The sequence below is a fragment of the Anthonomus grandis genome, chromosome 2, assembly GCF_022605725.1.
Source record: "Anthonomus grandis grandis chromosome 2, icAntGran1.3, whole genome shotgun sequence".
NCBI classification, from domain to species: domain Eukaryota; kingdom Metazoa; phylum Arthropoda; class Insecta; order Coleoptera; family Curculionidae; genus Anthonomus; species Anthonomus grandis.
The window spans coordinates 47,283,345-47,570,552 of NC_065547.1; the positions used below are offsets into that span (position 1 = coordinate 47,283,345).

Here is a 287,208-nt window from a genome sequence, read left to right on the forward strand (position 1 = left end):
AAAATACCAAACCATCTGATGGTAAAGTACCTTTTCAAATATTTTTGAAAGTACTGGAAGTATACTTATAACGCGTAAGTCGTTATAATTTTCTGGGCTAGCAACTTTTGATAAGGGTTTACCAATCGAAATTTTCCATTGATCGGGGAAATAGTGAGCTTCTATACAACAATTTATTATGTGGCATATAAAGGGGCTACAATACCTTAACATTTTTGGTGAAATCTGATCCACACCAGTCGCATTAGACTTAATACTATTTAAAATTCTACTTACATCTTCAACAGTTGCAAGATTAAGTGTGAAATGCAGGTTATTATCAAATACACCATTATTATAACACTGAACTTGTTCATCACAATTCGCAGAATTTTGAAGAAATTGAGAAAAAAAGATGTTAATTTAATTTGGATCAGACAGGTGTTCCGGAATATTGGTATTATTTTTATCTCTACAAATGTTAAACTTTTTTAATGACGACCAAAGCTGACGTTTATTTTTTTCGTTACTCAACAGATTAAGGTGCTTCTTTTTTTCTCTTCGAATTGTAGCCAGAGTATGATTTCTCAGAAATTTATAATTCTCCCAATCTTGTATATCCCTTGTTGCCTTGAATTTCCTTAATGCCTCATTGCGTTGTTTTTGGAAAAGAAGTACCTCAGATGTTAGCCAAGGAGCTTTAGGTTTAGTAATTCTTGCTTTTTTAAAAGGAGCATGTTTATTAAAAAGTGTTTGAATTAAATTATTAAAAATTACTAGCTTACTATCGATATTATTTTGATATAAAATGCTATCCCATGGTAGGAAATATAAATCCTGTAAAAAAAGTTGGTTATTAAAATTTTTAAAGCACCTGTACTCAATTAGTTTAGGAACTATGAGTACCCTGTTTAAATTTAGTTCACAGAAAACCAAGTTGCGATCTGAGACGTTGTCTGCGGAAATGACCCCTTTATTATGTATCAGAGACACATTAGACACAAATATTGCATCAAGAAGAGTGCTGCAAGTAGCTGAGACTCTGGTTGGGTCTTCAATTATTTGAGTGAGATTATAATTTTCAAATAATGATGTAAGGGGATTATTAAAATTTAAAAGATTAATATTAAAATCTCCTAAACAGAAAACTTCGTCAACACATGGGTATATAAAAGAAAATATATTATCAAAATCAGAAATTAGGCTATTAAAGTTAAGAGTAGGGGGCTTATAAAAACCACCAAAAGCATAATTTTTATTTTTGATTTTTATTTTTAAGAAAAGAAGTTCCAATTAAGCATTAATATTAAAGTCAAATGAAACAATATTAACTTTATACTTGTCTCTTACATAAGCCGCCACGCCCCCGCCTCTACCCTGACGATTCTTCTTAAAAAATTGGTATCCCGGAATTTGAAACAACAATGAGTTATCGGTATTGGAGAGCCATGTTTCAGATAAAAAGATAATGTCTACATTTTGATGTTCTATTAGGAATCTAAATTCATTGAACCCTGTATGCAATGATCTTACGTTTAAATGTGCAATTCTCATTTACCTATAAAATATATAACACCTCACTATAACAGACACTATAATATACCTTTTTATACCAAAAAGAGAAAAATTAATAAAAAATAAAAAATTAATATATAAAAATAATATACAAATAAAAATTATTTAACATAAAAAAAGTAAATGGTTAGAGGTTAAGAACCACAGATGAATGATGAATGAGTCGCTCTCATTCCCATTTTTAATACCTAAGACAAGTTTTTACCAAAGAAACAATTATAAAAACAAAATGAAAAAAAAAAAAAAAAAAAAAAAAAAAATTAGAAGCGATTTTGTTTAATTCACACATAAATAATATTTTTCACAGCTAGTTTTTAGAAGATATCATTTGTTTTGCTAATGATTGAGTTATCTATAAATCTTGGAAGGCTTTAAAACTTAAAGTTGAAAATAACTAATGTAATCTATTTATGGTTTGTAATGGTTTCATAATCAAAAACTTACTATTAACTGCGATAAGACTTTTTTATGCCATTAGGATATTAGGCTTATTAACACAATTTACTGAATTAACCATCGCGTTGCCAAAAAAACATATATGCATTCAATCATCGCCTAAAATCAACTATTTAGGTGCAATACTCCATACACATCTAAAATGGGAAAATCATATTCAAAATGTAATAAATAAATTACGACCACGCATTATTAAATTTAAAGAATTGAAACACTATTTTGATGTTTTATTTCTTAAGCAACTAACACTATAGTACGTTCCTCAAGAACGCATATTAGACCAATAGAACATGCGCAAAAGTGGATATTAAGAATAATTCTAGGTAAAGATTTATCGATTATTATGTCCCTGATTCTTTTTTTAAAGAATATAAAGTTACGGATTTAAATCAAACTTTAAATATCAATTCAATATTACGTTTATGTTTTATTTACGTTTAAGAAGAAGGTTTATTACATGTTAATAATATACAATTAATATTTCATAAAAATTAAACGGTGGTATATAGTATACTTTTTAAAGACGTTTATAAAATGCGCTCAATGGAATGAGTTTTTTTTATATTACTTTACTACCAATGTAGTTATTTTTTCCAATGGCGTCCCTAACAGGGATTTATCGTAAATATTATTTAATAAAAAAAATGCACCATTGCGTTTTTACAAAATAAATTTTAATTTTTAAATTCTTGTTTAGTTTTTAAGCAATTTGTATTCTTGAGTTTTTTTGATTTGTATATCTTATTTGGTATAATTATTGTTCCATACATGATAATGCATTTCCTATATTTTCGAGATTTCTTTGTGTATGATATTTATTACTACACTATATGATATATACATGTATGAAAGGTATATAGTATCCTACACAGTTGCATATATGTGATATCAGGATTGTTTTAACATATATTTAAAATGTGGTAATTGAGTGTAAAGACTAGCTGCAAGTAATGTAAATCACTTGTCAATTTTTTACAACAAAATCGTAAATGATATACGTATATTCTACAGTTTAATGAATATACCTTGACAATATAGGGCTAATAAATATACCAATAGTTTTAATTTCAAAACTATAGTTTTGGACCTATATAATGACAAGTTTATTAGAACCGAAAAAACCTAAATTGTTGCAAAACTTATTGACTTATCTTAACAAAACTGAATTTCCACTTATTTGCTATAAGAAATAGCTCAACTACTGCAATTTTCATAGCGAAACGCCTTGCTTTCGAGAAATAAAATAGGGGTTTTTCACCTTTTACTTAAAAACCTTAAGGTTAACTGAGAAAATTATAGATACAAATTTATAGATTTTTTATCACACACTCAAGTTTCTTAAAAAAGCATTTTTTTTCTCAAGCAATTATTTTTTGCAAAAAAAAGCGTTTTTTATTAATCCTACCCTTACCCCCCACCCACCCCATACAACTTACCAGTAAGAAATTGTTTTCAAAAATCATTGCTCCTTACAATAATACGCATGCATAACAGCCGGTTTTGTCCCTTATATCTAATCTAATAACATAGTTTGTTTATTTAAATTTGATAAAATCATATATATGTATATTAATAAAAATATACAAAAACAATACTATTAGATTGGATATTATGAACGAAAAACAGTGATTTTTCAAAAGAGTTTCTTACTGCACAAATGTTTGGGGTGGGTGGGGGTGGGTAAGGGTTGTGCTGATGAAAAACACTGATTTTGCAGAAAATATGAATTGAATATTTAATTTAATGACAGTGTTTATTTTGATTTGATATAATTGTATATATAAATATTTAGCATAAAAACAGCGTATATAAGTTTCGATAATATGGAGGAAAAACAGTGATTTTTCAGAAGAATTTCATCAAATATTTGGGCTATGATAATTGAGTTTAAAAAGTAGATATGTAAATCCCGTGTCAATTGTTTTAAATGCCGAAATTCTTTGCCTTTTCGTACACAGAATAGTATATGATATACGTATATTTTATAGTTTAATAAATATACTTTGACCATATACGGTTGATGAATATACCAAAACCAAAAATTTATAAAAAAATCGTTGAATGATGTGTTTTTTGAGTAATACTAAGGCAGTTAAAAAAATGATACATTAAATACTATACCAGATTTAGATAATAACAATAGATTTATTTTATTTATTAAAGGCAAAATTTAAAAAATTCACATTTAAACAATCTCCAAATTTTATATTTAATGTTATAGATTTAAAAAATTAATTAATTAATATTTCTTTTAGAGAATGAGAACCCCGGATTTTACTTCAAAAACTAAATATGATACCTAAAACCACAGATGTAAATAGCTCCGTGCGGAGCTATTTACATATGTGCTAAAATTCCCATATTCTTAGTTAACGTGGTATTCTAATGCAACTCAATTTAGGCTACATACATATTATGGACCTTCTAAACTTGAGTTTCATTAAGTTTGTTAGCAGCTTAAAATGAAGAGAAAGAAAAATAAAACGCAACTAATTAATCTGTCAGTTTTTGTTACGATAGATTCTTATAATTGTAACTAGCCCCAATAGTTTTATAGGTATTAAGATTACTTTTTAGAAATACATATATACATATCTGATATACAGGGTGTCAATTTGAAAACTTTCCACCCCTATTATCTCGAAACGGGTTAGGTTTTTATAAAATCGCTAGGACACGTCGATTTTATTATCGAGGGGGAACAATTTTTATGCAGAAATCACTTCGCCTCTTTCAACCCCCTACCCCCCAGAACCTCCCTCTCAAAAATCTTAAATGGCAATAGGGGTTGAGTGATACCTCATTTGAAAGAACTTTTTATTCTCTACATTTTGGCACCTTATTTTTTAAATTTGTGTGCTGCATTGCCAAGTTAGGGTTATTTAAACATTGTTAAATTACTTATTAATAAACATTATTTCTGTAAGTGTTTTAATTACGTTAAAGCTATGATTTGCATTGAAACATGTTATTTAGGTTAATATTATTTTTACTAAACATTTGCCTAGCCGTTACAATTATGGTCTTTACAAAAGCACGCCTAAAATTTATTTTATTAACACATCTACTTTAAGAGGTGTTCAAAGTGTTCTCCATTGTTCTCCAAACAAAAATAAAGTCTATTCTCAAATTCTTCCCGAACATTCTGAAATACCTCTTCTGGAATAGCCCTACTTGCTTCTGTAATTCTTCTTTTTAAATCTTCGATATCATCAGGCTGAGTTTTGTAAACAACCGATTTTATGTGCCCCCATAAAAAAAAATCTAACGGCGTTAAGTCTGGATTTAATTTTTTATTATTCCTCGTTGTTTTATTTTATTAATGTTCGAAAAAACTTAGGTATATATGTATATATTATTGCGTAATGTACCAAGGGGTGGCCACCAAAGAATAAACTTCGGCGATATCTCATGCCCTAATAATTGTGGGATCTTGTAAAAAAAAATTGTTATAAAACTGTCTTAAAAAAAAATGATGGAAATTATTTTGAAGTTCATTGATCAGCCGCTAGAGGGCCCTGCAGCTTCTTAAAATTGCATTTTTGCCAAAAAAACTTCATTAATGTACACCCCAAAACAATATATTAGTATTCTAAAAGGGAAAAAAATTGGAAGTTTTTATCTTGAAATATACAAACAGCTGAAAACCGACACTGACTATATCGATAGTTTTTTAACAAATTTCGTTTAAAATTCCTTTGTTGCTTTATTTTTTCTACAAAAAATAGTTGTCTAATTATTTTTCTTAAAATATGCTAGAAAGCGTTGAATTGTGACTTACCCTTCCTGACGGACTATTTTGAAAGACCAAAATGCAAGTATATATATTTTTTTACGTCATTAAAAGCAGGGAACAAAGTCAAAGAAGCTAATGAAAATATCAGTTTGATATCACTTTTTAAACTTAAATTATTTAAAAAAAAAATTTTGATTTAAAAATAAAAATTACCATTAACTTCTATTTGCTTAAGTTGAATAAACACTGTAACAATGCCTCAAACGTACTTCAATATGAAATATATCAATTGTCTGATCTGAGTGTCGTTAGATTAGAGTATTATAAAGTTTCTTTTAGATGGCAAATTTGGCAGATGGTAACTGCCTAAATATGAACTAATAACTATAATACACCACGTATCCTCTATGTCTAGTTAAATGTATGTCTCTGCAGTATTAAAAATAAGAAACATTTAGGCAACTTATTTTTTTTTCAGATAACATCCATGTGAAAAATTTATTATTTCAAGCCGACGTCGTAGAAAACGGCATAAGGCCGGCGACATACTTGCGGCAAAGTCATACTTGCGACTATGCCGCGGCTCGTCGCCAGTTGGTCGCAGTATGATGCGTCGATGCCGCGAGAAGCGACGTCGCCGCAAGTATAGAGTGCATTCTTTTATACCGACGTGTTCATACTTGCGGCACTGCCGCGAAATTAAAAGACACAGACGGTTGGAAATTCAGTGGTAAGCAATGTTCGACACAAAGAGGTTCATTTCTTTAGTGGAAGCGAGACCATGTTTGTGGAAGATATCGGATGCAAAATATCATAACAGAGATGAGAAAATAAAATGTTGGCAGGAGATTTGCGTCGAAATGTTTCTTAACTGGGATTCTTTGGATGCAGCAGAAAAAACAGAGAAAGGTAAGTGAAAATATTTTAGTATTAAAGTGTCATGTTTTATTGGTAAAAATGTTATACAATAACTAAATCATATGTTGCTGCCACTGAACAGCTCCTTCAGGTGTGATAAAATAATTTGCAAAGAAATCTCTAACAGCGTTAGCAGTTTGCCTATTTTCACCAGTACCCGTTACAGCAATATCATCTAAATTGCACGATAAAGAGTCTTCAAACTGATACCCATCGCGTCTTCTGACAAAATTATGAAGTACACATGCTGCTTTTATAATTTGTACAGCAAAATCTGGGTTAACCCAAATAACATTGTGAAATACTTTCCATTTATTGGTCAGAATGCCAAAAGTACATTCAACGAATCTTCTAGCTCTGGTAAGTATAGTTAAAAATTCGTGTTCTGTCATCTAAATTTCGTCTACAGTATGATCGCAATAAATTTGTATGCAAACCAAAAGCTTCATCAGCAACAAAAACGAATGGTTGTGCGGGACCGTTGGAATTAGGTAATGACCGAGATTCTGGAATATCAAGTTCATTGCCATAGAGCCTTTTCCCCAATGTAGATCTTTTAAAAACATTACTATCTCCTTCTTTGCCATACCAATATCTACAGCAACGAAGCAACAGTTTGCATCAGCAATGGCCATTAATACCACAGAGAAGAACTTTTTGTAGTTAAAATACTGAAAGCCACTGTGCTGCGGGGCCATTAAACGGATGTGTTTCCCATCCACGGCTCCAAGACAGTTCGGGAAGTATGATCGGTTATAAAAATCTTCTGCTATTGCTATCCATTTTTCCTTATTTGGCGCCTCCATTTCAATCGTCTGCAGTATATTCCACCATAATGTGCAAGTTTCTTTCACAATGGATGCTATGGTACTTCTGCCGAAAGTATCCGAAAAGTATGCTGCATAGCAGCAGAGTGTAATCCAGTTACCAAATACCTAAAAATTATGTGATTTAGGTATATACATAATAACATATTTAAAATATTGTTGTTGCAGGTAAGGAATTACAAAAGAAGTGGAAAAACTTAAAAGAGTGATTTATCAAGGACATCAAGGTGCAAAAAGACGTTGCCAGTGGTTCAGCAACATCAAAGAAAAGAAAATATATTTTCTCCTACCAGAACTAAAGGATCGAAGGTAATCTTTATTAACCATGGCTTGAATGTGCGTTTTTAAGATTGAGTTGGTCGTATTTTTATATTACAGCACCGACACTAACATTCCAGAAACAGACATAGGCACACATGATATCAATGATTCGGAAAATATTAGTAAAGAGGATGAGGCGAGTGGTGAGGTTGTAAATGTCACGCCTGTCATTCATCAGAACCTATACCCCAAAAACACGTCCTAAACAAACTTTTGAACAGCAACTCATAGGATTGTTGGAGCGTAATCAAGCACCGAGTACCCCACAAGAAGAAGATGAAGATTTGGCTTTTTTTTAAATTCCTTTTACCAGCTGTTAGAAAATTTACTGACTATTAGAAAACTGAATTCCGTTTAGAAGTTCTTAACTCCATGCGAAAAATTCAATCAATAAGTTTACCTGTACCCCAAAATATTCATTCATATCCCCCTTTTTACTCCCAACCATTGCAACAGTCCCAAATATCACCCAATCCTTCAATTGCTTCTTGGGTTTCCCAATCGTTAAATCTACCTCGCTACACAAATCAAGTACCAATTCAGCCCTCACCTGCTACATCCGTGTCAGCTTTATCTCCTATTGAATCACAGATGTCTCAATATAGTGATCTCCTAGATATATAACAACCTTCATGCACTTTTTTAATTACCTTTTTTTGAAATAATAAAAAATAAATGTTTCTTACCGTAAAGGTATTGTGAGTCTTTCTTCTACACTCATAGGTTCACAGAACTCTGTTTTTGGTTTTTGCAGGCTAACTCTTAGCAATTCATTTAATTCATCGAATGATTTCATCGACATTCTATAATAATTAAAAAAAATATTTTTGGGTACTTCCTCAGTTCTCCATATAGACAATGAAATTACCGAGTACCTTCGCGGCTTTCTTCTTTTTTTAAATACGTATGCAATACACACTAACTCGACAGCAGTCAGCTTGTACGCCATTCTGAAAAATACTAAGAATAAAATGTTCCAATTATGGCAGCGTCCAATTATGGAAAAATTAAAATTATGTTCTGTTTATCCAGTGTTTCCTGAAGCCAGGAAGTACAAACAATAAACTGATTTATACTGCATCATCTATGGTTAAGGAATTTACAGAAAATGATATGTTGATTTTAATGTTAAATGGTATTTGCTCATCATTCGATATTTTAAAAAAATTTATACATTTACACAGCAATAGTTTAGTGATGACAAGCCCTTACATGTATCCAAACCATAATGTAATTTATAATAGCAATAAGGCTCTCTATAGAATATTTCACGCAAATAATATTAATCTAAATAGAATTTTAGAGTCTAATCATGCCAACAACTTTGGATCAGATTTGGCATCATTACTGTATACCCATATTTTAAAACATTTCAAAAGTTGCATTTCATCAAAAAATGTGTCCACAATAAAACCAAGTAATCAATCTGGACCTCTAGATACTGACTGTGATAGGGATTCTTTTTTATAGATAAATACACAGAAGATGAAGCTCACTCACATTCTATAAATAACATTGAAAATAAGCATGCGAAAAGTTTCAGTACTTTTATTTTAAATATACAGTCTCTAAGAAATAAAATGGACGAGCTTCATCTTTTACTTGATTCATGTGATTTTCCTGATATTGTATTACTAACTGAGCACTGGTTAAAGCCTAACGAATGTTTCTTAATATCTGATTATATTCCTATATCAATTTTTTGTCGGCAACACTCCATACATGGAGGAACAGCTATTTTAGTTAAACAAACAATTGAAGCTTTTTTCTGTAAAATTAATAAGTATGATAGCTTTCTGTTGGAGAAGGTTTTTGAATTCTCCCTTTGTTTTCGTAAGCGATTTAATTTATATGTTCTTTGTGTTTATAGACCACCCACGCGAGATATTGGTATGTTCCTGGACAAACTTGATTCTCTATTATCCCAATTGTCTCTACACTCCATAGTTATATTGGCTGGTGACTTTAATATTAACTTCACTGATGTAAGCTTGCCATCATATCATACATCCCTTTTAAGTATATTGGAATCTTATGACTTGAAGATGCATGTTCTTTCACCCACACGTATAACATCCTCATCTGCAACTACTATTGATTATTTGTGTACAAATTTAAATGATGTGTCATGTAGAGTACTCTCATCTGGTATTTCTGACCATGAAGCCATTCTCGCTAGGATTCCATGCAACACTGTATTTCCTATATCTCATTATATAGGAAGAATTTTCAGCAGAGCAAATTTTAATGCTTTTTCTTCTACTGCAGCTTTGGTTAATTGGAATGCAGTTGAAATGGCTCCTGACCCGTTTACTTTGTTATTTCATGTGCTATGTGACAAGATCAATCAATGTTTTCCTAAAAAGAGGCTTAAAATAAAAAATAGAAAACCATGGGTCACAGCAGGCCTCAGAACTTCAGCTAAAAACCTCCGTTTTTTGGCTAAGCTGTGCAAGTTTACAACTAATGCAAACATTATTCTTTATTATCAGAAATATCGTAGTCTATATAGAAAGACGATAAAAGCAGCTAAGGTTAAATATTATAGTGACCGCTTGAATATGTCCTCAAATAGGCAGAGAGAATGTTGGTCAATTATAAATGACTTCAGGCATTCTCACAAGAAAGTTTCAGAACCAGAAGTAAGACCAAATAGTTTAAATGATTATTACTCTAATATTCCTCATTTATTGCTCAAGGATGTGAATACTAATATTGATCCTTTGCATTATATTCAACAAGTGTCAGTTCAAAATTCTTTTTTCTTTTATCCAGTTAGCCTTACTGATGTTAGAGATGCAATTAAGAGCTTAAAAAACCATAAATCAGCTAGAGCTGATGGAATATCATCAAAATTACTACTCCTTTTGCCTGACTCAGCATTGAATGCCTTAGCTTCTGCCATAAACAATTCCTTTCATAATGGCATCTTTCCAGCATGTTTGAGGAAGGCAGTGGTTATCCCTCTTTATAAGGGTGGAGATGTGAGTGAGCCTTGTAATTTTCGTCCAATTTCTATATTATCTACCCTCTCCAAGATAGTTGAAAAACTTGCGAAAATCAGAATTTTATCTTTTTTGCAACATAATTGCATTTTATCTGCAAATCAGTTTGGATTTCAAACGGGAAAAGGGACTCATGACGCTGTTTTCGGCTTTTTGGAGAGTTTCTATGTGTCCTTAAATTTTGGAGAATCCGCGGCGGCAGTGTTTTGCGATTTATCCAAGGCATTTGATTGTGTAGATCATGGAATACTGCTGTCTAAGCTCAATAATTATGGCTTTAGAGGTGTGGCATTGCAATAGCTGGAATCCTATCTGTCTAATCGTACCCAAAGAGTTACAGTATCTGGATGTTTATCCGATTCCAGATCCCTTAAGACTGCAGTACCTCAGGGTTCAGTGTTAGGACCACTATTATTTTTGCTCTATGTAAATGATTTGGGTTCATTAAAACTGCAGGGCAAAGTGGTTCAGTTTGCTGATGATACCACCATTTTATGGAATCATAGAGATTCTGATAATGTTAGAGCCCAGGTTTTTAAGGATATTAAGATTTTATCGGAGTGGTGTGCTGCAAACAGGCTTGTATTTAATGTGGGCAAAACCTTTATTATGGGATTTAAGTGTGACGTTCAGGGCCTTATGTTTAGTGAAAACTCCCCCTTGCAAAACAAAGAAAGCTGTAAGTTCCTTGGTATTACTATTGATGGTCGCCTTCGCTTCGAAGATCATATCCTAAATCTTGCATCAAAATTATCCTCTGGATGCTTTGCAGTAAGAATGGCGGGGCATGAGCTGGGAGGGGTAGTTGCACGTTCAGTGTACTTTTCTCTTATTGAGTCCCACCTTCGTTATGGCTTGCCTTTTTGGGGTTTAAGCAACAAGGGATTATTAAACATAATTTTTGTGATTCAAAAAAAGGCAGTTAGATACCTATGTTCCGCTGGGTTAAGAGATTCTTGTAAACCTCTCTTTATATCTCAAAAAATCCTAACTCGTTTTTCTCTTTTTATCTTAGAAACAGCTACTCTTATTCATAAATGTCCTAAACCTCCCTCTAACACTGGTCATATGACTCGCCAGGTTAACGATTTTCCCTTACCAATCCCTACATCCTCCCTCACGAAGAACTCACTCATATACCTCAGCAAAAAAATTTACAACCATGTTCCTCTATGTATCAGACAAATTTTAGAAGTTAAGAGATTCAAAAAGGAATTAAAATCACTTTTATTATCCAGGGCATCTTATAGCCTTGACGATTTTTTTAATGATTTTAACCTGTGCTCTGACATCATTTTAGTGTTTTAGTTTTGTTTCCTGTTAAATAATGTAATTAACTTCTTCTAAATTCTGTTTTATTGACAGCTTTACTTATTTTTTAATGAAATTTATCAAAAAGATGCTTTTTTTTTCCCAATCTGTTTTGTTATGATTAATTTTGATATTGTGTGTGAATTTTATGGTAAAGTGTTTTAGAAGTTATGTTTGTTTGAAATTTAAAGTGAATTTGGAATTTTTTAGTTTTTTTAGTTTTTAGGTTGCTTGTACACAAGATTTTGTTGTCTTACGTAATATAGCACATTTTCTTTCTTTCTTTCTTTCTTTCTATGGAAAAAAAAGGTGTGAGGTGCCGCCGCTGCGTCCACGCCGCGCGACTTTGCCGCAAGTATGTCGCCGATCTCGCAAACATGGATCTCAGAACATAGATCTGGCAATCCTGCAATATGACGACAGATAATTAGCAACTCTTCCAGAAACATATAAATGGCTAACAACAGTTCTAAGTGATTATTCAATGAAGATCCATGAAATATTTTATGCTGTTATTGCTTAACTTCGTCATATATTGATCATTCTATTTCCATAAAAAATAAATATAAATAAACTCGTGATATGTAACGTGAAATAATAGTTTATATAAGTGTTATTCATATCCCAATTCAGTATAGGAAAACGACATAAGAAGACCAATTAAATCAAACATTAAATGTATGAAACATGTTTTTTTTTAACTACTAAAACATGCACAAAATCACTAAAAGCGAAAACCAATATAATTATTTATGATTACTTTTAATAAAAGTAAATCATCCTAAGCCTCATCGAAGATTAATTTTATTCTCGCCACTATTATCGCGACCCTTATATTTCATATTTGACGTCCAAATCGTAAACAACAGTATGCGGTCCTATATTGTAAATTAATGAAACAAATCAAGTGGATTCAGGTCGAGTAAATAAAGGTAAAACACCTGGAGATCGCATCGTTATGACCACCTCGGCTCGTGGTAAAGATTATTAAACCGTCCGCTGGTAAATGAGGGTCGTAAAAACGACGTCAGTCAGACATAAAAAAAGGCGTAATAAAATAGGATGTATCATCATTTTAGCAAACGATTTTCAGTAATATTCAAGGCGATCGAGATGCTAAATTTCAACGACAAAAGCTTAGTTTACAAGCAAATAAAAATGAAACAACCGTATACTATGCAAAAACGGAATCGAGTTTTTCTCGAGCTTTATGTAACGCCGTATTATTTAATTTTTCAATTTTTAAATATTCAAAACCGACTGATATGCATAATATTTGCATTTTCTATTAAGGTTGGCCGAGCCTTTTTTATGCCACCGTAATGTTAAATATTAAAATTTTAGAAAGGTTTTTGATTATTTGTATCGGCTCTGAAATAATGCGTGAATTAATTGACATTTGATTACGTGATTTCAGATGAACGGTTTATGCAATGTATATTTATTAAAATAATTGTATTTTTTAATATATTTATATAGGGCTTATACAGGTACATTACACAGTGTTTTCTTTAAGAAGCTTTTAATAAAAATGTATTCGTCGTTAACAATTGAAGGGGTTGATGTATAAAGATGTTAACTGACAAAAAGTTAATTTTAGAGGAGAGCCAGGTAAAGTTTTTTGGTTGGAAGTTTTTCAAATGAAACTTTTAAGATAAAATTTTTACCGCAATCTATAGAATTTTTTACATCAATTTCTAGTTTATAATATGCATCTCATTTTGTTTTTTGAAAAAACTGTAATTAGCACCTTTATTCATAAAAAAAAAAAATAAACTGAAATTCTCATATTATGGATAAAGGAGCTAAGTAGCAGTAAGTTGGTAAACTATTATGATATAATCGTTTAAAACAACGATTTATTAAATACTTACACTTTATAGTAGAAGGTAGAGTCCACCAAAGCCAGGAAGGGGACAATGACAGTTGACGAGATGCGTGAAATAAAGCGTCTGAAGGCAGTGGCGAGCGGATTTTTTTTGACAAAATACAAAACTATAATAAACACTTATGCCTACGTTCCTGAGTGAGTATAGGCTTGCCGGGCTCTCGATGCTTAGCAACGACGTTTACAGTTTGCGCACCTTTGGCGGCCGCCATTTATTGTACCCTTCTGACTTTGGGACGGTTTTATGCATTATGTATTAAAAAATATAATACACAAAGTGAGTTTTTATTAAGATAATAACTGCTTACAAATTAATATGTAACTACAAATCCAAGAATAATAAACAGAACTTTCTTCCTTATTTAAACTTAAATAAATATGTTGATTTAAAAAACATAATATTAAGTAGTTAGGTAGTACTCAAGTAGTTCTTCTTTTCTTGTTTTTATTATCTTCAGGATTTTCCACTGTAATAAACTGTTTATAGAACCATCTATAACTTTCTGGAATATGTGGCAGCTGAGTTATGAGGTTGTCCAACTTTTCTTTAGATATGTTGCCTGTTTTTTCTTTCATGATGGGTAATTTTGGAATTGATGGCGTGAAATTGCGTTTTAAAATATTTACCTTCTTAAATGATTCATCTGGATTATAAGAGGTTTTGTACATATAAAAACCAAACCTTTCGATTTTAATCCATTTAATGTCATCCCTGAAATTTATCTTTTCATTGTCTGTGTTTTTTTTTTTGTATTAATCAACTGAAGCATGTTAGAAAGTTCTTCAGTACTTCGAAATTGATGCTGCATATCAAATACAGCAGCATTTTTTACGCTTACTTCCTTTATAATATTGCGATATTGCTCTGGAGTAAATATAGTTTCATGCTTTCTAATTTTTTTCTCAATTCTACTAAAGTCTCGGTCTGTATCCAGGTACGAATGACCTACTTCAGGAAATTTGTGTTCAATAACACTAAATTTATTTTTTAATATTAAGTATTGATAGAAACAGATAATGTTAAAATTTTTATTTTGGCCACTGCATGAATCAATAATAATGAAATAATGAGGTGGTCAATACCGTGCAAAAAATCGGAAGATGAAATAGTAGAGACAGCTTGTAATTTCACTGCTTCTCCTGCTTGCAATATTTTCTGTCCATGGCAGTATATAGAGAAAACATCTTTTTTAATGTAAGTATTGGAGACAGGTATCTTCTATTAGGATTTTTCGTTTTTTGAATAAGGCGATTCATCGGAAGAAAAACTTTTTATATGATCTATAATATATTTGCGAACTTCATCAGTAATTTTATGGGGTCTGATGCTATGTTTTCCTTGCATATCAGGACTTGGAAGTGTTTTTCCAAGTTTCAGTTGTTTTTGCAGAAGTTCTATTTTTTTCTTCCTATTTGAAAAAGTTGACAAAAAGCAACTTTGCAAATAAATATCTTCTTTCAATCTATTGTGATAAAATATTTAAAGGAGCGCGTTCTGTTTTTAGTTGTATTAATTTTTTGCGTTTTATAGGGTGTGGTATGATACTTCTAAATAGGAAAGCATTTTTAGTATTTATATCCATGCCGTAGAATTTTTTAAATATTACTTCCCTATTTTCGACACAAATTTCATCACTGCATTTGCTTTGGGATTTACATAGGTTTTCTCTTCTTACGCTTTTTGCGCAAATTTTATAACCCTTTTGGGCCATATATTCTTCGCCTTTACATCTGGCTATGGCAGCAGCCTTTCTTTTCCATTTTTCGGGATTTCTGCTCCTTCTTCTCGATTTCATCTTAGAACGATCGTCCTCTATTTCAGGACTGATAACTTCAACATTTTCACCTGTTTCTTCAACGTTAACTAAAAAAAAAACAAAAAATTATTACAGATACTATAGTCAACTTTAATATTATACAAGTAAAAAATACATACCACCTACAGTTTCCCCCAGGACGTCATCATCTGACGAATGTAAGCTCTGCTGTTTTTTATTTTTGATTCGCTTTTTATTGTGAACTTAAAAAATATCAGAATTTATAAACATGCAAACCTGTCATCAACTAAAAACAGTATCAAAACGCATACGAAAAAATTTAAATACTAGTTAAATGCAAAAAATTAGTGAAACCCTTAACATGAACCTACCTAGTGTACTGAGTGGGAGATTATCATCTGAACTATCTGTCTCATAAGAACTATCACTGTCTGTGCTTGGCTTATATTCATCTGAGGAGCGTAAAAAATCTGCATTACTACCATTACCTAGAAAATATATTATATTACCAAAACATAATATATTTTTAGCTATGCTTTTAAGAAGGTACGAGTACAATAAAATTCTACTTACTTTTTGATAAAAAATAGTTCATCTCATCTTTTGATGAGCTAAGTGTCTCCGTAAGGGTATTTTCCTTAGTTGAGGGATAATCAGGAGCTTAAAATCAAATTCTACAGAAAAAACTGAAAAGAATCAAAATTTTGCGTATCTCAGCATAAACTAGTTTAAATTATATTATTAAATAGAAAAGATATTTTAATCAGAATAGTCTATTTATAGTCTTATTATACCCCTAAAAAACAAGAGAAAAAAAGGTAATGTACATAACCTCATTCAACTTGGACATCCTAATATAATAAATACTTACTCTAAATTGTAATTATAAATAGGAATTATTATATTCATATATACTAATTTACTTACCGTGTGTATCTTCCAAAGGCTTCCCAATATCTTCAGTATAATTTTCAATTTCAATTTGGAGTAGAGTTCCCAATATCACTTTAGAAACACTCGCCGAACTGCAAAATGCTTTATCATTATTAGTTTTTTTTTTATTGACATTAATGCGAAATCGACGATATGCTTTTCTCGCGACATGCTGTGTACAAATAATATAAAAACTTATAAAAATATTGCACTGTTTCCTCTACGAAAACACATAAAATCTGACATCACTTTTTAGGTTAGGATCAATTTACAGTGAATAAAGGTGTTAAGTGACATTAAATGATTTTAACACCTTTATTCACAGGAGATCATTCTTTTTGAGGCAGTTAACACCTTTATCCACTGGTTATCTCGAAAATGGTGAAAGTTGGCAGCACAAAAGTTCATAAAATAGGTGTAAAAGGACTTTATCCACTAAAAAAGTAAATTTTTCGAAAAATGTTACTTAACACCTTTATCCATCAACCCCTTCAATTAAGTTATGCATAACTTATTATGACAAGTTTTAAGCAAGGAATTTATGAAAAAGAAATTCTGGATTTAGTTTCTAGATATGGATTCAATTTCTAGAAAGAAGCTTTTATATTGCTGCACTATTTTTAACATAACGCGTGGTTTAGACAACTTAAGAATTGCATGTTTGCAATCTGTGTAATTATACAGTTGCTCAAGAGTAACCGATCAGAGTTCAACATATCAAATATTTCTGTTTAAAGTATACGATAGCCTGAAATTGACTAGTAAAGTCAAATCAGTTAATGTAATGTCATTCGATCGGGACTGACTGCAAAATTTAATAAAGCAGGATTTACTGTGGCCTCTTCCTGTTCGTTGCTTTCTCTCATAAGTGAGTTTTTTTTAAGCTGATATCTGACTAAAATTACTGTATTTTTTAGGAATATTCTGCGAATTTACGCAATAACATTTAAGTAAATTGCTGTCGTAAGCAGTTTTAGTTTAAAACTTATGAAGTTTTATTAAGGAAATAATTAAAATAGATGGCACTGTTTTGTCTAAGAATATTCCTTGAATATTATTTTCGAGCACATGCGAAAATTTAGTTTAATTGCCTAAGTAAGAAAATATTCATCATACGCAATTAAATTATGCACATTTCATTACAAGTCTACCTGTGAATTTATGAACTAATTTCTAGAGTTATTCTGAGAATATATGTAATATTAAACAGTCCAAAAAGTTGGTCTAATTGATTTTTATTATTAAAAAGCGTTTATTATATTTTATTTAATTACACATGCCTTAATGCATTCTATTATTTATTTTATGATAACTTTTAATGAAGAAAATCTATAGAGGGAATTATGGGCTCTATTTTATTATCTAAAAATAATTTAATAAGAAATGGATAAAATAAAAGATTTTCTTTTAAAATTAAAAATACAATAATAGAAAAAATGGTATGGGCTAAATTATAAATAACATTTTTGGCGCCCAACGTACAACAACGTATTAGTAAGAAAATTTTTTACAAGTGAAAATTTTAACGTGGAAAGAAAGGTCAAATTCAAAAATACAACGAAATAGGTTTGCACCCGACAGTTACATTTAGATGCTATTTTTTAAAAGTAGCTTAAAGCTTAATCAATAGTAATTTTGCTAACCATTTATTACCTACTTTGAGTAAATGTTCGTTCCAACCTCTGCTAGAGGTAAAGTACTGGGAGTAATAAAAAAATCCAGTTTTTAAAGAGGGCGATAACCAAGCCATTAAAAACCACAGGCTAATATCAATTTTCAGCATATTTTCAAAGATTATTAAAAAAGTGCTCTACAACAGACTTGTGAGGTTGAACAATTTGTTACTGAATATTTAGTATTTGATGCTTCTCTTCTCAATAAATCTGACATTTTATTGAGGCAAGACTACATCATTTGGGAATTAGGGAAAAATGTCTATGAATAATTATGCCTTTTTTATCCGGAAGGGAAATGCTGATAAAACTAAATGAAGTTGAATCTAACCTTTACGATGTCTACATTGAGGTGGAGCGAAAACTGGACCAAAATAACTAATTTTCAAAAACGAATATGCCTGGGTGTGCAAAAGATGCCATTCGGGGTTCTTATTTACCCAAAAAAATCCGAATGACTTTTGACGATTCCATCGGCTGCCGAAATGACCTTGAAAATTTTAAAATTAAAAAAATCTTTAAAACTGCAAAAAAAGCCAAACATGCAGGTCTCAGCTAGTTTTTCATGAAAAACTACCCAGAACTCACCACGTGGATGAATGGTGCAACGTGGAGGTTGCATCTCGAGTTCCACCCTACCCTCCCACCCTTAGAATAATTTTTTTTTATTTTTTCTGTTCTAGAACTGCTAAGAATTGCTTTTTAGTATCAAATTGCGGCAATATTTGTCTTGATTCAATACGAGCTTTAATAAATCCGTCTCGTGCTTCAGGGCCATAAACCGCCATAGAGGCTTCAGTAACTAACTTAACTGCTCGTTCAACTGCCTATGAATGACAAGGGAATTTTAATAACCCTATTTAATCAGGAACCAAAGAAATCATGTTAGTTAGTTCTTCGTTCTAAATTTCCATTGTTAATGGGGGCTCGCTTATAACAACATTTTGCCAGTCAATTAAGTCGACATAATCTTGACAATAAAAATTCAATTTATTCACGCGAAATATTCTAACATCCTCGGTTTTTGCGGTTGATCTGCATTTTAAAATCCTTCTTAAAGCTAACTCTCGAATATGTTTTCTATCATCTCTTGGCATGGCTAATAAAATATTTTCTGGGAGCGCAAAAAAATCCATTTCTCTCAATTACGGGATCAATACCTTTTTTTATTTCTTCAGGGAGGTAACGAGATTTATTTATAATGCTAAACAAGTGCCTAGCACCATCCTTACAAGACCAATGGCATTTAATTTGAAACCAGCATACGGCATACACTTTTACTATAAACTCTGTTAACATTTTAAGGTTTTGAGAGGGCTCATTGGTAGCAACATATAACCTTAGGACTCTATTGGCTGTGGTAAGCCATCTAGAGTGTGATATTTTCCCTGTCGCTTTTAGAGCCCAATCGTCTTTTAAAACTCCAGTAGAGATTCCTTGACACATCTCATATAAATACTTTGCATCGGTACTTACGGTTTCTAAATCAAATAATGGTAAAATTGTTTCAATTTTCTTAAACTGTACGACTGGTAAATTTTCACACGATTCAAGGGTCTTGCCAATGGCTCCCTCTGATAATTAAAGATAGATGGGATTCTATCTTTAATTATCGAAATTTTGAGGAGGTTTCGGCAGCCGAAGATATTGTTTTTGGACGTTTAATTTTTTTTGGCTCACTTGAGTGTACAATAGGCACCTTTTAAACATACAGGGTAATTAAAATTCCAGAAATCAAAAATTCGCTCCACCCTAGTCTACATAGTTGCTCCATATTTGCACCATAAAGTTTGCTTTTTTAAAAAAATGATATTTCTGCTAGTGAAGATCAGTCTCTTATGCAAAGAATAATGCAGCATGTAACTGCATGAAGCAATCATGCTTAATTAATCAACTCATTCTAAATGAACAAAAGAATGTTCAAATACATTTTTAACCTCTTCGTGTAAAATTTTAAAGCATACATGTGAATAATTAGACAGCTTGAAATGCACAGATAAATATGTCTACTATATGCCCAATTGTAAAATTACAAAAATCAACATAGATAGGCTATTTGTATTCCAAAAAAAGAATCAGTCAAAGGATTATCAGCAGTCGAATGGTTTAAAATCACAAGAATACTATCGTGAAATTTTCAAGAAGCACAAAAAACTGACGTTAATATACTTACAAGTACTCACTCTATATATAAAAATAGCTAAATTTATAAGAACAATAGGCTGTACAACTATACTACAAGAAATTCCAAATTCTCTTACTTTACTAAGGCATAAAATGTCTGTGTATCAAAATATATAATCAATTACCGTAAACGATGATCAAAGAACTTAAATTGTTGAACTAATATATAATCTTGACGAATACTAGGTTTTGCAAAAGTTACTAATGGCTCATCACACTTTGGATGTAAAAATGTATCAAGAGATGAACCGGCAGTTTCTGCAGATATAACTAGAGGGATTTTGTATTTTAGATGTGAAAGTGGATGAATAAATAAACTAAAGGTTTGTAAAAATATTCTAATAGATAAACATGCATACCTAGAAAAATAATATTCAGAGTGTATGAAGGAAGAAACTAGCGGTTTTTATAAAAATTATGTTATGTTCGAAGTTAAAACTAGGGGTTTCTAAAAAAATTACTAGTGGGTCATAATCATAAATTAAACATAATTTAAAATCTATAATCGAAGAAACTAGCGATTTATGAATAAAAAATACTAGTGTATTAGTTTAGTAGTTAAAATAAATCATTATATATTGAACCTAATTTAAAGAATTGATTTATTTACTATATCAGTTCTTTTATTGACCAAATTGTGAGCAATATTTTGGCACCCAACAAACAGCATATTAATTTTTTTTAAATATTAAAAGCAAATAATTATTATTGGTTAGTTTTTAATATTAATTATGATTTAAAGCTTTTCTTTTTAACTCTTTTAACCATTTCAAACAATTTAAATTATTAAATGAATAATTACATTTTGAGTATTTAATATGAATTTTTCTCTTAATATTTGGTTACTGTTATAAAACAAAATATCCTATGCATTAATGCTTATATTCTGTTCAAATTTATTTATGTATATTGACAGTTGAAATACATTTGCAATAAATATGGTTATTTTCCAAACTGATCAAAATTTTATAATTATTCAAATCAATAAAATTAGCGTTAGTTTTTTCCTTCCTTATAAGCCCAAACCCTGTTTGATTTTAAATTTTAAAATCACTAACCTAAGACTTTAATAAATGAAAGAAACTTAATTAAATTATACTAAAATGGTTGATTGAATTAAAATGTTATGGTCACAAAAAAAACTGTAACTATTTTTAAGTGCAAACATCGGTACTAAAAAGTTTAAAATTAAGCTTATTGCTATATTAAAAAAGACTTTGCAGATCTGCATTTACATTTGTCTTAACCTCGTTATAGAAATGTGGGACAAAATTAATTAAACAAAAACTGTGTTTAATTAATTTTGTGTCATCAGCGAAGGAGTGTGTAAGGTCAAATGTATATAATAAAAATAGCAAGGGTCTCAAGATAGAGGATACAATACCCAAAAGCAGGTTCTTATAAGTTAACGTCTGCCTTTCAAATAACTTTGAAAAGAAGATATAGCAATTTCATTGAAACAAAAAAAAACCCTGAAGATCGAAAGTAAAATTTGAAAACACCATTTTACAAATGAAAAAAGTGACTCCAATGAGAGTGTTATTTATTTTGATATAAAGAGAAACTAAAATTCCTTAACAGCATTTTATTGAACATTATTCTATGAAATTTGAGAGGTTTCCGGAATTCAGTGGAATTCAAAACATTCCTATCATATCAAGAAAACTCTTTAATTAATTTTTATTTGGGCATCATTAACTTGATTTCTTTAAGCACAAATCCAAATTTATTCAGCAATTCCTCAAAATCTCTCATTACTTAACATGGTTTTCCAATAGCAACATAATTGAAAATTGTTGATAATTTAATTAATGTCTTCATTTGTATTCATTAGAATGAATAGAATCTATGATTTTGAAGATATCAAGTATTCACGGTGAAGAATTCAATTAAAGTATTTCCTTAATTCTTCATCATTCCTGGTCTAATAAAATTATATGGCTTCTCAATAAAATATTTTAAAAAAATAGATACACAATAATAGTTTACTCTAGAAAAATGCCCTATTTATATATATCATTACATATTTGGTGCAGTTGGTAGGATTGATAGAATCGTGTAACACGATTGGAGATTTATAAATAGTAAACTTTTGATTGCATTAGGAATTTTCTAACAGGTATGTTAATTATGAATAAAAAGCAGTTTAAGCATACTAGATCTATGAGATCTGGATTAGTTCTAAGAAAATCTGTCATCATACTATCCAAATGCTAAAAATATTTATAGGTTATGTTATTTTGATTGCCTTAAATTATGCTATTAAATAAAGCCAAGGCTAAACATAGCTTATATTTTATGATTCCTAAGATTTATCACCTATAAGAGAAAATTGAGAAAAAGAGCAGCTGTGTTTAGTAGTAACTTTTACACTTGAACATTTCCAATAAAAATGCATAAAATATTTTATCTTAAATGTTATTTATTTTTTCATATAAAAACGTTTTACCTATATAACTAGTAGAGAATACAATTTAGTCATAATTCTTTTATACTTTTTACATATTAAATTTTATAAGCTAAGATCCAGACTAAAAATAGTAAATCCTATTTTAATTGGTACAACTTAAATCATTCATTCTGAAATGAATGTCTCCTTGCCCTAAAAAAAAAATCCACATTTTACTAATTTAATTGAAAGATTCCTTCTAATTAAAAATAAATTGGCACCAATGGGAGATCGAAACGAAATCGAAACCGATCCACCTTGAACGCAAATTATTGCTCGAGACCATCTCCGCTCGTTTTGCTCATACAAATTTTATTTTAGACGGGTTTTTAAGGTTTTTGGGTTATAAACACGTCAAGGTTAGATGGGATGTTTTTTTTTTAATTTATTCGGAAAAAATAATGATTAGCAAAAAGAGACGCAAACTCGACACGAATTCATCATGTCCTGTATTTAACACCATTATATACAGCGGTTGATTTTTTTTGAAATAATCTTATATAGAAATAAAATAAAGATCGATGATCTCTTCTAAAGTGTCTTTTTTTGCAATTATCATAAATTTAGTTCTTATATCATGTATTTCGATCCTATATTAAGTCACTAGCTTAATTATGGAATTATCAATTAGGGTGGTATTCACGCATAGATTTTAAAGAGAGTAAAAGATTAAATATAGAAACGCCCTTAAATTATATTGGCTCTAGATCAAGCATCTTTTTCTCATCAAATTTGTATAATAGTCTAATATAAAAACTAGAAGATATGATAGACCATGAATTAGTTAAAGTTTAAATAAAAAACATATAAATAGGTTAAAAAACAGGGGTTTTATAGACAATAAAACTCCATTGCACAATTATTAATTTTTTATTAAATAATCTTCATACTAATTGTATTTTACTGGATTTGATTATTCTGTCGTACGGTAATAAGATGCGCGTTAATGTCAAATATACATGAGTCACTTGATTAGATTATATCTTGTAAACTCTTATTTAACATAAGTATCCTATATAGTTTTGTTCCAATAACTAATAGAAAATTATATTTATGCTCTTGGGCTACTTCTGTCTTTGATGATAATGCAGGCGCATAAGTATTAAAAAAAAATATATTAAAATCCATTAACAGGACAAAATTAGACTTATACACACTGCCTACAAAATCTCATAATCCAGGTGTGCCTGTACTAAATTTTCTATAAATTTAATGATTATTGAACATACGCCCTTGGATTACTGGTGGTTAAAATAGTGCAGCTGTGCCATTAATTAAAAAAATCCATTAACAGTTACACATTGTGTACATATAGGGTTATAGTCTATAGAATTCAACTAGTAATAATTCATTCTACGTCCATGTGCTAAAAACCCTTTGACGAAACATTTAGACCTACACATTCATCTTATAGTCCAAGCGTCCCAGTACTAAATAATTAATTAACCAAAATTAGACAGACACAGAAAAACTACGTAACTTTTCTTAATAATTTTTTTACTCTAATTTAATGTAATGAGATAAATTTGATCTAAGAAATGTCTCTGTAGGTCCGAACTTAGAGCCCTTTAGGTGCAGATGTTTTCTGGTATTAAAAAAATTGAACTTTGCTTTAGTATAACTAGAAAACTACTTAGGAAAATTTTATTGGGTTTTTAGGAAAAGTTGAAGGGTTTCCTTGTGAATAAAGCCATATATTTTACTTTCTTGAAAGTCCACTATTTTTTTAGTTATTTCAAAGTTTCCAGAGGAGGATATCCTGTAAGAAGACAGTCATTTTTCCTGAAAACTATTAATGACTTTTCTTGGCGATTATTTTACTGAGGATGGATTTATGTTAAAAGCACCCTACTAGGTCAAAGTTTCTCTAAGTATAACCTCAAAATCTAAGGAAAAACCAGAGAATTTTCTTTAGCTTCCTCTAACTTGGTTTCTGTAGGGTACATGACTTGACACCCAAGAAGTGTCACTGTACTATTTATACTATACTATTCACATTATACTATTTATACTTGTAGTACTAAATATGTTAGCAGCCCGTCGTGGTAATTTTCATTATTTGTTTTTGTTAATATTAATTAATTTAAAGGGATTTTCACAATAGGTCTTACTTTTAAATGCATCTATATCTATAGGGTTGTATAATTGCGAAACAATCCTATTTTGTCCATATGTCAATATTGATATGTAACTGTTATTTAATTCTTATGGCAGAATAAATGGTTTGAATTTGAAGTAAATTGTAGGGAATTTAATTGCCTTCTTGTTTCATGCGTTATAGCCAGAAAATGAGGAAACAATTACATACAAATAAATGACATAGTGAACGACGTCATCTGGAAAACGTGAAATAATGTATAAAGAGGTTGAAAAATATCCGAAAAAATGTGAAAAAGGGAAAAAATTAGAGGAACACGTGAAAAATTGGAAAATCTTGGAATAATATATTGCCAAGGCCTGGAAGACAGGACTTCAATAACAATAATCATATTTGAGTTTAACATTTCATAGTGACGCTTTGTAACATGTTAGCATAATTGCAGTGCAACAATAGCATAAATTTTGTTGAACTGTTTAGAAGATAGTGTGTTTGTTTTTTGTTATTTAATTAATATTTCCTTCTCTATTTAGTACGCGTGCTACACCATCGGTAAGGGCGTCCAAGCCATGAAGGCCGTCGTAGGTGAAAAAGCTTTAACCCCCGACGATCTGCTTTACCTCGAGTTCCTCACCAAATTCGAAAAGGACTTCATCGCCCAAGGAAACTACGAAAACAGAACCGTGTTCGAGTCGTTAGACATCGGCTGGCAACTGCTCCGTATCTTTCCCAAGGAGATGCTGAAACGTATCCCGGCCAACATCCTGGCCGAGTTCTACCCCAGGGATTCCCGTCACTGACTTCAACAGTAAAAAAAATCCATTTTGGCACTATGTGTTTCCAGATTAAATTAAAAAAAAAAACACTCAAATGACTTTAAAAAATACCCTAAATTTCCTGGAATACATGAGCAATTACCTCCAATATAAAATGTGAAAGTCACTTTTAGCACGAAAAGTTATAAAAAATCTTTGAAAAACTTCTCTAAAGTACTCAGACAAATTGGGAAGAGGCATGGATCAATTCAAATAAATCTCTCCCTGTTTGCCTTGAATTAAAAGAATCATTATTTTCCCATAGGACTTATTTAACAATTCATCTGCTCTTCTAATTCTTGTAATTCCTTAATATTACCCATAGATTATATCAAGATCACAACTACAGAGTATCCTACAGGCAAAAGAAAATTAAAGGAGGGACTTATACAGGGTGATATAAAATTGAGTGCAAAGATTTCAAGGGCGTATTAACCATCCAAAAATAAGAACTTTTTTTTATATAAACGTATGTCCTAACTTATTTCGTTTTCTAGATACAGAGTGTAAAGGTTTTTTAATAAATTTTTTTTATTTATTATTTAAAATCCTTTCAGCCAATTTCAATAAAATTTAGTAGGCTTATTTGTCGTCAAAAAGGCTCTTCTTAGATGGGAATAAAATTAATTGTTACGAGGGTTTTTAATATTAAACAACGGAAAGCGTTCATCAAAGATTTTATTTGTCACCCAAAATTTTTACAGACAAGCTGCGACTTATCTTCCGATAATTTATTGCGTATATCTGATCCCGTTTCGGGTTTTTAGAGAGTGAAATATTTTACCTGACCTAAGCATAACAAAAATGTAGAAAAAGATTAACATTGGTGACTAACGGAATTTATGCAAAATAAATGATATACTGTATGTGCAGATATTAGTAAATAATATTATGATTATTATTAGTATTTATAATAATCATTGTATGAAAGAATATTAATATGTATAAATATATATCTAACAATAATGATATACATACATGTACATAAATATATATGATATACATAAATAATTAAATATTAATAACAGGACGTAACATAATTTATTAATTCCAGCAGTGGCGTTTCAGGGGGCTACCTACTTGATACTCATAAGTAAAATTATGGTACGCCACCGCTTTTTTGACAATTTAATGTTTTTTTTAGATTAAGCAGTCAATAATGTAACTTTCTTGCCCCTTGAGCCTTACTCGTATTTAGCTTCGTTGCCAGGAAAAAAATCTAAATCTGTGCCTGGCCCTATTAACATAAATAATAAATTCGCATCGATTATTGAGATTGACTTAATCTCTTTTCAAAATTTAACTTCGCCTAAGTAACAGATATATACAAAAGCAGATTTTTATAACAAAAAAATAAATTAATTAAAAAACTTTTTCACTCTGTATCTAGAAAACGAAAGAAGTTAGGACATACGTCTTTATGAAAAAAATAAACTTCTTATTTTTGGCTGGTAAATACGCCCTTAAAATCTTTGCACTTAATTTTGAATCACTCTGTATAGAATTTATTTTATAATTTCTTAGTTAATAAATTCAAGAAAACCTTTAGACTGAAAGAGATCCCTGTGAATGGATTTTGCATTAAAAAGTTTAATTATTTTAAATGGAAATTAAAATGCGAAAAATACGATTTTGAAAGGTTGTGTGAAAATCGCGCCGCCATTTTGAATTTTTCCAAAATGAGCTAGGTACTAAAAAGTAGTATTTAGGTTGCTTATGATGTGTGCCAAATTTCAAATTTTTATACTGTAAATTTTGCACTGCATAAAAAAATCATCATCATTAACAAAAATGGTTTGAATTTTAAATTAAAGTAAATTGTAGGGAATTTAATTGTCTTCCTGTTTTATACGTTATATCCAGAAAATCAGGAAACAACGACATACAAATAAAAGACATAGTGAACGACGTAAAATTCCTGTAAGACATATAAAATGACCCCAAAAGCCTGGAAAACGTGAAATAATGTATAAAGAGGTTGAAAAATATCCAAAAAAATGTGAAAAGGGCAAAAAATTGAAGGAACTTATGAAAAATTGAATTCTTGAGAGAGTATATTGCCAAGGCCTGGAAGACAGGACAAGAAAGTCACTTAAAAGACTTTGAAAAATACCCTAAATTCCCTGGAATACATAAGGAATTACCTCCAATATAAAAGATGGAGGGCCGAAGAGTGGAGGACCGCCTTTTAGGACGAAAAGTTATAAAAAATCCTTGCAAAAGTTAAAAGTACTCAAACAAATCGGGAAGAGGCATGGATCTATTCAAACAAATCTCTCCCTGTTTGCATTGAATTAAAAAAATCATTATTTTCCCGTAGGACTTATTTTATAATTATTCATCTGCTCTTGTAATTCTTGTAATTCCTTAATATTACCCATAGATTAGATCAAGCTCGCAACAACAGGGTATCCTACAGGCAAGAGAAAACTAAACGAGGCACTTATATAGGGTAATTCAAAATTGAGTGCAAAGATTTCAAGGGCGTATTTACCAGCCAAAAATAAGAACTTTTTTTCATATAAACGTATGTCCTAACTTGCTTCGTTTTCTAGATAGAAAGTGTGAAAGTTTTTTAATAAAAGCGGTTTTTTATCAATTATTCAAAATCCTTTAATGGGAATAGAATAAGTATATTAATTCCAGTGGCGTTTTAAGTTTTTATACTTAATACTTATAGGTATTATTATGGTACGACGCCACTGTGTTTTTAAAAATTTATTTTTTTTTAGATTAAGCGGTCGATAATGTACCTTTCTTGCCTCTTGAGCCGTACTTGCATCTAGCTTTGTTTTCAGGAAAAAAATCAAAATCTGTGCTTGGCCCTATTAAAACAATTAATAAATTCGCATTGATTATTGAGACTCATTTAATTTCTTTTCAAAATTTAGCTTAGCCTAAGTAACAGATACATACAAAAGTAGATTTTAATAACAAAGAAAAAAAAAAATTTTTTATTAACAAACTTTTACATTCTGTATCTAGAAAACAAAACAAGTTAGGACATACGTTTTTATGAAAAAAACTGGTTATTTGTGGCTGGTAAATACGCCCTTGAAATTTTTGCACTCAATTTTGAATCACCTGTATAGACTTTATTTTATAATAATTTCTTAGTTTAAAATAAAAAAAAATAAATATATATATATTTGATGTATAGTAGTTGTGGTATTATAAATTGTCGCAATACATGCACTCTTTCATTAAGAAATTCAAGAAACCCTTTACAATGAAAGAAATCCCTGAGAATGGATTTTGCATTAAAAAGTTTAATTATTTTAAATGGAAATTAAAATGCAAAAAATACGATTTTGAAAGGTTATGTGAAAAATGGCGTCCCGTCGCCATATTTTAAATGGAAATTAAAATGCAAAAAATACGATTTTGAAAGGTTATGTGAAAAATGGCGTCCCGTCGCCATTTTGAATTCTTCCAAGATGAGCTAGGTACTAAAAAGTAGTATTTAGGTTACTTATAATGTGTGCGAAATACATATAAAATGGTTCAAGACATATAAAATGGTTCCAAAAGCCTGGAAAACGTGAAATAATGTATAAAGAGGTTTAAAAATATCCGAAAAAATGTGAAAAAGGCAAATAATTAGAGGAACTCATGAAAAATTGCCATGAATTCTTGAGAGAATATATTGCCAAGGCCTGGAAGACAAAAAAAAACACTCAAAAGGCTTTAAAAAATACCTTAAACTCCCAGGAATACATAAGCAATTACCTCCAATATAAAAGGTGAAAATCACTTTTAGGACGAAAAGTTCTAAAAATCGTTGAAAAAGTTGAAAGTACTCAAACAAACCCTGGAAGAGGCATGGATCAATTCAAACAAATCTCTCCCTGTTTGCCTTGAATTAAAAGAATTATTATTTTCCCATAGGACTTACCCAGTAATTCATCTGCTGTTGTAATTCTTGTAATTCCTTAATATTACCCAAATCTCACAACTCCGTATCACAGTATCCTACAGGCAAAAAAAAATGAAACAAGGGATTTATATAGAATCAATTATATAATTTCGTAATTTAAATTTAAAAAAATATACTTACAGTAAATGGCAAAAATATGATAAAAAATAAATAAAAAATAAATGAAGGCGTGTTCGAAAAAACGCTCGCACACATCGATTTATATTTATAGTTACGCATTTCTTTCAATAAAATTTTTAGATAGAGGATGTCTCATGTAGCCGTGGTCAATACCAACTTTCTTATTTTAAATGGAACACCCTGTATGTGATTCTACACAAAATTATAAACATTTCGTTGTATCACATGTCATACTTTCATTAAACTGTTTCGAAGGTATGCAGTTTCTCTAAATTTTCTTTCAACTTTACTTACTGTACTTCTTGTAATGGGCCTTTCCGGATATTTTGCATTAACCAAATTACAAACTTTAAATAAATAAATTTCTAAAATTTCAATTCGTTAAGCTTCACTTAAAAGAACCGTATTTGCTTTAAATACACACTGACACAAATAATTTTTGACAATTTACTTAACATGATAATATACCTTTTATACCTTAAATAATGCTTGTTTTTTTAATTAGATACTTGAACAATTTTAAGGGCATTTGTTCCGTGTTTTTTGACATGTATCATATTTTGTATGTTTTTAGCAAAAAGGAATTAAAAAAATAAGAATATAAAAATGAAATCCGTTTTTTCTTTTTTTAGTAGAATAAGTTTTAGAGGCTTTTAAATTCATAAAAACAGGAATTTTTAAGACCGCATATCTTAGAAACAAGTAAATAAAAATATATATCAAAATGTTTATAATTTTATGTAGAATCCAAAAATGTAATCACATAATATAGGGTGTTTTAAGCTATTTAAAATAAGAAAGTATGCGAGCGGTTTTTCGAACACGCCCTCGTTTATTTTTTATCTAATTTGTTCCATATTTTTGTCGTTGCACTGTATATTTGATGTGTAGTAGTTCTAGTATTATAAATTGTCGCAGTAGATGCACCCCTTTCATTAATAAATTCAAGAAACCCTTGACACTTTAAAAGAAATCCCTGAGGATGAATTTGACCTTAGAAGGTTTAATTATTTTAAACAGAAATAAGAATGCAAAAAATAAGATTTTGAGAAGTTATGTGAAAAATGGCGTTCCGTCGCCATTTTCAATTTTTCCAAAATGAGCTGGGTACTAAAAAGTAGTATTTAGGTTGCTTATGATGTGTGCCAAATTTCAAATTTTATTTTGCACTCTAAAAATAAATAATCCTGACATAAAGCAATGATTAAAATAAGCTCCAAAAACAGTAAAATCGGATCTTTTGAAATAATCGTGTTCTTCAGAAAGAATTGAATAAATGGGGCCAATATATATTATATTATCACTTCTTTATAGGAGCATACTGTAGGATGCAGAGTCAATAAAACATATTGACGTAGGGTATAGTATTCTATTTATACATAATAAACGATGGTTTTATACCTTTAGACCTTTATTCTTCACCTCTACCACCAAATTTATTTACTACTAGAACTAGCACTTGTCACTGTATTCTAATAGCTTATTTAAAAACTGTTTTTTTATGACGCAATTTAAGCCGCTAACATTTTGTAATTTCAGCGAGTTTATATTCAGTTGACCTTTAGACATCAACGCAAAACGAACATCTTCCCCGTGTTGCCCATGAATAATTTACACAACACAGTTACGTAACTTTTACTAATATATATTCTTTACTAATGATTCGGGCATAATTGGGAATGGAATAGATGGGCAAAGTCTTAATTAGATTTCTGTTATTTCGCTCTGCCCCCCGGAAGACAAAAGTTAATCTCGACTGTGTAGATCTCGATTTATCCCGATACAGTTGCTTTCATTTACGTTAAATTACATCGAGCAGCGAGCAACAAATGCCTCTTAAAATAATAATAATCGTAATAATCCGAGAAAAATATCGCATCCTGCCGCCGCAATTAATGCTAGAGTGAGCACCGAGTTCAAGAATCAAGCGGAATGGGATTAGGTACTTGTAATGGGTAGCTTTTGTCCCTATTAGGAGATATTTTTTAATATTTATATAATAATATCGAGAATAACTGTGTGCGTTTGTGCACAAAATACATTATGTATGTGAACAGACGACGGCGATCAGTTACAGGTTTACAAAGTAGGTAGTCCGCAAAGCCCGAAGCGTCAATTCAACTTTCTCGTCTCAAAATATTGGGTCCACTGACTTCGATAGGAGACTGTTTACGACTGCTCGGATATAATGTAGAGTTTATTCTTTTAGAATTGGAAATCCAATTTAATTTTTAAATTAATCTACATCAGATACACTACTAAACAATTTCAAACAAAACCACAGAACACAAATATATAGAGAGGTGGTGGTTGCATACAAACAATTTTTTAATTCTGGACAATGAAATGAGAGGCCAGATATTTTGTAATATGTATTTATAAAAATCAAGTTAAAAATTCAACATTTGAAAAGTGAAACTTCTTTATTGAAATCAACTAATTTTGATTTTATGTAAGATTGGAGATTGGCAATACAAAAACATAACAGTATACAGATATATACTGTTATAGTATATTATACATAAGATATACAATAATTTATTCCATAACATTGATTCGTGGTGGTCTTTTTGGGAAAAATAGATCTTTTCTTTTTACACAAATTTTATGAATCTCGGTGACTAAATATCGGATGTAAATAAAAGCTGAGAGCATTAACGATGATATTAAATTCTTCCAAGCAGTTGATACCAGTCTCAAAGGTCTGGAAGAATTATTGTTTTTTATTGGGTTTTTTATTGGAAAAACCCGTGAGATAAATTAAGCTAGTTTTGAAGGTGGTAGACATTAAAACAGTAGTAATAACTCAATCTTTGAACTTCAAAATGGCGTCTCGTTGCCATTTGAATGTTTTGTCTAATGAGCTAAAGACCAAAAAGTAGTATTTAGGTTGCTATTGATGAGTGTGAAATTTCAAGTTTTTATATAAACGCATTCAAAAGATAGGAGGGCAGGGGAACAATTAAGAGCTGCAATATAAAATTTCATCAAATTTAAATTAATAGTGTTATTAAATTAAATATTGACTATATGTTTTCTGCAATAACATTGTTTTTTATCAACACAACCCTTACCCCTCCACCTACCACAAACTGTCCAGTAAGAAATTCTTTTAAAAAATCACCGTTTTTGTGCATAACATCCGATCTAGAAGCACTGTTTTTCTATTAAATATTTGTTACTATACATACAAATAATTATATCAGCTTTACATAAACAAAAACTCTGTTATTATATTAGATATTAACGATGACATGAGCTGTTATTTATGCATATTATTTTGGGAAACAATGATTTTTCAAAACAATTTCTTACTGGTAAGTTGTGTGGGGTGGGTGGGCGGGTAGGTGTAGGGTTAATAAAAAGCAGTTTTTTTTTTGCAGAAAATAATTTCTTGAAAAAAAATGCTTTTTAAGAAAATTATAATAGGAGATTTTAAAATCTATAGTTTTTGTATCTATACTTTTCTCACATAACTTTAAGGTTTTCGAGTAAAACGTGAAAATACTCTATTTTATTTTTTGCAATAGTTGCAATAGGCGTGCCATTTTTTATCGCAAATAAGGGGACATTCAGTTTTTTTAAGATAAGTCCTTAGGTTTTGAAAAAAATTTAGTTTTTTTTGGTTGTAGACAACTTTTCATTATCTAGGTTCAAAAGTAAAGTTTTTAATAGAAACTATTGATATATTTATTAACCGTGTATGGAAAGAGTATATTTAGTAAACTGTAGAATATACGTATATTATATACGATTCTGTTTACACAAAGGAGAAAACTTCGGCATTTAAAAAAATTGACACGGGATTTATATAGCTAGTCTTTACATGCCACTGTAGAGGATACGATATACTTTTCCTACACGCATATAACTTATAGTGTAATAATACAATATCATACACAAAGAAATCTAGAAAAAAAGGAAATGCATTAACACGTATGAAACAATAATTATACCAGATAAGATATAAAAATAAAACAACTTAAGAATACAAATTTGCTTAAAACTAAACAGAGATTTAAAAAATAGAATTTATTTTAAAAAAATGCAGTGGTAAAAAATGCTTTGTTATAATAAATAATAATATTTATAATAGATAAATCCCTTATGGACGCTGTCTCATACCAGGGGACTCAGTCCATCTTCGGTGGGTCCACTTGTCCACCAGACCCTTCATTGACGCGACCGCAACGCATTTGGCGATACCAACTATGGGTTCCGGCCCCATCGGCACATTCGCGGATCCCAGTCTGGCGAGAGAGTCCGCTTCCTCATTACTTGCATGGCCTGCGTGGCCAGGTATACAGACGAGCTGGACCCTGCAACCAACCTGTACCAGTTTTTTCAGGACTTTTATGCACTCTAGTACAAGCTTGGAGCTTACCTTTGCGGCCGTGATAGCCTTAATGGCAGCTCTGCTGTCCGAGCATATTGATACAACTGTATTGCGGTGTCCGCTGCTTAGGATTTTCTGTCCGCATTTTAATACAGCGAATACTTCGGCCTGGAAGACAGTGGCGTGCTCCCCCAGCGAGTATGCCCTACTGGTATGTGGGATCCCACCAATAAGCCCTGATCCAGCTCTGTTATTCATTCTGGAGCCATCTGTGTACCAGATGGTCCCCCTATTTAGCGATGCAGGTCTGTTGGAATGATGCCACTCCTCTCTGCCTGCAATGTGCGTCACGAATCCCTCGCAGTCCACAGTCACTGGAGCCATGCAGTCACTGCCCATCAGAAGGAGAGGACATTCCTGTATGGCCCGTGACCAAATTTTTGCGTGACCGGTCTCGCCAGCACGTAGTTCGCCGAGGACGTATAACCTGTACGCAGTCCTCATTGTGTGGTACAATAATATAATAGTGATATATGTTATTTAATTTCAGGTATCATACTGTATATTAATTTGTTATACAATGAATTATTATTATTGTTAAATATTTATGCAATACTATTGCACACGTATGCACGACAATTATGTAGAACACTGTTTTTAAATAACTACTAATATACCAGATATCATCGAAGAGAGTAATATACAATGGTGTAAGCGCATTTGGCATTCTTATTTATAATTCCTAAATCGAACCTTCACAATTGCCTATTGTCTCAAGCGCTCTAGTTGGCGCCGTCCGCATGGAACCCGTTATGCTGAGACATGCAAGACGTTGGACTCTGTCCAGTTGAGCACGAATTTTCGCTTTCTCCGTACATGGCCACCAAACGAACGATAGCCCGATTCCTAGAAATCGAACTGTCCTGGAGTAATGCAGCTGCACGCCACCTAGAGATATAACAGGGTGCGTGCCAAAGTTACGTCTCCTCGTGAATAGTAGGAGCTGTGCTTTTTTGTGTTTAATCCTGAGACCCCCCGAGAGGCACCACATGTCCACCATACGCAGGGCTCTCATCATAGAACCCTGCATTGAGACGGCGTCTTTCCCTGGGCAAAGGATTACTAGATCATCAGCGTAGGCCTGTGTGTACAGGCTAGCATTGTTTAAAAGATTTATCCTCCCTGCGCGCAGCCCCTAGCCGCCAACGTTTCGACAATCTCGTTGTTGAGCTGAGCAGATACATGACGTTTCGAGAGCATGGCCTCTATTCAGCTAACCAAACAGGGTTCTGAGCCGCGGCTCTCGACTGTTTGGCAGATTAATGCAAAAGGGATGTTATCAAATGCCCCTTCAATGTCTAGAAACGCACCCAGACAGGCCTTGCCACTACCCAGAGCAACCTCCACCTTCCTAACGAGATGGTTTAGGGCCAGGTCCGTGGATTTGCCCGCATGATAGGCGTATTGGTGCACATGCAGTGGTTTGTTGACCAGGATGCTTTCCTTAAGATATCGATCAATCAGCCTCTCCATCGCCTTCAGCATACAGCTGGTAAGACTGATAGGTCGGTACGATTTGGGATCTATAAAATTGTTTTTTTTTGGGTTTCGGAATGAAGACGACTTTCACTTGACGCCACAACTTTGGGACGTAGCCCTGAGCAAGGGACGTCCTGAATAGTCTGACTTTGTGTGGGGTTAGTACTTCTAACCCGTTTTGCAAAAGGCATGGATATAATCCATCTGTGCCCGGAGATTTGAAGGGGGGAATGTCTTGATTGCCCATTTCACCCTCTCGTAGGTAATTATTCTTCTAGCAGTCTCGAACTCTAAGCGAATCGGAGCCCGAGAACAGCTAGGAGGATCGCGAGATAAGTTGGAGTCTGGGAAGTGGGTGCGCAGCATGACCTCCAGTGACTCCCGCTGATTGGTAGAAAAGCCGCCATCTGGAAGTGACGCATCTTATATAAATCTTTAAATAGTAGACAAAAAACCATATATTAACGTTTAATTTTTAATAAATAATATATTATTAATATGTAATAAAGTTTTTTATTAAACGTGAATAAAATGTGCAGTAAGTGTAAATCAAAAATAAACGTCTATTTAATCATCATGCGTTACTGGGGCTGTTTAATAATACAAAGATATTTTAATTTTTTTTACTCCAAAAATGTACAGGTTATATCCTATACATTTTTGCTCAATTGAGGAAACATAAAATCTCACATACAGCCGATGTTCTATTTGGCTAAAATAGATTTGTATAAGGGAAATTTAATTGTTCCTTGTGCAAATTCCTATTACATCTTTTATAAATTGAAAAATATAAAAAGGAAATGTGTCGGAAAAAACAAAATGATATTAAGTAGTTTTCTTAAGTTGAGTCCGTCTCAGACTTCAAATTTCCCGTGCTTAATTGAATTCAAATTTGGCGCCAAATTGGACCAGGTTTGCTTTCAAATCTGATTGGTTAAACGGCTTGCAAATATAGTTATGGCTTACCAATGTCACAATTAATTCGAATTGTTGTGTGCACTTTCAGTAGAGGGCCAACATTTCTTCCCGTTAACAAGGCAACCCGCATTTCTCAATCAACAATTTACTCCCAAAATATTTGTATTTTGGGAGTAAATCGTTGTTATTAGTGTACATGAAAAATTATTGCCAAAAGTTAAATTATATTATTAAATATCAGGAAGGTAATAGACATAACCACTTCTAAAAACACACAAGCTTGGCCTTTACATTATATTTAATTAATAAACTGTAATACGCAGTTACCATGACATTGTACTTCTTTCGTTTCATTGCATATGTTTTTTAGGAACGTAGTGATATATATTATTAATTTTTTTAATAAAGTGTAGTTTTTCTTTTAAGAACATCTCTAGGAACAAAACTCTTAAATACCGAGTAATTTTTTCATATTTTAAAATAGCACTAGGGCTGCATTAAATAAATAACCATCAGGTCCGTTTATGTTATGCATATAAATTATAAAAAATTCTTTTGCATTTTATATCATATTTAATTAATAGACTTGTCGATGCCTAGTTAATTTTTTTCTCAACAAGTACATTCTGAAACCCTTATCTAAATTCTTGTCTTTACTATTGAGCTAAACAGGTACAAGTTTATTCTAGTACGGTCTTTGATATTAAATATAATTAAAAAAAATTTTAAAAGAAATCCAGGCACTTTTCTTGAACTAATGTCATCCTGAGTTAGAAGAAACCCCTCACACCATTCTTAAGGAACATACTCTACAAATTACTTTTTTTTTAACAAGTCGTGTAGTTTTTTTATATTAGTATATGACATTCATTTAATTAGATACGTTTCTTCATAGTTCGCAGTTTGAATTAAGTCAATACACCTAGGATGCCATTATAACATTAGTCAATATCATATAAAGGGTAAAAATATTTAGGTTTTAACGGATTTTAATATTATCACACAGGATGTCTTAAGATATATAGCTAATCTTTCAGCCGTAATTTAGATGTTTTTAGATTACCAGTTTTAGTGTTCTTCTTAAGGCAAAACTAAGTTAGTGTTCACCATTATTTCACGTTTTTTGATAAAAAATTAGGGAACTGTTAATCATATAATAATTTTTGTACATTATTTTGGATAATGATATCTACCACTATAAAACTGACACATAAAACTGACATTCCTACTAGTAAAAGCAGTAATAAGTCTTCATTATTGAAGTATCCTTTAGTAATAAGTATAAATGAGAGATTCAATTTGGGTAATAGTCACACTGTACATTCAATACAATACGTACAACACTACTAATATTAAGCACGTTATGTAACATTTTATGTTTTTTAGTCAGAACTTCTTCTGAGACAGTCTGTATCTAAAGGAAATGTATTTGCACGTTTATCTTAATCGTGCTTTAACGTAACAAGAGAAAACGCATCAATACAAAAATCATTATTTACTTAAACAATGGGTCAGTTACACGCGGAACTCAAAGAGATTCCTCTTAATGCCATATTAAAATTCTAATTTCCATTATAATGGTAAAAAATCACACCGTTTTGCAAATACCGATTAATGTGAAAGTCTTTTTCTTTTTTTTTTTTTTTAAATTACGATCATTATATTAAATTTACTTCCTCGCGGGTTCCATATTGTATTCGACGATCATTACGGCTCCACTCTTAAATAATAGAAAGGAAAACGTTTTAAAGACCTTATACGGCCGCTATATTTGCGGTAATTTGCCTTATTGCCTATTTTCTTAACCGCGCCATTTTCTATATTTAATGAGAATTCCTTTAAATTTGAATTGGTTGAATTCCCGGGACAAGGTTTATGTATATTACTTCTATATCGAGGTTATTGAATTGAGCTAAGGAGAAAGTGTAGTACACTGTAAGTTTTTCCAGCAGGAAGTCTAACAAAATTACAAATTTCCTCTTTCTAGCAAAAGTCGTCATGTAATTATGCAAGATCTAGTGTTACTAAAAAAGTAAAAAGTATCAGCTAAAAATCCTATTCTAAGTGTACTAAAGGCATAACTTAAATGGCAGCGATACTCCTTTTGTATGCATTACTTTTGTGATTTGCACTTTAATTAAAAAAATATTATTTAGTGCTATATTTTGATACAACAAGTGTAGTATTCTTTGTGCTTAATTCCTGTAATTTCTTGGTGACTAATAAACGTCTTATTATTATTGTTATTATTATTATTATTATTATTATTATTATTATTATTATTATTATTATTATTATTATTATTATTATTATTATTATTATTATTATTATTATTATTATTATTATTATTATTATTAATATTATGCTATTAGATTATATCGTATTTATTAATTGTTGATTTAAAGAAATTAAAAAATTGTTAAATAAAATTTACTAATTAATCTATATAGTTAATTTAAGAAATTTTAGGGTTAATGTTGAGTAGCTGGCCTTAAAGGCAGCCAGACTTTGACTTTTGATAAATGTACTCATTCTCTTGAATTTGTATTTTTCTTAATAAAGACATTTATTATTATTATTATTATTATTATTATTATTATTATTGTTATTATTATTATTATTATTACGCAATATCTCAATAGGAAGATTATCACAAAGGCAGGCGGGCAATTCCACCAATGCGCCTTGTGACAACCGTACGTAAATATACTAGAAAACCATTCCAACTATTCGAGCGTCCTGTGTATATAATAAACACAAACAATATCCGATCGAAACTGGACTCTCCCGCTTGCCCGTCTACTGCCCGATCTTCCACTGGAATGCCGTTAAATTAATCCATGAATGGCGCGCGGTCAGATGCCTTTCGGATTTTTACTATTTCGTTATAAGCCGCTGAACCTATTTTCTATTATAGGTTGGTTGGCTGAGGCCTTATACCATGAAACTCTTAAAAACTGGTTTTATAGAGAAATCCGGTTGTTCGGTCGTATCACACTAAGGAGTTTTTTTCAAATAGTTCTAAAATTTCGTTCAATGGAACCGTATTTTTGAAATCATGCGAAAATCTTCGAATGCGAACAAAGTCGAGCGGCAAAATTCGCACACGAATTAAAAAGTGCATTTTTGAACAGCATTCGAAATTTTATTCGCGTACGAACATGAAATGTAGTGGCAACGTAGCAGCAAAGTCGAGTGCTATTGGAAGCCATGTCAAACGGGATGAAGACGATAAAGATTTTTTAACCAAACCTAAAATTTAAGTTTAAAAACGTCGGGGAATTTTGGGGTTTTTTTCATGGCGTTTCTTGGGTTTTTCGAATTGACTTGTTTTAAGCTGTATTCAAAAAATAAAAAAAATATTGCGATTTTGTATGGAGTGAGCAAAAGAAAAAACTAATTTCATTTATGGTAGAGCAACCGGAATTAAAGTCAAGCAAATTCACCAAAGATTTTTCAGCTAAAAGTGCACAAGCCTTGCGGAAAAACAAAGCTAGTTTAAAATCAAAACAAGACAAGTGGCAGAATCAAATTGAAAATCGCACACGAACTTAGAAATTCGAAATTTCCTTTTTCTATTCATGGGAGTTCTCAAGTTTCCCATTCCTCAAAAAAGGCTCATTTTTCACACTTGTTACATAAATAACTAATTTTAGCGACGAATGCGGTTTGATGATAAAAATCTAATTCTACTTACTATTTAAACTCCACTTATTTTTTTTTAAATATGATTTTATTATTTTAGTCCGCTAGTAATAGGATCAAACCCTTTCAAATTTAAAAACTACTTTTATGTCTCATCATCATCATTATCATCATCATCAACATCATGAACCTCGTATCGAATCACTTTCATTATAAACGAAATTCCTAAACGCGGTTGAGGCAGTTTTAATTTGCCCGGGTAGGTATTTACTTTCTCACGGTCCGCCGCGGTAATCAGTCTCGAGCCATAGGAGTCATTTCTCCGCTAATGGCATCCATACATCATTATCAGCAGCAGCGTTAGAGCAGCCGTCTACACTGAAAGCATGATTTACTCTATTACCCAGTGGTTCTATCTTTTCAGAGATAAATACCTTTGGAGCAGGAATGTCTTTGGAAACCGCGCTGCCATTGCCGCCGAAGATATTGCTCTAATTACCGGGATTTATTGTCGTTTTGTGTTTTTGCATTTTATCGAGAGCGAGTTATGGTCATCCCGCGGGGTTATTAATCCTCCTCGGGACCAGATTAAGAAGCGAAATATTATTTTCAGTTAATGGAGATGAAAAGCAGTGGCGGCTCTTCTATTAGGTCATCGGGTTAATATTCCAAAACTACAGTGTGTCCCAGGATGAGCGAATTTATACGTAAAACTGACAAAAGATTTTGTAGTTGAAATTTGACCGTTTGGCATCCAGCTCTGTTTAATTAAAAAATTAACTTTAGCATATTTTTTATTTTTTTAAAATCGAGCATGCCTTGATATTAGCATTCTTAAAATTTTATGAGTGGGTAAAGTAGTATTTCTAAGCAAGATAAAATAAAAGTTTATAAGAAAAAGTTGTTTAGAATGTAAAATTATGCCCGAATACCGAATTTCATAACCATAAAGGGCCTATATATATTTAATAGAATTATTAGAGAAAAACTAACTAATTTATTTATCTAATAGTTAAATGACTGACCTAAGAGTTACAAACCATCCTCAAAAATATGTTTGTAATAAAATGTACATACCCAGTGAGCATTTTGGAGTTGAATTTTAGTAACGTTTCGTTATCGTGTCATTTTCGAGTGTCAAAATACACATAATGTTTTGAAATGGAGCACCATGACACCACACATTTGTGAAACAATTGAGGCATAATGTGTGTTAGCTGCGTCATTTTGGTGTCTTTTTAGATACACAATTCTTTTTACAAATACTAACACAATACCTCTTATGTGAATAATAATAATCCGGAATTATTTCTTCTCAGATAACACCTCAAAGCTGCCATGACAATAAATGTGTCTAAATTAAAACTTGTTTTTCTTTGTCTAATATATAGAATATGCGTACATGATCTCCTTTTCTATGAAACAGTTTAGACACAATAAAATGGATGATATATAACATATTGGTATATGATTACATTATTTTATGATGTACCAGGTAGCATAAATAAATAATTAATATTTTCAACTTAGGAAGTCCAAAATTTTATTGCGAAAGAAATTGTATCCTGCAGTTTTTTATCCCACTAAGATTATTAGCAATGCGCCCTTAAAAAATCATTATTAGCTAAAAAAATTGCCCACTATTCCTGATTTGCGTTCAGCTTGCACACAGGCACAGGTAGGGCATTGTTTAAACAAATTTCCTGCTTGGCGTTACACAAAAAAATAATCAAGTAACAGTGTCACAATATGTTACGCAATTCCTACAATAGGTTTATAGTACACAATTCCTTGGTGGAGTCAAGTTATATACTAAGGTGTGTGTATTTTCACACAAATTAAGGGAATTGCGACGTAACAGCATCGTCACAGGTGCCACAATTCCCTTTTAGGAATAAAATGCTCACTGGGTAGTACCGTCTAATTTAACAAGAAAATTTATTTTATACTAATTTTAAATTTATTCAATGTAGCTGCCTCCATTATCGAAAGATTTTTCAATATCTTTCCTAAACATTTTAAAAGAATTTCTAATTACTTCAATGGAAATTAAATTACAAGCATCTATAATTCTTTATTTTAGTAATTCCCTGTCATTTGGTAATCGCTCGGAATAAACAATTTGGGCAATAATTTATACTATTTTAAATATTAATATTATTTGTTTTTTTTTATCTTTTAAAAAAGTGAGAATGAATATTTAAATAATTAATAAATATTAAATACGTAAAAATCAAAGTAGGCCTATGGTTATAAAATTAGGTAATCGGGCACAATTTTGGATTCTAAACAACTTTTTCTTACAGTTTCTGAAGTTTTCAGTCGTTTGGTCTCAACCTCTTAAACGCACTATTTATTTATTTTTTTTTAAGGAAAAATATTAATGAAATTTTATAATTAAGTATATTGTTATAATCTGACAAATTTTTCGTTAATTCGAACGAGTAAACACTGCAAAAATATATTGCGTGTAAAGTAAAAATAAATATCCGATCAATATCCAGCAACGAAGTCGAGAACGTAGCATATACACGTTCGGCGGTTGAAAAATTTCGAATATGATTTTTGCGTAATGTGTAAGAAGGAGACGGAGTAGAGCGAGAACAAACTTGGCTCCACCCTGGACGGCTATCGCGTCGTCGTTGCGCTTATCAGTCCGGTAAGTTTGGTTGCAATTCCTCGCATACCTATGTACAGTCAACAAAATTGAAAATGTCCCTCGCTCCGTGGCTCTTTACCCATTTACACGTAATTTAAGCACAATTTGGCTACACTATATGAATGAAGAAAGTATAGCGGCATTTTTCGGAAATAAGTAACGGGGGCTGATGCGGGGGCAGCTTATGCGATGGATCCCATTGTGTGTAAGGTTACCATTGTAAATTTTAAGATCTATTTTTAAGGAGGGTTTTTCCATATTAATTGGTGGCACGGGGATGCAGGTAAAATGTATAAGGTGGTAATTATAAATAAATTTGATGGTAAGTAGAATTGTACTGTCTTTTGTGTTTATAAGTGTCTCGAGTCTATTTACGTGTTTAATTTTTTTTATTTTTTAAAGTGTTTTATGTAATATTTTTTCATAATGCCAAGATTGCCTGGACAGAGGAACAGTACCATGGAAATTCGTACTAGAATTATTGTTATGTGCCACCTTACGAGAAATAGCAATGGCTACGGATCTTTCAGTAAGTTTTTTTTTGTATCCATTTCATTTAAATTTTTTGTTAGGTAAAATCTATTTAAACTAAACTATGAAATATGTCAAAAATCTTCAAAAATTCTTTTTAACTTTTATTTAAAAAAAAAATGTTTGTTTTTATACGGAACCAACTTTTTTTGATATCCCGAAATAAGCTAATAAATTTAATAGATCAAAAACGAAAATTATTATCTCATCGTCCCGGGAATCTATTCAAATAGGAGTGATTTCGAGGGTAATTTCTAATTTTTTCATTAATTTTTTTTATTTAGAAAAATAGCTGAAAATTACTTATTTTAAGTTTAATTTATCGATAGCTATCTAAAAAAGTTATAAAACTTACCTATATTTTTTAACAAAGAAAAATATACATGTTATTGGGTCTATCAAAATAAAAAATGTTTTTGTTTTATTTTTAAAGTAAAATCATTTTACATATGATTGATTGTTTTTTTTGAGGTAGTATTTTTTAAATCCAAGCAACCCTTATACAGGGTGAGTTTTTTAAAGTGTTGCAACGCGATATCTTGAAAACATTCAAGTTTTTTCTAACTATTTAAAAAACGAAGGTATAGTTTTTTTTAGATAATAAATAAATTTAATGCAGTACCATACCCTAAAAAAAGTATTAATGGGTTTAAAGGTTTCTCAAAAACGGTACTCGAGTGTAGTATAGATTGGCGATATTTTAAATTTAATATCTGACTCACTACTGCACCAGTTGAGGGTTAAGGGGAGTGGCCCTATTAAAAAATGTTTATTAAAATAAAATTTAGTCCAAAACGCACCATGAGCCAATCCACTACCTATTTACGGCATTATTTGTATCCATTATAGTATATTTTTATATCTGTATTATTATTGTATTTATTATTATACCTGTTAATGGGTTTTTTTAATGCCAAATTTAAGCTTTACCTCGTTAATTATATTTATTCGATTTAGTAATATGATACATTATGTATATGCATTTTACGATATTAGACTGAGCATTGATATAAGTGAGCTTTGACATAGGTAATTTACGAAAAAGAAGAGAAGAATTCTATCGCCTGCTTTTATTATAATTTAAAATAATTTTGTCTCTTCGCGCCGGTTGTTATTTTTAAATATGAAGGTTTTATAAAACTCATAGCAAACATTTTAATCTGAAATATTTTCACTTTGAAAACTTTGTCAATATTTTCGCTTTATTTGCTTTTCACCATATATTAAAAAAAGTTGTCATTGAAATATATTTTGACGTAACGCTCTGAATGTTTTAAAAAAACACCAACAAATAATATAAAATGTTATTATTGTTAAGAGACGCTGTTATTGCTTTTTTAGTACCTACTTTATTAACTTATTCTTAATAATAAAATATTTACTGCTATTTTGTATCTATACCTATACATATAAGCCACCCCTTTGCTAAACTGTTGTCACTAACCTAATAGTATAATAGATATCTATTCAATTAATTAATACTAATTACTGCATTTGCTTTTAAACAGGTCAAACAAATTAGACGCTGGATCCAACGTCAAGAGGCAGAAGGGCATGTAGAAACCAGACAACACCCTGGAAAGCAACCTGTATTGACCGAAAATATGAGAGAAGCTATTGTTACCCAAGTAAGAAATAACCCTTTCATAAATAGCTGGGTTGTCAAAGAAACCATGAACTTGGATGTTAGTATGCAAACAATTAGGAATACTCTTCGTTCAGCTGGAATAAATTGTAGCCGACGACCAGCCAAAAAATTAACGGTCGCAAACGCAGAGCGAAGGCTTAGGTTTGCTCAAGAAAATATTGACCGAGACTGGTCAAATGTGGTATTTACCGACGAAAAAACGTTTTCTTCGGACATTAGTGTGGAGACCTACAAGTACCAGATATGATTCCCATTATGTCCAAGAAACTGAAAAAAGCAGGAGAATAACATTGTCATTATGGGGTTGGATGACCCAAAATGGACCCGGAATGCTGGTAACCACGCCACCCCGAATGAATTCCGCGGACTACGTGGACATATTATATCCGGCTGGACCAATATCCTTTATGCACGATAATTGTCCAATTCATACCTCCCGTATGGCGAGTTCAATTTTAATTTAATTCCATGGCCATCCAGAAGCCCCGACTTAAACCCCATCGAAAATTTGTGGGCTGAAATAGTGAATTCTTGGGATACTTTTAATCAAGGCCAAATTAGATCGAAGGAAACGTTACTAGCCCACGCTCAAAGAGTTTGGGAATCTTTCAGAGGGAGACCCGATTTTAGTAATTACGCGGGATCAATTCGGAAAAGGCTGCAACAATGCATTGACGCAAATGGTTTTTATACCAAATATTAATTAAGAAGCCATACCAATACCAAATGCACCTTGTGATATTAAATAATTATTATTTAAAAAAAAAAAGGTGTAAGTTTCGAAAAAAACACAATACACATAGGCTATTTAAAAGTTTAAATAAAAAAGTATTTTTATTGTAGATTTAAATTGTAATTATACTTACTAAAGCTTGTTAGGAGTAGTGTTGAATGTTATTAATTGTTATTAAGATGTTATACTTAAGGAATTGTAATTTGTCATTAAATATGAAATAAAATTTTCGCTTTGAAACTTACCTTTGATCCATTACTTATATGTTTTATAAGATTTTAAAAAAAGTAAACAAAAAAAGATACGGGACTACTACAATTAAAGTTTAGTAATTTAAGTTAACTTCGCTTCAATAAAAAACAATTTCAACATTTCAAGAAAACATGATTAGGATTTTTATGTAATGCATAAAAATGTAAAAACGATTTTTTTTTTCTATTTATTTTGACAACAAGCAGCATTTGACAACAAAAATATAGGTTGTGAAAGATCAAGCAAAAAAATAATAATTTGGAGTTAAGAAATATAGTGTCCCAATAAAAAAATAACCGAAAGTAATTTCTCAAAAGTGATGAACCAAACAGAATTTTGAAGAGCGCATTTAGCCAACGTATAAAACACTATACTGCATGGTCCTAAAAACTTTACATAAGGAAGAAAAACAAACTGATTGATTTTTTTAATATCAGCTTGCACAGCCACAAAAATATTCGAAACGTCCCATTGCAAAAACCCCATCTACTGAAAAATGAGTTCCGCCACCCCTTCCTATTTATACACGACTAAACTCGATCGATAAGACGCCACTAAAAAGCACCCGATTCCCGGCGGTGATCGTGTATGTTCGGAGAAAAATTCGGTCGTTTGACGTGAATGACAAGAATAACGACACGAATGTTCCCGCGTTTGTTAGTTGTTTACTTACGTAAAAAAGCTCCAACTAATTTGATCAATTATTGGGATTATACTGAATTTGTTTCTTTGTGAAATATTGACCATATTGTTGCTTATAGTGTTTTAAAATAATACCTGAAAAGCTGTATCAATTCCAATTCAGCGATTTTAGCTGTAAAGATGGACGGCCCTACTCAAAACTATCAGAATCAGGACCAAACTATCAACCAAAATTTGTGCCACTTATGCAGTAAAATGTTTTCTTCCATTTCAGCATTGAACAAACATATTAAAGTTATTCATAAGCAGCAGCTCCCAGATAACCCAAAGTCACACATTTCTTGTCCCTTATGCAAAGAGACTAAGTATTCTTGTGAGACTTATTAAAGACTTGAAGCTCATTTACAGGTTAAGTCATGATATCAAAATAGAGTCCTCAACTTTCCATTTTTCCAGCGAAGAAACATTTGAGGAATGGTTAAGAGAGCATAAAATAAGCACAAACTATGCACTTGTTCGGACAAGGAAAATTGAAGACAAGATTAAAAAAGTATATTGTTGCAATCGAAGTGATTTTAGAGGTAATTTGTAGCAATTTCAATTGTTCATTATGGTATGTGAGCAAAGGAAGGGAAGCAATTCTGTTTTAGGTGAACTCCTCGGGCAATGTTCTTTCAATAATATTGAAGCTAGCCATAGTCTAGAAATTGAAACATTTGTTAATGAAAAGACAACTAAAAATCAACAAGTAGCAGTACAACGATTGAACAAGCAATCAACAAAAGAAATTGAAAGTGTATCAAACTTTTTAAGATCTTTAAATGATGAAACTTATGATAAGTAAGTTATCTTTTTATAAAATTATATAAAATATATTAACATATACCTGTAAATGTCTAGGTGCATGAGACAACTGACATGGTATATGGATTTATCTGTTCCATCTTTTTATAAATAAGACAAATACAAGTAAATGAAAAATGGACAAACAAGTTTATTTTCCATCAAAGAAGAAGAAGGAGCAGTAAATAAAAATAATTAAATGTATATTTTTTCTATTTATCAGTATTTTTTTTTATATAATAGTAGGTATATTTTTATAGGTTTAACTATATATGTATGTATATGTGTATTATAATTTTTTATGTAAGTTTTAGGCAAATATTTGAAGTAAATATTTTAAGTTTCTTGCAGTTTCTTCTTATGAGTATTAATCGAAACTGTGAATTGTAAATTAGTATTTTAGCATAAAATAATTAAGTTTCTTTTCAAATCAGTCATATACATGTCTTTGCAGCATTTATAAAATAAAAATTGTTAATATATGATACATTTATATAACAGTATAACTAATTAAATCCGTTGTGTTTTCACTTACCAAAATTACCTCTCTCCCTAGGTATAACAGTTATTTAAAAAAATAGGTACTTATTTCAAAAAAAATAACATTTATATATTTAAGATTAAAATTAAAGTATGATACTACAATATTTTATAAATTATGTTTTCCATTTATTTATTTTTTCTAAATATACAATACCCTATTGTTTAAGTTGGGCTTTTCCTTTTGATATGTCCACATATAGAGAACTTAAAAAAATAATAGTTATTTGTACAACGAAAGGGAGCAAAGTGCATAATTTCCTTAAGTGGGTGAAGTTTGATCCAGCAAAAGCATCCACAGTGGGGAAATGACGCTGCTCCTACAGTGCATAATTTTCTACTTTCATTCTTATTAATAGGCACAATTTAATGTAAACATTAATTTCATAAAAAATAATAAGCAAGATGTAGTCAAATAAAAAAATTCAATTATGCAGGGACATAAAATTAAAAATTTTCTTATAAGGTAGTAGAAAAATAAATTTTTCAAATAACACTTCCTCAAAAATAAACTATAGTAATTTTAAATAATATCCAAAATCAAATAAATCCATGTCCGCCCAAAGAAATTTTTCAAAATATTTATTAAAAAAAAAATAATTCAATTTCCATTCCATTGGATCGTTCAACCAAACTGCATTTTTTTGATACTTATATTAGGGTATTATGTATAAGATTAATAATTCAATTTTCTTGTTTGCATCCTTTATTTATATTTAATTTATTTAAAGAATCAATAATTATTATTATTCCAGAAACGCTTTTTTTTATTTTAATTCAATTATTATTCCATTAATTATTATTTACATTAATTATTCTTATTGCCAGAAACCGTTGCTTCTAGCAGCAAACATTGCTCTTTTGTTGGTTGCCCGCTATTCACATATTTAAATATCCGAATGGGACAGTCGGAGATAGCCGAATGATGACGGGAATCGGGTGCTTTTTAGTGGCGTCTCGATCGATATATATCCTACCGCCCGCCGTACGCTACCCCTTCCAGTCAAAAGCCATGTTGCCAAATTGTAAGGCAACGAAGTCTGAGAGCAGATGCGAGGGACATTTTCAAATTTGCCGACTGTACGTGTTAGCCGATCAGTTTTACAATTTATTTCAACCTTTGGTACGAAGACGTACGAAGACGGATACAGTAATAAAATAAAAATGGATTTCACTGTTGATCAAAAGATTAATATCATTAAATGGTATTGGAGAAATTAAATTCACATTGCGAGCGGTACGGAAAATCGGCGTCGCTATCGGTGGGAGGTTACCGATGCAGTCGCTCTCTGTCTACTCTCTATCTATTAGAAGTTTGTTCCAACCAAGAATCTCAAACCGATTTCAAACAATTTACAAATCGTCCTCAATGCGCATGTCCGTAAAATCAACGTTTCTCTGATCAATTTCAAACAAGGTTGGAACACCTGACAATTTGCTCGCTATTTGCAGCACGCCTGATATTAGACTTATTAGAGTGACATTTGACACAAAACAAAACAGCATAACCTTCAATTCAACCTCACCGTGTTATATTTGTTTTGTTTCTGGTTTTTGCTTTGAATTATTTTATGTTTTGCTTTGACTATTTAAAATAAACCCAGAAGGTAAGTTAACGCACCTGTGTTATATTTTTTAAAGTACGGTAAATGAATGATTATAAGAATAGGGGTATTTAATACAAAAATAAATAGGTCCCATTTTTTTAGATCTTGAAGAGTTCCTGATTTTTTCTCCAGAGTCAGGTAATTCGACAATAGTCACGAGTACACCTAAGCATCTAAATACATTCCCAGTGCCGCAGCATGTGCTAAAAGACCGTCAAGTTGAATTTGTGGCTAGTTGGACGACTAACCAAACGAAAGTCTTATTAGACATTTACAAAGAAAATCATAGCAAGGTAGGAAGTTTTCAAATGAAAAACTTAAAAAAACTGTGGGAAGTAATGGCTGTTAAAATCAATGAGATACTAAATACAAATTACACGGCTAACCATGTCGAAAACCGGTGGAGGGTGGTTGAAAGGGCCTACAAAAAGTTTGTCGACAACCAGAATAAAACCGGAAGGGCCAAAAAATATTTCGAGTACCAAGAAGATATGGAAAACATATTTAAAGGGAAGAAGAATGTCCAGCCTGAGGTTTTGTTGTCTTCAGACACTGTGGAACATTTACCGGAAGCACCACAAGATGAAGTACCATTTATTTCATTAAATGCAACCCCCAGTCAGACCTCGGGAAAAACTTTCCCCTTAAAAAGAAGGAAGTTAACGAACAGGAACTCAACCGTTGAGCAAATTAGGAAAGATCGAAAAGAATATAATGATGGGAGGCTACAATTTGAAAGAGAGAAGTTGGAGCTGCAGAAACAAAAAATAGCTCTATTGAAAGAAAAAAATGAACTTTTAAAACAAAGAAACGAACTTTTGAAGAACAAGGCATGTTCTTCTTGTTGTAGCGAGTTTTTATGACTGATTTTTAAGGAAATTTGTATTGTTTATTAAATAATAAATAATATTATGTTTAATTACGTTTTATTTTCTCCATGAAAATTATATTTCTTTTGTTTAGTTCCTAAGTATGTTAAAATTAAATAAAACTATTATATATGTATGTATCTATGTAACAAATATATTTTAAAATTTTTTCAAATATATTTTCATCATGATCATAAGTTGTTTGCTACCCTATCTCTAATAGTCCGAGCTTCTATGTTGTCAGCAACTTCATTGTCATTTTCTTCATTAACTGGAATATTATCATTATCCATTTCTGCAGGATCATTATCCAAATTAATATCGTTATCAATTGCAATATTATGAAGTACACAAGCTGCTCGGATAAAATGACAAATAAATCTAATTTTTCTTAATTTTATGTGATACATCTGTCTAAATTTCTGTTTCAGTATGCCAAAACAATGTTCTATGACGTAGCGGTTTTTGGACAATTTTAAATTATAATTTTGTTGCTGTCTAGTAAGGTTGCCCCTGTCTTTATAAGGAGTTAACAAATTGGCATGTAAAGGATACCCACTATCTCCTAACAGAAAATATCGTCCACACTTATCTTCCAAGCTGTTTTTTAATGGAGAGTTTCTAAACACTCGGCTGTCATGCACGGAACCAGGGTACCCAATAAAAATGTCTAGTATTTTTCTTCTGTGATCACAAACTGCCTGCATCTGTAATGATATAATTACAAGATCAGATAGTACTATACCAAAAAATCATGTAAACTTACCTGAATAGAATAGTAACTTTTACGATTTAAGTATGAATCTGGGTCATTTTCAGGTTTATCTAATTTGATATGTGTTCTATCAATAGCTCCGATAACATTTGGAAAACCATTGATTCGAAAATGTTCTTCGCTGATTCTTTTTTCATGCTCATTTGGCCACTGTATTATTTGTTGAGAAAGATTGCTCAAAAACATGGTAACTCGATGAAGAATTCTATTTATGGAGCTTATTGTAACATCAAATCTATCAGCAACATCTCGAAAGCTGCTAGTCTGATGCCCCATATATCATAAATATATTAGAACCTAAAATTTAAAATGAAAGAGTTAAATATTATTATTAGTAAATATTTATGTATACACTCCCCGACAATAAATTCCGGATAACTAAAATTTTACCATAAGACACAATACAAACATGACCTATTTTAAATACCCATAACTTTGGTAATTAAGATATCAATTCGATTAAAAAAAGAAAATGTCGAGCTATAGCCTCATTATAAGTTTGATACTCTGCTTTTATCAGTATATTCTACAGGGTATTTCAAAGTTTTAGAGCAAATCAATCCATATGAATTACAAACTTTTAACCACCCTGTAGGATATATTGATAACCGTAAAGTACCACACTTATGATGAATTTATAGCCTGACATTTTCTTAACAATTTTCTTTTTTAATTGAACCGATATATCAATTATCACTGAAGTTATGTGTATTTAAAATAGGTCATGTTTCTATTGGGGTTTCTGCGAATATTTCAGTTGTCCGTAATTTATTTTTGGGGAGTGTATTTTACTTAAAGAATAAAATTACTCATTAAATATCTAATATCAGTTAGAGGAATATAATTAAAAAAAATGTGTTATAATTATAACCCACCTGATGTAAAGGAGCTTTATTTCCATACTGTCCGATCTGGCTATTAAAATATGGACTTGTTTCAAATCTATTACTTATGTGAGTTGCAGTTTCCCTCCTTAGCCTGAAATGTTCAAAGAACACTTCTTCAGGATACTGTGGTACTATTTCCTCTAAAATTATTAATGCATATAGAAATTAATTTTCAGTTCTATGGTTATGCTTAAAAAATAAGGATGTCTTACCCAAATAATTTTGATTTTTTATTCTCGGTTCGTCTAGCAACAATTCTAAATCCTCGTCATCACTACTGTCCATTGACGATAAATCGCTCACCTCACTAAACTCTTCTTCACTCATATTCAATTTATTTATTTAAAAATCAGAGTAGAACAATAAACCCAAAACACAAATTTTAATTTGATGCAAAAAAATTTAATGTTTTATTTGTAGGTTATAAACCCATTATAAACAGCTGTATTAGAAAATATTAATGCGCCTGCGAATATAAGCGAATAATCCTCAAACCGTCCTGATAGTTTTCAAACAGTTTGTAAACTTAGTTGAAATAGAAAACTGCTTGTTTGCGAATCGTTATAGACTTTGGTTGGAAGGAATTTAACTTAATGCGCAGAATCCTGATTGTAAGAAACTGTTTCTGATTGTGGTTGGAACGAACCTTAGGTCTAATACCACAGAACACAAATATAGAGAAATGTGTGTTGCCTAATGAACAGACAGAAATTCTGTTGACAGCTTTATTGACGTTGTTGACAAAGACGGGGGCATCCATCTTGGGTGGCGTGTGGCGGGAAATTTAAGCTTGACCTATTGCCTGGTATTTAAATTTCAGGTAATTTGCAGTTGCATTACAAAGTTGATGCGTTAACTGACGAGTGATGAGATATATTCAAATAGAATTTTATTTTATTTAAAAAAAAAACAATATACTTTCATTTTAGAAATACCCACATTTAATTAAAATCGTTAATTTTAAATGTTGAGAAAAAATAAAAATATTGCATCTCAGACATCCCTCATCACTTTAATCAAGAATTAACACATCAACTAAAATATTATTTAATTTAAATTTGGTTCTCAAGACATTGCTTATTTAAGATATTTAGCTATAGATATATTTTACTTACCAAGAATTATAAATTGGCCCGATAGATATGGGACTAAATTTTAAATAAAAAAAAAACAAAGCTAAATTGTCTTGTAAATGTTTTATTTTAAGATGAATTAAAATAAATTCAACAAAGGGTTTTAAAAAGGGCATAAGAAAGTTACAATATATTCTAAATGAAATACTGCAAACTGTAAGTATGGTATTAATAACACCTTTTATGTAAAAAATAGAATTGTTGCAGGTATAAAGCATATTTTAACTGAAAATCCTAATTTCTGGAGTTTCAGAAAAAAATTACCTGCTTTTTTCATTTCCATAAATATAAAACATGATAAGAAATATGTAACAAACATACCTAAATAAAAAATTAAACATATATATTTTTTAACCATCTATACAATTGCAATAAAATAATATATATCCACAAATTATAGAAAACAAAATATAAGCTCTTATAAAGACAGAAACTGAACCTATCTCTTGAAATAAATCTGGCTTTTCATTGTAAATAAGTTAATTAATAATGACTAGATTTAAACACAAATACATATGTACGAGTTAATATGCATGTGTTTTTCCATTTTATTTTTTTAGTATAAGCAAATAAAAACAAAATATGACTTTGATTAGTCACAATCGGGTAAAGATGTCACAAGTCAGTGGGGTTGTCTCCAGTAAGTATGCAACATGAAACATAAGAAAACAGATTAAGACAGTGTATTGTGTATACAATATTATATATTCTATCGGGTTAAAATTAAATCTCCTAAAAGTATTTCATCCTAATGATCCAAAATACATAAGTTTTCATTATTAGTAAGTACTGATTATCACATTAGTTATGATTGCAATAATTAAGGTTCTAAATAATACTGTAAAGGATTTGATATTAGTCCATAATTTTACTTTAAGCTATATGAATTTAATTATGGGCCAGTAAAAATAAAATAGGACTGTAAAAAGCATAGCATTTACTATCAAAATGTCTCAGGTAATTTAGGTATTTTAAAAAATAAGATATTACATACTAAAATCTTAGCTAAAAAGTTAAAAAACAAAATTATTCTGATTGTGTAGGTGTAGGATCATGAGTATTAAATGGGGATATTCAGGATTTTTGTTTTTTTAAAGGCATTTTAGATTGTCAAATATTTTTCTGTTTTTTAGAATGACCAACACTTAAAGATTGTTGTGGTTTTGAAGTTGGCTTTTGATTTTATACTTTAAATATTTATAAATCAACCAAAACTTTTTCTCTAAATTGACTAAATGACCATGGCTATCCATCCATAAATGTGTATAACTTAAGGTGGATTAAGTCGATTAGGGAAATCAGTTTTTGAGTATATGTCAATCTGTTTTCGTTAAATTGAACAAATAGGTATTGTGTTTATACTCCATGTGAATATCATTTCTACTTAAGAACCAGAAAAGTGTTTGGAGCAAACATTTTTAGTCAGACTTACATGACAGACAAGATTTGTGTAAGGATGGATTCAATGGCAATTAAAAAAATTTATGATTTCTGTGACTGTCTGGGCAATTCCTCATATATAAACTAGTGAATAAAGAATATTTGTATGAATATCTTAATCTAGATGAAGACAAGGAAAAGGAAATACTTTTAAAAAAAGTTAAATTGAGAACAGTGACATAGATATGTCCAAAATAGGATTAAATCTATAATTATATCCTGGAAAATGTCATAATTGAAATTTACCTGTCTCCTGCTCTATGTAGTTGCACGATGATTCGATTTTGGCACGTTTGTAAAAAAATGTATCAACCCAGAACTCAAAAAAACTACAAAAGGCTATAAAATTACTTAAAATCTTTAAATTGGAAGAAAATCATGAGGCTTGGCTTGTTTTCCGCCCAAAGAAAACTTAAAAAAGACAATCGTCAAATACGACAGTTAAAATGTCACTATTGTCATATTTGATGTACGTCAAAAATTAGACAATCAGAATCAATCGGCCATCTTGGGTGGCAAACTATTCCGCCCCGCCACATTCAACCTTCATACCGGTGTCTAATACATTAAAACTCAATCCGTAAGATTCAACTCGCCAAACGTGTATATTTATAGTCCGCGCCTGCTGTCATTTAATCGACATAATGCCCGTGTCCTCGAATTCTCAAGGAATTTTAATATTTTTTTTCTTTTTGTCCAGATATTAACAATGAATAACTTAATCGATCTACGGTGGTTATAAATCTCAATAAACGAGAGTTTTTTAGTAAATAATTAGTGAGTTAATGGTGATCAAAAGCAGCGGCGGCTCCTATTAGGTCATTGGGTTAATATTCCCAAACTATATGACTTTAAATGCCTCGAAAATATGAAAAAAATTGTTTTAGACCAATGGTTGGAACCTTTATTGTGACACTCAAATTACGAGAGAGTTTTACCACTAACTAAAACTGTATTTTTACACTCGAAATCCTCCATACCTTTCGTATTAGTATTAAAAAGCTTTCTGAGTATTCCAGTGCGTTTTTTTAATCAATATTAAAATTAAAAACTTGTAAGCTTTTTTTTGGGAAGAATTAAGCTTCTATTCCACATGCAGGCAAGGAACCATAAAAATTTTTATTGTTGTTCCTAATAGTGAAGTTAATACTTATACTATATAACTTAATGCTATTTTGAGTAAAAAATTGTTAAATGAACAAATGTAATCTTGCATTAATTCCAGTGTTCTACTATCGACTGGTCTCAGACATCATCATGATTTATATATAAGATATTTTGCTGAGCTCCAATGTCCGACGCTTTTAATGTCCTTTTGCTTTGATATTATCTCCCTAAATCATTGCAGTACTAAATTAAAAATGAATATATCATCTTGTACTGTAGCCTACTGAATCGTTTCACCTGCTGCCACCTTACCTGCTTTCGCTATTGCCTATAAAGGCACTAGCAAGCATGGGTAGTTGAATGGCGTAATCCACTAATAACTAAAAATAACAAGTTTCTTTATAGGATGAATCATTTTCTTATAGCAGATATTTCTCCCTATGGATAAACGTAGCAGAATACCCAGATTTAGAAGACGTTACTTTTGACGACTAACTATTTTAAGACCAAAGAAACAACAGTAAAAAATAGCTTCATTTCATTTTTTCGACTTACATATTGCCCTTTGCGTTAAATCAGAAGGTTCCGCGTCTTTTCATCATATTTGATTAAGTTTTCGAGCTACTGCTTCCATCTTTTGGCGAGTACTAGAATTCCTTAGCTGGTAAGGTAGGAATCTTATTATTTAACTTGAAAGTACCGTCAATGCTATTATAACTATTTATTATTCAGGAGATGGCGCTGCTCATGGTATAAGGTCAGTGGCTTGAGAGAAGGACCAAGTCAATGAGTGCAGAAGATACTTTGATTTGTGGAACTTACATTTTTAGTGGTAGAACTTGGTGAATGAATTAGAACCAGTAGCAGAATCTAAGTTTTAAGTTGACAGGTTTTCACCCTAGAGACGTAACGAACTCTTCTGTTATAGTAAGTATATTTCCTCAATAGATCAAAAAAACAACATTTTCTGGTAAATGACAAGGGTCTCGAGTACTTACGTATACACCAAGTTAGGTTGAAAGGTTGCTGAGAGTACAGAAACAAGAGAGAAAGTGTATATGTGATTTTAGTAAGTTGATTTACTAGTTGATAAGGTTGCCTGCATTATTATTGAATAAGAGGTCGATGTTTAAATGGCCACTAAAAAATACATAATCAAACTGAGGTAAAAAATTTGATGTTGAATTTTGTAAGTCTTATTAGGCATATTCAAATTTGCGCATAAAGGGCCATAAAAAGTTCAAAAGCAACACGTTTTTCAGTTCAGACAGGGAATTTAGTATTGGAAATTCTAAAGAATTACTGGCTAAAGATGCTCATTTGTAAACAATAAAAAAGGCAACAGTGCAGTCCCTTAAGAGATATTTTACGAAAACGTTAAATGCTCTTGTGGTATTGATATCGTCAATCTGTTCTCCGCGTATTTTTCTAAAATGTATAGCAAGGCACCACCTAACTGCGGACCGATTCGGTATCTGTAAATCAAGTTACAAATAATTTGATGTTTCTAGGTTAAGCATAACAATCAAGAATGCTTTCAAGGGTCCTAGCCCCGATGGGTTATATTATTTTTTTGTTTATTTATTCAATTTATCCCTAAAGACAGGTTTTTTCCGTGACTTTTGAAAATCAAGCTTTGTGATGCCCATCTTAAAGTCTGGTGACAGCACTCAGGTCAAGAATTATAGATCAATAAGTATCCTTAGTTCTATCCCAAAGCTTTTTGAGAGGATTGTTTATGGTTTTTTGGTGCATTATCTTGGTGTTGTAATTAATGACAGACAATTTGGTTTTATGTCAGTTTGTTATCCAGTCTTTTGAGGAGGGTTGTCATGTACATGCAGTGTATACGGACTTCAGTAAAGCTTTTGACCACGTCAATCATGCAATTTTGTTAAGCAAACTAAGCAAGTACGGCCTTACCGGTCCCCTATACATGTGGCTGAAAACCTACTTATCTAACCGAAGGCAGATTGTTAAACTGTGCAATTTTGAATTAAATGAAGTACAAACTCCATCTGGTGTTCCCCGAGGATCGCACCTGGGGCCGTTGCTTTTTAACATCTTCATCAATGATATTGGAAGTTGTTTCATGAATAGCTACTATCTAAAATTTGCGGATGACCTTAAGATTTACCGTAGAGTCTCAAATTTGGATGATTGCCTCAAACTTCAGCTTGACTTAAATAAAATAGGCTTGCTGGTTGGTGTACCGCTAATAATATGGTCTTGAATACCAGCAAGTGTCATTGCATACTTTTCTCTCGTGGTACAGGCCAGCTTAATCATATTTATACTATTAATGGCACTCCTCCGGGAGTGTTATCTAGTGTAAAAGACCTTTAACCTTATAACTTTGGACTCCCAGTTAAATTTTTCTCTTCATGTCACAACAACTGTATTAAAGGCTATGCAAATGCTGGGTTTTATTAAGAGGTGCACCAGAGATTTCCAGGACATTGCTGTGCACTAGTTCGTCCTCACCTAGAGTATGGTTCATGTATTTGGTCACCTCATTATAACCATCATATTCAGATGATCAACAGGTTCAGCATAACTTTTTAAGATACATTGCATTCAAAAGGAATGTTCCACGTTCTATTATCTACCACGAATTTGAGTCTGAACTTAATATCCATACTCTCCAAACCCGTCGTAAACATCGTGACCTGTACAACAAACTACCCTTTATTTTGAACAAAAAATTTCCTCTTAAATTTTTCGCATTTTTTTAATAACCTACATACTACTCGTATATTATACAAATATAAGAACCTGACATTATTTAGCTATTTTTCTAGCTCCTAGAGCTCGATTTTGCGTGAAACAACTTTTAAGGCTATGAGGAGCTGGATTTTCGTTATTGGTTGGTTTGTTCGGTTTTCTTCCAGACTGAAATCGTCTTCTTCCTGTAAATTTGGTCTTTCTCCTTGCTACACTTGCGGGTTGGATAGAAATTTTGGTACCTTTTCTAGTTGTGTGTACCACTTTCCTATTTAAAGATGAACAGCAGGGTTTAAAGGCTGTGTGCAATCTACTCAGAAGAGACGACGAACTGTTAATATTTTTTTTGTAGTTTTGTATAAATGCCTTCACCCCACCTACAAAGTTCTCAGGATCATCTAAAAGATTTTGTTGAACGTTAAAATCCAATTCGTGTACAAATGTTTTTCATTCGGCTGAATCGCCTGTGACCTTAGTTTTTTCAATATCTTGTTCCCCTGGGTGCCCAATACTAACAACAAAATCGTTACTGGGCTCTACATCCCGGCTTTCTTTTATGGGTGAAGGTACACTCTGTTCTACATCAGTTACATGTTTTTTTAGTAGAAGGGGTTTAAGCAAATTAGAAGGGGGTTGGTTCCCAGTCGCTATTTTATAGATAATGTGTTTCTGTTGTTCCGAAAGAACATTGCAGGCATTCGAAATATTATATTTTTTAATGACCGCCGATTAATGCATTTAATCGGAAAGACAACATTTTTGGCGATCGCATGTGCTAGTTAAAGAGGCGCGTTTGCAAAACATGTTATAGATAAGAACTGCGTTCGGGCATCGCTCGCTTTGCAATAGCGTGTGAAAGATATAAATATGCGACCCGTCAGACGCCCTCATTCCATATTCCATCCCACCGAACCAATAATTATAGAAATAATTTCGTTGTTACCAGGGCCAGGCAAACTTAGTACTCGGATCAATTGGACTGTTTTACTAATAAAATAGAATTTTTAAGACTGTTGAAAGCCAATGTTCTGTGAATTTATTCTGTGATGTGAAAATATTTAAGTCAAATTGTACTCTATCTATTTTTAAGGTTTGTATCAGGTATTATGATTTTTGTGCAATGTGTAGTGTAGGTAGGTTTTTCTTCGCTTGTAAATTGTTTTATGTTGTTGTAAATTGGGCAATTGCATTTTTTCCTCTGCCTATTCTAGGCAATAGTTACTTATTCTGTAACTTGATAACTATGGAGTGATGACGGTTGTGGAACTTATTAAGCATGAGGTTTACTACTAGGACCTCATATTTTCTTGTGGTATGTCAATGATTTGCCTGTGCACTTGGTGGATTAATTTGTCAGTACTAATAGCAAAAATCAATATATGATAAGGATTTACAAAATATTTGTTGGTCAATATTTATTCTACTTATTGTTAGAATAAGTTAGTATATACTTGCCTTTAGTAAATCGTTGCGTGTGTACTTACCTTAAATATACAGCGTGCAAAAAGTGACAATTGACTTTTGACAAACAGGAACATTACTACACGTTTTTTGGTTAGAAGTTTTGCTATTAATTAAGAATCACCTTTTTGTAAAAAAAAAGGAAAATCTCTTTTTTGTTATTTTTATTTCTTCAATATATAATAATTAAACCAGTAAATGTGTTTAATTTAAAGCTCTGCAAATATCACTTATAACTGGGAAAAACAGCAGAATTAAGTGTAATAATATTTAATTAATGAATGACCAGCAGCAAATTTGCTAAATCTAAACGCTTTTACAATTTTGCTCTTGATGATGACTTTTTGTAGTTATTAATAAGGGTTGGGTAGTTCTATTTTAAATTTGAAGATCAATTTTCCAGACTTTCAATTATGTACTACATCTAACTAAAAAAAAACACAAAAATTAGTGATTAATATATCTTTATTTTAAATTAATATACTGTATTATAAAAAAAGGCAGTAACATTTTACACAAGCGCAAGATACAAAATCATATAAAAAAATAATATATTATATTAAATAATATAATTGAGTAACTAACCACATCAAATTCAAGTGGTAAATAAAACTTGAAATATACAACAATATAATAAATTTTACAAAACATAAATAAAGTGAATAAAAAGTGCGTAAATCATTAGTCAGTCAGCAATATGACACAATAACTGAACGTTACATAATATATATATTTTTTTACATTTTGAGCAAACTAATAGGGATGCATGCTGGCAATCCCGACTCTTTGTTGTAAATACCCCACGCTGCTGTTGGTCCGTTGTAGCATGTCAGGCATATTCTTCTTTTTAGGGTCTATTTTTATTTTAGGTTCCGCATAACTGTGCCTATAGCCCGGGACAGATTTAAAGCTTTTCTGAGGGTTTTTCGTGAATTTCGGATCGTATTTTGTCTCCGGTTGCGAGATTATCGCGTTATATCTGAAAATGTTTATAAAAATTAATATTTTAATAAAATTTGATTAGTTTTGCTTACCTATCTGCTTCGGGTAGCTCTTGATAATGCCTACTGTTCCTAATATCTCTATCGTCAGGTCTAGTAAAATCCGTGACCTCGTCTTGGTAACTTGGATCATTAAAATCAACATAAGATCGTCTTTTAAGTTCCTTGGCTATTTCGTTCGAATTTTTCTTATGTTCCTCTTCAATTAAAGAGAACATAGATCTTCGTTTGGGTTCATATTTGTTTGAGCTACGGAATCTAGAATAAAAAACCAGTTTGATGTTTAACTTCATTGGATATATGGGGTATATAGCCTTTTTTATAATTTATTCAAAAACTCTTAGCTGACTCAAAAACTCTCAAATTCCATGGTGTCCCGATAGTTTGTACTAATTAGCCTACACACGATATGAATCCAATACAATCTACAAGTTTTTTACCGATCTTGGATAGTGCAGGTAGGGTAGAGTGCTCTAAGAGTGCGCGGTCAATAAGAGTAGGCACTCGTCGATTATTGGAGCACGTCGTCGACAATAACAAGGTGTTAGTTCGTATTGATTAAGAGGAGTGTCTGCATGTTTCTTGTGCATTTTAAGCAAATAAACAGCGATAATAACGTTATTAGGTAAGTTTAAGGAATTTTATCTGTTTTGTTATTATATTTTGACATTTTGGATATTGTACACAACTGTAGTTTTCAAGAATTTCGCGGTCATATTTTGTCAAACCTTGAAGAATCGTATAAATCATACCGTTGTTTACAATTTCGAACCAAGATGGAGGCAGCACTGGCGCTTTTTAAAACATGCTCGTTTTGTAAGAGTGCGCAATCATTAATATTGTAAGAGTACGCGCACACTCTTACAAACCAGGTTTTTTGTTCTAACGGATTAAACGTATTTTTTCTTGTGTTTCACATGTTTAAGTTTTCACATGACAACATGTTTTACGGGTTAACTTCTAGAGCTTTAAGAAGTCTAGCATTTGAGTTCGCTAAAAAAAGCAAATTAAAACATCGTTTTAATATAACTTCAAAAATGGCAGGCAAGGGCTGGCTTCGTGGATTTTTAAAACGGCACAAAGATGTTACATTAAGGCAACCCACCGCTACAAGCGTCGCCAGGGCTGTTGGGTTTAATGAACCACAGTGTGAGCGGTTTTATAAAAACCTCTCGGAGTTAATGAACAAATATAAATTTCCGCCACATGCAATTTACAATATGGACAAATCGGGATTTTCAACTGTGCCAAACAAGCCCCCTAAAGTTTTCTCTACAAAAGGAAAAAGGTGTGTCAATAAAATATCTAGCGCAGAACGGGGAACCAATGTTACTGTTGTATGTGCAATGAGTGCTAGTGGACAATTTATTCCTCCCGCATTTATATATCCACGTAAAAGAATGAAGGCAGAACTTTTGGACAGAGCTCCGCCATCTTCAGTTGGAATGGTATCTGATTGTTTGTTGATTATGCCACACATTTTCGAGATCATGCTAAGCCAACAAAGGAACAACTAGTACTAATGATAATGAATAACCACACTTCCCATTGTTCTGTTGCAGAAGTTGATTTTTTTTGACAATATAACATTATCGCATTAACACTTCCTCCTCATAGTAGCCACCGTATGCAGCCACTTGACCGATGTTTTTTAGCCCGGTAAAAAAGTTTTATTCCAACGAGTGTGAAAAATGGTTGACGAACCATTCAGGGCGGGTAATTACGGTCTACCAAATTGCTTCAATATTTGCACCTGCATATTTTAAAGCTGACTGCAGGTTTTAAAGTGACAGGGATGTATGTTTTTCTTTATCGCTAGAGATTGGGTTCTTTTAGGAAATATAAGTCTGGATGGCAGAACAACAAAACAAAGAGTTTAATAAATAAGTGAATCAAGTAGAGTTAATAACATGAATAATAAAGTGTGATGATAAAACTTGTTTTACATAAAACCCGCTTAATTAACTCCACACTACACGACAGCGTCTTATTATATTTACGTCTTCGATTTATTTTAAAAATCCGTCTTAGTTACGTCTTAGTTCGTCTTTAAAATACTCAAAATTATAAAACCGGGAGCCGTCTTCTCCCGTTATAATTTTAAAGCTCTTGCACGACACCAAAACCGTCTTTTTTGGTGATCCCGCGACTTTACGTCTTAAACCGGCAGATTAGATCGACTTTTACTCTTCAAAGACTTCGACTGACTGCCTGTTTTTCATATCCTCATTTTTTAATACGTATTAAGTACTGAGTCAGCTTTTTATTATTCCCCTTTAATCGCCGTCGTACCGTTAACAGAAATCAAACGGGTTTTTGAGTCAGCAGTTTCCACAGATTCGGTTCGGCAGTATAAATTTTCTGAGAACCTTAAATGTTGTTTTAACGAGCGCAAATTATATATCACATCATCATTTTGAAAGAAAAAATACTTTTAGAATATAAAGATAAAGAAAAGCTTACACTAACTGATTATGTTATTTTAATTATAAAAAAAAATACTATCCTACAGGGATATGTCCGTTTAATGATGATATATTTACCGAAGCTGACTTCATGGCCACTTTAGTCACAGAACGAGAAAATTCTGCTACAGCTACAGTAGCTACGCAAGTAGAAGCGCCAAACATTCAGTTAGAAGTCGCTGATAACTCAACATCTAAAATCAATATTCAACCTCATCAAATCTCTGAATTAGCCTCTGAAAATGCTTCCAAAGTTCTTGACAGTCCAACTGTTGTTCTTGAGAGTTCCCCTACTAAGAAAAATTCACCTCAGCCTACAGAGCTGGTTTCCAACACATCTGCAATCATTTCAACTTTGGAACAAACAGTTGCTGTAGCACCAGAAACCAAAATATTTGATTTATCGAACACTCCTGGAACATCATCAACTTATATTAAATTAACAACAATTTCTCCATTACCCAAATCAATTACGTTCAGGTCAACAAGTCGCAGAAGCAAAAAGTCGCAAATTATCACCAGCTCCCCATATAAGGACCAACTAATGGAAGAAAAAGAGAAAAAAAACTGAAACCCATAGTCAAACTAGATATGGGCGATAACCTACCACCACCACAAGAGCTTTCGGAAGAGAGTTTAAAAAGAAAATGCGCTGTGAACCTCAGACAGGCAAAGAAGACACCGAAAAATGAAAAAGCTGTTTTGAAGAAGCCAAAATCACCGCCTCATAAGAACATGTGGAGCTGTCCAGGGTGCAACGAAACATTTAAAGAACCTGTTACAGAAGACTGGATTGAGTGCATATTGTGTGCTGAATGGTGGCATGAAAAATGCAGTGCCTACGAGGGTTCTGGATCTTATACATGTGACCTATGTTCATAAAATTTCGTGCGTACTCTTACAATACTAAATGCGTACTCTTAGAAAGCGGGTTTATAAGAGTGCGCCAAATAACTTTTTTTTAAGTTTAATTTTTTCTGTTGAAGTACTGATGTTTAGTTTGCGAATTATACCTTATTTTGTTGTTTAAATATCAACAGTCATAAATTAAAAAATATATATTTTCAACGCAATTCGTTTGGATTTTTTACCTATTTAAATCTTAAGTGCGCACTCTTGAAGCACTCTACCCTATGTTATTTATATTTAGTATCTTAATAGATTCTTTAGATAGAGTAATGATACTTCTGACCAGGACTAAATTATACTAATCTGTTAATATCTAAATCATAATTTGACTATTTTATAAAAAAAATACTTGATAAAATTCGTGATAAGACGAAATTGTCGCAGTATGATTAATAATGACCAATAAGAGTTATTCCTCTTGAGAGATCGAAACAAAAAACATCTACAAAGAAAAAGGTCTCATTTGAGCGTTTGTCTTAACTTTTACTATGGTAAAAAATTTTTGTGTTATTTGTGCCGCACCAAAATATTAGAAATATTAAAAATTTTGAAATATATGTTAGACATTGGATACATCAGATAGGCAGAGAAAGATTTAATAATTTAATAAATAATACATAGGATAACTAAACTAAGAAATTGCAGATCTCGAAAATCGAATGACCCAAATCCTAAAAAAAATACAGTTATTTATAAAAAATATTTCTCAAATAATTTTTGAAAAATACAAACTTGTTTCAGAAAATTGTCGTCTTTTTTTTGCAGTCACTTTTTGCATTTTTTTCAATCTCATCTAATTACTGGATTAAATTATTGGAATTAGCTTCTTAAGATATTAAATCAAATCAAAAATTTATTAATACATTACCCAGTATGTGTTTGTACAACTCAAAATGTAAACTTATTACACGTTAAAATCTAAACACAATTTATATAAAATATAACAAACTTAAGAAAACAAACTTTCATACATATTTAGCAGATAAATCTAGGTAACAAAGTCAGACCCTAAAATGTAAAAATTAAATACACACCTGGATATAGCCGCATCAACTCAAACACATAAATGAGTAATTTAACGCAACAAGAACATTATTCAGGATCAAAGAAAATTAAAATTGCTTTTCAAGTACTACTCAAAAGAATAAAGGCTCAATTTACCAAATATAATTTAAATTCCGTAAGAATTATCATGGCTTTAATAAGATTTCTTATATATGGACTGGAATGATAATAAAGAACTGGATACTTAGGTAGTCAGAGCCTCGTCTGGATCTAGAAAGCCTGTGATAATGTTTCTTCTATGCCTGGTACGATGATTTATATCTAAATAAGTTGTAAACTGTGAAACCTCAGCAACAATGTAAATTAAACACTGATAGATGTAAGGCAAGGAAATTTAACTATAGGAAAATTTTTGAAGTACTGTCTAAAATAATTCCTATATCCCAGCACAAACATAGCCCTGATACATCTTCGTATTAGTAGCTTGTAAAGTGCATTCCTGGATCAGAATAAACCGGAGAAGTTAAGAGGTTTAGTGTCACAACTACCATCTATTGTAGCGGAACGACCTCTACCTTTGCTATAGATGGTTCTATAAGAATATCGGGCGTCTTAAATATTTTCTTTATTTGTGGAAATGTATGAAATTCTTTAAAGCCTACATTTCTGCTCGGAGTAGTCTTATGATTATTACTGCCTTTGTCACCATTTAATAAAGAAGTGTGGCGCCTTTGACTCCGTGATTCCGTTAAAAGGTTTTAATCCGGGTCAGTGCTTTTATTATTAAAAGGTAAGGTTACAACTGTCCTGTATCTTGGCTAGCAATTTATATTATCTATTTTATTATTAAAAGGTGTTAAAAAAACTAAGCCCGTAACTGAGGTTAATAAACTGAGATTTCCCGACATTAGTAGTTTCTTTGATCTACGAACCCCCGGGACTAAAAATCCCATTACACTATGTCTCTTTACTATCAAAGTTTGTTAATTCCAAAAGTGTCGAAGCTTTAGGACTTCAAATAAAACTGATTTTATTTTAAAAGAATTGCCGGCGTTTCGGCCTTTATTTAGGCCATCATCAGGGCTATTTCTGTTTAAAAAATATCCGGTGACGAATTAGGCAAACATTACGAAATGTTGCGCTTTACATCTACCCTATAAAAGTTTAATTTTTTAAACAGCTTTAAAGTATTTTTAATAAAAAGTTAAATTTTATAACGAAGACGTAATGTTTGCTTAATTCACCACTGGACATTATCTATATTTTTAAACAGAAATAGCCCTGATGATGGTCTAAATAAAGGCCGAGACGTATACAAATAAAATAAGTTTTATTTATTTGAAGTCCTAAATCTGCGGCCTTTTCTTTCCATTTCACAATAATGACGTTAAACTTTAATAATTTGTCAGTGTCGTTTACACATCATCTTCTTCTGTAATTAAACATACAGGGTGTTCATTTGAAAACTTCCCACCACGGATTTATCGAAAACTACTGTTTAAAAAAAAACGCCGAAATACGTTAAAAGGTTTGTCACGGAGGACAACTTTCTAACTTAAAATTACTTCACCACCTTTCACCCTCTGCTCACCAGGGTCTGTCCCTTAAATATTTTAAATGGCAATTTTAAATGCCTGGAATAAGCCGGAAATTAGCTCCAACTATATAGCAGAACCCTTCAACTGCCCGTGGAATCTTCCAAGCAAATGTATAAAGCAATTTATTGCCATTTTTGGGTTATTTTAGGAAATAAGTTGTTTTCCCGACTTCAACTGCTTGGAATTGTCAAACATACTAAATTATTTCAGGCAATTGAGGTTTAATCTTAATTAAAACGCTTTGATTGCCTGAAATTGGAAAACAATTTTAACTTTAACGTAAGAAATTAATTAATTATTCCAGGCAATTAGATTTATTAATTAAGATACCTCATCTGCCTGGAATTGTACAGTGATTTTCAGTAACTTTGACGCCATTAAGTAATTAATTAATTATTCCAGGCAGTTAAGGTTTATTCTTTATTAAAACGCTTTGACTGCCTGGAATTGGAAAACAATTTTAACTTTAACGTAACAAATGAATTACTTATTCCAGGCAATTGAGACATAGATTTAATTAAAATGCTTGAAATTTAAAATTTTTTTTAAAAATCAACCCTCTGGAATCGTAAAATAAGTTGAGGAATTTTAATCTTAATTAAAATGACTCAACTGCTTGGAATTGTACAGTAATTTTCAGCAACTTTGACGCCATTAAGTAATTAATTAATTATTCCAAGCAGCTGAGGTTTAATCTTTATTAAAATGCTTTGACTGCCTGGAATTGGAAAACAATTTTAACTTTAACATAAAAAATTAATTAATTATTCCAGGCAATTCAAACATAGTGTTAACTAAAATGCTTAAAATTTAAAAAACTTTAAAAGATCAACCCTCTAAAATTGTAAAATAAGTTGAGGAATTTTAATATTAATTAAAATACCTCAACTGCCTGGAATTGTACAGTAATTTTCAGTAACTTTAACGCCATTAAGGAATTAATTAATTATTCTAGGCAGTTAAGGTTTAATCTTGATTAAAATTCTTTGATTGCCTGAAATTGGAAAACAATTTTAACTTTAACATAACAAATTAATTAATTATTCCAGGCAATTAAGACATAGATTTAATCAGAATACTTGAATTTAAAAGAACTTTCAAAAATCAACCCTTTGGAATCGTAAAATAAGTTGAGGAATTTTAATCTTAATTAAGATACCTTAACTGCCTGGAATTGTACAGTAATTTTCAGTAACTTTGATCTTTATTAAAATGCTTTGACTGCCTGGAATTGGAAAACAATTTTAACTTTAACGTAAAAAATTAATTAATTATTCCAGGCAATTGAGACATCATAGATTTAATGAGAATGCTTGAAATTTAAAAAACTTTAAAAAATCAACCCTCTGGAATCGTAAAAGAAGTTGAGGAACTTTAATATTAATTAAAACGACTCAACTGCCTAGAATTTTACAGTAATTTTCAGTAACTTTGACGCCATTAAGTAATTAATTAATTATTCCAGGCAATTCGGACATAGATTTAATTAAAATGCTTGAAATTTAAAAAAACTTTAAAAAATAAACCTTCTGGAATCGTAAAAGAAGTTGAGACATTTTAATATTAATTAAAATGACCCAACTGCCTGGAATTGTAGTCATTTTCAGTAACTTTGACGCCATTAAGTAATTAATTAATTATTCCAGGCAGTTGAGGTTTAATCTTTATTAAAATGCTTTGACTGCCTGGAATTGGAAAACAATTTTAACTTTAACATAAAAAATTAATTAATTATTCCAGGCAATTGAGACATAGATTTAACTAAAATGCTTGAAATTTAAAAAACTTTAAAAAATCAACCCTCTGGAATCGTGAAAGAAGTTGAGGAATTTTAATCTTAATTAAAATGACTCAACTGCCTGGAATTGTAGTCATTTTCAGTAACTTTGACGCCATTAAGTAATTAATTAATTATTCCAGGCAGTTGAGGTTTAATCTTTATTAAAATGCTTTGACTGCCTGGAATTGGAAAACAATTTTAACTTTAACATAAAAAATTAATTAATTATTCCAGGCAATTGAGACATAGATTTAATTAAAATGCTTGAAATTTAAAAAACTTTAAAAAATCAACCCTCTGAAATCGTAAAAGAAGTTGAGGAAGTTTAATCTTAATTAAAATGACTCAACTGCCTGGAATTGTACAGTAATTTTCAGCAACTTTGATGCCATTAAGTAATTAATTAATTATTCCAAGCAGTTGAAGTTTAATCTTGATTAAAATTCTTTGACTGCCTGGAATTGGAAAACAATTTTAACTTTAACGTAATAAATTAATTAATTATTCCAGGCAATTGAGACATAGATTTAATTAAAATGCTTGAAATTTAAAAAACTTTAAAAAATCAACCCTCTGGAATCGTAAAAGAAGTTGAGGAAGTTTAATCTTAATTAATATTCCTCAACTGCTTTTACGAATCTTAAAAAAGTTGTACGAATTGATGATGAGAGAAAAATGTGTGCTTCTGTCTTCATTAGTTTCACATTGTTCAATATTGGATCCCTTGTATTAAAGCATTCATTATACGAGACGTTTTAAATGTTGACACTGTATGACGAATGTTACAAATACATTCGTGGAATGGATCATTAATTTCAGTCAATTAAAATCATTCCTTTTGGATTACAAAGTTAAAAACATAAAACTATCTTTCTAAATTTATTTATCATAAAAAATCTATTTTTTTGAAGCCTTGAGCAGTTTAGTACCTATCACCTGTTTACCTATTAATACCTTTACCTTTTCTGAGGATCATTCCTTTTTATCTATCATAGGAAATTGAATTCTGTAGACTTATGTAGATGATGCTGAATATCTAAGCGTAATTAAATTTCCAAAATACATGGTAAAAGACGTTATACTTGTTATGTATTGAATATCTGAGCTCTGATCCTCAAGGTAGACTGATTTCTTGGTGATAAACTAGACTATCTAAAAACTACTGCTTTAAGAACAAGACGATGAGTACAATAGTAAAAGAAGGAAAGAGTGTATTGGCATAGTAGATTGCTAAATGTTGATGTTTATATGCGGTGAGATGGAAAGAAAATGTATATATTAACAAATACAAAAGTTCGGCCTCATACTGAATTCACAAACACGCAAAAATATTCCCCAATATTAACTAATCCTTAACAAAAATTACTTACCCATCTCGTTCTTTCTGCCGATATCTTACTTCTTCGTGATTATATCTGGGAGCCGGTTTGGGTCTTACTTCTTCAGAAAAATCATTTCTCTCATTGCTAAATCTAAAACGCATTCAAAGTCTGTATCGCTATAACTTTATGCAACCCTCAGTACACCCACCTTTCCTCATATTTGGTCCTGAGATGGTCCTTCGAGGGGTACGCCATGCTCTGATGCCTCTTTATAAAATGAATCTTATCTCGTTGTATCGTCGGAGATATCGGAGGTTCCGGATTTCGTCTCTCTTGTTCTAGACGCTCCTTTTCCATTAATAAAAATTTTTCTTTCGCATCTTTAAATCGATCTCGTGGGGCCTAAAAAGGATGAATAAAGTTCCAATTTCAAATGGCATTTTTGTTGTTCTCACCTTCACTTCATCTGGAGTAGGTGATCTTTGTCTGAACTGTGACTGCCTTCTGTTGATTGAGTTAGTGGCATCTTCGTAGTAGTACCTCTTAGTGTCAAAGGTAAACTCTTCAGTATCTCTTTGGGTAAAAAAAACAGTTGTTATACTATTGCTTATAATATTATTGACTGCCATTATTGACTTTGTCAAAAATCAAGCGAAGATAGATGACAACAAAGACGTAGTTGTATATCAGCTACCTTCTCGTAATGGCATCAAATCATTTAAAGTTGGTGTAAGTGATAAATATTATGACATGAATTGTATTTCGTCCATTTGAATATAAACCCAGAAATTCAAATGTGAATTTTCAAAGACCAAATGTACACATACAAGGCAATTGATAGCTCTTAATAAAATGACAGTTTATTATCCGAATGTAAATGGCTTAAGAACAAAGTTGGTTGAAGTTTGCAAAAATGCTTCAACTTCAGTATATGGTGTGATGATATTGAGTGAAACTTCATTGAACAGCAACTTCTTGGACAGTGAACTGGGTCTGCATAACTTTACTATTTATAGATGCGACAGATGTTTCGAACGGAATGTTAAAACCAGGAATGGTGGAGTACTTATTGCTGGTCCGTTATTTTTGGTAAAGTGAGAAGTATTTTTTATTGCTTTTACACTCCTCCCAATTCTAAACCCGAAGACTACCAACGTTTTTGTGAGACAAATGAGAGGGTGGCCGAAGACTAGGGTCAATAGACAGCTCAATTTTGCTTTCGGTGATTTTAATCTACCAAAATTGACTTGGTATAATGACTCTCTTGGAATGATTAGTAGTGGTGTTGTGGGGCCGGCAGATCTTTATTAGAAATAATGCCATACCTTAACATGTATCAGATCAATAACATTTCAATCTAGATCTAATTTTTAATAATAATAGTAATGATACCCTATCATGCTCAAATGATCTTTTAATTAAATGTGATCGACATCATACTGCATTAGTGATTTTTATAAAGTTAAACAATTTTGAATCTCTTGATTATTGAGAAGAAATACACGACTTCAAGAATGCAGATTATGCAGGTCTTAACAGCTACCTTCTTGATGCGGATTGGGATAGTTTATTCTCATCTGATGTTAACGCTAATGTGGACTGTTTGTATAATGCATTCAGGCAACGCTCTCACCTATTTTGTACATATCATAAAAATTAACAAAAAATTCAAGTTTTCAATATGGTTCAGCATAGAACTGAAATCAAATGTCTTGCAAAAAAAATTGGCACATGCAAAGTATAAACAGTCCGTACAAGTACAAATAACCTTTAAAGACTATGAAATGTTCAGTAATCTTAGTGAGTGAAATGTAGAGTAATCTGTAAAAATCAGGCCGATCAGTGCTACTCAAACTATATTGAGCAGACCCAATCTTCTATTTCCAGTAACCCTAAATATTTCTGAAATTATATAAGAGATAAGACACAAAATAACAGTATTCCATCTACTGTGAAATATTTAGATGCAGTGGGTGAAAATGGCCATGAAATAGCATCTTTATCTGCACAATATTTTTCTTCAGTCTACTCTTCTGATGAATTTTATGTTCATGAATTTACACAGCCTGATATTGCATGTCCTCTTAATATTAATGCAACGCATGTACAAATATCTGAAGTCTTTAAAAAGTTAACCAATGTCAATAAGGGCCCTATGCCTAACTGTATTCCAGCTGTCTTCATAAAACACTGTGCTTTTGCTTTGGCACGATTGGTTGGATGGCTGATTTATAATTTGTCTTTCAAGACAGGTAGTTTTACAACCTCATGGAAGTTAAATAATTTGACTCCTATATTTAAGAATACTGCTCAGAGGGATGATGTGAAAAATTATCTATGTCCTGTTTCTCTGGCTTGTCACTTTGCACAGGTTCTTTCACAGATTTTTTATCAGAGACATTTAAAAACATAATCTCAACTAAGCAGCATGGCTTTGTCAGGGGTAGGTCCATTACCACTAATTTGTTGCTTTACCAAACAGCTTTGTCGGGGGCCTTGGAGGATGGTATGTCTGTTGATTCCGTATATACTGACTTTTCCAAGGCCTTTGACAGGGTTAATCATTCTCTCCTGGTTACGAAATTGTCACTCTATGGCATCGGTAGTTGTCTCTTGGCATGGTTAAAGTCATATCTATCTAAAAGAACACAGATTGTAAAGATATAAATAACTTTTATTCTAGTCCTTTTCCCGTGACTGGGGTTTCTCAGGGTGCCCATTTTGCCCCTTTTTTATTTAACCTTTGCTGGAAAATTTTATTTAACCCTGGTGCAAGAACAATAAAATGGTCCTAAGTGCTAAAAAATGCAAATATATTCAATTTACCAGGAGTTTTAGTCCACCATTTCATCAGTACCATCTAATGAGTTCACTTATTGAGAAGGTATCAGAGATACGTGACTTTTTCAAAAAATATTGAAAATCTGTGTAATAAGGCTTACAAAATGTTGGGTTTTATTAGGAGGCACACTCATGATTTCAACAGTATTGATTCCATCAAACTTCTGTATTTTTCATTAGTTCGCAGTCAATTTGAGTCACCTTATTATGCTAAATATTATAATGTGTCTAGAAAAAGTTCAACGTAAATTCATAAGATACATTGCTTACAAGCTAAATATTCCTTGTATTGATATTAAATACAATGAAATGTATAGATTGCTGAACATTGAAAAATTGGAGACTCGACGTAAAGACGATAGTACGACGTAAAATGATAGTGCTAATACTTCAAGTGCTTTATTGCGATATAAAATCTTATTTTATTGAGTATTTTATATACTATATTAATTTTGTAAATTGGTTAATTACCGTAATATATATACTATAATTAAAACTATTCTTACCTTTGTGGTCGTGGAGGACTTCTAGGCTCATAAAACCTAGGATCGTTAGGGTTAAATTTGTCCTTAGCTCTTAAATCGGCTTCATCGTTGACCCTTTGTCTAGATTGTGTCTTGAGTGGTCGTTTTTCCTCATAGAAAACCTCTTCTTCGTAAGAAAAACTCCTTGACGGCCGATCCTTGTCAAAATCACTGGAGTTGTTTCTGGATCGGACATTTTCCTCGTCAAATCCGTCATCTTCGAAGTATTGCGCAGGCTTACTGACCCGCCTCTCTGGCGGCTCATAACTTCTATCTTCGTAAAAATATTGTTTTCTATCTTCGTCCCGCTCGTGGTGCTTTTCGGATTTCGATAACGATTTTTCCAGATACTTATTGGCACTTCTATTTATCAGTTCTCTTTCCAGAGATTTCCTAAAATTGTTCTTGGACACTTCTTTTTCCTCTTCTTTATCTCTCACCATAGATTTTTGCCTTTGTAAATACTTGTTATCGCTAAATTTCGCTATCGGTTTTTCCAAGTATTTGGTGACGTTATGAGAGAGAGATTTCCGATAGTCATCGTCAAAGGACTTTGAGAATTTAAGGTCTTCGTGTGTGTATTTGGCACTTTTTTCACGGTAAGGTTTTTCTCTGGTGTTTTCCAGGCTGGAATCTGGAGTTTTGTTGGCTCTTAAGGGGACTTGGTGGCTTCCGTGCATGAGGTACAGTGCAGAATCTCCTGGCTCACCATTCCAATCTTCGTCATCTAAAAGAGACGAGAGAGTTTAGTAAATATGGTAGAAAAGAGTCAATATGAATCGATAAAAATCTTTAAATAGAGTTTTTCTTAGGAATATTGAACAGCACTAGAAAGATTAGGGAACCAGAGGTGGGACTCTGTAACGCAAATAGCGATAGATAAACTCTTTATTCTCTATCTCTACGGTATTTCGTACTCTGTAACGCCGTTCGGGGTTTTTCATTACAGAACGAATATAGACGACATAGCTTTCTTAAGCGACAACGAAAAGGACCTTTCTATTGTAAAGATATTATTTTCTTCCTTTTTTAGCGTGTATTGTGGGAAAGAATAAACTATTGGCTTAATTATTTGGATTTGGTACCGACTCCCCGTCCTTACATCGTGAACGGGGAAATTTTATTAGGAGGGAGAAAAAAATTTAACGTGCGATGGACGGGAATCACTACCTCATTTTTTTAAGTGTTATGTCATGATTTATTTTCAGTTTTTCGTTTTTTATTTATATTTGTGTTCTGTGATTTAGGGTAAAAGGAAAAGGAGAAATCAAATTATTTTACTAGGTAAATACTCATCCATTCCCTCAAGTAAATAATATCCTATGTAAAATTACACCTTGCAATTGCAAATCATTATCGATAAAAAGTGGGTATACATCATAATATTATTTCTGTTAATTCGATTTTCTAACTCGTTAATTAAAAATCTTTGCACAGGAAGCATTTTAAAGTTTTAAGTGCCTGAACTAAGCGTTTTAGGCGCTAGAACCGATGAAAATTAATGTAAAACAGTAAAACAAAGCCAAAAACGAAGTTCTAAGTTTCACATCACAACAAACTTTTGACATAAGCAAAATAAAAAAAAAGTCAAAATGTCAATATTGTCGATGTCATTTTCTTTTTCTTCTTGTATTCACAGCTGGACTATGCTCAATTGTCTGATGTTTTTAGGATAGATAATTATCGAATTCTCTATGCCCGAGCAACAACGAAGTTTATAAGGAAATGTTTATAGAGTGGCAAGGCATTAAGCTATCTTTGTCTCTTCGCTTCCTTCTCTAAATAGAGAAAATTTACAGAGTCCCACGCCAGTCCTGCTTATAATTCGTCAATTTATTTATATTCGATTTTTAATGAAAAAATTATTTTAACTTAACTTGAATGTTTGCCTTTATATGGCTTGCAGGAAATTTTTTTAGATGATGATAATTGATGTGAATGCGCCTTAATAACGTACAAAATATAAACGTAACTTAAGTTTACATCTGTCAGCACATGTACGAAGTTTGTGTGGTGAAAATCGGAATCGTATGTCGGCCATCTTGCTTGGCAACATTGACAGGGAGCTGACAGAGATATGACGTCGTTGACATTGACTGAAGGAACACCATTTGTCATTGTCATTATCATTTTAGTTTGTTTTTCATTTAAATGTATGCTGGAAGTGTGGGTTGGTATTGTTTTGAAGATTCTATTTTAAATTAATAACTTTTTTTTTTAAAAGTTCTCTTTTAATGTCGAAAGTAATGCTTTAATTGATTTGCAGCTATTTCAGGTTGCTGGTAAGAAAATGTAATTTTATTTTATTACTATACTACGTTTTTCTATTGACATTTTAGTCTTTAATAAAGTCTATTTCAGTTGGTTTCAATGAAGAGGTTTCATGTTTCAAGTATTTAATTTTTTACTTGAATAGTATAAATACATATAACAACATGTTTGGCCTCTCGTTTTCTTTTTCACAATTAAAAAATTGATTTTGAAGCAATTTTTTTCAGGAGAATTAAATAATAAATGTATTAAAGATAACCATTGTATTATTTCCATTTTATAATTGATGATAGGTATGTACATAACAAGATTTTCAAATTAAATGAAATTTGATTTTCGCGGCTTAAATTAGCCACGCCTTTCAACCATTTTGATTGGTCCAATTAGGCACGTCAAACTGTCAAGTTAGTTACAACAGTTTCCGTTGCCAAGCGAGAGGACGCTACTTGATTTGTCAAAAGAATTTCTATCAGTTTATATGCAACCACCACTTCTCTATATTTTTGTGTTTTGTGTCTGTCAGGTTGCTCACTACATATAAAGAGGTTATTTCATGTCGCTTGAATATGCGAAAATCATGCAAATTTTAATAAAAAAAATAATTTCAAAAATCTCTTGATTACTTTTTAGTTTTTTTTGTTAATTAAAATATAATATATTACTTAACCCTTAACAAAATTTTGAAAACTAATACTGTAATAGTAATTATTAGCCTCTTTTTCAATTAAATTAAAATGATTTTTTTAACTTTTAATAAATATTTAGAATTAATTAAAAAATTTAAATATTTAAAAATAAAAAAATTTAGGCTAAAATTTAATTTTACCTAAAATCATGATTAAAATTAAAAATATGTTAAGAAAATTTAACATTAATTAATTAAAGAATTGAGTTTAAAAAAAACTTAGAAGGCAAATTTAAAGATGAAAAAATTAAATTTAAAAAAAAAAATTTTAAGCCTTAATAAATTTTAGAACTAAATATTGAATAAAAACTAGTTGATTAAATTAGTTATGCACAAATTCGCAAGATTCACAAGATTTTAATTTTTTTCTAAAAATTCGACAAAATGTTGATAACTCAAAAAATTGACCAGACATACTTTTGAAAATTTGTACACGAATTCTCTGGACAATTTGGTTAGACACTTACTTCAGCGTTTTTCAAAATTTTCACAAGATTTTGAGGAAAAAATTATTTGTGGAAAAAGTGTTTTTTTTTTTTTTAATTTGACAAAATGTTGATAACTCAAAAAATTGACCAGACATACTTTTGAAAATTTGTACACGAATTCTCTGGACAATTTGGTTAGACACTTACTTCAGCGTTTTTCAAAATTTTCACAAGATTTTGAGAGAAAAATTATTTTTGGAAAAAGTGTCTTTTTTTCTAAAAATTCGACAAAATGTTGATAACTCAAAAAATTGACCAGATATATTTTTGATAAATTGTACACATATTCTCTGGACAATTTGGTCAAACACCTATTTTAGCGTTTTTCAAAATTTTTACAAGATTTTAAGAAAAAAGTTATTTTTGGAAAAAGTGTCTTTTTTTTAAATTCGACAAAATGTTGATAACTCAAAAAATTGAGACCACACATACTTTTGAAAATTAATACACATGTTTTCTGGAAAATTTAGTTAGACACCTATTTCAGCGTTTTTCAAAATTTTTACAAGATTTTGAGAAAAAAATTATTTTTGGAAAAAGTGTTTTTTTTTCTACAAATTCGACAAAATGTTGATAACTCAAAAAATTGATTAGACATACTTATGATAAATTGCACACATATTCTCTGGACAATTTGGTTGGATACCTATTTCAACGTTTTTCAAAATTTTCACAAGATTTTGAGAAAAAAATTATTTCTGGAAAAAGTGTTTTTTTTTTCTAAAAATTCAACAAAATGTTGATCACTCAAAAAATTGATCAAACATACTTTTAATAAATTGTACACATATTCTCTAGACAATTTGGTTAAACACCTATTTCAGCGTTTTTCAAAATTTTCACAAGATTTTGAGAGAAAAATTATTTTTGGAAAAAGTGTCTTTTTTTCTAAAAATTCGACAAAATGTTGATAACTCAAAAAATTGACCAGATATATTTTTGATAAATTGTACACATATTCTCTGGACAATTTGGTCAGATACCTACTTCAGCGTTTTTTTTTTAAATTCGACAAAATGTTGATGATAACTCAAAAAATTGACCAGATATATTTTTGAAAATTTGTACACATATTCTCTGGACAATTTGGTTAGACACGTACTTCAGCGTTTTTTAAAATTTTCACAAGATTTTGAGAAAAAAATTATTTTTAGAAAAAGTGTCTTTTTTTCTAAGAATTGGACAAAATGTTGATAACTCAAAAAATTTACCAGATATATTTTTGTAATTAGTTTTTTTCTGAGCATTCGACAAAACATCCATAACTCAAAACATTGACCAGATAAAATTTTAAGCAAATCCCTCGTAATTAACAGAAATCAAGTCACGCCCTCTAATCCCGACGTACGTCACGTGATCAAGTATTCAGACGTGATGCAGCGATCACGTGATCGTTCTCTCGACGCTAAAATAGGAATAAAATACGTGTTTCTCACTGATTAAATGTCAGATTGCTCAAATGGTTTTTCGATAGTTAATTTTTGCCATGTGGTACAGATAGAAAAATTAATATTTTTACCATTTTTAAAGAGTAAAACTTTCAGACCCTTACAATCTTAAGAAGACCTAAGTAGTATTACTAAGAAGATATGAACTACATTAGAGATAAGGAAAATATTTTATTTGTGCAACGAAGGTCTTTTCCATATCTATCTCAGATCCAAGAATCATTGACGTTTGAAATAAAGAGATCTCATATAATAATATGGTAATTAGAGGAATATACTAGTGTTCTACAATCACTTCATAGATACACAGGGTGAAGTAGATTTACGCTTCATAACTTAAGTTTTATCTAAAGTAGCTAAAATTGTGAAGTTTAATATTTTTATATTTTTCATTTTCTCGCAATATTTGATGTAACTTTTTAGGTTTTTCTTGAACTTGATCTAATGATTCACGTCTTTCATGTATTATAAGTTAATTTTTTTTAATAATATTTTATGTCGTAATTTAGACGTAATTATTTACGTCCTTCAGGTTATTGACGTATTTCTTTGCCTTCGTTTAATTTTAAATATTTCACCTTATTTGTTTTTTATTTTGGATTTAATAATAATATTTTTTCTATTTTCCAGGGATTGATATTCTTAAAATATTTCAAAATTCACACAGGAGAATACATTGTTGACATCTTCCCAACTGTTTTTTATAAAAAGCGTTTATCTGCGTTCATTATTTTTTAGTTTTTTTTTTAATTTTTCCAATAACTGTAAGCATTTATAATTTTTCTTCCTTAATTTTCCAATTATTACATATTCTTATTCTTATATTTCTTTTTCTTCTTCTGTTTTTAATATAGGAAATTTTAAAGACATTTAAATATGATTTTTCCAGTTATTTAAATCGTTCGTTTTTTTGAGAAATTCGAAAGAAAAAGACTTCATCGTAAACATCTTTTTTGATGAAAGTACCAAATTATTTTTTTATAAAAAACGTCTATTTACGTTCATTATTTTTGAGTTTTTTGCCAGATTTTTTGCAATAATTGTCAACTTTTATAGTTTTTCTTCGTTAATTTCTCAATTATTACAAATTTTTATAGTTGTGGTAAATTTCACCTTATATTTAACAGGAATTTTACTTTTTTTTCTAATATTTAACGAAATTTTTTTACAAACACTTGATGTAACTCTCTTTGTGTTCTAATGACGGATTTCTAGTAATGCATGAGCATAGTGACGGTAAAACTATAACCCGATCCACTTTAGGCACTTCAGATCTAAATTTCTTTGCACATGTTTCAGAGAAATATAAACCTCATTTAGCATGTAAATAATTAAGCTTATTGCTGCATATTTTCCTACTAAAATGCTTCCTACTCCCATTTATCTCAACGTATCTTAGGAAATAGGAAATGAACGTACCATATACCCTAATAGAAGGCCTAATCAAAGATATTAAATACATTAAGCAATTTCGTTACACAACCGATCTTGTCACAACCAAAAAAAAGATGATGATGATCCCATCTTCAGATGAGATTTTAATGACTTTATGGATTTTTGATTACATAATACCTATATTATCCGCGAACGTAGGAAGCATAGTTTAAAAGTCAAACTTCGCTATAAAAGTGGTACTTCTCTAAAACACCTTTCATCAAATATTCAGTAAAAAAATCTTATATCGTTATTTACTTAATGCTATAGCTGCAGGTCAGCCGAAAATCATTTAAAGATTTCTCTCCATATACAGGAAGCCGTTGTACCGTATACCATGAATAAGAATTAATTATTTATATTCGTTGTGGACGAATAGGTAACATTGGTACGAGGAGGTTTGGTGAAGCACGTATTAAAATACAGTTTGTGAAGTGAAAAAGTGCGTTTTACAGTTCATTGGTTTAACTTTGAAAGTTTAAGTTCATTAATAATATCAATTATCTTATGAAAGCGGACCTAATGGTTTCTGAAGAAGGCCCCTATTAAAAGAATCATCAAGTGTAAAACATTTAACAACAATTTCTTATTCGAATGTATTATGGAGTCTTTTATAAATTCGCCCTTATTTTTCTTCTTCAATTTTCCTATTAAAAAATATATTTTTTTCTACTTAAATTTAGTTTTTATTTGCGGCTCACTCTATCGCTATTTTATCGTTTTTGTGTTTTTTTTATAATTTAATTTACTTGAGAAAAATTAACTTAGAAAAAAAAAATGATTTGCCGAAATTTGTTTTAAATTTATTTGATTATAAATATGTTGTATTTTTTTTTGTATAATGTAAAAATTTAACAAGCTAAATTATAAAAAAAATCTTTATATATTTATACGGTATCATTGCAAGCATTTCCCTAGTTATTTTTTTTTTACAAGTTTTGACTTTTTTAACTAATTTTTCTAATAATTGTCGCCATTTTTAATGTTTCTCATTTTTCCAATTATTATATATATTTTTTTTTCATGAACATAATTTATAGACATTTAAAAGTTTTCTGGATTAGGAACATTTCACACAGGAGAATTCATTATAGGCATATTCCAAACTATTTTTTATAAAAAGCGTTTATTATTTTTCAATTTTTAAAAAATTTTTCCATGAACTGTAAGCTTTATAATTTTTCTTCCTTAATTTTGCAATTATTACATATTCTTATATTTCTTTTTCTTCTTCTGTGTTTAATATAGGAAATTTTAAGGACATTTAAATATGATTCTTTTATTTTAAATATTTCACCTAATTTGTTTTTTATTTCGGATTTAATAATAATTTTTTTTATTTTCTAGGGGTTGATATTCTTCAAATATTTGAAAATTCACGCAGGAGAATTCATTGTAGACATCGTCCAAATTGTTTTTTTATAAAAAGCGTTTATTTACGTTCATTATTTTTCTGTTTTTTTTTTTAATTTTTCCATGAACTGTAAGCTTTATAATTTTTCCTCCTTAATTTTCCAATTATAACATGTTCTTATATTTCTTATTCTTCATCTGTTTTTAATGCAGGAAATTTTAAGGACATTTAAGTATGATTTTTATAGTAAGTTGATATAATCTAAATATATTTTTTTTTTTGAGATATTCATTGTTTGATGAAAGTGCCCAATTATTTTTTAATAAAAAGCGTCTATTCACGCTGATTATTCCTGAGTTTCTAACCAGATTTTTTTCAATAACTGTCACCTTCATGTAGTTTTTCTTCCCAATTATTACATATTCTTATAGTCTTTTTTCAATGTTTTTAAATATTAATAAGAACTTTAGTCAAATATTACTTTTTCATTATTTTGATAATTTATTTTTACATTTATTATTAATTTTTCATTTGTCAAAAACCTAGTTATAATTTGATATATTAATTAAGACGGTCTAAGTGAACGAATCTTTTTAGTAAGCCACCCCATTAGGAGCTCAATACCTTCTCTGTTTTTCGTTTTGGTATGAAATTTAGACAATTAAATATACACTCAATTTATACTCAATTTTAATTATTTTTTACTTAAAAGTGTTTTTTTTCTTTTGAAGCATTTCAGACATAAAAATTAGGATACAAAGATGAAACTGCTTTAATAATTTCTTGAAAAATCAAGGAGTGTTATGTTTATTGTATTTTGTAAAAATGAAAAATTCGGATTAAATTATAATTTTATTTATTTATTAATTGTTAAGAAGAACTAGCAATTTTCGCAAAAAATCAAATTAGTTCGAACACTCTCTGTCTTTATTTTTTTATTTCGTTTTATCTGAAAAAAATGACAAACATATTTTTTAGTCTATTACGTCTTTCCAGTCAGTTAAAGTTTAAAAAAAATTATTATGTGCAGTTGCGGTAAGCATTGGGTTCTTTTCAAGTGCATTATTAATTTTTTTCCCTAGCAGTCCTAAAAAATTAAATGAATAAGAGAAAATTAAATGAATGAATAAAATAATATGTCAAAAAACAAGTCAATGACATACGGACTTCTGTCATGATACTGTTGACGTTATATTGACATATGTCTACATTATCAGCTGATAATATCTAACTTTAATCCAGACGAGGCTAATAAGAACTAATGATGCTATTTTTGGAAATTAAAGAAAATTAAATTCAAATATAATTTCTAATAATACGGTGCTATATTCAATGCCGTGTATTGAACATTGACAGATGACATGATTTATCATTTGCAATATTGTATAATAACATTAAAATTAAAAAAAAATTAAATTCAAATTAATTTGAAGTTTCCCGCGTTTGAAAATTTTTGGACGGCAACATTGGATCAATGCCTGCGTATAGGGGCTTCCGGCATTGCGTGCTTCTATTGAAATCTACCTAGAAAGTCAGCTGATTTAATTTACATTTATGATTCCAGACAGTTGGACATGTGATTCATTGAAAAATTGTCAGGAAGAAAATATGTATATTTTTTTAATTTTCTATTAGAAACTTTGCAAATAATTTAATAAAAAATATACAGACTCTTGCAGAAAATACCAAATAAAGTTCTTAAAGTTTTTCAAAATAAGTGACATTGAACGAATTAATTAAACAATATTAAATGTGAGGCTAAATCCGGGAATTTCTAAAATATTGATTTTATCCAAAAGTTTCCAGAAATATATTAAATTTTATTAATTTTGTATATTTCATTAATATATAAGGTTATTAATTGAAAATTTGTAAAATTATCATTAGCTATCGCGCAGTATATAGATAAGATTAAGTAAAGCCATTTTCTCTTTAAAATATAGAAAATAAATAAAGAAAACTTTTTTAATTCCTAAATTTGTTCGAAATAAGCAATATTAAACGAGTTATTAAAAAAACAAAAAAAAGCGAGGTTAAGAACGAGGGATTCTTAATATATTTTTATCAAAAAATTAGCAAGAATCGTACATCTTTATTTCTGTTACAAATTATATAAAATTCTAATACTGTATAAGATTAATTGATTCACTGGTTAATTACACCCTGTTACAGAATATAAATAAAACTTCTTTAGTTCTTAGAGTCTTTAAAAAAAGGATATTAAGCCAGTTATTAGAAAAATAAAAAAATTAGGTTAAAAACGACAATTTCTTACGTATTATTGATTTTATCAAAAAACTAAGGCCGAAAATGTAAATATTGGATATATGGGAAAAAAACGTTTGTTTTCAATGAATTAACTTATTCTTAAATCATCTCAAGGTTTACACTCTGAGATTTTCTTTGGTAAGAAGCACCTTTAGGCGAACCAATATTCATAGCTAATAAGAACTTTAACAATCAATAAAATTGAGAAAAACTGAACAATCAACACTTTCAGAGCATCCTCATGATACAGAATCACAAAGATTTAGTAAGAATTAATATCAATAGATTACCACCATGATACAATCTTGTAAAATGATGAAAAACCTGTACCTCTTAATACATTGAACAAATTATCAATCGTCAATTTTCAAAGCACTATCATGACTCAGAACGTCAAGTTTTCGAATTTCTTGATACAGCAACGGAGATTTCATTGTTATTTGAACTTGAAGTTAAAAGAGCCTATTGAAATGGTGAACAATCAAGACCACCTCAATCAAAGGGCGGACGAAAATGTTATAGGGATTTAAAATTTTTAAAAAATGCTAAATATACAGGGTGTTTTATAATTAGTGGAATAAACTTGAAGGAGTTGTAGATGATGGCCTCAAAATAAGCAAGTTTGCGGTATAAACCCTTATCCGAAAATTTTTGAGATGCAGGGTGATAAAATTTTAAGAAAAAATCTTATTTTTAACATTAGCAATAGAAAAAATTCAGTTTTTGGTACCGAATTCCACATTTAAAGGAAGTTATTTTTTCCTTATAATAAATACCGTAAATATTATCAAACTAAAAGTTGAAATTTTAGCGAGAAATAATTTTCGAACAATGGATTTCTTTTTTTTTATGCGAAAGCGGTACGTCGAAGAAAACAAAACCAGTAGACTGGCGTACCATTTTTTTTAAACAATTCACTACGTTCTAGCCCATATGGAAGCCACTGGTAAAGTAATAAATTAAATTATGTATTAAAATTTAGTACTAGATGCATAGAAATAATTGAGGCAAACAGAGTTTCCAGCAGTTTTAAAATTATTATATATAACATCTAAGAACAGTTAAGAATTAGCTCCTTGACAAACCATGACTATTCTATCCTGAGGCTCTGGTAAGGAAGTATCTGGTCTAATAATAAAAATGCCATATTACTGACCAATTAATTATTAGAAAGAAGTACATATATCAATAATAATTGGCAAATAATCTCGATAAATAAAATAAAATGTATTTTATCTAATTTTATGGGCTGCCCTTGCAACTAATAAATAAAGATTTAATGCTAATTAACTGTTGGTTGGCTGCACTATTCACTAATAATAATTTGTACTAAAGGTTATTTGTTATTTATTTGCTGATATATTAATTGGAATAACATTTTTACGGCCAAGACTTGTCCTGATAATTGGAAATATTGATAGTAATGTGACCTACCAATCTTTTAAGCATTTAAGGATAAAATAGCACAATAAAGAAGAAATCCCAAGCAGAACATCATATATTATTATCGTTAAATATATATTTATTCAACGATTTTTTAGTAAATTTTTGGTCAAGGAATATTTATTAAGCTGTAAAATATACGTATATCATATACGATTCTGGTTACAAAAAGGAGAACATTTCAGCATTTCAAAAAATTGGCACGGGACTTACATATCTTAAACTCGATTACTACACATCAAATATTTAATAATAATAATAATAATAATAATAATAAGACGTTTATTAGCCACCAATACAAAAAAAAGCATAATTACAGAAGGTAACATGATTATATACATGGAATTGAATATTAGAATATTAAACAAAGAGAGCATATTAAAAACAATAGGTTATATAAAGAATATAGTTAACACAAGTAAGGCAACTAAAAAGCCATGCATTCAGACTTCCAGAAAAGAAGGAAACAACTTCCTGGATTCTGTTAAGGCTTATAATAGAAGAAGTGAGAGAAAAAAAAACAATTCTTATAGACAAACTAAAAAAAAAAGAGAGAGGTAGGCATATACTTATGAGGGGAAAAAGCAGTAGGGGAAAATGGATGAAACGGAATGAAAAAAAAACTTCTTTTTTCTTCCTTTTTTTTTAAACAGTTAATTTTTGAATAATAAATGTTAATAGAATATTTTACGTTGCATTCAGTTAGTTAGCATGTGCGTAGTATTTTAATAAAGAAAGGCATTCAAGAAAAATTAAGTTTGATTTAAAAGAAGAAGCTTGGTTTTTAATTTAAAAGTTTTTTCAGTGACAGTAAAATTAATTATTTTGAACTTATTAATAATTTGATGAGATTTTTCTGAAAAATCACTGTTTTTCGTCCATATTATCCAATCTAATAACGCTGTTTTTATAGTAAATATTTATATATAAAATTTATAATAAACAATGTTATTAAATTCAAAATTGTATATATGTATATATATATATATATATATATAATTACTGCAAAAATATTGTTTTTTTTTTTAAATATCCCTTAACCCCCCACCCACCCCACATATTTGTCCAGTAAGAAATTCTTTTGAAAAATCACCGTTTTTAGTCCATAATATCCAATCAAATAGCACTGTTTTTGTATTAAATATTTGTTAATAGAGATATATGATTATATCAAATTTAAATAAACAAACTGTGTTATTACATTAAATATTAATGAAAAAAACAGCTGTTATTCATGCGTATTATTTTGGAAAATATTGATTTTCGAATATAATTTCTTACTGGTAAGTTGTGTGGGGTGGGTGGGGGGGTAAAGGTAAGATTAATAAAAGACGGTTTTTTTGCAAAAAATAATTGCTTAAGAAAAAAATGCTTTTTAGGAAAATTATAGGTGATACAGTTTTTAAATTAAAACTATTGGTATATTTATCAATTCTATATGGTCAAGGTGTATTTATTATACTGTAGAATATACATATGTACAATACCATATATGATTCTGTTTATACAAGGAGTTTAAAAAATGTTGGCATTTAAAAAAATTGACAAAGGACTTATATAGCTAGTTTTTATACTCGATCACTACACCTCAAATATCTGATAAAATAACCCCGATATCACATATATATCACTGAGTAGGATACTATATACGTATATATCTTATATTGCAGTGGTAGAATATCATATGCAAAGAAATCTAGTAAAAAAAGGAAATGCATTAACGTGTACGAAATAATAATTATATCAAATAAGATATACAACTAAGAAAAAAACACCGCATTTTATCCGCAAATAATATAAAAAATATGCGTAGAAAATGGAAGCTATTGGTCAAAATGAATACCTAAGTCTATATCATTTACTGTTCATTTTATTTAGTTCAAATCACTGGAGTTCCAGCATCTGTCTGCAAAAACCTGGACATCATTTAGCAAATGCTATAAAGGAGCCATAAAATCGTGAAATGTCACTAACAAATGAACTAAAAATAGAGGTCTGTAATGGGAATCCCTGGAGTTAAGTTAAACACAAAATTAAGTTTATTTTCCAACTATTAAAGGTTTATTTTAAAAATATAAACTTTAAACTATTAAATAATTAATATTGCAAAAAGTAGTTCATGATTTATCTTATCAAAAGCTTTTGTGTAATCATCGTAAAGAATTTCCGGCATCCAGACTTGACATGATCGAATCAGTGACATCTAATAATGCTGTACGACAGCTGTAGCCTTTTCTGAATTCTGATTGACGTAATGGGAGAATATCGTATGCATTTAAGTGTTCTGTTAGTCTGGCAGCTAAAATTTTTTCAAATATTTTTGAACATGGTGATAAGATTGATATAGGCCGTAATTCATTATAATCCGTCAACTCATTTTTAGTTTTTGGTAGTGGGAAATCCTTAGTAATTTTCCAGAACTCTGGAAACATATATGTCAGTATGCTACAGCTATATATATATTAATTTATAGCTAATATATATCTGTACCAGAGAGGTAAACAGTCGTAACTTCATTTTTACTCGATATGGAGTTAATATAATTTTCGAACTGAACTTCTTCAATTTTATATTATGGTAAAAGATAGTAAGTCCTGCGTTGTGGGTTGCCTGTATTTTCAGCTTTGAAAATGTAGTATCTCCACATATCAGTGGGGTAAAGGAACGTATCTCTTGATACGCTTCACTACGTCCAGTGTCGCAATATGGTAAACAGTAGTAAGTCCGCGGAACGTAAAGTACCGGCAAAGTGCTCATAGTTAATTTCTAATATTTTAGTACTTGAATGCTAGATCTTCAAAAATGTCTTCCCACCCCGTACCACTCAAATAATCAAAGCTTCTATTACTTAAAGCTGTGTATTTTAAACCTGACTATTTATGACTCAACAAATAATTTGTCATACTGCTTAGTATGGGATGAATCCGAAGCTGGAAGAGGGAGCAACGAAATCGCATCAGCAGTAATTAAATGGGCAGTAAGGGTTCTTGCTGGATCTACTATAGAACATTTAATTATTTGGTCCGACAACTGCCCCAGCCAGAACTGCAATATCATTATGATGCTCAGTTATCTGTGGCTACTAAAAATTTGTCCAAACTTGAAAATTATTGAACACAAATTTTTACTGAGGGGTCATAAACACATGGAAGCTGATCACGTACACGCTCTCATTAAAAGGACTTTAAAAAGGCAACCAACCATGGAAATATGTACTCCTTGGGACTGGCAATAATTAATAAGATCCACAGGCGCAACTGTTATAAAACTAGATATTTCTGATTTTAAACATGTTGACTATTTGTATAGTCAACCTAACTCTCCTTTTATTAATAAGAAGAAAAATACTGAAAAGCAAGACTTTTTGATAACTAAAGTTGTATATTTTCGAATTAAAGCTGATCATCCTAGCACTATATTTTACAAACTGAAATTTAACGATGAAGAGTTTAAAACTTTAAATGTGTGACCAGATCTGTTCGAAATCCAATGCCACTGTCCAATGAATTGCCTAGTCTGCGCAGTAACTTAAAGGGAATAACAAAGAAAAAACATGATTTTTTAATAAAAAGTTTGGAGGGGGTTCCTAAGCAATTTCATATTTTTTTAAAAATCTTCCGATTTCTAAAGCAAAAGGCCAACATAGTTCCGATGAAGAAGATAGCGATTGATTTTTTATCTTTTATGAATCCCAATTTATTTGTTTAATAATTTTTTTTAAAAAAACATTTTTTGTAAAGAAATTTATGTACATTGATAATGTCAACCTAAAGAAATAAAATTGGTTGTGCAACATAAAACTTAAATTTTTATGATTACCTGTTTTTTCAAATAGGGGTAAAAAGTCGGAAGTCCAAAATTAAGATACAGTTTCTAAATTAAAATTAAAATACAAATTCAAATAAATTAAAAATAGTGGTTAATAAAAACCTTTATAACGATAAGTTAACTACCCCAATTACACTTTCGTACAATGTAGAATAATCACTCAAATCTTAAAGTGAATTAACATAACAACTTATTTTCCTTATTGCTTTAAATATTCCTTTTATGGACATACCATTGTTTACCTCTCTGCTATAGATATTAATAGCAGCTTACTACACCATACTCAGCGTCATCGTTTCACCACCTACTATACCAAAACCATTGGAATTTAATAAAAATACAATTTTTAACATTTCTTATACAGGGTGTACTTTTTTTACGCGCCATATAAAAAAATTAAGGTGATGATGGTTTCTTCGAAACGAAACGTTCATAAAAAGTGTCTTTTGTTTTTCCATATCTCTTTAAATAACGCCAGAAAAAAATAAAAACGAAATCGGCAAATTTCGGTTTTTCTCGAATATCTCCGGATCTACTCGAAATTTTAAAACTTTCTAAACGGCGTATTGTTAGGCTTTAAAATGCGCAACTTTTCCCTAATTTAATCAACCTCGTATCTCCTATAGCTGCCGAGATCTCCATGATAGACATCCTTATCTTGAACACACTGTATATTAACTAAGAATTTTAAAATGTGTGGATTCAGTTGCAATTCAGCCTCTACGTCATCTTCTCTTCAAATCTGTCGAATGATAAACGATAATTAAATCGTTTTCAAATAATTATGGAAAAGACCATAACTTTTCGTTAAGTTATGCATATTTCTTTGCAGTTAGAACGTCAAATAAACAGTTATAAAACGTTTCGGGTCTCAATCGTAATTAGGAAAGTGTTTTTTTTAAATTAATCAATGAGCGCATAAAAGACAACACAATAGCGGTATAGTTGGCACGTTTGGCATGAGCCTAGTGAAATCATTATACGGATTACTTTATAGGTATATATTACTTGTCAAAATTTCCGTATTGTAATTATGAACAGTTATATGCTGCAAATAATATGACCTTTAATTACCTCAAATAAAATAAAAAACATCGTAATATCCAAACGTTACAGCGAAACGATTACTTCACTTTGAAAAGTGTTCATTAGATATATTCGTGCTATAATATTAAAAGCAGATTAAAATGACGATATGAAAGGAAGTAACTGGCGGTCATCTAGCCAAAAGTTACAATTAAAGTGCTATTTGTGGGATGCTAATAATACGATAAGATTTTCGCTGAAGGATGATGGCAGAGACGAAGTGCTCGTTAATCATTATGTTTCTGCATAACTTAATTGTATGTGATGATTCTGGAAATTTGAAAGCAAAAGACAGTTTAGGACAAAGTGTATAAAGAAAAGCCACAACTGAAATATTTTGTTATATTAGCGCCATATTGCACATTATCATTTTTCGTGCAAAATTGCTTATGTAACCACTATTCATTCATACTATATCCTTTGTAAAAAAATGCGTTCTCTCTGATTCTGCATTAAAAAATGGTGGTTTCCAATTTAAAAAAACATACTGATGATGTCATATCTTTTTTTTTGAATCATCCTGTATATTTAATTTCCACATAGAAAAATCCTAAACCAAATATTAAAATTGACGGGTTCGGGCATTTTTTTCAGAAATGGTCCCTTTTATTTTTATTGATTTTATGTGCTACTGTACACTGTACATCTAATTATTCATATATTTTATATTGATGAAAAATATTTTAAATAAACTATTATAATTATCAGTGGATATACAATTTATGTTGTTTTAAACCACGTGAAATCTCTAATATCTAAAGCATCCTCCTAATTTGAATTGCATATTATTTTTAAGTGGAATTCAATTTTAATAAATGAGACGACTTACTGATTTTGGACATAGTAACCACTTAAATGCAAATACTTTTTGGTGTAGTAAAAAATTAAAATAAAATTTAATTTTTTTTTTGGGCTAATGGTACATACATAAATGTGCTGACACACCTTAAATTTGGCTTAGTTAACATTTCACGTAATTGTTTATTGTTTAACGGAATAAAACGATTTATTTTTCTCCAATTGAAATTCTGCAATTTATGTTTTTTTTTGCAATTGGCATAGAAATTCACACGGTGTGTACGAAGGAATGTGGAAACATTTTTGACCTTAGCCATTATTGTACGAAACATATAGACGGACCGATCATATTAATGACATGGATAAAAATTATTATGTCAGCACAGAGTAGTGGTCAGATAGCCTTTATTATACAAAGCATATACAGTGGCGGTCACATAAATAGCACACCCTAAATTTTGTAAATAAAAAATGTTGTATCAATTATTATAAAGAACTAAAACCCCATTTTGAAACTTTAATTCAATTCTCAGTTGACGTGTCTCGGCGATTTTTTAAAAATGTTTTTATAATGCCTTTTTGTCACCATTAAAAAAAGATATAAAAATGTAACTTTTTTCTGTGTAGATTTAGTTTAAATTTACTGGACCCATTCGAAAGAGCAGGAAAAACTATATACCCCTTATATTCAAGGGGTATATAGTTTTCCATGACAATTGACCAATAAATAGTCTAGATATAAAATTTTAAAAATGGCAAAAATAGCGCTTTTTTCACGATTTCTGCAAAAATAGGCGATTTTTGTCATTTTTAAAATTTTATATCTAGACTATTTAAGGTTCAATTGTCATGAAATTTTCAGGGGGTATATAATTTTTCCTGCTCTTTCGAATGGGATCAGTAAATTTGATCTAAAATTACAGAAAAAAAGTTACATTTTTATACCTTTTTTTAATGGTGACAAAAAGGCATTATAAAAACTTTTTAAAAAAATCGCCGAGACACGTCAACTGAGAATTGGATTAAAGTTTCAAAATGCGGTATTAGTTCTTTATAATAATTAATAGAGAATTTTTTTTTTGCAAAATTAAGGGTGTGCTATTTATATGACCACGACTGTATGCCATTTGATCATATTAATGACTTGAATAAAAATTATTATGTTAACATGGAGTAATGGTTGACCTGTTGAAATCAAAATCATGAAACAGGTAAAGACTCCATAAAAAACAAATGCGGAGAAAAATTGTTAAATAACAAATTAATTATTTTAAATTGATTTTAAATTAACTGAAAATGACTTCAAATAACTGAAATATGTAAAAAATAACTATATCGGTTATATATAAAAAATGTTGTACCGGCTGTCTTAGGAAAGTGGTTCGCCCCTATAACTTTTTAAATTTTTAAGTTAAAAAAATGAAATTTTGTAAGTGGGTGTAGCATCCAAATTGGGATTGACTGACGTATTCAGTTTTTTTCTGTCACTTCCGGTTTAACCGGAAATGATCCTAACTTTCTTATTTTAAATGGGACTCAAGGACAAATAAATTATTTGACAGTTGACATGTCAAATAATTTATTGAGGCACAAAATGCTCAAAATGCCTACCCATTTGTTGCTGGAAAAATTGTCTGAATAACTCGAATTATATCAGAAACTGACAGGTTGCCGTGACAATTCGTGACAATAATAATATGTCAAATCCAAGGCCAACTTACTATTGTATTATAAATACTGACAAAAAAAACACTTTAAAAGCTCTTCAATTTATCGTTAATAATTAGACGGTACGGGTGAGAGTCCAATTTATCGTTAATCTTGGATTTTTAATAGATGTTACGCAAATGCTACTGAATGCTTAAAAGTCGCTACACAATCTATTTAAAACGGAAACAAATATTTTATTAATTCACAGCAATCTTTGGGTTTTTTAATTGGGAAAGACTAGGTAGGTATGCGACGCTAAACTGTTTTTTTGGAAATTCAGAATTTTCAAATATCGATTGTCTGGTATCAAATTATTTGTAAAAATATACACTTTTTAATTATGGTAATGAGTCACCCCGGTTCCATTTAAAAAAAATGGGTTATAGCCAAAAATATGATTTTGCAAACTTTAGACGCATCTAGGAAAGCTGTGAAAAACAAAAGAGATTCAATTATATTTTCCTAGGACTACTTGATGTAAAGTTAACAATTTTAAATTATTCATAGCGCTCTAGATTGAAATATAAAAAATTAAATAATTCAAAGGTTAGGTGTCAAAAGTTGACATATGGGGTATAATTTTTCTTAGACTGTCATTTTCTATCAAAATATGTCCAAAAAATTAGGGGATACTATTTAAAATAAGAAATCGGAAATGACCCTATTTCCGATTAAACTGGAAGTGACAAAAAATAGGGGACAATTTGGGTGCTAGACCCACGTGCCAAATTTCATTTTTTTAACTTGAAAATTAAAAAAGTTATAGGGGCGAACCACTTTCCTAAGACACCAATATATATATATGTCATTTTTGACCAATAAATTCAAATGCAAAATTAATTTTTTTTCAGAATACAACATAACATATTAGCGCCCAGCGTCATCACTTGATGACGCCAGAAATTTGTTGGGGATAAGAGCGCCCGAGTAGGTTGGCGATTGCCGACGGCTGTCTAATGCATTAGAGCAATGCCTACGCAATATTCTGCAGGTGGTACTTAGTAGTGTTTGTGTTTACTTGTCCGGCAAAAATCACGTTGTTTCTTAAAGATTTTGACTAGAAAGACCTGCTATAGGCCATAGGTCATATTTCCTTTAGTAGTAGGGGTAAGATACTTTCTTTAGTGTGTTTTACAACCAAAGAGATGTAGAAATATTGTAAATATATTATGATATTTCTAGTTGAATTTTTTTAGCCGAAAACCTAACCTAAATCTCTGTGTCCTCAAATGAGGACATTGGGTTATTACATATTTTTTTTAAATTATTTTTAGACTGGCAAAAAATGAATAGACATAGTTTTAAGAACTTAGACGATGCGGTGGAATATCTCTATTCTAACCAAATAGATGCTGATATTGCGCGATTACCTCCCGAGTTGGATGAATTGACAGACGTAGACGATATTGACTTAGGGGTTGATGTCCAGGACGTCCCAGGGGTTGTGGAGATACAAGTAGAAGAATAAAATGATTGGGAATTGGAAGATGATCTACCGTTGTCAAATTTCATAAAAAGGAAAAAAGTTGCATGCAGTACTAAATCCTGGACACCAAAATGGACTAAGGAAGAACCCATGTATGAAAATATTGAAGAAGAAGGTTGTGGCGAAGTTTTCCACAAAATAAAAGAAGAATTACAGGAATTAACACCACTACAAATATTTGAGAAGTTTTTTGATGACGATCTTTATAATCTTCTTCAAACAGAGATCATGAGATACGCCTAACAGAAAAATAAACATGATTTTTTTGTAACTTCGAAAGACCTCAAATTTTTTATCGGGTTTTTGATTTTTTCTGGCTATCATGCCTTACCTAGCGAAAGAGACTATTGGTCTGAAAGAGAAGATTTGGGTGTTCCTCTAGTGAAAAATGCGTTTTCCAGAAATGCTTACAAAGAAATAAAATCTTGTCTTCACTTTGCTGACAATTTTCTTGCAAATAATAACAAAGACTATAAATCATTCAAAATAAGGCCATTATTTGGGGCAATAAATACTAAATTTCAGCAATGGGGAGTTTTCCATACATTTCTATCGATTGATGAGATGATTGTAAAATATTTTGGACACCATGACCTAAAGCAATTTATCAAAGAACAGCCTATACGATTTGGATACAAATTATGGGCGCTTTGTAGTGATAATGGGTATTGTTACAACTTTGCTTTGTACTGTGGCAATAATAATAAATCAACAGCAGAGCCCAAGATTCCTCTAGGGACTAGAGTCGTAACAAGTATGCTGGAAACTGTAAAAAATCCTGAAAGACACATTATTTTCTTTGACAACTTTTTTACGAGTTACAGGCTCTTGTGTAGCTTAAAAGAAAAAGGCTTCCGAGCCACAGGAACCATGAGGGAAAATCGATCATCCACGGTCCCACTAAGTCATCCAAAGAACTCGAGAAGGAACCGAGAGGGGCCTATGACTGGCACTTTGACAGTAGCCAAAAAATTTTTGTAGTTAAATGGAATGATAGCAGGTGCATTTCGGTGGCAACCAACTTTGATATACTTTTACCAACCACTATTGTACAAGAGTGAAACAAAAAAGAAGGTGGTCGTGTTCCATTTGCACAACCTCTTTTGATTGCCAACTACAATAAGCATATGGGAGGAGTGGACCACCATAATTGGTTGCTTAAAAAATATCTCATATCAGTACGGGGCAAAAAATGGTATTGGTGCCTTTTTACTCGAGTGATAAACATGTCGATCGTAAATAGCTCAATTCTCTATAACATGATCCATACCGGAAAAGAAAAAAAATCCATACAAGACTTCAGGATGGATGTGGCTTATTCATACCTAAAAATTGGTCATGGAAGAAGAGTAGCCTTTGGTAGTCCGTTGAGTTTGTCAAATACGTCTCGGAGTAATGTTACAGAAAACGTAAAATATGATGGCAAGAATCACTTGGTAGCCAAGAGGGAAAGGCAAATGAGATGTCAATTTAACACATACCAAAGTAAACCCCGCACATTTGGTTCGAAATGTAATGTCACTCTTTCTGTACCTTATTGTGTTAACAATTTTCATAAAAAAAATTCGTTTTTTAATTCATGTTTCATAAACACCTCTGATTTTTTTATCAGTACATTAGTTTTATCTTGTAATATATGAAGTTTTTGTATGTACTTACTTTTTTTTTATATTTCAATATGGGTTTATATATATTATATAAGCCCAGCGTCCTCATATGAGGACGGTCTATTTTTTGACCCAATGATCAAAAAATTGATCCAAAAATGAAAAAAAAAATTTTTGCATTTTTTTGAGCCAAAGCAAACATATTAACGAAAACTCAAATAGAAATTAAAAAAAAAGTTGGGCCTTAATGGGTTAAGACTAAATGTGCAGAACTAAATAAAACAGTAAAAACCACTGAAACCAAAGATTTGTATGTGGATTGAATGCGTATTTATAATGTACGTTCCATGATACAATTTCGATTAACTTCTCTTTTACCCGTTTTATCCAGTGTATCTCATTTTTGTAGCTAATGTATAGTGCTTTAGTGATGACATAGTGGGTCTTACAATAAACCAAACTTAACTTTCTTTGCTCCTCGTTCATTCCAAGCTTATTCTCATGTTGCTAGCATTACTGCACTAGATAGGACTATCAAATCATGCCATAGCTTTAATAAAGTCATTTTTAAGTAATAGCTCTCAAATGGTAAAAACGTATGCAATATACCTGAATTTTTGTTCTTATACTTTTTTATTTATTAAACTGAAATAAGGATATATAAATGGGAATCCAATTTTTCATTATATAATCGTTTCATTTATTTAATAGTGTTTGGATCATCTGCAAATAGCGTTTTCTGGAATGGTTTCTCCAATTATACCAGAAAAAAATCACTTTGCTTCCATACTCTTCTATTTATTAAACTAGGATAAAAATAAATAAATGAGAATTCAGCATTTACATATATTTATTCTTATTATATAATATATCTCATTTCCTATAGAAGTCCTCAGAGATCGGCAGATCAAACTTTAGCTCCTGAGTATAAAAAAATATACCTCAAGTAAATTATCGCATTTAAGATTTATTGAACTTAGATTAAATCATCGTTAAAAAATCTATTTTCTTCTTCTTTTCAATATTTGAACATATGTAATAGTATTTTTTAAATTAATTTTTACTATAAATGACATAATACCCAACAAAATAAGTAACACATTATAAATTGGTCACAACAATACAGATTTTATTTAGAATGTAAAACGCCGGTATTTTTCTACGGCAACGGTAAATTGGGCTCATCTTGAAATTAACCACACGACATGATAAAACCGTTTTTCTGTTCTTGTTCGTGATTTTTTTCCTCTTATTGTTCGCCCAAAACTATTATTAACCGTCTTGTATCATTGTTAACTGTACACAATAACTTAAATGTAGGATAAGCGCGAATAAATCTTCTATTGTGGTTACGGAAGAGGACATCCATATTTGTAACCTCTTTTATTAAGTTTTAATAATCTAATCGTAGGCGCATTTGAATTTTGTAAATCAGTGGGTATCAGATGATATTTTCTATGGTGTATTTAATAAAAATATTACATCGTCAACAAAAACGGACAAATCGAACGGAACAAATTATTTATTATATTATATCTATTGATAATTTTATACTTCTCTCACTTTTATAAGAAAAGAATTTGGCAGCTAATGAAAATAATTGCAATAAAGTATGATTTGAGTAAATTATCATTCTATATTTTATATCTTTTTAAATAATTAAAAACAAAAATGACTTGAGTTACACCCAGTTACTAAATTAAATAAGTAGTTTGAAATCGGATCAATAATCGACGTTTCTATTAAATATTAATCACTTTCATAGGAATGGCGTCGACGCTTTGTTAGCTGAAGAAGAAAGAGATGATAAAAACATATATACGAATCTGACGATTGTCGATACTTAATTTCGATAATTGAAACATAAACTTTATAAAGAAGAAAACTTCCTTAGCATTTGAAAAAGATCAAAGGGATGTAGAATATTATACAGTAACTTTGAAACTTTGCTTTCAGGATCTGCCACAATAATATTAAAGCCGCCGAAGATTACGATTGTGTCACAGATTATATATATTATATAATTCTGAAAGCAGGCCTTCGTTGATTTAATTAATTGAAAATCTTATTAAATTGCATATCAACTGATCAGTGTTTTTTTTCATCAATTTTGACTTATAGGCTCTACAAGTCAAAAACACTGTAGTTTTCGAATTATGAAAAAGTATGGCATGTCAAATGTTTTAGAATTTTATATAGAATCAACAAATATAATAATATTTATGATGTTATAGAAAAAATAAATTAGTTGACTTCTATCCCTGGTAAAAGTCTTCATCATATTTATTCTTTTTAATAGCACATCAAAGATCTATGATTTCTTATCACTTTTCTGCTTCTTCATCTATTTTTTTCTTGGTCACCTTCACATATCGTAATTTTGGATCCTAAAAACAAGCAGTTTCACCATTTTTTTTTGTAAAAAAGTCACGAATAGAGGCCGGTATTATAAAACTATTTTAACACCTATTAGTTGGCTGGAAAAGCTACCTGTGTGCATGGAGTCCAAAGAATTCTAAATAGAGAGCCTGCAATAGGCTCTAAATTTAAAAATAAAAAAGAATAAGAAAAAAGGCGATAAAGAGGAAGACGAAGAAGACCATGCAAATAAATGAAAGAGTATATATCTTTATATTTACTTTTCATATTATTTTAAGTGTTTTAATAACTGAAGCTCATTATCCGAATAAAGAAATAAATAGAAAATCTCTCAGGCTTCTAACCTCAAGTTTAATCTAATTTTAAAATCAAATTTAAGATTTATTCTGGTTATGCTCTAAGACCCTTTGGACTGTTAAAAAGCACAGAATAATCTCTTTATTTCCTCCGATGTAAAACTGGTTTCATAAGATATTTATATGCTACACTCCTAAATATTTGTCATCTGTGCAAACGTGGCAAATATATAATCAAATTTTGCAAAATTAACGAGATAAAAGATAAAGTGAACCTAAGATTATATGTTGTTGTAATAACAAAAATATGCATAACTTAAATGGATACCATATTTGCTATTAATTAATATAATAGGATAATGTTCAAAGAAAAATAAGAATTATACGATGTGATCTTCATTTTTACTCTTCGTAACTAATCTATTGACAATATTACACCATATTGTAACGAAATTTAGGAACATACTTTTATTGACAACGTCCAAAACTCTAATTTGACTCGCGTTGACTTACGTTTAAAGTTGTTTTAAGTATCACGAAACGCGACCCTTTTAAAGACTTGTGAAATAATTAAGAAATGCTTAGAATTTTCTTCACTGTTTTTGCCTAAAGAGATCCATAATTTCAAGAGAATACTGACAGTCAAAGCAAGCAAGTATACAAATTCTAGAAAAATTTTAATGGCCCTCAAACAAGATGACCTACTAAAAAACTAGACATAGGTAACCCTACTATTCAACTTTTACTAGAAAATACAAAAAAAATAGTAAAATAATTAACGTATTTATATTTTCATAAATTATTTCAAATGATTTTTTTTTTTTATATACTGTGAAGTGTGTGGATGGCTTCTAAAGGCCTGATGATGCTTTAACTAGAGCGAAACACATGTAGCCCGTTTAATTACATGTTGTGAGACCGTGACTTTGTGTTTTTCTTTGTTTTTCGTCAATTTTGTATGTTGGTCTCTTAGAGAATAATGGATGAGATTTTTGGGTTTACATTACCTGATACTCAAAAAATTATTTTATACAGAAATATTTTAGAAATATAATAAAACTACAAACTCGGATTTGAAACTGGTTTTTATAAGATATTTATGTGCTACACACCTAAATATTTGTCACCTATGCAAACATGATAAATGTATAAACGTATAAAAATAAATGTATAAAACCGGAATTATTCCTAAATCTTTTAAAACATCCATTATAACCCCCATTTTTAAATCTGGAGACAAAAGTTTAATTGATAATTACAGACCAATCAGTACAATTTCTAATTTCGCAAAATTGTACGAAAAGTGTTTAAGGGAGCGACTAGCCGGGTTTTTGGATAAAAATGGACTTTTGTCTGAAAATTTGAATTATGCTTGTAAAAAAATGGCTTGATATATACAAATTAACATTAAATGTCCAAAAAACCAACTATATTGCATTTTCAAAGACTAAAATAAATCGACCATTGTTCACACACTTAGATATTCAAAATCTACCAGATAAAATACAGGAAGCATCAAATGTAAAGTATTTAGGAATTATTATTGATAGTAACATGAAATGGGACTTACATACTGCACATTTAACAAAAAAATTAAATTTCCTAGTCTACAAATTTTACACTATTAGAAATATTTTAGACAGAAATATGCTTATAACCATATACCAAATTTTAGTGGAATCAATACTAAGATATGGAATATTACTCTGGGGCAGTATGCATTACAATTCTTTAAATCCTCTTCAGATAATGCAGAATAAAATATTAAAAATAATTCTTAAAAAACCATTCTTATACCCTACTAAAGAAATTTATAATGAAACCTATATAAACATAAGAACTTTATTCTGTATAACTGTTTGTTGCTTCATACACAATCGTGAAAATATTAGATATCCAATAAATCATAACCAAAACACTAGATCTAATGAAGATAACTAATTCTTCCTGTATGCTATAGTGAGTTCGGAAAGAGATCCATTAAATTTATAGGACCAAAACTGTACAATTTATTACCTAAACATATTAGAAACATCAAAAATAAAAAATTTTCAAAAATAGTGAAGGAATATATTGTAAACAATCTTAATAAGTTTAAGTCTGTTGTATCCTAATATTAGTAGATGCCTTCCCTTGTTAAATTGTTTAGGTACTTTATTACCTCACTGTTATTAATTTATAAATATACTTAGGAACTGTATATATTTGTTAATGTATATATTTTTTCTTTAAATAAGTTGAACAGAAGAAAAATGTTTATTGTACACTGTTCATTTATTACTTCCCATACAGATGCTTGCATCTAGGGCAATATAACTGCATAAATTTGTGTAACTATAATATGATGTTATAAATAAATAAAAAAAAAAAATACTATGAAACAATACGAATAAATAGACATAATAATAATAAAGAAATTTCGTAAAACTAACGAGCTAATAAACTGATGGTAAGGTTATTTTTTATTAAAAAAAAAACAAAAATATGCATAACTTAAATGGATACAATGTGTACTATTTATTATTAGAATATGGCAGAGTCCAAAGAATTATTAATGCAGTAATAGGAAATAAATTTAAAGAAGAACAAAAAGAAAAAGTCAGTAGAGAGGAAGACAATCTTCATGTTAATTTTTACTTTCGAACGTATCTCTTTCAAACATCTGAATCTTATAAACTGAATAATTAAAACGGTCCATAATCTTGATTCTTACTTTCGTAACTTAGCTTTTTTAACGACTAAAGTTCATTACTTGAATGCAAAAAAAGGAAATAAGTATAAAATCTCCCATGCTTCGAGTCCCAAGTTGTTAAGTTGGAAAATCTAAAGACATTCATAGGAAATTGAAGTAATCTGAATAGTTGGAACTCTAAAATCTTGAATTCTTTGGAGAGCCTAGTATAATGTCTAAATTCTTATTCTATGTTATACTTATATTGACAACTCAGCAGAAGTTCCAATATTAAGCAATTGAAGCCTGATATTTGCTGTCAGTAAAATTTGATTACTCACTCTACACTTTTTTTTAAAGTACCTGAAATATAAACTATTTTTAATAAAGAACTATTTCAGAAATATAATAAAATTACAATCAAACTTGATTAGATCTGTTGTCTTAGATGTAAAACTGGATTCATAAAATATGTATGTGCTACATTCCTAAATTGGTAGGCGTGGCAAATCTATAATCAAATCTCCCAAAATTAACGAGATAAACTATATTCTGAAGTTAGGTCAATATCTCGGCTTCTACTGGTCCGATCTGGAAAATTCCAACGGGTTTGTCTTAATTTTGTCTTTCTGAATCCAACGAGACCATTTGCAAGGTCATAGCTCTAATAGTAGCTGAGATATCGGATTTTTGAAGCCCATTTTTGGCCTCAAAAACGAGGTCGAAAAATGACTTTTTCCTAATTTTCAAAGTGCTGTCATTCAGTTAGTTCGACTCGAATCTCGTTATAACCCGGTATTTTCGTAATGTAAGTGGTCTAAAGAAGACGCTGGAATAGTAAGTTCAATTTCGAAAAAAAAATTTGGGTGAAAAAAATCGATATCCCCTCTCGTATCGATTTTTTTCACCCAAATTTTCTTTACCCGAAAAACGAAAAAACCCAAACTTTGGAGTGCGATATCTCGGCTTTTACTGGTCCGATCTGGAAAATTCCAACGATTTTGTCTTAGTTTTGTCTTTCTGAATCCAGCGAGACCATTTGCAAGGTCGTAGCTCTGATAATAGCTAAGATATCGCTTTTTTGGAGCCCATTTTTGGCCTCAAAAACGAGGTCGAAAAATGACTTTTTCCTAATTTTCAAAGTGCTGTCATTCAGTTAGTTCGGCTTGAATCTCGTTATAACCCGGTATTTTCGTAATGTAAATGGTTTAAAGAAGACGCTGGTATAGTTATTTCGATTTCGAAAAAAAAAATTTTGGTGAAAAAAAACCGGGACGAGTTTTATATGTGAGCAAATAGAACATTTTTGAAACATATCTATAAATATTTGAAATATTTATCATTCATGCAAACATGACAAATTTATAAACAAAATTTGCAAAATTAACGAGATAAAACATAAACTGAAATAAAGGTTATTTGTTAATGAAGAAACACAAATATGCATAACTTAAATGGATAAAATGTCTACTATCTTTAGTGAAAGTCCTTGAATAGGAAGTAAGTCCAAAGAAGAATAGCCAGGAAAAGTCAATAAAGAGGAAGACGGTACAGATATATTAGGTGATGTGATCTTCAGCTTTACTCTTTACAACTTACCTCTTTTAACAGATGAAGCTTATAACCTGGATTAAAAAGAAGTTAAATAAATAGTTAAAAGCGTCTAAATTCAACCTGCTATTAAATTGATGTAACCTGGTTATGTGGATCCTTAAAAACCTTTAAAAATTTGGACAGCCTAGAATAATATCTAGATTCAGTATTAGAAATTCAAGCCTCATATTTGCTAATTAAGATTTCATTACTTACTTTACAGTTATCACAATTTTTCTTACAATACCTGACACTCAAAAATATATTCTTGTCTTAGATGTAAAACTGGTTTTATAAGATATTCAAGTGTTATACACCTAAATATTTGTCAATCATGCAAACGTAACAATTTTCGCAAAGAATATGCATAACTTAAATGGATACTATGTCTACTCTTTCTGACAGAGTCTAAGCTGAAAAGTGCTTCATTTGGAATAGAGAATTTGAGAACATGTTTGTTAACAAAACAACCCCTTGCCCCAGTGCACATGTTGACCTTAGACAAAGTTCTGTCAACAACAGAATGTAAACAAATAAAATTAAAAATAATATAATTAATTTAACCAAACAATAATAATAAATTATAGGTTTTTTTGACATGGAATCAAACCCTGGGGCGTATATCTGATACCAATTTTAAACCTTTTATATCCTGATGATGGACACCACTGTATCCGAAATATGTCGGGAATTTAAAAAAACTGAATGTTTAATAAATAAGTAGTGGGACACTGCAGGATTTTCATTTTATCGCAAACAAAGTTGTTGTTTACTAATTCTAGTCGTTCAATATTCTAGGACCTGAATATTGTGAATAAATAGTGCGGTCAATGTCCAATGGATTGGAAGATGTTAAAAAAAATAAGGGACTGCCGACAAAATATTTTTTTTTGCATATTTTTAATGGTGTACGAGAATATAAAATTATTTCATTTATTTTCAAGTTTAATTTCTTCATGTAAAAATTTTGTTTTGCTTTTATTTTGTTGTTGTTAAAAAGTAGTAAAGTTACACGAGTGTACGAGTTTCATTTTGACCGACTGTAGTTTTGCAAGGAGAGGTAGTGTTCTTATTGTCTTTAGTGTTATGTTTTTTTTTTATGATTGTGAAGAGATTAATAAATAAATAAGTTACTTAGGTTAGTAAAAGTGCAACAATTGGCGAAGCGCTTACGTGTACCTAAATTCGCTTAAATATTTTGTACTTTCCTATTATTGGATTGCTTATTCTATCTGTAGGAAAGTAAAGATAGAAGAAGCAATCTTGTATTTAAATAAGTAAATAAAGTGAGTTCCTTATTTGCTTAAAGGCATTCCAAGAGTAAATCTTATTGATTATTTAAATTTTTGTGTAAAAACAGGAAAGAATTGATAATTAGTCTTGCACCTGTTCTGATAAAAATTACTCTTAGAATTAAGTCTTTTTTACTAAGAAATGCCTTGACAACTGGAAAAAAACACTTACTATAACAACTTCTTATATTGTTTCCTATGACAAAATGACCCCTAATCATAATAACCTCGAATTGCCAAGAAGTAAATGCTACTTAGGTCAATAATGGGGCTGTAGGAACATGAATCATGCATACATACACCAAAATGCTTGCCTAGAGGCAACTTATGAACTAATCACTACCTTTCGCCATCGTCAGCCTCTTATCAGGCCATCTCGCTCACTAGATCTAAGAATGCTCGACATTCCAGTGCGTCGTGTATGACCAGTTAAAAACCGAACGTAATAAACATGTCCGCAAAGAGTTTAAGTCAACCAAAAAAAAAAAAAAAGAGCCTTAATACAACCTGTTTCTTCGGTCGTCTCGTGGAACTGGTTATTATGGCTGAATATTTCACCTGTGCCTGGGTTGTAGATTTCGCCTGTCCGAATAAAATTAAGACTATCTGACAAGTGAAGAAAAAAAATGACCAGGAAGCCGGATAACAACGGTAATCGGTGTATGGAGATAAGTTTGAGATACCATGAGCGTACGGGCAGAGAATTTTATTTTATTATGTTAAGAGTATATTATAAAAAGTCCCACTTTAAACGAGTATATCATTTGAAGACCACCTAACTACTCTAGAGGGTTACCTTTAAGGATTCAGGGAGTGGCATTTAAATTAACATGCATGATAATTTCAGATTATTATCCATGAGAATCATAGAAAATTTAGGGATTAGTCGAAAATTTAACCATTGATACTAGGACTATTGCAAGTGTTCATTTACTTTTTGGTCTTTTCAAAAGTTGGCCTACGGGATTCTTCCTTATTGTTAATCTTTTGCTACAAATACCTTCATACTTTTACCGTGGTGAGTGGTTTGAACTATATTATATTTGTTAGCAAATATCAATAAGACAAGCAGAGGAAAATATACATTCTGATCCATCAATCATTTATCATTTGTTCATAGTAAAAAGGGTACGTCACGAATTCCTGTATCTATAAAGGACTCATTTAGTTTATAGAAGGGGCCAGAGAAAATTGGCCACAGATGACATTTTTAGTGCTGGTAGATCCCTGAAAAAGAAAATTACCACAGATGTCCACGGGATCCTAGCTTTGTCGTTAAGGATTGTGTACAGGAATTATCATGATATTTCTAATAGAAGTGAAGTATGTAAGGCAATATTGTTAAAAATGTGAGTCCAGGTTCAAAATTAAAAATGTCGTAGTTAGTTGTCGAAAATGATAACCCTGTTTTATGATATAGAGTGTCTGTCAGCCAAATGGAATAAATTAGCTAATAAATAGATGGAAGCGTGTTGGAAAAAACGCTCGAACACGTCATTTTTTTTCATAAAAACTTTTTATACAGGGTGTATCAGATAACGGTCAATACCAACTTGCTTGGTTTAAACATAACACAGTCAGTGCTATAGTCGTTTGAATTTCATTAACTATAGCTAGAAAAATGGTTCATTTAACAGAAATGCACAAAATAACAATTCTACAGATGATTGGCTATGGAGATAATTCACGGACGCAAATGGAAGTAGCTCGCTTATTTCACGAAAAATTTCCAAATTTGCCGCCTTTAACCCAAGAGACAATTAGTAAAATAGAAAAGCAATTCCGCGAGCTGGGCCATGTTAGGCAGGTAAAAAAAGCAGCTGCCAATGCAATAAGTGAGGATACCAAATTGGCTGTTATGCTTGAGTTTGAGGAAATCCCAAGCAGTCTCAGTACTCGATATTAGCTATTTATCGGTTATTAGAATATTAAAAGAAAACAAAATGCATCCCTATAAAATTATACCCACCCAGGAGCTCACGGAAGACGATTTTAATAGGAGAATGTATTTTTGTGAACAAATGATGGCAATGTTAGACAACAATGTGATCCAATTAGAACATGTTATGTTTTCTGATGAGTGCACCTTTACTCTTCACGGTCACGCCAATCATCAAAATTGCCGCTATTAGTCCAGGAAAAATCCTCGCTGGACGAGAGAAGACAATACTCATTACCCTGAAAAGGTTAACGTGTGGGCAGGAATTATTGAAGAACAGATCATAGGTCCCTTTTTTATCGAGAGCAATTTAAATGGCGATAATTATTTAGAATTGCTTCAAAATAATGTACTGCCAACTTATATCCTGATCCAGGAAACCCACAAGTTTCAGCGAATATGGATTCAACAACATAGAGCACCACCCCACTACCGCAAGCAAATATTTCCAAATCGGTGGATCGATGGAATGGCCAGCACGGTCTCCCGATCTGACGCCATTAGACTTTTTCTTATGGGGATATGTGAAAACTATTGTATACAAAACTAAACCCACTGATTTAGCTGACTTACGAAGACGAATAACCCTGGCAATTAGATCGATCACACCTGAGATGTTGAGTACCGTTGGAAGAAATTTCTATTTACGGGTAGGGTGTTGCCAAGACGTTCGTGGCGAGCATTTTGAACATCTCCTACATTGACATTATTGTTTAGATTTGTATTATGTATAAGTTTTTGCATATGTTGTAACAATTTTCGGCAAATAAATAATTTTCTTTTCTAAATGTTATTTTTTGAATTTTATTTAATATTTCCGAAATAGTCTAAAATGATCTGAGGAATCTAAAAATTAATTAACATACAGGGTGTTATGTTTAAACTAAGCAAGTTGGTATTGGCCACCGTTATCTGATACTCTCAGTATAAAAATTTATTAGCTAATTTATTCCATTTGGCTGACACACACTGTATAAAGCCACAAAGCAACGATGAGAAGCCCGACAATTTTCATATAAACATTCCCTTTCTTGTTATTTTTATATTCTTCTAGAAATATATATCGTAAACATTAGTGTATACAATAATATTTTTCTAAAATACTAAGAGTTCAAAAATTAATATTTTACATAAAATCCCTTTAAAAAAGATACAAAATAAATCTGGTATTAAAATTTTAACGAAAATCCACTTAGGCTTTATTTTTTGTCAGTCGTTAGTAGTGGAAAACCTAAAAATTAAAAATCCTCTACTTAGAGGAGCTCTTCTTAGAATTCTCTACTGAGAGCTAGTTTATTGCTCTGATAAACCATAAGTCGTACAGAAGAAAATATACAACAAACAAAAAACAAATAAAGTATCTACAATTTATCTTATTCATTCATATACCATATTTCATTCTATCATGATATTTTTAATATATAAGTTATATATTCAAGCTAATAATCCATACTGTGACATTTTCTGACATGTGGACGACCGCAAGAGTGTGCCCTATATTTAAGAAGGGTGATTGAAACTACCGACTACTATCTCGATTCTATGCAATTTATTTGAAACAATCCTCTACCGTGATATTTTTTCAAAACTCGTTCTCGATTATCTATACACGGATTTTCGTAGGTCAATCCTGGATTACTAATCTTTGTTGTTTTTCCAGGCAGGTGTGTGCAACTATTAATGAAAAATGCCAACTAGATGCGATATACAAAGGTTTCAGCAAGGCTTTTGACCAGATTGAACATCAAATATTGATAAACAAATTGATGTGCATGTATGGATAAGATCGAGGGATTAAGGTATGTTGATTGTCTGAAAACTAGTTATGGAACATTTACAAATGTTTCCCAAGGACAGGTCTCAGTTATATATACAGTAATATTTCAGAAAATCATATTTAAACACCAAGGCCTCAGAGCTGAACTTAAAAAATATATGTAGTTTGTACAAGGAAAATTGCAAGGAAAACAATGCTACTCCTGTGACAGAGTCTTATTATAGATTTATATTTAATATGGAATTTAATCTTAGATTTTACCGCCCTAATTCCGACACGTGCAGTATGTGTGATAGCTATGCAAATATTATTAAACATTCCAAAGATTAAATTAAAAAAGCTGAAAAGGTATAATGACCACTAACAAGTCAGATGTTCTAGATAATAAAGATTCTACTGACACGTATGTGGTATGCTTTGATCTTCAGCAAGCTTTACTCACCCCACTTATAATGACCTCGAAATTATTTTACCTGAGGCTACTCTGGAGTTCTGTAAACATAATTTGGTAACTAGTAAATCGCCATATGTATATGTACGCATATGTATGTTATTTTATTATAGTCTAGGCGAATTGTACTTTTTGGGGAAAAAATTGTTATCCGGAAACTAACGACGGGAAAAGGTTTGGGGGGGTATCAGGAACGAGAAAAAAATTCATGCAGGAGCAGGTTAAGGGAAGTAAACTTTTGGGGGGGGTGAAAAATTGTACCTTTTCGATTTGCGGCGAAAGTTGACGTCAAAGAAAAAAATGTATAATGGAAAAGTTGTAGACAATAAAAAAATCTACAACTGTTATAGAGGCCGCTTTGTGACATAACCTCAAAATTTCCAAGAAAATCGCGAAAAATTGCTGTTCATTTTCGGAAAAACACACTGATTTTGATAAAACTTGGCAAAAAGATACTTTCATGTGTTCTTAAAAACCACAAATTTTTTCAGACCCAAATATTGAAAATTTTCCAAGATATTAAGTTTTAAAAAAAATTACGATTTTTTCAATTAAAATTTGTTCTTCAAAAAATTGTCGTAGGAGGTTCATCCAGGTCTCATTTTGTTTGTTTTTTTATCTACTTTCAGATAAAGTTTTAAAAAAATAGACTTGCTATTTAAAAATGTGCTCAAAAATGCAAAAAACTAAAAAAAATTTTTTTTCAAAAAAATTTCTACAATAATTTTTAAGAATTTGTTTAAATTTTTTAAAAAACAAAAAATCTGATTACACCATTGAATTCTACGGGAAAAAATACAAAAAAACATATATTTTGTTATTTGATCGTAAAGTTAATTTCTTGATAATATTACCATAAACATTCGATTGCATTGATATACTTAATACTCCGGCTACTAAGGGGCTTGGGATCTCATTGATTTTACTATTTTTACGATTAAATTTTACATTATTTATTATTTTACAATGTGCTGAGTCTATTTTCGAAGGTTACTGTGCCCAAATTCGCTTTCTTCAAGGCCGTATGACTAAATTTTTGGGAAAATAGACAGTTTTTCCTAATTTTCCAAAAAAAAATTATACATTATTGGCTTACCAACTTATAATAATGCATTTTAATATTTTTAAAATTGAAATAATCAATCACAGTAAGTTGTTTGGGTAAAAAATGATACGGTTGAAGTTATTATCAACAAATACCTGGCTTTTGTAAGAAATCATTATGCCGAAAACAGCTGCTTCGTATTTGATGGGTACATAGACGATGAGGCAGGTAAAGAACATTCCACTGCAGTTTCGACAAAAGCAATGAAACGTTTAAGACGAAAAAGTTCTTCAAACTTTCCTTCTTTTCGTCTTGAATCTCACACAAAAATAACAATTGCTCAAGAATTTTTGTCAAACGATAAAAATAAAATTAAATTGATAAAGCAGTTATCTACAGCATTGAAGTTTGAAGGCTATACTGTTCAACAAGCAAAAGAAGATGCAGATGCTATGTTTATAAAGACAGCAGTAGAGATCGCTGAGCCACAAAATTGAAAGCTCCGTAACAGGAGTTGACGAATATAAAAAACTGTTGTTGTAGTTGGCCAAGATATCGACCTTTTAGTTTTGTTGAATTAATTCAATTCGGCAAATGCACCGATTTTTTTCCTTAAAGCAGGAGGAGGCAATGTAAGTGACAGTATTTACTCTTTTAAGTTTGAATGTTATCGGTCTATTGTCGCTTTTTTACATTGCTTCACTGGATGCGATACCATATCTGGTTTTGCAGGTAAAGGTAAAAAAATCACGGTCGATTTGCTTATAAAAACTCGGAACTTATCAGATTTAATAAAACCTTTTTACGAGCCCAATACAGATCCAAGAACTATTGCTCGAAATGGTTGCGCTTTAATTGCATCAGTTTATAACGCTAAGGATACCACATCATCTCTAGACGATTTAAGATTTCAGCGATACAAAGTATTGACTGCAAAGACAACCTTTCAATTGGAAAAATTACCACCAACTGTTGGAGTAGCTACACAACACTCATACAGATCGTATTATCAGCTGCAAAAGTGGCTTGGAAATGAAATAAATGCGACGAAGTGGGGCTGGAAAGAAGTAGCTGTGAATAACTGTAAAATGCTCGTGCCTCGTTTTACAGACATCTCACTAATACCTAAAGAGCTATTAAAAAAAATATCTTATTGTTGCAAAACAAATTGTTCAAGCAACCGTTGTGGATGTCGTAAACACGGTTTGAAATGCACCGTATTGTGCACACAATGTGAACACACAGGAAAATGCTCCAACGTACAAGTAATTGAAGATGATGTTAGTGATTCTGAAAACACTGTGCATGCATTCGAGCAACCAAGTATTTCCTTGAATCAAGAAAATGTAGACTCAGAGCAATCGATCAATTACAGGATGACGATGCAGCGATGAATTTAGTGAAAAGACCGAGATTAGCTTAATAGATTTTTATAAATAAAGTCAATAAAAAAATATTTTAGATAAGAAAATGATAATTTTAATTATTTACTTTAATAAAACACATTGATTGTAATACATTTAATAATAAATAATTTCAAACATTCCTTTTTTTCATAAAATTTATTGTGTATTTTTTCTGTTATACCATCCAATCAAATACTGTGATTGATTATTTCAGTTTTAAAAATATTAAAATGCATTATTATAAGTCGGTAAGCCGATAATGTATTAATTTTTTTTTGGAAAATTAGGAAAAACTGTCTATTTTGCCAAAAATTTAGTCATGCGGCCTTGAAGAAAGCGAATTTGGGCACAGTAACCTTCGAAAATAGACTCAGCACATTGTAAAATATTAAGTAATGTGAAATTTAATCGTAAAAATAGTAAAATCAATGAGATCCCACGCCCCTTAGTAGCCGGAGTATTAAGTACATCAATGCAATCGAATGTTTATAGTAATATTATCAAGAAATTAACTTTACGATCAAATAACAAAATATATGTTTTTTTGTATTTTTTCCCGTAGAATTCAATGGTGTAATTGAGCGATGATCTACGTACATGCTAGAGCGAATAGCTTCAGCTGCCAATGGATAGGTAGCTGTTTCATCATCGGCCAATTTTAATAGCAATATAGGGGGAACAAGTTAAACCATAAACCAGTCTTTTGATACGGAAGTCCTGGACAGGTTCATCTGGAGAGAATCGCCAAAGAATGCGATGATAGTCCTGATGATCAGGAGCAACAACAATCTGCCGATACATTTTAGAAATATCTTTTTTTTGTATATATATATCGATTTTTTGAAGGACAAATTTTAATTGAAAAAAAGTCATTTTTTTTTAAAAACTTAATATCTCGGAAAATTTTTAATATTTCGGTCTCAAAAAAATTTGTGGTTTTTAAGGACACATGAAAGTATCTTTTTGCCAAGTTTGATCAAAATCAGTGTGTTTTTTCCGAAAATGAAAAATAAAAAACAAAAAAATTAAAAAACAGCAATTTTTCGCGATTTTCTTGGAAATTTTGAGGTTATGTCACACAGTGGCCTCTATAAAAGTTGTAGATTTTTTTATTATCTACAACTTTTCCATTATACATTTTTTTCTTTGACGTCAACTTTCGCCGCAAATCGAAAAGGTACAATTTTCCACGCCTTTTCACCCCCCCCCCCCAAAACTTTACTTCCCTTAACCTGCTCCTGCATGAATTTTTTTCTCATTCCTGATACCCCCCCCAAACCTTTTCCCGTCGTTAGTTTCCGGATAACAATTTTTTCCTTTTTTGCTTAAAATTGGTACAATTCGCCTGGACTATTACTGAACTTCTACCTCAAAATATCACTATAATAGTATCCTTAGACTCCTTATAAACAAAAATAAAAATACAGCAAAATTATTTAAGTTTCTAGTAAAATTTACTAAAATTCAAGAAATTCATCACAAATTCTCGGACATACGTTTATGGAGTGTGACCAGGATTTTGGCATGATTGAGAAGGTTAAATGCAAAATTCCGCAAATTTTTATCCCAGAACGTTGGAAGACCGTAATTCAAGAATCTGCGAAAAAGTTTACTGTCCATGAGATGAAAAGGGAAAACTTTTATAATAATAATAATAATAATAATAAACAAAATTTATTACTTTTTATAAACAAGTACAAAATACAATATAAAAATTTAGAATTACACAATGTCTATGAAAAATAAAAGGCCGTGTTACGTCAGTATTCTGGTACGCAGACCAGATACTGTTTAGACGCTCTCTAAAAAAATGTAAAAAATATAACATTAAAAAAAAGTTGCTCTACAACCAGTACCAATATTTCAAATTACAGATCATAACAATTGAAACTTAAAAATACAAAAACACATTCAGCGACATCACACAAAAAATGAAAATCAAAATAAAAGACCAACTCTATTTACTAACGTAAAAACAGAATGTCTCTAGTTTTTCTTTGAAAAGTAGAACAGGCCAGATCAAATGATGTAATCTTTAAGAAATTCAAACTGGAAGTCAAATTATATGAAAAGCTTCGTTTAAAAAGTTCTTTTCTGCGTCGAGGAATAGTAAGAAGATGTAAATTGCGTAAGTTACGATTATTGTTGTTAATTCTAAAATCTGCTCTATCATACAAGTATTGGGGAGATTTAAATTTTATTACCTTGTAGCCCAACGAAATGAAGTGTAGTTTTCTGCGGTTGTACATATTAAGCCAGCCGATGTCTATAAGCTTATGACAGATCCGATTTCTGCGGCGTATCTCGAAAATAAGGCGAAGGCACGCATTTTGTACTTTCTGAATTCTACGAGAATCAAACTGATCCAAATATGGGTCATATAATGTATCACAGTGGTTAAAGTTGGATAGCACTAAGGCGTCACATAGATGTTTTTTTAAATTTTTGATTTAAAAATTTTCTTTGATCATAAATAAGTTTAAGAGCACCATAGGCTTTTCGGAGCTTTTCTGTGACATGCTCATGAAACCGAAGTTTCGCTCAGTTAAATCACTTTATAAGTGACCCTAAAAAATATTGATAACCATGTAACCAGATTCAGTTTTTTTTTTAATTCAAAAGAGGCAGATACATTTTCTTTTTAGCACAAATCAACATTGGATTAGCACAACAATTGGATCCTTAAATGCCGTTTTATACATGTATGTATTCTTACAAAACAACAAGCTTTAAAACTATTGGAATAGGAAAAAAGAAAACATTAGTGAGGAAGCTAGAAGGATAGTTACCAGATGAAACTATAGAAGAAGATGATGACGAAGTTACAGAATATGTAGACTTGTTATGTTCGGATAAGGAATAGGGTTTCGTTTGTTTGTTTTTCTTAAAAGATTTTTCAGGTTTAAGTTTAATAAAGTGCTTTCTAAATCACTTTTAGTTTTATATTTGAACGCCTAAAAACAAAAAAGTTTATAATAAAAATGGTCTGCTAAAGTTAATTTTTCAAATTAAAAAAATATATTGAATTATAAAATAAAAAAATAAGCTAAATGCAAGAAATAACTACCAAGATTACAAATAGACCCACATAAAATAATTGTCTACCTTTCTTGTCGAACTTTGAAACTTCAATAGACTTTAAATGCATTTTTCTTAAAATAGTTCCCCAACCCAATCTAACCCAACCCACGGTAAAGAAATGTATAAAGGATAGACTCATCTTATATTTTTTAGCTTTGTCTCCTACATTCAGTTTAGTTATATAGCCTTACCTATGCTTTATCAATGAAAATATGTATGTTTTTCGACTAAAAAAAACACTTTTGACTTTGACTATTAAATATCTAGGAATTATTATTACCATAGACGAACACTTATTGTTTATAGCAAAAAAAGTAGGAGCCCATATACATAAATTTGTTCAACTACGAGAATTTCTAAATTACTGCTGATAGTTTTTATAAATCACTGAATGAGTCCTTATTAACTTATGGCATCTTGATTTTAGGAATTTTGTATTCTTTTATTGCAAATAGCGGTGAATTACTACAGTATGCTAACGTAAGTAAATTTAAATGAAAATAAAAAGGATTAGTTAAAAACTACTTTCTAATAATAAATTAATTTTTTATGATAAAATGTTCAATTTATAACCGAAGAAACCTTTTAACATTGATCTTGTCGCTTTAGAATATTTTACTACTAAACAATCTACTCTCACGCCAACAAACCTTATACGGTATCGATAAACTAATAAAATTAATAAATCCCTAATTAGGTGCCAAATACGAAATGCGAGCCGCTGTTCCACCGTGTCTGAAGAAGAATCTGTGCCAGTGGGTCTCGAATATGGTTGCACCGTGGGTCAACTGGGGGCCCGGCCCCAGAATCCCCCCGGGGGCCAAATTCACGATATTTTCTACTAAATTCGTGAAAATATCTCTCAAGGTATTTGAAATAACAATAATAATAATAATAATACTGGTGAAACTCATAAAGTTCAGGCCTGAGTAGATTGGAACTGCACCCGAGTTCTCTCTCCGTTACGTCCAGTTATTACACTTTTCTTATTAATTATATTATGTTATATAAAAAAAGATAAAAGACGGATCGGGCAATAAATATCGAGGACAAGTGGGTATCGAATATCGAGGTGTGTCCGCGTATCGTACGCCCGTAGAGGTTTTTTTTTCTCATTTTGGTTTTGGCGGTACTTTTATTCCGTCTTGACAGTAATAAATCAGGCTGAAAAGTGTGCTAATATAAACGGAATTGAACCTGATGGTTACCGTCTTTATTTATTTTATCATTTTTTGAGTATGACTTTTTTTTAATTGAAAAGATTAAAAACAGTAAGAATGTTAATTAGGGAATTTAGAATTTGTCAATTTAATGAACCACTTAGTCACAAATAGCCCTTTTACCAAATAAATATATTTTTTATTTAGTCTATGAAAATTAAATTACTTTGTACACGTTAAAATTGCATTATATTGCTAAAATCTCTTTTAGTTTTCAAAATGGTTTCTAAAATAACATTTTTAAATTAATTTTAAATTTCAATACAAATAGAATTGCAATTAACTAGAACAAAAAGTTTTATCAGTTATTGAAATATATATAAAATATATCGAATTTTTTTAAACAATTTAGTTGAAAATATATAATCAAATTTTCCTCATTACAATTTAGACTTTTGCCTTAAAATTAATAAAATATTTTGTATCTTATTTTTTTTAGTGTTTTTATAGACAAATTTCAATGACCCTTGATTTTTTTGAATAAAATGAGATAAAATTTGAATAAGAGCCATCTACTTTTAGGACTTACATAATTCGCTCCTATTTATTATAATATTTAAATTTGCATTTATAATCTGATTTTTTGATTGCCTGGAGATAGTGTTATCCTTCCGTAATACGTCTAGTTATACCCGATAAACATTACACTTTATTCCCATCTTCTTCTAAATTTCAGATTAAAATAGGGATATATATATGAGAATTCGACTTTTCGAATAGTGTCTGGTTCGCCTTGAAATAGTGTTTGGCTCTCGTAATGTGTTCAATTATACCCGAAAAATATCATTCTATTTCGATACTTTTTTTAATTTTAGACTGAGATAGGGATATATAAATGAGAATTCGTCTTTTTCAATTATTTTCTATATCACCTTTTCATTTTCTAAGTGGTGTTTGGATCGTCTGGAAATAATGTTTTTCTTCCGTAATGTATACAATTATACCCGAAAAATATCATTCTATTCCGATCCTCTTCTAATTATTAGACTGAGATAGGGATATATAAGTGAGAATTCGACTTTACGACCTTTTCCTATATCGGCGTGTCATTTTCTAAACAGTGTTTGGATCACCTAGAAATAATGTTTTATTTCCATAGTATGTCCAATAATACCCGAAAAACATCATTTTATTTCGATCCTCTTCTAATTTTTAGACTGAGATTATTTTTTTATTTTATTGAAAAGGAGAAGATGAACATTGGTGGGAACCGTTGTCCTGTCTTCAAGTAATATGGTATCCGAAGGTATTTCAAGTGCTGTCGGTATGGTCATTTACTGAAAGAGTGTAAAGAAAATAAAGTGTGTGCAAAGTGTTAAAGAATGTAATGTAAGTAGCGTTAAGTGTATCAATTGTGTAGTAACTAGTTGTGATTCCTATAAGCGAATTGAAGAGTTACAAAGGAATAAATATATTAAGTAGCAATTAGACCTAAATATTGCACTTAATACCAACAATGTTTATTTTAATTGCCAAGGTTATCTAAACAACAAAGATAACATTATTTTACTAGTAAATGACTGGAGGCCTAAGATCTTGCTTTTGAGTGAGGCTCATAGGGATATATAAATGAGAATTTCATTTTACCACCTATTTTGTTTATCTACGTTTACTAAGTAGTGTTTGGATCATCTGTAAATAGTGTTTTTCTCTCGTAAGGTATCCAATTATACCAGAAAAACATCATTCTATTCCGATCCTCTTCTAAATATTGGACTGAAATAGGGATATATCGACGCTGCCAAGCCAGAACGGCATAAACGACATTTACTTTGTTTTTCAGAAAATACAAAAAACTCATTAGTTTGGTTAATAGCAGTTCTTTTTAGATGTCGAGTAGCTCAAAATAATTAGTGATTTTTTTATTAGTTTTAACAATATTATAATATCAGCTTATCTTAAAGCCTTTGATCGGATAGATCACTATATTTTGCTGCATAAATTAACTCAGTATGGTTTTTCAGGGAGATTATTTAATTTATTTCATTCCTACTTGATTGGTAGATCTCAATATGTTGAATATGAGAGCTTTAAATCGAAACTTTTTAACGTAACGTCGGGTGTGCCACAGGGCTCGAACCTGGGTCCGCTCCTGTTTAGTTTTTTTATAAATGACTTGATTGAGTCACTCACTTGTCATAGGCTGGCTTTTGCCGATGATTTGAAGCTATATTTAAATGTATATGGTTTGGAGGATTGTGTTTTTCTTCAGAACTGTCTAAATACATTGGAGGTATGGTGCGCTGTTAACAGGTTAGGCTTGAATGCGGCTAAGTGTAGTGTGGTCAGTTACTCTAGATCAAAAACATCCTTAAATTTTAATTACTTTATTAATGATACTATTTTGAGTAGATTAGAGCAAATTACTGATCTTGGTATAACCTTTGACTCTGAATTTACATTCGTTCCACACTTCAATAACATAGTCAAGTCAGCCCTGAGAAGGCTTGGGTTCATAATTAGAAGTTCTCAGTTTTACTTTGGAGTCTACATTAAAACTGCTTTTCTGTTGCTTTGTGAGATCAAAACTGGAGTTTGGCTGCATTATATGGAACCCGCTCTATCAGAATCTTGTTGGTCTCCTTGAATCTGTTCAGCGTAGATTTGCTAAGTTTTTGGCCTTCAGGCAGGATGGCATATATCCGGTAAGAGGGTTTGATCATCGGCAACTATTGGAACGCTTCAATCTACATCCATTACATCTCAGAAGAATGATCTTCTCTGTAAAATTCCTGCATGGGTTACTGAATGGATTCATTGATAGTCCTGTACTTCTTTCTGGTGTACGTTTCATGGTGCCTAGGCTTAATGCTAGACATCCCCTAACATTCTTTCTGCCAAGGCCTCATACTAACATCCTGTTGAAATCGCCACTATATACAATATGCGCTATATTTAATCGGATCTGTCACATGTGCGATATAAATTTCTCTCCGGTTCATGTGATTATCGATATCTTGGTGGATCATTACTCTTGGGATTAAGGCCCATGTGTTTAAGTTATAGTTAGTAGGTATATTGCAATTAATTTAATTTAATTTTGTTGAATATGTGATTATCTTGTTAAACTTTTATAATTGGGTTTTTATATCATATTAATAGTTATTTGTTCTAATTTTTTGGATAACTTTTGAGAATGTGACTTTACTTTACTCTTTTTCTTTTCTTTTCATTCTTTTAGGTTTGTTTGTGTGTGTTTTTTTTTAACTATATTTTTTATTGTTTTGCAACTGTTTCCTGTTATTGGGCAAGTTGCCTGTTGGAAATAAAGGCTTATTATTATTATTATTATTATCATATTATTATTTAAAATAGATAAAAAACTGAAAAAATGGCACTTATGCCTAATCGACTTTAAACAGTGGTGAATATGCCAAATTTACCTCTGGCGTTTATGACAATCAAATCTAATAATGTTAGTCAAACTGACGCCTAAAATGGAGATATGCCATTAATGAAAAATATAATGATTTTAAATATAGTCGCTTATGCCAACATAAAGGAAAATTAGAACAGATTTTTTTTACAGCCTTTATTCAAAAAATAATACAAAAATGTCATAAAAGTACATTTAATTCCTTACAACTAAAGAAAAAAATAAATTCTAAAAATTCTTAAAAAAATCTTAAAAAACACAAAAAAAATCACAGGTGTAGTTATACCTAAATTTTTAAAACAAAAAATAAATTCCTTAAACAAACAAAACTTATTTTCTACATACGCATTTACATTATGTCTTGAGCCTAGCGCTTTAACAAAAACAGCCATAAAAAACACAAAAAATTTAGGAAACTACAAACTTAAAAAATATTTCAAAAAAATGAGAAAATTATAATTTTTTTAACCAAATCATTTACTAGTTCATCCTCCACATCTATTTGGTCCAACCTATCTGGAAGAGTATTATTTACTTTTACAGTTAGATACTCTGCGTGGTACTCTGGTTTAATAATAAACTTTTGGCATAGAGTTTTTAAATTTTCATATTTAGATTTAGTAATTGACTGTTCACCTGAATATGCTGGTCGCGGTGTCGAGTCATGTTTAAGTTTAAAATCTACAGTTTCTATCTTTGTATCCAAAACAGACGTTTGAATTTTTATACTTGTATCATTTTTGAATAACGTAGCACGTTTTATAAAATTTATTTTAATTTTAATCCCTTTTTCTGTGGTTAAAGTTCGAAAATATAAAAAATCTGAAAAATGTAACTGCTTGACAATATACGGCTCAGGGTTCATCCTAGCATTTCTTAATATAGTTGGCCATTCTGAGGGAAATTGAACTATTTGATTTTTTATGCTTTTTTTCAATAATACCATTCATAGAGTCCACCGGCATGTACGTATGCCCAACAACAAGGTAAGTAATATTAATCTCATTTATGTAATTTGCGCTGTCTAAAAAGTACCGAAGCATGGTAAAAATATTTATTTTTATTTTGTCCCGCGCAATTATCACAAAATAAAGAAATTTTATTGTACTTTTTGGTCTGATCAACGTCTTTAAAATATTGTAATAAATTGGAGCAAATTTCATTACTGCCGCGCTTACCGTCTTTTTCGCCTTATAAATAACAATAACCTTTTTTTGAACCCGTTTCATAGACGGTAAAGTTGTATACAGTGTACTTTCTGGAAAAGCCAATTGTCATGCTGTCTCCATGGGGCGTCGACAAGACTTTTTAAAGGTCAAAACTAGCCACCAGAGTATTGTTCGCTTCACCTTCATTAGCGGGCATTTGTTCCTACAAAAAAAATTTTTTAACTGCTTCTTTTTCCGCCCAATGCTGGTCATAATTTTCTTGTTCTTCATTAGTTTTCAAATTGTCAGGTAAATTCTTGTATCTTTCGCATTTTGAGCATTTGTCTTTTTTGGGTACGTCATGTATGCCGATATTAAAATGTTTTTTCAAAAGTTGCATAAATTTGGTTTGAATTGAAGTGAATTATTATTTTGATGTTTTGTTGATGAACAGTATTTTGATACATTCTGTAGACATTGATTGTTGACGTTAAACTTCTACAGTAATATGATGGAACAAGTGGTAAGGAGTTTATAAATTCCTTAAATTTTTCTATTTGTTCATCAAAAACTTTATTATATGATCTGTGATGACCTCTGTTATCTGAAACCGGAAATTTAGTTTCCTCTTTATTTGCCAGAACAGTCCTTAATAGCCTAACAGTTATCGCCATTGTATTCATTAAAAATTGCTTGCAAAAAATATTCATTTGTAAATTTACGATGCTTCAGATTTTTTGATTTTCACCTACGTTTTATTTCGCCAACAACCACACATTCACTTAAATACAATTTTTGCTTATTGCTGTCTTTTAAGCCTCAAAAAAAATCAAAATATTCCCCGACGTTCCTCATCTGAGAATAATTTGCAGTTATTTCCACATTGCTTGGGCTTAATTTTTTTGCAGCAACTATTTCTCCGCTTAAATATATATATTTATTTCCAGAGATTTTAGCATCATTACCCATGGCACCTTTTTTTTCTGTACTTCCACCATCTTCGTTATCATTACCACCTTGAGATTCATCGCTCTTTGAATCGGCTGATTCTAATTCATAGTCACTATCGGTATTCGATTCATCTTCACTCATATCGGCAGATTGAGTTTTAGGTTGATCTGCCCATTCAATATTCGGATTTGTATTCTCATCGGGCTCCTCGGTCATATTTTTCATATCGTGATAAATGGGACTTGTAGACAAAACATTAGCGGATGTAAAGTTTAAAAACGGATCTTTACAAAAGGGTACTTCTTCCACTATAACGTTTGCATGTTCCTCAAAAACAACATCATTGCTAAAAGCTTCTGTAATATTGGCATCATAAATACTATGAGCTTCCAAGGGGATCACAGGAGTATAGTCAAAACCAATCTCAGCCTCGACCACTTTATTATATTCAGTCTCTATTTTTTTTCAATCTCTGGATTTTTATTACAAATATTACCATCAATCTTATTATTAATACTCTTAATATTACTTTTATTATTCTGTAGTAGCAGGATTATTTTTTTACTTCTGGTAATCATCTTTAACAAAAAAAATGGCATAAACGCCAAAAATCGGTCGCCATTTTTAGCTAGTAAAAATATAATTTAAAACGTTCATTAATATAAAAAGAATTATTAAGAGCACAAGTACTAAGCTACCATAAAAAAATTAAAAAATGCTGTTAATAAATGTAATTTTTAAAAAATAAATCTGCATAAGAATGACATAGAGCGATGGCGTTTGTGCCAAACAGATTTCAAATAGTTAATTTTGGCACAAACAACTCATTAGTTTTTTAAGAAATACTCTGTTTTTACGCTGTAAAAGTCTATACAGATTTAAAATATTGCATTGGTAAGTAATATCACGTTACATATAAAAAGAAATATTAAAAAATACATACCTTTCTATCAATACCGGACCGAACTTCACACCATGTTATTCTTACGGGCGCTTGGCGGGTTGCTAAGTGGTTGTTGTGAAAATTTTTAACCGGACTGAACTGTTTGATGCGGAATTAAAAATCCTATTCAATTGTGTATCTAACTCAAAAGTGAACGTTTTGGCGTTTATGCCGTTCTGGCTTGGCAGCGTCGATATAAATGAGAATTCCATTTTACCACCTATTTTGTTTATCAACGTTTACTAAGTAGTGTTTGGATCATCTGTAAATAGTGTTTTTCTCTCGTAATGTGTCTAATTATACTCGAAAAATATTATTTTAATTTTATCCTCTTTTAATCGTTAGACTGAGATTAATAATATTATTAATAACTGGTTATTAATAACATTAAAAAGCATAAAAATTTCCTCTGTGACGTGTGTATATATGGCATGAATAAATAAGGTTTATACTTTTAGAATTCATTTAAAATGTTTTACGATGTACCTTTTATATTATATTATTAAAAGATCTATTTTAGAACTTCTTCTTAAGCGTTTTGCAAAATTAAAATAAACACGTGTAATACCACAGGAATTAGAAAACTAATATATTCATTAAACAATGTTCACATTTCTGTCACATCAAGCTGATGGTTATCTCAATATTTATTTTACAACACCATATGCTGCATTGAAAGAAGATTCCAATCGGAGATATATTTATGATTATGACAGTCTCATATAAGAATTTGAAAGTATCGAGTGAATGCATTCGATTATATTATATTTATTTAAGAAGACATATGAATATGTTTTTTTAGTGTCTAAAAATAAGACATGTTTTAGGTTTCGATAATTATAGCGAATTAAACATGTCGATTTCCTATAACTATATACGCTTTTCCCATTGACTGTCTTTAGGTATCAAAAGACCCTAGAGATATTTTCAGCAGAAAGGGATTGACAAAAGAGGTAGTAGTACTCTATTGGAACTAAATTGCGAAGGTAAGAGTAAACAGGTAGAAAGTAAGAGGGAGTTAAAATATGGTGTCAATAAAGAATGGTGTGTGGCATGAATGAAGTTTATCTTAAGAATATTGGGAAAGATATGCAAGGCACTAAAGCGAATGAAACATTGGAAGTGACCAAATTCATTGTTTTTATTTCGTACATATCACTTTTGATCAACGGCAGAAATATCAACCAGGTATTATCCTTTAAACATTTTGGCACCATAACCAACTCAAAGCAGAGCAAACCAGGACAGTCCTTCGCCGTTTCTTGATTTGGGCTTAGAGATCAAAATGCTATATCTTCAGTGTATTATTGAACGTTTATGAAGAGTGGACTCTCGATCCGAGAAGGATCGAGGCTTTTAAAATGTACAGAGTGGTGCGATTTCGACTGTTTTAACAAAAAACTCATTTTTTCCGAACAGATAGAAAATAATTGAGTTATATGTCATGAGCTCAAATTTTGTAAAAAAAAATTAAATATATCAAAATTTTACTATGTCAAACTGCATGGCCGCTAGGGGGCGTTTCTTGAATTTGGTCGATTTCGGTAATTAGCCATAACTTTTTTGCTATTAGTGCTATGCTCAAAGTAATTTTTAATGATAAATGTTTTTATATATATATATTTTTATACAGGGTGTTTCATAAAGTTGATATTCCAAAAAAATGGAACACATATTATTTTTTTATAAATTCTTAAAGCCCTTGAAATCCTCTTTTCAAAAATATATAACATCTCATTTTAGCTGTTTCCGATATTTCCGATATTACATTGTCATTTTTCCATTTTCTAAGTCTTTTAATTTTTATAGAAGTAGGCTTTGGTAAAAAACGGCACATGTCATATGTGACAGCCAGATAGAAATTTGTTTATTTCTCCTGTCAGTAACATATTTGAATTGAGCTGTATTTAGAGCTACATAGTGCTCAAATATTTAGAGAATTTTTAAAAAAATGTATAAAAATTACGAAAAAGTTGACATGTTAAAGTGCTATTTTCTGTCTAATGAAAATTCCGAGGCAGCCATATTAGCCATTATTATATATTACTGGTTTATCAATTTTTTTTTCTTTTTTTCTAGCTTCTAATGACGACTTTGACCTGTAGTATCATTATTAAAAAATTTTTCGAAAATTCGTATTACTAACTCAAAAGCTTTTAAACTTTGACATTCCTTTAAATTTTTCTTCTTGACTACTTAAGAAACATATTACGTAATAGTCAAAATCGACACATGTTCATTAATCGAATCTTGTTTCTCGCGAGGAGCTAAAAAGAGATTGCCAATACATACATAAAAAAAAGATAATAATTCGGTAGTTTTTTCTTCCGGTGAGGTAACTTACTCGGCTACTTTCTCTCACGACCGTTTATTGACAGATCAATAATAATTTTTATTATTGGCCATATTGCGCAGCTTCTAAAGTGCCGAGCAGGAATTTTTCTTATGTCACCGTAATAAAATTTTTATGGTATGATGATAACCCGCAAGTTATTTTTTTTTAATATACACGTAGAATATGTCTCTCAGGGGTCAACGAACAAATAAGACATTAAGAAGAGGAGTCTGAAGATGCTAATGTGAATTTTTAAAGCATATATTTAAATAGTTTTTTTTTCAAAGAAAGTCTTCATTAAATTTTCTGAAAACTAGTGGCGGCACTAGAAACTATTAAGAAGTTTTAAGTACCTGGAACACATAACTCCTGAGGGAAATTAATTCAAATGCTTAGAAGATTTAAGAGTCACTTAAAATTTCTGGAATAAAGTGTAAACAATGTTTTTATGTCTGAATATTGAAAGTATATTGAGTGTCTAGACAGAATTACTGCAAAAGCTTGCAAATTATTCCAAAAGGTTAGAGTAAAACAAATTATGTCTCTAAAAATCTAGAAAAATTGGTACACAAAACCTTCATCTTCAGGCAGAGTAATTAATTACCTATCGTCACAAAATAGGAATTATTAAAAACCTATTGTTTAGATCTTATAAATTGAGTAGCCCGAAATATCATGAATCTAATACAATAAAAATTAAAGGTTTTTTAAGAAATAACAATTATCCCACAACATTGGTAAATAGAGTTATCAACAATTTAAAACTTTTAATAGGTACACAACTGGTAAGGAGTAAAGAAACAAAATATTTCAGATTTCCATATGTAAAATCATTTTCAGAACAAATCCAACGACACATCCGGGAAAAAAATTACAATTTTAAACTGGCTTTTTACAACATAAACTCAAGCAGTGTATTGTTTTCCCAATTAAAAGATCGTACTCCCCTTGAGTTAAGCTCAGGTTTGGTATACCGTATACCTTGTCGTAATTGTGAACAGTGTTATATAGGTATCACTAGGCAGCATTTAAAGAACAGACTATATCAGCATCAATATGATTGTAGAGTCATAAATATGAACAAAAAAGATAAGACCGCTTTAGCACAACATCACTTTTTCACAGGGCATAACTTCAATTTTGATGATGTTAGCATAGTTGATAGAGAGAGGCACTATCTTAAACGCAATATCAGTGAAATGATACACATCCAATTACATAATTCTGTTAATCACCGAACCGATACTCAGGGCTTAAGTACACAATATAATCACATCTTAAAACTGTATAAATCCAAACTGTTAAGTACTTAACTTTTCAACGAGCCCAGGTAATATTAAACCTATTTTACAGACATAAAAAAGAATGTGTATCATTTCTGCTTTATAACAACAAATTCTGCGTACAGTTACTACTAAACACTGACTTAGAAGGTGCCATTATTTACTATAATTACCATACGTACTACTTATTTATTGTGAATCAATCTGTGACATAAGCCAATTTTAGTTTATTTATGCTGTGTGTTTTTTTTTTGGTTTTACTTAGTGGTTGTGCTGCGTATTTTAATGTATAACGATTGCATCTGTGGTGTATGTATGATGGAGATGTCACTAGGTTTTAGTTATTACGTAAACCTCTAATGTAAATTTGGTAAGTCGTCTTAATTTTAACTTTTATGCTTTAGTCTCCGTTTATTTGTGTTTTTGTTTGGATGGTTTCTTAACTATTGCTTTCACCTACGTTGTTATATAGATGCAGCCAATAACGTCGTTTCTTTCATTTTTTATTATGTTTTGATAAATAATAATGTGGTAACAGCAGCAACTATTGGGTCGTCCGAACTATCATCGGTATTCATTGCTAAATGAAAACTGAAACTAATTTTATTTTTGATTCATTAGTTTGTGTATCAGCGAAACAGTTTCACGTTTCATGTTTCTTTGATGTGTGGCCCGCCTAACAGACACTAACGGGCCAGTAGGTAAGAAATATACGCTTCAAAAAGCAACATTTAGTTTATTTTATTATGTTCAATCCGACCAATCGCATGCTTCCTCATCCACCTTAATTATCCACTCACAGACGCGTAAAAATACGTTACATTTTCTACTGCGGTACTAAAAATATCTTCCTACTAGTAACGCGCTCGCAAGCATAACTGCTCACTTCCTGGTATGACAACAAAACAAAAACAATGTAGCCGGGAGAATATTATTATCTTCCTAGATTATACAGTATAATACCGCTTGTTGTAATTATTTTAATACTGCGGTAATTTGCATTAGAAAGGAACTATAATTTAGTTGTTTAAACTCGATCAAAAGCGAAAAAAATGTGAATTTCTTGTGTGGAAGTTTGCATAACAGCATGCATCCCATCGAAACGAAAATTAATTCGGCTTATGTTATTAATTTTTTGCGGTAAAAGCACGGATGTGAAAGTTCATCGTGCATAATGTGATCTGGTAATTTACAAGTGAAAAATAAATAAGTAGTTTGAGATTTAATTATTGTAATTTTCCCGCTCGTTTGAGTTTTGATTGTTTTATAGTAAAAAAGTTTTGTTCCTTGCTTGGAATTTACTTAATAACTCTTTTATATGAGTATTTCTATGTTGTTAATCACTTATGTCCTCGCCTGGAAATAGGAGCGTTAAAAATCTCAGTCGAAGTGCACCCAAACCATCTTCTAATGGCTGTCTTTTAAAAAGTTTTAACTTTTTTCAATAGATCCTCTTCCCTGACTCTTTTCTTCAATTATGAGCTTCATACGTACAGGGTGGTGCGATTTCGACTGTTTTAACAGAAAACTCGTATTTTTCGAACAGATAGAAAAAAATTGACTTAGATGTCATGAGCTCAAATTTAGTAAAAAAAAATTTAAAGTTATCAAAATTTTACTATGTCAAACTTTTTGGCCGCTAAGGGGCGTTTCTTGTATTTGGTCGATTTCGGTAATTAACCATAACTTTTTTGCTATTAAAGATAATTGACTTCTGAAAACACTTTCTCAAAGTACTTTTTAATGATAAATATTTTTATGTTATATATTTTTATACAGGGTATTTCATAAAGTTGATATTCCAAAATTTTTTTTTCTTATAGATTACTTATTATATTTTATTTATTAATTCTTAAAGCCCTTGAAATCCTCTTTTCAAAAATATATAACACCATATATCTCATTTTAGCTGTTTCCGATATTTCCGATATTACATTGTTATTTTTCCATTTTTCAAGTTTTTTAATTTTTATAGAACTAAGCTATGGAAAAATTTACCTCACTTAGATTATAAACCTAATATTTTTCGACATATTATAAAAAAAAAAATAAAGCAATAAACAATAATTTCTAGGCATATTTACAGAGTTTAATAATAATTATAAACTAATATTAAAAACTAGAACCATTTTTTTCAAAGTAGCTGTTCAAACTGAACACCTCCCTCTCAAATACATAATAAACACCTTTTTCTAACTGATTTACAAGCGTTTATAAGCTTAAGAGTATAATAGCGCTCTAATAGCACGAAAAAAACCTTGCCTAGTCGCTACTTGCAACTCTTCCCATCTTTCGACAGTTCTTCCTTTAAAAACTAAATCCTTCAATCTCCCCCATAAAAAAAATCTAACGCCTAAAAATCTAGGCCACAATATAGATCCCCTAGTACCAATCCAATGATCCCTAAATTCCTGATTTAAAAAATTAGTCGTAATTCGTGCGTTGTGCGAAGGACAACCGTCTTTCTAACAATACGTGTTTCGAACTCTCGCTAATGGTAAATTTTCCAAAAATGGTGCAATATATGTTACATAATCTTGGGCAGTCAAAATTTCATTAAAAAAATTAGGACCCAAAAATCTACCTCGAAAAATTCCAACCCAAATATTGAAGCCCAGCCGTCCCTGTCTGTTCGCGCGTACTACAACATGTGGGTTTTCTGTAGTCCAGTAATGTAGGCACTACAACAGATACTCGAAGTGCTACCCGTTCTCCTGGATGCATTTATCGATCCGTTGGTGCCATGAAGTTCGCATTCGAGCGAAAACACCCTGCTGCTCTCGAATGAACTCTGCGGCCATTACGATTCGCGCAATTAAGTCCTCCTCCGAATCCAGTGGTGTTTGATACACCATTTGTTCCATGGTGCCCCACAGAAAGGAATCTGGTGGCGTAAGATCAGGAGACCTCGGTGGCCATGCTATGGGACCCCCACGTCCTATCCAACGATTGGGGAAAATTTCATCTAGATAGTCCCGGATGCATTTTTCTAAACGCCCCCACATAATCGCAAATCGGCTGATACTCGAGCGGTCTGTCTAAACGCCACTTGCGATGGCAAACCAGCATGCTAAGCAGTACACGTTATGGCAAATTGGCGCGCTACAATAAAAGCATATCTATGACACCACGCGGTTAACAAAAACGTTAAACGATTAGTTGAAGCTTCATAATTGCATGTGGTAGAGGTTAAGAGGTTATATTTAAAGTAAACAAATAAAAGATAATTTAAAAATTGTCATATTAATACGCAATGGAGAATTTTACTGGATTACTGGATAGTTACAATTACAATAAAATTTCAGAAGAAACCTTCAGAATAAATTTAAAAACAAAGGAAGAAGTTGAGGTAAGTATTCAGTGATACCTATTTAATTAAAGTTATAGTTATATCTCTTTTTGTTATAATTATGTTATATTGTATTATATTGTTATATTGTGTTTTATGTTATATTTTAACTACTGTAGGGGCCTTAATTGAGCGGTTTAGCAGAGCAACACTTTTATTACCATTAGTAACTTCTTATAAAACGCAAGCACATGTGTTGTATATACTATAGGAAGCAATTTTTAACTAGGGGTTCAAACACCAATAATATGATTGAAGTCATATTCCGGCTTTAAAGATATTCCCTTGGAAAGAACCAAAGCCTATAATCTGGTACAGCTCGTCGATTTTATTGTTGTGAGTTTCTCCATGTATTACAAACAAAGACTTTTGGAGTTAGTCCTAAACAAAATAAACATTAAACGAAATGCTCTCGATGAAAAGGACGTTGATCTAAATAACATCAATGAAACAGGTCACTTGCAACACACTATTTTAAGTTCAGACAAAAAAGAAGTGTATTTTATTGATATGGAAATATGCATGTGTTCTTGTCCCCAAGACCAAACGGGAAAAATGTGCAAGCATCAGGCTGGAGCCATAAAGAAATACATTAACATTAATAGTGCTTGCAATGTTTTGTCAGAACAGAAAAAAAATATTTTATATGAAATTGCTGCAGATAGTGAGCCACCTTCACATTTCCTTCAACCATTACTCCTTGAAAATACAACGACTGGATTTCAATCAGAAAAAAATCAAACTAATAAACAAATCGGTCAAATAAAAACGAAATTAATAACCAGTTAAATCATGTTGTGGATAATGTAGGAATGTGGATAATGTGGATGATGATCAGACAAGTGGTACGGATTTTGAACATAGCGGTACAGTAAAATTAAATGATAATAATATTGACAACGCAAATACAGAATTGCTGATTGAGTGGAAAAAATGTATTACTGATCTAGACAATTAAGTAATAAATAACCTTAAAGATGATCCTGAAAATTTTCAAGGTGGAGGAAGGTTCTCTTTTGAGTGGACTGTACACAGCTTTCAAACCATGTTATTCTTTAAAAAGACAAATGGTCCATACAAAAAAAAAGGTGTGAAAATTTCTGTACAGCCAACTACTGTTGCCAGAAGAAAAACTAAGTTCACCGGCAGAAGGCGGTTTCAGTCTAGGAGAAAACCTGCTAATTTAAAAAAAAACGAAAATCTAGCTCCTCATAGTCTACGTACTTGTGTCGAATAAAATCGAGCTTTGGGAGCTCGAAAGATTGCAAAGTAATATTTACATGTTTTAAATAAATGAATACCTAAATATATATGTATTTAATAAATATTTAATACTGGCATGTTTTGAATTAATTTCACTCTCCTTAAAAATTATACTCGCGGAATGAAGTACGTGAAATTACCTCTGTGTCTGAATGTATAGTCTGGCAAACGAGTCTGCAACAGCGAAATGAATTTGTACCAAAATTTAAAATGGCCAGATTTAAGTAGACAAAAGCAATATTTCTCAGCAAAGGATAAATTTAATTTATAAATCGGTTTATAAATTAAATTAAATCTTATGCCGAGCAATATTGCTTTTCTACACCTAAATCTGGCCATTTAAAACTTTGGTACACATTTCTTTCGCTGTTGCAAACTCGTTTGCCAGAGTGTATATAGTAATTTATAATTCCGCATAAATATTTGCGATAACGTGTGCTGTTTAGCACCCGCGTTTTGCGATCAGAAGTGGCATTTTGAACCTGACGCTCGGCGTTTCGCGATCCCCGAATACGTGTGGCGTTTAGAAAAATGCCGGCCAGGCCTTGGCCAGTGCGCAGGACAATCGTGCTGCCACCACATGTTATTAAATAATCTGTAGGGGCAAATCTTCAAAATATTCCTGTAACTGGCCTTGGAGAAATATCAAATAATTTTCTGCATTCAAGTGGGCCATACGTTCTATGGACCAAGCAAGTGGTCGCCGACAATGCCAGCCCAAACTTTAACAAAAAACTTCTTTTGATATCCTCGGACATGCATGGCATGCGGGTTCTCTTCCGACCAGAAGTGGTTGTTGTGGGCGTTGAACATACCTTCTCTAGAAAAGCCCTTTTCGTCGGTGGAACAAACATACCGCAGGAAAACAGGATTTTCCCCAATGCGTTGGTTTAACCACTGACAGTAGTGAAGGTGCCGAGGGGGATCGTCAGGAAAGAGATGTTAAACTTGCTTCAATTTAAATGGGTGTAAATTGTTGTCGTAAAAGATATTCCATACCGTCCCGTGGCTGCAACCCACTTCGGAAGCGACCTGACGAATGCTCTTTTGGGGATTGTCGGCAATACGTGCCATTACAGCATCTTCAAGTCCATCACGTGCTAGACGCAGTCGTCCTCGCTCCTGCTGTACCTAGTTAACAGTCCTGTATAAACGACTTACAATAAATTTATACTTTGGCAATAAAAAAAAAGTGGAAATCGCTGAGCGTACAAGCGCTGAGCCGCCAATGCATTGCTGCCTGTAGCTCCGTAAACTAGATGCACATCAGCAAGCTCGCGGAAAGTTAGCCGGTTTATCGTCTACTTTTTCTCATACAAACGTGCAAGAAACAGATTTTTTTTCCTGTCAGTCAGGTTGAAGTTTCCGTCAAAAATTTATCGTTGTCATTGACAAAAAAAAATAAATGGTATTCAGAAAAAGTAAAAAAAACTTTTCGTGTACGTTGGGTTGCCTACCCACCTGCCGCGAAGAGTCCAATTTTAAAACAGCTCCATCTCCGAATGGGGGCTTTTCCGGACATGGATTCCTATGCTCAAAATACTTGCCTATGGAGCTCCTACCTACCCTACAATTTTTGCCAAAGTTACCGTGGTCACCCTGTATAGTGAAGAATCACCTATGTCACTTGGAGGGGGCATCTTGTTCTTCGAAACCGGGTTTACGAAACAGATTTGCAAACATGTTGACAACCTCAATTTTTATTTTTTTCCGTTTAATTCTATAAGTTTTTTAATTCATGTCGTATTTAATACATTTTGTCATTTTTAATACAGATTACACTTGTAACGAACTTATAGAAAGACAGATGGAGCAAAATCTGGAACGGTTGGGAATTGAAAAACCAAAGCAATTAATATCTCAGATACAAAAAAACCGTAATTTTGTATACCTGTACTATTGTACGCTTAGTTTAGGCCTATACAGGGTCAATAGTCACTTCAATAGTCACCATAGTCACCATAAAAAAGTTGTTTGAGATTGAGGACATCGATGGTCGGAAGTACCTCGTTTCCAAAATACAGAGCGTTAAAATTTTTCAGAATATTTGGTTTTTTCCTACGGTATTAAAAACGCTTTAAATGAATTTTTTAGTTTTTAAATGATAGGTGTTAAGGCAACTTTTTGAGGAGTTGCCTTTGTTTACTTGGTCAGACAGAATATAAGACATCAAAGAGAACTCTGGTTCCAGCACGAAGGCTGTTCAGCGCATTTCACTCGTACTGTAAGGGTTTTCTTAGATCAAAACTACAACAACAGGTGGATTGGTAGAGGTGGTGGTCCAGTCCCTTGGCCAGCAAGCTCTCCTGATCTGACACCTCTAGACTTTCTTGTCTAGGGCGCTATAGAACAGCTGATTTACGTAACACCTGTAACAAACAGAGGAGACCTAGCTTGTCCTAGTTGTGGTGACTAAGTACTTTCTGAGAAACGATTCAGAAGTGTTTGCTCGCGTACATTTTGGGGCAACAGGTGCAGAAAATGTGTGGAAATGCATGGAGGACACTGAGCATTTGATTTGAATTGTTTAATTTTTTCTTTTTTATTCAAATTCTTTATTGATTAGTTAAATTATTTATTTTTTATTTTAATGATATTAACATTTTCCTTGTGACAAAAAAGTTTTGAAGGAACCTTGTATCAATTTTATTTTTTTGCACAAAAACGGTTCGTTGGAGCGCAAAAATGCAAGGGATTTGTTTTATTAAAAATGAACAAAATATTTCGAAAAAAAATATATTTTTTTAAAACAGTGGCGTATTTTTTTTAATAAAAAAATCAACATACAAGTGCTGCAACTCCGTCTCTGGACAGTTCAAATCCCCTGCAATTCCTCAAAAAGTTGCTTCACCACCTATCATTGAAAACTTAAAAGTTTTATTCAAATCGCTATAAGCGTTTTGAATACAAATAAAAAAAAATCGAGTTTTTTGGAAAATTTCAACACCATGTATTTTGGACACGGCGTTCTCTCGATTATCGGTGTTCTATCTCAAACCAGTTCTTTATAGCTTCTGTATATACTCTAGCATTTTTGATAATTTGAAAGGGGACACCATGTATATAAGTCGTTTGATTTAATAAATCTCGGCCTAAAAAAAGTCAAAAGCGGGATTCTGTTAAAAGGCTTTAATCTGGGTCAATGCTTTTATTATTGAAAGATAAGGTAAGGTCCTGTTTCTTGCCTGGCAATTTATTTTATCTATGTTTATTAATCAAAGGTATAAGATACCATCCTGTGACTATACTGAAAAAGTGAAATTTCACGACTTTTTGTCCTAAGAACTCCCGGAACCAAACATCCCATTACACTATACTTCTGTTTTATTATTATCATACTCATATAAAAGCTTTTTAACTTCGGTTCTTTTCCTAAATTTCAACCATGCCTGTCTGACGCATACATTACCTAAATTAGCAGTTTCACTTGCCTTGGGAACAAATTACCGTCTACACAGCTATTGTCTTGTCTTCTAACCACCCATTGATCAATTAACTATGGCCGCTCTCCGAATTACAATTGAAATCCACGATGTTTTGTAACCATTTTGTATGATTTTCTGCCTACGTAGCATCATCACACATCGATACAAGGCAATAAACCAAATAATTTTATAACAACTTAACGGCTCCTCTTCATACCAATAAATCATCACAAAAGAAGCATATTAATAATTTACACCTTAAGAAATTATAGTTCAAACGTGTACCCCGTAGCTTTCTCATAAGACCGCGCCCAGTCACAAAATGACTCGCCGATTTCCGATGCAAATTGCCGACCAAGTGAAAGACCTGATTGCTATTTTCAGTTAATAATAATTTTTTTTTTTTACGTCAAAGGATTTTCTGGGTCTATATTTCAGGTGTAATCACTTTTGCTGACCCACAGGGAGAAAGTGCGGTAGTGATGCCGACGCTCTAGGGTGTAGTATATGTGTGTAATGAGGAAAGTAAGGAGCGTGAACAGGTTTATTACAGACATTAACTCGAGTTAAAATTAGTGTTAAAATATTTTTGTAATGATATATTTCTTATCTACTCGAGTGTTGAATTCGTTGGGATGATGTCAATAGGCAAGTAGGTTAGAAGATTTAATAAAAAACATGATTCTAATCTTTTTGTTTGCTATGAGGAGATAAATTGCCTGATAAATAGTGAGAAATTTAAGAAATAAAAAACTAAATTAATAGTTTCTGTTAGATCCAGTCCAAAAAATATATCTACGGAAAAAACACAAATTTAAATCAGTGACATCGGGCAATTGGTGCAATGTATAGACCTCGTTATAGAAATGTGAATGGTTTTATAGCAGTTTGCGCTTATGTATTCTCCTACTGATTACTGATTAGTGATTTATTTGGTCATTTGATACTACATATACGTCAGGAGACAGAAACTCAAAATCCTTATTAACTTATTTAAAACTATTCTAAAAAAAACTTCTTTACACACATCTAAAACTTAGGAACACGTATATATGTTACGTTACGTCACTGGTTCATCCATTCGACCGTTCCCAAATTTTAGCTGACGAAGAACTATAAGAAAAACGTGTTTGTGCTTGTGTGTGAACTTTTAAATAATCAGATTTGACTGTACCGCCTAAGTCGCAACCAATTTTGTATTCATATTTTTTTAAAACAGTTTTTATATTTTTAACATATTAAATTTTTTATTGAAAAAAAGGAAACATTCTTTTGTTCATTCCAAAACTTATATTACACATATTAACAGTCAAAGAACTACGGAAAAATCTAAAGTAACTTATTTAGCACTGGTATCTAGTTAAACCAAGTAAATATTTGCACAACATCTGCAACATGTCGTACTTCTTTACTCGCTTTTTCGTTTGCAAAGCAATCCTGACTCTATTTGGAATCAATAATAATTAGGTTTCATTAATTAGTGCCGTTAATTGCTCACAGCCAGTTCTTGAGTTCTACTTAATAATTAGTTTTTTTCTTAGTACACAAAAACCTAAATCTGTCGCGACAATTTTGCTTAAAAAAAAATAAAATTTCACTGCCTAAGGCACCCAAAGACACCACTCATAACCTAAAGAGAACACATCATAATAAAAAAAAATGTTAATGAAAGCTTTTTCATTCGATAATTAGTTGCCCTCGGGCACGTTCTCATGGCATTATCCGATAGTTAAATTATGTATAGTACCCGCGGGTGATGAAATTTGAACACTTACCGCTAGTACTGTGAGTTTCCAACGTATGAAACCGCGATTCCGGAGTTTCCGGACTATCGGGGCTAGGCGGATGATCCGAACCGATACCAGAACTTCCGCCTGAGGACTCTAGTCTTTTATTTTTCACATTTTGGCCCACGATGTTTGCGTTGAGGCATCTACGTAGCTCTATGCCGGTCAAATTGCCTTTTTGCCTATGAACGGTGTCATAGTCTCTAGGCGGTAATAGAATAGGCGAATTTTTTTTGCCTAATTTCGCTCTTAGTTCTGCTGCCACCGAATCATACAAGCTTGATATTCTCGAGTTTTCTAAGGCGAATCTAGAAAAGAAAATAGGGATGAGTAACTTCAGATAGTGTTTTTGCAGCAGTGATGTAATTAGTAAAAAAATATTTTCTAGTAGTACATTTTTAAGTTGTTTATCTAATTTTATTGGAACCTCATAATTTTGGTAAAATTGTTTGTAATAATTCATAATTCAGAGCGAGAGGCGTATAAAATTATCAAGTATTGTGAGTCTGCCTCTTTTCCCAATTATTTTTTTTTTGCTTGAGTTGATCATTGGATAATTTTTTATTTTTTTATGACGTTATTTAAAATTGTATAATAAAATAAATAACACTTTGTTAAGGGCACTTTTTCTTTTCTACAAGATGGCGTTTTCAGAATTAAAATATGACGTTTCGTTTTTGAGATACCATCATCAACTTTTTTTTTTCAAATACGACCCTGGATTTCTATTACCTTATTTTGTTGAACTACATTTTTATAAAACCTATGACGTATCAAACTTTTTTATTTTCAACTGATTTATTAGTAAAAACTGAGAATAATGTAATGCAATGTAATGTAAATGTATTAGCTGTAATGCAACCTTATCATCCAAAATGACAAATTGACGATACAAATAAAATATATTTTAATATACTTTACATCAAAACCAACAAAACTAACTCATAATATCGCATTTTATTTAAAAATTATTTTTACCTTTCTTCGCTACTTTCCGATTCCCTTGTAGACGCTCCGGTATCACTGCCTATACTACCATCCAATTTTTTCGATTTCTCTATGGGTTTTAGCCTGTTTTCAATTTCGGCCATTTTCTTCTGATTTTCTGGCCGATCTATTAGGATCTGAAGTTGCTGTTTTAAGTGAGAGGCTGTCTCCAACGAGTCACATCTAAAATTTAAAAAAAAACCCATAAGAATAATTAATTATTTTATGGTTGGAGACCTCGAACTTTGACTAATAAATAATAACGTAGTGGCAAGTAATTTATTAAGTTTAATTAAGGTATATGTAAGTCAGTTATGTCGGTCATTATCATAATGGATTGTTTTTTTTTCAGTAATAATTTAACAACGAAAAACATTATAGACTTTGGTTCGTGAGGACTACTAGTTTAGGTCTCGTCAGTGGAAAACTTGACTTTTAGAAATGAAAAAGATGCATTGCCTAAATAGATGTAACATACACTTTGTTTCTTTTTCAACTTAATTAGAATAATGTAAAATCACTTTTTTAGCCCAATTCTAATTGCTCGTAGTAATTAGACATATAAAGTTTTGTTTGTAAATATTTAGTGAATCATTGAAAATATTTTATTAACATAACATATGCATAACTTAAATGAATATGATATATTCTTTAAGAGTATTTTAACAAGCAAGTTTTTCAATTGTGCATAACTTAAACGAAATAAGCGTATTCTTTTTATATTATATCAATGAAGCATATTTTTAGTTTTCTGAATATAATTACAGGTTAGTAACATAGAACAGAGCTTAAAAAACTAGTTTTCAGCTTAGTTTAAAATTATGGTTTTTCGTATACAATCAGATAAATTACATAAGAAAAATACAATTTTTAGAAAACTGAGACAGTAATCGAAAAATAAAATGGGGATATATACAAGAAAAGACTGAAAAAATCAGAATCCAATTTCATTTTTTTACCTACTTTCACTCGTCAAAATATGCTATGATTTTATTTAAAAAACCCTAATAATTAAGACTTGTAATTTACTACTTTTTAAAAATTATTAATTAATATTATCTAAAACCTAAGCCAATATTGAAAAATGTCTATATGATTCTAAACTTCGTTTTTTTTTTCAATTTTTTCATGTTTGTTTATTAGTTTTACTTATACAGTGCGACTCTTAGTTATTCTCCTCCCCCTCTTATCTTTTGAAACTTTTCATATATTATTAGCAACCTAAATACTACTTTTTGGTCCCTTGTTCATTTTGCAAAATGACGTACCGCCGCCATTTTGAAAAATTAAATTAAATGAAAAGGAGAGTCATGCAATGAATGTTTATGGTTCTAGAATATTAATAATAATAATAATAATAGTAATAAATTAGTTTATTTACAATAATAAAAAAAATATTACAAAATGACTAATTTCAATTTACCAGTAAATAAACAATCACAGAAGTAGTAGTATACTACTTGTACGTGATAACTTATTGCACCTATAAATAATAATAACAATAATAAATTGTAGATAAAAATAAAAAATAATAATAAAAATTTGTTCCCGGACTTAGGTCGTAGCTACAGGTAATTTAGATTTTGACGAATTCAGTATTAAATGTCTTTTTTTTTAGGATATGGGTCATATCTGTATATGTCTTATTCAGTGTTTTTTATTTTGAGATCTGCAATTTTTTAGTTTAGTTATCCTATGTGTTATTTATTAAATTATTAAATCTTTCTCTGCCCATCTGATGTATCCAATTTCTAACATACATTTTAAAATTTTCATTATTTAATTTATCTCTAATATTTTGGGGAACAAAGTTGAAGATTTGTGAAATGTAATGCTTACTGATCAATAGTTTTTCTACTTCGGAGTACTAAGGCATTCTGATTCTGAGCTCGAGTTGAATAGGAATGAACTGCATTTTTAACAGAGATGTCTCCTTTATGTAGGTTCATTAGCAATTGCCGCAAATCAAATATGCCAATAATCAGCTTTTTGCTAATAAAAAGCTGATTGGAAGGAAACAGTTTATTTTTATCATAAATAAGTTTTATTATCAATTTTTGGACAACTTCAAGAGAACGCATATGACAGTTTCTTATTCCACCCCATCCGCTAAGTCCATAGTGTACTAAAGCAAAATATAATGTTTTCAAATATTCTAAATACAAAAAGTCGTTTAAATTTAGATAATAGACTTAAATTATTTGTCACTTCAGATGCGTGTATATCCCATTTTAAATGTTTGTTTATTGTTACGCCCAAATATTTCATTACTTCTGCATCTGGCACTAAAATGTCTTTGTCTACCTTAAGTGGTCCCATTTTTGGGAAATTGCTTGCATAAGATGTAAATATTCAGTATTTTGTTTTAAATATATTTAAATAGGTTTGTTTATTTCAAACCAATTCACAATGTTTGTAAAATCTTTCTCAGCTTTAACTTTTACAGATTGCCATGAATCACAAGAGTAAAAAATAGCAGTATCATCTGCGAAGCTCATTATTTGTCCCAAAGTACTCACTTTAAGTAAGTCGTTGACATATAGAATAAACAATAAAGGTCCAAATACAGTGCCTTAAGGTACTCCGCAAGTTATTTTTTTGAATTTATTTTGACAAGTTGCTTTCTATTGCTTAAGCAGCTTTTAATTAGTTTATAAGCCATGCCAACAAAACATCATGGTCAACAGTATCGAGTGCCTTTGAGAGATCAGCAATTATGCGCAGTGATAGCTTTGATTTATCCAAGTTGTCATATAGGTAGGTAATTTGTTAATTGGAGAATAGCTTTTTCCGTGGATACTTTTTCTCGAAATCCGAACTGTTTGTCTGAAAGAACAGAGTATTTTGCTAAGATATTAACCGTCTCTTTAAGATTTTTATCATATATTTCAGCGATATTCGAAAGTAACGAGATGGGTCTATAGTTATTAACGTCTTCTTCCGAGGTATTTTTTATGCAGTGGTATAATTACGCCAGTATTTAAAGATTGGGGAAATATACCAGACTCAAAAGAATTGTTAATAAATAAAAATTTCTTAAAAAATTGATTTTTTTCTTAGAAATTTTAACGGCTTGCCCATAACTCAAAAACCAATAAAGCTACACTGCTGAAAATTTGCACAGTTACTGCCCTTTTAAATTGATTAGACACCCATTTCAGCGTTTTTTGAAAAATGTACAAGAAGTTGATAAAAAAAAATTTATTTAAAAAACTGAAATTTTCTCTTAGAAATTGTAATGACTTACCTATAAATCAAAAACAAATAGAGCTACATTGCTGAAAATTTGCACAGTTACTGCCTTTTTAAATTGATTAGACACCTATTTCAGGGTTTTTTGAAAAATGAACAAGAAGTTGATAAAAAAACATTTATTTAAAAAATTTAAATTTTCTCTTAGAAGTTTTAACGACTTACCTATAACTCAAAAACAAATAAAGCTACACTACTGAAAATTTGCACAGTTAGTGCCCTCTTAAATTGGTTAGACACCTTTTTCAGCGTTTTTTGAAAAATGTACAAGAAGTTGATAAAAAAAAATGTATTTAAAAAATTGAAATTTTCTCTTAGAAATTTTAACGACTTATATATAACTCAAAAACCAATAAAGCTACATTGTTGAAAATTTGCACAGTTACTGCCCTTTTAAATTGATTAGACACCTATTTCAGGGTTTTTTGAAAAATGTACAAGAAGTTGATAAAAAAAAAATGTATTTAAAAAATTGAAATTTTCTCTTAGAAATTGTAATGACTTACCTATAACTCAAAAACCAAAAAAGCTACATTGTTGAAAATTTGCACAGTAACTGCCCTCTTAAGTTGATTAGACACCTATTTCAGCGTTTTTTGAAAAATGTACAAGAAGTTGATAAAAAAAAATTTATTTAAAAAATTGAAATTTTCTCTTAGAAATTTTAACGACTTACCTATAACTCAAAAACCAAAAAAGCTACATTGTTGAAAATTTGCACAGTTACTGCCCTCTTAAATTGATTAGACACCTATTTAAGCGTTTTTAGAAAAATGTACAAGAAATTGATAAAAAAAAATTTATTTAAAAAATTGAAATTTTCTCTTAGATATTTTAACGACTTACCTATAACTCAAAAACCAATAAAGCTACATTGTTGAAAATTTGCATAGTTACTGCCCTTTTAAATTGATTAGACACCTGTTTCAGCGTTTTTTGAAAAATGTACAAGAAGTTGATAAAAAAAAATTTATTTAAAAAATTGAAATTTTCTCTTAGAAATTTTAACGACTTACCTATAACTCAAAAACCAAAAAAGCTACATTGTTGAAAATTTGCAATTACTGCCCTCTTAAATTGATTAGACACCTATTTAAGCGTTTTTTGAAAAATGTACAAGAAGTTGATAAAAAAAAATTTATTTAAAAAATTGAAATTTTCTCTTAGATATTTTAACGACTTACCTATAACTCAAAAACCAATAAAGCTACATTGTTGAAAATTTGCATAGTTACTGCCCTTTTAAATTGATTAGATACCTATTTCAGTGTTTTTTGATAAAATGTACAAGAAGTTGATAAAAAAAATTTATTTAAAAAATTGAAATTTTCTCTTAGAAATTTTAACGACTTATATATAACTCAAAAACCAAAAAAGCTACACTGCTGAAAATTTGCACAATTACTGCCCTTTTAAATTGATTAGAGACCTATTTCAGCGTTTTTTGAAAAATGTACAAGAAGTTGATAAAAAAAAATTATTTAAAAAATTAAAATTTTCTCTTAGAAATTGTAATGACTTACCTATAAATCAAAAAACAAATAGAGCTACATTGCTGAAAATTTGCACAGTTACTGCCCTCTTAAATTGATTAAACACCTTTTTCAGCGTTTTTTTGAAAAATGTACAAGAAGTTGATAAAAAAAAATTTATTTAAAAAATTGAATTTTTCTCTTAGAAATTTTAACGACTTACCTATAACTCAAAAACAAATAGAGCTACACTGCTGAAAATTTGCACAGTTACTGCCCTTTTAAATTGATTAGACACTTATTTTAGCGTTTTTTGAAAAATGGAAAAGAAGTTGATAAAAATTTTTTTTTTTTTTAATTTAATTTTTCTCTTAGAAATTTTAACGACTTGCCTATAACTCAAAACCCAATAGAGGTACAAGTTTACTTTGTTGATATAATTTATTTTTATCTTGTATTTTTTTTAATACACCCTTTGTTATCCATTTATTTTTCCCATTCTTTCTATTACTAATTTTAATTATTTTGGTATGCTTGGTAATTTTAGTCTTTAAAATATGTATGAAATTATTTATTGCCGTTTCTACATTATCTGCGAGATATATTGTTAACTGCCAGTTTTCCATCTTTAATTAATTTTTTAATTTATTATAATCTATGTACATTCTCGTTTACATCTTATCATTTTCAACATTCATTTTCTCATTCAGAGGAAGATTTAAGATAATGATCTGTAATGTCATAGTTCATAATAAATGACAATGGCTTTCTTTCATATTTTTTACCAATTTTAGCTGAAAAAATGAAAAAAAAATTGGCTTTATCGGTAATTGATAATTCATTACAATAACCTGCATGCAAAATTTAATTAAAATTGAGCCAGTAGTTTAAAAGTTATGACAAATAAACAATTAATTATTAATAAATTGAACACCCTGTATCTTTGCTATTAAACATTTCTGAGAAAAATTTTATAATGAAAGTCTATTTGAATTTTAAATTCACTAATCAATCAAATTTCATTGTCAAATTTTCTATCACGTGTTAAAATTAATAACGTTTAAACTGGACCATCTTGTATAAGCTAAAAGTAAAAATTTGCTCTAAGAGTCCAAATATCAGCCCCTAATTCTTTTAACATTCTAACCCACCTATTACCAATCAGTCGTGTCAAATTAAACAAATAAAGAAAAAGTCCCGAGTCACGCATTCCTCTATATCTATTCCATTAAAAACTCAACTGTTTCAGCCACTGTTTAACCACCGTGAATCCACAAAATAAAGAAAATGTACGCAAATAAGCCGTTATTACCTTAAAACAGTTAGCATCCGATTACGTTATTCCATGCTTTTTAACTACAAAACAATAAAAAAGAACTTTGTTAATGCCTTTGTCGTTAATTGTAGTATTTGTAACGTAATTTTATGGTCATATAAATGATAATCAAATCAATCAGTTCAATCTAATGAATGCCTAAGCTTTATTTTAGCATATGAAACTGTAGCTTTTGGCTCTATTAAATGATCGATTATAATGCCATTCAAGCCTACATACGATTAAAAATTGAAATTCATTGTTACTTTAGGGCACGACAAACATCAGACCCCCTAAAAGGTTCACAATTACTTCCAATCTAGAAACCATTAAGTAACACTAAGGCTATTAACCCTATAATAGGGAACCTGATACCTGCAAACCAACTCGATCTATTCGACGTATTCAATAGTTACGCTAATTTAATTTTACTTTCGAACATTCTTGAGGCACGTTTTTACTTGAGCGAGCACCTAGATAATAAAGACTCAAGAAGGCATCAAGTTTCTTATCTATTTAACGGTTTAAATCACTCACTCACAGGCAAACATTTATTTAATTAAATACGAGTTAATTTGAGCCTTCCGGATAGGCGTGAACATACAATAGTCATTTTGTAGCAGGGGTTGAACAGCAGCAAAATGCAAGAAATAATATTCTTACATTAATAACCACAATTAACTAATAACTCCTTAAAGTCCCAAAACTGTAGATTCAAGAATAAAATGCCTCAAATATCCCAAAACATAGGAAACAGGTATATCTAGGTGACCTAATTATTTGACAAACTAAGAATAGGGAAAAGGATATAACATATATGGATAACAAGAGAATATAATACCCTATAACTATTTTTTACACATTTTAACAGAAGTAATAGCTATTCTAAAAATATGACCATTTTGATACTTTGGATCGGTAATAAATAATGTTTGAATAACTGACAATAAAAGGATAAAACGCCCAATAGTTTTATGTCTTGTACGTTTTCATTTGAGTGAATATCTAAAGTTTGAAGTGAATATCTTTTATGTGGGCATTAAGTTTCTTCCTTACTTGGCTGTTTGAGTCACTCTGACTAATACAGGCAAACAACTAAGTAAATATTACATAAATTTAATGCGAAGTATGGATATTGCAATAGGCACTTTTTAAGAAAATTAGTTAGCAGAAAAATGCAGGATGTTCATCTTCACGTTTATAATAGTAGGTTGTAGTGTTGTGAAAAACAAATTGTTTAATAGTTTAATTTTTTAGAGTCTTCAGACTAAGCTTAATACTAAGTCTATTAGACCTCTCTCATATCCGTTATGATGAATTAAACAATAGTTGTAATAAAAGAAGAATCTGTATAAAGTGATATTTTTCTTCTATATTTAAACAAATTAAACCCGAAAAACCCTATTTCCGGATGATCCAGACACTATTAATAAAATAAAACCATGATATAGAAATAAGAGAAAAAGTTGAATTCTCATTTATGTATCCTTTTCCCAGTTTACAAACACCGAAATAACCAAGTTTCTTATCTACTTGACTGTTACACTCATTTAAATGCTTACAGGCAAATAAGTAGCCAAACATTTCTTTAATTAATTACGAGTTAGGTTCAGACTTACCGATAGGCATGTACATGTAAGGGACACTTTGTAACAGGATTAAACAGCAGCAAAATGCAAGAAATAATGTCCTCATGTTGATACACGTACGTTATGGTGTTGTGAGGGATAAAATGCTTGATAGTTTCATTTTTTGGCTTAGAACTCTTGGGGCCCTGTGAGACGATGTTCTGGACAATCTTAAGGCCTTTATGCGATACCTGTAAAAAAAATACAATACATACATAAGTGTTTGTATACTTAATAAAAATGATATACTCACTTGTAGGGTGACTTTGAAAGGTTCCACGTCCTTTTCCCTTTCTTCTAAATGACGGATTACCGGAATGATGTACTCGGAACCTCTTAGGCCCTTGGATTCTTTCGCGCCCAAGAACCACACATAATACGAGGACTTTTTGATGTCCTTTCTTAGTCTTAGTGCCATTTTTGTTATTGAATTTAAGACGATTTACATTTTTATTGCCTAAGTGGTTATGAAAACTGCCACTATTTTCATGTTTATTAGGCCAAAGAAATTACAATGGTAACCTGGTTATTAAAATGCTTATAATGCTCGTGTTAAATACAGGTTAAATTTGGCACACTTTTTTTCTTAATTATAACCAGTTGGTTTTATGGTGTACGTCTTAACACATATTTTGTAGACTGATTCTTCCGGTAATTCTAGTATTTTGTTGTGGCGTGTCTGAAAATAAAAATGATGGCATGTTAGTAATTTGGTTTTTTAATAATTTATTTTGTTATGGTATTACACTAATATAGACTTATTTATTATTAAAGATTTTTAGGTTATTTTTAATTAGTGGAACTGTAGCTACTTGGTGAGGTACCTATAAGGATATAAACAGTAATTGGTGATATCAATGCATGCTGATCATCGAAAAGTGTACATAGAAGATGTTGCAAATACTGTCTATGATAAAGTGTTAATAGTAGTGGGTACTATAGGCTTCCAAATTCATGGTATCAGAATGTTTGTTTGACAAGTTGCCTACCATGCATCATATGCCTTTTAGGCAACCAGATTAATCAAAATAGATTGATTGATAGTGTTCTGTTTACATTTGAAAAGTTTGTGTCAAAAATATAGTTGGGATGGTTAGATGTAAAAGTTTCAGAGAAGTAATGAATGTTTCCCCCTGCATTTCTCAGAACCATACTACTCAAATGGATATAAACCAGAAAAAGTCTTTTTTATTATTTATATTCGTAGAAAGTACGAAATCCAGCAGACCTTTGACCGTTGTATCTGCATCCTCACCAAATTCTAGTGATGGCAATGGAATCAGGAAGAGTGAGATAACCTAGTATATTGCACTGGTAGTTATAGAACCTTGGTGAAGTGTGCTATAATAATTTCTAAAAATTCAGAAACTCGATACTAGCACTAGACTAGAGTGAGACAATTTTTTAGCCTCACCTTCAAAATAATTAGGAAACAAGCCTCGTAATAATAGAAATAATTTCTCAAAAATATAAATGTTTAAAGTATAAAATAGATTCATATAAAATGGCAAACCTCGGTTTGATCAGTTAAATATGACCGTATTATAGTTTGATTTTGTCCAATTTTTTAAATCTAATATAAAAAGAGTGAATGTACATGATACACGAAGCACAAACAAGTCCAAGGACTTTTCAGACCTTTTTTTCAGACTTTCAGACCCGAATTTTTGAACGGCTATCATATGACGTTTGACAGGTTTGACACAAGAAAGGTCTTAAGAATCCTAAATAATATTAGTACTAACGCCATCTGCAGCGAATACGAGTAAATAGTTTAAACTTGACAGATTTGACAATTGCCATTGACAGTTATCAGAAATGAAGGTTTGACATTTAACGTTTAATAAATGATAGATTTGACAATGTTGACGCATGGTGTGTATGACTTTTGACAAATAGGTGATGGACGATTGAGATTTGGCAGTTAAAACTTCCGAAGTCATTCAAGTAACGACATCTGTAGCAAAATTCGGAACTTATGGCTGAGTTATCTTAAATCAAACAGTTCCATGCTTGGAATATTGACTAGAATTTACTAAACTTCATCAATAAGTATCCAGTTACCAATTTTATGGATATATCTAATTTCTCTATGATACCAAGCTGCTCATTAGAATATAGAACATCAAGATATACAGATGAGCATCAAGAAAGTCTTAAGCCACTTCAGTAGTATTCTGACTATTAATTTAACTCATTGAGTATTTTGTACAAGCATCCTTACTGTCTTGTTCCACAGTTATTTTAGAATAATTAAGCAAAAAATTATAAGTGGATCTCTAAAATCTAAAGGCCTTAGAACCTATGAAATTTCATCACTATCATTGGTCATAGAGTTGTTATATCAATTTTATCTGCAATTTTTTGCACTCTGTAGTCTTAGAATATACGTTATTAAGAAACTCTTAAATTACTTTTGTGTAATAATATTTTCACCTAAGCCTCCTCAACAGTATTTAGTTACTTTGAATAAAACATAGAGACTTTTCCTTTTTCTTTAAATTTATTAAAGACTTATCCATAGATCTACTTTTATGGTTATGTTGGAATAACTGGCCCTCTTCAGATCATGCAAGGAGTTTACAAACTTTATCATAGGCTTATCAATTTCTCGTAAAATTCTAAAATCATTAACATTAATGAAAAATTTATTACAATTACTCAATTTTAGATGTGCTGATGTGTCTTCATAGATCTGTTTGTACAAAAATCAGACTCGTCATTTATGTCATTACCAGTAGAATGCTTGTAAAAAAGATGCATCAATTCACTGGCCGTCTCATTTTCCTAACTTCAATCCATTTGATTTCAATTTTTGGGGGATTTATGAACAATTTTATATATCTGTTTGATTTACTTAAATAACGGATCCACCAATATGAGAGAGGAGTTTTGAATGAAACCAAAAAGAAAAAGAACCACTTTAATGGAAGGAAAGTGTCATATTTTAACATACAAATTATATTGTTAATGGATTACAAAACTAATTCTAGGTATAAAGCGTCAAAGCATATGTCAAATGTCGTGAGTATCAAAGTTAACTTTTACTCTTAATATTTCAGTCATTACGTTCAGATTGGTCGAGAAAAAGATGCACTAATGGCCATCTCGTTTTCCTGATCTGAATCCTTTGAATTTTATTTTTTGAAGATCTATGAATAATAATTGTGATGACTGGTTCAGATCACTCAAAGAACGAACTTTTCGAAAGAAGAGGAAGATCATAAAGAAAATCCTTTTCATTAAAAGAATAGTGGTACCCAAGCAACAGACGATTTTTATCAGATTTACGTTTTTGGCTGAACTTGAACTATAAATATCCGATAAAATATCCGCGTGATATACGTTGAGAAATTTAATATATTTTTTTTAGTTTCATGTTTAGCAAGAAGGTCTATTACATGTTAATAATTATCAATTATTATTTTATAAAAATTAAACGTTTAAGTATGACATGAGATTTTTTTTTAAATAACTTTACGATCAAGGTAGATATTTTTGTTTATCTTGCAAATATCATTTATGGATCAGGGAGAATTTTTCGACGTATAAAAAAAATTTTACCATTGACGTCCGTAAGGGGTTTATTGTAAATATTATTTAATATAAAGGAAGTACACCACTGCATTTTTCTAGAATACATGTTATTGTTTAAATCCTTGTTTAATTTTAAAGAAATTTGTATTCTTGAATTATTTGATATAGTTATAGTTCATACACGTTAATGCATTTCCTATTTTTGATGATTTCTTGAATGATTTCTTTGTGTATGTTATTCTATTATTACACTATAAGATATATACCTATAAGAAAAGTATATCGTATGCTACATAGTGGCATATATGTGATGTCGTGAGTTTAAAAATTATATATATATATAATCCTTTTTAGCATCAATAATTTTCTTAAAAAGATTTTTTTTCTCAGGCAATTATTTTCTGAAAAAAAAAATTTTTATTAAGCCTACCCTTAACCCCCCACCCACCCCACACATGTTACCAGTAAGAAATTATTTTCAAAAATCATTATTTTCCAAAATAATACGTATGAATAACAGCTGGTTTCCTCGTTAATATCCAATCTAATAACACAGTTTTTTTATTTAAATTTAATATTATCATATATATATGTATTTTAATAAATATTTAATACAAAAATAGTAATATTAGATTTGATATTATGGACGAACAATGCTGATTTTTCAAAAGAATTTCTTACTGGGAAAATATTTGGGGTGGGTGGGGGGGTAAGGGTTGTTTTAATGAAAAACAATATCTTTGCAAAAAATATATATTGATTATTTAATTTAATAACACTGTTTATTTAAATTTAATATAATTTTATATGTAAATATTTAGTCTAAAAACAGCGTTATTAGATTGGATAATATGGACGAAAAACAATGATTTTTCAGAAGAATTTCATCAAATATTTGAGGTGTAGTAATCAAGTTTAAAAACTATATATATAAATCCCGTGTCAATTTTGTTATATACCAAAATTTTCTTTCTTTTGTAAACAGGAACGTATATGATATACGTATATTCTACAGTTTAAAAAATACAGTGCGAGTGTGTAACTTGGAATAAATTCGATAATAAATAAATGGAGGCGTCTTCGGAAAAACGCTCAGACACGTCAATTGAGATTGTAAGTTGCACATTTTTTACAATAAAAAGTTTTTATACAGGGTGTGCCATGTAGGCGGGGCTAATACTAACTTTCTTATTGTAAATAAAACACCCTATATGTTATTATATTTTTGGATTCTCCATAAAATTCCAAACATTTTGATGTATCATATGCCATACCGTTATTCGATTGTTTTTAAGATACAGGGCGTTAAAGAAAACGTATTTCATAAACTTAAAGAGGATTCTTCTAACGTACTACAAATTCATTTTGAACGTTTCTTAGGCATTCTGGAGAAATGTTCCGATACTCTTGCCTTGTTCTAGTTTTCAACTCTTAACTCAATATTTGCCGGCTCGGTCGCATAAACTTTGGATTTCAAATATCCCCATAAGAAAAAATCCAACGGAGTCAAATCGGGCGATCTTGGTGGCCATTCAAAAGGTCCTCTCCTGCCAATCTATCTGCCTGGAAAAATAGTATCCAGATAATTTCGAACAGGTCTGGAAAAATGAAGAGGTGCATCATCTTGCTGAAACCAGATGTTTTTATTCGGCATATCAGCTTCTATTGGATCAGGGAATAGAACAGCTAGATTTGGAATTAGTTCTTCTTGTAAAAACTGTAAGTACATTGCTCCATTTAACTTGTATTTGAAGAAAATTGGGCCTATAAGTTGCTGACCTAGAATTCTTCCACAAACATTTACTTTTTCTGGGTGTTGAGTGTGGCCTTGCCTCATTTAACATGAATTTTCTTGTGCTCAATAACGGCAATTTTGACGATTTACTTCTCCGTTCAGCATAAATGTCGACTCATTGGAAAAGCGAATGTTTTCTGTAATAAGATTACTATTCTGCATTAATTCCATAAATTGTTCACAAAATTTAATTCTTCTATCTGCATCCTCCTCATTGAGTTAGTTAATTGTTAGTTTTTAGGGATGAAATTTTTCTGTCTCAATTCGCACGATACCTAGTGAGAATATTTGGAGTTTCTTCAATGCTAATAACACATTAATTTTGGTGTCTTTATTAAGCGCAGATCGATGAGAACTAGTTAGTGTTCTTACGTAACCATTTTCGCGAAACTGTTTTTCAATCTTGCTTATAGTACTTTGAGCTATGGCTTGTAAATCAGGATATTTCTGTCTGAATAAATGCAAAACTTCCTTTTGGGTTCTTGTTCTGTCTCCGTACCCAACCATCATTAACCCATTTATGGTCAGTGATGCGTATACGCAACACTGCACTAATGATTTATTTACAAAAAAAATAGTGCTTTTTTCGCCTGAAATATGGGCTGGTACCATTGACGCAAGGTTGAACAAAAGTGACAGAATTAAATTTGAACCATTTTTTTCATTTGCTTTCTTGTACGAATTTTTTCTTATATATGGCCGCACATTTTTAAAAATCATATACTCCTATTTAATGTTTTTATTTTCAAAGTTTTGTATTTTTTTAACAGTAATTACATTCCAAACTACATCATAAAATTGAAAACCGGGGCCTAGTTGAACCAGGGTTTTCCTAATTAGGTCATAAATTATGCTGTTGCGTTCTTGCATCACCGGCCGAATAACTGAAATTGCCTGTCACAAGTGTGTCTAGACAAGTCTAGCAACTTCTGCTAAAAGATACTTCTACTTCTGCTAAAAGATATAATAGAAAATCGAAAAAAGAAATGTCAATCCCACAACCAGCTGTAATTTCAAGATATAATAAATACATGGGAGGAGTAGATTTGCATGATAATGGCGTGGCAAATTATAGAATCGGTGTGATGGGTAAGAAATGGTGGTGGCCACTATTAAAAAATACAACAGACAGTACTCTTGTCAATTCCTGGAAACTCTACAACACGGTGAATCACAATAAAATGTCAAAACTGAATTTTAAATCATTCATCGTCGTACGCTTATTAAAAATAAAGAACTCTGTCGCTAGACCACTTCCATTAGAACCACCCAGTGAAGTGAGGGTTGATCACTCTGGACATGTAATCAGTAGGACTGACTCCCGAAGAAGATGTCGTGTATGTAGAAGTCAAACAATTTATATTTGTGAGCGTTGCACTATTTATTTACACGCTGACTGTTTTCGGCAATATCACTTAACACTATAGGCCGTTGATGCGTTTACGCAACATCTAGATCTTCTAAGGTTAAGAAGATCATTAAGATTTTAATCTTGTGCTTTTCTCTTAAATAGCCCATTTCGTAAAAAAAAATTAAAAAATGCTTAAATCTGATTATTCGACAGTAAAGGCACGTCTTGTAGTAATGTCAAAATTATAAAAATATACATTTTTATCATTTTGACAAATTTTTATAGAACATTTATAAAATACATTACAAAAAAAAATTTTTCACTGAAACGCATATTTTTGGACTTAAATCACTTTTAAAATCAAAACTTAAAAACAAGTGAATAAAGGTATGGTATGTGATACATCAAAATGTTTGGAATTTTGTGCAGAATCCAAAAATATAATAAAATATAGGATGTCCCATTTAAAATAAGAAAGTTGGTATTAGCCCCGCCTACATGGCACACCCTGTATAAAAAAAATTTATTGTAAAAATTGCGCAACTTACAATCTCAATTGATGTATCCGAGCTTTTTTCCGAACACGCTTCCATTTACTTATTATCGAATTTATTCCAAGTTACAGACTCGCACTGTATTCCTTGACCAAATATGGTTGATATACTATATACGAAAACCAAAAATTTACTAAAAAATCGTTGAATAAATATATATTTATCCTTGGGCATAAAGAAGTGCAATATTTTGACATGAAAAATTCTTACTCACTTGTAACATTATATCTACATTTTTAATCTTTAAAAAAGCTGCTTATAATTAAATAAATCGAATCTTCTTCAGTACGATGTGACGCCTTGACCTATAAGCCACGTAAAAGGTGTTTTAAAATGTAACCGTCTTGAGTTTGATTAGTAACCGTTTATTAAATCAGATATTCTCTTAACTTTCGATAATATTTTTCGTCGCGATTATTTCCATTATTCAGTAAACAGTCGAAAGTGCAGGAAGAATTAGCCTTAATAAACCTGCACAATTGCATTTACACACATAAACTCTGAATAAATAAGGTTGTCCCGGGCACTTTCACGAACATTTTTCTTTTATCAAGTTATCTGTCTTATCTGATACATTTTGCTCACATGGACATAAATCCGTTTAACGTGCCGGCAAGGCCGCTACTTTTTCTTTTTTGTGCTGTTCTTGCCGCTACTTCGGAAAATTAATTAAATATTTTTATTCGTTAATAATATAATGCATGTTGGGTTACATTATTATAAGTAACTTCGATTGTATTAATATTAATTGAATAACGGGTAAAGGTTATGAATGGGACATTTAATGCTTTATTTATAGATGGTTAAATGGAATAGTAAGATTTCTAAGAGAGATGCTTATTGTTATATATTAAAGAGATGTAATGAAAGTTTTAATTGTCACGTCATTGACATGTTTTATATATTACAGATTTAATTGGTAATAATAGTATTAAATGCGAAATATTTAATTAGTTTATGTACAACTTAAAGTGCCTTAATAATTTGTAATAGTCAAACATTTTGTATTTTCCACAAAATTGAAGCTGTTTAAGATTTTTTTTATTTTGGTCTATTGACTTGCAACTTCCTTTTATCGATTAGCAATAGACGTTTTCGTAACTACAAGAAGTTCCAAGTAAATTGCTTTTAATTTGAATTTTTTATAAATTTTTAAAATTGGATTAAAATAATCTTTGGTTAAAAATTCATAACTTAAAAAATATTGAACCAGTTTACTTGTAGTCTTTAGTCGTTGATTGACCATAGATCTCTTAATAACTACAAAAATTTTCAAGTAAATTGCTCCTGATTTGAATTTTTTATGGATTAAATTTTTCGACTGTTTTTGGTAAAAAATTTATAACTTGTAATAATTTTTCATATTTTCCAGAAAATGTATGTCATTTTAATTGCTTCTAGAAATTTTTTCACAATATTTTATATTAACTTTTTAGAGATATTTTTATTTAATTTGAGGCATTAGAGATAATTTCTACTTCCAGGACTATAACCTCACTTTTTTGTCTTCCAGAGATCATTCATTATTCCAGACCTTAATTTCAAATAATTTCAATCAATCAATCAATGCTTTATTGTCAAGAAATTGTTACAATTTGTAGACAAAGCTGTAAAACAAAAAAGACACAAAAATACAACAAAACACAATTAAAGAAATGAAAAAGAAAACAAAATTTAAAAAAAAATAAATAAATAAATAGAATAGAATATCTACAATATATACAGATTAATACAATTTAAAGATTGTAAGTAGTCAAAAATATTATTATAAAATATACAATTTATTGTATACAATGTCAAAAAAAAATCGTTAAAAAATCTCTATATGTTAAAAAAAAATGTAAAAAATGTTTAAAATTAAAAAATTATAAAAAATCCTAAAATAGCTATAAAAAGCGGTATACCTAAACATGTACAGATCGTACAAAAATCGTTAACTGTGTAAAAAGCTCTCTCCAGTAAGAATGCTTTTAATGCTTTACGAAATGCAAGAAAAGATGTGATGGATTTAATTTCCAATGGCAGATGATTGTGCATTTTTTTTGCATTATATAATATGGAACTTTTGACCAACTCTGAATGTGGGGTAGGCAGGTATAGATCATGTTCCGTGTTTCTAAGTGGATAACTATGGGAAGACCTATTAGATGCTGAACCGTGTTTGCGTATTAGACAAACGGACTCAAATATGAATAAAGATGGAAGAGTTAATATTTGAAATTTTTTGAAGAAATGCTGGTACATTCAATGACTTCTGTATTTAAGTCTCAGTGTATACCGTAAAGCTCTCCTTTGTAGTCTAAAAATACGGTCAAATTGAGTTGCACTACATGTACCCCAGAATGGAAGGGCGTATCGAAGGTGCGATTCAAAAAGGGCAACATAAACTGTTCTAAAAGTAGACAGGCTAAGCTCCTTAGAAATTAATCTTAAAGCAAAACAAACGGAACTTAATTTTCTTGATAAAGAGTCAATATGTGTGTCCCATTTTAACGAGTTGTCAACAGTTAGCCCTAAAAACTTTACAGAATCAACTTCGTCAATTGTTGCGTTACCAAGTACAAAAGATTGCAAGATATTTTTATAGGACAACATTGTAGTTTTGGAAATGTTGAAACAAAGGAGATTAGAGTCGCACCATGATTTGATAGTAGTTAAATCACTTGATACGGTTCTATGAAGTGTAGAAATATCCGGATTACTCCAGATAAAACTAGTATCATCAGCAAATAGACAAACTTTACCGTTAATATTTAGATTAGCAATGTCATTGATGAAGATAAGAAACAAAATAGGGCCAAGTACGGAACCTTGAAGCACTCCACTTAGTATTGGCTTGTAAGAAGACATAGTCGAATCAATTCTCACAGCTCTACTTCTGTTACTGAGATACGACTTAAACCATTCAAAAGGCGCTCCTCTGAACCCGTAATATTGTAACTTTTTTAATAAGATGTCATGATTAACACAATCAAAGGCTTTAGAATAATCACAGAAAATTGTTGCTGTAGGGTGTTGTTTGTTTAAGTTAGAGTATACATTATTAAAAAGAGAAAACATAGCATCATTTGTGCATTTGTTACTTAAAAATCCAAATTGATGGGATGTAAGTATTTTATATTTTAGCAAAAATGATAGAAGTCTTTCAATAATTTTTGAAAGTGTGGGAAGAAGAGCGATAGGGCGATAGTTGGAAGACTGATCTTTGTCTCCTCCTTTATGTAGTGGAATTATTATCGTCAACTTAAGGCAGTTAGGAAAAACACCTTTTTGAAAAGACTGATTAATTAGAGTAATAAGATGACAGAATGTACATTCGGGCAGATTTGAAAACATTTTGAGAGTAAGTCCATCAATTCCAGAAGAGCCTTTGTTTTTGATTTCCCTAATTGAACTGCAAAGCTCTGGTAACACTACGGGCGTAAAGAAAAAACTGTCGAAATTCTCATTTGCAATGGGAAGATATGAAAGTGGATCATGGGAAGGAGTTATGGTACTCATTTAATTATTTGCCACATTTACAAAATAATCATTAAGGTTCTCAGATGAAGTGGAGATAGTATTCCACAAACAAGGCTTATTTCTCAAAGCATTAACAATCGACCATGTTTCCTTAGCCACATTTTTAGATTTAGCCAGTCTCCTATTATAGTAAATATCCTTGGCGGCTTTTAAAGTTCTCTGATAAATCTTTTTGTAAAGTCTTACGTACTCATGAAAAAAAGCGCTGTCTGAAAATTTCTTAAGATGAGATAATAAGCGCATGTTCTTAGCAGATGTACGCAAGCCTTGGGTAGACCAGGGGTTATGTTGCTTCTTTTTAAGAGGTCTCAAAGGAAAGGATTTGTGAGAAAGACTAGATGGCGTTTTTACAAATCTAGAGAATTCTGAATCAACGTCGTCAAGAGAATATTTACATCAGTTGATTGACAAAGGTGCCTAAAATGTAAAAAAATTTTATCCGAGAAAATACGGCCCAATTTGCATGGAACATTTTTACTTTTAGTTTTAGTTATGGAAAACTTTGTTAACATTGCTTCATGGTCTGAGAAACCTGAGCTTAAGACAGTACAATCGACGAAATCTGGCTCAAAGGAAGATACGATATCATCTATTGTTCTAGAGCTGGTTTTAGTTATTTTGGTAGGTGAATTAATGTGCATGATTAAGCCAAAAGAGTCGAAAATGGACTGGAGAGATTCTTGAGCAGCACACACACTGGAAAAATTTAATGTTTAGGTCGCCACATAAAATGAGTTTGCTTTTTAATGGCAGAGACTCAAGCAAGCTTAGTAATTTTTGGAAAAAAACATTTACGTCAGCATCAGGTGTTCTGTAAATGCAAACAACGTAAAGATCAAAATTATTATTGTAGACAATGGAAAATTCAAATATTTTTTCAGAAACTAAATTATCGAACTTGGTTACCATTGAAAAGTCGTTGCTAGTAGATAATATCACAGTACCTCCATGAGTTAGATTTGTTCTACTAAATCTGGCAACTGTAGTGTAATTATCCATCACCACGGGCTCACCAACATGCAACCAATGTTCAGTTATGGCAACGATTTCTGGAAAATGAAGCTCTTCTAATAAAAGAAATAAATCATTAGTTTTATGTCTTAAGGACTGAATATTTAGAGAGAAACTACTGAGCTTGCCATTATCCAGTATTTCAGAGGGTGCTTGATCCTCTGTTCGCGTCAAGTCATTTAAAAATTTTTATTCCTGGCGGGAGATCCACCAGAATAATAATTGCTTAGACTCTCTTTGATTTTTTTAAGGCGTAGCAGCTTTTCTGATGAGAAGAAGGACCTGAAGGCTGACAGATCTGCTTCAACTTCAGTTGGACCAATATCATAGGCATCATGGTACCGAAAGTAGAGCCTACGCAAAGAGTCCACGTCACCAGGAAGTCCCTCTGATGCAAGTGCCAATCGGATGCTGGTGTTGGTATGTCCTTCAAAACACACACTGGAGGGTTGATCATGCAGAGAGGCAAGGAATAGCCTAAGAGGTTTTACGATGGAAGGGTCTCTCAGTCTGGCCAATAAATAGCGACCATCAGTCGCATCTGAGTCTCTTGATAGTCGCACTATTGGTGGAGTCAACGGGTCCATATTTGCTGCTTTATTCGCCACTGAATTATTACCGATGACAAAATCAACCTCTAATAATTCTGTTGCAAGGAATTTAGAGGCAGCAATGGTCTTCCTGTCAGAACTAATTTTCAAAGATTGAACCTGTCTGGATATTGTAGCAGATGTTGATGGAACTGAGCGATGTGGCAGGTTATGGCTGTCTGGAGAGTGAGGCTTAGACTTAGACTGGAAAGGCTTAGATTTGGACGAGGTGGTACTATTTATTTGGACTGGCGCTTAAGAGGTTTCCTAACATGAATTTATGAGAGTGCCCGGTGGCCACATACAAATATCCTTCAGCCGCTTTAAGTGATTTAAGTTCTGCACACCAATTTTGAAGTCGGAATGTGCAATGTCCTTGGTTTTTAGCATCGGGAAATATCGGATAAAGTCCGTCGCTCCCAGTTTTTCATTGTGTTGTCCTTCGGTGACGTCGGAATCTCCGGGTCTGGTTTTTCTGTATGATCAGTCTGGCAGGCTATCGTCCTTTTAGTTACAGGTTGGTAACTTTTAACATTAGATTTTTCTTTAGCTAATTGTTCTATGGTGCGAGCCATTTGTTTAACATCTTTCCGCAGATTCATCAATTTTGTCATAGAGATTCTTCTATTTGGAGTCGTCGAGAATTTAAAATGTCGTACATCTCTGAAAACACTGGAAGAAGGTTGTTATTCTTCTTTAGACAGGTTCCCAGAGCATTGACATTTTCTAGAGATATCTAAGAGTTTTGCAGTTGCGAAACTTTATCATAAAGATATTTTAATGTTGGTGAATCGCATATACTGCAGAAAAATCTAATGTTGTTGTATTTCTGCTGATGAAGGACCTTTGTAGTTACCTTGTCCTTTGTCAAATTTCTCCAGATATTTAGAGTAAAGTTTATTCAAAGTTTTAAATAGAAGTTATTCTATTATGAACATTTTTATGTATACTATGAATTTGATCCTATTTTTTTGTCCTCCACAGATTTTTTAATTTTTTATTATTTTTATACTCTAAAAATGTCTTTTATGATTTTCCAGGCTACGAGAGTCGTTTCTATGCTTCCCGTATATTAGATTCTTTATATTTTCCAAATATTTCAAATTATTTAAAGTGTCTTCAATATACTCAGAATTTTATTGATTGGACATGATTTTTATGTTTTCTAGAACTTCTACCTAATTTTTATGTCTTTTAAGGATCAGATATGATTTTTTTATAATTTCTAGGATATATTTTATTTAATTTTTATGCCTGTCAGGCATTTGAAGTCATTTTCCAGTTAATTAAAGTCACTTTTATTACAGAAAATGTTTTTCACAAATATATTATTATTAATTAAAATATTTTTTTTATTTTCCAAAAATTTTAAAAGAAACGAGGCAATCAGAAAAAAGCCAAAGCATTTTTCCCATTTAAGATCTGAAGGAACTAAAGTCACTTTTTATATTTTCAACAAATTTTCAGACTTTTGAAGTTCTTTTAAGCTTATTTCAGGTATTTAAAGCTATTTCCATTTCAGCTTTTTTCAGAATTTGGTTTTTTTTATATCAAAAATTTGACGTGGTTTTTGAATTTCTAGAAATGTAAAGCAGTAAAAACTAGTTAAATCAGTAAAATTTGTTTACCATAGAGCCCTTTAGGGATTTCAAATAGGTTTTCCTGTTTTCTAGACTTTTTTTTTTATTTTTGAAACACTTGAGTTAAGCTTCTACCAAGTATTACAAATAATTTTTCTTTTATCCTTAGACAATTTTATTTAATTTCTGGAGAATTTGACGTAAACTTTGATGTTGTCCAGGATTTTGTAGACAATTTTAATTAAAATATCTCAGTTAATTCTTCACTTTTACGAATTTCATTTAATTGCTTTATCAAGTTACATAGTTTCCAGGTTTATAAGTAAGTGAGTTTTGAATATTTTTTAAGAGTTCTTCATCATTTCTTTACTTTTTCATGCATTTCTTAAAAATTCCATGAATCTAACATCATTTAAAGTTTCTGCCTCAAACCCAAGACTTTTAGCAACGGAAAGTGCCTACGAAAGATATAAAAAAATAAATTAACGGCACTTATTCCACTACATAATTAAATCTTTCAACATCAGTTACTAAATAAATCGGCCACAATCTCCTATATTAAAATCATTATCTAAAATAATTACCATCTGAACAAAAACTACATCAATCGTTCATTCCGTTATTTTAAAACGCATTGCTGCCCATCCAACCTGTCAATCAAAATTGATATATAAGTGTTAAAAACGCGGCAATCCCAAATAGAATTTGACATTTTACTTAAATAGTTAATTACAGGACGTTCATCTCTTAAATACTTATCTAAATCGCATTCCTTTCTACCACATTAAACAGTTAAATGCGTAAATATATTATGGGTAAATTGCTTATGCTAAGAGGCCATCTTTAAGCAGCGGTGCATAAACGATTTTCTATTTTATTTCTATCGAATAGATGAATATTTCCGCCTCTATAAAATAAATGTGTTTTATATGGACACTTTGGCAGTGAAACCTTCATGGTTCAGTGAGATTTATTTAAGTACATCGTGTGTCAGGTGGCGAAATATCGTCTATAAAGACAACATTGTCAGTAGGTCGATACAATGAGGTCATGATAACTTTTTAGATGCTGATATTTTGGTTGCTTTAAGATCTTTGACTTAGGCGTATATCAGTGCTAACTAAAAATGAATTGTAGGTTTTTTGTTATTCTATAAAAGAAAAGGATTTTATGTATTCACTTGTCAGTTATGTCCAGGAGCTTGAGTTAAATAAATTACAGTACATTTTTAGGCTCCTTATCTTAACACAAATTCACTGTTGAAGTCTAGTTAGTTCAATACTCCTCTTATTTGTAAAATGGGACAAGGATAAATAAATGAGAATTGAACTTTTCTTCTTGTTTCTATATAATGGTTTAATTTTATTAATAGTGTCTGTATCGTCTGGAAATAGGGGTTTTCAGGTTTAATTGGTCCAATTAGAGAAGAAAAATATCATTTTATTTCCATCTTCCTCTAATTTGTAAACTGGGACAAGGATATATAAATGAGAATTCAACTTTTTTTCTTATTTCTGTATCATGGTTTAATTTTATTAATAGTGTCTGGATCATCTGGAAATAAAGTTTCTCGGGTTTAACTAGTCTAACTATAGAAGACAAATATCACTTTATTCCCATCCTTTTCTTATTTGAGAACTGGGACAAGGATATATAAATGAGAATTCAACTTTTTCTTTTATTTCCATATCATAGTTTCATTTTATTAATAGTGTCTGGATCGTCTGGAAATAGGGTTTTTTTTATTTAACATCCAACTTTTGTGATTCATTTATTTATAAGCGCTTATTCTTATTTATTAACACGAATAAAGTAAATCAGTTAACCAATTATTAACCAATATAATAATAAAAAGAGGCAAAATCTCTAAGTAAATAATAATGGGAAACCGCTGAACCAGGGGCGGATTTTGGACCTTTTGTGGCAAATATAAAGAAAATAAATTAAGACAATTTAGTAAAAAGTAAAGATAATGCGATGTGATGAATGAATGTGACAAATTGGACAGTGAAAAAATAAATCGAGCGAAAGAAGAAAAAGAGAAAACCAAAAATTCCAGGGATGCAAACTTTAATTATTCCTATTTTGAAAATCCAATAAAACCACCAGCGACAAATCAACAGAATATTGTCCTTTAGAGAACACCATTAAAGAATCAAAAAATAGAAATGATCAAATTTTAATTGCCCATCAAAATGACAACTTAGTGTCAGAAATTTGCCATTTGAAAGCAGAAATTGTTGAAAATACCAAAATAATAAATTCCTAAAAGAAAAGTTATTTAATCTTAAAAATAAGAGACCAACAAAAATCAATTAATGTATTATAGGTATTCCGGCCTGTAGATTATTAGAGCCTATCTCTTAAAATAGTAGGCCTAGTTTTGTACCGGTAAAGAGTGCTGCCCCCTGCGGACACTTAGTTAGTTAGTTTTAATTATGGCGGCCGGGAATAATTATCATGTTTATGTTCTGTAATTATTTTGGCCCAATAAATTGTGACTTTTATTAAGAGTACACAATAATACAATTAATAACTTAATAAATTAATTAAAAGTTTTTGTAACAATAAATAAAAAAGTAAATACAGAAAATTTTGCGAAGAATACAGAGAAGGTGCTGCGTATAATGAATATGAAATGACCAAATGAAAACTGAAAATGTAAATGACCCAAATACAAGTTTGATTGATACAAATGACAATTTTCTTTGTGAAAACCCCAAACTCGCAAACTAGTAAAGAATTTTAAACTCAACCAATTTTACAATAAACGAAAACAAAGTAAAAGTAAAAATAATAAACATTTTGCTCCGAATATATTTGCTTAGATTATTTCTTTCGTAATATCCACAGAACACCAAATATAGAGAAATGCGGGTTGCCTTGTAGGACCGCGAAGAAATGTTGGCCCTCTACTGACGCTGCAATAATTCAAACTAATTTTGACATTTGATGTAAGCCTTAGCTATTGACAGCGCGTTCAGCCAATCATATTTGAAAGAAGGCGCCAAATTTAAATTGTAAGACGGGACCAACTTGAGAAAACTACTAAATGTCACAACTTGTGAGGTACTCCACTGGAATAAATCAGGTTGTCATCGACACTTGTTCTTTCTCACACATTTCCTTTTGAAACTTTTTAAGTTACGATAAATATAAACAAATTTTCCTTATACTAATCTATTTTTACCAAGCAGAACACCGACTGACTGTGCATTTTGATGTACATAGTTTAAAATAGATAATTTGTAAATGTAACTTTTGGAATCAAAACAATTACCCCTTTATATCGTTAAACATTTTTACACTTTTTCTACCTCAAAACATGTCTTCGAGTAATATTGACACACATACGTATGTCAATTAGTAATAAAGTTTATTTAAATCACAAGTATAAAAATAAATCACACACAGAACTGTATGATTTTATTTAAACAAAAATATATTATTTAGGTACTCTATCAAGTACTCTAACACAATATATAATTAACACTGTTAATTTATAATCTTGGACATGTTCTTTTTGAATCCCATATATACTGCGGTAAATAAATAATTAGTTCAATAATCAGTCTGAATTTCTAAATAGCCAAACAAATAATATGAAAATATAAAATCCCTTGGAGGACCTATTAATAAGTTGTCGGTATAGAATGCATTGGTTCAAGTCAAAAAATTGAAGATGTAAAATTTGACTGCTAATGTTGTACATTAAATAATAAAAATGCAACCAGTAGCAAATGGACCAGTAGAAATTTTCCTTAATTTGGATCAGTAGAAAGTTTTTTAAATACAATTCAAGTCGAAATAACCATTGAAGATTGTTGAGCAGTTGCTCCGACCATGCTACTTACCGCGTTATATGTCTTACAAGCTTTGGGTCTACGGTTTTAAGAGCTCCGCTCGAATTTAGGTATGCTTTAATATATAATATGACTGCAGCACTTAACGTAAAAACACATATGCATAATATTTCAAAAATTTTCAAAAAATAAATATAATTATACCCTAAACCAAACCCAAATCCCAAATTTCAGTCAATAAATACCAAAAAAGTTTGAAAAAAAAATTACCACATAAAATAATAATAATACACATTTAATCCCAATTAGATTTTTTTTTATCATTAGGACCCACTAAGTTGTAATTTTTGTCTAGCAAAATGCCTTATATAGACCACTGGGTCGCATAATAGTATAATACACGGAAAATTCTAAAACGTCAAAACATTGCCGAATTATCACGGCTAAAAAAAGGCGACTTGGTAAAAGATATGCATATATTCGGATTCTCCAGAGTCTTTTGAATAATTCCATACCAATTCCAGAAAGTACTGAGCTATTTTAAGCATTTTATCAATGAAATTAGGAAGCAAGTCCGAGCCGATTCATCCATGTTGACGGGAGGTTGTCAAAACCGCCGTAAAAGTCGGCATTAAAACCGCGCGTAGACGTCAAAATCGACTATTTTCAGAAGATGATTTTGGGTATAAAAAACGGTTTTTACCTTATGATTTATACATGGAAAAATAGTATAAAGCCTTAGGAACAGATTAACATGAATTTCGGACCAATTCCAATCGGTTTTAGTAGTTAAATTTTGATTATAAAAAGGGTCCTTTTTCGTTGCCATGGAGACGCGGCCATGGGTGGCTTTGAGAATTCATCAGTGTGCAGGTTGATTTTGACCGATTTTTCGTGATTGGACTTTTTTGAAAAAAAATTACTTTAAGGGTACTTGTAAAAATTGTGAAAAAATAAAATTTTAGTATGTTATAGTAAAATGAATGGCGCATCTGCTTGATTGGTTTTGGTTTATCTATCGCATACAGGGTGCGCACAATTAATTTCCAAAGTCAAAAAATTCATAACTCAAAAACGGGTTTTCTTAGAAGTACGATTGATATTGCAAAACATTCTCCTTATCACACGCTACAAACTGCCCTTAAGCCATATAGCTCCAGCTAGCGTAACTAAAGAGTTATTAAGGCTGGAAAAAAAAAGTGTGAAAAAGGGTATTTTTGACCGCGCACTGCTTACCCTGTATAAATGGTAGCGTTAAACCTAATACGCCGTTTTATTTGGAAAGAGTGTAGGTTTAATTAGTCCAAATGAAATTTTTTTAAATTTTGCACCATAAAAATTTTACACAGAAAAAACTAAAAAAAATCAATTTTTTTGGGTTTTTTAATTTTTTTCCCAAAAAAAACATTTTTTCAAAAAAAGTCTTTTATGAAAATTATAGTTCACGATGAGGCGCATATATCTTCTGTAAAACACTATTTCCGGAAAGATACCGGTAAACCGTCAGAAGGGCTAGAATATCACACATATCTGAAATTTTGAGCGTTAAAAAAAAATACTTCCCGTGTGCTGAGAATAACCAAAAAGTATACAGTCCATCTAGAGATGAGGTCTAATCGACCAGTTAAATTTGATAAAATTCAAAGAACCGTTGCGACCTGTATCGAAGCACGCGGAAAAAATCGAGCAAAAAAAAAATTTTTCAGTTCTAAGGCTTCCCCCTCCTAAACAAAAAAACAAATGAAAAATTGTAGTTGATAGAGTTGTAGCCTCATATATCTTATTAGATATAGCCTCATATAGATTATGGAAAGGTTAAAATCACTTCTCTATGCTAATTAGAAAAAAAGTTATAAGCACTTTTATCCGACGAGTCCCGAGGTTGTGCGAAAACTCCAAAAAAGAAGCGGCCCTCTATAAGAGCTACGCTCTTATAACAACAAAGTTGATATAGAGTTGACTTGTTATCAGTATACTCAATAGCTAACTTTTTTACATATATGGGTATATTAGTACTACCTTATTTATTGCAAATAGTTGCACAGATCTTTATTTCAATTGACTGCAAGTCTTTAATGAAGTTAATTTGGCATTCCACCTTGTTCATAAAGTATTCTCTATATAGAACACAGTATGTTACTATGTTTACAGAACATAGATCATGGCTATTTCTCTCTTAGAATATTGAACGACAATACGGCCTTTCAATATCGTAAGACTCATCTTGTCATGATAATTTTGGTATACTTCAAATTTGAGTTTTTGTGATTAGGCTTTACCCTAAGGCTTATAAGTTTTTAAAATGTCATTTGAGTAGCAAAATTATTTCAATTAAACCATGGTAAAAAGCATTAGAAAGAACCCAAGTTTTCATTTCACTAAAGAGAACCTGGTTCTTCTAATGTTATGTAATTACAGCATTCTACTTCTAGCATAATAAAAAGAAAAAATTTACTGATCGAGTTTAGCCTATAGCGTATGCTCCTTAGTAATTTGTTTTAAATTGTACTTTGAATTTTCGAACTAGAATTAAAATTTAAAATTAATGAATTTTGTTTACATTTACTGAGAAAACTAGATAAAGGTAATATTTCAAAATAAGAAAACGTGGTATGTAACGTAGCTTTGGGCAATGAACGAAACACTTTTTAAGGCTCCGCTACCTATCTTCTAGCCACACAGCTGAGGGGCAGCGGTGAGAGACGCGGTAGTAATAAATGTCAATTTTAGAACGGTTGATAAAATTTCAGTCATCCTCTTACGCCGGGATCCGATGTAATTTCAGGGTTGGCCTACATAAATTTGGTGCAGGTTATGCAAGTATAATTATATACCTGCATTACTACCTAATATTGCTATTATATATGCATTTTGGGTTTTTTTTTGTTTAGTGCGTGATAGTTCCGGGATGTAGCTGTGTGGTTTCGTTGCGACCATTTTTTGCATTTTATTTTGGTGGTTACATACTGAAAAACTGAAGTGTTCCTGTGTATGCACTAGTATTTTTAAAAAATTGAATTAGCGGTTTATAGTTTTTCGCGAAATCAAAAATGTAATTTTCAGGTCCTTTTTATTGGCATAAAAAACAAATATTGTACAATTTGCCAACTCTCAAAAAATCAAGGACACAATCAGATGCCTAAAATGCATAAATGCTTTATAAACTTTGAAGGTTCTTCAACGAGCATGGAAGGCGATATTTTAAAAGAAGGATTCTCCATAGTTTAGAGCAACATGGATTAATCTACCATAAATTAATAGCTGACGGAGACTGCAATTCTCTGAAAAAAATATTAGATGCTCATCATAAAAATGTCATTGTGAAAAAAATTGAGTGCAGAAATCACCTTCTACGAAATTACTCCCGGAAAATTCAGGATTTAGGTAAAGACGTCAATGCTGGGCCATTAATTCTTCGGAAGCAAATAAGCGTAAGTACTTACTATTCGTAGAAAAATTATTTTAGGAAAAATACCTATGTTTCTGGTAAAGAAAAACATATTTGTAGATTTATAACATTGTTTTTTTTTATAGAAAGAACAGCTAAGATCACGATATGCAGTTACAAAAACTATCGAACATAGAAAAAATGAGGGTGTTCCGATGTTAGAAAAAATAAAGTTTTTAAAACAAGACATAGACAATTGTATTAGCCACGTTTTGGAGAACACAAACTTTGTGCAGAATTGGGATATTTCTGTCATGAGCAATATAAACCCAGTGGTAGCATATTATCAGACTTAAAAATGACAGGTAGGTTCTAAAAGCCCAAAGTGTAAAGAATTACGGTTTATCACTGCCTTATAAATATTTATAATTTTTTGTTGTTTTAGACCTATATGACAAATTATATAGCTTTGTCAGCTATCTTTCAAGAAATAGCGTGAGTTTAATACAAGATGTTGACAATAATGTATCGGAGCAATTTAATTCAATCATTGCAAAATTTATTGGCGGAAAACGCATTAATTATTGCCAACGAGGATCATATCAGGCTCGCTGTTTAGCTTCTGTAATTTCTCATAATACTAAAAAGCCTATATACACGATTAAAAAAATTCCTTAATCATAAAAGCCCGATTGGCTTAGTTAAAAACAGGGAATTAAAGAAAAAATATATTAAACGGAAAAGATTATTCCAAACCAAAGAGAAGTCTGGACTTGATAGCAGTTACGGTGATCAATGTCAAAAGCCTGATCTAACACCTAAGGAGTTGCAAAAAGAAAAATAAGATTTTCTAGCTAGTATTAAAAAAAATGCAGAAGAAATCAAATTAATTGAAGAGCTCACAAAGAAACAGAGCCAATCTGATTTGTGGCACTTAGAGCGAAGAAAGCGTCTTACGGCATCAAATTACTATGCAATTTGCTCTAAATCTAGTGCCAGAAGCAACGGCGATACAAAAAAGCTCGTGGAACAACTTCTGTACCCAAAAACAATTCATTCTGCTAGCATTGAGTGGGGCAAACAAAATGAAAAACGGGCAATCAATGTTTTAGAAACATTAATTGATGAGAAGATATTACCATGTGGCTTATTTGTAAGCGAAAATATTTCATTCTTGGCAGCGACTCCCGATGGCCTTATTGGGAAGAAGGGGATTGTTGAAATCAAATGCCCCTTTAGTGCTAAAAACCTCACCCCTGAAGATGCGATAATGCAAAGAAAAATATCATTTTGGAAGAAAAACGGAGAAATTAATAAAAACCACAAATGGTTTTACCAAATACAAGGCCAATTGTTGGTAACTGGGAGATCCTACTGCTGCTTTGCAGTTTGGACACCTTTGGGCATTAAGAAGGAAATTATTTTAAAAAACGATGTATTCTGCGAAAACATGAAAAAAAAATTAACTATATTCTATTCGATATGTTATTTACCTGAGCTTGTAGATCCTCGCAAAAATAAAAATATGTATGTTAGAAATATTTTCCTAAAAGAATATACGATCGCATAAGTTTTTTTTTATATGTAGCCAACTTTGTATATTTTGTAATAAATATCTTGTTTTGTTTGATTTATGTGTTATTGGTCTTTATTTTTATTATCATCACATTTTACAATTATACCAAATCGAAAAAATTTACCATAAAAACTCTTATTCAAAGTATCTATTTGAATTGGATATTAAAATAAGAAGAAGGTATAGCAATGGAGTCAAGCAAGTAGGTAGGTAGGTATGAAAAAAAAATTGTGAACAGTCAAAGATAACATTGTATACCAACTTATAGTTTTTATTTTTTTACCTTGATTAAAAGTCAAATATTTAAAAAAAGCATGATGTGGGTATTAATTTTGTAAGAATATAGATATCAAGAACACGCAAGAATGTTGTTCTTCATATGTTATTTTCTACCAAAATAAACAGAAAAGTATTGTTAGTGGTATCATTTAAAGCAATTTTCGAACCATTGTCACAAAAAAGGAAACAAAAAAATAAAAAATATACAAGGGCGAACCACCTAATTGCGATACACAGTAGATCGACACAAACTATTAAATTGTGATTTTAACTAAAAAGCAAGTTCCCTTTCTCAATAAAATATAATAAAGTATCACATACAGGGTGACAATTTAAAAACTTGAAATGGCCATATATTAGGAACGAAAAACTAAATAAATCCATATATTAGGAACGAAAAACTGGAATAAAAAAACGCCCAAAAGAGTTTCTATAAAACGAAAGAGGAATAAAACAAGCATATTATCCCACCCTTATCTGCAACCCCTTGGACACACCTAAAATCTTAATTAAATCTTTCCTTAAAAAATAGTGGCTAGTTGATTCAAATATGCCTTTACTAACATATAGATCTGATTCCAATATGACTCTTATATTTAAATTTAAATAAAATATTTAGAATACGAACCTGAAAACCACCCATCTCATCAAGTATGAAGTACTCATATAATCAGCAGAGGCCGCCACGTCGCTGCTAGTAAAAATGCACTTGTAAGGCTCTCGAAATCCGCGAATATTTCAGCAATGGTTTAACTTTTTTCTTTAAAAATTTGACTAGCCTTTAGACAAAGGTTTGGTCGATGTCTATAATTATGTTTAAACTTAATTTAAAATTTATAATTACTCTTAAATGGCGTTTGAATATCAACAATGTTTGATTAACAAATTTATATATTTCTAGGCATATCCTCAGATTTTCATATAATTACAGACATGTGTTGATCCTTTATCCATAAAATAAAATAAAAATTGAGTCAAAAAGTCTAACGGTTTTCAAATTATACCCGGATTTCTAAACCCTTAAAATGATATTTTCGCATGGCCGTGATGCGGAGCCTTAAGCACAGGCATAATCCCTAATCCAACTAGAGATAGACTTATGCATTATAACATGGTTCTTTTAATATATTATCTATCTCACCATGGCTTCATGCTTCTCTCGATGTTAGCAATATTGAGTTTATAAGTGTATGTCTTCCCCACGAACTTAATAAATATATCTGGACTGCCAATTCAATGAAAAGTAAATGAACAGTACTAGGTAGCCGTGATTTTGTGTGATTGTATCCTTTCGATGTTGGTCACACTGACAAATTTCAGTTGTGCCAATTGTAGGGAAACAAAACAATACAACCATCTATAAAAATCAAATTATAGATGATTTTATGAGGGTTTGTAATTAGCAAGGCTTTAGATAGTAAAAATAAACAACTCTATAATTTATTCTATCATAAACAATACAGACAGACTATAATTCGGTTCTGAGAAACAGTGACGTTTAAATAAGGATGGTGATACATTATCCACGTATTAAATAAGAAGGAAGCTACATCGCATGTTGCAGACGATACACCCAAGTGCCGTTTACAAATCGCCAAAAACTAGGCAATCCGCTATACACACACGTCAAACGTCAGCGTCGTCTACTTCATTACTGTTATTTAATATATCTTTTGTTGGCAATACTGAAAATGTTCAGAGTGACCAACATCAAAAGGACATAACCACTATAAAAATGGCCATCAGGCAGTGATAATTTTTGGGTATGGTGGCCATATGCATTAGCAGTCCAGGTATATTTGTTAAGTTCGTGCCTTCTAATAACTAAAAATAAAAAAAGTCAACGTCAAAACTGTCATTAGTGTCACTAACATCACTCTTGTCAACTTCTCCTAATGTCAAGTCACCTTAAGATGGCGCTATCCGAAATCCCGATTTGACAAATGAAGTTTCATGGGGCATAATCTCCTTCTTCCGATCTTCATACATCTTTTTCAGCCATTTCATTGAACATAAGGAAATTTTAGCAGTAAAAACGACAATATTCTTCCGTAAATAAGAAACGGTTGCTCATCAATAACCAGATGACGGACGTTTCATCGATAGAAATTGCGCATCGCCCCATATATGTCGCGAAGCAAAAGTAAAATGACTGTTATCAGTGCAAGCGAGACTAGATCGCGCGAATTAAAAGAAAGTACACAAACACGACCAGAGAGATAAAACCGGCATCGAACAGTGAAACCAAATTTGTAGGTAATTGGTTCAAAGTTAATTATCGTTTGCTCGACAATGAAATAGAAAATCGATTAGGCGGCTAGTTATTATCTTTTATGTTTATATTTTATTTTATTACAATTTATGGTCAATGCTTTCAATATAAAGTTACATAATTTTTTAACCTTAAACACCGATAAAAAAAAAGAACCAGAAGATAAAGCCTTGAAATTACTATTGGCGTAATAGGGATCGGTGAGGAAACCTAATTTCATTCGAATCATTGTTTAAATATTTTTATCTGATTATTTATTTGTCTGAAGGTTCAATGTCAAATAATTCAAACCTTCTGCGGTTGCTTTACGCTTTAATGATCAACATTTCCACACTGCCAGTTACCTTAAAGATCAGTTAAGTCGGTTCCTTTCCTCCCATTTGTTTTTTTTCTCAATATGTTAGTGCAGAAAACTTATATCTAGCGCCCTATTTTAAAAAGCTAACGTACTATTCCTTGTAATAGTACCAAGGGGTATGTTACAATTCCAATAACAATTAAACTCATCTGAAGTGCCCTTAAGCCGATCATATAACAATTTAATTCGATACCCGAAAAATTAAAAATCCCAAACTTTGGAGGTTGATATCTCAGCTTTTAAAGGCACTATTGGGAAAATTTCAACGGTTTTATCTTATTTTCATCCTTCGGAATCCAACAAGACCATCCGCAAGGTCGTAGCTTTTATAATAATAATAATAATAATAATAATACACTGTATACAAAAACCTATCTTGCCTAATAAAATCATAGTATATAATATATTTGTTCTCAACCAGCTCTCCGATATTCCAACAATGCCATAGTTTTTTTGCAAGACATGGTTTTTAAATATATCTAAATTGTGCATTAGTGATCTTACATTAATATGTGCCACTCTTAACACTTTTGCTTTAAATTTATGCCAATAGAATTCCCAAAATACTAAAATATCCAAACCCTAGCCTTAACTCTATATTATACCTTAATACTTATTATATTAATAAAAATATTAACAGAAACAGAAGCAAAGAAAAATGATGATATTGATAATAAACCATACTAACTAAATCACACCCAAAAAAAAAAAAAAAAAAAAAAAAAAAAAAAAACAATTAAATTCCTCTATTGTGTAACTACAGCAAAAATAATAAATTTCAATTCAACCAAATCTTGATTGTTTTGACCAGATTAGGTATTTGTTATTTTTTTGCAAAAAAAAGGAAACCCAAACAGTCTGATAGCATGCATTTTAAATTTGGAAGAAAAAAATGTTTAGAAATTGAATGCTATTATATTAAATTAATTAATCACTATAAGAATATTTATTTATAATTATATTAGCTGAGATATCGCATTTTTAGAAGCCATTTTTGGGCTCAAAAACGAGGTCGAAAAATGACTTTTTCCGAATTTTCAAAATGCTCTCATTCAAGTTATAACTTGATGTTTTCGTAATGTAGGCGACGGGAGCAAGTCGCTGGTATAGTTAGTCCGATTTCGAAAAAAATCAATTTTTGGTGAAAAAATTCGATACGGGGGATATACCCGAAAAATGAAAAATCCCAAACTTTGGAGGTTGATATCTCAGCTTTTAAAGGCACTATGTAGAAAATTTCAACGGTTTTGTCTTAGTTCCGTTCTTCGGAATCCAACGAGACCATCCGCAAGGTCGTAGCTCTTATATTAGCCGAGATATCGCATTTTTAGAGCGCATATTTGGGCTCAAAAACGAGGTCGAAAATTACTTTTTCCGAATTTTTAAAGTGCTCCCATTTCCTTAGTTCTGCTCGAATCCGTTAATCGTTAATTCTAATTTTTAGGATCCTATAAATTTGGGTATTGCACAATTTTGGGGTGTCGCATGCGCGTTCCGTTTAATGTAAACACGCTTTTAGGTGTTCGGTAAGAAATTGCGATTCATTTTTTTTTTGCTCTGTATTTTAAAATCGAGATATTTTATTTTTTTATTAAGAAAGTTTATATCCCATAATCCACGTAAATAAAACCTGATTGTAGACGATTGCAACTTACTACTTGAGATCTACCAAAAGCGGATTTCACACGGTCAGATGATGACGGATATAATACTATATATATAGAGTTCGATCAATATATCTTTGCGTTTACGTCATCATTCTTTACATCTATTCAAGACAATCAGTATACTATTGTAGTAGCTTTAATATACATACGTCGAAAACTTAGAGAATAATGAACGTATGTCTTGAGTCGAAAAGAAATACGTAATTATTCTAAAAACCATGTGTCAAACAAGGATAAATGCCATATGCCAAACAAAGAAAAATAATATTCGTGTTCCAGACCATTGGCGTTGTTGTTTTGTAGTATTAATTTTTGATATTTAAACTTTCAGCAGTTTGTTTGCTTATTTGCGGTAACAATTTTATTTCTTTTTATTATTATATTTAAACAGTTGCTTTCATAACTTTTACTAGTGTTTAATTAATAATCAGGAGTTGCTACTCGGTTATTATTATTATAACATAACCTCAACATGCTGGGAAAACGCTCGAATTCTCAAGCACGTGTCCTTGTTGGGAATCTCATTGATTGTTTTAAGGCTGATGGTCCGCTTATTTCCCCAAACGCAGTCCAAGAGGTAAATAATACTATTTTTATTCAATATTTGATAATATGATAAACCGAAAGACTTTATAGAGAGTTGCTCATGCCCTGAAAATCAGCTTAAGAACTGTAACCGGCATCAAAGTATCCAAAGATTAAAATGCGCTGCCTTCCTTGTATATTGTTATTAAACATTCAGAGAAACATCTAACCATACAAGAACTTAAAGAAGAGCTATGCCAAAAAGAAATAGTTGATATAAGCTATGGATCTCTACGAACCCTGCTTTATCAGTTGGGGTTTAAATACAAGAAAGATGAAAACCGAAGAGCACTAATGGAGATACCTAATATAGCTTCAATGAGAGCAGCATTTTTCCGAAAATATATGGAAAATAAACATTCAGAATTTACACGTCAACTAGTTGAATGATGAAATCACGGCAAGATGATAATGTAAAGAGTGTTCGTAGACCAGGTGAATTTGATGGAAAACGCTTCATTGTATTACATGCTGGACACAAAGTTGGTTTTATAAAAAATGCCAGTTTGGTTTTTGCTAGTAAATCGAAACTGATGGATTATCATGGAGAAATGAATAGTGAAAATTTTACAAAGTGCGTAGAAAATCAATTAATTCCAAATTTAGAAGAACCATCTTTAATTGTAAATACATAAATATGGTATTACGAGAGCTTGATTAAATCAAATTCTGTATCCATTTATCAGTTTTGTTTACGAACCAACGAACCTGTTTTTGGATTTGAGGTTAGCTTAGACCAATGACAACATCTGGTAAACAAATATCATAAGCGAATAGGCAGGTATATTTAAAATCAATATAGTCGAACTTTTTTAACTAGATAATGTAGAAAACAAAGCACTTTTTAATACTTAATTAATAGTTTATTTGAAGTAGACACCCTCAAACCGACGACACTGAATTGACGACAGCTGATTGAATCGGTTGAATGTCGGCCATGTTTTAATGATCACGTGAACGCAAAGATTCGTTGATCGAACTATAGTAAGTTCTCTGCTCTAGAATTTTGAGTAAAAAAAACCACTGGATGGGGGCCAACTTAACTGACCTTCACCTTAAAATATCTTAAAATATAATTTTTTCTTTTCATAATTATAAATTCGCACATTACATATTGTTTAACGGCCTTGACTATCATGGCGCTGTAGCATCCGTCCCATTTAAATTTACTTTATGTCAAACGTCACAGACAAAATTAATTTAATGCCATGGGTTAGGCCATCCTTGATATTTAAAATTCGCGACTTTAACATTGACCTTTCACCAATTTGTACCGGATATTTTTATTGTTGTTTTAGTGTTGGGGTGTGCTGGAGACAAACATTATTAAATTTGCATTCTTAATCCATAAACGAGATATATGCGGTAATAAATTTTAAAATATTAAGGCGGTTTGTGGAGTTTTATTTTTATTTAGTGGAATTCTTTAAGGTTATTTACCTTGTTGGGTTTTATCAAGATTTAATTTTCAGCGTTTTCTAGTTAATTTCAGCCAGATTTAGCCAGATTCCACAACCCTTCGATTTCATGATACTTTCTTTCTAACTTTTATGTCTAAATTATTATTAATAGGTAGTTCTATCTGCTACCAATAATTTATTTATGTGTCATCATTTTTTACCAGTGGAGTAGGTAGAAGTGGATTTTGAAATATGAAGTTTAATTTTCTTGTGCAATATTGAATATCTAGAAGTTTCTGAATGTTATGGCTTACTTATTATTGCTGCCTAAATATTGACAAACGGAGATAATGTTGAGTTCTATTGCCTTAAAGTTATTATTACACTTTCGGGATTTGTATGTGTCTGTGTATATATTTTGATGGTTTTTAGTATTTACAACATTATCATGGATGAACATAAGTGCTACTGTTTCAGGAAAGATTGCACAATTCTTCAATTATTGCAGCTTTGTTAACTGCATCTTTCTGAAAGTCGTTTTTTCCATTTTTTCCTTCACGATTCAATATATTTAGAAAAGTATTCACGGTCTTTTAGACTTAGAGGTGTGGGCTTGATGTCGGCATTGATGATAACTGAAAAGAGGTTATTGTCATGTGTTATTTGTTGAAAGTACTTTCATAGATATTTAATTTGTTGTGCACGTAGTTGTATTAGGTCAAAAATGCCCCTTTTTGCGTTATTAAATACCAAGAGTAATGCTTCCGGTGACTTGTCATTTTTATTTTTATGTACCTATTAATGTTTTCCATCTCTAAGTAGATTAATTTGCTTTTGCGTCTTCTCATTTTCCAACGGTGAATTTTCGCTATTCTAGTTAAAAAAACGTTGAATATCACTAAAATCTTACATAGTTAGTTCTTTAGGTTAAGGTAGTGCGCGCATTAGTGTAAACGAAGCTTAAATGTGAGATCCGCTTGACAGTGGCTATACATATGTATGAAAAAGTGACAATTGAAGTTGACAGAGTGATTATGACGTGTACAAAGCTTAGGTTCAAAACGAATTAGGCATGTTAAGCAAAAAACGTGGTAAACAAGTTTTTGTAAGTTTTAGGGAACGTAAACAGGTTATATTCATAATAAATGTATACAGAAGATAAATTTGTGTTTGATTAAGCAAAGATGCAACTATCCACTCGGGCACTATTCAAGATATTTTGAGATTATATGACTGGTTTAAAGTATTACTGCCTTCTGCATATTTGTTATGATGGTCTGTGAAATTCCGATTTCTTAAATGTTTTTGGATAACTATTGGTCGATTTGATCTATTCTAAATAAATTACCAGTGGAATTGTAGAGGCTCAATGATCAATTGTCAGATTTGCTTTAGTTCTATAACTAGGTAGGAAAGAATTATTTTTAAAATTTTCAAAGAACAATGTATGTATATGTAGCTGGAATACGTAGGTTAAACTAAAATAATTTTAAAGCGACCACTATTTCAGTACTCGATGAATTTTAAAAGGGGTTTTCCAGTGGCCTTTGTATTTTCAAACAGAAAGGATCAATTTAATTTATGATTTTTTTTAAACATGTCAAAGATGCTGTAGGCATGAAAGAAGTTAATATTACCTTTTTCCCTATTACTCAAGTATATTATACGAACGCTTGATGAAACACTGCATGCACTTCAAAAATTTGCTACAGATAAGGGGGTGCGTCGACTAATAAAATTCACATATATCGCAGAAAGTCCCTAATTTGATAAATGATTACACCATCAAAACTCAAAGTCAACAAAAAACGAAATTTAAAACGACAACATTGAATCAGGTTCCTATAAACAGGCGCTTCTTTCCTTTGTTAGGCATTCACCGCTTATATGTCATTTATGTCAAACTTGACAAAAAGTGTGGTGCTTCAATCAATAGCCCAGCACTAGTAGTTCGTATATATAGCCCTTTACTACTCCTCGAATGACAGCATTGACTTAGACGTTTACTGTTACACAATTTTTAGCTTAAGAAAATCCACTCTCTGTTAGGTTTTACTTCTCCATGACGAGGAAAATATATACTCTCATTTCTTGCAGTTCTAAGTCTTTAATAAATCAATTATACTTATTTAAGCATGAATAAAATACAAGGGAACCAAAGGGCGACCCAAGTTGCCAAGTTCAAACCCTTACTACTGGCAGCCAGAGGCTAGTTACTAAGAATCCAAGTATCAAGTATAAAATTTCTTATAGATTCTGACTTTCAGATATATCTCTGGTACCTAAACTTTCTAACTCTAAAGATCAATTAAATAAATTTGTGCCTTATGCAGCTAACAATACTCCCATTTCTACTTATGGCACACTAAACGTAACTGTCAACTTAGGCTTACGCAGATCATTTAATTGGCCATTTATTATTGCTAAAACAGATCATGCTATTATTGGCGCTAATTTTATCCATCATTTTTAAAGTTTTAATAGATTTGCGCAACTATAAAATAATAGATCCATACACATCTTTTTCTACACATGGCAAATATATTAATTATTATAAAGTGTAAATTTTATAATGTGCTTGCGCAATTTCCATCCATAACAAAATTCACTTGTGCTTTATTTCCAATAAAGCACAACACAACAGATGTAATCGAAACTAAAGGTTTATCTCTTTCAGTAAAAGCCCGTCGTTTACCCCCTAACAAATTAAAAATTGCAAAACAAAAATTTAAATTTTTATTAGATTTAGGTATTTATCACCCCTAGACCAATGGTCTAGTCCTTTGCACATGTTAAGAAAATGTCAGGTGAATGAAGACCTGTTGGAGACTATCGCAGACTTAATTCAGTCACAATCAAACCAGATCAACATCCAAGATTTTTCTCACATGTTGGAAGGAAAAACTATATTTTCCACTCTCGATTTAGTCAGGGCTTATCACCGAATACCGGTCGAAGCTAGTTCAATCCCTAAAACAGCCCCTCTCTGGACTTTTTGATTTCACATGTATGCAATTTGGCTTGCGCAACGCAGCCCAAACATTTATTCATGAAGTAACTAGAGATTTTGATTTCTGTTTCTCATTTATTGATGATATTCTTATAGCGTCCTCTACCAATCAAACCTACAACATTTAAAAACAATATTTGAACGTTTTGTAAGCTATAGACTTACTATTAACGTTTTTAACGAGTAAAATTTCTAAGGTATGAAGTTTCAGCTGAAGGCACCAAACCTCTTGCTGACCGAGGAGAAACAATTTCTAATTTCCCTTTGCCAAAAGTCGGCTGTGAATTAAGGAGATTTCTTGGTATAATAAACTTTTACCGTCGTTTTATTCCTAAGTGTAAAAATTGCAAAAAAAAACTGAGCGCACTCCCTTGCAGTGGCTGCCTGAGGCCCGACTGCAAGCAAGATTTAGGCAAAGTGACTCTCCTTGTCCACCCCTCTTCAACGCCTCCAATTATACTCACGTTGCACAATTGTCCTTGAACAATTTAAAAACATCATGTGAAAACCCCTAAGTTTCTTTAAAAAAAAAAATAATTCAGCCCAACTCAGTTATACTACCCATGATAGGGAATTGCTTGTTCGACAACTGGATTACTTAGCTCAATTTTCCACTCACATCGTTCATATTAGTGGCAAAAACAACATAGTCACTGATACACTATCCAGAATTAGCAGTATTAACATCCCTGAACCTATGGATTATGAATCATTTCGGGTAGAACAACTACTTGACCCGGAACGCCAATGCAACGACAATGTAAGACCTTTTGTTCCACTTAATTACCGAAGATACATTTTTCAAAGATTTCATAATATTTCCCCACCATAGTATTAAAGCAACCAATAAACTTATTTTATCCTGTTTTATTTGGCCAGCAATCAACAAGCCCCATTGCTGATATATCGGCAGAAACATTTTACTCGAATTGGATTTGTAGATTCAGCACCCCATCACGCATTATCACCGACCAAGGACGTCAATTTGAAAATTCTCTATTTGCATCACTTTCTTGCATTTTTGGATCCCTTAGAGTTCGTTTAACACCCCATGACCAAAGGAAAAATCGAAAGATCGCATAGAACTCTTAAAACGACTATAATAACGCATGCCAATGAACACTGGGTCGAAGTTCTTCCAACAGTCTTGTTGTGACTTCATTCTACACTCAAGGACGATATTAACATTTTATCTGCAGAAATCGTATATGGTACAACCTTACGATTACCCAAACTTCTCTCGTTAACCTCCGTTTCTTTTGTAACCCAATTAAAAAGAAATATGGAGAAAATCAGACCCAATTCCAGATAAGAAAAATTTATATCTCATAAATTGTACACTTGTGAACACGTTTTTGTATGTACGTAGAGATGCTGCAAAAAAGCCATTACACTTACAGCCACCCTACGAAGGCCCATTTGCCATTATTAAACGCTTTGAAAAATATTTTAATATTCTTTATAACAGCAAAGAAACTAATATAACAAAAGAGCGTCTGCAACCAGCATTTATTCTTTCTAATTTCGCACATCTGATGACCATTCCTACTGAAACTTTTTCATTATCAAGAGCAAACTTCTTCAAGAAACAAAAATGTACATTTTCGACCCGACTCAATAATATTATGTGTTTTATTAGTATTTATGAAAAGGTACTTTGTCTTATTATATTCCTCATCTTTTTTCAAGACCCACGTTAAGTTTTCTATCTTATTTTTAGTTATCTTACAGAATTTAGCCAATGTTTTTACTGTTTGTACTGTATTTTTTCATATTCTTAACAAGGTAAGCAATGATTCCAAAAATTTCGAATTTTTAACGATGTTTGGCAACACTGATCAAACCATGCTGACTTCGTCATTAGGAGTGGAGTACTGTGGTGCTTCAATCAATAGCCAAGCACTAGTAGTTAGTATATAAAGCCCATCACTACTCGTCGAATGACAGCATTGACTTAGACGTTTACTGACGAACACTAAGCGTAAAGCTTCATTCTGAGTAGGGCGAATTTCGCGGATTTTTGACAGGCAATTTTTATCTCGCACATTCGCATATTTTACCTAAGCGAAATTCGTCTACACGAAAAAGCGGATCTTCGCAAAAAAATAAAATGATTTCAATTATCCCAGCCAGCCTAATCCAGAGTGCGATTCTGTTATTTTATAGTGCGCAAGCCTTAGGTTTAAATGTACCCATTCCATAGTGCGAATGTATCATTTTGCAATAAAAAAGGTTAAAGTTAAATCGTATCTAATTCAAAGTGAGATTATATCATTTTATAGCGACTAGGCTAAAAGTTAACATTCGCCTACCGCAAAGTGTGAATCTGCCTTTATTTAGTTTGTAGGTACAAAGTTAGAAGAATTTTCAAAAGTGCAATTATATATTTTTCATAACAAACTATAGGAACAATAATGGAATACGAAGACCTAGATGGTGATACCCAAGTAACATAAAGTACATTATGAAAGCCATAAATAATAATTTCTGATGTTTTGTAGATTTAGTGTGACATTTATAAGAAAATGGTCAAAATTAGCTCCGTATAAACATTTTAGGTACAGCAGACTTACGATGAGACTCCAGGAGGTCTTCGGTTTTTATGAAACATATTAATTTAAAAAAATGCATAATATCTTCGTAAATAATAATTGTAGTACAGATGAGCGTTCAATACTAAATTATCTTTTTATAAGTGCAAACGGCTAACAGTTACTGTTGTAACACAACACAATACATCATTATTATCGCAGAAAAGTTAAAATTTATCGCCGCGAATATTTTAAAATCTGAATTTGACACATTCTGTCAAAAGTCTGCGAAATTCACCTTAGTCAGAATGAAGCTTAAGAACATCCACTCTATGTAAGGTTTTACTTCTTCTTGACTAAGAAAATATATACTCTCATTTCTTGCAGTTCTATGTCTTCAATAACTCAATTAAAATTATTCAAACATCAATAAATTATTAAGTTTTATGTGAATATTATTGTGAGACTTTCATTCGCCACCCACGTTTTAAGGTACATATTTACTGGTTGTGCTGAGTCGCACAGATATTCTATCAAAATTCTTCTGTTTATATGTATATTTCTATAGTATACTTTTAATAACAACTGTAGAGAACAGAGTAGATACTCGAAGTTCCAAAACAAATTTGACCTTTGTATTCTTTTAGAGAATCTGATAAATTCGTCCTTAGCTATTTATTGTCAATACACCGTGTTCATATATTTGCTTTAAAATATTCAGTGAAAATATCGTTAATAACTATGGGAAATTAGAGAAGCTTATTCCTCTGGTTGAATGTTCCACATATTATTCGGTGTACTTTGTGCTTCAGCGTTTGTTATTCTAGATTTATTTATTTTAAATTACTTATATTGATATTGATTAAAAATTTCTGCTATATTCGTACAAATAAATTCTCAAAATAAATATCTAAAAAAAACATTAAAAAATTAAAACCCGAAAACAAATGTACTTCCTTTTTTATACCATATTTATAAAATCTATGCTTAGAAACACGGACCCTATTCATTATTATCTTAATACATATTTATTTAAATCGAATGTATCTAACATCTACTATTTTATTTAATGCTTTGTGCCTTATATTTATTAGCAAAACACTCATTATTTAACGTACTGAATATACAAGTTTGTCCTTTAGTAAGTAGTCAGGCAATAAAAAACTATAATTACCAAGCATCGGTGAGTCTTGATTTATTACCGAAAATTATATGAAATTTTAATAGTCAGTCCCGGAGTGTTTTCGCAATTTCAACAAATTATTGGCCAACGATTGAGAATTAGATTTCACGGCAAAGATTAGTCGGGGCAGTCGACCGTAAGGAACCATTGATGCACGAACTTTTTTTTTTACATGTTTTGTATAGGTGAGTGTAAAAGAACACCAACTAATGATCTTTTTAACTTAAACTCTTATTCTTTCCGTTATGTACCATCGTGCGGCAATTACAACCAATTTTCCATTATTAAACGCAATTTTCGAACTATTACGTTGTCACGAACGCTTTTCCCGGTCAGAAAAAGTGGACTTCTGGGTTACAGAAGAGAGATATTTGCTCTTTTTTTCGCGTGCGTTTTCCATCTCGTTTGTCAACGCCCACCTGCTTGAATATTGATGGTCATCACGATGCCGCTCATTATACTAATTAGGAATTTTACTTTCCAATCGACCATTCAGATGGGAAAAGCGATAAGCGGAATACGTGAACCTTATCGTTGTCTACCGTCGTGTTGTTCGGGTTTTTTCTTATACATATATGTATAGTGCTTAGTAGTGAACTGATCGTTTGCGATAAAAGTTACGATGGCCCCAAGCTCATTCGCGTATCTCTTCACTTTTGAGCCATAGCATCTTAAATTTTATTTTCTAATAATTTTGATCTTAGAACATTGAAACATTAGAATCACTAAAGAATAATTTTGTTTAAATGTGCACAGGGGCAAGGGGGGTATTTTGTTTTCAAACACACCCTGTTTTCATTGATTTTTTGTATTCATCGATTCTCTGTTATCAAGTTTACATACATTTTTAAAAGTGGAAATTTTCACCTATATATTAATACTGCTAATTTGACTTAATGCCGTAAAAGTGATAAAGTGATGTTTTTCGAGTGTAGTTTGACAAACTAAACAAGAAAAATACTATTTTTAAGCGTTCCAAAGACTATTAAGAAAATGAAACGATGATATAGAAAAAGGTGGAAGAGTCAATTTCTTATATAAATATTTCTCAGTTTAAAATATAGAATGAGATGATATAGAAAAAGGTGAAAAGGTCTTGTGTCCGGAAAAAAGGAGGCCAATCCCCCGGCCACATATAAAGTGGACCAAAATAATGCGACTTTTGTTATGCCATTTTTTAATTGGGCGCTTGGTATTCAATATACAGGGCGTCAAAATGAGAAATATAAAATTGCTTTTTTGAAGTAAGTCGAGCATTTCATAAGATATTAAATTAAAATTTGGTGTGAGGGGGTTTTTTGGAACGAGAAATTGAAATCCATTCACCGATTCGCTACATCTTGCAGAGGGTTCGCTACCTGGGGTATATTACATGTGTTAAAAATACCAAAACTTTTTTGTACCCCTGTATAATAAAGTTCTAGTATAAAATTCTAATTATCCAATCTTTTCTTGTAAAAAAAGTATTGTTAGTAAATGTCGGCCTGACAATCTGTTTATTAGATATCTTAATTTAAAAATCAAGATACTTCTTTCTGAACAAATTGGCTGATCTCGGGCACCAGTAACTCTTTACGTACTGTCAAATTTAAACGCTTCTGATGCTCTTAACAAGTTTCTCAATTACTCCTAAAATAAATCTACATTTTTTAATTACATATTTGTATTTGGTGTGTTTTCTTACAACTTGATATGGTAAATTCAAATTTAATGTTAGGGTTAGAATAGAGGGTTCTCACTTCTAGAGGGCGCTACATACACGGTTTTTTATACTTTAAAGGGTGATAATTTTCTTATGGTTGCTTAAATATTTTTTTTTACAAAAAAATTTATTTATCTATCATTTTCACGTAAAAAAGATATCTTGGTCAAAGTCGCTACGAGCCAGCGTTTTCGAAATTTTTGAAATTAAAATAATAAATGCATTACATTAACGTTTTAGATTCGAGATATCATCAGCTTTAAATATGGAATCTGGAGGTTTTATTCACTATTCAATGCTCTTTTGAAACTTTAAAATAAATATCATTATTTTATTAAGTTTATATTTTTTTGTTACAAAATATTTTTTATTTAGTGAAAAAAAAATTACTCAACGTTTTTACGACAAATATCTACTTTTAAAAAAGCCACTTGGTGGAACATAAGTTATAACAGTTGTTCAAAATGTGAACCTCTAACTGCAATACAGGCCTCTATTCTACGACGCAAACCATAATGGCTCATAGACTAAGAAATGTACTCTTTTCCGAAAATGCCGGATATGGTTTTGATGTTTGGTAAGTTTTAAATATTATTGTAAACAGTAATTCCCTTTCAATTCTCAACTAGGAAAATGCGACTCCAATGCCGCTAGACGCTATGCCCAGACATTCCCAAACCAATTTCATTCCAAAAGAAATTATTTTTTTTTTAATTTGATTAACATTGATGAGAAATATTGGGTAAACCGAGACACATAATATTTTATGGAGTCAACAACTTTACCTATTGCATCTTCAAAAAGTACAGGGTCTTTTACCCGACGATCCCGAGGCAAGACTTGCTTTTTGTAAATGGTTATGTGAAATGAATAATAGAAATGTGGATTTTATAAGGGCGATTCTGTTTATTGACAAAGCCACGTTCACGAGAAACGGCATGACAATTATCAATAACGCACACATATGGATTGAAGAGAATCTAGGGCCATAGTTGAGACACATCATTAAGCAATTTTGTGGATGCAGGTGTTGTGGATAACTTTCTTTTAGGACCTGTCATTTTACCAGGTTATTTGATTGGTGATTCATTTCTATTGTTTCTCCAAAAAATACTGCCTGATTTGCTTCTAAATTTAATACAAAATCTTTGATTTCAACTCAACGGTGCTCCGGCTCATTTTGCTATAGATGTTAGGAACTATTTACATCAAGTATGTTCTAATCACTGAATTGGTCGAGATCAAGATGCTCCTGTTCCGTGGTCACCTCATTCGCCTGACCTTACACCTTTGGATTTTTTAGTCTGGGGATGTATGAAAGACTTTGTGTATATGGTTCCGATTTTAAATCGGAAAGAATCATTGTGGCTGGAGAGCATTTCAGGTTGAAACCCAATATTTTTGAGAGCCCCTCAGAGCCTGGATTTTTTTTTTAATAAAGAAGGCTCGTATGTGTATACAAATGAATGGAGATCACGCAGAACAAATAATTTTATTATTTTTATTATAATAAGTAATTTAGCATTAATTAAAAAAAAGTAATTTACGTTTATTTTGTTAACTTGTTAAAATGTATCTAGATTTTAAAATTAAGATATCCAGTAAACGGACTCTCAGACCGACATTTACTAAGAATACTTTTTTTACAAGAACAGAATGGATAATAAAAATTTTTTACTAGAACTTTATTATACAGGGGTACAAAAAAGTTTTGGTATCTTTAACAGATGCAATATACCGCAGGTGGCGCCCTCTGCAAGATATAGCGAATCCGTGAACGGATTTTAATTTCTGGTTCCAAAAAACCCCTTGACACCAAATTTTAATTTAATATCTTATGAAACACTCGACTTACTTTAAAAAAAGATTTTATATTTCTCATTTTGACGCCCTGTATATTGAATACCGAGCACCCAATTAAAAAATGGCATAACGAAAGTCGTATTATTTTGGTCCACTTTATATGTGACCGGCGAATTGGCTTCCTTTTTCTGAACACCCTGTATATATCCCTATCTCAGTTTAAAATATAGCAATATAGAGTATGGAAATAAAATGATGTTTTGCGAGTATAATTTGACAAATTAAGCGAGAAAAACACTATTTTCAATCGTTCCAAACACTATTAAGAAAATGAGACGATGATATAGAAAAAGGTGGAATAGTCGATTTCCCATATATATATATATATATATATATATATAGACTTATAAACGGTCATTGTTTAGCCCAAATTTGATATACTTCGTACGTTATTTAGCCCAGTTGAACGTTGTTTAGCCCTCTCCTGGGCTCTATAACGTTTTGTGTGTATTTCATTGACATTACTCATATTATGATGTTTTAGAACATTTTGCAAAATTTTAGCTGGGCGATTGAACGACCGACTTATAACGAATTATATACAGAATAGTGCTGCTAAGTTCTCAGTAGGTAGCGCGGTCATCGGGTGTATTTTGTTTTAATCGCTATAGCTGTACTACGATCGTTAATAAGCCCGATAATTCTACCAAATAAATGCCTCGCGTATTTTATCATCTCATAAACCACAAAGCGATAAGATATAATAAACAATGATGTCTTTTTACTTGTTAATCTTTGGGAGAATTTGATTTTTATCTATAGAAACAAAAAATATCAGTCGGAAGAGATAAATTATGAAGACGAAGAATAAATTTAATATATTTAAAAATTAAAATATTTATGAGCGAGAAAAAATTTTAATATAACACGGCAGGGTATTCGGTACTGTGCCAAGCAAAATGTGCCGTTTTATTCAAGGAATTAAAGAAAATATTTATCGATTTAGCAGCTAACACCCGCGAATACTAAGAAATCCAAGTCAAGTATTTGGAGACGTTTTAATTTTTGCTAAGAAAGTTTATATGATTTTAAACATGCAGATGTAGGTATTTGTAGAAGATTCAGAAGACTATAAAGAGTCTGTGGTGTAAGTTATGTGGAATTCCACCGCCAAGCAATGGCAACAGTATTTTTGTATTAGTTTAATTTTTTAAAGAAATTTTTTAATACCAAGATACTAGTATAGAGTACCAAGATATGTCACACATTATTTGACATATAAATTTTCACTATAATTTGCTATTGATTACTTAACCTTCAGAAAAAAATGTCCAATAAAATACCTTTGTTGCCATAGTGACTTGCCAAACAACATGTTAAAAAAATTTGTTAAATATTACTGGTGTAGAATTTTCTAAAAAATATAACACCAAATTACAAAGCTTAACGATACGTTTATTACTCGAGTGTTTTTTACCATAAATAAATAAATCTAATTGGTAGTAAGAATTAAAATAATATAGGCAAAGGGATTAAAAAAACTTTAATAACAGCATGGTTTGTTAAATACAAGCAAGATTAACAGATTAATCTGCGTATTGTTCTTTAGATATATTAATCAAGTGTGATTTGCCATTATGCCTGTTTACAAAATGATCCAAATTCGAGCTTTCACTAAAATCTTAAAGATTCTAAGAGATAAAAGGTCGATTAAGTTTTCGGCAAAGTTGAGTAATTTCATGCTTATTAAAATGTCATTTAAAAATTTATAAAATCTAAAAATTCAATATTTTTGGATAAAGGGGAGAATATAAGCCAAAAAAATAAATTATTTTTCTTCAGATATGGTATTGTATATTGGTTAAAATGGTAAGAAAACGGAATACAATATCAACAAACAACGGATTAATAAATCTTTATAAAATTTTGGATATGGCTTAAAAATTAAGATGAAAAGTTATTTGGGTCTTCTGAGTCGGAGACCTCTGTTTCTATATCAGTTGAACCTGGAATATATTCTGTTTCCAAATAATTTCCTATATTTACACCTGAAGTTCTCCTTACATGATGCTTGTTTTCATTCTCTTTTCCAGTATTAACTTTTTCATTACCATATTTTTTTTCTTTTATTTCCTGATTTTCCACATTTTTCTTTTCATTTATCTGATCAGTACCTTTTTCAGATTCTTTATCTTTTCCTAAACATTAAAAAAAAAGACGCCACTTTTTCTTTATTAACCGTCGTAAGTGCGTCAAGTTTTTCTTCACAACTTTTTTTTTGCGCCTTCCTTTTGTCGTTTCAAAAAATTGGTCAAATCCGCTTTATCATTTTAATAAATTATCATAATATTAAATTATTAGAAATTTTGTTTAATTTTGTATATGTTTAATTTATTGTTTTAAACAACAAATACGTATTTTTTTACAAACGTAATCAACCTTAAATTAAATCCACTTTATTGACTTAAAAATCAAATTAACTTTATATACTCAGAACCATGTTTCTTGTCCCTCCCCTGCTTATCTGTAAAATTAACAGTTGTCCTGGGCACCATCTTGAAAAAAAAATTATAGGAAAGGAGGATCATGAGGGTGACCTCGTTTTAAATGTTCCATTCCAACATATGAGGCTCTTATCTTTACTCGTTTTAAAATGGCAGCCATTATGTAAATGTGGTTTTTCATTTTAGAACAATTTTTTAACATTAAACTAGATGCACGAAAATCGCTATTTGACTATTTCTTCTCTTTCTTCGTCTCCTTTGAGTGCCTTAGGAGACGTTATGCTGCCAGTGCTATTCGAACCACGTTCTATGCTCTCGTCTCTAATATATGTATACTGAGGGAGTGGTTCTTTTTCAATACATTTTACCCACGCCTCACCACGAGGTTAGCGATTCTCAGTTTCGGGACACGGCAATTTACTTCTTCAACAATGCATCCGGCCTGCTTACCGGCGTGAATAGGATCGGGTGTTTACCAGTCCGGCATGGGAAGAGGTCTGGAAACGGGCTTGGGAAAAAAGTAAAGGTCTACAAACAACCATAAGTTGACTGAGCGAAAGGCGACGTGGAAGTCTACTTGACTATTTTAATTTAAGGTTAAAATGACAGTTGTAAATGTCAAGTTCACAGGTGAGTGCCATCTTAAAAAAAGTAATTATGGAAAAGGCGTCTTGTGTTTAAATGAGTTTGAATTTTTCATTAAATTATACGGAAGGTCTCTATTTTAATTCGTCTCAAAGTGGCAGGTTAAAAAATTCAACTTTATATTTTTTTAAACATTTTTATTAGTAATAATTTTACAAATAACAAAAATTTACCTAAAACAATAATAAAAATAATAATATTTACAAATTTAAAAGATGTTTAAAATGATTTCTATGTACCTTTTGGTAATAATCGTAAAAATCTTTTACCAAAAAAAAGTATCTTGACACATAAATTCTCCATCTCAAAAATAATTCTATAAAATAAAGTTGTATTTTTTCGACCTCCCCTTTGAGGCGAGTTTAAATAGAAACCTCCTGTATTCAAAATACTCACTCATTAAGACCTTCAAATTGAGGTATTACAAGACCCCTTTTTCAATTTTTTTTCCAGGTGGCGCTTAGCTGTTAACAACGGGTCGCCATGTTGAAACGGGTTAAGATAAGAGCATCATATTTTGTAATTGTAAAGTACTCATCCTTTCAAACAAGGTATCATATGACCTCCTTCTTATAAATTAATTTTTCAAAGATGGTGCCCAGTCGCGATTTACAACTCAATTTTACAAGAAAAAATAGTATTTATAGATCAATTAACTAATGCCACGTTTTAAATTTTCATTTGAACCATTCAAAAAAAAAGAGATCATCCATGCTTCTAAGAAAAGCACTGTATGTATACATGGTCTCACCCCAAAAAAAAACAGGAGATAAATAAATCGAAATGAAAAATATAAATCACATTTTTATAAACAAAAGAATTGTTAGATTTGCTGGAAAGTGCGTTCATTCTAAAATTTATAAAATTTAAAAATGAACGCACATCAGTCCATTTATTTATTCAATATTGAAGGCCCACATTCTTTTAAGGAAATTTATTTAATTTCAAATAAAAAATACTTACCTTAGTTCTTAAAGTAGTTTCGGGTCAGTCAATTAACAACACAAAATTGATATAGCGAATAATAGTAACTTAGTAAAGACCGGGCTGTACAACATACCTATCAACTATAGCGAGAGTGTATTAAAAGGCAATTATGCTTCTATTTTCGACAAAATATCTTAACGAATTTTTCAGGCATGCTGTATAATAAATCACAAATAATCAAAAGAAAAATAAGGCATTTCATGTACGGCCAAACGAATTATTATCAACTCGGTAGGGCTACACAGTGAACTAAAAATATATTTATAAACATTTTACACAACCAAAGGTTACACAACGTCCGTGTAATATCTTGGGCTTAACAACGATACATTTATAAGTATTTACGACGATATGAATGTTGGAGACGAGAATATAGGAAAAAAATGATGTTTTTTGAGTATTGTTTAACAAATTAAGCGAGAAAAACACTATTTTCAATCGTTCCAAACACTATTAAGAAAATGAAACGATGATATAGAAAAAAGTGGAAAAACCGATTTCTCATACACTGGTCAGCAAAATTGATGCGCCACTACATTGTTTCGAATTATTTTTGGAAATTTCCAAAAAAATGAAAATATTTATTTTTATTTTAAATTGCGATCTTACAGACATTCTAAATTTATACAGATGTTTATTTTACTCGAAGTACGTTTGCCTTATTTTTATTTTGTTGGAACATACCTTCTTTTGCTTGTAAAATTTATTGGTAAAATTTATCATTTGAGGAATTTGGGTACAAAACCGAATAAATCCCATTTAAAACGTTAAGTAAACCTCGACATTTGGAGCAAAACCTGATATATCCAAATTTTGATAACAAAAGCGCATATATTCAAACAAACAAGTTGTGCGTATTCTATTGCACTTTTTATTATCTATTCTAGTAGATGTTGTTTGGACGTTGAGTTGTGATTTCACGCGCTTTTAACTCCTGTAAGACCGGTCAAATAAAAGTGTTCTTTTAGTGTCTTAAGTTCATAAGACATCCAGTCATTACAACAAAAGAAAAATACGTTGAAATAAATATATTCCAAAGTAGGTTTGGTAAAAACACTGCGCCTTGACTGGCAAATGTATAATGTTAAAAAACTGGAAAATGTATATAAAAAAATAATTCACTTGAAAAAAATTGAGAATGAACATAACAAAACCACTGTTAAAATTAAGATGTATCGATTTTATCGGTTTACATTATTGGGTGATTCAGTTTGAGAATCGCTTCTTAAGAAGGGAAAATCAGAAGACAACATACAGCTTAGCACGCTACCACTAGGTAATTCCATGCCAGAAAAAAAGTTTAAATCATTTAATGGAGCATTTTGGGGATGATTGGCGAAACAAGGCAAATTTTTTGTGATACAAAAACCTATTAGATAGTAACAATACCGGAGCCAATGTGGATACTTCGGTAAATTTTGAAACCCAAGCAGAAAATGAGCGATGCGATTGCCTGCATGAAGAAAATGCAATACATATGTAATTTTCCTTTTATTACTTTTGTCAAATTAACTCACTTGATCCAGTTTGTTTAAAGAGAAATAAATATATATTTTTGCTTACTATGTCTCATTTGTGTGCAAACATGGATATAGACAAACTTTTATTGCTAATAATGACGAATTGTAATTTTTTTCTTGTTTCTTTTTATGGTAATAAATTGGTCAGCCCCGCTTAATTAAAGCTATTTGCTTAGAATATTACTATTTTTAAATATAAATACACAGGGTGTTTTTCGTGTTTTCTGAAAGTTGATATATCCGGTTCTGCACGCGAACTCCTCAGGTAATTTAATGATGTTGGAATTGAAACTATGGACTGGACAGCAAATAGTCCTGATCTAAATCCAATTAAGAGTGTTTGGGGCATGATCTATCGCCGTTTTCAAGTACTTCATAACCCTCCTAACACTTTATATGTACTCACTGGCGATACTGTCTAAATATGGATTAATTTGGATCAAAACGAGATAAGGCTCGTAATTTTAAGTATGCATAATCGCTGCCGTGCTGGTATTTAAAATAGTGGAGGAAATACCCGTTATTAATTATTTTTATTATATGTTAATTTTTTTTTTTATTTTCTTTTTTTTTCTATAAGAAGAAAATACTTAATTTAGAGACAAAAATATATGATCGATATTATAAATTATATTTTTTTTCAAAATATAGTTGTGGTGCATTAATTTTGTTGCCTAGTGTATATATCCCTATATCACTTTAAAATATAGAAGAGTATGAGAATAAAGTGATGATTTTCGAGTATAATTTGATAAACTAAGTGAGAAAAATACTATTTTCAGTCGTTCCAATCACTATTAAGAGAGTGAAACAATAATATAGAAAAAGGTGAAAAAGTCGAATTCTCATTGTATACAGGGTTTCCTTAAAGACGTGCTAATATTTAAGAGGGTGATACCTGGACACATTTTAAGAAAAAAATTTCTATAAACATATGTCCTAAACGTCTTAACTTTTGAGATACAGGGTGTTAAAGTTTTCAAAAAAAAATCAGTTTTTTATTAATAACTTAAACAATATTGTAGAAATTTTTATGAAATTTAGTACATGTATTCCGTGCGTCAAGACGCATTCTTTGATGTGCGCAAAAAAATATGTTCTCTACCAGTGGCGTTGCTACAGGTTTTCTATTGAATATTTTTAGTGAAAAAAATACTACGGCACTGCTTTTTCATAAAATAAAAATTATTTTTAAAATTCTCAATCACTTTTTAGCAAATTTTATTTCTAGTTCTTTTTTGTCCGACGCATGGTTTTCGCTTAAAAAAAATAAAAACAATTTTACTTCCCTAAAAAGCTAGGTGTAGTAAAACATATTTGCGTTAAATAAAGACGCGTTACGGTACTTTTTTACTAACATTTACATTTTAAATGCCTTAAAAACATGAGTATTTCCTACATTTTTTAACTTTTTATATTTCTTGTAATAAATCTGATCCCTTAGTTTGCTTGCAATCGACCAACAAACATTTTCACACTGCGTCAAATTTTTGGGGAAGTAAAATTGTTTTTATTTTTTTAAGCAAAAACCATACATCGGACGAAAAAAACAAAACATCAAATTTGGTTCATCATCAACTTCTTTTTCCTTACGGACTTAATAAATTGCATTACACCATATTTAAATATTATCGTTCATATAGAAAAAAGAATTAGCTTGCTTGAGAGCTTTAAATAACGTTAACAATTTTTTTTAATTGTATAGTTTATTTAGATATTTTCGTTTGAGACATTTGGTACATTTAAAATAAATAAACAATATAAACATCTTTATCGAGAAAAAAATTAGGAAGACAGTTTTTGACTAATAGCGACAAAGTGGCAAATAACGTATTCTGATCAAAAGATAAAACCTACTTGGTTTTTTTATTTAAATTATGACACTTAATAGGAACGTATTGGAAATGATAAAAAACAAGTAATATAACCTTAAAATATGTATCTGTAAGGTTAGCCCGTAGGTCATTGACATACAAAATTAACAAATAAATTTCTGTCCCAAAACCTGCACACTTTCAACTCAATTACGAACCAAAAGTAATTAAACAATACACTGAAGATTTATATCTCATAAATATTCAGATTTCACTAGCAGTGAGCGAGAATAGCATTCGCAACTATGCTGATTTCACGTACGCGAATCTAGAAAGAATCTGTGTATCTGTGTCAAACCCGCACTTTGGTTTCTTTTAAAAATTTTTAAATTCTTTAGATTTCCTTTTGATGAGGTGGCGACGAAATATTTTATCTTGAGCGAAAACGGCCTTCAACGAAAACCCAAAAGGAATCACATAAACCTACATAGAATCGGTTTTAACGGTACTCTTGATGCAAATACATAATTACATTAATGATGGAAACTTATACGTACGGCGTGTATTTATGTAGGAAGCGTAACAAACATTTTATACTGTTTCGTTTCTGTAAATTATAGTTTAATTGCATGCAAAGAGATTGTGTTTTATAATTTGCTTAATATTACAAATTAATTCTTTAAAAAGCCAAAAAAGTTAATAATAATAATAACAACTAACTAAATAATTTGTTGTTTTCTTTAAATCTTTGTTTTAAGTCTTAACGTTTCGATCTTGATTAATAGCACCAGAGTTATAAAAAATTACTTCCTTAAAATAAAGCAATTTTTTAACTCAACACGATTTCCAAACCTTTCAAATTTTTAAATCAAACGGTTACAATATACATCAGTAGGAAAATTCTATCAAAATGAAAAATTGCATATACACTTAAATAAACTGTAAATTAAAATTTAAAATTCTAGAGCACGGAAGCACCTACAATTTCTTGTATTAATTATGATACTACAGTTATTATTGTGAACGAGGACGACCTACAATAATATATGCAGTTTTTCGCTTTGATACAATCTTCTTAATGATATACATATATTGTGACCGTTTGATTTTTAAATTTAGAAGGTTTGGAATATGTGTTAATAGTAAGTTTTTTTTTAAATTTTAAGTGAGTTTTATATAGCCAATTTTTTTTAAATAATTAATTTTATTCAATGTCATTTTAATTGTACGAAACTGGTTAAATGATTTTTTTTTTAATAATTTTATTTATTTTTTATGTATCTTTTGGTATCCTGAAGCTGATCTCATAGAGATCGAAACAAGTATATAATTGAAAATATATAAGAGAGCACGAGAACTAATTCACTAAAAGACGAAACGCAAATAAATTTATAAATAACCATAATATATCGTAACACTACAATAATTTAATTTTTTTAAATTTATGTTAAAAAAGCCATTATTTAATAAATTCACTATGCGCAGGCAACCATGTCGAATTAAACTCAACAAACTGCAATAATATGTAACAAATTTAAAAAAAAAATTGCAAATTGTAACATCACTATAATTTTAGCTAAATTAAAAGCAGCGAAAGTAAAAGCGCAATCATAAAAAAAGGTGTTTGTTAGTAGAAACTATTTAGCGTTAATTATCGCGTAACGCAAGATTTTTTTTTAATGGCATTTTTGTAAAAATCCTTACACTTTCGTTTATATTACTTTTTCCATTTCACGTGGTTAAAATGACAAGATTTGAAATATGTGCTTTGTCTATATCCATAAACGCACACTAATTGGTTGTATAAAGTATATAAAATGGGTGTGTAAAAGCGAAACACGCTGCTTGGCACGTTTTAATTTAAAAAAAAACTACTACTTGAACTATTGTATACTTAATTGAGGGAGAGAAAATTATAGTATTGTCACATCAAAATGGTACTTATTGTTCTAGTGTAGGTTGGGAGAATTTCTTTAAAAGTTCCTCAATTAAATCATAATTGGTTCATAATTATAACAATTAGTCTAGATGTATTATGAGTATGAGTTAGTTTTAAATAACTAATGAGAAACTGGAGCATGACCTTAAAAAGAACAGATGCAAATACTTTTAATATAAAAATATTGAATATTGCTATCAAAAGATATGTAGCATCAAATTAATCTTAGAATTTTATAAAGAATGACATTTATCGTAGATGGAGTTCGCAGGTTTAGGACCAACAAATCAAAAACTTTCTTTTTTGAAAAGGTGCCGACGTTTATTTACGTCTTTTTCAAGGCTGTTTACTGTGAAGAAGTTTTTTTGTCGATTGCATCAATTATATCTTGATCAATATTTTTCCATATATTTTTAATGTCTTCAAAATGTACTCTTTGTTTTTATAGGTTTTACTTCAAAGTTGCCTATCCACAATTTCCCACAGGTTTTCCATCGGGTTAAGATCGGGCGATTGGGCTGGCCATAAATAATATTTCTAACCTGAAAACTCCTCTACTAAAGCTGAAAGAAAACGACCAAGGTTGCCTAACTACCATAGTTAGGAGTCTATTGAACTCTGCTCTACCAGAAGCGAACCAGCTTAGGTACTGATACAGTAAATCAGCCGTAAACTGAAAGGAACAGTGAATAATGTCGTAAAGGGCATATTTCTGTTCATGGAACTAAAATTCATCACCATAAATATATCGATAGGCTAGTCACGAATACGATGTTTTAGACCTCTTTATTATCCACATCCTGTTGATAAGTTGTGTGCTTTTATTTTTTTTTTGGGTTGATAAGACTGTAAGTATTCAGCAAGCAGGTTTCAGTTGATTTATTGTTTTTAAACTACGCAATGGGTAGTCTAAAAGAGAAGCGGAAGAGTCTGCAATAACGTTCTATAATTTAATTATATATTATTACCTATTACATAATACGAGCAAAACAAAATAATGATCTTATCGGTTGATGTGTAGTCTTGTTACAATAAAATCAAACCTTTCGGATCTAGAATGTTGTTTTTAATATGTTATTTATGCGGTTATTGTGGACGATTTAACAGTTACGCGTTCGTCATTTTTTTTTTTAATTATTAATTAATAGGTAAATGTTTTAATATAAATAGGTAATGCAAGGAATAATGTGGAAAGTAGAAGAGTAATTGTACTAATATGATTATGTCAGTCTTCCATTTACCTTTACACCCTTTACACATATTTGCTTAGGCAATTCTTAAAAGAATTCTTAATAAACTCATAGATTTGTTTGTCTTACCTTTAGTTCATCACTAATCTATATTTGCCTATAAAGAAAAACTATTAAAGGATTGAACTCTACTCAATATATCAAATGATATTTCTTCGATCATTATTATCAATTGTTATTTTATCATCCTGAATTGGAGCTTGCAACAAAATTATACTGACCGGTCAATTTTAACTGTATTATACTTTTCTTATTTTATACTAAATTTGATTTATGGTAGACTCTGATTTTTTTTTAAATATTGATTATTGAACTTGAATAAGTAAATACTTTAAAATTATAATGAAGAATTATTATTTTTATTATTTCTAAGCTAAAAAGGACTCACATTTAATCTTAAGTAATATATGAATAAATCTAACCGTAGATAAGGACCAAAACTAAAAAAAGCTCTATAAAACCCGCTTTGAAAAACTTGTATTAAAATATGGTAAGCATAACTTAATTGGGCATTTGATAAGCATAATTTAATGAGGCACAACTCTCTGGTTTTTTAAGTTTGCATAAGGAATATAAATGTTTTTTTATTATTAGTAAAAAGTAACTAAAATACGTACTCTAGCTCTATAGTTTGCTAACAAAAGGGTGTTCGTTCTAGATACAATTTTTTTAAGCGTAAAAAAGAAGAATTAGAAATTAAAAATAACTCACTTTTTCATATAACCCATAAAAGCGATATTTGCTTTAAATATTTTTTAGGTAGTGTAATTTAATGCAAATTTTAATATTTAAATTCAAAGTAACTGTAGACAAGATATAACTGACAATTAAGATCTAGTAATTTAAACTATAATACCTTGATTATATACATGACTTCTGATGGAACTTTCATGTGCCTTTATAAGATTTATAATAAATAAAATAAATAAATAAGGCAAAGATGACATGAATAAAAATATTACAATTTTTTAAATTATTTTTGTATATTTAACATTTTTCGTTCTACGTTATTTTACTAATTTCTTAATTTTCTAATTAGATATATGATATATACAACTTTGACTAATTTTCTTTTTTTTTAAGTTCTATGAGTTTCTTGTAGGTTTTTTCACTTTACACTATTGTACTAACTTATTTTCTAATTATATTTATCATCGATAAATCCTTTATATTAAATTATTTAATCTAAAACTTTAGTGGTTTGTAAGGGACATATTCCAGGCATAACTTAATTGGTTTTGATACTTGTTTAAATATATATATAAATCAATAAATATAGCTAATAATTAGAGAAATTTATCAAGTTCTTCTAATTTTACATGTGTTTAATTATTTAATTACCTAATAATAATTAATTACTATAAGAATAGTTATTTAAGTAAAATTGTAGGACTTATCCCTAGTTAGGGTAATATCCGTTATCCTGTTTTAACTTCTTGATTGTTTTCTGTTCATATTGTCCCATTTTATATATTTTTAAATTAGGTTTAAATGACGTTAAAAAATTCATGTGTCAAGCATATATTAAAATGAAACTAGTAATACAGAAAATATTACAAAGGAGCATTTCTTAAAGTAAGTATCGAGTAATGAGTTACGATATAATATCACCTATATATAAGTTAATCGTACCATCATAACATAATATACAGGGTGTCCCGAAATTACATCGCAATATTTTACCAGCCGTATCTTTGTCTAAAAACAAGACAAAAACTTCATATACAGGAATCTGGAAAAGTGAATCGTTTTCATATTACAGGGTGTTTCATAGTTCCTATTGAAGATGGTTTTTTGTTAATATTTTCGAAATTCCTGGTCGTTATTTTTCGAAATTTTTATCGTATACTGCTGTTATTGTTACTATCTAATTTTATGCTAAAATTCATACAGGGTCGATTAAAATTAGTGGTCAGCAAAGATAAAAATGGCATAACTTTTGTTCTAGTTACTTTGTAATTAGTTGAATAGTAAAATTAAAAAGAGCCAAAATTTTTACAAAAAAAAAATACTCTTGTCTTATTTCGTTAGAAGCCTACGGTGTGAAGAAATTTTTTGTTTGTTTGTTTTATTTAGTATTTTCAAATTTTTTTTCTTAGCTAATAAGTTAATTGTTTTAATTTTTCTCAATTATTTACGCATTATTTACAATTTTAAAATAAAATTTTAAATAAAGAAAACAGTTTTTGAGCTTAAAATTAAGTATGTGTCATAGTCTTATGTAAATAAATAAAATAAAATAAATTAGGCCTTTATTTTATACTCGGCGAAGGGCAGCGAATGCTGTTAACTTAACCGAGTATACATAAAATTACAATATAATTATAACTACTTTTAAAAAAGCAAATAAAACATACAGAAAATTTTTAACTAACTTAATATACAAAAAAACAAACAAAAATTTTGTCCTAAAAAAAGAAAAAAAAATCTACCTAGCGCATGATCGAGTTGACTTAACAATACAAATACTTAAAAAAAAAAACAAATTAAACATTCTACAATAATAGTAATATAAATAAAATAAAAGTAGAAGAACTATCCAAATTGAAAGAAGTCGTGCATATTCTCAAAGAGACCCTGATATAAATAAATCAAAGGAGAACAACACAAAGTCTCGGTCTCAAAAATTCTTTAATTTCTTAGAATGGTGACACGTGTTTCGCTCCTAAGAGCATCATCAGACCTCAAGAAGGTTAAAAATACACCCGACTGGGTCAAATATACACACACACTGCCTGGTATATTTATGCCTAGCGAAACACGTGTCACCATTCTAACAAATTAAAGAATTTTTGAGACCGAGACTTTGTGTTGTTCTCCTTTGATTTGAACTATCCAAAAACAAATAAATTGATGAAATAAAATTAAAATTGTTCCTAAGTTGAATACAGTCATTAAGTACTTTATTTTATTATTGACTTTCAACTAATACTGTTTGAATCTATTTTTGAATCTTTGAAAAGACTTGTTAACATAGTCACTAATATTATATGTATTTATTAGCTGTGATGCACAGAAAGAAAATGACCTTTGAAAAATTGCAGTGCTGTGACGGGGTATATCAAATTTTAAAACCGTGCGTGTTGTCATTTTTATGTCATGTTTACACCTGTTTATTTGTAACACACCTTTTAATTTTATTAAACGTGATCAAAAATACTTTATAAGTGTAGGTTGCCAAACATTTATGTCTGATTATTTTAAAAACGGGCGCTCCTATCGAAATAAGACAAGAGCACCTTTTTTATGTAAAAATGTCGGTTATTTTTAATTTTACTATCCAATTAATTACAAAGTAACTAGAAAAAAAGTTATGCCATTTTTATCTTTGCTGACCACTAATTTTAATCGACGCTGTATACATTTTAGCATAAAATGGTATAAAATCAGTTAGTAACAATAACAGTAAAATACGATAAAAATTTCGAAAAATAACGACCAGGAGTTTCGAAAATATTAACAAAAAACCATCTTCAATAGGAATTATAGAATACTCTGTAACATGAAAGCGATTCACTTTTCAATATTCCTGCATATAAAGTTTTTGTCTTATTTTTAGACAAAGATGCGGCTAGTAAAATATTGCGATGTAATTTCGGGACAACCCGTATACATAAATTGAACAGACTTGATACAGTTAAATTATCAAAGTTATGTGGGAGTAAAAAGGATGTGCAAATAATAATTATTTAAGTCTAGATTTAAGTACCTTACGAAAAATCAAAAAATTTCAAACTTTGGAGGCCGATATCTCGACTTCTATGGGTCCTATCTGGAAAATTCCAACTGTTTTAACTTAGTTTCGCCCTTCCAAATTTAACCTTCTAGACCATCTGCAAGGTCATAGCTTTTATAATAGCCGAGATATCGCATTTTTAGGGCCCAATTGTGGGCTTAAAAACGAGGTCGAAAAATGACTTTTTTCAGATTTTCAAAGTGCTCTCGTTCCCTTAGTTCTGCGCGAATCCCATTATAACCCGGTGTTTTCGTGATATGGGTGATGAGAGGAAGCCGCTGGTATAGTTAGTTCGATTTCGAAAAAAATCAATTTTTGGTGAAAAAATTCGATACCCGAAAAATGAAAAAAACCCAAACTTTGAAGGTCGATATCTCGGCTTCTATGGGTACTATTGGGAAAATTCCAACGGTTTTATCTTAGATTCGTCCTTCCAAATCCAACGAGACCATCCGCAAAGTCATAGCTTTCATATTAACCGAGATATCGCATTTTTAGAGCCCAATTTTTTTGCAAATGCCTCTCTTAAGTGAGTTATTGTCAACTACAGTCAGACCTGCCTCAGATTTTATTTGTAATTTTGCGCAGCGATTTTTCATGGATTCTGTGAAGAATTCTATGACTTTAGATTCAATACCATATATCTGCAGGATTTTTAAAAGCCAGCTATGAAGGATAGGGTTAAAGACTTATTGAGAGTCGACATAGCCCATATGTGTATATCGACATTTTTTTTGCCTCCTCTAGTATGACTGAGTCAATGATTGCCTTGCATCCCATAGCTTTGTGCCTGCATCCTTTTTGGTCAAAGGTAAGTATTTGGTTTTCTTTTAGGTAAGTTTATATTTTCTTGCAAAACATTGATTAAAAAAGTTGGTAAATGGTGGGTAAGCAAGTGATTGGGCGAAATTGGTTTAATGCATCTTCAGATTTCGGTATTAGATGGATTAATCCCTGAATTATTATTTATTACATATTGGCTTAAAAACTAAGCAATACAATAAAATAGTAAAAAATGACAGGATCGGAGACAAGAAGATTATTATAAATTTTTATAGAATATTTAATTTAGGTGTAGTTATATTTTATGTATGTATTTTTTTGCTCTTTATGTCTGATTATTTATATAGATTATGTAGATCGCTTTTTAATCACTTTGAGATTTAAACTGTTGCGTGTATGTACATATTTCAAGTGTGTTTGTTTGTTTTTAAGAATCTTAATTTATTTCTGACAAATGGTTTTTTTCATAATTATCCAACTAGACTAAGAAATGATTTATCTTTGTTGCGTACTAGATTAACTCTTTCAAAAAATTTAGTCCTGAAAATATGTTCAAAAATATTTAATAAATTGCCAAATGACATAAAAAATTGTAATAGTTTATCAACATTTAAAAAAAAAATTGAAAGCTTTTTTAGTTTTGAAGTGTTACTATGATATTAAGACCTACCTTTGAACATGGATGAATTCCATACATACATTGTGTCAATGTCAAGTCGAATTTGTATTCTTTTAACTTGTATAGGCTTAATACATGAATGGTTAATACTTATATTATTAGTCTTAAGTATTATCTGAAAAAATTATCTTAATTGTGTGCTAGGTGAACTATATATTATATTAAACTATATTAAACTTAGTATAAATCTTAGCATCTATTACATATGGTCTTAAAGTTTGCTCAGTGTCAAGAATAGTTAGTTGTTCTTAGATTTCTTGACATTAATAAGTTTGCTGGAGAAACATTGTCAAAAATTGGGATATTTCTATAATCCAGCAAAGCCAAATAGATATCTTTCTTTTCCTCTAGGTTGGAGAACTAACAATATGAGTAAATTCCCATTCTTTAGTAAATCTTTTATATATTTCTGACATGAATTGAGGTTCACCATCAGAAATAACTATTTTGGGGAATCCCATGTCGGGCAAATATTGACTTCATTATTTGTACTACTGTAGAGTTATAAGTGTCAAAATTTATGTATTTAGAGTTATAAGTGTCATGATTCAATTTTTTGTTTAATATCACTAGACACTGTGGGCCAATAAATTGAACCTTTATTTACCTTATATGGCTTAAAAACTTAGCAATACAATAAAATAGTAAAAAATGACAGGATCGGAGACAAAATTAATAGGAATCGACTGAAGAATAAAAATAGTCCACGAAATCTTAAAGGCATTGTACAGGGTCTTTCCCCATATATTGATCCCCCCCCTACAGGGGTAATGCGAAAAGTTAAAAAAAAATTTTAATACAAAACTTTTGGGGTTTTACTTGAAATTTTTGAATGCGATGTCAAAGTTTTTTTTCATTTAGAAACGTCAAATTTTGACAGATCGATATCATCTATCGCGGTAATAATTTTTCTGCGGAGCTCCTCGACATTTTCGGTTCTCTGTCCGTAAACTTTATTTTGCAGGTAACCCCACAGAAATGAATCAAGAGGTGTCAGGTCTGGACTGTTTGGTGGCTAACGAATTGGCCCAGTTCGTCCAATCCACAGGTTATATCTTTCATTTAAAAATCTCAAAACAGGTAACACATTATGCGGTGGGGCACCATCTTGATGCCAAACTATTTGCTCGTATTGCCTTATGGGTAGATCTTCAAGTTTAGCTTCAATTTGATAAGTAAGCATCTCTAGATATCTATCTCCCGTCAAGTTGCCGTTATAAAAAATAGGTCTTATGACCTGGTCATTTAAATTTCCACACCATACATGTAGAGATTGCCAACTTAATTTCCCTTGTTATTCGGGGGTTTGTTCTTGACCGAAAGCGAACATTTTTTCGATTGTAAATGCCCGCGGTTGTAAAGGTACGCTCGTCGGTCCACAAAATTTTTTTTAAAAAGTTATTATCTTCTTCTTTTAGCACTAGCATCTCTTGACTTTATTTCTTTGCTCTACACTTAAAGTTTGAACAGGTAATATTCCTAAAAAAAAAATTTATACTTTTTTAAAGTTGAATAAATTTTTTTGGCCGATGGATCAAAGTAAATTCTGGCATCTTCTATGGAATGATTTGGGTGTTCTAAAAAGAAATTCAACATTTTTGATGGGCAATTTGAGGGAGACAAAGGCCCGAACATGATAGCGTAGATCTAAATGTATTCAAAAATTAGTAAAAACTTACCTACCTTCGAAATATAGCAAAATATGTAATTCTTCTTCTGGATCGACAAGAACTGTCCGACGTTTTCTTCGTAGAGTTTTCCTGATGCAAAATGCTCGTTCTATATTTTTAAACGTATTTATGGCACGTAAAGGAAAGGTTCGACGATATTCCTCTCTGGCGGCATTTGCGTTATAATTGTTTTTATAAAATATACGGACGATGTCACATTTTTCTTCATCACTGTACGGCATTTTTTAACATTTATGGGTCAACAAACAAGAAATGGCAATGTCATCTGAATGATTTGTTTTTTATTAAATGTCAAACAATAACAATGCAGCGCCTACCAAGATCTTCAATATATTATTTTTTTATTTAGTTTGTTTATTTATTATATTACTTTTTTTATATTATATTATTTATTTATTATATTATTTATTTTATTTATTAAGTTTGGAGCCCGATATTTCCGAAACGGTTTCATAAAACATAGTTAAACTATATATATTTGAAATCAGAAAATTCGGCTCTTTTTAACTATGAAGTCATATACAGGGTGTTCCATAAGAAAAAACTGATCATCTGTCAAAATGTGACGTTTCTAAACGAAAAAAAAATTTTGACATCGGATTCAAAAATTTAAAGTAAAACCCCAAAAGTTTTGTATTAAATTTTTTTTTAACTTTTCGCATTACACCAGTAGGGAGGGGGTCAATATAATATTGGGAAAGACCCTGTACATACATATGTATTAAAAAACATTGGAAGGCACATATTATGTGGAGGAGATTTGATCTTATATAAATTACCCTGCGACATCCCTGCTCTACACAGATACAAAATTATTGTTAGGCGACAGTCTATAATATTATACTCTTCTTACGTCACTCTCGCCTCAATAAAATACCATAAAACACTGTTAAGGATGGAAAGTGAGTCGGCAATTGTCTTGTCAAAGGTCACCGTGACATTTCGCATATTATCAGATCTCAATTGTTGCTCGGGATGCCGAGCCTTATTTTTGACGTGCAGCAACACTTCTCTGTTCGTTTTCATAAGAATAATAAGTAGGCAATAATTATTATTATGGGTTATGTTTTTATTAGGGACGTGGGACAAAGAATTAGTTAACCGTTCATTATGATACAGACGGTGCGGTTTTAAGGTCACATCAGTTGAAAATTAAGACATTTATTTTGTTCAAAGATATTCGTTGGTTTGGAGGTGAGGCATGTTCACACCTTCTTCGTAGCATAAACTGAAAAAAAGAGTAAGGTCAAGGTAAATAAGCACCAATGGTTTGTATTTGCAATAGATGATGATCTCATAATCTATGTTAAAAAGAAGCAAAGAATGTTCAAGCCATTAAAACCTGCTTAATTTTAATAATTAATTACTCGAAAACAAGACTTTTGTGAATCCTTTTATCGATTCTAGTTCTCGTTCAGTACCTAGTACGGGCTTAGCTTAAATCCAGAATGCTTCGATATAGTTTTTCATTCATTTCAGGATCTTGAAGATGGAGTGCATAGAATCCGAAATGTCGACTTTATTACAAGAACAAAAGCAAGGGGATATTGACGGCGAAAAATGCTTATTTCTTTGGTAAATATTGATTTATGGCACTTTTATTGAATTTCTAATTATACACGGTGTTTCAAATTGGGGCAAAGTTGACAATTTTTGAGCTCAACAAAAATTTAAAAATTTCGAAAATATTCGAAGAAATACGAAATTTTGAAAAAACCGATTTTATTTTTTCCTGAATTTATTTCTTAACTAATTTTAAAATAATTTTCACTTTTGTATTTCCACTTTTTTGTGCTACATTTTGCTGTTTTCGGATTTTAAATACGATGTTTCGTCTTTTGCCAACCATCATTAAATTTGTTTATTCTTATAGGCGCCATATTTAGTTTTTTCTCTTTATAATAATCTACGGCAAATAATAACTTTTTATTTTTAAAACATGAATTTTTTGGCAAAAATTAAATTTGTCGCAGTAGGCTGTGCATAAACTGACAAAACAATATTTAAAATTTCACTGTATTAGCTTTCATTGAATATTGGAATATTTTTTCAAATATTCAATCAACGGTATTAGTGCACATGCATTCATCATCGTACATCATGGTAAATTTTTCAAAAAGAACTAAATTAATTATTTTTTTTTATATTGGGTTTAATACGCGTTGGTACATAAATTAGTAAACCATAAATTTAATAATAAAGAAATATATATCTTAAATAAACTTATATCAAATGCTTAAATTGTTGTTCCTTTGTACCAAGACACAATTGCACGTTTTTAGGAATATTAAGCACATCTCCTCAATATTTTGAAATTCCTCCTTCGCATAAGCTGGCATAATAAGCATAATTTTTTAGTTTTCCTCATAAAAATGTACCTAAAACATTCAAATCAGGAGATCTCGCCGGCCATCTTACAGGACCATTATTTCCATTTCGCATTTAACTCAGTTAACATTCCCTGTATTAAAGGTTTTTTCTGTTTCAGGGTTTAGACGTAATCGAGCACCGCGATATTAAATTGACACCCTGTATATATCCTCTTTTTTTTTAAAGAATATGTACCTACTATACAGGGAATTTCTCTGAGAGAGGGATTATAAATAGAAATAAAGGACCATAAACAGAGCACAATAAAAAATACTTTTTGCAAATGTAACCCTTGTAACTTATCCACAGCAGTCAATTTCAAAGTTAATTGCCAGCATTGACAAAAAACAATTGGATACATCTAAAAATGAACGTTTCTTTACATACTTACATACTAAATTTCGTTTATTTTTCTCAAAAAGCCTCAATAGTCCTCTTTATCCCTGGCCACTATAGGCACAATGACAGAGCATAAAGTTTTTAAATTAAACATAATGCGAAAATAAAAATGTCTGCAACTTTAAAGCCACAACTACATTGACAAACATAAAAGTGGTAGTTATAATTGCACCCTATTTTGCACCATTCTTCCATACAAACCCAGTTTTTTAACGTAGAGTTATTGGCTTGATGATGCAATTTCTATAGTTAATAATAACAAGGCTAGAAAAGATAAAGCATTAAACAAAAAAACTATAAACTGCCAGACTATTATTTATAATATATGTACCTTTCTGAAACTTATTGAAACAATTTATTAAAATTGAAGCTTTTTTAATTTAATTAAGCAAGATAATTCGATACTTTTCATGTATTGTGTGTGGGAGCACTATCTTAATAAAACCAAACTTTATAGTAATTTTTTTATGTTATTGAAATAGTCTTCAAAATTGGATCTTAAAAATTAGTAATAGGAATCTAACTTACGAAATCCATTAATAAAATAAGGACCCAAAATTCGATTTTTATCAATACTTGCCTAAACATTTAGGCCAAATTGCACTTATTTTATTATTTCTTATATATAATATAATATAATGATTTATTGTCAAAAAAATTTACTATTCGTAGACAAACCCTAAGAAAAAATAAGAGAATACAGAACATAAAATAAAAAATACACATAGAAAGAACACAAATATACAAAAGTGTATACAATTTACCAAAATTGTATGAAATCATAAAACAAACAAAAATTAAATAAATAAAAAACAAAAATCAATATACAAAATACATTTCTTTTTAAAATGCCACCAATGTACTTTCATCGGTCCATATCATATTTTAAAGAAAATTAGGGTATTCAGTAATTTTTTGGGCCAATGTCAGCATCACTCGGATGTTTTTCAGTTAAAAGAATTTTAAGTGGGTTTAATTAACTTTTTTTTGAGTTGTATCCAAACACTTTTGAGAAATGTGTAGATTTCTCTGGATTCATATTGATCTACAAATTATTTTTTTATGTACCGCAAAAAGGACAAAAATGGCTAATGCATACCTCATTATCCTGTTAAGAGCAGAGTAGTTTATTGATGCTAGTAACCTTACAGTCTTACACAACTCACAAAATTAAACCAAGAAAAACAGTGTATGCAAAAGTTAAAAATACAGTTCAACAACAATTGAGAGATTAAAAGAAAAAAAATTACATACTTATAAGTCATTACACAAATTTAAAATCAAATACAAACAAAAACATATAAATATAAGCAAAAAATAAGTAGAAAGTTATGACATCTTAACAAGAACATAAATACTGTGGCTGAACAAAGTTATGATAGTAATAAAATTTGAGAAAAAATCTGTCAAGATCTGAGCACATTTGTCAGTCATTCAGAGGCGTGGTTATAAACTCATCAACAGAATAAAAGTTGTGTTCTAGAAGAGTACCTCTGATGAGTACTTTGAATTTTTTAGGAGATAGCTGGCGAGTAGAACATTGTAATTTATTGTGTAAAGACCAAGGGGCAGTGAATTATTCTTTGATTTTTGTAGGTTTAAATAAGGGGGACGTATTTGTTGTGTACCTCTTGTGTTATAAGAGTGAAAATCTACATTTTTTTTATAACTATCTTTGTTTTTATGAATTTCAAGAAGACAGTTAAGAATGTATATACAAGGAAGGGTTAAAATTTTTAATTTTTTGAAAAATGATCTACAGTGCTCCCTACAGTGAAAATTTAAAATTGTTCTCAAAGCTCTCTTCTGGAGTCGAAACACTCTTACTGAGTGAGAAGAGTTACCTCATAAAATTACACCATATGATATGTGTGAATAAAAAAATGCATTTAAAAGACTGCCTATATCCATGAAGCCTCTAAGCTGTCTCAGAAGAAATATGCTTGAAGAGAGTTTTTTGCATAAGCTATTTAGATGGGCAAGCCATGTTAGCCCAAGTAAGTTTTCTTTACTTACTATAGCCATATTAACTTTTATGCTTATTAAAAGAAGCAGACATACCAACGTTTTTATTAAAAGTCTTAAATAAATTATTCTTAACATAATACACATTTTCAGTTTCCAGGTTACCGATATCTATACCCAGACGCTCTTTGATTTTAGTATTCCTTATTCTGTCTCATCATGTTAGTTGGCAACATCTACTCCAGCAGTTCATTTCCCTTGCATTTATTTTGGAAGCGTTTTTTCTGTTTATTATCCAAAGTTCTGAACCCTCAGAGACCAACAAGAAGTACTTCTGTATATTCTCATTTTTATGAGTGATGTGGTTATTACAGAGTATATGATTTAATCGACCTATTGCTGAAATACCTTCTCCAATTCAAATTGTTATTTCCTTTGCTTTTGGACCAAAATTCGTAATGCTTACACCGAGATATTAATAACTTTGACGATTTGTGTGTCTCTTAGTTCTAAATACTTCCCACCTACGTACTCTGATTTTGATGGAAGTATTCACAGTAACTTGAATGGAAGATTTATCTTTTGACCCATCTGAAAGTTCCGATTTCTTCTATATACGAAGAAATAAAGAAAGTTAAAAATATATAAGGACCTTGGGGCTGACTGAGAACCTCCAGCTTTGTAACAGTATTGCAGACCCCTACATATTGTTTTCAATATATCATTGTTTACTAGAATAGTTCCTAAAACTTAACTAGATCAACTATTTAACTCCAGTTTGCAATCTTAGCACCATTCCTAAGTTATTTGAAAATATTGTCCCTATATCGTTATTGAATTTTTTATCTTGCAGCATCATGAAAGAATAATATGGATTCCTTAGAGGTAAATCTACTGATCTTAATTTGGTAACATAATATATTGATTTTATGTCGGAGGCTTTGGACTGTTCCAGTGAGGTCCACGCAATATATAGGATGCCCCAATTTTTACTCTTCATTCATTTACTTCTACATAGAAAAATTATAATATACTACATGTCAAATATGAATGGTTTTTGAGATAACTGCTTTTTACGATGATATTTTATTCTTATTCAATCTACTATTAAAACAGTAAAAAAGAATTATAAAAATTATAGTAACCGTTTAAATCGTTCTCGGTTTAACCAGAGTTCATACCTTTACTAGAGCTAGTATGTTTTATTAGTTCCGTGGCTTCTTAATTCTTATTCCGGAATTACTCTACAAGTACGTGTAATTTTTTTCTTTAAATCCTCCAAATTTTTCAGCTCTTAATTGTAAACTTGTCCTTCTTAATATCTCTACAAGAAAAAAATCTAGAGGTGTTAAGTCTGGTGACCGGGCTGGCCACCTGGCAGGACCTCTACTTCCGATCCAGTACTTTCCAAGTCTAGTTTTTAGAGAGTTTTTTAGTTTGTTAGACACATAATTCTTACCTTATACTGTATTTTTATTTTGGAAACAGTCTGCCTGATTTTTAAAAAACATAATGGTGAACTAAATGTGGAGAATATAGGTTATAATACCCGGCATGCCTCTTATATTAGATTGCCAATCCCTAAGTCTAAACAAGTAAAAAAATCAGTAATGTACAATGTTCAATCATTTACCCTTATCCATACGCCAAAGTAACAACAGCTTGGAATTTTTAGGCGCTCTACCCACATCTTTCAAAATTGATTTTATTATCTTTATTTCAATGTATTCATGTATTATTTTTTTTAGTATAACACTATAATTTTATAATTTATGGAACTAGAATTTTATATAATGTATATTTTATGACCCTTCACTATGGTGATGGTTTTACCTTTTTGACTGGCTATTTTTAGCTTAATTTTTTGTTGTATATACTAACTGGAACAATTTTTGTGACACCTTTATTTTATTTTATTTTAGTTATAACTGTATTTCTTAAGCTCTGTTAACAATAATGGATATTTTGTTTTGACATTAAAGCATATTTTGAATTTGATTTATTGTGTCAAGGAAATTTCACTATATTATTGAAAATTGACTATATATTCCATCGTTCTGCCAGAGGAACTTCAAGCAGTGTATCTGTATATTTACATAGATCCCAAGCAACACATCATATATTATGATCGTTAAATATATATTTATTCAACGATTTCTTAGTAAATTTCTGGTTTTGGTATATTGATCAACCGTTTATGGTCCAGGTATTTTTATTAAACTGTAAAATATACGTATATCATATACGATTCTGTTTACGAAAGGGAGAAAATTTCGGCATTTAACGAGATTTACATATCTAGTTTTAAAACTCGATTACTACACCTCAAATATTTAATGAATTTTTTTTGAAAAATCACTGTTTTTCGTCCATATCATCTAATTACATAACGCTGTTTTCATACTAAATATTTATAAATAAAATTATGTCAAATTTAAATAAACAGTGTTATTAAATTGAATTTTAAATTTATTTTTTCTGCAAAAACATTGTTTTTCATTAACACAACCCTTACACCCCCCACCCACCCCAAACATTTGGCCAGTCAGAAATTCTTTTGAAAAATCACCGTTTTTCGTCCATAATCTCCAATCTAATAGCACTGTTTTGTATTAAATATTGTTTATTTTTGTATTATTATATTAAATTTATATAAACAAACTGTGTTATTAGATCAGGTATTAACGACGAAACCAGCTGTTATTCATGTGGATTATTTTGGAAAACAATGATTTTTGAAAACAATTTCTTACTGGTAAGGTGTGTGGGGTGGGTGGGGGGGTAAGGTAGGATCAATGAAAAACGTTTTTTTGCAGAAAATAATTACCTGAGAAAAAAATGCCTTTGAAGAAAATTATAGGTGATAAAAAATCTATAGTTTTTGTATCTATACTTTTCGCACTTAACCTTCAGGTTTTTGAGTAAAACGAGAAAAAAAATATATTGTAGAACACATTCATAAAATGATATCCATGTCTCTAAGGATGTTAGGGTTTGCGAGATGTTGTAGGTTTGATTTTAATGAGACAAATATATTGTTCTCTAATTAGACCTATCATTATTAAAGTCCTGTTCCTCTGTATGGAATCTCGCTTATACTATCATAGTCAAAGAATTGGAGAGGTCCAAAGAAAGTTGTTACGTTTTATTGCCTTTAAATTTGATATTATGTCTCTAGAGGATTATGGGCTATAGAACTCTTCATGTTTCATGCAGTTTTTTTCCTCAAAGCTTTGATCAAATATTATAAATCTTAAGTACTTGCTTTCTATTTTTTAAATAATTGTTCAACCAGTGCAAAACAATTCCACCCAATCCTGCATTCCTTAATTTCACCATTAAATATTTTCGATTTACAAAAAGCCTTAGCACCAGTACTGGAATTTAATTAATTTTTTTCAGGATTCTAGTACACAGTCGTTTTACATTAAATTTTTTTTGAACGTATATGTAACTAGCTGTGAGCAAACTATTTTTTACACACAATACATTGATTGGTCTTAAATCATTAGCCATTATTGAATTATTTCTTTTTTGAATGAAAATTGTTGATCTTTTAAGTAGGACAGGAACCTCTCCTTTTCATGTGAGTAGTTGACCATGTTCACTAATGGCTGTTTTATGCATATTTCAGTAAATTGAAATTTATTTAATCTGGACTTGTCTTATTGGCCTTATCAAGTTAAAATTTATGTTACGAGAGCTCCTTCCACAAACAAAAAAATCATTAAATCTAATAAACGCAATCGGTTTCCTGTCCTACTCGACTTTCAGTGTCACAAACAAGACCAACAGTCAAGTACGCGTGAAACCATACAAAAAAAATCAAATTAAAAGCAACGGTAACACCATTAATAAATAAATATAACCTGAAAGCTCCTGTTAGTAATAATAGTATTAAACCGTTACTACTTACACGGCAATAAATCGATCCCCGGACGCTTATGATGATGATGATGGTATCCAAGATAATTCCTGCCTTCAAAAAATTCACAAGAAGCACACACGCGCGCTTACACCCATACAAATCGACCGAAGGTGTTTACTGCTTATTGAGCGTTTATTTATTTATTTTTTTTTAAATCACAGAATCTCAAAGAATGTTGTAATCTACATCATAGTACAAGTACGTTTAGGTACATAAACAAATGGAATGTGGGCGATAGGCGCTGCGCAACTCGACGCTGCTCGGAATTTACGCGGACTGATCGTGAATCGTCGACAGGTACGTTGTTAAAGTCAAGTATGCCGCTAGTGGTGGATGGTGGAACAGGTATTCCGCTAGTGATGGGGAATTAAGGTACCAAAGAATGCAGGCTTGAACACTGTTTGCGTTACTATGAGGTAGACGTTGGTTGAAATGATGAGTTACAGAAACTGTCTTGGAGATTTCAATCAGTTTTACGAAGTAATGGAAGTTGTTTTTTCTTTGAAAATGCAATTTTAGCACGGTATTCTTTAAGCAGTCCTTTTTTAAGCACTCATCTCCAGAATCTTAGCCCAGATTACAGTGCCCCAAAATCAAAAACAACAAAGATTATATCCATAATTCTAATACCGTGAAATGGGGTTAATAGAAACTGAAATAGCAACAAAAACGGGAAACTTCTTTTAAAAAAAATCAACATCGGAATTAAACCTCCTAACGTTTCAAATTTATTCTTAAACGGTCAACAGATACCATAACTACTGTCGCCATAACTACTTTAACGGGCCAAAGATGTTTTATGCTAATTATGTTTAAGCCAAGCCTCATGATTTTCTTCCAATTTAAAGTATTTAAGTGATTTTATAGCTTTTTGTAGTTTTTTTGAGTTCTGGGTTAATACATTATTTTACAAACGTGCCAACATCGAATCTGTCATTCATTTAGTCAATTTAGAGAAAAAGTTTTGGTTGGTTTATAAATATTTAAAGTATAAAATCAAAAGCCAACTAACTTCAAAACCACAACAACAATCTTTAAGTGTTGGTCATTCTAAAAAACAGAAAAATATTTGACAATATAAAATGCCTTTAAAAAGACAAAAATCTTGAATATCCTCATTTAATACTCATGATCCTACACCTACACAATCAGAATAATTTAGTTTTTTAATTTTTTAGCTAAGATTTTAGTATGTAATATCTTATTTTTTAAAATACCTAAATTACCTGAGACATTTTGATAGTAAATGCTATGCTTTTTACAGTCCTATTTTATTTTTACTGGCCCATAATTAAATTCATATTATTAGCCTAAAGTAAAATTATGGACTAATATCAAATCCTTTACAGTATTATTTAAGAACCTTAATTATTGTAATCATAACTAATGTGATAATCAATACTTACTAATAATGAAAACTTATGTATTTTGGATCATTAGGATGAAATACTTTTAGGAGATTTAATTTTAACCTGATAGAATATATAATATTATATACACAATACACTGTCTTAATCTGTTTTCTTATGTTTCATGTTGCATACTTACTGGAGACAACCCCACTGACTTGTGGCATCTTTACCCGATTGTGACTAATCAAAAGTCATATTTTGTTTTTATTTGCTTATACTAAAAAAATAAAATGGAAAAAAACATGCATATTAACTCGTACATATGTATTTGTGTTATATCTAGTCATTATTAATTAACTTATTCACAATAAAAAGCCAGAGTTATTTCAAGAGATTATATATAGGTTCAGTTTCTGTCTTTATAAGAGCTTATATTTTGTTTTCCATAATTTGTGGATATATATTATTTTATTGCAATTGTATAGATGGTTAACAAATATATGTTTAATTTTTTATTTAGGTATGTTTGTTACATATTTCTTATCATGTTTTATACACTTATGGAAACAAAAAAAAGTAGATAATTTTTTTCTGAAACTCCAGAAATTAGGATTTTCAGTTAAAATATGCTTTATACCTGCAACAATTCTATTTTTTACATAAAAGGTGTTATTAATACCATACTTACAGTTTGCAGTATTTCATTTAGAATATATTGTAACTTTCTTATGCCCTTTTTAAAACCCTTTGTTAAATTTATTTTAATTCATCTCAAAATAAAACATTTACAAGACAATTTAGCTTTGTTTTTTTTTATTTAAAATTTAGTCCCATATCTATCGGGCCAATTTATAATTCTTGGTAAGTAAAATATATCTATAGCTAAATATCTTAAATAAGCAATGTCTTGAGAACCAAATTTAAATTAAATAATATTTTAGTTGATGTGTTAATTCTTGATTAAAGTGATGAGGGATGTCTGAGATGCAATATTTTTATTTTTTCTCAACATTTAAAATTAACGATTTTAATTAAATGTGGGTATTTCTAAAATGAAAGTATATTGTTTTTTTTTAAATAAAATAAAATTCTATTTGAATATATTTCACCACTCGTCAGTTAACGCATCAACTTTGTAATGCAACTGCAAATTACTTGAAATTTAAATACCAGGCAATAGGTCAAGCTTAAATTTCCCGCCACACGTCACCCAAGATGGATGCCCCCGTCTTTGTCAACAACGTCAATAAAGCTGTCAACAGAATTTCTGTCTGTTCATTAGGCAACACACATTTCTCTATATTTGTGTTCTGTGAGCAAAACTTTATGCATAGTGGTTAGCTAAAAACAGGTAAGACATTGAGTTTTTGGTTAAAGTAGCTGTAAGGTGTCTGGTTTACATTGCCTATTTCAGAAATTGCTTGTCTTGCTTATTTTTTTTTCTTAAGCTGTAATATAATACATAATGTCACTTTTAAGTAATTTTGGGGTGAATAGAAACACGCTGTTTCTATCCACCCCATAATTGTTTTTTCTTTTGCGGGAAAATGCCTCGCGTTTATAAACCAGACCCTCGAGGTAAAACATATAAGAAAATTGATGAAAAAACTCTAAAAATAGCCCTTGCTTCAATTGACAATGGAATGAGATATAGAGTGGCTCACTAAACATATAACATTCATTATTCTGTGCTTTATCGGCACCACAAAAACCGAAACCTAAAGCGTCATGGAGGACAAACAGCCCTAACCAAACAAGAAGAAGATATTTTAGTCCATCAACTAATAGCTTGTTCCGATTGGGGGTATCCACTTGACCATTTGGACAGTCAGGATGATTATAAAAAATTACCTAGACAGTAGAGGTAAAACAATAACGAGATTTAAAGATAATATCCGTGGCAGAGACTTTGTCTATCATTTTTAAAACGTCACAAAAATGAATTAAGATCTAGAATCTGCCAAAACATCAAGCGCTCAAGAGCTGCTGTTTCTCCCAATACTATCAATGCTTATTTTGACATTTTAGTCACGGAGTTGAAAAATGTACCGCCATCAAACATAATAAATTACGACGAAACAAATTTAACTGACGATCCAGGTAGAAAGAAAGTAATCTCGAAAAGGGACTGTCGCTATCCAGAACGTATTTCCAATACGTCGAAGGCAGCCGTTTCTATTATGTACGCTGCTTCAGCTGATGGAAAATTGTTCCCATCATACGTGGGTTTACAAAGCTAAAAATTTGTATACATCTTGGACAGTTGGAGGACCAAAGGACGTCAGATTTAATAGAAGCCCATCAGGTTAGTTTGATGCGATTTCCTTCTCAGATCGGGTAGAGAGAACTGTCATACCTGCACTAAAAGATCTACCGGGAAAGAAGTACTTAATTGGCGACAATCTGAGTTCACTTTTTTCTGCAAGTACGGTATCTCTTTGCGAAGAAAATAATATTTCATTTATCTCCCTCCCGGCTAACTCTACTCATCTGGACGTGGCATTTTTCCGGCCTCTTAAAACAGCTTGGCGACAGATCCTTGAAAAATGGAAAATGGAGGCTGGTTCAAAGCATTGCACGGTTCCAAAGGACAGATTCCCTTTCTTGCTAAATGACTTGTCAAAGACTATTGAGCCTAATGCTGGAAAAAAGTCAAGTCTTGTGACGCTTTCTGCTGCAAAATCTTGACGAGACAAATGATGAGAATCAAAACATTTGTTTTGTCATCACATGCTTGTAGTAATTATAATTATTAACTTTAATTTTCTCTTAGTCAATACTTAGTAATACTTTAAATTTAAATTAAGTCTTTACTTGTATTTAATAATTATGCATTCAAAAATACGCGTTTTGCTAACAACTTATTAACCTTTAAATAATTTGCCTTACATCTTTTCCTTTTCCCACCTTTTGTATATTCCTGAACTATACGTACACATATCTTTCCTTATATTAAATACGAATGCGCAAAGAGTGGGAGAAAAAGGTGAATAGCTGTGAATTGAGTAGCAGCAATACTGGCATTGAGCGAAACCCGGATTGATCGATAAGTGTCGACGCTGTTTTACGCGCGTATTTTTCGGTACGTGACCTATTGCACCCATCCCCAAAATATCCAGGTTAAGTTACTTTATTTATTAAGTTACTCTCTCTTTACGTTTACGAATCAGCAGATGAGAGGTTTAGATTAACGGTTAAATTCGAATATTGAGTCAGTGAAACCTATGACTTAAGGGTTTTACTTAATTCCTTCGGGATGTACATATTTCGAAGGAGTTAACCCAACATTGAAGAAGGACTTAATAAGTCTTTGGAAAACCTTCTAAGAACAACGAGAGATGGTCAAAATGTGAAGAGTCGACGTCGTAAAATTCAAGTTCCTGCTGGCAAAAGCGTTACAAGTGCATATTTTGAAAGCACGTTGGATAAAGACGATCCTGAGGAAAGACGTATGGAAACCTTAGATGAAGATTCAGACCCGGAAATGAATTTGACCCTTGTCATTTCATGCCAATAATGGCAAAAGATCAAGATCATTCTTCAGATGCCGACTCAGAAATGGACACTTCACTACCAAGTTTCACCGATAAGTCCGAGAATAAGTTGGATACAAATAATTCATCAGCATCAGTCTGCTTTGAGGGTAAATTGTTCCGATGTGTTTCTCCTATTTCGCTTGATTTAATAGATAAAGGAACTTGGCTTCTGATTGTGTGTTTTCCAACAAAATATCGAAATATAGACAAAGAAATAAATATTTTATCGGACAAGAAAATGACATTAAAGCCACTCTTTTAAGAAGTCGCCCCACCAAACACTCGTCAGGATATATTTATGGATTTCCAGAAGTTTTTCCGGATGTTTCTACCTTTCATTTTAGCCATTTTTTTTTCATTTAATTTGCATCAAAGTTGTTTAATTTAAATAATATGTTTAAACTTGTTACTTTTCCATAGAAATAAATGTGTTTTTTTTTTGTAAAATTGGTGTTTTTGTCAGTTTTTTTTTGTGTATTTATATTTTTTTATCAATTTAAAATTTTTTTCAGGCGTTCCTATTTGCCCTCGTGTGGGTAGAATAGCAAATTTGACCAATTTAAATGGGTGTTTCTATTCACCCTTAATGTGGGGTGAATAGAAAAAGAGCGTTTTTTTTGTGAAAAAACCTCTATTTAAAAAAAATCTATTATGCGTTTTTTGATCTACAAGTCGAGACCTGTAGATTCCTTATTTTTTGTTGTCAAAAAGGTGACTACCATGTTAGCGACAGAGTAGGAAAGGTCCGAAACTGTTTCTATTCACCCCATTTTACTGTACCCTACTTAAATCTAATCCACATATTAAAGGCGTATTGAATATTTATACATTACTTGACGGCTTTAATTAAAATAATTTTTTCTTATAAAGAACCCTATTTTATAACAAAGTTTTCTAGATATGACAATTTCATAAAATATTTTTATAATGCAATAAGTAATTTGCTGTAGACCATTTGTAAAACAATCTTATATTTAATATTATTATTATATACTTTTAACAATTGTTCAAATGACCTCCGTCTACATAAATACGCATATTAATTATTAATACGGCGTAGCGTAAAAAGTTAAAAAATACTCTTTGCATGAACTTTTCATCGTTTTTCAGTATGTTGGCTGCATTTTGAAACTTTGCCCATAACTCTTTTTCTGTATTAATTACTCTAGAGTACACCATCATTTTTAAAGACCCCCATAAAAAATAATCTAATGGATCCAAATAGAATCCATCTATTTGGATATTGTTGATGCAAATAATTCCGAACATTTAAAGTTAAATGCGGTGAACCACATATCTTGCCGAAGTTGTTCTGGCGATTCTAATAAATCTGGCAGAGTATTTTGTAAATATTCTAAATAATCCACAGCAGTTAGCCTTGGTGGTAAAATTAAAGGACCGATTTTAAAACTGCCTACACATTGACGTTAAACTCATATTGAAAATGAGTTACTTCAGTGGCATCCTCATCAGCGTAAACATGTTCATTATGAAAATTGGTTACGCCACTTTGAAGAAGTCAATATTAAGATCGCCACGCCAAGTCCAAACGGTCCACAAACCACCAAAAGTCACGGTTTCAATAATGCTATAAATGTGGCGGTTTATTTTTTTTTTATATGGCTTACTTTCGATTAGTACTGCTTAGGTCTGTATATATTTTCAAATAATTTAACCCTCGATAAATGAAAAACTTAGTTTTCCTAAAAAAAATGCAAATCGTAAATGACCAATTTTTTCATTAGGCCGCATTCAAAATTAAAAATCTCGATAACGGTCGCTCTGAGCGACTCGACAACGAGATCACTTTTTAGAGTAATATTAATTGAAAAGCTGAGATTCTTAAATAAAAAAAGTGTTTGTCACCTCGGAGTGTCGCTGACAGTTCCTTCTAAGATGTATACAAAAATTATCATTGAATTCGAATTTCTCGCCTCCAAAAACCCCTTACTACCAAACTTTAGGCTGATATGCTTTTTTATGGACAGACCCGGCCCCGGTTTTTCTCTTGGCGGCCCTGACTGTATCTTTCAGCAAATTTAACAAATAAGAAATATAGTTGTTACTAACAAGCTTAAAACACCTTATTTATTTTCTCATTAGCGAATTCTCACTGAAACACTTATCGTACCAAATGTACCAATAACGAAAAGACTTTAAAAAAATGAATAAAAACCACTTTTGCGAAAAAGTTATGGCCATTTTAATCTATCAACAGTGCAGTATCGGCCACAGTAAAAAGATGCCCATTTTCGAGTTTCTCATACCAAAATACCCCTAGGAACCAATTTTCAAAGTGGCATGTAGCAAAATGTTGAAAAAAGTAAAAAAAATCGATTTTTATTTTTTAAATTTAACAAGAAACGAAGCAAGTTCGTACTAAGGTAAGTTGCTTTAAATCGGCCTATTTTCACCTCAGTAATATATCCTTTATTGGATTTTAGAGACAAACTCTATAAAGGTACACATCGGAAAGAATATTGGCGCAATATGTAAATAGTTGTAAATTTATGCAGTAAAATTAAATATCTCTAGTATTCGTGAATGACCGTGTTTTCGTAGTGAAGTGTAACCATTTTCGATTGTTTTCATTCACACCTAATGAACGGGAAAAACATACTTTTAAATTTACAGTTGCGGTCACATAAATAGCACACTTAGCCTTTTCATATATTACTTACAAAAAACAAATTCCTGACTGATAAGAAAATATTTAAGCAGTTAATCTCCTCCTAATATGCAAGACTTTATGTTTATTTTAAAAATATATGCACATACAGAATTTCATTCCAATATTAACGTTTTAAGGCTGGACACATAAATAGCACACCTTTCATTCTTATTAAATATATCGAGTGTTAATTAGTAAGTATTATTTTAACTTTTAAATTTTTGAATATTGTCAAGAGTAGTTTTGTTTTTAGTAGGTAGAAAGAAACATTGTGGACCAGAGAGGAGAGCTTTTATTATAGAAAAGAAAAATCAAGGCTTTTCTATTTCTGCTATAGCAAAAGATTTAAATTGCTCTAGGAAAATGGTTTATAATGCTCTGGCTCTCTATGAGACCACTCAAAGCACAATGAACAAGAAAAGATTAACAAGGCCTCGAAAAACCACGTATAACATGGATAAAATTATTATTAGAATAAGCAAGGGTAATCCATTTTTAAGTTCCGCCCAAATAAAACGAAATATTTCTGCAAGAACAATAAGAAGAAGATTATGTGAAAAAGATCTCAAAGGTTGTGTAGCTAGGAAAAAACCACTTGTTTCAAAAAGAAATATTAAAAAAAGATTGGCATTTGCTAAACAACATATAAATAAGGACATTAATTTTTGGAAAACCATAATATGGAGCGATGAAACCAAGATTAATAGATTTGGAAATGATGGAAAATGCTATGTTAGACGTCCTCCCAATCGTGCCTTAAACCCTAGGTACATAATTAAAACTGTTAAGCATGGAGGAGGATCAATTATGATATGGGGAGCAATGTCATGGCATGGTGTTGGACCTATTCATCGTATAGAGGGAATAATGGACCAATACAAGTATAGGGAGATTTTGCAGAATGTTATGGAACCATACATGGAGCATTGTATGCCAATTACATGTAAGTTCATGCACGATAATGATCCAAAACATTCTGCAAAATCAATAAAACGATGGTTTACTAAAAATGTGGTAGATGTTTTGGAATGGCCGCCACAAAGCCCAGACCTGAACCCTCTGGAAAATTTGTGGGATCACGTTAAAACCAAAATTAAGGTATTAAATCCCTCAAATCTGGATGAACTATGGCAAAACTTCCAAGAGGCTTGGAACAGTATTCCGGCAAGCGTCTGTGCAAAATTGGTGGAGTCAATACCCAAGCGATTAAGTGAAGTTATAAAAAATAAAGGAAACCCAACAAAATATTAAATTGGTTTTGGTGAAAGTAAATATTTTTTAAGTGTGCTATTTAAATGGCCAGCATTTCTTGAGTTTTTTTGTTATGTTTCTTATATATTTAAAATACTCTTTTAATTTTAATTAAATACAACTCTTTGTAGAACATCTAAGCTAAATATATTATAAAAAAAAATAGAAAATGGTATTTAATATTTTTTATCGCAATTTAATTATTTTTATTAAAAAGTGTGCTATTTATATGACCATAACTTATAACTTTATTACTTTTCTTATTTTTATTACTTATTTGATATTTCAACCTATAACTTTATAGGCCTTGACGGTCCTCGGATTTTAGTGAAGCCAACGGTGTGTGTGTGCTTTCTAGGCTGACTCGCCGGTTAATAATCTAAATACCGACTCGATTTTACTTGGGTGAGCGGCATCGTGAGCGAACCGAAATCGTGCCTAGACGGTAGGCAACCTTTAACGCGCACTTTTACTGCTGTTTTAAGAACTGATAGAAGCAAAAGGTTAAAATATAGAAATATATATTATTTCACATCTATACAAAAAAAAAACTAAATAACAATAAATAGCAAGTTTGTGTATATCATTGAATTATAATACAAAGACAAGTCTCTGAAGACTTAACGTAAGCATTTGATGATGTCAAGACACTGTAACATCTTAAAATATAAATCATTAGATTATTGTACCCGACGTAATAGATCACGAAAATTATTTTAGTGTAATTTGTTTTTTGGTATTTAGCTTTTAAGTCCTCGCTTGTTTCGCTTGATTCTGGCATAGGGTCCTACATCTGGATCCATGACAAAGTCATAGAGAACTTGGGACCAGCTGTGGTGCTGGGGGAGGTCATCGTAGAATTCTGGAGCAATTTTTTTCACCTAAAAAAAAGTTGCTGTTTAATAAGGTACATAAATTTTTGCGTAAATATGTATTAAACCACAGCAATGTACCTTATAGTAATTAAGTTTTAACACATTAAAATGACTGCCATTTTCTTTTTTTTCGAGGCCACTGTAAATATAAACGCCCTGAGGCGCACTGAATATGTTAATCTGCACCGTATCATTTTAATAGCTAAATATGTTAAACTGAATATACCATCATTATTGAAATCCTCTTTTCATTATCTTAATCCTAATTTACACCTAAGATAAGCTATTAAGATAAGTTTGTTTTGATATAACATATTGCGCAACTGTTTATGAAAGAATTTTAAAAATGTGTTCAGCTGAAACTTTGCTAGTAACTAGACCTGACATTTACAAAGACCCAGAAACAAAAAGAATTGCAAACAGTCTAACTAAAAGAATAAAAAATGAAGTATATGATTTTAGAAATGAAAAATGGAATAACTTTTTAGAGGAGCTAAATAATGATGACGAAAATCATAGAAATTATTGGAGAGTCTCAAAGATACTGAGAGGAAAGACCAAAACAGATATCCTGCCTATACAGATAGAAGATAGAAGTCTAGCGTACTCAACCTTAGAAAAAATCGAGGCATTTAACAACTCACTAGAAAAACAATTCAATATTAACGCAGGTCCTGAAAATCAAACACTAGAAGAAAAAGTAAAAAACACAAATAAAACAATAGAAGAAATACCACCACAAAACATTAGAGGCCCTAAAAAAATCAAACTTCATGAAATAAAAGACCTCATTGCACAACAATTAAATAAAAAAGCACCAGGGTACGATGACATTAATAATAAAATGTTAAAAATGCTACCAGATAACACACTAATGGATTTATTAATAATATACAACCAATGTCTAAACCTGTGCTATTTTCCAGAAGCATGGAAAAGGGCAATAGTGGTATTGATACCAAAACAGGGGAAAAATTTGGCCAAACCAGAGAGCTACAGACCCATCAGCCTGTTACCAACAATAGGTAAAATATTTGAAAAAGCGGTACTAAACAGGCTGAGAGAGGAAACAGAAGAACTGAAAATAATCCCCAAAGAACAACACGGCTTTGTGAAGGGTCTCTCAACAGAGATGCAGCTGGCGAGAATACAACAGAGCTTAGTTGATTCTTTCAACTCAAGAAATTCAACCGCCATGATCACACTTGATATCGAGAAAGCTTTCGATCGGGTGTGGCATGGCGGATTGATATTCAAAATGTCAAAATTCGGTGTGTCCGTCGGTATGATAAAATTGATTAAAAGTTTTATAAGTGGAAGGTCCTTCACAGCAAGGATCGAAAATAAAACACTACCTTATAGAGAAATAAAAGCGGGAGTGCCTCAGGGTTCCCCACTTTCACCAACTCTATTTAATATATACCAGACGGACATACCGAAGAATGATGATTACTCGCAACTGGCACTATTCGCCGATGACACGTGCGTTTTCGCCAGCTGCAGATACCTGGATCAGCTAAACGCATACATTCAGAGCCACCTAGAAAAACTCTGTGCATGGGCACTAAAATGGAAGATAAAGATCAATGAAGACAAGACGGAGGCAATATTAATTACCAAAAAAGTAGATCGCGACATTCCTAATCTGGTGATGTTGGGCACTGAAATCCCCTGGAAGAGCGAGGTACGTTACCTAGGAGTATATTTTGACAATAAAAATAATTTCAATTTTCATATTAAAAGACAGCTCAACCAATGCAATGGCCTTATACAGGGGCTATACTCCTTTCTAGGGCCAAAAAAATAAAATGTCTATTAACAACAAATTACTGTAAACAAGTAATAAGGCCCAAACTCCTCTAGGGCTCATGTGTGCTAACAAACATAACTAAAACTAATTTAAATAAACTCGAGAGATTTCAAAACAAAACCTTGAGATTAATCACAAACTCTCCGAGATATGTAAGAAACATCGATATCAGAGAAGATTGCCGCATTGAGACCATAGAGGAGTTTATAAAGAAAAAACACACAAAATTTAAAGAACGGGTCAAGGCCCTTGAGAATGACTGTGACTGAACTGAAAAACTTTTTATTAAAATGGAGGGAAAACCGCCCCTGGCGAGGCGTGTCATCCACGCCGCCAAATGACCAATCAGGAAGAAATAGAAACCTATAAATATAACCCACCTTTCCACGTCCCGGCAGTCAATCCCATGCTCAGAGCCTCATCAGACAAAGCACTCCGATGCGACCGAAAGAATAAAAAAGATAGGCGCCTAGACCCAACAAGCAAGCAAGTCAGTAAACCGGCAAGAGCCATCGTCGCTAGTCCGGAAATAATCAGTGCAAAGATGATGATGATGACCTGACATTTAATTAAGGACAAAACTTGGAAAGGTGCAATAAGTATGAAATAGATCTATAGAAATTTATAATGTTTTTCATCACAGATCTTCAAGATATAGCTTTGGATAACTTATGGAATTATGCTTAATCAAACTTAGATCTAAGCTAATAAAACGTACCATCAAATTCATATTTAAAAAAGCTGTTTACCACTGGTTGCAGATTAAATGTTTTTATAATTTTACTTTTAGATAATAATTGTAACTTATATTAGATATTTTGAATTTTGTTATTTTGTTTATATAAGGCTATTGCCTCTATGATTTCTAGATAAGCAAAATTAATGTATCCTATGGGAGCTATATCCTCCTTTGTATGCTACCTTGCTTTGTCGTCCTGTATACGATTTTGTTGGCAAATAAAGGATATTATTATTATTATTATAAAGACAGCCTCAACTTTAAGCAGGAATACTGCATTTATCGTAATATTTTGAAGAGGTCAATTGAGCAACATGATACAAGTCAAGGGTAGAAATTAAGTTCAAAATGGTAAAATCGGAGTGGATCTGATGATTCCTAGTATGGGCGAAACACGTGTAATCCTCTGACTTTAATTTAATAAATTTGAGATCTGTGACTTTTCATTACTATTTAATGTATCGGTTTATCTTTTTTTTTAATTGCATTTTTTTTTAATTCCAGGCAGTTTTGCCGTTGGTTCATTGTCTGGAATAAACAGGTTATTTATTCCATAATTCCAAGCAGTTCAGATAAACATTTGTCTCAACTGCCTGGAATAATAAATTCACTTAACCACATGGAATTTCAAAATTCTATGACGGCTTAAGTGCCTAAAATTGTAAATAAAAATTATGGATCGTTTTTTAACTTCCAGGCAATTGTGCCACTGATTCATTGCCTGAAATAAAAAGATAATTTTTTCTAGAATTTCAGGTAGTTGAGGTAATTCCGTAGCTCAACTGCCTGCAATAATAAATTCACTTAAAAACCCTATGACAGCTTAAGTGCCTAAAATTTCAAATAAAAATTATGGATCTTTTTATTTAATTCCAGGTAGTTGTGCCATTAATCATTACGTGGAATAAAAGACATTTTTTTCCTAAAATTCCAGGCACTTAGGGACAATCCCTGGCTCAACTACCTGGAATATTAAATCTGTTTAACTACTTGGAATTTAGAAATTATGACGGCTTGCTGGCTAAAATTCCACAAAAATTACGGAATGATTTTTTGTATTCCGGGCAGTTGTGCCGTTGATTTATTGACTGGAATAAAAAAGTAATTTTATTCTAAATTTCCAGGCAGTTGAGGTAAATCCTTAGCTTAACTGCTTGGAGTAATAATTTTTTTTTAATCACATTCAATTTAAAAACTATGATGGTTTGCTTAAATACCTGAAATTTCAAATGAAAATCATGAATCATCTTTTTATTCCAGGCAGATGTGCCGTTGGTTCATTGTCTGGAATAAAAATGCTATTTATTCTATAATTCCACTCAGTTGATGAAAATATCTGTCTCAACTGCCTGGAATAATAAATTCACTTAACCACACTTATTTGTGCTATTAATTTGTACACTTAAAACAGTGACATAAATTAATTAAAGTAATTTAGTTATTTAGGTTTAATTGAGTAGAACACTGTTCATTCATAAACTTAAATGAGTTACATCATAATTTTTGTTGAGAAATATTTTATTTTATTGATAGGCACTAATTGTAATTGCCACATAAATAATGTTGGCACTTTGTGGGAATCAATAAATTACTGAAACATTTTTTGAAAACTTCTTTACCATTCTTAGTAATTTTTATAAACAGATATACAAAACCTTACCTCAGGTAATCTAGAGCCAGGCACTGCAGGAAAATCATGATGTTCATTATGATAACCCACATTAAAGGTAATAAAATTCAAAGGTCCATAGTAACTATATGTTTCATATCCCTTTTTAAACATGTAGTGTTCGGAGATAAAGTGTCCGGCAACAGGGTGTAGTCCCATACACATTACACTGCCAAAAATCAAATAACCTAATATCCTCCATCCTAAAACAGCATTAAACAATAATGTTTTGATATTCTAATACTTATAGAATCTTACCAAAGAGATACACCACAATGGCATCAAAAATAAGCTGAATAACTAGGTTGTAAAACTCAAATTTGCTAGGAGGTTTAGGGTAAGTTACAAGCGGTCTAAATGAGTAGAAAAACGGCTGAAGGAGCACCCAAATAAACTTTCCAAAGGTTGTGCAGAACAGTTTGGCTTCCAGGTAGGTTGGTATGTCTGTATCTTTTAGATCGTCACCTTGGTACTGCAAGAAATTTAATGAATAAAGTGCAAATATTTCCAAAAATATAGCCTACCCTGTGGTGTTCCAAGTGGTATTTCTTAAAACTAATAGAAATTGGTATGCCAATAGGTAAATTAGCAAAAAACCCAAATAGCCTATTATGTAAAGGTCTAGCATGGCCGAAAGCCAAGTTGTGTGATATTTCATGTATAGCTAAAACAACAAATTAGTAAGCAAATAAATAGCTGACTGACCATAGGTTTGCAATGTGCCTTACCTAACATTAGGGAATGGTTAATGACACCTCCCAAGCAATAGCCGACTAGCAATAATACTGGCCACGATCTGTCTCTTAAAATGTACATTAGGAAAAACTGTGTAAGCACCATTCCAGTGACTACCCATTTAAAATTTGGGTCATATCCAAAGAGCTTTTTGATTTGGGGATATTTCTCTAGAAAGACAAATAAATAAAGGATTTTTTAAACAGAGTTAGAAGCAAATAGGGAAGACAGAGTCCATACTCGCAGTAGAGTCATAGGTTAATTTAAACTGAAAAACACAGTCTCACTCCACTTGTTTATTTTACATTTAGTTTAAAATTTATTAGTTTAGTAAAACTACTTAGTATTTACCTAGTAGACTCTTTTCAAATTGGCACAGTCCCACACAGTAGGGTTTGAGTTTATGTCAATAAGAATCTTTTATTTATTTATTTTTTATATTCTGATGTTGACAAAAATGAATTGATACATCAATCAGTTAATTATTGGACTGATTAGGATGATAAAGAAAATACTGAAGTCAAACCTAGGTGACATCTATGTTGAGAGGTCCTAAAAGTACCAGGGTTCAGAGTAAAAGGAAAAATTGTAAAGGGCAAGAACAATATATTAAAAGACTATGAAGAGTCAAAACACAGTGAGTTAAAAAAGTGCATACAAGAATGATGTATTTGATCATTAACACTTAAGTAATGATTGTTGTTTTGTGTAGCTTTATTTATGTCTAGTATTTCGAACAGATCAAGTTTATTGCTTTTGTGGTAGAAATGTAAAAGCTTTGAGTCAGTAACTGGATTACACCTGTGGTTTTTAGTATAAAAATGTCTGGAAAAGTTATATTTGATGCTTGTAAGGCAAATATCTCATACAGGCTAGAGAGATTGAGAAAGGGGAGAAATACACAAAATCAAGAATCATTATTTAGTCACAAAATATTGTTACATAAGTTCGATATATGTTTTCAAGAGTAAGGCAGTGGAATGGTTCCTTTCATATTTGAGTGATAGAACTCAGTCTGTGCACCCAGCAAACCTTGAATGATGGTGTACCTCAGGGTTTGGTTCTTGGCCCAATTTTATTTTATATTAATGATCTCACAAGGCTGAGGCAAGACTTATAGAATAATGTTTTCACTAAGAAACATGGCCGATACTATTAACCATAACCAAAATGTAAAATTCTTAGGCATTCATCTGGATGAGGTTTTGCGGTGGGACATACATGTCCAGGTAGGCAAGGCTGACATTTGCTTTATATGCTCTATGTTCCTTATGGAGCTGTGCTTCCAAGGCCACTATAAGAACAGCATACTTTGGACTTCTTCATTTTATCTTGTCTTATTCCATATTATCCTGGAGACATGCACCCCAAGCAATTCGAATATTTAAAATACAGAGAAAAGCTATCAGGGTATTGGCAAGTCTAAACTATAGATACTTCAGACTTTTAAAACTATTGATATACTAACTGTGCCTTCTCTCTCTGTATACTTGAAATCTTACTATTTGTCCATAAAACTAGACTGGCTGATGCCACTGCAGAGGTTCACAATTATAATACCAAGTCCAAACAGAAATTAGTTCTTACTTACCAACATTTGGTGTCAAAGTGGTTCAGAATATTGGGGTATTAAGTTTTTCGATAGAATACCTTTAGAGGCGCAGGAACTGCACCATTTTGAGTTTAAAAATAAAATTAAAGAAGTTCTAGTTCAGGAATCCTTTTATACTTTAAACAACATAATTTGAAATAGTACAGACAGATTTTGCATTGTACTTTGTACCTTTTGTATTGTGACTTGTGTAAGTACTACTTTGTGCATTTACATTAATAAAGAATTTGAAGTGAGCCTAAAAATTTCAGGGGTGTTTACTTTGTTTATGAATGATGCTACTGTTCTGTTGATATGGATGAGCACATCTCGACAAAAACTCTTAATAATGACCTGCCTCAAATTATAACTCTGTTTTAATATCTCAAAAACCAACATTATCTCATTTGAATGTGACTCGGGACCAGTTTACTTAGAAAAGCAATTGTTAGGCACTAGCAGATACTTAATTCTAAGGCATTCAAACAGATAATAAATCAAAATTTCAAGAACATATTGAATAACTGGGTAGAAGACTTGCATCAAACTGCTTTGCAATTAGGATAATCTCCAATGACTTAGATAAAGGTACAACTAAACAGGTATATTTAGCATTAATTGAATCCCATTTACAGTATGGCATATGTTTATAGACTTCTTGTTCTTAACACTTAATGCATACATTATTTATGTTGCAAAAAAGGGCAATTAGGTGCATGAATAAAGCCAAAGCTACAGATTTTTTTTAACATTGGCCTATCTCTTTATGCTTGAAACAGTATCTTTAATACACAAGAAATATGATGGCACTTTGAGTCAGGATTTGTCTTTTTACTCCACAAGGCAGACACATAGGGTGCCATCATTGCCCATTCTCAGATTGGCCCTGGTGCATCACACTGTTGTGTATAATAGTCGTTAACTTTTTAACCAATCTCATATCAGAATAAGACTCTATTATGATATTGAAGAATATTAAAGTGAAAATCAAAGTCAAGATGTGCTTTGTTATCTGAAGAATACAAAATTCTTATAGACAAAGCTTTTCCATATTAAATTATAATAATCTACTACATATAATGAAACTTATAAAGGTAAGAGACAGAATGAAATTACAATACAGTTAAATATTTTCTAATAAATAATCATCCACACTATAATAGGCTCCTCTGAGTAATATTTTCCTAACTTTCCTTTTGAATTTAATATAATTTGAAATAATTCTAATGGAAATATGAAGATGGTTAAACAGTTTCATACTAAAGTAAATAATAGAAGATCTAGGTACAGGAAGGTTTATTTTAAATGTAGAGCAAGTAACAATAGTATTCTGAGAAGTAATTGCTGTCAAATATTTTTATGCATTAAGCAAACAGACATTTTTTTAGAAATGAAATGTGCTTTACAAGATTCTCTATATCCAATATTGCAGAGGGATCTTAGGGCGCGCTTTGCAAAATAAAGATAGATTGAAACAAGTAACCTGAGCAACATCCCCAAAAGCAGATACCATACCTGAAGTGGGAATCAATTAAGGCGAAATAAGCACTTTTTAATATTTGTTTATTAAGTTGACTGGCAATGGTTCTAATTGAAAAGCAACCAGAAGCAAGTTTTAGCGATAATTGTCTAGTCTACACTTAAAATTTGAAACACTCATTTTGGTTACATTAAAGGACAAATAATTATAGTCACACCAAGTCTTGATTCTGCATAAATCCTCATTCATTTTCTTGAGTAGAAATTGTGCATCTGTATCATGCGATAGCAATGTGGTATTGTCAGCAAAAGAGGTATACTGCCCATGTCTTAATATTGAGGATATGTCATTGACATAAAGAAGGAAAAGTGGATCCAAAACAGATCCTTGTGGTACCTCTGTTGAAATTGTCAACTATATTATAATGATACCTTTTAATATATATAGTTCCTACTGGTATAAGTTTGATTATGTTCTTTTCCAGCTTTAGGTTTACCAGCACTTTATGTGTTGGTTTTATATGGTTTGTTCACAACGCATAATTAGAAACATGTTGAGAATTTAAAACTATAATAATGTAAAATAAACAAGTGGAGAGAGACTGTTTTTAAATTTATCTTTGTTGCAAATATTATTTATTACCATGTATGTTTTTATGATACTAGAGCATTTACACATCTATGTAAAATAAAAGTTAAAAATAATTGTATCTGAAAATAAGTATTTCTAGCTATAAAACAGCAGCATGTTCTATAGTTATTATTACCTAATATACCTACCCCAAGAACTGCCAAGAATAATTACAATTTATTTTGTCAATGTCTGTGACTATTTCTTGGACTACTATACATCTAGTAATCATTATATTGATTATTATAATGTAATCATAAAATAATAGATGAGGCCATAGATAAAAATAAAATATTCATATAACCTTTATTACTATGATTCATATTACCGGAATATTAATGAAAGTTATAAAATTAGATGCCATAGCGGAAGATGCATAAAATACGTAATTAAGTAGGTACTCAAAAATTTAATCCTATGACCAAAACTTGTAGAAAAAGTGACAAATTCTCAAGCAATATCCAAAACTATGAATGTATGGACTAACCTAAAATAATTTTCCTCCGGCTTGCGTGAGGCTCTTCGGTGTAGGACCATTCGAAATCGGTTCTAGAAACATGCTGGCCCATTTTTCTTTCCGTATTTAAATAAAGTAAAGGATTGCTGAAGGGAAATTATGGGAATTTCTTATAAAATTCGGCTCATTGCGGGAGGATCACTACTGCCAAATTTTTTAAATAAACAACTTTTGACACTGACAGTGACAACACAGCAAAAACTTTGACAACATACACAAAACTATACAGGAGAATGGTGGTTGCATACACATTTTTTTGACAAATCTGCTAGCGTCCTCTCTCTTGTCAACGGAGACTATTATAACTAACTTGAGAGTAACCAATCAAAATGCTAGAAAGACGTGGGTACCCAAATTAGGGCGGGAAAATCAAATTTCAATTATTAATAAATCTTATAGTTTTATTATATAATCGCCACATTAAAAGCAAATGGCTAGTTAAAATAGTAACTGATAGAAAATAGGTTCTTTTTGGTTAGATGTGGATCAGATATTGATCAGGATACTAATAAAACTCTTCAGCTTTATTTTACATATCTAAATGAGTTAATTTACTGCAATAATTAATTAACTATAGTGTCATACACATCACCAATTTCAAAATGGAAATAAAACAATATTTTTCTTTAATACATTTGTTATTTAATATTCCTGAAAAAAGACCTGTAAAAATTAATTATGTAAATGTGTAGAAGTATTTTTTAGCAATGAACTACGCTAATCCAAATAGATTAAAAAAGGCTGTAAAAATGTTTGTGTTATTTTCTTATATCATACATCTAAAAACACTATCATTAGGATAATTATATCCCTATATGCTACCATCAGAAGCATAGATTCCGAGGAGGATGAGTTATTTTCGTTTAACATGTACTTGTTTGCTAAAGAAAAAATTACCATATTTTAAAAACTATTAAAAAATACTAGAAATAGTGATATAAAATTCTCAAGCACGTATTTTAGAACAACGTTATCCGAGCACGAACGAGGGTAAACGAGTATATTCATGAAAAACCTCTAGAATTGATGTTTGGAATATGGTAAATAATTTAAAAATGCTCAAAATACTGAAATTGCTCAACATATTCCTAATGCACTATAAGAAAAAATACACTGAAGTATTGTTCTGACCTGAAAAAAAAATTGCAATCTGTAATAAGCCAAAAATATGACTTTAACCTAATTTAGGTGCTCTAATCGAAGATTCATATCAAGGTCAAGCGGAGTCAATACCACTAAAACTTTCTCGCCCAACGCTACTATTTAAATCATAGATACTATAAAATCCGCTCCTTCTATCATACAGAACTCAAATTCTAATGTTAATAATGGATCATGGACCTGATCACCCTGAGGAAGAGCTATGGACAAGCACCAAGGTTTGCTTACTTCCATTGACATTGATTCGCCTTGTTTTTGGAACTCTTTAGCAATAAGACTAAGGTTATAAGCAACATATAGGTTAGCATTCCTGCTTTTTTCACCGTGAAGCGATTTCGACGTTTAGTATAGACTATATGCAGGCCTAGTGCTTACTAAATGTTCGCTCAGTGGCTGCTGACGAAGGCCGAAGAGTCAAAATGCTCACTGGTAAATCCTTAATAATTATTTTACTGCAATATCCCTGCCACCATGTAATAGGTTCCATTTAGTCAACAATAATTCATAAATAGTACTTCGCAAATGTTTCGGCATTGAGAGAACGATTTATAATGTTCGTTCACGAATATTGACCATAGCACGAAGAGAACGTTCCCCGTCCTATACATCACTAGTTTTAATAGAGTATTATCTCAAAAAAACAATATATTTGCAATCCAAAATAAACTCTATGAAAATGAAAACAACTTATTATGATGGTATAATATCTATAATTTACATAGAATAAACATAATTGTTGCTCTCTCATAAGGCTAACAACATAACTTGGATATTACAAAAAACTTAATTGGAGGACAAGTGTTTACATAAAATAATGATTAACTCTTCAATTTTTATTTTCTAAAATTTGCTGATAAGGACTGATTTATAATTTATACATTATTATGATAATAAAATTTTCATTGCATATCTTACTCCATGTTTTTCTGATAAGAAATCCTTCAGACCCAGGAAATTGGAAAAATCTATTATCACTATATTTAAAATTATGTAACCAAGTATCTGCAATTTTGCATCGGCAAGAGCTTCATTTGTTCCTTGAAATTGTTCATTTAATACATTTAGTTTTTGAAAAATATCTGCTAAAAAACTCACAAATGCTTTACATAAATATTTTCAAGCAGTTCCCTTTAAATAGCCTTTAATAGCATCAACACACTTTATTATTGAATGTATATAAAGTGCACATAAAAATCATTTCTGAATTAGCATTTCATCAATTTAAAGCAGCTAATTTTCTGACCATCATATTAGAAGCACCTGTGCATTTATTCTAGTATGCTCAATATATGTACCCTGAATTGCAAAAAGGCAGTAAACACTAAAAAAATCGGAGGAACTTTTTAGCCTCCAGAAATAGCTGCAAGCGAATTATTGATGAATGCAAAGAGAGTCACAACAACAGGATCAAAAACAAACTGCTAAACTGCCCAAGTGGAACAAGATCTTTCTCGTCGGTATCGAAAGCCGTTAGTCAAGGATTTGCTCCTTGTCGGCATTGCCATCTCTAACAGCAGATGATGGTTCTATCGCGGTAACAGCAAGGGAAAAAGCCAACTTACTGGGTAAACTCTTCGCGTCCAATTCTACTCTGCACTCGCAAGGCAAAACACCGCCATATCTGCCAAGGGTGAATTCATCGATGGGAGAAATTTCGTCCAAGGCCAATTTCCAACAAGCTGGAAAACTGCTCAAGTGCAAGCTGTACCCAAAAAGGGTAAGAAGACGATGCCCTCCAATTACCGCCCGATTGCACTAGTTCCAGTAATATTGAAGATTATGGAGAAAGCAGTCAACCAACAACTGTTAAGATATCTGAAATCATCTGGACTAATCAGTGATCATCAATACGGCTTCCGAAAGCTTAGATCCACCGGCGATCTTCTAGCCTCCGTCACACACTTGTGGACGGAGACCATGGAGAAGCACGGCGAATCCCGCTCAGTTGCTCTTGACATTTCCAAGGCATTTGACAGAGTGTGGCATGAGGGACTACTAACCAAGCTCTCCTCAATCGGCATACAAAACTCATTATTGAATTGGATCAAAAGTTTTCGTGAACAACGAACAATCCAAGTAGCCGTCGATGGTATCCATGGGGTCGAAGATATCTTCTCCGACAAATTTAACATTAACGCTGGAGTTCCTCAAGGATGCATTCTATCCCCCAGCCTTTTCTTGATATATATCAACGATTTGCTAGGAACCACTGTCAATCCAATCTACAGCTTTGCGGACGATAGCACACTTATTTCCACATTTAAGTCCGCCAAACCAACGACAGCCGCAAGTTCTCAGACTCTTAGGCAGCAACAAGTAGCTTCAACCAACAACGATATTAGAGCAATCTTGGAGTGGGGCGATAACAATTTGGTCAATTTTAACGCTAAAAAAACGCAGGCTGCAGTATTTACGATGAATGCTAACCTTGGTGGCCCGGAGCTGGTTATGGCAGGGAAAACATTGCCAATGAAATCATCTTTACATCTTCTAGGAGTCGAGGTCACCAACAGTGTGTCCTGGCATGACCACGTTGCCGAGGTCGCCAAAAAAACTCGGAGTGCTTTTCAAAACGAAAAAAAACCCACATCTTCAACATCTACTGTATACATCAGAACAGCTGCTGACTCTTTACAAGGCTCAAATACGCCCTTCCCTCGAGTATTGCTCGCATGTCTGGAGCTCTGTACCCAAGCATAGTTTAAACCTGCTGGATTCTATACAGAAGAGAGCTATTCGTCTTATCGACAAACCAGAACTGACAAAGAGTCTGGATAGTCTGGAGCACAGGAGAAAGGTGGCCGATCTCTGTTTATTCTACCGTTATTATCACGGTAAGTGCTCCTCTGAGCTGGCAGGCCTGATTCCACCCAGGGCTGTTCCGGCAAGAAGGACGCGTCTAGCAGTTGCGGCTCATCAACATCGAGTCCACCTGCCTACCCCAAGGACGTCGCTGTATCGGGACTCATTCATCTGGAGAACATCTTCTTTGTGGAACGGGCTTTCACCTCACATATTTCCCGACGCATACAACCTACAGCGATTCAAGATAAATGCCCACAAATATCTTCACGCAAGCACCACTCCAAGAGTGACATAGGACTTTTCTCTTGTGTTTGTGGTTACCATGAAAAAAAAACCCACCAGCGGTTTATTAAAAATCATAACTCGTTAATTCCACCTTTTCATCGACTCTCCAAATCAAGAACCGGAGTTTCTCACTATTTTTAAAATATAAGTTTTTTAATTCCCTGTTGTTAGTATCTGTAAAGATTCTGTTCCTTTTATATATTCAGAAATAAGGTAAAAGATTTCTTAATTAATAACCCCTTTTACTCATCTCATTACAGGAATAGGAATTTCTTCATAGTGGACTATGGCTTTCTTTTAATATTATGTCGTACATGTAGTTACTGAAGATATTCGGTTCTTGTTGCTTTTTATTTGCCAGTTTTCCTTAGTATCTAATATTTCATTTATATTTATTTAATTTCGGATTATCATATTATAATATGATAATCCGAAATTATATATATTATATTATACTGATTCAGTTTTATTATTGAAATTTTAAACTTAATATCTTATTATTTATTATTTTTTTCTCTCTTTTAACTTGTGGTAAGAGTTTGTACATTTTGACAAGAATAATTAAATTAAAGTTAAAAAAACGTTTAGAGGAAGCGACAGGACTTGCCCAGATTCTTATTTTTCCTCTCAACATGTTTCTTCTCCGCACCTGCATCTTCAACATCTCATAAGACTGGCGTCCAGCATAATAAATAGAGTTGCGCTCGAGGGACTAAAGTTGCGCAGCTTGTTGCGTCCGTGCTCACCCAGTGTAAACGTACCATGGTATCTGTCATGTGTAAGAATCAAATGTCAACGACAGAATTTGTTTGTTTTTGTAGGTTATGTTTGAGTCAGATTATTTATTTTTAAAAATTAAAACCGTTATAATTTTAAAAGTTAAAAATCAGTTACTATTAAGTTTGTTGAACAAAAGAGTCATTATCAATAAACTGCTTAGACATTGCAGTGCCACAATGTCAGCAAACGAAGCAACTGAATACTATAAGGTTGTTAAAGGCATAATTGATAATAATAAAGAAAATTCTGACAATGGAAGAAGGGGTATGAGGAACTACTTGTCTCAAGAAGTCGTAAGATTAGATGGTAGGTACCTTTAAGCTGCTACACTTTGTTCTAGTCGAGACATCAGTAACTCTGACTTAAAAACTGAATAAATTTGGAAATGTATATTAAAAAAAACTTCTATTTCATGTGTAAATTTTATATTGAAACTAGGTATATCATCAGGTTAAAGTCTACAGGGATGGTGCTGGAGATCAATATCCTAAACTAATATAAAAAAATTACCACAAAGAAGCTTTTAAAACCTAGAAGAAAATTTTCATACTCGAGTTTTGTGGGATTGTATTTTTGAGTAAATACATGAACAAATTAAATGTAACTTACTGTATACAAATATTTATTGCGAACAAAAAGAAAAAAATTTAAGTAGGTTGTGATTCACAGTATCAAAAGCTTTAGAGAAATCCAGCAATATCAATGCTGCAAGTTTTTTTTTCATCAATTGTTCAGCTGATATCATCCAGTACTTTTAAAAAAGCTGTTATGGCACTGCAAGACGCTTTAAAGTGCGACTACAGATAGTCAAGTATATGATTTTCCATGTGGAACTTCACAACCTGTTTATATATTATTCTCTCTAATATCTTAGATACCACAGGGCTAATGTGTGAAAGATCCAAAAGTTTGCATGGACTGCTTGCAGTAGGAATGGTATGTACATGTGCTACCTTCCAAACTGTAGAATAAACTCTGTTTTTTAAAGAGTAATTCACTTTATGATAAGTTTGTGCTAATACATAAGGCATATCATGCCCTATGGGTCACAACCTGGGGCATTTGATAAAAAGCAATCATGAATAATCAAAGTAGAACACTGCAAGTTTCTATAGATTTCAGCAGTATTTCTCTAGTTTATATAAATCTTTTAGGAATATCTCTATCCTGCAGACATATATTATGTATGTATACTGATAATGCTGGATTTTAATTAAAAAAATGATTCTGTGGCATCACAAAGAAGAAAATTGAGTACTAATGTTGAGCAGTGAAAGTTTTTTATAAAACACCTCCAGAAGAATGTTATATCTTATCTTCTTTTAAACATTTCATTATTTGCCTGTCTATGGTTAGACTGATAATGAATATAAGAATGGTGAAGTCCATGAGTTTTACTTGACTTGTATAATAAACTAACACAAAATTGAGACAAACTTTAATGTACTTGCTACACCAATCTCTTATATTGTCTAGTGTTATCTCTTGCTTCTTACAGTAATTAAATTTTGTTAATTTGAAAACTCATCTAGTTTAGAAATAACAAATCTACAACATTGGCAATAGATGTTGTAGAGTTACGGATGGGAATTTGGTGTGGATTCATCTGCTATCTTTATGACCTGACTAAAGCATTTGATTGTGTCTCTCATGGGATCCTTATCCATATTTTAAAACTATGCCATCTGGATGTTAATGGTGTGAGACTAAGGATTCTGGTCAATATGTTGGTTTTATGAACAGTGTTTGAACTGACAAAAGCATAAATCATGGTGTACCACAAGGTTCTGTCCTTGGTCCGCTGCTGTTCATCAAATCCCTTAATGATCTTCCAAATGTTAAACCTATCCTTTTTGCAGGTGATACTAGTAATGTTATCTAGGACTGATTTTATCCTGTGTTACACATGATGGTTTTTGGCTAATAGACTTTGAATAAAGCCAATAAAAAGTCAAAGATTAACAAGTTAAACTTTAGTTTAAAAAAAAATCATTTATTTATTTACAGGATACACCATTCTAACAAAATTACAAATTCAAATATGCTTTATTGTTTGAACAAAATATTGTTATAAACAAAGCTTCACCTAACCCTAAAGAGACAGAGTTACAAGGTTAAAATTATATTTAAAAATACAAGTTACAATGATGAATAAAAGTTAAACAGTTAAAATCTTAACTAAATACAGTTCAACATGTAGGGATAAAAAAAAAGAAAAACATTTAAAACAAACAGGTTAGGAAAAGAGCTAGGTCTCCCTTAATTAATTAAAATCTGATTGTCGTTGAAATATTCAGCCACAGAGTAATAAGCTCGACCACTCAGAAATCTCCTCAAGAGAAACTTAAATTTGATGACAGATTTTGCCCCTCTAATGTCCTCTGGTAGGTGGTTAAAGATTTTTATACCTTCATAAAAAATTGATCTCTTTACCAAGGCAAGATGTTGGAAAGGGAAGCCGCAAATTATTCCGCTGGCGGGTGACATATCGTGGATTCTGTAGGACAAACCTGTATTGATGGGAGAAAATAAGGCATGCCACTTCCTGTATGTACAGGCAGTAGATTGTAAGAATGCCCTCCCTGATAAAATATGGTCGGCATGATTCCCTAGGTGATATCCCGCATATATAACGCACAGCACGTTTCTGTAAAACAAACAACATCTGTAGAAGATAGTTGCTTGCACTACCCCAAAAGCAGACACCATACCTGAGATGGGACTCAATCAGGGAAAAGTACACGGCTCTCCCAATCCCCATGCCAAGCTCCCGACAGGCCACCCTAACAGCAAAACAACCCGCAGAAACCCTATTGCTGAGACTCCGTATATGGTCCTCAAACTTAAGTTCCTTGTCAATCAATCACCAGACCCAAAAACTTATTGTTAGAATAAGGCGGGACAGGGCAGTTAGCAATAAGAATATTATCAAGACTACGGTTATTTGTAAAACAAATTAGTTTGGTCTTCTCTGGATTTAATGATAGTAAATTTGCCCTGAACCACTCATATATAAGTTAAAGATCAGCCAACATGGCTATTCTCAAAGAGTCGGTATCATACCCATGCCAGAGAACGGTGGTGTCGTCAGCAAAGACCGTGAATTTTCCCTGGATATTAAGTCGGATGAGGTCATTAATATATAGGAGAAAAAGTATTGGTCCCAGTACCGACCCCTGAGGTACTCCCCAGGCAACAGATTGATATTCAGAATACTCCGACCCCACACACACTCTCTGACGACGACCCTTTAGATATGAACAAAACCAACTCGCCGCCAAGCCCCTAAAACCATAGTGGAAGAGCTTCCGCAGCAGAACCTCGTGACTGACGCAATCGAAGGCTTTCGACAAGTCACAAAACACAGCAGCGGAAACTCCACCACCGTTAATCTGACAGTAGACATCACTCATAAAGTTAAACATTGCGTCATTTGTGTTTTTATTTTCTTGAAAGCCAAACTGAGAACCACTAAGAATAATCTTAAATCTTATTCATTTTCAATAATCTTTGAAAGTGTGGACAGAAGGGATATTGGTCTAAAGTTTGATGGTTCAGCGAGGCTGCCCGTCTTATGAATTGGGATAACCTTAGCAGATTTTAGGCAAGCGGGAAAGGGCCCATAACCCATGATGCATTTATAGCTTCAACAAGGACACTCAGAGAGATGTCCGGCATGTTCAGGAGTATTTTGGCAGATAGGCCATCCTCCCCGGCTGAGTTTTTGTTTTTTATAGAAGTTAATACCTCCTTAAGCTCAATCAAGTCTGTAGGTATAAAGAAAAATGATCCTTGAATACTGGTGCCTGATAAATAAGTAAGTGGATCTGTTGTTGGGAAACCCAAATCTTTATGGATTTTATCAGCAATTCCAATAAAAAAGTCATTTATATGACTAGCAGAACATTCAGGGACTGCCATGGAATAATTGCTGTATGATTGACGGATATCATTAACAATCTTCCAGCATTCTATAGACTTGTTTGTGGCCTTATTTAGGCAATTTGAGTAGAAGGATCTTTTGGCGATTTTTATTAGTCGCCGATACAAAGACCTATAAGAGTTAAAATATTGATGAAAAGCCGGGGCAATTCGTGAACTTTCTTAATGTGTGAAGGGATCTCAAATTTCTACATGAAGTTTTAAGTCCCCTAGTTAACCATGACTTCTTGTTCTTTTTTGGTCTAATTTTCACCATGGGAAAAGAGATATCAAAGAGGTTTATCAATCTCCGGTGGAAACACGACAACGGATCCGTCGAATTCAACACGCTTTCCCATCCAGCAGCCACACACGAGTCATGGAAGTCATAAATTATATCCTAACCCTAAATGTATATAATTATTCTGCCATCAACAAATATATTAATAAGATATTGTATAATGAACTTAATCTATCTAAATGTATATTAATATGTAGCAGCCCTAATGTAAGATTTACAAATAAGATAAAACTTCCAATAACTTAACCAAAAACTTCAAAAAAAAATATAAAGCAACTAAAAACATACCATTAAAATAATGAAAATAAGAAAAGTAAAAGCAGTCAAATTTATTTTATAATTAACATTTAGCACTCAACGAGTAAACTCAGACACCTTTTAGTTTTGAAGGCTTTAAATCCATTAAGTCAAAAGCCTGATTAAATCTATTTCCAAACATGTGGAGTAGATTAATTGGAGAAAATTTACCATAGTTTGTATGGTGACATTCAACCAGGAAAAGAAAACTGAAAAGCACACCTAAATTTTATATCTGAAAGCACACCAAGTGTGCTTTCAGATATAAAATTCCTAGTTTTTACTTTTGTAGATACTAAATTAATAACATGTAAATCACCTGTTAGGAAAAATAGAACACTTTTCACTTCGATCCTTAAGGATCATCTATCATACATCCTTGTCCACAGCAAATATTTAAGCTTCAATAGAAGTGTACCCCATGCATAGAGATTGTTGTAGGCAGTACCTTAGAGACCTTCATATACTTATATTTCCTTGCTCCTACATCATCAATTTTTAGTTTACATTGTTAATAACGTCTTGCAGTTTAAAATTTATTCAGATTAAACTTGTTACAATATCAGGCATAGTAGGAATATTAATACAGACTTTCACAGGGTCTCTAGAACTAGTCGAGGTTCTGACTTCTATTGTGTCCAGTTCTTTAATGTTATTTCACTCTATATAAAAATGTTGAAGCCCTGATATTTTTTAAGAAAATTAAATTGGTGAGAGGTACTTCTTTTGATGATTTTAGAAGAAACTGTAACTATATCTAAATATACATTTGTAGATTTTAGATTGCCGGCATTTATTTGCTGATTCTGTATGAAGGCATTCTGTTACATTTTCTTTGAATTGTGTTTAGATTTTAATAAGTAACGTTAAATTTCATAGTTTTTTATAGATATTTGTAGTCTTCAGGCCTAAGTTTTGACTTGGGTAAACACATACGCTATAAGACATTAATAAATACCTGTTTTTTGTAAACCACTTCCATTCCTTACATTCTCTCGGCCAGGCATTAATTTTAACAATTTAAACAGTTCATCTATCGCTGTCTATCAGATGTCTTTTTTGTCAACTACTACTGATCACTTCAATAATGCTAATTTTTTCTAAAAATATTCAAATAGTTTTTGCTTTTATCTTTCATCTCTTACAAAGTAAACCAGCTGTGAAAAGTAACTTCAGATGTTCCCAGGGCTCTATTCTGCCTTTATTTTGTTAATATTTCACTTGTATATAGTGTAGTATAATGATCTCTTAACTTATTAAAAATATCAATTTCCTTTAATTGTTATTGCTTTATTTTCTGTTTGTTTTAGCGACACTCACCTTTGAGACTGATACAATAAATCATTCATGCGAGTTTCTAAATAAGGCATCTGGTCCTGCAATAAAAGAGAGATCACATTCAACAATTTTTGTAGGAAAAGACAGTGCTGCATTATTGGTTTCACTAAAGAACCTTGCAGATTCAATGCTTGGCACCAGTTGTCATATCAGTGATATGGTAATAAAATTAGTTTTGTTAATTATTATGCAAGTGAACCTCATTTTTAATATTAACTTACTATAGAAGGAATATTATAGTGCAAAGACAGATATTATTATTGCACTGTTTATTTGATTTCACCAAAATATGGGAATAATTGGTGATATATTGCTCCCTTAGCCCTAAATTTTTTTTGTAGGTTGAACTGAGTGAAAGTGTACCACACATTCAAAAAAATTCCTATTTATTAGAAGACCACAAGAAAAGTTTAACGGATTTTAGGCAAAAAATAGAAATAATCATGCAAGGTTTTAGAAAGTTGCAATTGCCCGAGAATGAAACTGAACCTTTGTTAGCAGTTATTGAACATACCCAACAAACTGTTAATTTAAGCAGTGGTAAGAGTATCTGTATTTAAAAAAAAAAAAAAATTACTAATGGCATCTATTTTTCAGCTTCAGAAATATCCAGTTTTTCAGACAAAGATATTATAACATCTTCCCCAATAAGTAGGAACAAACAAGCTATATTTTAATAATATTTCCAGGAGATTTAAACTTTGCTTTTTGTACATACATATTTTTGAAATATAATTATTTTAAATTTTTAAACTTAAACATGTGTTAATATGGGTTTGTCTTTTGGGACCTAAAGTAGTATTTGTTTATTATAACTATACTTATAGGCAATTATGCATATATTAATATAGCTAAGATATTAAGTTGTTTGTTCTAAATTACGAGTGGTTCCTCAGATATATTAAAAAAACCGCAATTTGCTTAATTCATTTTTATAATCCCAGGAAACCTAAATCAAATCCATAAATACTTTCCATGAATATTCTGATATGGGCTTCTTGGAAAATTTTTGAATGAATAATAGATTGAAAAAAAATTAATTTTGGAACTTCCAAAGATATAATGAAATACTAAAAAGTTGTTTCCATTTTCAAAGAGTTTATTTTGTTTTGTAGTTGGATGTAATGGGTGGAATGCATAAAAAGTAGTAGATACTAATGCTTCGCTAAAAAGTATTTACTTTGTAACATTTGCTTTTACATAAAAGTATCTACTTCGCCTATGAAGTAAATACTACACTGTACGGCCCAACAGAACAGAAGTACCTACTACTTAAGAGAAAAGTATCTACTAGTGTCGCAGTAAGCTCGTGTCAAAGTTCTCAAAATTGACAAAACACTTGTCAAAACTCGTTTTTCTATCAGTGCGTCTATTAGTACTTAGTGTGTTCGTGTAATTCGGTTCGGATTCACACTTTTTAAAAGTTCAATGATTATAATACTGGTTTAACTATGAGTGATTCTTCAGATTCCGATGCAACAAAAGAGCTAGGACAAGATAAAAACGAACAAGTATTATTTGTTACTCTACTTGAAAGTTATCAAATTTTATTTGATAAAAAGATGACACCAAAAATTAAAAACGAAAAAGAAGATAAACACTCAAAACCAACTTTGAAAAAGTTTAATAACATGAAAACAAAAGTTAGAAAATAGTTGACTTGAAAAAACTGGAAATAAAAGTATTGTACTGACGGAATGGCAAAAAAAATTTTTCGACTTATGGAATGTAGGAGAAAACCCAGTTCTACACAGAGTACCAGGTGCATGTCAGGCCGGTGTAGGCAACGAGATTGATGTTTCCTTCCAAAACAGTGAAGATGACTTCCTCAGTTCTAAATCTGGCTCCAAACAAGTTAAAGTCATGACACCTAAAGGTTCTAAAGCAGCTGATAAGGAGGAGACACTTATTCAACTATAAAAGACCTGTCTACGAAAACAAATTGAAACAGCCGAAGCCCAAATTTCTGCTTCTCAGGAACGGGCCGCGATTACATTGGTAAATTTTGCCAAAACTGGTGGGCAGTTAGTTGACCATTTAATTAGGCGGGACATGTTGGATTATTAACAGGAATATAAAATCTACGTATGAACCCATAATTTAAATATAATATGAGATGTAGTATCCATTTATTTCTTTTATAGTTTGATATTTTGTCACAAACTTAAAATTGAAATAATAAGTTTATTTAGTTGTTACTTTTTTATACGTAGTTTATTATGGAACATTTTATAAGTTACCTATTTAGTATATAATTATCATAATAATAATAATAACTTTATAAAATTATTAGGTATGTTAGTTATCATTACGAAATAAAAACTCAGCAACTTCATTTCTGCGCTGTGTACCTTGATTTCGAATTTGTGCTTGATTACCCTCTGGCATTAGTTCATTGGGATGCTGAACTTCCATCTCAATTCGATCAAAATCATGGTATGGATTTTGTAGATATTTAGCTATATTGTGAAGTACAAATGCACTCACAATATGTTCCGGAATGTTTTCAGTTTTTAGGCGAAAAGTATACTGAAGCATTGGAAAACGCCTTTTTAACTGACCAAAGCAGCGCTCTATGACACATCGTTCCTTTGCATGGATTAAATTATAATTTTCTTGCATTGGTGTAGTTGGAATTTTATATGGCGTCAATAACCACGGGGCAACACCATATCCTTCATCACCTAATAAAGCTGCTTCGTGCACATTATTATACATAATTCCATGCACTATGGAGTTTCGCCAAATTCGACTATCGTGTACGGAGCCTGGCCAAGATGCATCCACACTTGTAAAAATTTCTCGGGCATTACAAGTAGTAGGGGGTTAATCGATAGAATGGACTGTATAATAATTAATAAAAATACCAATAGGTATACTTGACTGGCTAATTATATTAAATTAACATGTAATGACAGTGAATCTCAAAAGCTATATTAGGACTAAAAACTATAACAAAATAATCGCATAGAAAATCCAAAAGTCATACTAAGCACAAAATAATGGCTGAGCACGACGACGGCGGTGTCTGGACCCCGCCAAACGCAGGAACAACGGCAGCATTGTCGGCTTTATTATTTGAGTCTATTAGACTTAATTTATGACTTAAAGCTCGAATCTGATGCCGCCAGTTTTGCATAACAGCAAATGTCAATAAACCAAAAACTAATAATTCTTCAAGTAGCTTGAACATTTATTGAGCATACCCCTTTTCTGTTCACGTATTCATCACCGTGAATAGATGGTTTTGTTATTTTTACATGGGTACAGTCAATAACACCTATAACCCTGGGCATTCGCTCACCACGTGCTCCCTCATTAATAGCAACTCTAAGCAATTCGTTAGTGTTGGGGAACTTTATCAAATTGTTTCTTTATGAATAAATTGCTTTAGATACCGTGGCTAAGGTTCTGGAAACAGTGTTTTGATTGACGTCTAGATCAACACCAACTCCTTGCTGAAATCCAGGATCTCCTGTAAGAAAAGTTATTTACATTTTTCAAATTACAAAGTTAATTTACTAGAAACACCTAGACATCTCAAAAAAACCTCAATTTTCTGAGTTGGTGACAGGGCTCCACCCACTGTTTCCACCGGTTCATTATCATCTTGGAGAAAATAATGTCCAAGCCACTCTACATTTTCTCTATTAAATCTAAAATACCAAAGCGTGATTAGATGATTGGGATAGAAAAATCTATTAAATTTATGGTAATTACCTAAATAATTTTCGATATAAATCGTCATTATTGTATTCTCTTCTTTGTTTCTATACTTTTTGACCATGCACATCCATAAAAACTGCCATTTTTTACTAAAACACTTTGATTGCTGGGGCCGAAGTTTGTTAAACACCAACTTCATTTAAACTGTAGTAAATACTACTATAACTAGTAGATACTTCCAAAGCATAGCACCTTCTTCTATGTATCGCGTACACATAGTAGTATATGCTACATAGAGTAGTAAATGCTTAATTAGTGTAGTATATAAACTTTAGAAATGTAGTACATACTTGAAGCATTAGCATATACTACTTTTTATGCATTCCACCCATTGTTTCTTTCGACAATACTCTAGCTATAGAATTTTTAATTAATTTTTAAAATTAATATTTAAATTATAGTTTAAATAATTTCAAAATCTGTTTAATTTTTCTTTAAATCTAAATTCTAATTTATATAATGGCTGTTATAATAAATTATTGTATATGATGTATATCATTTTAAGCAATTTTTTTCAGGCAAATTAAATAATAATTGTATTGAAGAAAAACATGTTTTATTTTCATTTGTCCAATTGATGATATGTCGTACATTATTGTTAGTACACTGTCGAAGATTATTTCAGTAAATTAACTCATTTAGATATGTAAAATTAAGCTGCAAAGTTTTATTTTTATGTATTTAACACCTAACAACTAATCAAAAAGACCCTTTTCTCTATGAGTAACGCAACCTTTTTGATTAGGCGTTTGCTTTAGATATTACGATTAAATGATTTTTGATTTCCCGCCTTAATTTGGCCACGCCTTTCTACCATTTTGATTGGTCCAATTAGGCACGTCAAACTGTCAAGTTAGTAACAACAGTTTTCGTTGCCAAGCGAGAGGACGCTACCTGATTTGTCAGAAGAATTTTCATCAGTATGTATGCAACCACCACTTCACTATATATTTGTGTTCTGTGCTGCCTCTATAATTAACAGAAGATTGTGGAAAGTAGGGTCGAATTAGATGTATTAGTTGTTGTCTTTAAGAAAGCCAATGTGTCAGCATCCTTTTTTAAACGTAATTGTTTCATTGATTGTTTACCAATCTAAATGCATCTACGAATAATCTAATTGGTTGCGTGTATGTGGCGCCACCTACCGAGAACGCTTAAAAACCCAACCACGAACTGTCGAACAGTATAAAAACGAAAACTGTCCCGCAACTGTCAAAGGAAATAAAAATTAATAAGTTTGGCTTGGCGCGGTGCCCCACCTAGCTTCGTGCCCAAGAAAAACCGTTAAAACGCTTCCAAATCATCGCCCGAAATAGTTTTGGTTACCTCGGTGGCGGACCCCTCGACCGATTTTCTTCTTCAGTTTGCGTCATCCGCTTGTTTAGAAAAGCCGGAAAGCGGACACGCGTTAAGTGACCACCGCGCTAGTTGGTGCTATTTGTAGTGTTTTGTGGCTAGATTTCCCATATAGTTTAGAAGAGAGTTTACGACACTGCTGCGGTCGGTCCCCCTTTGATCAAACAACATGTCTTCCAGATCGAAAAAGTCGTCGACGCCAGCGTCGCAGCCTCCCCCGAGGCCCGCGAGCCCCCTTAGTCCTACGAGACACTCGCGGTTACAAGAGAAGGCCGATTTGCAAAACTTAAACGACCGGCTGGCATGTTATATCGAGAAAGTCAGGTTAGTTTTTGATATAATTTGCACTCTATAAAGGAAATTTTCAATATTTTCCCAGTGTTTGTAGGTCACAGATGTTGCTTATCTAGTTTTTCATTACTGGTCATGCTCATTACATAGGTCTGTTTACTTCTAGGATTGTTTACTTATTTGGGTTGTGAAATTGGGTGTACCTACTTTCCCTAATTAATAAAATAATTCTATAAACATATAGTATGACTCAGAATAGCCATATGATTTTTAACTAGTATTATAGTATGGGAAATTTGCTTTGACTCATTATTTGCCATAAGGTCATAAATAAAAATTTATAGAAATATTTATTTCTGCTTTATTTAAGATTTCCTACAAAGTTTTTACAAGCTTTAAGGCCACTTTAATCTCTTAAGTTACAAATAATATTATTAAGTAACACTATTGTTAAATGATCTGGCTCAAACTGTAAACCCCAAAACTGTCAAGAAGTAAATGTAACTTTTTTGCAATTACATTTACTTCTTGTAAAGAAATTATTTCTTTAACTTGAGAAAATACAAAATACCATAACTACAACCCAAACACATTATTTATTTATTTATCAATGGGTTTAGCCCAGTATTACAAAAAGAATTGTATAAAAAAACATAATACAAGCTGCACTAAATCTAACCCATAACTAATATATCTATGTATACCTTTTAGGGAAGCTTTGGTCATGTAACTTCAATGACTGATGTTAAACTTCTTCAGGAAGACATTGATAATTTTTATGGCTGGTGTCAAGCAAATCATATGGACCTTAATGTAAAAAATGCTATCAAATATCATTTTCAAGAGTAAAAAGTACTATTTCTTACAATTATTTCATCAACCATACTAACTTAAAGGTTACCAATGAAATGAAGGATCTTGGTGTTGTATTGGACAGCAAATTTTCATTTGATATTCATATATCGGGTATTATCTCTCGGGCTCATAGAATGTTAGGTTTCATCATATGGTCTAGTAAGGACTTTTCAATTTTTACGATAAAGAAACTATATTGCTCGCTAGTTAGAAGTGTTCTGGAGTATTGCTCACCTATCTGGAACCCTTGTTATGTAACACATGTAACTGCAATTGAGCGAGTGCAGAATAAGTTTCTTCATTATATTGGTTACAGGTGTGGTTATATCAGAGATGATTATTCTTATCGTGAATTAAGATAGCTACTTAATATTGATACTTTGGAAGGGAGGAGACTAAATCTTGAAATTCGTTTACTTCACAAGGTTATTAATGGTGTAATTGATTGTCCAGATCTTTTAAATCTAGTATGTCTGAATGTACCTATAAGAAGGAATCGGCATACTAATGTTTTTTATGTTCCTTACCATTCTACAAATTATGGCAAAAATAACCCTATTACAAGAATGTTAAATAATGCAAACTCTATGCAACAATCTGTAGATTTTTTTGGAACTTCAAAGGCAAGATTTAGAGGATCTTTAAGACATATATTGTGATATAGACTTTCATTTTTTTTTTGTATAGCAATGTATATCTATACTGTATTTAGTAATTAGTTCTATTTATTGTAAAATGGCAAGTCCATAAATAAATAAACACAATGTAATACAATGGGATCTGCACATTGAGTGGGTAGCCTCAAAACTTAACAAACATTTTTATCTCTTTCGTCATCTGACAGAAAATGTATCTGAGGCAATCTTAAATGCCTATTTTGCAACTTTTCGTGCGCAAATGTCTTATGTTGTGTTGACTTAGGGTCATGCTCACTGTGCTCAACATCTTTTTGGTCTTCAGAGAAAGGTAGTTAGGATCTTGAGTGGACTGGGGTTCAGGGAAGATTGTAGAGCTGTATTTTGAAATATGGGAATAGTAACATTTCCATCCCTCTAAAGTCTACATCCTGGAATGTCTGCTGTATGAATTTGCTTCTTATGGTGATTTGCATAATCACCAAATCAGAAATAAAAATACTTCAATGCAGGCTTTCTGACATCTGAAGAAGTGTCAGAATGGTTGAGGTTTCTGGGGGATAAAATATTTTAATTCCTTGACAAATGAAATAAAACTCTTAGAAGGAAATAAGTTTAATGAAAAAATAAAACTCTTCTTCATAAATAATTTATGTTATTCAAATGAGGAATATTTTAAAATATGTTGCACTCAAAATATGTTTTAATCTTTTAATATTTTATCTTAATTGTTCAGTGCCTAAGGTGTATGTATGTGAGTAGCAAGGGGACCTATTTTGAAATGTAATATGTGTAACTTTAACATTTTCTGTGTTTTATTGTAAACATGTTTTTAAGATCTTAACTGATTTTTGTATTACATTTTTGAGATATGTACATTACTATTGTAGTTATTAACATGAATAAACTAAATAGGATACCAATATTACAGTAATTTATTTATAAGGTTTACTCTGTTGATGAAGGTTAAACAGTGTTAGTAGTGTGCTCAGTAGTGTGGTAAAGTTTCAATTTCAAAATATGCTTTATTGTTGTAAACATTTGTTGTTTAGCTGGAACAAAGCTTGATACAAAAAAAAAAAAAGGTCAGAACAAACAACAAAAAATATATGAAATATACACACGAATAAAGTGCTGATAAAACCTACAACTAAAAAAAAAACACTCAATCAAACTTATACCAGTAGAAACTAAATACATTAAAATATGCCAATATAATATTCTCCAATATCATAATAGGGTCTTACAACAAGCAATTTCCTGACTTCTCTGTTAAACCTATTAGCCTATGAAATCTGTCTTATTCTGATAGGCAAATGGTTAAAAAGTTGATGACTATTATATGCAACAGAGTCATGCACCAGGGATACTTTTTTACACCACTTTTACTCCACAAGGCACATGATCTGTCTGCCTTATAAAGTAAAAGACAAACTGCCACCATATTTCTTGTGTAAATGGAATTCAATTAATGCAAAATATGCCTGTTTAGTCCTACCTTTATATAACTTATTGGAGATTATCCTAATTGTAAAGCAGTTTAATGCAAGTTTTAAGTTTATGGGGAAAGACTCCTGTGGCAAAAGAAATATTTATAGCCTCTGTCCGCACTTTTTCCTTCCCACCCTAAACCTTTGTTATTTTTTAATTCTAAAATTATTTCTTTAATTTGAATAACATTAATTGGTGAGAAGAAAAATGTTTAATGCACAAATGCTAAACTAACTTCCTTTCTGGTCCTAATTTCACTGGATAAAGTCTAAAACTGGTACTTTACTATATATCATTCATTTTCCTATTTATTTACAAGTGTGGAATTAAATCCAATTTTTCTACCCTATGACTTAAGTTTAGAAAAAGATTCATAATTATTTACAATAAAGTCCTTACAGCTTTGATTAAAAATCTTAATCCTACTTATAGTTTTTTTATTTGGTGGTATACCTAATTAAGTGTTTATTAACATTTGCTCTTGTTTGATGATGATGGTTTACGAATTTTTTTAGTGTTTCTCTTTTATGAATATATGTACAAATATAATGTATGTATAAACAATCTAAGTTGCAGATGTTGCTGTTATACAATGATCTAGTTGCATATTGCCTATCTTAATGGTTGTAAATTACTTTTGTATGTACTCCCCCATACTACAAGGCCGTACTGCAGCAATGATTCCACCAGAGATTTGTATACTAATTTGATCAGTAATGCAGAAAAATTCTCTAAGAAGATAACATTTATGAATTAAGGTGTGAATTTTTTTTGTGAGATGTGATATATGTTCTGTCCATTTTAAACGCTGATCAATAACTATTCCTAAATATTTACCTAGTTTTCTTTAACTCTAGTATAAAACAGTGGTTTTCTTCACTTGTCTGAATTTCAGTAAAATTCGGTCTACTTGTGCTTGTTAGCAAAAACGCAATATAAATTTGTTTTGGATAAATTTAGGGACAATTTAAAGGAGTCTAACCATAGTTTGACAAAACCAAAACCACGCAACACTCTTTGTTTTGCCTCTTCCCATGTCTTACCAGTAAAAACAAGTACTGTATCATCAGCATAGGATATAATGAAGAGAATAGGACCCAATATGGTGCCTTGTGGGACTCCAATATTTATTTTCAGAGGGTGACTAAGCACTTGATTTAGTTTCAGAAATTGATCTCTATCGGAAAGATAGCTTTTAAAAAGGTCCAATACCCTGCCTCGAACACCATAATTTGATAACACATCAAGGAGTTTTTGATGAGGCACAGTATCAAAAGCTTTCGCAACATCTATAAACACCGCTATGACTTTATTACTGATATTAAGATTATTTACTATTTCTGAGACTAGTGAATACATAGCATCTGCCATACTTAAACCCTCTGAAAATCCAAACTGATTCAGTGAGAGTATGCTATTTTTATCAGTCTGTCCCCAAAATTATTTATCAAACTAATAGGATGATAATTCTGAATTTTAATTTTTTTTTCCACATATTTTGATGAATCCAAGAGTAATCTTATATAAAGTGCCAATTTTGCGATATAAATTATAATAAGTAATAAACGGTTTATTTATTTCATATCAAAAGATTACAATTCTACATTCCATTTTACAATCTATAATGAAATAAAAGGCTATGTCAGCTTGCTTCGGATGAAGCAGCCTCTAGAGCTTAGAAAGTGTGAAAAACATTATTATTTTAAAGGTTACTATTTTTTGTAAAATCTTATAATAAGAGTAGGGATAACCTAAAAAAATGGATTTATAATATCATAACAGAATGGTATAATAAGAATTGTCTAACACAGAGAAGAGAAGAAAGAATTTAAAATGTAAGAGACAGATAAAGGGAAAGTGAAAAAAAAAACATATATTTAATAACTTTATGAAAAAAGACAACAGAGAGCAAGGTATGCCAGTCAGCAATATTAAGCCACCCCAACTTAGATAATTTATGAGATATTCTTTCTTTATGGTTTATCAACATCATACTTACAAAGCATCACCCTGGTTTCCTGTGACAAATAGTATCTATGGGAGTAAATAAGTTTAAGCATTAAATAGGCCCTTTTCAAGCATATAGGGTAATATTATACTTAACAATCAATAATTAGGCCTAGATTTTTTACAGAATCTTTAAATAATATTATATTTGTGCCAAGTTTGAGTTCTATAGTATTCTGTAGCTGATAGCTCACAGTTCATTAACCTCACAATTTATTTTTATGGGCTACACTTTATATTTTACTGAATTCAAAAAGTAGATCTAAATCAATAATTATTTTAAATATTTCACATTTGTTAGGTATCTGGAGGCCGAAAACAACAGGCTTACCCGAGAAATCCAGACATCTCAAGAAACAGTCACCCGAGAAGTGTCTAACATTAAGTCTATGTACGATCACGAACTGAGCGACGCTCGAAAACTCTTGGACGAGACTCACAGAGAAAAAGCCAGGTTAGAAATTGACGTGAAACGTCTCTTGGATGAAAACGATGAACTGAAAGCAGATTTGGCGAAGAAAACAAAGGATCTTACCCTCGCCGAGAACTCTGCGAGAATATACGAGACCAGGTGCAATGAGTTGCAATTGAAATATAATCAGGCGAATGCCGATGCGAAGAAGGCTACTGCCGACCTGAAGGACTTGGAGAAGGAGAGGGACAAGTTGAAGAAATTGCTGGACGAGCATAGGAAGCAACTGGAGGAAGAGAGTTTGGCTAGAGTGGAGGTGGAGAATGCCAATCAGAGTTTAAGGGAGGAGTTGTCCTTTAAAGATCAGGTAGGCATTTGTTTGTTTATTTTGAGTATGTTTCTCTAATTAAGAATAAAATACTTCTGAAGATTAAGAATTTTACATAAGGTACCTTTCTCTTGTTATTATTGAAAAACTTCATTTGTTTAATATTACATAGATGAAATGTTTTTTAAAATAATTATCTTGGTATTGGTCAAAGTCAAAAACTGCCTTATTGTTTAAAAGAAAATATGCATTTTTGTTAACAAAGCATGTTATACACTTATACTTAAAATATAGCTTAACAAGATGAAAGAAAATAAATATACTTCAATAAAGTAGTAAATTATAAAATATACATAGTAGTACAGCATATGATTTAAGTTATCAAACCAAATATGAAATTGTAAAATAGAATAAATTATCAAAATCTGGTAAAGCTTAAAATATAAAAATTAAAGGTGTTAAAACTAATAGGTATATCATAAACTAATTAAAAAACATATATAAATAAAGCTTTAGCCTTATTGACAACAAGAAAGGAACACAAAAAACTATACAATATCCTCAAGTATCTATCCCCTATTGGTAATTAAATTATTTTTTGAATAAAGTGTACATTTAGGATGTAATAAAGATATATTACAGCTTGTTTGTACATGTATAGTGGACTGTATTATTATAATGACACTAATTTTAACATGTTATATTAGTTTAATTTACAAATAATGAATAAACTGATTACACACTTGGCGTGATGATATCGACGTTGTCTGTCTTCTGTCACTTCTTGAGAACCGTGGTTGACGTGTGGTCTTCGACCATAGTAGTAGTAGAAGTAGTAGTAGTAGAATACATAGTAGAAGTAGCGCAAGCCACAACATTGTTGTTGTTTTCTTTGTAAGAGTGACTTAAAATTTAAAATATATGAAACATTCAAGGGATATTGTTTTTTGTAGTTCTGATCAAAAAGCCTAGAGCCTTTGTAGGATTATTTATTATGTGACAGAAATTATTGTTAAATTTCAAGTTTGACTGAAAGAAAACTCCCCAAGTCCTTCACCCCACTTTCACGCTTTATAATGACATCAACAACTTTATAGTTATGTGAAATAGGATTTGTTTTCCCGATAAACATTATGATTGAAAATTTTTTCTTGTTAAGGAACATTTTATTATCTGAGAACCATTTAGTTACTTTATTGATATTGAGCTGTAACAAATCAGAAACAAATCAGAATTTGGTTTTGATTTTATGGCTTTATAAGTTTGAAATCATTGCAAAAAGTAATCCTGTAGAGTTTGACACTCTGGCAATGCGTTTATAAAACACAAAAAAAGTAAAGGACCCAGATTGCTACCCTGTGGCATATATGAGGTTGCAATAAGGGTTCTGATTTGCAGATACGAGTATTTGACAGTTAAAGAACTACCAAGATACAGGGTGATGAACTTGAATGTAATTTTTTTGAATTTTGGCCATAAATTTAGCACTTTTTCTTTGATTTTAAGAAAATTTGAAAATGCTTTTTTTTTTGCTAATTTTAACTGTTTAGGATGTGGAAGTTGAAGACCTTGGCCCCCACACGAAGACCAGACTTAAATCCATTAACTTTTTGCATATGAGGATACATGAAATTAATTGTTTATGAAAATTAATAATCATAAGAGAGCAATTAATGGTAAATTTATTATCTGCTGTTGTCTTTTCAGAATGAGCAATTATATTTTAAGATTTAATGATTTTTCAGTAAAAGAATTTTAAAATATCTTGAAACAAAATGGAGGTCATGTCAAACATTTAGTGGAAAATATTCATAATTTTTATTTTTAATTAGATTTGAAAAATTGGATTGAAGCAAATTGAAAAATTAGTTTCACTCAAATTCTTAACCTGAACAAAATAATAAACTTCAAGAATAAAATCAAGTAATGAAAATGAGACAACATTTTTAGGAATTATATTGGATAAGGAGGTCTCTTTCAAACCGCATATATTATCATCAAATAACAAACTAGCAAGTGTCAACTTCTTACTAAGAAAAATAATGCTATACACAACAACAGACATTGGTAGAGTTGTGTACTTGGGCATGTTCCAGGTTCTAGAAATAAAAAGTCTGCCCTCTAATAAATTTAAATTCACAATAAAAAAAATCATATATATAACATACAGGAATTCTTGGGGTTTGACTGGGGTACATGGCCTACAAACTACTGCCTAGCCTGGTGGAACTACTACTAATTATATTTATTCCTGTTTTGTACTATTTATTTATGTGTTAGTATATTGGCGTTTTATACAAGAACATCATAATACATAATTTATCATTAGTTACAATATTTTAGCCCTATTTCACTTAGTAAAATCTTTTGTAATGTCTTGATTTATTACTTCTTAGCATTTTATAAAACAAATTTAAAGAAATATACAATAATCAATAACATGATTAGGTCACAATATTTTGTAATCAATTTATTACTTAGCATTTTATTGCTGGTGTTACATGTTTGATAACTATCTTATCAACAAACTATGCTTAAACTTAGATTTCACTGAAGGTTCAACTGTATTTTTGTATTTAATCATTCATTCAAAGTGTAATAAAGCAATTTATACATAGTATAGGAATGTAATTCTTTTTAAATGCATTAAAAACTTTAAATGTCAATATCTCGAAGAGGGTGAATCATAGCGAAATTTTGAAGTATACCTTTTTTATACAAAACTGTTTGTAAAATGCATATTTTTTTTAATAAAAAATTAAATTATGCCAAGTCTAAATATGTTATGGAATTTTAGAAAATGAAAATGTTTAGAAACGATTTTCCATATAAAATTAAAATCATATTCCAAATTTTCTTAAAAGCAACGAATAAATGATTAATTTATGGTCAACATTCATAAAAATTACATTAAGTTTATCATTATTGTATCCTGGTTGTCCTTGACTTTCAGACTAGAAAAATGTAACTTAACCTATTTTTTTTTTAAGGAATTTGCTCTTCAATTATTTACCAGTAATTATGGGACATTCTGTATATACATATTATTTATTAACATTGGTATTTCAGTTTTATTCCTCTTAAATAGTTCTTACTTTCTTCGCCATATTTTTATTTATGATCCTTATATAGTATACAACATGCTAGGTAGAATCTTCTCTGGTTTTTCTAATTTTTTAAAATTATTATAACTGCGGCTTTATTAATTTTTCTTTTACCCACTCCTGGTTTTATCACACTAGACCATAAACTTTTATATGGCCTGCATGAGATCACACGTTATTTCCGTACTTAGCGAGGTTAAATTTTATTTTGAAATTTTGGTAAATTGACCATGACCTAATCTACAAAAGTAGGATGAAGAAATCATTTAGCGTCAAGTTATTTTTTATTAATTTGTGTATCTTTTTAATCTTTTATATGTAAATAACTACGTTCTACTGTATTTTGAAATCCTGATGAGTAAGAATTTGTATCAAGTTGGAGTTACAAGTGTATGATTCTTTTTTATGATTGATAATTGATTTACCAAATGATTTATTGAACAACCTGATTGACCACTAGGTTGACCAAATACAAACAATAATTAATTAATTTTTAAAGTGGGTTTTAACATAGTAATTAATAATATATTCCTGTTTGAAAATCATGGCCTATAACATGTTTAAAAATACATTTATCTTTAATATACTTTTAAGTGGAAATATTTCCTATAAGGGCAGACATTACACTATATAAATAGATTATCCAATTTAACCAGAACCCTAAGTAATTTTAGGCTAAAGCACAACGTGGTCCGAACCATGAAAGGCGATCTAATTTAAAAGTTAAATGAGTCATTTTCATTGGGGAACTCCTTATGTAATTATTTACATTCATGCTTGGGTTATTTATGTATATTACATGGCATGGTATTGTTATATTAAAAAAAAATACGAATGTCCGAAACGTCAAATAACCTGAGGTGCGTGTTTATAGGCTATAAACAAGAATTAGGTCAAATTAACCCTAGAAGATTGCTTAGTAAGATTGTTTCCCAAGTTTCAGTATAAAATATGCGAGGCACGTGTATGGTGGATTGACCCAATTATCAAAGAAAACTCAAATAATTAGATATTCCCTTCTCACTAAATGACATCATTTTCAAAATAAAAACCGTTTCGCCCCACCCTGATATTCTATTCTATTCTCTACTTTACATAAATTTTATTTACCCGCGTTCCATTGAAAACGAGTTGGCTACGTAACATTCTCGTATGGGTTCACTGATATATTAAAGTGTGATGTCACCGATTCAACCGATTATCAACCAAAATATTTTTATGTTTATAAATGATGTGCTTATTTTATTTGTTGTTAAGATAATGATTTGTCAATGATGACGTGTGGGCGTGAGGTCACATTATCGGCATCTGAAAAATATACAGGGTTGGGTTGCGTCATCAGTCATAATTTTGCAAACATACTATAAATAATGAATATTTTTTAGCTTCGATTTTTAAATATGTTGTATGAAATATGGATAAATTATTTGAAATTCTTACAATCATGTCAAAACTGCCAATTTTTGACAAGCATTAGTGGCCCTTATCTTGGAAGCTACTGTATGAAAATTATCCCTACTTTAAAACTTTTCTTTATTTAATTTCCAGCAGGTTCATTAGTATAAATTCATAAAATAGTCATAAATTCTACTTGATTTGATTTTTTCAACTACTCTGAAACTTTATCATAAAATTACCAAAAACCCTGTTAACCAAAAGCAATATTTCCATTTAAATTTGATTTGATTATTACATATTAAATTACAATTGCTGATCAAATCCTGTCAAATAATTATTTGGTTATTTCATTATCAATTATATAAAAATCAGAATTATAAAACCTTGTCAAGATTGCAAAAAGGACCAGAACCAAAAATAATTGCTCATCGTGGGAGATGCCAGATGTTCATTGGGCTACTATTATACATGTACATATTTGAATGTTAAAGGAAATTAAATAAAATGTTTATTCACAGTTCTCCATTTATACTAACATACAAAAAAAGGAGTTTATACCAAATTTAATGCAGTAAATAATATTTGTACTGTACACTTTTTTATTCACAATATTATAATTAGGTCAGAGATATAACAACTTGACAGATACTGAAGATAATAAAAATAAAAAGTAAGGTATTACAACATAGCACCTAGATGACTAAATACCTGTATGTACAAAATTTGATGCAATTACAAAAAAAAATCAGACACCTAAAATTAAAGAAAGTAAAACTACAAAAACAATAAGAAAAATACAGAGAGTAAGTTATAAATTTCATTAAAATTCAACTTTTACAAATATTGGTAAAAAGACTTCATCCTCAAACGGTAATGCACCTAGTTGACAGCAGTGCCAAAGCAATCATTAAAAAGGGTGTTTTCGTATACCTATATGCTGTACATTCAGAGACTTTTGACACTGTCTGGTATATACATACTTAGATGTCTGTTAAATTTAAAGGAAAACATTGATAATCACACTTTGTAAAATAAAGTTCATGGGTATTACACAAGAACCAATGAAGATATAATAGCTATCAACTACACAATAATATATAGAAACAGGTTTTCTCTATCGGTTGCACCTGAAAGAAATTTGATTTATGTTGGAAACCTAAATCCTGATTGAAAATATGATCAAGGCATGTTTGGAGTAAAATGATGTGGAGATCTGCGACAAACTTGATACAAAACACAAACATATTGCTTCGTTTAAAATTGGTGTGCTAATAAGGGAAGCTTTAGAAAACAGAATTTTCACGGAAGAGCTCAACACAGCCAAACCAATTAGGCTCTTAGTGCCTATTATCAAAATAGCAACAATAAGCTTCTTGATGTTAGGACCTGTGCAGTGGTAAATGATTTTGATATATATATTTTTTTTACTGAAACATGGCTGAGAAATGATGTAGCAGATAGAGAAATTGAACTTCATAATTTCACTTTATACAGGTGTGACCATTCAAGTGCAAACACTCCTCGTAGAGGGGGTGTAATGATTGCTACAAAGAATCATCCTTCATGTACACATTGAATAGGTATTTGTCATGATTACTATTCATCAGTATATAGGCTCTTGGTTGGCTGCATATACAGTGTGGCTCTTAATTGTCCTCCCCCCTCTTATCTTTTGAACGCGTTTATATAATATATTATACAAATTTGAAATTTAGCACACATCATTACTAACCTAAATATTACTTCTTGGTCCGTAGCTCATTTTGCGAAACTTTAAATTAAATTGAAAGGGGGATGCGATACATTGTTTCTAAGCTCCCACTGAATGCTTTATGTTCCCAGAATATTTAGTCATTACTTTGACCCATAGCAAAATTACAGCCTTTCAAAATTTTATTTTTCCCATTTTTTATTTCATTTAAAATAATTAAACTTTAGGTAACACGAAAATGTCATTTTTGTCAAATTTCACTACAAAAGATGTTGAAAATGTGGGCCATTAACTTCAAGACAGTAAAATAATCCATTGGAGAACTCTTCACGTACATTTTGTGGCAAGTGGCAACACCAATATTGCGACATGCATCAATTCTTTGACATAGATCGAAGATGGCTGGGTGAAGTAGACTTTTTGTTTCGAGTAGCCCCAAAAAAAAAAAGTCCAGAGGTGTAAGATCGGGCGATCTGGCTGGCCATTCGGTAGACCCTCGACGACCAATCACCAAAAAATAGGGCACACAGAACTATTAAAGTGACTAACTCTGGCGAATACTATACAGTATTCTCTGAATTGAGAAAATCATGAAAATACTTATCATGCACATAATATCTCAGATGTTCAGGTTCTGATAGTAGAGCTTTCTGGACATTAATTTTCCCCTATCTATTGCAATACACTCTGTACTCCTCAGTCCTATAACTATCTAAAAACCACCAATCTTGGCTTATTATATATTTCCAATATAGATGTGTTTAATGCAATATCGCATGTGCACTATAAGTTGGTGGCTTGACCGGATGGCATTCCACCTTGTTTTAATAAGAATTGCCAGTGTATTCTATCTAGTTTGCAATCTAAAATATTTAATATATCCTTGTCCACAGGTGTGTTTCCTGATATTTGGAAGGTAACTTATTATATTTATTTATTTATTTACGGAATCCATTTACAAAAATGTTACATAGCATACCCATACAAACATATATATTCAGATACAAAATCATCTATAAATCAAGGAAAGGTGTAGATGAGTTAATTAATTAATGCCGCTATGAAATAATATTCTTTAACTGCCCCTTAAAAGATGTAACCCTAGAGTCAAAAAAGCTTATCTGTCCTGACAGACCATTAGCACTTCGTGTAATTGGCTCATTAATACCATAATTGGTACGGTGGAATTCTGGTTGTCTATTCAATCTGGAAGGCACCCTAAGTTAAAAAAGAGACAATAACTCGGGACAATCTATAGTAGCATTTAAAACCTTATGCATAAAACATAAGTCGAGTTATGTTCTTCGTGACTCTAATGTGGGTAAGTTCAGGTTATTCCTGACAGTAATACTCCTGTCTCCTGTAACCACATCTAAAAGCAGCCACCCTTAAAAATTTATTTTGAGTTTTTTCAATCTGCTCAATGTAGCAGTTATATGACGGGGACCACACAATTGAGCCATACTCCAAGATGGGCCTAACTAGAGAGCAATAAAGTAATCTAAAGGTTGCATCTGGATTTTCGTCAGGGATAGCACATCTTAAATGTGGTGTACCTCAAGGGTCAGTGTTGGGTCCTATTTTGTTTTTATTATACGTTAATGACTTGAGCTCTCTATCACTGCATGGACTAATGGTTCAGTTTGCCGATGATACTACAATTCTGTGGCATAACAAAGATCAAAAAGTAGTCAGATCTCTCATAGTAGAGGACCTTCACAAAATTAAAGAGTGGTGCATCTGCAATCAGCTTGTATTCAATGTTGATAAGACTTTTGTTCTGGGCTTTAAGTGTAATGTAGAGGGTTTTTTGTTTGATGAACAGAGCCCACTACATGGTAGGGATTATTGTCGATTTCTCGGCCTCTTCATTGATGAGAGTTTAAGGTTTGACAACCACGTTTTGGGCCTCGCTGCTAAACTTTCTTCTGGTTGTTTTGCAGTCAGGGTTGCCAGGCATGAGCTGGGGGGGTTGTTTGCTCGTTCAGTTTATTTCGCCTTAATAGACTCTCATATCCGTTATGGGTTGCCATTTTGGGGATTGTGCTCCAAGGGACTCCTTAACATGATTTTTACTATTCAGAAAAAAGCATTAAGGTATCTGTGTGGTGTTGGTCTGAGAGTCTCTTGTAAACCTCTTTTTGTAGCTGAAAGAATTTTAACAGTTTTCTCACTCTTTATATTGGAAACTGCAACACTCATACATAAGTCCGTAAGTCCACCATCCTGTACCAGTCATAATACTCGTCAAGTGGGCAACTTATCTCTTCCAATCCCCACCTCCTCACTTACGAGAAATTCTCTTATATTTATTAGTCGTAAAATATTTAATCATGTTCCTTTTTCGATTAGGACTGTTACAGACCTTAAAAAGTTTAGGAGAGAACTAAAGAAATTAATCTTACCAAAAGCTTACTACAGCATTGAAGAGTATTTTAACGATTCATTTTAATATTTAAAATTATTTGGTTTTGTCTTGTTTATATAAAATATGCTTCTATGTACAATCAAAATCGATTCTGTATTCTGTTTTTGTCCTGTATAACCAAATAAATACTTGTATTATAAATTCTAGGATTAGGAAGCTTTTAGCATAAGTTTGTAAACTTGGCAAATAAAGTATATTTTGACTTTGACTTTGACTAAAAGTAAACAAAGACAAATCAGTTGTAGACCGTTGGATAAAACCCAGCATTTTCATTGCCCTACCAGTCACCTGATTGATGTGACTTTTAAAAGACAACCTGCAGTCAATATTTATTCCTCTTAAGTCAGGAACCTCTGTTTTGACACCAATTGCTACATTATTTATTTTATAAAGAAAAGCAATAGGGTTTCTTTGCTTAGAAAAAGTAATCTTATGGCACTTATTGGATATTAAGGGACATTCTATTCAAGTGGCACCAATCAAAGAACAAATTAAGGTCTTTTTGCAGGAGCACAGCATCGGAAAGGGATGTGATAGGCCTAAATAGCTTCACATCATCGGCAAACATTAGTACACGACAATTTTCAAGTTTCCAAACTAAATCAATCAAAAAGAGGCAGAACAAAACAGGGCCTGAGTGAGAGCCCTGTGGCACCCCAGATGGCACCAAAATTTCAGAGGAACATGTACCTCCAAGATTAACAATCTGGGTTCTACCTCTGATGAGTCCCGAGATCCACTGAAGAAGAGGCCCCACAATACCTAAAGCCTTAAGCTTCTGCAAGAGTACCCCATGGTTAACCCTATCAAAAGCCTTGGAAAAATCTGTATATATTGAGTCAACCTGAAGTCCCTTCTCCAAGCTGCGGTAGAGGTAGTTGACGTACAGCACCAAATTAGCATCAGTAGATCTGCCTTTTATAAATCCAAATTGCTCAGGATTAAATAAAGATTTAAAACTCCAGGCAATCCTATGACTCACCAGGCAGTCAAGCAGCTTGGCAACTCAGATTGGTTACACACAGCTCGATAATTGGAAATTTCATTTCTACTACCAGATTTAAAAATGGGTTTTAAAAAACTTCTCTTCCAGAGAGTGGGATAAGGACCAGTACCTAGAGATTTGTTAAAAATGAACAGTATTGGTTTTGTAAGAACACAAACACATTTCTTTAGGAAGAATGCCGGAATCCCATCTGGTCCAGAGCAGAGCTTATTCTTAGAGGAAGTAATAACCTCATAAACATCCTGCGTTGACAGAGTTAAATTGCTCAGACGACTTGATTTATCAAAATCAAAAGATGGTATGTCATTGACTTGCTCATCCGAATAGACCGATGAAAAGTATTCTGCAAACATATCTGCAGTATCCGAGATATTCCTACTAATCCTGTTATTGTATGTCATTCTGGAGGGAAGGCTAAAACCAGTTCTTTTATTTCGAATATATGACCAGAAGTACCTCGGATTGCTAGCGAGATTCATTTCCACCTTATTAATATATTGTTGATAGCACAACTCTCTTAAGTACTCACATTGATGTCTCAAAAAATACAAATTCATCATATTCCTGCTGTTGACCACTAATTTTAAACTTTTTGTGAATTTGTTTCTTTCTTATGATCAAACTGCGAAGCTCTGAAGAAAACCAACATGGAAAAGAAGAACTTTTGTACCTCTTTAGAGGAATAAACCTTTCCATTGAGGAGTAAATCACATTATAGAAAATTGAAACTATGACATCAAAAGGTGTCTCTCCCAAAAACAATTGATTCCAGTCTATCCCAGCAAGACAATCGTTAATTGCTCCCTTACCAAAATCATAAAAATATTCCTCATATATCATATCATCAGAATTTTCTGCACAACAAAGGTCAAAACTAATTGCTGTATGGTGCAAGCTATATTCTCAAAAATCTTGTCTATTGCACGTTTGACACTAATTAAATACTTATTACTTCTATACATAAGGGTGGAGATTAAACAAATATGGAGCATAATAGGGGTGTGTCTAAGTTTTTATCTTTGGCAAAATTTTTGAACAAATTGTTCACCAGAAAATGTACCGGCTTTTAGGAATATGTCAAACATGGATTTATTCCTGGTCGCTCTACTGTTACCAACGTAGATCTTGGTAAAGGCCTTAAAGAGACGATGTCAGGTAGATGCCGTATATACGGATTTCTCCAAGACTTTTGACAGGGTGAATCACCGATTGCTTTTGGGTAAACTTGGAAGCTTGGGAGTTCATGGACCTCTTCTTCAATGGATTCGTTGTTACCTTTCCAATCGTATTTAAAAAGTGATGATTTGAGTAAAATTCTCAAATCTTCAAGTCAAAGTTTGAGTTGCATCTGGAGTCCCCCAGGGCGCTTATTTGTCATCTTTTCTTTTTAATTGTTTTGTAAATGACATGAGAGAATTGTATATTTGCAAGCCAGTTTATTACGAGTTACTTAGTTTGACTTGCATATGCTATAAAGCTTCTTGGTTTTGTTAATGGTCTTCAGACATGGTCTCTAAGCTATGAGGTCTATAAAATCTCGTTCTGTTTTCTATAAAATTGTAAATTTCTTGATCTCTCTGTACCTCAAAGGGAGCTTCGCGTTCACTCTCTTTTTAATGAGTCACATTTCAGAACAAACTGCATTTAATTCCCCATTAGCCAGAATGTGTAGAGAAGTGAATCATTGACGTTTTTAAACTTACCTTAAATTCATTTAAGAATAAAGTCAAATGATTTTTAAATAGTCAGACAACAGTTTTTGTTATCTTTATATTATGTCATCAAGTCCGTGATTGTTTCAGATTTTTTATATTGTCAGAAGTTAAATATTTTTACATAGAAATGGTTGTATCCCCATTAATAAACTAAAGATATGAAAACTATTTTGTAAATATTCCTAAACATAAATAACTGTCCTACATTCTATGGACACCAAAATAAAAAATACAGAAATAAAACGAGCGCCCCAAAAAAAAATTATCACCAGCAGTCGTTCAATGAATTATTTTCAAAATATTCGGTGAGATCATGACGTGTTTACGATAACGTGGGAGGCAACGACTCTTGCAACATTTTTTGATGCCCAAGGAAACCGGTTAAATCAATCCTACATTCTTGTAAATATCATCCAACGTTTGTTAATTAAATAAATTATGTCACGTATTTATTTAGCCACCAAACAAAATTTTGACAAAATTAGTAATGATTTAATAATGTCGCTAATTCGATTTACAGTATTTATTTATGTTGGGCAGAATAATAAATAATCACCTAAGCTGATAAAGTCATGTATTTATATAAGTGACAATGAAAAAGCCGTAAACGTAATAATTCAAGAGTTCTTGAGCTGCCACCATAATGTGGGTTAAATCAATATGCTAACCTACTAACTGACGAAGGCAAGGTCATGTGATACACACACGTTTTACTTCTTTTACTAATAGTTTGTTTGAATGTAACGTCTATTTTATTTTTAGTTTATGGTGCTTTGAACTAGGGGATACCGAAGGGTGAACAGTAAATTATACTCAATTACGGGGGTCCTGCAAAAAGCAGTTGTCATAAATGTTTTTTCTATTATGTCATCGGTAAAAATAACTTTATTCAAGTTAAAAATATAGTTGACGTTAGATTTATTAAATTTGGCAAATTTTAGTTATCTTGTTTAATGAATTTATATTTAGGTTGTTCTTGTTTTTTTATTGGGTATTAATAATAGTATTTCAGTGTAACTCTTAATTTTAGTTGAAGTCAAAGTCATCGTTAATCAAAGTCAAATTATATGCTTTAATATCTGAATAATACAAAATCTGTATGGTCAAAAACCTCAAGCAATTACACCTAATGAGTTAGTCCAATATTGAAATTGAAGTGGAAATAGTTAAATAACTTAACAAACAAATAAAGTTGCTTAAGTGGGCCAGAATATATCATTGATGTTAGGGACATAAAACCTAGAGTTCAGTATGCTCTAAAATTAATATGACAGCTATTTACATTATCTCAGATAATGATCAAAGAACAACTTGTCTGAGAAATATTTAACAATTATATAGTAAAGTTTCTCAATTAAAATGTTCCTAACTTCATTTTTACAATATTTAAAAAATTAAGAACTAATCAATATTATTGGTCAAAACACTATATTAAAGCATATAAAGGACAAAGGGAGAAACAGGATGAAAATTACATTGTTCAGTGGTACATAGAAGGGAGTATTTAACATATAGACCAACATACTTTTTTTAAGTTGATTATTCAATTCATTATTATCTCTAGTCAGGTTTTTAAAGATTAAAACCGTCTGTTATCTAGGGGGGAAAAGTGAGTTTTCCATCGAGTCTCCATACTGAAAAAAATATTGTTGATTTTACACCTACTTGTAATAAGATGTCACAGAGAGTTTAAAGGATAGTTTTGTGTGAATTAATCATAAATTGTGAAGTACAGTAGCTTACATTTAAATGAAACACTTGTTCATCGTTTTCTTACAACTCTAAGAAGTTTGATTTCTTTTTGTGATAATTTATCAAAGAAAACATATTTTTAGCTATACGTAGTACAGCAGATACCCCTAGTTATTTTGATCTACTAAATTTGTTCATGTATGAAATTATTTGATACTGAACCCTTTGGCTTTGAATGATAATCCCATTAGAATATTTGAAACAGCTCTGGAGTTATTTAGTACGAAAGTGGAATTTTTGCAATGAAAGTTGGTACCGGACAGGGCTTAACCAAAAGTGCTTTATCTTAATTAACTTTTGGCCCTAGAGACGTATTTTAATTATGAAGCTCATCCTCAAGGATTCCCTTATATTGTCCTAAAAATGATAAAAAATTTTCCAAAGGTTTTAAAGTAGTCTCCATATACATTTTTTATAAATGTTATACTTAAATTTCCTATTTTAGCGTCACTAGGGTCCATCCTACATAAATGCGACTATAAGTCGGGATTCTCTTGATTTACAAAAATTTTTCATATATGAACTGATTCGTTAAGAAATGCTTTAGCTTTGAGTGGAACTCGTCATGGAATGTCTGGAATAATTTTTTATCTGGATTGGAAGTTCAGTTTTTGTGGGAAAAAGTTGCTACCAGAGAGTTTCAGTAAAAAGTGTCTCCATATAAGTTTTTTCGATCATTATTTTTAAAGTTCACGTTTTACCCTCACTAGGGTCCATCTTACTCAAATGTGACTATAACTAAGAAATTTCTTGATCTACAAAAATTCTTCGTATATAAAATTATTCGCTAAAAAACGCTTCAGCTTTGAGTGAAATCCACAATGGAATGCCTGGAATATCTTTTGAGTTATCTCGATTGGAAGTTGATTTTTTGTGAAAAAACTTGTTGCCATATAGGGCTTAACCAAAAGTGCGTTAGCTTATTCAATTTTGAACCTAGAAGCATATTTTATGCATAAAATTGATGTTTAAGAATCTCTCTATACTGTCCCTAAAAATTTATAAAAATTCCTTAAAAAGTTTTTGAGTTTGAGTAAAAAGTGTCTCCATATAAGTTTTTTCAACCATTATTTTAAAAGCTTACATTCTATCCTCACTAGGGTCCAACTTACGCAAATGTGAGTATAACTCAGGAATTTCTTGATCTACAAAAATTCTTCATATATAAAATTATTCGCTAAAAAACGCTTCAGCTTTGAGTGAAATCCACAATGGAATGCCTGGAATATCTTTTGAATTATTTGGTTTGGAAGTTCAGTTTTTGTGGAAAAAAGTTGCCACCAGAGAGGGTTTAACCAAAAGTGCTTTAGCTTATTCAATTTTGAACCTAGAAGCATATATTATGCTTGAAATGTATCCCTAAGAATCCCTCTATAATGTCCTAAGAAAATTATAAACATTTGTTAAAAGGTTTTTTAGTTTCAGTCAAAAGTGTCTTCATATAAGTTTTTTCAACCATTATTTTAAAAGCTTACATTCTATCCTCACTAGGGTCTATCTTACTCAAATGTGAGTATAACTCAGGAATTTCTTGATCTACAAAAATTCTTCATACATAAAATTATTCGCTAAAAAACGCTTCAGCTTTGAGTGAAATCCACAATGAAATGCCTGGAATATCTTTTGAGTTATCTGGATTGGAAGTTGATTTTTTGTGGAAAAAAGCTTCTACTAAAGAGGGCTTAACCAAAAGTGCTCTAGCTTATTCAATTTTGGACGTGTAAGCATATATTATGAAGGGAATGTCTTTTTAACGGTCCTTCTATACTGTCCTAAAAAAATTATAAAAATTCCTTAAAAGTGTTTTTTCAACTATTATTTTTAAAGTTCACATTTTAGCCTCATTAGGGCCCATCCCACGCAAATGTGACTATAGCTCAGGAATCTCTTGAGCTACAAATATTCTTCATATATGAAATTATTCGTTAACAAACGCTAAGATTATTGAGAGTCACATTTTTTATTATTAAATTCCGCTGATTTAAATATTAGTTCTGCTATAAAATTCTTATATTTTTGCCTAGGAATTTAGATATTTTTTGACTATTATGAGTTACTTAGATTAAATTTACTGTGGTATAGAGTACTGTAAGTTCAATCCAAATCAGTTACGGTTTTTCTATTAAATTTTGTTGCCACTCACTTTGAAATCATTAGCAAATAAAAGGGGTAAAAAACGTTGAGGAACACTTGAAAATTCTTATCCTAGTATTCAACCTAAAACCACTGATTCCACCACTGAAACTCCACAATATTTTGCCTCTCTGACAAGTAGGACATCAACAACATAATTAGAACAGTTGCTACATTCATTCGTTGAAGAACATTGGTTATGACGGTGTGTTTAACTTTGTCAAAAGCTTTTTTGAAGTCCGTGAATATAACATCGACTTGCGACCCTTTGTCGGCCTTTTTCTAGGGAATTATCGATACTGTAGTTGCTCAGATATATGATGTCTGAAAACCCTGTAGCATGGAATACCAATCCTATTCCCATTTGTATTTTAATAAATATGTCATCTCTTAATTTTTTATAGGTGTACCAGCAACAACTGACAGAGACTCGCACCCGTCGTCAAATCGAAATTAGCGAAATCGATGGTCAATTGGCGGAACAATATGAGGCCAAACTGCAACAGGCTCTGCAAGACCTTAGAGACCAATACGAGTCTCAGATGGCCAATAATAGGGCCGAAATCGAGATGCTTTACGAGAACAAAATTAAGGTTGGTAACAACGGATCGCTGAATTTATTTATTTATAGTAAACATAATATGAATAATGTTAAAAGGAAGATTATTATGGAAAACATCTAAAAAAAGACGGAATAATCAATTAAAAGCTTTAAAAGCATTGAAAAGTAATTATTTTTTTGCGTTTTACTACCATTTTTAATATAATAATCAATTTTCTTGAAATATTTGAATTTCAATATTTTATTCTGTACATGTTTAACTGTGTATTTTTTATAGACAGCATACTCCAATAAATCGCTAATTTAAGAGATTTGTAATTGCCTTAGGCAAGGATCTCGAAAAATCCCATTCGAATATTTTTAATTGGTACTTCATTAACATGATTATTGAAACTTAACTTCAAAAAAAAATTATACCTATTTTCATACAGTTTGAAAAATACACTATGATCTATTCTTCAAAAGAATATTACCGCATTATGTTTTCACGTTTATGTTAAGACTATACATTTGTTTTTATTTATTTTAAGTAAAAAAGTCTTTTCAACTAAGCTATTTAGATCTAATTGTTATAAGCTTCACAATCCTTGTAACTAACTTTACTATTATAATATAAATAATTATTTTATTTCAAAAATAATTAAGTAACAGTTTTATGTAGATAGGTGCAAATCAATTATAAAAAAAATGTGTGTGCACTTCTGACTTCTCTGTACTGATGAAAATCCGATAGCAGGGATTTGTATGAATTGTTTATTTAATAAAAATCTTGTATTTATTTTGTGATTAACCATCTTTTTTTTGATATTTTATTATTACACAATGGTCTAATGACATCAATCTTATATACAGAATAAGATGCTGAAGCTTAAGAGATCAGCATCTTATTATTGTTAATCCTTATGCAATTTTAAGAAGAAAAGTTCAAATAAAGCTGACCGAAACTCCATAAGTTTTGGGCTACAGAGTGTTTAAAGTTATTAGCCTTAGAACCAAATTTAGAATTCTAGAATTAGAGTTGTTATACTGTAATGATAAAATAATGTACAGGGTGGCCATTTTATTAGAGGTCTTTACCTTCTCTCAGAATCTACAGGGTGTGCAAAAAAGTTTCTTACAGAAGTGTTTTCATTTTAAGCGAATTTTTAAAATATCTAAGTTTCATCAATACAGGGTGTTCCAGAAGTGCTGCACCGACAAGAATTTTAAATGGGACACCCCTTATATCTTTATATTTTTAAGTTCCTTGGGAGAAATAAAGGTAACTTTCATAAGAACTACCTATCCGAATTTTGTGTAATTTAGGCAGAAATTACGGTTTTGTATTTTTTTTTTTTGAGTAAATTTATCTCCTCAGCATACAATGTTTTGTGATGCTGCTAATTAAGACTTTAATAAAATTCTTACCACGACTTAAAAAGTATACCTCCTATTGATCGACTGTGATCGGGTATTTTAAGTTTATGCAGGGTATCTCAGGTAATAAGATATATTTTTAAATTTTCAATTCGCAATAAGTAATTTTTTTTTTATGGAATACCCTGTATTTTACATAATATTTATATATACAGGGTGTTTCCTAACTATGGTACGAAATTTTTTTATTTATTTGTTACGAAATTATCCTTGGACGACAACATGAAATAAAAACCAATTTCGACCTTAAAGTACATGAGCAAAATGTCCACCCTCCAATGCACGACTTTTTGGTCTCTTGTGTCTTGTTTACTATGATAATAAACATTCAACTTCTACGATTTTTATTATCAGATTTTTGAAATACAACAAAATAACAAATACATTGCTTCTTATGACAAATAATTGGCAAGTCCATTCAAGTACCTCCTTTGTACCTACCTGCTTTGGAGACCAGCTGACAGTGATAGAATTGCTATAAGTAAAATTCAGCTGTCAATTAGCAGTGATTCATTATTCCATCATGAATAATTTTACTAACCATGAAATGACCGAGATGCACTTTATTTATGGATTACCAAATGGAAATGCGGAAGAAGCACGAAAAATTTACCAGGACAGATATCCTAACAGAGTAATTCCATGTGCAAAAACATTTAGAAAACTACATGCAAGATTATGTGAAACTGGGAGTTTTAATAAAAATATGGGTGGTGGAAGACCAGAAACTATAACAACGCCTGAACTGGAAGAAGCTATACTTGATGCGATAGAAGAAGATCCTTCCAATAGTATCAGGAAGATTGCACTGTCAGTTCAAAAACCGTTTGGAAAGTTCTAAAAAGAAACCTCCTGCATCCATATCACATACAGCGTGTACAAGCTCTACTGCCTCGGGATTTTCATCCAAGATTAAGTTTTGTAGGTGGTTGATTCATACGATGGCACACAATAATAATTTCCTACCAAATATTTTATTTACGGACGAGGCAAATTTTTCAAGAGATGCTACTATGAACTTCCACAATGATCATTTTTGGGCCGACGAAAATTCCCACGTTATTAGAGAAACTCATTTTCAGCAACAATTTTCGCTGAACGTTTGGATAGGAATTATTGATGACTTCCTAATTGGCCCATTTTTTTTACCGGCAAAATTAACAGGTGAATCCTACACGGATTTCTTGCAACACCATTTACCCACTTTATTAGAAGAAGTACCCCTACAAGTAAGAGTCAACATGTGGTTTATGCACGACGGGGCTCCAGCTCATTTCAGTGTTCTTGCTCGTCAGCATCTCGTCGTCATCTACCCTAATTGCTGGATTGGACGTGCAGGACCTCAAAATTGGCCGGCTCGCATTCCTGATATTAATCCCCTGGATTACTATTTATGGGGCCATCTGAAGGCTCTTGTTTATAACTCCTGTTCTAGATGTGACTGACTTGAGGAATCCGATAATTGTCAATTGCAATATCATAAGGGATACTCCAGGTATTTTTGAGGGTGTCAGACACTCAATGACAAATCGTTTGCAGTCGTGTATTTTATCAGAAGGTGGGCATTTTGCTCATTTACTTTAAGGTCGAAATTGTTTATCGAATTAATTGGTTTTTATTTCATGTTGTCGTCCATGGATAATTTTTAGAATAAGTTAAAGATACTTTAATTTTTTTTTCTTGCTTAAATCCAAAAATAAATAAAAAGCTGCAAAACAATTAATTATTGGCCTTGTTTTTTTCTCAACAATAAGCATGTGGTGCCCACTGACACGCCACTGGACCTAATAATTTCAATCTAGTTACAGCTAAATAAGCGTCTTCAAATAACTGCACCAAATTTCAACCAAATCGGTTTAAGGATAGTTTTTAGTATTTTTAAAATACCGTTATTTTTTTGAACCTTCATCGCCCTGTATCTCAGAAACAAAGCAACTCCCAACATACGTTCATAGGAACTTTTTTCATAAAACGACCTAACGATTTACCCTGTATAGTTTCGTACCGTAGTTAGGAAACACCCTGTATATATCCATACCGAAATCTAATAGAAAATATTTAGAATTTTATTGGAGTGATATAATTTCAACTCTCTACAAGAATAATGTTTTTTGAACAAATTCGGCTAATTTAGTACCTCACCATAGTAGGTTGTGAAATAAATTTATTTTAATTTTTAAAAATAACAGGCTTAAAGAAACAGCAATATAACGAACGCTAACTAAAGACTAAAGTAAGTTTTCAATGCATTTTGAATAATACACGTAGTATTAACAACTTCTGAATGTTCTAAAGCATTGGATACAAAATCTGTTTGATTTAAGTAGGTTACAACCAATATTTCTAATATTGCACATCATTTAGCATAGTAAACCTTTGCTTTTATATAGTGTCCGTTAATGTTTCCCACAGGAAGAAATCTAACGGAGTAAGATCTGGACTTCGGACTGGCCAAGGGATTGTTTCATTTTGTCCTATCCAACGGTTGTACTGTTGGTTTAGGAAGTTACTTATATTGTGACTCCTGTGTTATAGAGCACCATCTTGTTGTCGCGTTAAAATTCATCGCGTTGGTAGGCCGGTATTTAATTTTCTATTCGCGGCCCAACTAGCAATTTTAGTTACGGCTACAACATTGTTTGACTATATTACTTTATTCAAGTAATAAATCGGTAACTGGTACCAAAAAAAATATCTTATAAGTTTAAATAACTGCCAAGTAAAAAATAGTAGTAAGAAATACGTAATATTAACTGAATACTTGACTATATAGTAATTATTACTTTGCGGTAACTCTAATGGTAGCTGATACCGCTTAGCGACCTGACCTAATTACCTTTACAATGTCGTTACTACAAATTCGAAAATATTGGTCGGTGGGACGATTAAATGGGAACTTTTAAGTAAGCGCGATTACAAAGTTAAATTTCAAGTTCTTGCGACTACATAGGAACATCAAAATATTACCACGCAGTAATACACTTTGAAGTAATATTATCAGTAACAAGACCGAAATAGTTACCCTTATTTCTTCTTTAAAGTAATATTTACCACCTTGGCTATTAAAGCAAATTACTTGTAAGTAATTATTTCTACTATGCAGTAAAATATACTTTATAGTAGCATTTTTTTGAAATAATTTACTTATTCCTAAGTCATTTTTACTTTGAAGTAACAAAAGAAACTTCTTGGTAACTCTAACAACAATTCGCCATATTTTTTTTAATTATTTGACTCCATTTTGTGAAAAAGTATTGCACGATTTTATGAATTTGTTAAAATCGGAATACTTTTACATTTTATGCAATTTTTATTAAATTATAGACTTCTTATATTCATAGGAGTAGAGAGGAGTGAAAAAATTTTTCTACCTTCTTTAAACAATTAAATTTAAATATTTAGACTTGGTATATTTTTTTGTTAAAAGTAATTATTTTAATGAGGTGTTCTTTATTTTCGTCCTATGTTTAACAGTAAAATTTGCTTCGTTTACATTTTTCCACTCCGGTAAGCGATAATATCAGCTATGTTAAATACAATATGAAGTAGATTAACCCCGATACAACGCCATCACTTAGAATAAAGACGGACATATAAAATTATTTGCGTTGACAAAGAAAGAGAATCAAAATATTTGCATAATATTGTCTCAGTAACTTCTTAGTAACTAGCACTGCACAATTACTACTTTATGACATCCCGAAAACCACTATGGGACGTTAAAAAGAAGTTCCCGGGACGATAGAATTACGTATTTGCTACAGCAAAATCATTCCCAATTTTGGTAAAAAAGTGGTAACAGAACGGTGCCTAAACGGTTCCCGCGACTAGTAACCACAATTCTAAAGTATTCTTTATAGTCGCGATTACGTAGCTGTTGCCAAAAATGCTAGTTGGGGGTTGTAGTTCATTCCTTACCATATCTAAATATCTTCTTGAATTTTAATTTTCATGAAAGAAAATTGATCCTATAATTTTTGATCGCTAAATTCCGCACCACACCTTTACGGATCGTCTTTTATGGTTTTTCACTTCCAAAATCTTTTTCCAAAAGTTTCACAATGGTTCTTCTCCAATAGGATTTTTATAAAACTTTATTAGACCATTTTTATTGCTGTTCTGATGTTGGGTCTTCTGGTTCTTCCTGCTGATTAACGATTTTCTAGTAAATAATCCTGCTTCTCTTAGACGTCTTTGGATGGTCTTCAGTAACAATAACAACAGGAAATTCATTGAAAATTTTAGTTGACTTAAGAGTTTTATTTTTATTAGTACGACGATTAGTAATTCTTATGTGAGTTTCTCTATGTCCAATCTCAAAATATTTGGATTCTTACTACTAAATAAACAACTGAAAGGAATGTGAAAGGCGATTGAAAAACACCGTTGTTAAGAGCGATAATTAGGAAATGGTAATTTAAATACTGATGGTTTTTACATTTTAATAGAAGGAATTTTAAAAAGTTTCTCTACTTTTAACCGATAGTATATCAATTACTGTCAGTATTGTTGTAATCTGATTATGTCTGATGTAAAAATACTCGTTATCGTGATTTTTAGAATCTACAAGCTGCCGCTAATAGGCATTCACAAACGGCCGCTAACGCAATCGACGAGGCTCGTCAAGTACGTACTCGAATCGATACGTTGACCAGCAGAGTGAGCCAACTGGAAAATGAAAATGCCGCTCTCGTCGCCAGAGCTCGAGATTTGGAGAAATTATTGGAGGTACGGTAAATAAAATGCTTAGTTATTTTTTTCTCATTTTCTCTATAATGAAGATGCACCGCTAATTGCTAAATTTGTGATATTTTAGAATGCACGTCTACGACACGCCGAAGATTTGGCAGCGTTGGAAAATGACTTGGCACGGTTGAGAGACGAAATGTCCAACCAGTTGCAAGAGTACCAAGATCTGATGGATATCAAGGTGTCCCTTGATCTAGAAATCGCCGCGTACAGGAAACTGCTCGAGTCTGAGGAGGCCAGATTAAAGATCACCCCTGGCGGTAAGAGATACTTTTGCGTTTTTCTGTTCTGGTCAAAAAATGTATTTATAGTTCGTTAGATGGGAGCTTACTCTTTACTTTCTATCTTCCTTTTTTTCCAGATTTCAATTATTTTTAACAATTCAAAAGTTATTGTTTTTAATGTAATTATCATTTGCTTCTTTAATTCATTGCCATAAAACTTTGCCTAATTTTTACCAAAAGAGTGCTACATCAAGGGTGTTATAATTCCTAAATAATTCTCTAGAAAAATAAAACACGAATACTGATATTTGCAGATTCGCGCGAGGTATCTCACAGTAGTACCCGCAGTTCCTCACAACGTCACACCCCGAGCCGATTGGGCGCTAAACGTAAGCGCACCTTGATGGAGGAAAGTCACGAATCGAGCGTTTCCGATTACAGCGTCACCGGTTCCTGTAAGGGAGATATCGAGATCATCGATGCCGATCCGGAAGGAAAATTCGTCAAGTTGTTGAACAAGAGTAATCAGGAGGTTGCCATTGGTATGTACATGTGTTTTTTTCTACTCTTAATATTTTTTATGACTAGCTTTATAAATGTGTCAACATATTATACATAGTGTCCCAGAAAATGTGGAAAATCTCTCGGATTCAGGTAGAAAATAAAAAAATTATATGGAACTTTCCTTTAGGCCCTCCCTACGAGGATGCGGTCTCTTAAAGACGCCGCTTGAAATCGGTTTTTCTTGAATAACATTTGAAGTACTTAGAGTACCCTTTCTTTTGTTTAAGGTTCAAACTATCCATATCTATTATTTCAGAATCTTTATCATACAGGTTGCTAATGTACAACCTAGTCCGCCCCTGATAAAATAAACAAGGTAAATGTGTTTTGAGGACTCTGTTTTAGGGTTCTTAGTAGTGTTGATAACATACATTTTTTTTGTTAAATTATACCAAGTATTTAAAAAAATATTCAAGAAAAACCGATTTCCAGCGGCGTATTTTGGTAGGGACGGTCTATAGGAATTTTTTTATAGGAAAGTTCCTATTTGTACCTGAATTCGAGATATTTTTCACATTTTCGCAGACTGTATAAGTATTTTTGAAATCAGCAGTAATTTTCATTTAAATATGCAGGATATCCTGTTAAAGATTTACCAAATTTACAAATATTCAGAATATTTCTGATTTATCGTATATTCTCTTATAATCCTAGGGAAAACGTCCAGTATATTAACAATAAACTAATAAATAGACAGTGTCCCGAATTTCAGTGTCTAAACACCATTTAGAAGATTTTCTTTATAAATATAATCAAGAAAACCCGAATTATCGCTAAAATTAATAATAATTAATTAAAAAACTTTAGCGGGTTTTAAGAAAAGGGCTTATTTGTTTAAAATTGACGAGGAATTTATTTTTTTAACAAAAAAGTAAGAAACTACACTGATAAAAAACTTATGAACATTTTAAACCATTAGACGTGCAGTGTGAAGTATGAATATAAGTAAGAATATATGTATTTTACTGTTTCTGTACAACAAAGTGTTTTATTATTTGTTTCTATTGTAGGTGGTTGGCAAATAATCCGTAGAGCTGGTTCGGAAGAAACGAAATTCAAGTTCAATCGATCAATGAAAGTCGAGGCGAAAGGCACCGTGACCATCTGGTCCGCCGATCTGAATAAGGACCACGAACCGCCGCATAATCTCGTCATGAAGAGCCAAAAATGGGTGGTCGGTGATAATATGACCACCACGTTATTGAACCTTGACGGAGAGGAGGTTGCTGTCTCTGAACGGTAAGCTTGTTTCTATTTTTATTTAGAATTTAATGCGAAAATGAAAATTCTTAGGATATGAGCGGCTATAACCGACAAGGCTTTCATATCTGATGTAATAGCAACCAAATTGGAAGTTGGTTTCAATTTGGTTCAAAAAGTTGCGAATGACGATTGGTTGCAATATACGAGGTGTGCCCTGACTCTGTTACTTCTCGGCTTGTGAGATCTTTTAATTTAGAAACATAATAATGAATCATATTATGCCTTTTAATCAGTTTAAAGATTCTTTTAAGGGTTTTATTATATGCTCACGTCCTGGCGTTTTATTATACTGTATTGATACGCAATACCAGTGAGTATTGCGTAACGACTAGTTATTTGAATAGCATCGCTTCGATCGTATATTTGAACTTCCACAGGCTTTGACACATAATATAGTGCGGGACGTTACGTATGTATGTCGTTGAATCGTATTATTAAAATTATATTAACATTGCACCTATAAATACTTAAATTATTAAATGATTTAATAGCCTTGCTTCATACAAAAACATAACAATATATAAGGGACATAAAATTCTCAGAAATGGACATAAAAAAATGTCGTAGAAATACACAATATTAACTGAAAATCTACGTATTTATTTATGTCTATTTCTAAGATGATTTTTTATTGAGTTATGTCTTTATATCGCAGAAAGTCAATGTGTGATTTGAAAGAACTTGTCGTTTCTTTGGTTACAGTCACTGATGACATAATAACAGAAATTGACAAAAAAAATTTCAACGGCACTGGTCCTGGTGGATTTCTCGAAGGCTTTTGATACATGATTTTTAAGGGTGAATTTAAAATAGGTTTTTTTTACTTACAAATTCTCATTTTAAAAAGTCGTCTTAGGAGTCTATTTTTGGCCCACTACTTTTTAATGTTTACTCTTCTGATTTACTGTATTTTGCAGATGACACTCAAATTTATTTTCATTTTCACCATGTGATTACCTAAATGCGTCTTTATTAATTAATAAAGATATACATTTTATTAAACAATTAGCCTCAAAGCACATTCTTAAACTTAACCCTATTAAAAATGTTTGGCCCCTCAACGGATTTCTTAATATTAATTTGAATATTTTACTGGATACGGTTAATCTTCCTAAGGGGGATTGTGACAAGAATTGGTTATAGATACTGAGTTGAGATTTCGCTTTAGAAATTCGATATAGTAATCTTTTTTCTTGTTCAACTGCTATGATTTTATCTATGGCTCACCTTTGGATTTGATCATTTAGACCTCTGTTAAATATACGAACTGCCTCAACGTGAGTGACTTTATTGATAGCCTGAGAAACCTCTGGATCTTGATCCTGTTCGGTTTCTGAATCATTAGACACTGCAGTAGAATTCTCCCCGTTCGAAGTCTTGCCCTGGATCAATTTCTTCCAATAAATTGAGGTTACTCTCCACAATGCTATTCAGGCTTAGCAATTCTTGACGAGGAGTCTCCAACCTCAATACACCGATTTAAACGCCGCACATGATTTCGGCGCACTACACTAAAAATTTGATTCTCGTTTTGAATGATTTCAAATGCTGCTGTTATTCGTGCAATTAAGTCTAGCACTGATTCTACTAGAGTTTCGTAGACTAAAGACTTTACATGTCCCTACAAGAAAAAATCGAGCGACGTTAAATCGGGTGACCTAGGAGGCCAAGAAACTGCTCCACCTCTGGCAATCCAACGGTGCTCAAACCGCTGAGCCAAATACTCGCGTTCTTGTACAGCAAAGTGAGCCGGCGCTCCATCGTGCTAAAACCATATTTGCTGTCTAACGTTTAGTGGAACATTTTCAAGGAGTTCTGGGAGAACTTCCTCCAAGAAACGCACATAAATAGGTCCTGTTAACCGTTCCGGTAAAAGGTATGGCCGAATTAAATAATCATCAACAATGCCTGCCCATACGTTGACAGACCAACGATTCTGATGTTTTCTTGGAAAAATTGCATAAGGATTTTCTTCGTCCCAAACATGGCTATTCCTACTATTAAAAATACCGTCTCTTGTGAAAGAGGCTTCATCGGTCCACAAAACATATCGTAAAAAATTTGGTTGTGCAATGATGTGATCCAGAAGCCATCGACAAAATTGAACTCTAGGATGATAATGGGCTGCAGTCATACCTTGAACTTTCTGGAAGTGGTAAGGATGGAGTTGTTGCTCGTGTAGTACCCGCCGGACAGAAGCATTACTCGTATTCATATTCTTAGCGACGTCACGTGTGCTATTTGATGGTTCATCGGCAACTCGCTGAAGCACCTCTTCTTCAAATTCGATCGTTCTTACGGTTCGAGCAACGCCAGTATCATGCATCTTGGTCTTAAACATGCCTGTCTCAGCGAGCTGCCGATGAACGACAATAAACTTTTTGTATCCAGGATGCTGTCGTTCGGGATAACGTTCATGATACAACCGCGATGCTGCTCGTGCATTGCAGTTTGTTGCTCCGTATGCCAAATGCATATCCGCCAATTCTTGATCGGTAAAGTTTTCTATTAGCAATAAATGTTTAAAAATTGTAAGCTATAACATTTTTAAACATGACATTGATAAGCGTTGATTTTAAACAATTGTTGTTATGGTATCATGTACAAAAGGTAAAAATAAATGCAGTAGATCCTATTTAGGTAACTAATGTTTTTTATAAATTTTAACGCGTCTTAGGGCCGTAGTGGCATATTGACGCATTTCCGGACATGGGTTCCTATACTCAAATGGATTCTTCTGTTGCACTGAACAACCCCCAGAAGTTCGATCCCATAGTTCTGAAACACCCTGTATATTGATTTCTCCTAAATGCGATAAAATATTAAAAAAAAATATATATGCGTAGCTTTGGGCATTCCTCGTATGTGGCAAAGAAGGGATATTTTACTTTGATCGGATTCTATAGGAGCTTTTGTTGTTCTAGGTCCAATATTTTTGGTTCATTTTTGGCGTCAAGATACCGTCGTTATTAAATAAGGTAAAATAATAGAATAGTTCCATCAAGCACAGATCAAAAAATATCCTTTCTTAACTGCTTCACCAATCTCACCTTTAATAAATCATTAACTTTAACGCAATTTCTACTAACCTCTCTATTAACTCGGTATTTTTTTTTACAGAAATTCGAGGGTGTTATAACAAATGTTTTATTATTTATGCAACTTGTTTTATAATCATGCCAAACTGAAAATGTGTATTTTCTGTTAATTGGAACCACAACAGGTCTTCCATTATTGATCACTACTTGGTCCATATTCCCAACGGTCCTATTTTTTTTTAATTTTAAAAAGATATGATATATGAATTATAGCAATAACATTTTGACTTATCTGACCGTGGAATTGTACCAGTCTTCATCCAATTAATCGATATGTTAACCGGAAACATATATTCCGATTTTTTATATTTGATTGTAGCTTCTTAAGTTCTCACCTATCTATCTATATTAAGGCTTTTGTACCATTAGGATGGAATTTAGTTATTTATTTTAATTAGTTTTATTGTTGTAGATTCGATTTGGCATTTTCCATCAAGTCAACTTCACTTGACAATGAATTTCGTTTTATTTAAGTTTTGCTCAGATATATCCATAATTATTCGGAATATCACATTTTGGAACTCATTAATAGTCATGGGTCATGCTAAATCCAAATATTTCCATAATTACTCGAAAAATTTAAATTTTGGGTCTCATTTATGGTCTTTGTCGTACATTCGACCAAAACCAAGTTCACTTGACAATAAAAATTTGGTTTGGGTTTTCCTTGGATATTGGATGGGTCGAAACTGTGATACGTCAGAAGGTTTTAACTGTTTAGGAACCGGTATTATAATTGATTTCTTCCAAAGTGAAGGATATTGATTATTAGATGAACATTTATTCATAATGTCAGTAATATGAGGTAGAAGGTGAGGAGATATGAAAGAGAGAATTTTAATATTTATACAATCAATACCTGTAGCTTGAGTTTTAATTTTGGACATGATTCTAACCACTGTCACTGGTCGAAAATTAAATTTAGCTTTAACGAAAGGTCATTGTCATCGTATAGGTCTGAAATAAAGTCTGGTTCGGGTACACAATTGGTGATACTGTCCATAAAATATTCCATCAAAATTATTAACATGACTTGCCGAAACTGTATCCAGGTTCATCCGTTTTAAAACTCTCCAAAATTCTTTGTGATTTGACTGAAATTTTAAATTCAAAAAAGCTTTTTTTCATTCCTTATGGCATTTGTGGTAAAGTTTCTAAGTTCTTTATATTCGTTTCTAGAGCTCTCTGTTTTTAATTTTTTATACTTATATAGTGCCTTCTTGCGAATCTTTATTAGTAACTTTATGTTATTCGTCATCCACGGAACAGGTGCTTTAGTGAACCTTAATTTGTCAAAGTTATAATAGTTATAATGCTCAATAACTTCCTACTAACTTTGAAAAGCCCAATTATTACATTAAACACTTTAAATTAATACAAGATTTCTTTTCTAGGGTAAAAAGGCAACTGTCCAGCTCACACTTGAGACACCGTGAAATGGCGGGGGGGTTTATAGCCAATGAGGAGCTCCACCACCAAGTGGGAGACCCCCAAGGGGACGAAAAATGCCGACTCATGTGAAATTAAGTTAATTTTTTTAACATACGTAAAGCTTAAAACAGTAAATGGGTGTTTTTAAGGCTAAAAGTTATTTTTTTAAAAAAAACGTCCTTTTTGCCTTAAAAACTCCCGAGGTTATTACAGTTGCTGGAATATTATTATACAAAGGGTCGTTACTTTTTTTTACAGGCATTTTTAAAAATGCATTTCCTTTATACATGTTTCCTGAAGAGGTGAGCGGATTGCTTTAAATTCTTAATATAATTCGGAGGCTTTCTGTAATATTGGCTTTAAAATTGTCACCTCATATACATAGATGCAACTTAGTTGCATAAATTGTGTTTGTCAAAAATTAGCTTAAAAAAATGTATTTTGGATTTATCAAATGGGTTTTGTAGTTTGTTAGATCTATAGATACTACAGGTTTGCTATCAGGCTAGTTTTTGCCAAATAATTTTATTTTTTCTACTTAAATAACTGTTTAGTAATGTAGCGGTTTATATCGGACAAAATTCATAAAGTTTTGAAAATTGGTAGTTTCAAATCGGCATTTTTATATATTAGTCATTCTTATACAATCCTTTATATGAAATTTCAAGCCTTTATGAATGTTATACAATTTTAACTGGTATATTACTAAATTATAATATGATCTTTTCAAGCAAATCCGTGAATCAGAGTTTACTTTAATCAAGACTTTTTATATATTTTTATTTTATATAAGTATTAATTAATAAGTAATCGGTTGTAGAATTTTTTAGTTTATAGCTGTTCGAAATGTATTGTTCTTTTTATAATAAAACATCGATATTTTGTACTTTATTAATCATCAATCACGGAGTACATTTTGGGCATGCAGTTCACAAATTTAAACGGTGGTTAAGGAAAAGTAAGTTAGTAGTTTTTTCTGTATTTTCTCTTTGTGTTCAAATAAATTTAATGTAAGTATATGTATTAGTTTTTATTTATATGGTGCCTTGATAAGTGATACACTTCCTATGGCAAAAAAATTTGTTCGACTTAAGATTGTTCCCTTTTTTTATTAATATTGGTATTAATCGGAAACTCTTAGATTTAACGTCTTGTTTGTAGAAATAAATATATATCCACTAAAAAAAAACATACATTAGTTTTACGTTTTCGTATTTGTGTACCTCCCATGTATTTAGGTGTTTTACACATTGTAACAAGGATGAATAAATAAAATCTTATATTTTCACCATAAAAGGATTTTTTTTCCATATTAATCCAAAAACCCTCTAATTCGGGGTCTTACTATTGTAACTATAAAGGTTCGTTTAGTATTGTGCTTATGGCGATTGTAAATGCAAATTATCATTTCATGATGATCGATGTCGGAGCAAATGGCCGAGTGTCAGATGGTGGATTGTTGAAGAATACGTTATTTTCGCGCAGGTTGTCTGAGAATCGGCTGAATATGCCAGATTCTCGACAGTTACCAGGTACTAATAAAAAATTTCCGTATATGTTCGTTGGTGATGAGGCTTTCCAACTGCTTCCTAATTTTATGAAGCCCTATAATAGAGCTGTTTTAACAGATGAGAAAAGGATCTTCAATTACAGATTATCCCGAGCATGCAGGATAGTCGATAATGTGTTTGGAATACTTACAAAGATATTCAAGGTATTCTAAAATAACATTAAATTTCAACCACATAAAGCTAGAAAAATTGTTATGGCATGTTGCCATTTGCACAATTACTTGTGCTTAAGAAATAGAAGGAACTATTTGCAACCACATGATGTTGATAATGCAAATTCTTCTACCGGTAGTGTGGAACCTGCTTCATGGACACAAGGAACTCAACTATTGCTACAACTTCAAAGAACCAAAGGTAACTTAACAGTTGAAGCCAAGAAAATAAGGGATAACTTTTGCGAATTTTTCAATACCTCTGGGTCAATCCCATGGCAACAAAATTGTTTGAATAATTGAAATAATTTAATTAAACTTATCAACCTTTATATAATGACACCCTATATATAATTATAATGTATAATAATAGATATATATGTAATAAAAAAAACTCTTACCTCTGAAGTTATTGTTGATGCAATTTCAATTTGATCTTTTATAAATAAAAGGTCGTTGTAATACCACAGCTATGGTTCAGGAACATCATCCGCTGACGCCCCAGACACTTCTTTTGCTTCAATTGCCTTGTATTCCCTGTTAAAATTAGTTCTCAAAGTATTAATTTTTGAACAGTGAAGTCCGGTTTTAACGCTTTTAAAACACCCACAATTTTTTCAAACGCCGCGCTTTTTTTATTTCTATTAAAGTAGCTCTTGCTTTTCACTTTCCACAGCTCTGGGGAATCTCGATATAAATCTATTAACAAGCTTGTAAACTCACGTTCCGATTTTGTTTCGTTGTTGTCGGCCGGCGAAGAGTCATCCATAATTGCGTCTGAGCGTCTGACTGTGGGAAAAGTTGATCAAAACGCTCCTAAACGGTCAAGCGTCCTCTTCAATCATTTGCGTCAATCAAACTTTTCATCAATAACCATCAATGATTGACTCAATCGACAAACGGGTTTCTAGACGATCAATCATGCTTAATTCAATCAATTGGCGCAATCGTTTGATCAAAATGATTGACCGTTTAGGGCCTACTTAAGTAACTCATTGGCAATTGAGATGACTCAATTTGTTCATAAATCAAATAAAATATTACAAATTGTAAAAACTACTTACGAAGTTACGAGAGGCCATTCAACCACTAACAAGCATCCTATCTTTGATAAGAAATAATAATTTATATTATAGGCAGCAATAATAATTACCTGCAGCAGCCATAACATTCAGAAACTGCTTAAAATACATAATATTGAACAAAAAAATGAGACTCTATATTACAAAATCCATTTCTAGTTACCCCACTGGTAGAAAATGATGATAAAACGTGAAACCTCCTTCAGCACAGTATATTGTAAACAATAGTAAAAATACAAAAGTGTTGATAACGTTGATAGTATTTTAATGAAAAACCTCGGTGAATTTTAATAACAATCGAAGGCAACATACCATAGGCAAATATGTTGTGTATTGTTTTTTTGAACGGTATCGTTGCTTTGACAATGTCTTAATCGCTGATGATGGCCTACGGCCGAAAGCGCTAGGCAGCATTTTTTTAATTAATTTTTTAATACGTAGAATACAAGTAGTGTTTTTAGTACTATTTTCTAATAACATTCGTGGGCTTGTAACTTTGAAATAAATAAAGTTTTGCGTTTTTTTTTTTACTTAAGTGTACTTTACGCTCCCAAAATATGAACATAACGATACTGGACACCTTTTATAATAGTGAATTAATCTTAAGATACTAAGAAGTATTTTTGGGAGAATAAATTTTAACAAAAATAATACCATATGTAAACTTTTTAGCCTGTACTACTTACTTAAAATGATGTATTTGAAATAAAAACATGTTTAATGTAATATCCAATTCATTGATTTCATTGATTGAGCTGCTGTCATCTCAAAATTGTCGCACATTTGTTTAGCAATTTCCACCTAACATTGCTGCATTTTTATTCCTATAGCAATAACCTGGGTACGGTGCTATCCCATAAATAGGGATTTGGTTCCACCAAATTCATAAATTTTTTATTGTCAAAAACTGCACGTTCCATTTCTATATACATACATATAATTACATTAATATCCACTTAAATATTTAATTCTTTCCTACCGACATAAGAAAAACCCAACGTCTATGTTCTAGGGTATTCACTGAATAAAATGTATGAATATCTGAACAGGTCCATATAACATAATGACAATTTTGTGTCTCGCATAAGGTATTCTCGCCTGAAAGCGCTCTAACATCGTAACTATATCAGTTTTTCGGCTCTTTTTCATATACTCTAACCTTTCTATATGAGCACCTAATTGTACAAATTTGCAGCTTCTGTACTAAGGAATTAAAAAAAAACACCAATTTAATAAGGAAGTTTATTAATTAATTAATTACTAAATAAATAAAATGAAGACTAGGTATTTAAAGTGATGTTACATAACAATAAACATGATACCCAATTTCGACACAGTCGTTTATTGACCATAATTCGTATAAAGGTAATAATTAGAAAAAAAAAAAAATATCATAACTATAAAGCAAAATATACAGAGAATCAAATTTATCAGATATAATTATTTGGACAAGATTTTTTTTTTTAGTAAATATTGCACTACTATACCAAATATATATCACATATTTTCGAACTATTACAAAAATTATAAAATGGGTTTTAAGTCAGTCGAATGTAATATTGTTAATGATTTACACACTTAAATATTGACAATGTTTATTTGTTTATGGGTTCATGGCACAAGCTCCAACATAAAACATCAGACAAAAGGAAAATTATTATGATTGTGATTGTTTTATTAGTTAAATATCAACTAAAGGTTTTTTATTTTCATTATTCCTTTTTTCTGAAATTTTGTATTAGGTTTAACACATTGTAGATATATAAAATTGTTGCCCCAAGACATATACATGGTCGGACCAAGTCTTGAGGTTTAGGTCTAGTTTAGGAAACAACATAGAACTAAATATAAAGAAAAATTTAATAATAGTTCTTAAGGCGTAATTTATTACCTAATTTTTATGTGACACTTAAATTTCCAACTGTGAAATTCTTCCTTCAAAAAAATCAAGAGAAGGTAACCCTAATTATTTTTCCCTCTTGTTCGTTGGTTTCTGTAAATGATTTCTCTTAAAGAAACCTGATGAGGCATTTAATGGAATTCGAAACGTTGGCATAAAAATAAAGGACTTTCTATAGTTGTTGACCACTATACAGACTAACCCTGTTAATAATATTACATAAAACATACTTTATCAACCTCGCTGGGATCAAACATTTTAAAGATGTAAATAAATACTGTCTCACAATTAAGTCAATTGCATTTAAAATGCCCCATTTTATATGAAGTAATTAAATCGATAAATTCCATGTAAAGAAACTTGGAGAGACTATACGTTATTGTGCAAGAATAATTAATAGTCTTCAATGTATTAAAATTATACCTTGCACATTAATATAACCAATTACAACTGTTGCTCTTTTACCGATTATCTGCAGGGCTATTTTTTATATTTGCACCTATACTTTACGGGAATTATTCATCGAGAAACAATAGCAAGTTTACTATTTTTTCAACGAATCACCTTGCACATTTTTACACAAAGGATATTTAATCTAATTTTGAAAAATATACAACAATCCCCTATACTCACGCTAAGATTGAGCAACAAAGAAATTTACTTCACGTCATGCTAGAATAACAAGGTTCTATCTGTATTTTTTTACAAAATGAGATTTTGGTATTTCCGAGGTGTGTATTAGCGACATCCATCTTAAGCCAAGTGAGTTAGCAATATATTAAAGTTTTATCTGATATCAGTTCTTTCAGGTGTTAGAAAATCCTATTTGCGAATATTAAATTATAAAATTTTCCATTTAAGCGCAGATAGAACTTTGTAATATTAAGAGTTGTGTAGATACTCCTTTGTTTTGCCAAGTTCCATTATAGATAACCTAGATTGCAAAAATCTGTTTTATTTTTCAATAACTTAAAATTGACGAAATGACATTTAGTTTTTTATGAATATTATTTAAAAGCTTCCTTTGTATATTAAATAAATCTTGAGGGTAAAAATTCATTTGTATAAAACTATTCTCTTTTAATCTTCCTTTCTCTTCTGCAGTCATTTTACAATTATCGCTTGTCATCTTTTTACAGGAATCACCTCTTTAATGACGTTTAGACCTTACATGCGCTTAGTCTAAACTACCATGTACAACTTTCGTGCAAAAAATAAATATATTTTAGATAATATAAAGTTATAAGAAAATCTATTTTAAAGCTAAAGTGCGGGAAAAGGAAATTAACCTCAATAAGAAACTTAACGAATGAGTGCCTACGTACACATACTTGGTTAACAGGATATCGACTTGGATAAGAAAACACTTGGATTTATAGAAGTTTCTTATATTTCCTTGTTTTTACTGACTTTGCTAAATGCAATAAATCCTTCAAACTTTATGGAAATCTTGTGACACTCTCTTAAATACAGAATATTAATGAAATTATAGAAGAATATTGTTATTTTCCGAGTATCTCCTTACTCATTTAGTGGAAAACTAATTTATTTTTTATTACAATGACTGCCTGGAATTACAAAATAATTCGTTTCCAGGCGGTTGCATGTTTAAGCTCCTTCTTATTTGGTTTGTTCCAAGTAAGAATTGAACTATTCGAAAGAAAATCAAAGAACTATTCAAACTGCTTTAATTGCCAGGAATAAATTAAATTCTAAATTCAACTGCCTGGAAAAAAATTGACTGCACTGAAGATATCGATGAAATATTCAACTACCTGAAGAATTCAAACTTTATCAATTGCTTGGAAGGAAACAATTTAATTGCCTGGAAATACTAAGAAATTAACTCATCCAGGCAGTTGAAGCCAGTGTTTCCACACCTTTTTAAATAAAATATTAGGGATCACTGTGATCATGTAAAAACTGATTTCATCTGATTTTTATCAGGCCTGATGTCTACCTGGGAATAGTTCTTGAAAATTAAAATTCTTGTTCAGTTCAGTTGTTTATATAGTTTCCCTCTGAAAATGTAATTTCCTGGACATTTCAAATTCGAACAGAACCCAGGTGAAATGAAGACAATTTCGGTCCAAAAAATTTGACTGCCTGGAAGTACAATCGAATTTTTTTCCAAGCAGTTATAACTAGATTTTTGAATATTTTTTGATGTTATAATAGACATGATGATTGGTGTCTAAAGTACAAAAAATCGGGACGTCAACCGACTAAAGATATTTCAAAAACTTATTTATTAGAAAACTAACTTATTTTTTATTACGTAAATAATAATTCAAACGATTCACTTTAACCTACTGCTTTCTGCTGGCGGTGTTTTTCTCTTTAATTAAACTTGATTGAATAGAAGTTGTTGCTCCCTTTTTTACTGGATATACAGGGTGTCCCGAAATTACATCGCAATATTTTACCAGCCGCATCTTTGTCTAAAAATAAGACGAAAAGTCCATATACAGTATGGTTCAAAAGTGCATCGTTTTTAAGTTACAGGGTGTTTTATGAATCAGGTTAAAGATGGTTTTTTGTTAATATATCCGGAACGCCTAGTTGTAATCTTTTGAAATTTTTAACATTTACTATTGGTTTTATTAAAAACTGATATTGCAACTATTTTTGCCAAAATGTATACAGGGTCATGTAAAATAAGTGGTCGGTAAAGTTTAAATTGTTAAAACTTTTTTTCTAGCAACTCCGTGATAATTTTGATATTAGAATTGAAATAGAACATAGAACACAAATACTTTATTTAAGATCAAAAATTGTTTTTCGAGTTCAATTGTTTTTTTTAATGTAATTGAATAGATAAAAAAAAGGAACAATTAATTTAATACTTAAAAAAAAAACATAAAAACACCAAACAAAAAAATACAAGTTACAACAAATGTTCAAAGTGGTTTGTATTTTGCTGAAGACACAATCTTGCCCTACGCGTTATTGCGCGAGTAGCCCTTAAAACAAAAAATTGATTTTTCTTTATTTCATTAACAGCCCAATTAATTCTTTGCATCAGCTGTTCACGGGTATTTATCTCCACGGCATATACCAACTCATTTAAATGTCCCCATAAATAATAATCTAACGAAGTTAGATCTAGAGATCGAAGAGGCCAATTTATAGGACCACCTTGACCAATCCAACGTTCAGGAAAATGGTTATTCATCCACTCACGCACATTGCGACCAAAATGAGCAGGCGCTCCGTCTTGTTAAAAAACCATGTTTTGGCGTAAGATAAGAGGAACTTCTTCCAGAAGCTCCACAAGATTATTTTTCAGCATATGAAGATCATTCTCCGAAGTTAGCCGATTGGGTAATTCTATCGGGCCAATAAGTTGGTCCCCGATTAATCCCGCCCACAAATTTACCGAAAACCTTCTTTAAAAATTACTACGCCTTATGGCTCTTGGATTTTGATCTGCCCAAAAATGCATGTTAAATGAACCATTTCGTGTGAAAGTGGCTTCGTCCGTCCATAAAATGGAAGGAATTAAGTTTGGATTATTAATTACCCATTGACAAAATTGGATCCTCAACGGAAAATCGTCTGGCTCTAAATCTTGGACCCGCTGGTAATGAAACGGATGTAACCCTTGGGAGCTTAGCATTCATCCAATCTAATAAAAATTAAATTACTATCGTAACAATAAGTAATTTTTTTAATTACTTACTATAGAGCGAGGGATATGTGTGGCTCTTGACACATTTCTTATACTTGCCCCTGGATTTTCTTCAAAAACATTTTCTAAATTATAATCTTCTTATGGTCTGCCTTGTCCACGAGCTCTTTGAAAACTTAACGTTATTGCATAAATTTCGGTGAGTGTTTATAAAAACTGGACGATCTGGAACATGTCTTAGGGGAAATCTTTGGCGATACTCACGGACAGCCGCTAAAGAACTGCCATTACACAAACCATAAACAAAATGCATGTCAGCTAACTCTTGATTTGTAAATCTATCCATAATTTTTGAAAAATGAATCACAAAAAAGAATTAATTTACTTTGTCAAAGCAAATTTAAAAAATGTGAAATGTCAACAAAACGTTAAACAAAATTTAATAAATAAACTAATTGT

At 31.3% G+C, this 287,208-nt stretch overlaps 5 protein-coding genes and 2 long non-coding RNA genes across 9 annotated transcripts; 3 read left to right on the forward strand and 4 right to left on the reverse strand.

Annotated features, from left to right (window-relative positions):
* Positions 1-15,990: 15,990 nt before the first annotated feature.
* Positions 15,991-16,580, reverse strand: LOC126746798 (uncharacterized). The gene is made up of 3 exons (XR_007663980.1): positions 16,368-16,580; positions 16,166-16,282; positions 15,991-16,036 (listed from the first exon to the last, which is right to left on the reverse strand). It is a non-coding gene; the product is annotated as an uncharacterized LOC126746798 (long non-coding RNA).
* Positions 16,581-50,956: 34,376 nt separating this feature from the next.
* Positions 50,957-52,833, reverse strand: LOC126750581 (putative nuclease HARBI1). Its single transcript, XM_050460229.1, has 4 exons — positions 52,640-52,833; positions 52,416-52,567; positions 51,532-51,837; positions 50,957-51,472 (listed from the first exon to the last, which is right to left on the reverse strand). Exons 3-4 carry the CDS (start codon positions 51,814-51,816, stop codon positions 50,957-50,959), a joined length of 801 nt encoding a protein of 266 aa, XP_050316186.1. The 5' UTR covers positions 51,817-51,837; positions 52,416-52,567; positions 52,640-52,833.
* A 4,053-nt stretch (positions 52,834-56,886) lies between these two features.
* LOC126733655 (uncharacterized) lies at positions 56,887-113,416 on the forward strand. The gene is made up of 3 exons (XR_007659807.1): positions 56,887-57,034; positions 107,474-107,612; positions 113,138-113,416. It is a non-coding gene; the product is annotated as an uncharacterized LOC126733655 (long non-coding RNA).
* On the reverse strand, positions 60,740-209,304 carry LOC126733652 (uncharacterized). Its single transcript, XM_050437044.1, has 11 exons — positions 209,003-209,304; positions 143,561-143,986; positions 143,299-143,498; positions 135,632-135,823; positions 134,642-134,961; positions 73,720-74,464; positions 70,828-70,945; positions 70,581-70,774; positions 70,421-70,522; positions 61,327-61,551; positions 60,740-61,271 (listed from the first exon to the last, which is right to left on the reverse strand). Exons 2-11 carry the CDS (start codon positions 143,723-143,725, stop codon positions 61,046-61,048), a joined length of 2,487 nt encoding a protein of 828 aa, XP_050293001.1. The 5' UTR covers positions 143,726-143,986; positions 209,003-209,304; the 3' UTR covers positions 60,740-61,045.
* Positions 209,305-218,328: 9,024 nt separating this feature from the next.
* On the reverse strand, positions 218,329-228,055 carry LOC126733653 (sphingolipid delta(4)-desaturase DES1). Of its 2 annotated transcripts, none has more exons than XM_050437045.1 (6): positions 227,841-228,055; positions 223,646-223,822; positions 223,442-223,581; positions 223,176-223,389; positions 222,909-223,120; positions 218,329-218,705 (listed from the first exon to the last, which is right to left on the reverse strand). In XM_050437045.1, exons 1-6 carry the CDS (start codon positions 227,920-227,922, stop codon positions 218,565-218,567), a joined length of 966 nt encoding a protein of 321 aa, XP_050293002.1. In that variant the 5' UTR covers positions 227,923-228,055; the 3' UTR covers positions 218,329-218,564. The 2 variants fall into 2 exon arrangements, with proteins under 2 accessions (XP_050293002.1, XP_050293003.1); XM_050437046.1 differs by lacking the exon at positions 227,841-228,055 and adding an exon at positions 227,503-227,641.
* Positions 228,056-232,937: 4,882 nt separating this feature from the next.
* LOC126733654 (uncharacterized) lies at positions 232,938-239,517 on the forward strand. The gene is made up of 4 exons (XM_050437048.1): positions 232,938-233,207; positions 238,731-238,918; positions 239,100-239,298; positions 239,356-239,517. Exons 1-4 carry the CDS (start codon positions 232,946-232,948, stop codon positions 239,433-239,435), a joined length of 729 nt encoding a protein of 242 aa, XP_050293005.1. The 5' UTR covers positions 232,938-232,945; the 3' UTR covers positions 239,436-239,517.
* Positions 239,518-243,663: 4,146 nt separating this feature from the next.
* Positions 243,664-279,432, forward strand: LOC126750112 (lamin Dm0-like). Of its 2 annotated transcripts, XM_050459621.1 has the most exons (9): positions 243,664-244,164; positions 249,421-249,898; positions 265,511-265,699; positions 271,645-271,812; positions 271,901-272,093; positions 272,372-272,599; positions 273,632-273,860; positions 276,809-276,862; positions 278,377-279,432. In XM_050459621.1, exons 1-8 carry the CDS (start codon positions 244,010-244,012, stop codon positions 276,855-276,857), a joined length of 1,689 nt encoding a protein of 562 aa, XP_050315578.1. In that variant the 5' UTR covers positions 243,664-244,009; the 3' UTR covers positions 276,858-276,862; positions 278,377-279,432. The 2 variants fall into 2 exon arrangements, with proteins under 2 accessions (XP_050315578.1, XP_050315577.1); XM_050459620.1 differs by lacking the exon at positions 276,809-276,862 and having other exon boundaries at positions 243,666-244,164.
* Positions 279,433-287,208: the final 7,776 nt, after the last annotated feature.

Bases quoted from the DNA above. Each gene is read 5' to 3' on its own strand.
- LOC126750581 (XM_050460229.1), bottom strand. From the start codon at position 51,816: ATGGGGCATCAGACTAGCAGCTTTCGAGATGTTGCTGATAGATTTGAT. The intron at 51,473-51,531 runs GTAAGTTTACAT...ATATCATTACAG, and splicing joins AAAGTTACTATTCTATTCAG to ATGCAGGCAGTTTGTGATCA.
- LOC126733654 (XM_050437048.1), top strand. From the start codon at position 232,946: ATGTTTGAGTCAGATTATTTATTTTTAAAAATTAAAACCGTTATAATT. The intron at 233,208-238,730 runs GTAGGTACCTTT...TGTTTGTTTTAG, and splicing joins AGAAGTCGTAAGATTAGATG to CGACACTCACCTTTGAGACT. The intron at 239,299-239,355 runs GTAAGAGTATCT...TCTATTTTTCAG, and splicing joins AACTGTTAATTTAAGCAGTG to CTTCAGAAATATCCAGTTTT.
- LOC126733652 (XM_050437044.1), bottom strand. From the start codon at position 143,725: ATGGCACTAAGACTAAGAAAGGACATCAAAAAGTCCTCGTATTATGTG. The intron at 143,499-143,560 runs GTGAGTATATCA...TTTTTTTTACAG, and splicing joins CTTTCAAAGTCACCCTACAA to GTATCGCATAAAGGCCTTAA. The intron at 74,465-134,641 runs GTAAGTGTTCAA...CGTCTCTTTTAG, and splicing joins GGAAACTCACAGTACTAGCG to ATGACGAAGATTGGAATGGT.
- LOC126733653 (XM_050437045.1), bottom strand. From the start codon at position 227,922: ATGGGCCAGCATGTTTCTAGAACCGATTTCGAATGGTCCTACACCGAA. The intron at 223,823-227,840 runs GTTAGTCCATAC...TTGTCTTTCTAG, and splicing joins CCGGAGGAAAATTATTTTAG to AGAAATATCCCCAAATCAAA. The intron at 223,390-223,441 runs GTAGGCTATATT...AATTTCTTGCAG, and splicing joins ACCACTTGGAACACCACAGG to TACCAAGGTGACGATCTAAA.
- LOC126750112 (XM_050459620.1), top strand. From the start codon at position 244,010: ATGTCTTCCAGATCGAAAAAGTCGTCGACGCCAGCGTCGCAGCCTCCC. The intron at 272,094-272,371 runs GTAAGAGATACT...TGATATTTGCAG, and splicing joins ATTAAAGATCACCCCTGGCG to ATTCGCGCGAGGTATCTCAC. The intron at 272,600-273,631 runs GTATGTACATGT...TTTCTATTGTAG, and splicing joins TAATCAGGAGGTTGCCATTG to GTGGTTGGCAAATAATCCGT.